Raw genomic sequence first — 243793 nt, forward strand, 5'->3', positions numbered from 1 at the left:
TAAAAAACTGCTATATATTAAGTCGATGCAATTTATTTTTATTTGCATTAAATAATCCAAACATTTCAAAATCTGTCTCAAGCACCAATTGCAAATCCTTGATTATTTAGCATTTTTTGTGTGTGAATATACTGATAATTTTTTTTAAAATTTCAAAACACCACAGCAAAATAAAAATTCTATATATTCTATAATTACTTATATAATAATGCTTCTTATTGAAATAAAGACAATTCGAATGACACACCTCATTGGTTTAATTACCGACTCTTTTATTGTATCAAATTACAGGCTCATTGAAATACACTATATACATCCCATTGTTTTATTTTAATCTTGAAATAGCTACTTCAATGTTTTATTTTTTTTATAAATTAAAAAAATAAACATGGTTCATTAAACTTGAGAATGTGTGAACTATCAACCCATGTAATTAATATCGTTAGATCAATAGCTTAAAACAAATATTTCTGTTGAGTTGTTTACTCACGCTGGTAATGCTGTTTTAGTTCTGCATACGCATCTAGAGTAAAGAATATTATTTTTTCATGCATAAAATGCTTTCTGTAATAAAATTATAAATTTAAGTAATACCAATGAAGATCGAGTTTTTATTTGTTTGACTTTATAGTCCTTGTTTCATTTTTATATTAAAAGTTTATCAAGAACAAACGGGAGTGGTCTTTTCGAAACTTACTTCCTAATTCTTTAATAAATTGTTTTTTTGTTTTTTTTACGCCATTGATGAATGACAGTTAAGAGAGAGTTCAATAGAATGTGATCTCTGGTGATTTTCTTCGACGAATAATTGTTGAACATGCAGTAAATGAACAAGTACTAGAAAACTAAATCTGTATTTTGTGTCTATTTTTTGATACTGAAATCAAAATTTGATACAGAATCACAAAATTGCATATTGACTTTCACATTTATAAATCATTACATTTTTCAGTTATCGTGTTTGGGAAAGAACAAACTGGCAGACGGTCAACCCCATGATTGATATGGCTCCAAATTTCCTATGTATCTACGTTTTAGATTTTAAATCTGTGTATCAGTTATATTCATCTGCGCCTTCTACATTTTGTATTTATTATGTTAATTTATATTCAGGCAGTCGGCAGACAGATTTTCTCAAAAAGGATTTCGTTGTGATAAAAAGAATCTACAAATTTGAAGTAAAAGCCATATGCTACATTTTAGTGACTAATTTAAAGCACTTCTGAGTTATTTTGCTCGCAAATATATAGAGATAATGCCAAAAAGGTTCTTTCGAACACAGGGAATTCCGAAATGAGGAATTCAGGAAACTCTTGAATTTATTTTTTTGAAGATTCTAATATTTTTCTGTACTCCGTATTCGAGAAAATAAAAAGAAGGTCAACCATTACTTAGGCCTGTATAACATATTCAATAATAAAAAATAAGCATGAAATTATTGACACCATAAAGAATAACCCCAAAATTCTAATTTTCGTTTACAAAAATTATTTATAAATGCCCAAAAAAGCAGACGTAATTACAGATATGAGAAATAACCTTTATCGATTGATTTATGAAGATGCAAATATTTTGAACAATCAAGTAATTCACAAAAACAAAATGAAAAGTAGAGAGTGGCAATTTGAAAACAAAAAAATACCATGAATTATTATGCAGACGATTTATGATATTTTCATGAAATAGCAAACAATATAAATCTAAAAACACATGGATACAATTTACTCGTGGAAGAATTGTGATTTATTAAAAAGATCTTTACAACAGGGATCTAATAATCTATATTTAATCTAATCATTACTAGATTATAGTGTTAAAAATCATAAAAACCCGGAACAGAATCTAAATATCATAATGCTGTAAATAAAAATTGTCATAAACAGATAGCCAAGATGTCAATGGATAATTAATTGCTTTTGATATAAAAAGTGCCGACAAACTCAAACACCAGACAGTGATCAGAGATTAAATAGTTTGCTTTGTATTCTAGTGAACCAGAAAGATACGTGTCATTGAATATTTTCAGAAGAAACAAAAGATACAAAAGGTGTTGTGAACTCGACTTCCTGACTAAATTGTAAATACACTGGTCATGAAAGAAAGTATCAGAAGTGTTTATCGTTACATCCATGGAGTCAATACATTTGGCATGAATCCGTAAGCGTAAGCGTTAAAGGTAACCGTAAAGGTAAGCGTTGCAGAAGAGATGGTTTAGGCAGGTTTAGTGTTGCATGTTGAACATACGTATGTGAGTTTATGACTTAGAAACAGATATTATGAGGACACAAATTTAAACAAATACACAAATGCCAAGATGTTAGATAGCTTTATTTATTTAATTCATGATGATATAGGAAGTGTTTCATCTTCACGGATGACCTATATTAAAGTATTCGTAAAACTTTTGTCCTTTACTAGGAACCTTTTTTTTTCCCCCCTAATTACAATTATTTTATATTTAGCTATACAGTTTTCAGGATCAGGAACCTTGAAAGAATGATTCATTTAATTCTAGATGAGCATTTTGTATGAATGATGTGGGTTTCTCAAACTAATAGGGTTAGATTCTTCTGCACTTAGTCAGAATTCGGCGTATGCAACGATCTCTAAAGTCGCCTACATACTCATCGAGTTTTAACTTCACAAAATATGTATCAACCTGCATGACAAAGAACAAAAATAGCTCCAGTTAGTAAAAAAGACCTTGTTGCATCAAATTTGTCAGTGACAGATCGAATTTGCCTAGGTCATCGTCAAAAGCATCAATAACCAAAACTATGAACTAATGAAAAATAAACCATAATTTACTCTAAAACTTCACACACACACACACACACAAAAAAAAAAAAAAAAAAAAAAAAAAAAAAAAAAAAAAACGACAGCTGAATTCTTACAAATATTTTACATCTCTCTATACTATATCTCTATATATACATTTCTATAAATTGGTATGCTTACTTTTAATACCTTGTATTTCCTGTATATTCCTATACATTAGTTATTTTTAATATTATATTTTTGTATAAATCTTCTTTTTTTATATTTATGCATTTATTTGCTAAAGCATGCTGCATTTTTTTCAAATTTTTATCGATTCTTAATTTATGAACTGCAGCATAGTTATCAATATCTTTCGAAAATCAAGGGACAGTATAATGAAAGAGACAGATTTTTTTCAACATAAATGTCTGTTACATTACTTATAAGAGTAAGTCTGATAGACTTACACTACAAAATACAAATGACAAATACAAAAGGTTAGGAATATCAGATTGAATAGAATTCTTTTTTCTAATTAAAAAGCTTATAGCTATGTTTCACTGCTAATGAAAAGATACATATTTTCTGAAACAACAGTTGTTTAAAAAAATATTAATTCCTGAAATTTCTTAATTATAAATATATTTATTTAAATTTTTATTATATTTTGCTTCTACAAGATATCTATTAAAATTTCAAAATTCAGCACTTATCTTTTCTTGTCTCCTACTGAATATATTTATAAAATAATTCCACTATTATTATTTTTCTTTTAGACAAAACACAATACAGAGGGAGCAAAAATCCCTTGAGAGAGCTGCAGAATTGAAACTTATTTGTAACGAAAATAATAAATTCATAGATGCTTTTGAAATTTCATTTTACTTTTGTATACAGCTTTGAAAGTATTATAGGGAATAAAGCTTTAATTAGACAAAATTTCACGCAGCTGTGCGATAAGGTATCAATTAATACTTTATTAATTTTAAATTCATTATTAAAAATTGTTTTAAAGTACATTTTGTTTGCTGCCGTAGAAAATTGAACAAATGCACAAACACTTATATTCAACAGACTACTTAAATAAAATTATTCATTCGGGAAAATTCTAACATTACATTTTTTTTCTGAAATATCTTTCGAAAATAACTGTATTTCAAGCAATAAGTTTCGAGCTTAGTCTTTATTGTATTACATCTTCCATGGGAATAGAATTCGTTTCAAACATTTATTTTGAAAGTTTAGAAGGTTCTGAATTGTAATTTGAATATTTCACACAAAACGGTATGTTTTTTTAAGAAATTAAGAAATTATGTATTTTAAAATTAAAAAAGACTGGGAAAAAACAACAGATTTTTCTCTATTGCGTTCATAAATTGCATATAAAGCAAAACATTCTGTCGTTTTTTTTTTTGTACTTTTTTGCAGAATTATGACTAAAGCAAAGTTGCATTTTTTATTAAAAAAATTGCATTTTTCACAATTTTTTTCATAAAAATGCATTGTTTTAATAAATGAAAAAGTTCTGTAGATGCATACAAATTTCAAGAGCTTTTTCACTTTCAAATATATGAAGTACAGAGAAAGTATTGTAGTCATCAAAAAATACTAACTCGAGAGTTTGACGAATTTCAATGTTTTTGACCTCTCTGAGTTCGAAAAACATATTTTTAGCAATATACGTGTCTGTCTGTCTGCGATAAAGATAACTCCAAAATGTTTTGAGCTATTCGCATGGAATTTGGTATACTAAATCTGTAGATCTCTTTCAAATTTTGAGCAAAACCTGTTTACAGAAAGTCTGTCTGTCCATCTGTTCGAATATAAGTCAACACGATAACTACGAAATGAAAAGAGTAGTTATATGTCTAAAATTCAGTACTCAGATTTAACATCCATATTGTTAAATCTGAGTTGACATCTGTGTGTTTATGCTTTCAAAGTACGTAAGCGTGGTAAATCAAAAACACAAATTTTAATTTTGATTTTATGATAATTGTAGTTCTATGTGTTTTCAATTGGTTATGAAGAGTGCGTCTAACACACAAATTCGATTTTCGGGTACTATTTACTATATGCCAAGGATTAAACACGAAAACGCTCACCAAGAATCACACGATAAATTCACTAAAAATTCTAAATTTAAACCAAAGTTTAATTTTTGTAACGATTGTATTCCAGTGCCATACAAGACGTTCTGTGTCGTAGCTAAGGTCCAAACTTTTTTTGTTTTGTGTGTGTGGGGGGGGGGGGAGATAACAAGAACGAGAATACGTGAGAATTTTTTTGGAGGATGGGGGTGGGGGTGAACACTTCCTCTGGTTTAGTTTTAGTTAATACTTGGAAAAATTTTTAGGTTAATGGATATTTTTTCAGTTTTTGACCATTTTTAAATAATATAGTGAAAGCGTTTGATATTCATTTACAGATATTTAGTACTTGTCACCTTAATGTTAAATAAATTTTACACGCATTTAAATCGTTCGGATTTTCCTCAAACTAAATTACTAATTATATAACCCTATTCTGAAGGTCTTTTGAAGTGATGAGATAATTTCCGCAAAAAAAGAATATTGCTAGAGCTATTTGCATTAAAAAGTTTCCGTTTTTATTTTTATATTTTAACGTATAAAATTAAGTTTCATTATCGTCAATAATCCGAAATTTCATATAAATATTTAGGAAAAGTTAAAAACTGAATTGATATGCCGTTCTTGTAAGGAAAAGCCATATATTGAATAAACGCTGTTATATTTCCTCGATGTGAATAGTGTTTTTGAATAGTATTATATAAATAGCGCTGTATAACGTTTTTCCCCCTTATACTTTAACAGAGATAGAGTTATATGTAAAGAGACCACACAGAGCTTAAACCTTTGAAACTCATGTAGATCGATAAAGTCATTTCATGTTACAGTTGGCGGAGTTATTCAGCATAAGTTCCATTAAAGTTATTTTCAGATTTTATAAACTTGTTTAAATTTAATTTAATATCTCGATTTCATTAATACACATATCTAAAGAATTTGCAAGTTCACAAACCTCGTAATTTTAATCATAGTCATATGAAGAGGGAAAAAACTCTTTTACCTTCTCCAAACTCACACTCAAGACAAGGATGTTCGGCCTTAGGAAACTTTATCATACATCTTGTACATATTAGGACGGGCATATCATTAAATGGGTTTTCAACTCTGTGACCTTCCGATCCCAATTTCTTGATTGCACCACGAGACCGCAATAGCACTAAATATTCAATTAAAAAACATGCATGGTATCAGTTTTCAGCTATGAATCTCATTAAAGAAAAAGTACATAATCAAGAATGTGGCGCTTTATTTGAGATTTCTAGCGTTGTAGTATAAGGATTTTTTTAATGAAAAAATACTTACCACGTTAAGCGCCTAACATAGAAGCGAAACCTTTCTGTTTAACCAACAGTCTTCGTTTCATCGATATATATATATATATATATATATATATATATATATATATATATATATATTGTTACGATATTTCCGGGTTCGTTTGGATAGTGGAAGTTATATGGTGCGGAGAACGCTCAATCAGCAGGCGGCAGTAGAAAAAAAAACAACGTCGTTTATTTACACGAAGACACACAAGACAGCACAAAGACGACAACTATATACAGAACAAAGAAGACAATTATCTTCAGCCACGAGACGTGCAAACCACAGCACACAACAAGACTCTATTGCAGACAGTAGCGCACAGCTTAGTTCAGCACTCACTTGACTCCGTCGCTGCTCTGTTAATCCCTGGAAGACCAGTTCTTCACCGTCGCTTCCGACTACTCAACCCTGGCAGCTGCGGCTGCCTCCTTTTATACGTCTCAGGCGGCGAGGCTAGAAGCCTCTCAACCAATCAGGAACGTTCGAGGCGTATCTCGGTTCCTACTGAACGGATCGGGAAAATTCTTGATGTTTCGGGTATAATCTATTTTGGCGCCAAAGCCGCCAAATTCGTCGCCAAGCTCGGGGACCTCCGACGCGACACCCGGACTCCGTCCAATACAGATGACTGTAAAACCATCTTTCTGATGATAGAACCAACTATGCTGGGAAGCAGAATTGCAGGTTTGTAACAATATATATATATATATATATATATATATATATATATATATATATATATATATATATATATATATATATATACATACATACAATCTACACTTTGTACTTTTGAATGAATTGTCTGTATTTTATGCCTATCAAAATGATATTTGAATGTTAATAAGTGGAATATCTTTGGGAAAGCAAGTAATATTTAAATACATTCTTTTGTGATTTTAATTTTATTATTAGAAGAATGTTTTTTTTAATTATGGTTTGCTAATCAATAGTGACTGAGGAGGTTTGAACAAAAAGTATATACTGTCGGTAACTAGTAACTGAAATGGACATTGATGAAAAGTATACTGTTAATCAGGTGATCCTAAAAGAAAATACAGTGTCAGGCGCAGGTGACATATGACTTGAATGAAAAGTAACCGTCAGTGATTGAAGACTAACGCTGTCCGAAAGGGAAAAACAATGTCAATCATTGATGACAGACATTGCGATTGGTATGCTAATCATTGGATAGATTTCTTATCCTTCATTCCAGTAAATGACAAATCTTTAATAAAATCGCAATGCGATTTTGCAGTCTATCAGTCTAATGTACATTCTACCAACTCGCTACTGAATGAAATAAAGCTCACTCCTGCATGAAGAAAATCAAATTTTAAGAAAAATATAATGCTATAAAAAGAAGTTGTTCTGATATTCCAGTACTAATCTTCAAAAGTGCATTCTGAATTATTGCCTGCGTTATAAAGTGGTGATTTTTCACAGTGGCGCTAGAAACTCTCGCCTTGTTCCTCGAGACTCTGGGGAACCTACAAAATGTATTCGGCATAGATCGCAATTTTAAACCGACGCCGAATTTGAGTCAATGTGCAGCAAAAACAGTCTCCAGACAATTATATGATTATGATATCATATTGTCAAATTTTGCCGCTGTTGTTTTATATCTTACCTATAGAAAAATATTTTCACATTTAGAAGAAAATCAAAGTTACACTCTGTACAAGTTAAAAACAAGTGTGTTTACAAGTTAAACACACTGTAGATAAATAAATATATGTCCATACTCACTGGAAATACTAATTTCATAATGCGTTTGTTTAAATTCATAATGTGTCATTGTTTTGTTACAATGGCACCTTATTCTGGTTTAGTGACTTTGGCTTTCCTACAAAATATATTTTTTGACTTAAAGCCGCGTGATTTTATTTGATTTATTACATGAAATATAATCATTCATTCTGTATACTTATAATATAAAATCAGGACGTATTTTTTGTATTACAGTTTTTCAAAACATATTTGTTGCAACGCACATTAAAGGTCTTAATACATTTTAATACATTAAATGAATATTCTTCCTTTATTTGTAAAGGATCCTTATTTAAAGACATGGCATAATATATCTGCATAATAAACTTGAATGTTTTAATTGTTTGATTCATTATACGTAATATTATCATTCATTCTGTATATTTGTATTATTAAATCTTGAAACACTTAAAGCTCCGTATATCAATTATAATGAACCGAAATTATGAGGTGCAAAGTTTCATCTTTGCAGCATTAAATTTCAGCAGCGCAATACTCATTATGTATACTCGGTTCCCTATAATTAGCCGGTCAGCCGGGCAGCATATGATTTGTGTATTATTTCCTGCTCTCAACATAATTGAAATATTTTACAAAGCTTTAGAAATTGTAAGGGTAGCTTCAGAATTTCTCTGCAATAACTATGCTACTTCAACCTTTGAAAATGTTTTATCCTCAAATCTTTTGAAATGGTGTATTATTATAGTAGCAGTGGGGCATGGAGAATTCATCTATATCATTAGCAGTTTTAGGGGTTTAAGTGCATATAATTGATGGTAGTTCATTATTCTATTTTGAATACCTCTGCTTCAAATTCGAACTTGTTTGAAAAGATTTTGACTAGAAGTATTTTAAAACACGCTTCTAAGAAGAAAGATTTATTTTGTTTATTCCGTAGATAACAAATCTTTTGCCGTGTTAATGGCATAATGTTTTAATAAATTATTTTAAGGCAAGCTGGCGGAAAGAATTATTATTTACTTGACTTTTAAAAGCTTTAAATGCGTATTATTCGTGAGTGTTTTCAATTTATAAAGCCATAACTAAATTTTTATTTTTCAAAATAACTAAAAATTTGTATGAAATTCTCCAGTTTTATTATAGTTTCTCATGAAATACTTGAGCGAATATAATTGAAATAATTCTTGAAGAGTTTACAAATTTATTATTATCTTACTGCATTAACGCAAAATTATCAACTATTTTCAAATGTAATGTTTATATGAGAGAGAGTGAGAGAGAGAGAGAGAGATTCACCACCGGCTTCTACCCATTAAGTCAAGGAAATAATCAAACTTTTATTATATGGATTCTCTGATCAAGGCTTGGTGAGAGCACTATGAAGCGTGTCGATTAGAGAGAGCAGGTAAGAGAGAACATGAGAAAATATTCTGAGCTTATATAGTGGTAGAAAAGAATTTGTCGATATAGCAATTCGATTCTGTGGGGCAAAATAATAATGATTATGGATAAAGAGAATCCCATTACAAGGAAACCAAACTTTCTATGTTACTATATTGTTACAAACCTGTAATTTGCTTCCGAGCATGAATAGTGTCATTGTAAGAAAGACCGTTGTACGATCTGTCCTGGTCATGTTGAGCGGGTGCCGCGTCAATGACCTCTGAGCTTGGCGACAACCGTGGCGAGAATTTGTCAGCTTGGTGATGAATTTGACGACTTTGGCGGCAAAATGAATCATACTGGAAAGTGCGAGAAGTTTCACGATCCATCCATTTGGAACCAAGATATACTCAGATACGCCCTGATTGGTCTGGAAGATTCTAGTCCCGCCTCCTGGAACTACAAGCACTCTGAAAAGACAAGCACTCTGAAGTTGCAGCGAAGTCGTCGTTGAGAGTGAAGAAGTCGGGTGTGTGAGAGTAGTCGGAGTCGCCGACAAGTAAGGAATTGAGATAATGAGACAGCAAGAAAACTGCTGAACTAGTGATTAAATGCTTTGCGTTATTATGATTGATTGACGGTGAAAATTTTGTAACAATATATTTACATCTAGAGTGTTAAACTACATATGATAAATGCTTATTTTTTAAGTACTCTACCAATGTGGGTGAGATTTTTGCTACAACTTTCTTTAGTTAATCTGTGACAATCGTATCTGAGATACTGTTAACAGGATATCAGCTCGTCTATAAAAACTTATCTTTTAGAGAAAAATAATTAATCAAGATACAATAAAGTGATCGTTAATTACTAATGAATTATCTAAGACAATTTATCACGCATTTTGATTTTCTTACGAAACAACTTTACTTAAAATGTTTCCCAATGATAGCATTTTTTAAATGTCAACTTTTTAAAAGATTATAATAGTTTTCTTCTGTTATTTTCTTTAATGATTGTCTACTCACGCGAAAATCTGGTATAACATTGTACATTGTGTATCAATGAAAACTTCAACTGCCCTTTTATGCAAAATTAAAGATAAAAAGACAAAATTAATAAAAATAAAAAGACTTTTATGCAAAATTAAAGATAAAAAGACAAAATTAAGACAAAGAATGGAAAGATAAAAAAAAAATGAATAATTCGAGAAAGTGTTCACTTAACTCATTCAAACAATTCTATGCATTGTAAATAAACGATTACAATGTACAAAATTCCTTTTTTAGGATTTTGATTTATTTCACAAATTATTCAATCTACTTTTTATTAAGACTGTATTTTTCTTTTTTTGATAAAATTTCCTAATTTGAAAATCGTGATTCAAATGTTAATTCCATTTCAATTACGATACACGCTCATGGGATAAGCCTTTTCTAACTTTAATATAGGGCTCTTTATTCTGCTGGCCGCGGTGGCCTAGTGGTAAGGTCTCGGCTTGTGAGCCGTAGGGTTTCAGGTTCGATACCCGATTCCACCGAAGACCCGTCGTATAAGGGGTAATGTTGCACGTTAAATCCGTTATGCCAAACGTCCTCCCGCTGGTGTGGAGAGGGGGGTGCCAGCTCAGGTGTCCTCCTCGTCATCTGACCGCGGTTCGAAGTTACGAGGTCCATCCCAAAACAGCCCTAGTGTTGCTTTACAACGGGACGCTAATATAACTAAACCAAAACCAAAATCCTTATTCTGCTTATTCTTTCGGGGAAGATTGAAAATAAATTAGAAACAATAAGATGGTTCGTTTTGGAATAAAAAGAGGAAGGACATAAAAGACATATAAATAATAACTTTTGACAATGCTTTCTTTCTTCGTTACGTTCACTTTTGATAAATTGAACAACGTGATTTCCTTCACGTTGTTGAAATTGGAGTGATCCCGCATTTTATGTAATAAAAAGCATTTATAAGAAACTGACTACATATTAAATATATTAAATATTTAACAAAAAAAAAAAAGAACGAACAAAGCAATTTATTCCAAAATTCAGGAAAAATTAGGGGCAGATTTCAACGCGGTGCAGACAGTTGAAATTCAGGACTGTTGCCTTTTAATTCACTATTTATAGTTATTTTAGACATCATATGCAATATACTTAGGCTATACCCAAAACCTAATGTCAATCTTTGAATTGATGGGTCAGGTTCATAAAGGTCGTGTCATCAAGAATTTGAACTCTAATTGACATTTTTGAAAATGTTCTTGAAGTTTTAAGCTGGACATTAACCAAAAACACACACACACACACACACACATATATATATACATCATATGAAACGATGTAATGACTTCGAAAAATTTATAAAAATTATTGAGATATTAGATTCTATGATAAATGCTTCCTTCTTATGCATACAGAGACACGACCGACGTATACCGTAGCATGAGGTAAAGAGACACGAGGTGAGAGACACGACCGTATCATGAGGTAAAAAGCTTCCCCAATAAGTTGCAGACAAAAATATGAAATGATAGCGATGAACAAAGTAATTGTGATATTCAATCACATAGATACTACGATGGTATCATCAACTTCCAGCCAAAGCCTCGGGAATAGTTAAATCCAATTCATTTATCATATGGAAAAAAGAAATATGAAATTAAGTTGCAGATGGGTATTCCATGAGATAATTATAAATTGATAGACGGATTTTTAAAGTCCTTTTTTTGCAATGATTTTATACTTTGTATTAAATGAAATTTTTATTTAATGTTCAATTCAGTATAAAAAATAATTTAATATAAATAAATTTGGTATTTTTTATGGATAAAGCATAGAAATAATGCATATACTTTTTAACAGTTTAAAAAAGTAAAATATAATGGGATAATGATAGTTAATTATCCAATAGTTAAGATACTATTTAAGTTTTAAGATAGTTAATTACTGTGCTAATAGTTAGTTACTATTATCACAGCTGAGTTTCTTAAAATTATTGTCCTTCTTTTGATACTTAACAAGAAGTGTTTTTAATGAGGTCTCTCTCTCTCTCTCTTTTTTTTTCTTGAACCACTGTCGTTTAAAGAACTGTCATCTTACTTTCATTACACCCGTCACGTTACTCTCTGAGCTTGCATGCCAACCCAATTTTCCGTTTGTGGGCCCATTTATGATAATAGATTTTTATGAACATACACGTTGGATTTCGCCTTTAGTTTCTTATATACGAAGAGAAAGCACTGTAATTATAAAAAAGAAAAAGAAAAGAAAGAAACGTGAGATTGGAACTGGAGATTTTGACAAACTTCTACATTTCAAACCTTCTGCCTGTGAAAACAATGAATCAAAAGTGCTTGGATCTAAATAGATGATATGAAATTTATATAAGAATTGTAGATTTTTATTAAATTTTGAACGCAATCCATTGAAAAGAATTCTATTGATCTGACTGTTCGATTACGAGTGAAATGATTTCTACAAATCACAAATAATTAGATAAATGAAATTTAGTTCATTTTTTTAGCATCTAAAATACAGATTCCTGCCAAATTCTGAATTAAATCATTTAAAAGGCTGAGTATCAATTTGTACTTTCAAATATTTGTTAACCTAATGACAGTATCTTGAGATTACAACTATAGTTCTATGCCCAATTTTTGTTTCAATCGAAATATCTGATTTTGGCATTTGTGTGTAGTGACCGCATGTAAGAGTTTAATTGTCAAAAATAAATCGCCGACGATCGTAGGATAAACTAAGTAAAAATGCTCGATTTACATGGAACATCTATATTTCATAATTATTGTTCACCAATGCCTTGCAGAATAATCGTGGGGCCTTAACCAAAGTTCATAATTTTATGCGAGCGTGGCAGTTAACACCTGTTTTTATATATGCGGGATCAATTTGTGAAGATCACTCTGCCTAGTTTAGTAATCGTAACAAGGAATTTTGAAACAACACGAGGTCTGATTTCTAATAGACCTCATAATTCTGAGCAGCATTCAGAGGGCGATTTGAAACCTGAGACTCTAGCTTCCATTTCCGACTTCCGATCCATTCTAATAGAATGATGCTTGACTATCGCCATCAGTAATTAAATGGAAACCTAATCATCCGATCACGTATGAATCAAATCTCAAAATTTTGCCTTTCGAACATCGAAGTTGAAACTCTACTGTGATGCCGCATTTCAAATTATTGTTGGTCTGAGTTTATATCCTGCTTTGTTGTATTAGAGTAGGATTTATACTGATACTTGATTGTACCTGATATAGCTGGACACTGATCTTTTTCACGGTCGTAAGTAATAAAATCTACCAACTAAATTTAAAAACCGCCATTCAATTCTATTTGCTCTTTACCTACAGCTCTAGTAGTTAATTTTCATTTTGTACTTTGATTGCTATTTTTTGCCAGCGTCCTGGCATAGGGGTAGCGCATCTTCCCCTTGATCTGGGCTTCCCGGGTTCGAATCCCGGTTCGGGCATGGTTGTTCTTCATTTGTGTTCTATCTGTGAGGTGTGTGAATGCGCCCCCCTGTAAAAAGGGGTTGTGCAAGCGAATGTGTGGGTGTCATCTTCATATGAGCTAGAAGTCAGACTTCTGCCCTCGGGTGCTCAGAGGTTTTTACTCTCAGAAGCTATTGCATCCCCTTTCCGTGGTAACGTGGACACGGCATCGTCATCATTGCTATTTTTTTAAAGTGCTGGTATAAAGTAATGATTTTTATAAAATTTAAAAGACCGAAAATAAGAATTAACTTTGCATTTGTTTTATTTCGTCACTGATTTATAATTATATTTTAAAATGTAAATATTTTCTCTTTTAAAAATATTTAAACATTATATTCTAAAAATTCTATTCATATTCAATGTTTAATTTTTTGCTTTTGTTCAATTTATCTCAATAAAAATAATTGTTGTTTGAATGACTTAATTGTTTGATATAAAAAAGAACACGAATTAAATGTATCTATTTTTTTATTTAAAAAATCTCATTAAATTCGTACATTTTATAAATATTACAAAAAGAATTGGAAAAGAATTAGATTAGAATTTATTCACTTATTTATAAGAATTAATAAATGTAGGCAGTTAAAAAAAAGTGGCGACGTGGCAGAACAGCGGATTAGGGTTGGATGACAATGAACTTGGTGCAACTTTAAATTTTCTTTGAAATATTGCATAAACATTTTTATTTACAAAACAGCCTTCTACAAGAAAAGGTAATTTTTTTAATGCTTTAAAACCTGCTAGTTACTTTATCAGTTTATATCAATTTTTCAAGCGAAAATCAGTAGAATTTGGAACGACTTATGAGTTAAAACACAGAAATTAAAATGAAATAATTGCATATTAACAAATAAATAATATTAATTTTAAAGATGAATATAATAATTAAAGCCATATCTACGAACATCTCTATAAATGTTGAAACACTTTTACTAATAATGCCGGTTTTATGTTCCTATTCAACAAGCATCGCGGACACAAACCTTGATGGCCCATTAGATGGTTATCGGATGCAAACCTCGTCTCTTTAATTGTGCTTATCGAAAAGAAGATAAATATAGTTACAGTATTGACTGAACTCGGATGTATCTTCTTTATAATGTTAAGAAGTACTGTTTTTCATTTAATGTCTTTTTTATCACCAATCTTTCCATACTAGCTTTGAAGTTTATTATGCAGATCCCATAATTAGTTTTAAAGTATTATTTCCTAAGACATTACATTTCTTAAAATCGTATTAAAACCATACGCATTCCTGTCGTTAGTTTTATATAATATGATTATTTATGATTTAGCAAAATTTAAATTCCGCTCTAAAATTCTCTGATGAATTGCTATTTCTAAATGTACGAATTCAAAGGGCGGACTGGAATCTTTCTACATTTTTAAAAAAATACCTGTAGGCGTAGAAATTGCAGATAATTTAAGGAATAAAAAGTGAGATATCACGGAATCAATTCTCTTGTAAGTTATTTCGTAAATGACTCTTTCCTCACAATTCGCCAGCAATTTTTCCACGCACCGTAGGGGGGCGTTGCAAGCATAACGAAAAAGGCGCCGACAGAGTACCCGAACCAAACGGCTTGCCCGTCGCGCTTGTCAGAACCGACAGCGAAGAGGCGCGCAAACAACCACTCTTCGAAAGCGGGAAAAGAAAACTAAACTCATCGGTTGCCCCAAACACTTTTCCACCTACGGTCGGCTGTTGACCTTCAAGAAACATAAAACAAAGAACTGCGCGCTCGCGAGTCACGTGATCGAAATCAAGTTCAGGGTTTCGGCTGCAGTTAGTTATTCATGGTCGGTTCGGAAGAAGAGCATCCACTTTCTACAAGGAAGGAAGTGGTGAAGTTCGCGAGCGAAAGTTAGGAGTTTTTTTCCCTCCTCACGTGTTTCAGTTAGGGAAGCGGCGGAGAAACAGTATTCCTGCCGCTGCTGTTTCCACCCCAATGCCGGCAACACACCTGCTTTCAATATATATTTACTTTATTTCTTGCTGAGTAGAATTTTAAATAAAATCGTCTGATCATAATAATTTTATGATGTATTACTATATAACGCAGATTGTTGTTGGCAACTGGCCGATGAACAGACGATAATAGTTTCCATTTAAAAGTAATTCTGTTTAATTTGAAACTTTTTAAATTTCATGTAAGAAAGTTTGCATTGAAGATATTTTTTTAAATAAACCTCGTACCAAGGAAGGATACAATTGGTTTTTGTATCAAAACTAAAAATGGTTTTTGAAGGATGAAAATGATTTATCCGAAATTCATTGTCAGGTATTCAACAAGCCGTATTTATCAGCTGTGTTATTGTGTATCTTCCTGATAAATTGGAAGATGTGTTTATATTAAAGCCAATCAATCAGCAAACAAGGACCTTTATTCATTTTATTTATTACATTGAAATAACTTTTAAACGATATATTCACCATGGTGTCTGATATTTTAACGAAAACTGTAAAATCATTTCAACTCGTATTTGTTCTCTACTTAAGTGGCGTAATTTGTTCATCTATGGCACAATCAGAAAGTCTAGGTAAGTCCTTATTTATTTTATTTTTTTTGCATATATGTACTTATTTATTCGTTTGCTTAATTTAAGAACAGTTTTGTGTTTTTAAGGAGAGAAAAAGGTATTCTTTCGAAGATTTGTTCGCATAGTAATTTCCTTTCAATTATAGTCCTGTTTAAACTGTAGACAAAACTGTTTGATCTTTTAATTGATGCAGCTCATCATGATGCCAAATTTTTAACTGTTCAAATCTGTTTTTCTTTTTAAATGTTGACAGTTTAAATGTTAAAACATGTTTTAAATGTTGTTTAAATGGATTGTTTGTAAAGAGTTAAATTGTGCTTGAAATGGCTAAATACAACCTTTGTTTCTTAAAAAAAAACATCGTCGCTCCAATGTTTTAAAAAGTATTTTTTAGCAGATAAAATGATGGTATTCCGTATAACTTTATTTTCCCTATTAACACACTTATTAATTAGCAATAATCCTACAAAAATATTTTTTTAAAAATGTGCATGTTGGATTAATTAATGTAATTATAAACTAAAAACTGCTTTGGTTTAATTGTTCGTTGAAGATATATTGTTAAACAGTGGAATAATAATGATAAAGCAAAAAAAAAATTCAGTTTATTTTTTCATCATTATTTTGTTTATTTTTTAATACAAAATTAATGATAAATCGATTGAATTTTCTGTTATATATATATATTATATAGAAATATATTTATCTATTACTATCTAGATCTATATTATAGATTTTGATTCATTGTCTCAGGCATATGTTTGGTTATTGATATCAAATTTAGCTTATGAACATTTTTGTGCTACTTTGTAAAGAAGAAAAGTACTAGACTCGTGGTATGTCATGCCATGTTTGGTGTTTTGTTCAAATTGCATAATTAATTTTTTAAATGACCACTAGCAATAGCCATGCTTTTCCAGTAGCATAAGCTAAACATAATTTTTGTGCCGTAAACGGATGATATCGGTTTCTTTGTGGTAACCTTATCGTATTAATGTGCGATTTTCTTTGAATATTTCTACAGTCGATTTTTTTTTTTTTTTTTTTTTTTTTTTTTTTATGTAGATGAAACTCATTTGGATGAAAAAATTACAGTAAAAATATACTATTTATTTTATTTGAGGTGCTTTTTAAAACCAAGTACTTGATAACTGATAATTAAAATGTGGTTAAACCATATAATTTATGTATTCATTACTAAAAAGTTTTTTTTTCTATTTTATTACACTTTTGGAATTGCAGAAATATTTTTTTGAATTTACATTCATATTGGCATATTGATTGCAGGTACTTCATTTATTCAATAATAAATAAGAAAAAATGTATAATAATAATTTCCAAACATTTTTATTCAAATTCTTTTTGAAATAAAATAAAATTTTTGTTTGAAATGTAACATAATTTGATCAAATTATTAGATTCTCTATTTATATTTTGTAATTGATATTGTAATTTTCTTTTCTAAGAAGAAGCTTAAAAATTTAGCGCTGCATATCGCAATTATTTTATCTAATTTAAAGCAATACCAATAATTTTTTTATATATTTTAATATGAAAGGTGCATCCAGAGATTCTTGAAAAATAAATTTGATATCGAATTTAGGTTAGACAATAAATAGCATTAATTTAATACTGCAATAGATACAGACGATTCTGTAAATTTATTTTCTGAAAGACTTCTTAATAATTTTACATTTTATTGATACTAAAAGCCTGAATGCAAAGTTTCAAGTTTGGGAAGAAGTATCCCATAGTTTATTACAATTCCAGCATAATATTATGTGTTTTATTTTCAAACCGGTATAATAGCTAATACTTAGTTCAAAATATTACTGATGTAAGAAATGATGTAATTGCATGAAAGAAAGGGTATGGTCACAAACAAAGTAACTATTTGACGACACTAAGCTAAAGTTCAGTCATTGATCATTTATCCTGGGTCTTTAATCATCAGTCAGCCGCAGGATATGTGACTCAATAATACCTTTCTCTAAAAGATTACCACAATGAGGTAATTTTTTCAACATAACAATCACTTCTAATTGCTTACTAATCCTTTCCTTTCGTAAAGATCTGTAATTCGACGAGTCATCGTTGAATCGATAACGAGATTCTCTCTCCAGCAATCGATTGCAAAGTGACTCGTTTGATTCCGATAATTAGCAGAGTTAGAGCTTACATCCATTTTGGATCTGTAAAGAAATAAAAAAGAAATTGCATCTTCACTATAAGAATGATTAATCGTCTCAAACGATTTGTTGATAGACTATTCAGTTTTCCAATGGTGCGGAAATGATTAAAAAGGTTTATGAATTGGGACATAGACCTTGCTGTTTATTTTTGAAGATCTATTGTTGTTTGTCTTTTCAATTTTTGTTTAGAATTCTGTTAAATTGCTAGTTTGAAAATGATTGCAAGTCAATTTTAAAATAAAATTTTAGGCGTAGTGGAATGAATGTCTACTAGTATTCTTTCAATGAATACACTAACTGGGTAAATTTTAATGGGCTTTGAAAGAGTCACAATTTCCTTTTTTGGTATCTGAATTTATTATTCTTAATAGACTTAATTTCTATTGAAAGAAATTTCAGCTTAAGATTATGGAAGCATTTTTGTTATTTTAGAGGTAAATAATTATATAAAATTGACTTAAGTTGCAAAAATAAGGATACTATTAAGTCTAAATTGATTTTGGAAATGTGAAGAATGTTCAGTTCTTGGAAACAATATTCAGATTCAAACTGGATTCGAAAAATTATTATATATTATTTTTGAAAGGATAAAAAGATTGGAATATAAATTCGCAGTACATCGAGGCATGAACAGTCGAGTAGTATTTTAATAACCATTTTTTTTTTCATTAAAACTAATGATTTTTTGCCATTATTTCATTTTATATGAAAATATGTCTGAACTAAACAATCATAAAGATGTTTAAACATGAATAATTAATTTCTCGTATCTTTCTTAAAATATCAGTACCCGTATTCGAAATGCTTTATAATCTACTAGTAAAGAATTCGAATCCTCCTCAATATGTGATTTTTTTAATCATACTGATTTATATTATAACTGGATTGTTTTTTGTTTTTTTTTTGATATCAGTGTCAAATATTTGATTCCATGAGCCCATATTCATGCCATCTTGAATAATTTCTACGTGGCCCGTTTCAAAAGTATAATAATTTAAGAGTACGATGAATTTACTTTACAAAAGATATAGCTGTACAAGCTAAACTTTTCTTATTTCGACAACAGAAGTCTTATTTCTTTCTTTTTCTAAAGGACAAAATTGCGAATGGCGCTTCTATGTTTAGTAGATTTAGGCATTTTGTGGCGATGCTCTAGTATGATACTGTCTTCATTTAACCAACTGGTTAATTTAGCTTTACGTTTCAGCATATTTTTGATTTAATGAACATGATAATGATTTTCTTAGATTGAAAGTTTAATTTTTTAATAACTCCGGGAAAATGTATACATATTTTTTTTTTATTTATATGTTTATCATGACTGAGAAATTGTGTGGCATACATATTTTCCAAAATTTTAATATTATTCTGATATTTTATCATTCATGGCATTTGTGTTTTTTAAAATTTATTTATAATTATTGGCAAATTGTGTGTTTACATTTTTTTTATTCAAGTTTTTACAGTCTTAGGCAGTTACCCAGTCAGCAATCTGACATTGTCTGCAATATTTCTCAACAAAAAAAAAAAAAAAAAAACTTGCTTTGAAATTTTTTTAAGAAATCAAAATAAAATCTGTTTCAACATATTAGAATTAAATTATTCTGAAATTTATAATATGAATAAACTCACTGGATATCGAGATTAAGATCTCTTGCATTATTGGTTTCCGAGATGCCATTTATTACCCTCTGAACCGTAGTGCTTGCGCTTAAAACGTGCATCGGATTGTCAGTTTTGAAACACATAAGCATGCTGTAAATTAATATAAAAATTACACTAATCCTTAAGCAGCTCAACTTTTCTATAAATTTTGAATAGAATCAATAGAATAGTATATTCCTAGAACAGAAGCTGTCAAATAAATAGATAGAAAAAAGCAAAACATTTAAAATGTAACTTTCGTCTCAAAATTTAATAGATACGAATTCTAGATATTTTAATCATTTATTGTAGTTTCTTCCTTTTTTTTGTATTCTACTTTTATTAAAATTTTATCCCCCCCCTAATATATTGGTGCTGTGTGACTCGCCTTTGATTCACATTGACTATGTTATTAGACAAACCCCTACTTTTCAAAAGTTAAGTCATCTAATTATAGATAAATGATCCGAATCATATGTGTACTATCATAGCGAAAATGTTAATTTTCAGATTCTCTCTAGAACTAGTTGTTTTATTGTTGTTTATTTATTATGATGAAAAAATTATTAAAAACAGATGATCATATAGGATCGATTTCATATCCAAAAGCTGTACAGCAACTATTTAAGAATGAAATTATCACTGATTTTGGTTTCATTAGAAGAATTCTGGATAATCCTTGTGTATAAATTTACAAAACAATTTTGTACCTTGCAGAAAAAATTTCGAAGCATTAAATTTCTATTCATTTTTTTTAATGTTTTTAAAATAGAATACATTGTTTGCTTTCTTCAACTTGTGTTTTATTATAAAAATTAATTGATTTATCTGATGAAACTAATTATCTTGATTATTTACAAAAATTAAATAATCAGGATAAACATTTCGTGTTGGGTTCAGAAATCAAAATCGTGGATCTCAAAAGTGATTCGAGTTCTCATTAAATATAATTTCAATTGCCATTTCTCTAATGCTTACTAATTTATTTATTTCTAAATATGCCTTTTGTCTAAAATAATTTATCTCGACTTTAGTCTAAAAATACTTTTTCTCTGTCATTTTTTCCCAATAATTTTTAATAATTCTTAAATAAACACCACTTGTAGTGTTTCAGGATCTATTCAGTGAAAATGAGTTCAGAGAATCTTTGAAGTAGATTTTTAGTAGTTAAGATGCACGAATAACAAAAGAAATAAAAATATTAAAACTTCTTTAACCCTTCTACTGCATTATGCTAGAATATCTTTGTTTGAATGTGGTTAAATAGATTCTAAATACGTTAGACAGATTCTAAATAATCAATCTAAAGTTTTCGAAAATTGTAAATTTTTTTTTAAAAGTTGCATTTTGAAATTTAGCGCAAAAATAAGTGACATTCTAAATGAATAGAAAGTCTACCAGTCGTCTAATAAATATTTAGACTGGAACTCAAACATTCTAAAAGAAGCTGCTAATCTAAAAAAAGGACAAAATCAAACAAACTGAAACATTTTCAATTTTTTGTATACTATGTATAGTATACTAACAGAAGGAATTGTACTCATCGAAAAATCCGAATTTGACGAATCTCCACGTTTCTGACATTCTTGAGTCTCAGAAATGCATTTTGGTAATTACATCTGTCTGTCTGTGAACACGATAAATCAACAAAGGCTTTCAACTCGACAGATGAAATTTAACATATGGACTTACAATCAATTATCTATCAAATTTCGAACGAAATCCATTCTTAGGAAATCTGCCTGTCCATCAGGCTGTTGGAATACAAGTATATTCAATAACTACAAAACTCAAAGAGTTATGTTGGTTAAATTTTGTATATAGATTTAGAATCTGAAATATAGATTTTTGTTATATTTTGTAAAAAAATAGGCCCACGGATTGACCATCTGTCTTTTTATACTTTTTTACATATTTAAATGCACAAGTAATGCATTCAATGACTTAAATAAATGAAATTTTTTTTATATAATTTTGTAACTACAACTCTTGTTTAGTGTTTAATTCAATCTCAATCGACCAAAAATAGGCTTAAAAATTCGTATTCTGTTTTCTGGTATTTGTGTGGTAAACATTAGATAGTGTTACTCCAGCAATAATCGCCAATGACCGTTATTTATAAGGTTTTTCATGACTATTGTTCGCCAGTGGCGTACGCTTCATACACAAGTACCGTTTTCTAACGGTACTTGGAAGAAAACGATATGAAGCATACCGTTTTTATATGTGGGATTTTGAAAATAAAAATTTTAAGCTATCGTGAAATCCACAGGCTTGCTCAAGAACCAAGGGCGGAACCAAAATGCGAAAGAAAGGTGATTACACCTTTACTAAAGATTATGCGAGAAAATTTCGGAAAGACCACTCCTGTTCGTCCCCCCCCCCGCCTCCAAAAATCAATTTCAGCTGTCGTTAAAATTTTTTAACTTCATTCTTTTTAGTTTAAATTAAAAATGTAATTGAAATTTTTATTTAAATATATTTTAAATTGAAAGTATATTTTACTCATAAAAGATATCCTTGAATTTTGTGATCAATATTTACTTGCAATTTATGCAAAAAATAAATGCAAAATTGAAAAATCACTTTATCTATTACTTAGTGTTATTGAACTGCTGTTATGCTAATATTAAAGGCCAACTATGTTAATTTTACGTATGAAAGAATCCATATTTAAACGGAAAGATAATGTATGAAAGTTAATTATATACGAAATGAATTTTTAAAAACATTTCCAAAACTGATAAATAATGAGTATTAGAGCTTGGTTTTTGATTATAAGTTTAATTTAAAAATTCATTTATTAAACATTTTAGACTACTACCCGCTAGATATTCTTGAATTAAAACCTGAAAATGTAAATATTATTTGCTTTTAAGTCAGTTAAAACATACATATTTATTTAGAATATACATAGGTAACATCGTTTTGTATTATTTGTATTTTTTTCCTTATTTATAAAAATGTCAGATCGAAGAAAATCGTTTTTTGAATGTTTGTGTTTTCTTAATGGAGCGGTATGTTATTTCCTAAATCAACTTCTCAAATGCAAAAAAAGTAGGTGTGGTTGATGCTAACATATAATATAAAGCTTTTACCAATACTTTGTTTATCTTATATTAGAATTACACTGATAATACAAAATAGCTTCCCAATTTGGGATTTCCAAGTTTTAGATGAAATATCTGTTACACTTCTGAATAATGACTAGTTACAATAAGACCCTTTATTCGGAAAAACATTTGTCTACAGCATGTTATTAATTAAGAAACGACAATACAAAACCTTATTATTTACTTAGAAAATTTGGCACAGAAATGATCTTCAGCAAATCTTGGGAGTTCTTTACAAAACAAAAGTACTCCAAAAGATTAGCCCCTGGACAAAAGTAGCAATCATTTCCATTTATTAGGCTCTTTGTCCTATATTTAAATACAAAGAAAATAAATAACAGGCCATTAATAAAAAGAAAACAAAAACCTAGGACAATTTCCCTACCCTAAGAATTTGGCAATGCTTCTTTTCAAAAATAATCGTTGAAATAATATAAATTCTACCGAACTGCATATTACTCTTACGTCAATTTCTGAACATTTTTTTTTTTTATCTTAATACTTTTTTTTTGTATTTTTAACTCTTTCACGAAAAGCATTTTTTTTTCTTTGGAAATAACGTTATGTATAGAAAAAGATAAAGGAAATGAAAAATGAGTTGAAAACAATTGATCCCATATCCTTAATCTTCAGCTCCTTCAAGATAAAAATATGACAAAAAGGTATTTTTAAAAAGAAGAAACGTACGAAATTATACGACCGTTCAGTTTTTGTAATGGATTTTAGATGGAATTGGATGGTTTAAAGTCAAATTCTTTAAAGAATGCCACTTAAACTGCTTTTTCTTTTGCCTTTTACTTCAAAATATTTTTTTTTCTATTTAAATTGGAATATATATTTATTTTCCTTCTGCGCAATTTCATTCGATCATTCGATATCTTCTTTGTAATTTATCGTATTATTTAAAATAATACGATAAAATAATACGATAATAAAATTTAGTAGGATTTCTATCCTTATTTTTGTGTTTTGATGTACGTGTTTCAATTTCACTTTTTTTTTTATAGATTACTCGAATCCGATGATTTGAAATTATATTTCCATATGTTTATTGAAAGCATTTTTTTTGTCTTTCTCAAAATAATTTTATATAAAAAAAGAATAGGTGCTGATAATCTCTCTTCAGTTTTAAAACATTCATTCATTTACAATAACTTCGTGTTTATTCATTTTTAATATTTTTTTTCTTGGAAAAAAAATGGATGACGATTAAACAGATCATTTTTGAAAACAAATTTTTAATGTTCTTAATATGAATTTTAATTAATAATATATTTTAAAACAAATTATTTAAAGAACTAATATCTAGTCAACTTTGACAAGTACAAAATCTTAAATATCTACTAAGCTTAAATAAATTAATATATCAGCTTAAATATCTAAAAGAATTTTGTGAAAAGAATAATTTATGTGAGACAAAACAAAACAAAAATAATAGTTAACCTAATTACCTAATTGTTCTTGCCCTTTTTGCTTCATCACGCATGTCGGTAATTAAATATTTTAATTAAAAATTATTCCAATTTTTCAGCTTTTGTTTTAAAAATAAAAGATTAATATTTATTTTAATTACGTTATTATTGACATGTCAGGAAAAAAAATCAACATTTGAAATGATTCGGAAATGCTTCTTAATTTTTATAAGAATTAAAGCAAGATTTTTTGACACTTTCTTTTGTTATTCGATGGTATACTTTTATTGATTAAAACATTTACGATTTTTTGAAAAAAAATTCTTGAAATAGTTATTCTGATTGAAAACTTTAATGACGGTATCAATCTACATATATGCTAAACATTTCTCTAAAATTTGTTTTTTTTTTCTATTAAATTTTTGTTTATTTTTGATAAAGACTTATCTCACGTTAGAATAGCGTTCCATTAACTATAAAACATCATACTTGTGATTTATCTATTCTAATAGAACTAATAAGAGGAACAATAGTCAAACCCTGTCGCTCTTTATACCAACGGAATTCATCTTTATAAATCTTAAGCTTTTTGAGATCTTAAACATCAATGTCTATTTTTCAAACTTATCATTAGCTTGCTTCAAGCGCTACGAGTTTTGTTACGGTTGAAAGGTCATTTCCTGCATAGCCTGTTAAAAAGTCGAAATATATTCCTCCTCTCCATAGTTCTGTGAGAAAATCGAGGATAGCAGAGTTCTTTCATTCATTTTAAATTCTTTAAGGATTAAAATCATTTCAGTATTATAGCCCAAGGCTTGGGTACCGAGTAACTAATTTTTAATCCTAAATACTTGATTAGTTGACTATTAGATATCTTAAAAATAATCATATTTCAATAAGTGTTTTGTGCTGATAAAAATTAAATATATATTTACAGTTTTACTGTATATTACCATTTTGGCCTTTAAATTTTATTTAAGAATCTTTATCAGCTATCGATCATTTATTATCATTATCTCGTAATTTTTCTTTACCCTCACGACTAAAAATTATATGTAATGTAATCATATGCTTTTTTTAGGAGAGTTAAAAAAATGTATGCAGAAAAATCAATGTTTTCTCCGTTTTAATTTGGACAATTAATACATTGATCGTAATAGAATTTTATATCAATTGGTTGAAAAATGGCTTGTGATTTTCAGGTTTATTCTGTGAGGACATGCAAATATGATTATTATTTTATTATTTTAGTTCATCTTGAACAAAGTTTACTGTCTTCTAGATGCGATATTATCAAACCCGCCAAAGTGCCAATGGAATCATTTTACTACAGTTGAACATACAAAAATAATACATCGAATAATATTATCATGAAAAATCGTAGCAATATGCAGAAGAGTCACTTCTGCCACTTAATAAAATGAAATAACACAAAAAGTGTTACCGACAGCGCTGAACTGATAGCACAGAGAGCAGCCAATTTTGACTGTCCCCTATGACCTCAACAAATGGTGACAATGAGTCGAGCTTACAGAGAAATGCTGATGTTTACAGACGCAACCTCTTTACATTTTCCAGGCCGTTACCCATAGCAAAAGACTTCAAAAATGTAAAGAGGTTGCGTCTGTAAACATCAGCATTTCTCTGTGAAGTTCAATCCATTGTCACCATTTGTTTTTATGTATTCTTATTTCCTTCATTTAATTATTACTTCGCCAAAATATTAAATATATACTTGCAGGATTTGACACCGATGTGATTCTGTGTGGAGATTCCTGGATGGTTTGTCCTTTCTTTCTTTCTTTTTTCCTCTTCTTTTCATTTCATCTTGTGCTCATCCAACTGGTTAAATAACAGTATTAAAGGCACCGAGGGCGCAGGATGAGGTTACGTTATGACCCCAATGACAATACTGAAATAATCTAAGGTCAGTCCTCAGTGACTCCCCACGGCAGCCAATGTATTAAAAATAAACTGAAGAAAAAACTGCATTCTGAAAAACTGTCAAAATAAATGAAAAAAGTAATTAAAAACATGGAATGAAAAATGAAAGATAGTGGTAATACAGTATAATATAATATAAAAGGAAAAGTAGTATAATGTAAGGAGAAGTTGAGACATAAAAGCGGTTTAAGGGTTGATGATTGATTGAAGGAAATGATTTTTAAAACTAATTACAAATTTTAAAAAAAAATTCTTTTAATCTCTATCTGTTTAAAATGCCCTTTCAAACCAAGGCCGAATCGTACATTTTTCTTTTTTCACTATTAATGTAATTAATGCGCTTTGTGCAACTACTAATTAATGCGAAAATAGATAATCGATGAAGTGAAAAAATTGATTAAAGCTTTGATAAAAATAAAAATTTGAAAAATGAAATACTATAGTAAACTTAACATAGAAGTGAACTTTCGAAGTGAATGGTTCTTACATCTGTTACTTTCTACTTTTATTATGAAATTTATCATAATATCGTCTTTATTCAGTTAGAAGATTCTGAAGTTGGCAGATTGGCGTGACTTTCTAAACGCATTAAAAATTGTTCACTTTTAATTTTTAACATTTTTTTCTACTGTATTATTTAATATTTTTTTATTGGTCACTTTTAATTAATTTGACTTGCTTCATATTTGTAAAAATGAAATTTTGAAATCATTTTTATTATCTACCTGTTATGCTAAAGGATAGAAATTTTATACATTTATATATTCTCGATGTTAATACTCTATTCCAATAGTTAGGTATTAGTTAATTATTAATTTAAATTGTTTTTGTCTGTAATGGTGGCTCCACCTGGTAGTGAGTTTGAAAAACAATATACCGATTAATTTTTTAAAAATCATTTTTCAGTTTAGTAGCTCAGTAAAATGTATTTTTAATACCTTTCTAATTTAAATTTATTACTTGAAAAATCACCTCTTCAATTGACTTTCTTTAAATAATCTGTAAAAGTATAATGAAATTTTATTATTGCTGCATAAAATGAATTTTTCATTTAAAACTGCAATAAATTACAAATCCTCTATTAAATTGCATTTAAAATTTCTTTTTACATACTTTCAGATGCCATTAGATGGTTTTCGATTGTAAGACACATTCATTATTTCGGGAATCTTCCTCATTTTTCTTTTCTTGTTAAATTTTCTAAATTTAATTTGACATTTAAATTAATGATTCAACTATATTTAAATAAAATACGATAAAATATTTTGTTTAAGTGCTAAACTTGCTTCGATATTAAATTTCTATTGCAACTCGTCACACTAAAATTATTTTCAGTAGTTTCTACGTAATATAATTTTCTCTGAAAACTATTTAAGGATATTTTAAGATTACGTGTTTTTGACAGACTGGTTCAAGAAGAAAAGTGAAAGTGTATACTTACCAATGATGCTTTGAAATTCAATATAAAACTTTTGTTGTCTTTCAAATAGAAATGTCATGCTATTTTTCTACATTAATCTATTAGGCAGAAATTTATCTTTGGAACGGAAAATGTGCGCTACTTTTAAAATGTATTTGCTGATAAACAATAACATAAACAAAGCCTTTACATATCTCCCTATTTATTCCAATTTCTGTCGAGCCATTATCTTGCTGTAAGTATTTTAACCTTAAAAATATTTCGGAATCCACTTCCTCAATTAGAAATTCTTTTCATCTTTTAAATCGAAAAATACAGCTTTTGTGTAAACAGAGCTGACAAGCGTAAAGTCGTTTTGCTGCCTGAAGACTCCATTTGCATACAAACCAGCTGTGTCTAGACGCAGCTTAAATTCTCGATTGCCGGGTTGAAAAATCTCGCATTCAGCTCAAAGATCCTGGAGTACTTTTTAACTGTCAAAAGAAGATTTAAGATCTTCTAGATAAGATATCCTTTTCTACTGTTAGGAACTGAAGAATAAGATTTGTTTTAATATTCCTAAGTAATGTGTATTTTGCTTACTGCTCTTGAGGAATTTAATTTAATTTAGCATAAATTTAACCAAGACTTTAAAAGAGGAATTGATATGGAAGAAATAGTTCTCTAACAATGTATAAATACTTTTAATGCTATTCAGCTGTGCACTTTCATGAAGCACAATTTTAAAAATTTGTTGTTTTTTAATACACCGTTAATTATTAATTCGTAATTGAGATACCGTTCATTATAAAGGTTTTTAAGACAGAATTGCAGGAAAATTAATCCGTAAATTTTCTAATCAGAATTCTTAGAATATAAGCCGTTTCTAATTTAAAAATTTTATAGCATTTAGCCATATTATCAATATCAACACGAATAATACTGCTCTAATTATTCGTGTTGATATTGATATTTATATGATTGATATCGTGATATTGATATTTATATGATTAATATCGTGATATTGATATTTATATGATTAATATCGTGATATTGATATTTATATGATTAATATCGTGATATTGATATTTACATGATTTGAATTGTATTTGACAAATAATATGTTAGGCGGAAGAAAATCTCGACCGAGTTCGCAGTTAGGCTACCCAGATCAAAGAGGTTGAAAATGTCAGGAGAAATAAAACTTTTATTTCTTCATAATTCCTTAATAATCGTAGCCCAAAAGATAAATAAGTCAAATTGAATGATCTTTTATATTGATACATCTTATTGCCTCATTTTGGAGATTTTCACTAGCTGTAATTAGGTGTATTATTGGAAACTGATTTTCAGCCATTCACTTTTACCCTACCATGTGACACATCGATGAAAAACTCTCCTTATTTACATTCTCAAACGCAGTTGAAGAGAAAAGAATGGGGGAGGGGGATGAAAATTTGTCTTATCTTCTTACCTACCTTTACCTTTCAACAAAAATCTTGATCATTATTTTAAATTCTGGAATGTTGATATTAAACCGACGATATTCATATATTTGTTACCTCTTTCTTCCTCGGATTTGTATTTTCTACCTTCTGTAAAGTATGGACATCAGTACTTGCAATTAACGATAAAAAATAGTGTACTGATCTAAAAAAACTTTAAATTTCTAAACAAGTATATATTTATTTGTTGTGTAAATAATTGAAGTGTAGTAAAACAGCAAATCTAAAAAAAAAAAAAAAATATCTCGCTTAAATCAAACAGTTAAATAGTTAATAATAAGATTTTTTGACACAATAAAAGTTTTAAAATAATTTAACACATTTTAATTCTACTCTTGATTAGTAAATTATTTAACATTTCTGTAATAAAAATATTTTTAGGATTTTTAAAATTTTCTAACAAGCAATAAATTGATGCTCAAATTTATAATTTTGTAGTATTTTCGATGAATCTACTAGTTTTAAAAGATTCATAAGGATAAAAAAAAGGAATGTATTGCTAACCGCTGTACCTGAGGCTTCGCTTATGTTTATCAATTTATCTAATTTTATATTTAATCACTTAAGAAGTTTTAAGAACCTCAACCGTAATTATTACTAATTTAAGGAGTTTGAACAAACTAAATTTTTATATCAAAATTGACGCAAATATATAAAGACTGCTTGGAGCTAATAACAAATACTGGACCTTTGAAGAAAAATTGAGTTTCTTAGTCCATACTGTTTCTTTGTTAAAGCATCATTTTTTTTTAAGATTAATAATGTCAAAGGTAGGGAAATTAAATGGAATTAATGATAGAAATTGCTCAAATTAATTTTTAAAAAATTCATTAATTATAATAGACTTAGACAAAATTGTATGATAATGAAATTGACGGTGATTAAATGTTAATTATTTAAATTTTAAGATGGTGTCAAAATAGTTTTTTTTTATTTGATAATATGTTCTGAAATTATGGAGAAGTGACACAAACTTTAAAAACCCATTTCGCCCCCTTTAGAAGGACATAGAAATTGTTTTTTAACAGCGCAGTTAATCCTTCTATGTGCTAAGAACGTGTGACAATTTTCATACAAGAGGTGTGCGTAAAGTTAAAATAAATATCAAAACAACGTTCAATTTTCTATATATTGATTTAAATACGTTGTGAACAAAAGGAATGTTACGAGCAATTACTCGGCCAATATATACAGGATAGCTATAAAATAACTTTCCATATTTAGAGTATCAGTTGCTGAAACTAATGAATGAAGTCAATGTTGTATGCAGCTCGGAAACATGGGAAAAGATATTGCAATAAAAAAAAGGGAAAAATAACCTAAATACTACTTTTTTATTGAAAACGTTTCACGTGATCCCAGGTTATCATAACGAAAAATTAACATTTGCTGCTAGTTTCATGCTGTATATCATGTATCTTTGTAAGTAAATTTTTTATTACTTGACTTAGAAAATATTGTACATGTATTTTTTACTAATATATATATATATATATATATATATATTACCACAAGTGAAATTTTACATAGTTTATTTTCTAGGTATCATTGGATTATTAACTTATTTTCGTTCTGAAAGCGCCGAATGTTCCCCTGTCGGTGACCTCTGTTAATAAATTCTTTTATGGAATTTATTTCTTCGTGCTTTTCCTACTCTGGTTTTATTCTGTCCACAAGTTTTAACTTTAGCTGCATTTAAATGGGGCGAGCAATTTTATGATAATTTGAGTATTATGAAATCTTAGTATTATTCGTCTATAAAATAATTTAGAGTAAATTGGAGCAAACTAAAGTCAAATCAAAAATACTTTTAATTTAATGAAACATGTAAACATTTAATAATCAATACAAACAGAAAGAAGAAAAAAATAATTAAAAAAAATTACTGAAATAATGAAAAAAGTCTTTATCATAATATAAATTTTCAATTTATTCCTAATTATTTTAATTCACATATGTATTTAATTCAAATGAAACATTTGAAAGACTCTTGAGAGAAAAACTTACTTACAAATTTAATGCCTTTCCTGAGTTTCTTCATTTATTTTCAAACAAGTCTCCATTCTCTTGAGGAATTTAAAATTCTATGAGCTTCAGTCTCACACTCTATCAAAAACTAAAAACTTCCCCCCATTTTTTTTTTTCTTCTCAGCTACCAAAATCCTTTACTTGATATCTCCTGCGTCTTCTTTATATCCAGGGGTTTAAAAAAAGGGCCGAAATGAGAATACCTGACAAGAATACTAGATTTCTACTCCTAGGTAATCAGAGCTGACAACCTTAAGACGAGGGGGGGGGGAGAAATCAAAGCTATCAAGTGGGACTTTTTCTTTTGCATCTCAATTCGTCTGGACAATAAAAGTAGAGGGACTGTTCCAAATTCTATTTAAGGCATTACGGAAACTGTTTATATTAGATTATTTGTAAATGAAAGGATTCAAATGTAGGGATCAGTTAAGGTACAAAATAATTACTTAATTGAGCTCATTTTAAATTAATTATGAAGTTTTGTTGAATATTTAACATTTTATTTTTATTGGCAATTCCAAATGCTGTGAAATAAGAACACTTTTCAAGAAAATACCCATACTAAAATGAAATATTTAAAGATAATGTAATTATTTTATTTTACTCATCCATAACTAAGACTTCGACGAACAAATCAAGGCAGAATTTAAAAAAAAAAAAAATTTAATATTTAAATGCATAGAATATTTAAATGACTAAAGTATAGTATATTTAAATAGAATATTTAAATGATTATAAATTAAAGTTTGAATGAGAGGTATAGTTGACATTTCAAAAATAGAAATGAGATATAATAGAAATTTCAAAAATAGAAATAAAATACAATTTCATTTTACTAGTAATTTAGTCAGCAAAAACTATGAAATATATTGAATGATTCGACATGGATTTAATTTTTTTTCATAATATTTTTCACCTCCATTTTTTTTACCAACTTTCCATTTCAAAGCATTTTTAAGGAAATGCATTTTAATAAGCAGTCGTTATTTTTTAATTATTACATTTTAGATTTTATATTTAATTACATTTTATATTGTTGTAAGCACATTTCTATGTCTTTCAGTCTAGATTTATTATAATGTAATTCAGATTTAATATGTGTTCTAACTTCAGAAATTTGAAACAAACTACTTTTATTTCTAATTCCATTGACTTGATTACATAAATCTAAAACATTTTATTGTAATAATTAGTTAAATTTTGCTGAACAGTTACCGATATACTTGCCTAATAGCTATTGTTATCTTCCAACTAGAGAATTTTTTAATCGCTAATTAGATGTAATATATGCAAAATGGATCATTTAATTTAATCACGGAGTGGATCGTTTTATTAATAATATGCAATGTTATAATAGCAAGAGGTAAAGACACTAACTTGTGGAAACCAGGATATGCATCTAGCGGGTTAACAAAAGCGTGAAACATGCAATATTTCGTGTGGCTTTTTGGCTTTAAATACTAATAAATTCGAAAATTTATTGATAATTTTTTTTATTCTGATACATTTCCTTTTTCGTAAATCAATAAAATAAAATTTTGAGTAATCAAGAAAGTGGTACTTTCTATCAAGTAAATTAACACAAAGTAAAAATAATTTATTAATAAGCACTGAATCTCTATAATCATAAAAGCGGTTTTATGAAACTTCTAAGTGGTATATAGTGGTATATATATGGTATATACATAATGTGTTATGTATATACCAATTCATGTGTATGTGAGCTACTTTTTTCGTTATCATCATAAAAGACAACTTAAACTTCTTTTGCATACTATATAAAAATTAAAACTCTAAAGTTCAAACCACTTTTACTTTAAAATGTGATGTTTTTTATACAGTAAGTACACCATTAAAAACAGCATTTTAAGATGTTGCTAATAAATTTAGTACAAAAAAAAATATTTACAAAAAGCAAATTATATACTGCTCGTTGTTATAATTGTTTCTTCACACACAGTGCTTATTTTCTACATCAAAAGAATTTTTATTCTTTTAAATCTTGCTTCATTTCTATTATTATTTAAAATATACTGAAGACAAAATAATATTTATTATGATAATATAATTTTTTTTGCGATTCGTCATGCTTATACTATAAATAGGGCATTCAATTCTTATTCATTTACGTTTCTTAAGATTTGTGCTTTTGTGCTTATTTTTGTGCGTCTAACTTCAAATAAAAGTTTATCTTTAATCAGTCTCAAGTTGCTTGGAAACCTTACTGCAGGCATCCCGTTGGAAAGTAATTGTACAGAACAAAGAATGAAGGCAATGCTGCAGGTCTAATGATCTTTTCTTCGGTGGGCTAAATGGCCGCAAAATCACTAGGGTATCCTCCCAAATTATTAGTCAAGTTAACAAAAGCGTATCCGCATTACCAAGAAAACCCCATTTACAAGGACAACCGTTAACCATAAGACACGCCTTCGAGATGCTGGTTCAGGGTTTTCTTCTGTCAAGCATATTCCATTGCTTTTTTCCTCTGTGATTAGAAATCCACTAAAAACGCTAATGCTACTGATTTTGAAAACATTAATGTCTTTTATTTCAGACATAACATGCTTTTCGGCCATAAAATGGACTGTTTGTAAAAAGAGTTGTCTTCATTGCCTCGAAATTAGAATGTGAACTTGGAATTGCGCGATATGTTTCTTTCTTTCTTTTGAAAATCTCGTAAACATACACGCCTCTTATAGATCCTAAACTAGCAATAATGATTATAATCACGATTGGCAGGCAGTTTTTTTCATGTGTGTGAAAAATGTTGGAATATTTCACAATTACTTTTCTGAATTAAGGTACAAGACCCCTCAAAGTGTCTCTGAGGCGGCTTACTTTCAGTCCTTGAACATAATGGATTATAAAACTTCCTTTTGAATAGGCAAAAAATATTAGAGAAAATAAAAAAAATGGTGAGAAATATTGAAATGCTGCTAAGCATTCGATAATCTGTGTAGGATTCCGATTTACTGCATGCAATCAAATTTTTCCTGAGCATAAGAGCATCACAAAACTTTGTACACATATTACTATTAATTTTTGTGTGTTTTCCATGTTTAAAATATTATTTAATCCCTTTACGGCAACACCAAACCATTTTGAGTTCAAAGAGAAATATAATAATCAACAGAAGCGGTCACTTGCATTTATATTGTATTTACATGCTTTTAAAGCGCCATCAGGCTCTGTGAATAACTATGAAATTGATCTGTGTGTGATGAGACTATACTATGACATTTAATCTTTTTAGAATCAAGATTATTTTTAGGGCTAATATTCTGCATAATTTTAAACAAAATATTTCTAAATTGTTTTTATCTGTATTCTCTTACTGTTTATCAGTAATTTGGGCCGGCGAGGATTAGAATACTGCCTTTATGCAAGTGTTAATTATTTTTGCCTAGATTTTAGCGACAGCCATTTCGGAAATAACAATCTGTCAAAGAATTGTTGTACATTCGAAATCATTGTCATTGCTAATATTTCCCGTTTTTTTTTTTTCCCTGCTCAAATTTGGAGGGAGGCAAAAAAAAAAGCTAGAACTTTAATATGATTATATTTGTGACACCAACGAAATTCTTGTCAAAGTAACTATTGACTTTCGATATCAATGTTAAATGTGAAATCGAAAATTTTTGAACGAACTACATCGTCGATAATAACTCATGAAGATTTCTCATGTATTTTTTCCATACTATTTTGTTATTCGAAGCATTTGGTGTTGTAATTAATTCTTTACACTCGGCAAGATAATTCAATGTACAATTATTCACTGAATACATGGATCGGTTTATTACACCAAAAAATAAATATAAGCAACTGTTTTAAACTGAGTTTCCCTGAAAAATGAATCTGCATCTTTTTAACATTCTGTAGGTATTTTTAACAAATAAAATTAAGGATAAATAAATAAAATGTCAAAATGATGCACGGTCTTAAATGGCGACTGAGAGAAGACGTTCGGGTGCAATGGGTTAAATGTCCTGTGAATCATCTCAGTTTTGCAAAACCGATCGCCATCTTAATTACCTCAAATCATAGATTTTATAAAATAGTTCATTATGATTATTTTGTTGAATGACTTATTTAAAGTTTGATAGATTCTTTCGGCACGACAATTCTGTAAAAAAATAATTGACAAAAAACTGACACTTGAAGAAATAATAATCATTAAAGCTTAGAGTAATAATGTTCAGTCATCGCAATTAAACAATACATATAATTATCTTGCATCGAATATTCATAACACATTTTTCTACATATTTATACTAAAGAGGTAATTTTTCTCCAGAATTTCTTAAGGTTGGAAAAAATATTTTCATCAGAACAGTGATTAAAGGAAAAATTACCTGGAATATCTGTACATTTTTAATGCCATTTAAACATAGGTTGAAAAAACATACACGACTTCTTTAAATAATGCGAAAGTCTTGATGAGATTATTTTTTATCCATTCCTAACAGAATTATCATTCATTCATTTCACTTAGCACAGTAAGAAAAAAAAAACTGTCCAAATTGAAGGAAATTAAATATTGCTAAATTGCTGCGATTTATGCAAGAGACTCGACTATTTTGTTTTGTTCGGGCCATTTCTTTTCCCCTTCCGAAAGATAATTAAGTCATTTGCCAGAAGGTGTGAGATGGGTAAACGACAAAGAGGGAAACTTTACACAGAGGGTGGAAAGATAACAGTAATGAGAGGTTCAAAACATGCCGCATCCTTTTTATTTTTATTCCGGTCTTTTCTGCTTTCCCAATCTGGAAAATGGAAGTTTAACTGTCGCCTAATTAGAAGCTGATAACGGAAGAGCAATTACTTTGTGTAAGTGAATTTGCCGTTTGGAAAAGAAACGCATTCGCTCTGTTTCGTTTTGTGAATTTAATGAAGTTTAGGCCGGTTTGAGGATAAATCTTGTTCTTAGCGTTATTTCCCCAACATACATGAAACCGCGCCGTTTGGAAAAGCTATTATACTTAAATGTGAGCTTATTTAATCAAATATTTTGAATGCTACCATCACCACTTTAAACTGGGAGAATTAAAAGTATTAAGCAAGTCGCTCCTTCACATGGAATTGAGTTATTTCTGTGGGAACGAAATGGGAAATATTTTAATTATGGCCCAAAAAGTTTAACCGTTTTCATTAGGATAGGAATTAAATCAACTGTTTATAGCTTTCCTTTGAGGTATTATACTGAAATTATTTTCCAGAAAAGGATTTCCTGTAACGGATATCTTGATTTGTAATTAGAACATTACATTGGGGACATGGATGCGTTAGATTATTTATCAGTTAAATGTTTGATGTTCTTTGAAGATGAGTAGGATTTTATTACATTTATCTGAAGTCTTAGTTACGGGTGAGTAAAATAAAATAATTACGTTCCTCTTTAAGTATTTCATTTCAGTATGGGTGTTTTCTTGAAAAGTTACCTTTTCCGCTTCAAATCTTCCAAAAGATTTCATTGGTGTTTAAGGAGTTCCTGAATGGAGTTTAACAATATAATTTAACCTTCTGTTATTTTAATTAAAAAATATTTTAACGTATATTCATCGTAAATATCTATCTCTGTAGGCATTTTTGAAGTAGCTTATGATCCAAAACTAATTATGAATATAATTTTATATTAAATTTCATTAATGAAAAAAATTTAATCAGTTACGACTGTTTTTCTGCACTAAAATAATTAAAATAAAAAGATAAATTACAATTAACGTGACATTAAAAAAAAGATTTAATGTATCATTTTAACTTGAGTTGAAAATTTTATTTTTTATAATTTGGTTTATCACTCCAATGTATTTCGTATTATCAGAGTTGATCGAATATCAACATGTTCTCTGCATGATTTACGACGATAATTCGAATAATCTGTCTAATTAGATGATCCCCCTTTTTTTTCTGAATCTTATTTCTTATATACAGAACAGAATTTGTTTAATTTAGTTATGTTAACATCCGCGTTTTAAAGCAACACAAGGGCTGCTTTGGACGAACTTAGTAATTTTGAACCGCAGTCAGATGACGAGGAAAAACCTGAGCTGAAACCCCACGCTACACCAGTAGGACTTTTGGCACTAGACTCGCTTTAACGTGCACTAGACCCGCTTACATGACAGTTCTTTGGTGGAATCGGATCTCAAACCTGAAACCCTCCGGTTCCGAAACCGAAACCTCGCCACCAAGCCACCGCGGCCCTCTGTAGAAAGAGGTAATCTAATTAGATTGGAAATGTGAATCACAAACGAATCGCCTGATGGCCAACATGTTAAAAAAATCTTTTTGCTAATTACAAATTTGATCTTACTCAGAATAGAAAATTTAACTTTTTTAAAAAATCAATCAGTTGTTAAGGCGTTAAGGTCATCCAATGAAATATATGAGAAATGAGAATTAATCAGTACAATGGTTTTTTTAAAGCCCATAACACTTTCAATTCAGGTTGAAATTAAAGCATTTTGATTGATGAAAGAAATTAAGAAGCGAAAGAAAGATTATTATTATATTATAATTAATTTTTTGCAACAAAAACCCATTGAAATGCTTAGATCTGTCATTACATTTTTATTATTTTTCAAAAAGTTATTATAAAACTCTCTTTCTACGCAAATATTTGAAATTCTTCTCCTTGTTACCTATGAATATAATGCAGTTTTGAAGAGGGAAAAAATCAGGTACATAAATCAAGTTACTTTCTCCAACAGCTATTTAAAAAAAAAAAAAACTAAATAATAATGTTTCCAATGTTTAAATCAATATTTCATATTTCATCCTAAAAAAAACATTTTAAAGTAAACATCTGGTTTTTGTGTACTTTTTCCCCTTCTGCGAAACATTTTATGGAAAATAAACAATGGGAAAGATGGCTGATTCGAACGACTTTTGGAAAGCAGAAAATATTTCACGCCTGCTTTCGGAAAAAATTGCACCCCAGTGACTTAAAGGAATAAAAGATTCCAAAAATAGGTGAAAGAACAAAATAAAACCCCAAGATTTTTACCTAACATCCAACTTTTTTTCTTTTCTCCACAATTCTTTTTTTTTTACTTCTTTTTTGTATTGTATTTTCTCTGCGACAAATTGCCCTAGCCTGCTGAAGATGAGACTCGAACGCTTTGCTGTTACTGATTTTTTTTCTTTTCATCCCGACATTTCAAAAGCTGTCCCTCCACACTTTCCAAAAGAATGTAAAATACAAAATAAAAAAAAAATACATTCCTCTCCTGAGTAGTGCGATTCGATGATGGTAAGAATTTGTAACAGGGACCTATCATTATGAGGCACACTTTTTCACAGCTGTCGCATTAAAAGAAATGGCACTTACTGACATATAGCACTTACACGTATTAACTTTTTCTTTTCCTTTCGAAGAAGTTTGATCGCAGACATTGGAGATTCAAGAAGTATCGGTTGACTATTTTTAAACAATTTTTGACTACTCGAAAAAACTTGACCCAGAATTGTGTAACTTTATAATTTAAAAAAAAATGGAGCATTCATTTTATTATTTATTTAAAGGAACTAGTACGTTCTGGACAATGAAAGTTATCTAAATTAAAGCTGTAAATAAAAAGATTTTTTTTACGAGTAAATATTAAATTTCATATGAAATTTTCTATCTACAGGGTGTTCCAAAAAAGTGGAATAAGCATTTATTTCCTTAACTGTTGCAATTTGGCATATACTTCCAATTTGCAAACACACACACAAAAAAAACTGTATACATTTACTAAATTGGAAATTGGACATATGTTACATATCATATGCATTGAAATTCAATGAAAATGTACGAAACTATCTCAGGTGTAAAGCACATACTATAAGATTTGATTTTAAATAACAAAATGTTATTCAAGTTAAATAGTTTAAAATTTCAATCTGGTGCATGGTAATGTAGCAAAAAGAGAAGAGGCTTGTTTTTATCATCTTGCTTTTATTTGCTCTTGTTTTGTATGTTTCATGTATCATCCATGTATCATATATCTTCCAGTTTGCAGTCATATGTTACTAACAAATTTATGTAGGTTGAGAAATATATGGTACTACCCAGGTAACACATCCTGATGCGCAGTATTATATTATATAATATTGCGAGTATTCTTAATATTATACAATTTTGTACAATATATATGTGCTAATAAGGTAGAAGATTAGTTTTATATGGTACTTTCTGCACAGCAGAGTATTCGATATGTTGCACCTTATCGGATAATGGTAATGGCATAAATTCCATGTTGGGGGACTAGTGAGTGAGATTCTTAATTCATCAGTCATACATGTATCCCTAAATATCTTATTAACTGTCTATCTACTATTTTCAACAATTCAGATCTGTTTCTATTAGGCAAATTAATACTTTCATCAATATCAAAATTTCCATGAAACACTTTGTGTAACTTTTAGGCCCATGAAATTTATTTAGTTTTAACTTAAGAAATTTACCAATTTTAAAAACTAAGTAGTGTTCAAATGTTTTGTCATGCTTAAAAATTTGAAATTACATGATTATTCCAAAAACTATCAGAGGCAAGGTTTTTAAATCAAAAAAGAAATAATCGTATTAATCATGTTCTTTGCCTGACGGTTAATGTGTGCACATTACTTGCTTATTGCGAATTGGATGAAACTCAGTGAAAGATAAATAATCCTTTCAACGATTACGTTGTTACTTATGGCACTTTACAAGTCCTCTGACAGATCTGTCAGTGATTTAAGCCGAGTGAGTCGAGTTTGTCAGTAGCGCCAACTAGGGCCAATATACGACTTAGCTACTTCATGCGTCACATTCGCTTGCACAATCGCTTTTTACAGGGGGACACATTCACACACCTCACAGATAGAACACAGAAGAAGAACAACCATGCCCGAACTGGGACTCGGACGCAGGACGCCCAGATCACGGGGAAGACGTGCTACCCCAATGCAAGGACGCCGGCTCAAAGATTATAAAATATTATAAATAAAAAGAACTATATATATATATATTTACGTAAATGAAAATTTATTTCAGATGTCGATTAAAATGTCATATATCAAAGTTTTTCTTAACCGTTTTGTCAGTTAAATTCATGATATAAAATGTGAATGTTTAATTATTCGCAAACAGTCTGAAGGTAGTTTTCCCAAAGAACATGAAATGAAAGAATTATAAAAATTAAAGCTGTGTTTCCTCCCATATTGTTAAAAATTATCATAAATAATCTAACATTTACTCAAAAAGATGGTGCATTTGTAACAGTTTATCATACGATTTATTCACCTAAAAAATACTAGTGATTACATTCTTGTCTATTTAATTACGACACAAAGAAGATCTCAACACACCTCAACTCATTACATTGAAAGTTCCCGGAAGTCGTTAAGAGTTCTACTGGGATTGATTTCTGCAGACCTTTTTGGAAAAGCTAATCCTGTGCATTGCACAAGAAGATAGACTAAAAGGTTTTCATGAAAAGCTACTCTGATTCAATGAAAAAGTATTTGAGAGTTTTCATCTGAGAGTAGATCAATCATGGTCCCTCCATCATTCTGTCTCTTCAAATCTACTGTAATCTCGTCCTTTTCTCGTCATCTTTCGCCTGCCCTTTTCTTTGCTGTTCGTAGAAATGCAGCATCGCGGTTCACAGAAATAATGTTACGAATGACCTTTTTCAGAAATAGTTACTTGAATAGTTTGGCTGTACACTTGTATCGGTTAGCTTGACACCAGTAAATACGAAACAATGTAATTCTGTTATTTATTCATTTTATTATTTCTATTCTTTTGTTAAATGCGGATATATTAATATTTGTGGGATTAATTATCGGTATTCAGAGAGTGTATTTTAATCGTGTTTCAATAGCTAATTCCAAAGTCTTTAAATTGAGCATTCCAATTAATAACATTCATTAAAATATTCTTGTCTCATTATCATTCTAAACAAAAATATTACATTTCTGAGATTAAAACTAACCGAGTTGAGAAAATTTGAATATTATTATTTAATCGTTTTTATATCATTTCAATAGCCACCTCAACACTGAGGAATATCAATACCAGTTGTTTCTTCGAAGCGGTCGATGAGAGTATTAAAATAAATAACAAAAAAAAATCGAAAAGTTTTTAGTTTGCCAGTTTTAGGCACACAAAAGTGAAACTTTTTTTTCTTAAAATGTTAATGTTTTAAGGATATTTTTACGAAATATGACTAAGACGCCAGAAGGACTGTATAAAAATATAGATTTCATAGCTTTTCACCAATAAATTCTCTGACTCATCCAAGCACAAAATTTTATTCTTTTCCTCATTTACAATATTTTTTCAACTGCTATATATATATATATATATATATATATATATATATATATATATATATATATAATGACTATTTCTACGAATTTTGATTTTTTAATTTCAGATTGGCCTAAGGTCGTAGTTTAGATAGAAACACTTTATACAGTACCTGCGTACAAATTAGTAAAAAATAAAAAAAATAAAACCTTTTATCCAATTGAAATTCTATCGAGTGATTAAAAAATATGTGGAACAATATTAACTTTTTAAAAAAAAGTTTTATAATTTTGCGTGTTTTATTCATATTTAACCTATAATTTATTTTACAAAAGAATGAATGCAAAAGTAAGACATGTAGAAATATAAATAAAAAAAAACGCTCACAAATCAAGTTAAATTAATCTAATTTCATGTTTTCTTATTTTTATATAAAATCTAGGCATCGTTGTTCAATATATATTTTTAGTTTGTATGGACAGAATTATCCTTTCAAAATATTAGAAAGTTTCCAAATAAATTCCGATTCCATTTTTAGTTTAACCCAGGCGTAAAAAGCCTTATTATTTTTCCTTAGCCTTATTATTAAAAGCTAATTATTTTTCCTCCAAATTTTAGTATATGTCTGTAAATCAAAATCCTTACCAATCTTCTTATTCAGTTTTAAAATTCAATATCCTTATCTCATGTTGGAATCTATTGATTCATGCTCCTGGCGTATTGAAAGCATACAGTTATTTATAAAATAGATGCATTTCCTTATATGAATTTGTTATTTTAAAATCACTGCATGCTTTTGAAATCATGGATAGAATTTTAAAATTTCATTCACGCTTGTCAGTTTTCAGGAATTTATCGATATTTATGGCATAGCCGAATCTATGAAAGTTTCAGTCAAGTCTGCGATAGCAATGTATAAGCTTTAATTTAGTGTACATATCAATACTTTGAAATTAATTCATCTTCCAATCCAATAGAATAGTAAATGATTTTTTAATCCGCAATTTAATATAGATAAAGTCAAATTATTCAGAAAATATTTCTAACCTGAGACTGATAAATAGTAAACCCATGCATTTGTACAAATACTTCATTTAAATTGCAGGGTAATTTTTTAAAGGGTTTGCAACAAAATGCTATTTCAATAAATGCTGTATTTGAAAATCTATGGATTAAAATTAAAGTGGAATTCATAGATTTTAAGAGAAGAAACAAAGCATCCTGAGATATGTTTATACTTATATAATTTAACTTAATATAACTGACTGCTACGCTTCATAGCCCTATATTTAGTTTATGGATCAGTTGTAGAAGTGTTTTTAATTATTCCAAAATGTATTTATATAAATAATAAATAAGAAATATAATTTCGTATATTATATTTTTTATTAGCTGAGGAAAATGATGTATTTTCCACTTCTCTTATAATCTGAGGTCGTGGGGATTCATCATACAGTGTAAATACCTTTGAATCAAATGACGCTCTATCACCAAGATGGAGTAAAAATTTTGAGGGGGAAAAAAAAGGCGAAGTGTCACATGTCCTGAACATCAAATTAAAAAAAAGCTTCGAAATTAGAATCTATTCTAAGGTATCGAAAATCTAAAGTATATCCAGGGTACTTTTAAAACAGGAGTTTCTTTTTAAAAATATGTCATAGCATAATTTATAGTTATGAAGAAGTAATTTATCTTATGACATTACGATCTCAACGAACTTCTTTTATAAGATTTTGTGTACAGAAATTATTAATCTAAAAATTCAAATCTCTACTTATCATTTAATTCGAACAATTCTTTTTTTTTACATGCATAATTTTAAAATAAATCTAAAATTCAGTGAACCTTAAATCGATAAAAATTCTTGTTATCGCATCTGGAAAAAAAATTTACTATGAAATATATATATATTTGAAAAATAACTTCCGTTAAATTTTCGGTCGAAATGCGAAGTCCAAAAAAGTAAATAAAAGGAATTTCGATGCATTTTAATATTTTTTTTCGCTGGGAGATAGTATATAAATAAAAATGAAAAGAGAAATAAAAAGATTCCATATCCGTTTGCTGCCCATCCATGCAAGCAGGAACTCGGAATTCTCTATGTAACAGAATTCTCTTAGGTGAGGTTTATCCAAATAGAATATTCTCTCGAGCTCTCGTGTAACCTGTTCTCCTATGAAAAGAAAATGACTAGGGACATACCCCCGAGTTGGCAAACACGATATTCAAAGCTTTATTTCAGAAACTGCTCTAGCATGTAGGAAATGTACAGCTTTGAATGAGAGCTGAAAACGTTGATGAAACTGTTTTTTACGTTTGAAAAATAAGAAATTACACATGAGAGCTTTTGTGATGAACATTTCCCTCGTCTTGTATGAGTTGAAATATTTTTTTTTCCATCAAAATATAGGAAGATCTGAAGTCTCAAAATCTGAAAAGTATTTAATTTATTAAAGTTCACGGTTGTGAGTTTTTAAATAAAATAGGAATAATATCGATAGCGTTAATACTTCACAGATTTTTATATATATTTTTTCTAATTGTAAAAATGCATCTGTATGTTAAAATTGAATTTAAATCTTAAAATTATTATTATTAATGAAAATTAAAGATGCTATTTTCAAAATAAAACGTTTCTCATTGATAAGAGATTCAGCAATAATGCAATAGTGTTAACCGCTTACAATTAGCAGTATTATTGATATTATTCACAACAATTGGTTACACATTCATTTTTAATAACTGAGTCTTCGAAACTTTGCTTTGTTTCCATTTATTTAGTCACCTTCTTTTTTACATTTAATTATACACTATGTTTATAAGAGCTGATGGCTCTTTAATGGATGATTTGTCAATTTCGACCACAGCATAACGATTTATCGGGAAGAAAGTAATTTGATGATAAAATTTATGATGACAAAAAATTATCTCTTGTGCCTTTTCTATAAAAATATTCAATATTTATTTAAAAATCTCAGAAATTTTATTTGCTTTCGCATCAAACGATCCACTTGATTTTATAATCGACTCCACTTGATCAAATAATCCACTACAGTATTCTCAGTGAACAAGAAAAATTCTTAAAGAAGTCTATGAACATATTGATGTAAATTATAAATATGCCACTCTTTTCAAAAGCTACAATAAAATACAGGGTGTCCTCTCTTATCGTGGACCAATAATTAATTTCTAAACCTAAAAAAAAAAGTTATGAAGTTAAAACAGTTTTCAAAAAGTTACGAAAATCGAACTTTTTATGCAATTTCCCATCCTATCAGTCATATTTAGTAAAATATTCTTGACACTGTAATATTTTTTTTAAAAAAAATCTGATCTACTGAGAATGAAAACTGATCGACTAATCAAAGAATGAAAAATCGCTATTTTTGATGAAATTTGTGCATAAAATCGGAACCTCGAGATGGCTTTTTTAAGGGATATTTTGCAAATTGATATTCTGCACCGTTTTATTATCAAATTGTTTCTTAAAATAAATATGCATGATTTTTCTATTTATGTTAAGCAGCTATAACTTGGTAAATTTTATTCTTCGATAATGGGACTTTTCTACTCACATATTTTAAAATATTGACAATGTTGTGCTAAATATGGCTGACAGAACCGAAGGGTGGGTATAAAAAAACAGGAATTAGTAACTTTTAATGTCTTAAGAACTAGTTACATTTATTGATTCAAACAACATAAAATATAAATGTTCTCGTCATTTAACGTATTTCTCTTAGGAATTAGCTATTGAACTACGATAAAAGTAGATACTAAAAAAAATAAAATGCGCATGATTAGGTTAATGAATTTTTCAAAAACTAATCTTATTTATTGGATCTTTAAAAATATCAGGAGACTTATAATGTGATTGAATATACTTTTTTGAAAATAGCACAACTCTTTTTGTATTTTAATTCGTTTTTTGCAACTGCTGTTAATTATGAAAATTTACGTAATCATGTGCATAATGCTAACGTGCTTAAGCAAATATTGTGTTTCATAGTATTGATGTTAATCTGAACAACTAATGCTCAGCATATTGACCTTCCTTCAAAAAAACCTAAGACAGTTCTTCCAAGATAACGGCGATCTGCTTTCGCAGTATAATTTCTTTATTCCCACTAAAATTCAGTTGATCCTCCTCTATGATTCACTGTTTTACCCTTCCATGACTGGTGGTAAAATCTCGGCTTCAGGGCCGGAGGGTTCAGGTTGGAGACCTAATTCCACCAAAGAACCGTCGTGTAAGCGGGTCTGATGCACTTTAAATCAATCGGGGTCAAATGCCCTATCGCTGGTGTGGTACTGAAGTTTGGAGGAGGGAGGGAATGCCAGCTGATGTTTCGCCCTCGGCATCTGGCCACTGTTCAAAATTACGAGGTCCATCCCAAAAATAGTCCTAGTGTTGCTGTAATATGGGACATTAATATAACTAAACTAAATCCTTCTCAAAGAAATTTAACTTGACATCAAATTCTTTGAATTCATTGTTCCTCGCGAAATACAGTCTGTTTTATACAGTTATATTGTGATGTATTATTATTGTAATGCTGTTCTTAATACGTATTTTTTTTTTATAAATCTTTCCAACTATACTCATTCAATTGACAGGGAATCGTAGTGATTCTGAGTTTGAATGTATGCTGTAATAAAAAGGATAGAAAATATGATCAGCTCCAAATAAAAATAACATATTTCTTCTTATATAAAAGTCTTCTACTTAAGAGTCTTTGTTCTACTTTTCGTGTTTCTGTGATTGAAATTGGATTCCGGCTTTCAATGATACAATTTTTTTTCCGTTTCTTATTTATGATGACATTTATATGAAGAAAAGCCAGTAATTAGTTTTTGCTGCTTTGATGTCATTAATGAAAAACAGTTTTTCACAATGAAATCCATCATTGGGCAGGTACCCCAATCGGATAATATTTCATAAAACCTCATACAGAGAAAAATATTTCAAACCCTCTCCTTTAGAAAAACGCTATGAAGCGCCCTTCAAATCCATCATGAAAAGAGTGCTTCATTCCCTATCTGGAATATCTTATCGCATCTTAAATTAACTCTGAGTTTCCAGAATGAAAATTCTCTCTAACTTTTTGTAAAAAAAATTTTTTTTCACCGTCTTCAGGATTTCTTCTCGTGTTTTCTTCAGCAAGTAAGTAATATATTCAGAATGGCTGGATAGCCTCGGAATGCGTGCAGCAGCATTAATACATCACCCTTCCTTTCCAAAAAGAGAAACCAAACAAATTTAAAAACACGATGAGAAAGTTTTAAGTCGCCTATCGCCTCTTCGAGAAGCCACAAAACTTGATAAATTTTGCCTCACATCGGCCTCTGCTATTTAGGGCTCCCAAATCGATTTTGTTTTCCTTTTTTTCACCCTCTTTTTCTCTCCGTTTTTCTTTTTCGCTCCCTTTCAAACCGCTAACTTTAAACAAGTCAAAGAACTTCCATTTCCTTTAGGACATTACATTCCTGATGGAAGTAGAAAGAGTCCCATTAATGAGTTAATGGCATACAAATTGAAATAAGTATGGCTTTTTGCCGTGGTTGTTTTGGAAGCACAAATATGTCGTCATAACTGGAAAAGGGTAAGAGCTTAAAGCTTTTCAGAGGACGAAGAAAAAAGCATCTCCTATCATTTCACCGCTTTTTGCTTTTTTTTATGTTTAAAATTGATTTTTTCCCCCAGAAGAATCTTTGAAATTATCGACTTGAAATGCAAAATAAATAAATAATAGTAATAAAAAAAAACTTTTTTTTCTTTTGTTTATGATTCGCGCAATAATCACTTAATAAGTATTTTTTAAGATAGCCATTATTTCCAGAAAATATATGAGCTCATAAAAAATATTATAGAAACCCTTATAAATAGTTTGCAAATATAAATTCAATTTATGATCATCATGTTTGAGCGTCAGAATTATGATCATAATGTATGATCAGCATGTTTTATTTTTATGATCATCATTAAATTATGAACATAATGTATGATCAGCATGTTTGATTTTTATGATTATCTTTTCCATATATTATCGCTTATCATTTCTTAATATAATTTTCACGTATTAAATTATCTAGAAAATATTCTGCTCTCATTTTTATATTAAGAAATAGATTTTTCTTCATGTATGAATATTAATAAAAAAAAAGACTTCTGAAATTGCTTTGGGTATTCACTTATCAAGTGTTTAAATATCAGAAACATAAACAAACATTTATCGACATGAAATATAACCGCCCCTCTATTTTTTGTTTATAAATCACGCAATAAATGCTTCATAAGTATTCTTTAAGACAGTCGTTATTTCCAGAAAATATAGCTTGGAGAAAAAATAGCTACCGGAAATAAACCTTCCTAAATAGCTTGCAAGTAAAAATTCAATTTATGATCGATCATCATTTTCTAATATATTTTTTACCTATTAAACTATCTAGAAAATATTCTGCTCATATTTTTATACTAAGAAATATTTTTTCTTTTTTTATGAATATTTAAATAAAAAAAGACTTTTGAAACTGCTTTGGGTATTCACTTATCAAATATTTAAATATTAAAAACATAAACATTTATCGATATGAAATACAAACAAAACCCTATTTTTTTGTTTATGAATCACGTAATAAATACTTAATAAGTATTTTTTTAAGACAGCCATTATTTCCACAAAGTATATAAGTTGATAAAAATATTTTAGAAATCTTTAAAAATAGCTTGCAAGTAAAATTCCAATTTATGTTTCTCACGTTTGAGCTTCTAGTAGATTTTTGTGTTTATCATTTCCATATATTATCGATCATCATTTTCTTATAAATTTTTCGCGACTATCTAGACCATCTAGAAAATATTATGTTCTCATTTTTATGCTAAGAAATAGATTTTTCTTTATGTGTGAATATTTGGAAAAAATCTGAAACTGCTTTGGGTATTCACTTATCAAATGTTTAAATGTTAAAATAAAACATCTTGTGATAAAATTTGGTCAAAGTTCTATCACAAGGGAAACGCCAAATACATATTTTTTATTTATATATTTGCATGTATATTATTGTTGCAATCATTTACCTTAATGTAAAACAATAGGAATAATCTTTTTATTGAAAACTTTTCTTTTAAACAGAGATTCTAACACCTGTGTACTATCATTTCCAATACAGTAATGACCAAAGCAGAAGCACTACTTTAGATTTTGTAACATGTAATACCTGAGGCGGATGCAATCTTTTTTTGGCTAAATAATGGTAAAACCAGTTATGCTATCATAAGCTCCTATTCAAACAGGTAAAACTTATCTGTAATAGATTTATGATTTCATATTCATTAAAAAATGTAACTGTTTTATCTTAATTGGAAATTTATGTGTAATTATGAGCCACTATGACGTAATTTCTCTTAACATGAAAAGCCTTTCCCTTTTGTGCACATTCTCAAGCACCCTGTATCTTTCACGAGAGCAGGAAACATATTATTATATTCAAAATACTCTAACATTTTTTAAATACTTTACAAATGTAAATAAAGACTGAAACTTCCAGCTGAATAAACAATAGGTTATGCTAGTCAGAACTAGTTTCATCCAGTTATATATTTTAACTTTTGAATATAAACATTAAAAAAATATTATTAAAAAAAAAGATTGACAAGGGATAGTGCTCTAGGAATTCATTTCGTATGGTAGTGCAGTCATTGAAGATGATTATGTTTAAATCTTTAAATGTCTCGATGATACAGTGAGACGCAAGTGGCCAGATTTTTGAAAAGCCCAATCATCGATGCTCTATTGCGATAATGCAGCAACTCATAGGTCCTTCCTGCTGTCGAATTACTTTTCAAAACTTCACAATCTGGTACTTGAATAACTAACTTATTATACTGCATTTAGTCCGTAAATGTTCTTCTGCTAAAGAATCTGTTTTAAGAGTTGAAGCGTCGAAGAGGCTGAAGTGTGTGGCAAGAGGCTTGCAATCCATATTTTCATCATTATATCAAAGATGACAAAAACACATTGTTGCATGGAGTAATTCCTTACGAATATAACACCATATGTACTGTAGGTCTCTGCTAATACTAATTACCCCATAGTAATAATAGGAATTTTTTGAATGCAGTAGTTACTACCGTAATTTGTCTTTAAAGGGACACCAATTTTAATCTGATAACCAACAAATATTGTTATGTGCTTTGCATTTAAGAATTCTGGGTCGTATTCAGGTTATGAAGAAATCTTTGGACATTTCAGCTACTCAAATCCAAGATAAATAAAATTCCCATGATTGATATGATTCACATTTGAATACATCCATAGAATGAGTTTACGTTTGATCAGAGCTTTAATAGAATCAATATGAGGCATTGACATCTCATTACAATTCTCGTTTCGGATCAATATCCTGAACTTCCTGCGTCATCGAATACATTTAGTCATTTTATCGCCATGTTCCACTTTTACATTCCCAAGTGTACCCGAAAACGTGAAGAGAAGCATACAATTAGCATTTCTGTCCCATCTACAGGCTCCAATATGGATATAATATGATACTAGGGCATGATACAATCCATTTTCGCGTTGATTCTATAAAATTAAGGATATAAAGTATTCATGATCAGTTGTCACATTTATCACTTATTCCAATGAAAAAGTTATATCTTCGTTATTGCTAGCTATTAGAACAGTTTTCAGACGCTACATAAATTGAAAACATAATTTAGACTAAAGAGGCTTTGCACATCATATATCTTATAGTACAGCTGTTTGAAGTACAATGCTATCTTAAAAAAATTTACAAAACTAAAACCTGAGATCTATAATCAATAGCATCGTTACAACGACACTAATTTGCCTCAAATATTAAAGAATTGATGTCAAGGTTATAAAGAAAACTTTCTTTCGTGCGGTTAAGATAAATTATGGATGGACTTTTCTTGAATAATTATAGCTAGTGTCAAACGAACATAGAAAAAAATAATTTGTTCTAACACTATTGTTTCGAAAGCTGCGATATTAAGTCGTTAATACAATCGCTGGTAAACTAAAGAGTGGGTTTAGTACATATGCCTAAATGTGTCTTGGAGGCACGCTACAAATAAGGCTTTTAATGAATTCTTTTGCAGGTTGACATGAAACGGATATGTGACAGGCTCTCAAGTGCAACGACTCGCGTTGACCTCGACCCCCGTTAACTGGGGAAAGTCGAGAACATAGCCCGCGGAGGGGTCGGTTGGCTATCCACGGGTCGAATTCCTCTATCGAACTTAGTATCTTCCTCATCAATCGTTTCCACTCGGATTAAATGTATTCCAAGAGACTTGTTTGACTGGGACTTGTGGTGTTTGTATACGACTCAGGGCGTTTAGCGGTAAACGGTCTGCACTATAATTAAGGGTATTATAGTGAAACGCGATCGCCTGCGTAATTTCGGATTCGGCTGGGAACACTGCGCTGAGAAATCAGACTGCCCAGTTGGAAAAGAATGGGGTGGGACACATAGCTGTACATGTAACTGATTTATCTTTCCGATTTTGAGTGACGTAACTGTTATGCATAACGTATTACGTTGGGCAGGATAAATATAACGATAAAGTAATTCGCTCGGGAGGACATAATGTAAACATAATTTTATCACGAGGCGAAGGTTTGTAGTTTTACATAACATATTTAGTTTCGCAACTGAGAAGACTAATCTTTAGGTAGGATAAATACAGTTACATATTGATATAACCAGCTGTATTTTATCATTTAGGGATGAGTAAAAAATGGGCTCTTACTATTCAGCTTTTAAATGTACTGTAATCTACTTGAAACTGAAATATTTATCTGATTTTTTTTTGATTTTTTTAAATTTGTTTATAAAAATGAATATTTGAAAGTTACTGAAAAAAGGTTGAAATAAGCATAGAAAAATTTAATATACAAGATAAATTCATTCGAAGAATGCGGACTTTTGACTTTTTTTAGGATTTTTGATAAAATTTCAGAAATCAAATAGTTAATTCAAATTCCTCCATTTAAAATAACCATATAAACCCTTATCTGTTAGATGGAAATCAATATTCAGCATTGCATTTGAAATAAGTACATTCAGTCTTTCCCTTTGATGTTTTTTTTACGCAAAACTAAATGTATCCTCAGGGTATTCCCTCAAAAGAGCGAAAAGGTTTATGAGAGAAGAAAATTTTCAAAGTACGGATCAATTTAAAATAATGAAAATAAAAACACGTAAAGAAAAAACTGAAAACGAAATGAAAATTATTCAAAAGCCATTTTCATTTCTTTATTTGAGAATCCAGTTGGTAGTAAAAACACCCGAAAACTAAAGCAAAAATAAAATACAATTGACATAAGCCGGCAAGAAGGGAAAGTGTTTCTAGCTGGGCAGAATTCGAGATATTTTAGTTGGGAGGAGAAATTTCAACTATTGTGTTAGCGAAAGCTTAAATAACAGGTGGTTAGTATTAGTATTTATCTCAAGCAGCAGCGCTATTTGTCTTTTGCTTTTTAAGAACAAATTGAAATATTTTTTTAAATTTTTTAAAATCTTATTATGAGAAAAAAATTGTAGTAAAAGAATTCAAGGGATATTGTTTTTGAAATTGGAAAAAAAAAGTGAGAATATTAATGTGTTTTAAAAAAGAAGATAAATAAAGGATAATCCTAAGAAAATTTTTTTTCTTTTTGCTTTTTCGGAATTTAGATATTCAGCATTTGATTTATAAATAACATTCTTAGATTTTTTTGCTTTTTGCGTTATTGTAACAGAATTGAAATTTATCGAATCGGTGAATATTATTATAACTAATCAGAAGTATTGACTGAATTATTTTCTTTTAAATTTAATAATGTTATTTATTCCGTTTATTAATTTATTTATATATTTACTGGGTGTACCCAAAAATGATTGATTAGTTTTGAGAAGTAATTAAAAAAAAGATAGAATGTGATAGAAATGTATTGTTTGCATTCTTTCGCTTTGACAACCCGAGGAATTTTATCTCATCAAACTGCAAATTCTGCTAATATTAACTAGATAACTGGCGCTGCAAGCAAATAAGCAATAAGTGTTGTTGAAACCTCATTTTCGCCTCAGACTGCGTCACGTTGTTGCTGCAAGTGTGGTTTGCATTGAAAACGTCGTTGTTTAATTTTACGCAATATTTTTTGCGGCATTTTCATAGAGGTTTTTTTATTTTTTCTAATTTACATGAACTACCTCTCGGTGGCAATATTTACTAAATTTTCAATTGAGTGGGAAAAAAATTCCCTAATTTCCCAACCATAAGGCGGCAAACAATACATTTCTATTGTATTCTATGTTTTTTTTAATTGTTTTCAAATTTCATCAGTAATTTTTGGGACATCCATTATATAGCACTGTTACGCGATCAAACAACTATATTTATTTTATTCTTGTTTGTTTCGACATGCAGAAAAATAATCAGATTTGAAATACAATATGCCGAATTTAAGCGTATCTAATTTTCTTTTATTTATGAATTCCTTATTGGAAGTGAATTGGGTCCAATTTCATACTTAACTGATAATATTTGATACAACTTGTTCCAATATTTGACAGAGCAATTAAAACTTGAGATGGAAAATAAATTACATATCCTAAAATTATTTTGAACAGGGGTCTTCTCCACTAAAATACCTGTTGTGATATTATTGGATTGAGATTACACATTGATTGGTCTTAAATAGATATGTGAATAGTTTTTAAGCAGCCAGTATAGACTATCCGATATATTTTAATTGAAAGTTTGTCTCGATTCATTGTTTCTGAAATATTTTGATTCAGTGAATAGTCCATTTTTGATATGGAGAAATCAAATTTTGGGCATTTCTTTTATTTTAAAGATGCTTGTTTTATCAGAGAAATTCAAAGTAATAAAAATCTGTTTTGATTTTAATCGTATCTTTCATTATGTAATTGCATATGGGGTAGTTTATTTGCAATTTCACTATCAATTTTAAATATGAATAATATTATAAAACACTGAAGTTGTTGTTACTCTAATTGTTGATTTAAATATATAAATATTTTAGTATACATAAATAAACTGTATCTATAGATTAGAAACCGGTCAATTTTTATGTAAAAAATAATTAATATTCCTGTAAGCAATGGGAGGTGCATATTTTACAAATGTAAAATATATATTCCCCATCACTTTAATTGTGAAGAAATGTTGCATTCAATTGTCATGATTGTTTATCCCCTTTTTTTTAGGTTATTTTCATAATCATATAAGCATGCAATTATTGCATATCTTTTATTATTTCAATAATAAAGGATTTGAAAAAAAATTACTTCTCATGTTTAAAAGAATACATATTGTAGTTTTCATGGAAACATGAAAATATTTTACATGGTTTGGGTACCATAAAACTGTTAACCAATTAAATGTTTTTGACGAGCATATTCGTCATGGGAAACACTATGACGAGTGTATTCTTCAGGAATTATAAGTAGTGACAATTTGCAGTTTGAATAACAATTTTAGTAAAAATTCAAACTTATTCGTAAATTTCAAGATGTTTAAAATATTTTGAGGCCAAGTTGAAATCAAAGAAACAAATAAAAAATTATTATGCGTTGTACCAGGCTTTGCTCGATACCATTCTGTAACAAATAATTGAAATAATAAATTAATTTTTTTGTTTCTTTTCATTCATACGCAAAAAAAAAATGTATGTTAGCTTAAGTAATTAAATAAATGGGATTATTAAAACAAAAAATAAGTCATTTCATTACAACGCAACTTCATATTATACATACTCTGTGCTTGAAGAGTATAGTTGTCATCCTTAGAATTTTGAGACTCAATTTAGATACATATTTTCCGAAGAGGTCGAAACAGTTCGCTAGTTAAGAACCAAATACTGTGATTACTAAATGCATCTCAAGACTAGTTTAACTTCATCTGGTATATATGCACATTTAGATTTTCTTTGAAAAAAATTATTCAAAGTGAAAAAATGAATTCCAAACTATTTGATAAAAATTCAGAAGAATAATTTCAATTATTACCGATATAAAATAATAGTAAAAAGGCTAAAATTATCCAGTCAAAAAAGTGCATGTTATTATTACAAAAGAATTTGTCCCTGGAAAGGTTAAACTTGTATGACATTCGAATTATTTGAAAAAGGAATGAACAGTATGAATGGGCCATTAGACCCCTGGGGAATTAGCCTTATGCACGTTACCAAGAGCAATTTATGGAAGTTTCGGCTCATTTCAATTGACCACAAGACGGTCGTCCTACGCCAAAGGGTATAAATCGTTGCTACCAGGTCAAATTCCAGTGTAACGGCTTCTTCAGTTCACTGGTTTCTTGCTGGAAGCCTTGATGCGAATCACGCGACAGAAAAAAAGTTTGTTTTCGTTCCATTCGAACAGTAAAACCCATTGGACTATGCTTGCTACGATGTAGCGATAAGTGAAAGGAAGCAGGAGGCGTGCGGGTAATGGATCGCTGATGATATCGAAAGCTGAGAGCGCACCGTGAAATTGGTATCAAAATGTTTCATAATTGTTAGTGTTTTGCCAGTAAAGCCCATATATTACTAGAGAAAACGCTAAAAGAAGAGAGTGATCTAAAGAAAATAAATAATATAATTGATTTTCTTACGGAAATGATTTGGCAAAAAGATGGCTTCAACCAATTGCCATTGCCTTATGGTCAGTTTTGATCAACCATGGCAAAAGAAAAGTTATGAAAAGTAATAAAAAAATGGCTATCTTAACAGTGAGTGTTTTATGATATACATATGATTTGCTTATGCACTGAACTGTAAAATATGAAAAAGAAATCTCATTTTTTTTCTTAATATTTTTCTAGACATAACAGCATTGAAACGTTTGAAGAGTTCATTGGACTTTTCATTTTTTTTATTAAACAAATTTTTTATCATTATTTGACGAAGAATAAACTTTCTTTTATAAACAAAAACATTAAACATTTTTTTAGAATAACAATTATTTAGCTTGCATAGTGAGCATGTTAAAAAAAATCACCTTGTATACTTAGTGCAAAAAAAAAAAAAAAAAAAGTCCCGACAGAGAGCAATTTTTATTTTTTCTATGGAACAGACAGTTTACTGACGGTGAATATAAGCATTCAACATATTTATTATTTCATTAAATTTTTCACATGCTTCACCATTTAATAATTTATCTGCTGTTTAGGGATTCTTGAATTCAATTCATATTATTTCAACTTAACTATTAAAAAAATTGTATTTTTCACAAACACGCTTTTCATTTTTTATTTTTTTATTTTCTGGATGATAAGATACATCTACCGCTTCACTGCGTTGAACTTAAAATTGTAGGAAAGTAATTGATATTTTCCATTATGATTATTATACTAAGTAAAACATATTGTGTCATTATAAACATTTCATTGCCTTAATTTTTATCTAAATAATTCATATAATTTTCAGACTTTTGCAATTACAATATTTGTTTTATCTTTTTTATTATTATTATCATTCATTCCAAATACATTATGACAAATAATTTTTCTCTTGCAACTGTGTTTTACCTGGAAATAATGTTAAAAAAAAAAGCTTTGTGCGGATCTCTAATGTTTAATACAGCACAGAAAATGCAAGAGTGAATACTAATGAATATCTTTGAAGTTTGTTTCATTTCCTTTTGTAGAAGACTTTTGAAATAATTGGGTAAAAGGGAATTGTAATAATAACTAGATAAATATAGTTATTGCAAAAAAATATAGTCGAAAACTTTGTTAATAACAATTTTGAAAAAAAAATTTAAAACACTTCATTATTAATTTTTTCCATACTAAATAATATGCTAAGTTAAAAACAATAATTTCTTTTGAGTTTGAAAATTTTTATCAATTTTATTTTTTAATTTAAATATTATAAACAACTGAATAGTGGTTAATAACCGTATCTGATATTAAATGAGATTTATTATCAAAACAAAATTCATGCTTATTTACGATAGTTTTATCCTACTTTTTTATTTTAAAAAAATTGTAATTATTTCTGTCTTTACCTTTCCAATCGATGCTGATACTCTTTTAGAAATTCGTTTTGGTGAGCTTAAGAGTGAATTACCATTCATCTAATTTTTATAGCCTTGAAAGCTTATTTGATAAAAACAAACATCCTACTGAAAAACTAAGTTATACTGCTCACGGTGTTGCCCGGCTCGTATTTAAATAAATATACGTTTCACAATAGAATCAAATAAAAAGGCCACAGGAAATAAAACTTTATGCATTGTTCTTTATCACATTGCAAAGTTAAATCTCTTAAATTGGTCAAGAAAATGCTTTGCATTTAAATATGCGCATCTGAGAACGGAAGGAAGTACTTAATATATTGTTCTTCTTCAGTAATTTTGACTCTTTAAAAATCATTATTTATAAAATAAATTTATAATGTAAAAATTGTTGCGATTGCATGAAATTCGTTGTAACAAAAAATTCAAAACATTCGATATTCATTACAACCATACTTGTTATTAATGTTATTTTCTTGCATTAATTTTACAAAATTACAAAAATAATAGTGAAAATGTATGGAATTTCATTTTACAGGAAGTAAATGACATAAAACGCAATTAAAATATTTCGAAATGACTTTTCAGACTATTTTTTACTATTTCCTATTAGACTAAAATACCGAAAAACATTTTTGTGAAACCTTCACAATATTTACTTGGCTCACAGAATATCAAAAATTATCGTACAGATATGTTACTATATCATATACTGATAGGGATTTTCCACATTGTTTTTTTTTACATTAAATTGATTTACGGTTTGATGATTGATTTAATTTTAGTTAAAGAAGTCATTTTGATTTCATTCACAAATAAGAATAGAAATTAAAAAAGAAATCCTTTTAATTTATACTTAATGCAATAGAAATTCTCAGAAGACGAGTAATCATTTAAGAAAAAGCAATAAATTCTATGAGTGATATGCTATTCTTAGTTTCTGCTTTAAAAATCCTTTTTTTATTTTAGAGCAACATTTTTACTTTAAATTCAGCTTAGATTTTTCAGAATGAGTATAAATAATAACTGACTTATAAAACGCGAGGAAAAATAAGGATGTGTCAAAAAATGTGAGATTTGAACAAAAAAATATCGGTAGTTTTTAAAATTCCTTGTTATTTGTAAATTTTTAAGTAAGTATCTTTGATAGATAAGGCTTTCTTAAACATAAATTTTATTCGCGCATTTCAGTATATATATGATAATTTTGCTATATATATTTGTGTGTCTTGAAGTATCTGTATTGAAATATCCAATTTCGATATATAAAGCTGCTAATATAGAATAATTTTATCGAATTTCAATATTTTTTAAATATTTAAAGAAAAATTTGACTTTTTTTTCTTAATTAGGAATGAATTCTCTTTTCATTATTTTCAGATTAAATTAAAATATTAAGTTCGAAACACCAAACACAAATTTAAAAATAAAGTCCCAAAATTGAATCTTTATCAAGCATCATTTAAGACCTCAATGAGATTTTGTTTTATTCAGTTCTATTTCTATTCAATGACAAGAAATAATTCTTAAAATGATTATTTAATGTACATGTAATTCATAAAACGATCTGGAAAATTCTCTAGGGGATTTCAAATATTTAATCAAATTTCAAGGCAATTAAAATGCTTTGCAACAAAACGAATAACATTAGCCACAAGTTCGTAGAAAGAATTTATTTGTCTTACGTACAGGAATTCGTTTTAGGGTTGATGAATATTAAAACGAATGTATTGGCAGTTAAATAAAGGCGAATTATTCATTTTTATATGCGAAAAATGTGCAAATAATTACATAAATAAATGGCAATTTATTTACACACCAATATAAGCAAAAATATGTCATAAAATATCTAAACGAAAATTTATTTCAAACGATTTTTAAATTGCTCTGATAACAGTGCCATAGTAACAACGAATAGTGTCCGGAATACAGAATTTATTATTGATTCTCCCTCCAAGCCAATCATTGATTCTTGGATTCGTGAATACAAATTAAACGATAAATAATAACAAACAAATATTTTCTTGTTTACTCTCCCATACATTGTCGGGAGGCTACAATCCCCCCCCCCGGCCTCTCATTGTCCATTCCATGTTTCAAATTAACAATTAGTTGCATTTAAAATATATTTTGTAATAACGTATTAGATGTCAGTGGCTGGCTAAGCATATTGTGTAAATAATTTTAATAATTATCATCGCGTAAAATGATTTCGCATGAATGAAATAATTGTTTATTTCATTCCTACATCATATTTTGCTTAAACTTTTTAAAATTATTTTTTAGTATTCATGCTCTATATTTCCATTAAATATTTTCCAGTTTCTTTGTTGTTGTTTTTTCCAAAGATGTGCTACTTTTTAGTATCTCTACGTCCAGTATTTCGTTTGAATATTTTGTTAATTATTTCTTCAGCAAACTTCTTTTTAGTTTCTACGGCTTTGTACTTCGTTTAAATGTTTAATGAATTATTTCTTCAGCAAATCACTTTCTGCTATCTACGTCCAGTATTTAGTTTGAATATTTTGTGAATTATTTTTTTTCAGCAAACTATATTTTACTATCTACGTCCAGTATTTCGTTTGAATATTTTGTAAATTATTTATTCTGTAAACTACTTTTTAGTATCTAAGTTTAAAATTTCGTCCGAATATTCTCTGATTTTTTTCAGTACACTACTTTTAAGAAATTGCATCCAATTCTTAAGACGGATTCCATAAAAATACCAAACTATTTTTTAATAAAAAGAACAGCTAATCTCAACAAACGACATTCTTAAGAATCGATCGTAAATCACTCTGGACAATCAAACGATAAGGCGATCATCAAAAAACAGCAAACGTTTTCCTAGCTGGGTGTTTTCCATGCTCAAGTTCTGACCTTCCACCTTTTACGAGGTCCCTTCTGCTGAAAGAACAGGTTTCACTTGAGGGGGAATTCGCGCGAAAGTTTAGGTTCAGTCAGTCATGGCAGGTCACGGTTATGATTTCTCGCTTTTTAGTTTCACCCAAGGGTATGTTATTTGCTCACATATTACGAAATAGAATTTTATGACTTAAAAGAGCACCGATAATAATCGGACTCATCGAACAGTGAAATCGCGTTGAGGAATTTTTGGCAGAATTGACATTTACTTTTCAAAATTGTTTCCCTTTTCTTGTCCTTATTTTGTGGAATTTATACTGTATTTTTTTTTATGTATTTCCAAATAAAACACATCACCATAATTCGCATGAAACGACGTGCAAAATGAACTTAGCATCAACGATTTAAATTAGTATTAATCAAATTTGTTTTAAAATAATTTAAAAAATACTATTAATATATAATTACATAACATTGAAAAAACAAGTCAGAATTTAAAATGAAACATTCAACATTAAGGAGAAAACAAGTTTGTCTTTATTGCATGAATGTTAATTATGCAATGCTTATTTTTTTTGTGTGTGAGTTTCAATTAAACTATCATTAATTGAATTAAGTAATTTAATATTTTTTCACGAGTGTATTCACAAAAATAAATAAATAAATTTGAAGTTTTCCACTGGAGTCCATTTCATCTTAAAAAGGAAGTGGAATCGCTTCTCAGATTCAAATTTTCGAATAACATATCAATGAGGTATTTTACTATTGTAACGAATGGATCAGAACTGAGATAGACGCTTTATAAATGATCTTCACAGTTTATATATTTGACTTTAGTTCCTCCCCCCTTCTCCTTACTGTTTCCATAAAATATCTTTAATAAAATCTTCAATTTCAGTAAATAAAATTTTAGAATTAATTTTACTTTCAAAGACACATTATTTATTTAGTATGTTAATGATTTGAAACATTTCAGGAAAAAAATAAACAAAAAAAAAAACGATTTATCATTTTTTAATTTGTTTTTCTTACTTAATAGAAAGTTTTCACGAGTTAATTAAACAAAAATTCTAATAATTGACTTGCATATCATATTCAAATTTTAAATTTATGCAAAAATAACTAAAAATATATTTTAAACAAAATCTGGAAATCCTATGAATGTTAAAAATTATTTTTATCACTTTTTTGTATTTTTAAGGCATTTACATTTCAAAGAAAATAATTGCATTTTCATATGGTTAAATTTTAATCCAATTAAAAATACAGTTATTAGAATAATTTTGAAAATTTACATTAATGGTTAGTTTACATAATTCACTAATTTAATGCAGGGTAATTTTTGTGCGTATTTCATATGATTTTCATGGTTTACTATTATCATAATACAAAACTCAATAACTTTTTTTTTATTTTCTTTTTAAAAAAAGCTTAGTAAATTTCTTTTTTTGTGTAAAGTAATATTACTCAGATTCATTTTTTTTGGTAAGATTTAATTTCATAATGAAAAAAAAATCTATGAAAATAGTTATTAGAAGCAACTTTGTATTATGCCGTAGCATCTTTTGCAACAGATATATCAATTTGAATAATTAAAAATAATTAAAATCAATACTGTAACAATATGTAATAAATTTCAATGCAATGTTTTTAAAATGAAATTTAATACCTGCCTTATTTAAAATACTAGAATTGGAAATACAACTTGTATTTCATATCTGATTCATTGTACAATAAAAAAGGTTTTTACATTACTTGTTGTTTAATAATACAACATTTTTTAACCCTTGTGTATATGAAAGACCTTATTAATTTTAACAAATGCCTAGGACATTTCAATTTATTATAAGCAATGATTTAATTCAGAATGTTTTATCATCAACAAACAATCAAATGTGATAATTTTGAAAAGCAATAATTATTTTTGTGCCTCCGTTTTCAATCAGTGCAAATAACATTTTCATGCATTAACTCCTTAGTATAATATTTTGTAAAATTTTTAATAGAGATTTTGATTTGAAACCGTTATAATATACGTTTAGTTCTAATTAAGCAGACAGAGCAAATATTGCTTTTTAAATATAAGTTTTGAAATCATTTATAATCTTTTTGTCTCATACACTTTTATTCCATTAACTTTAGAATTTCAGTTAATTGTGCTTAAAATTAATATTTTTATATAAAATTTTAATAAATACAAAAAATTGTGTATTGATTTTATAAACAGTGACGAGGCTGAAAGAAGTTTTACGAAAACATTTTGTAACGATTTTTTTTTTTTGAAACAAAAAGACAACGATTTAAATTAGTTTTCCTATAATCCACACTATTCCCTTTTGCTTTCTCTTTGGATATAGACATCAAATACTAATTTCACATGAATGGATTTTAACTTCTTACTTATTCGATTAAAAAATAACTTTTATTTTAAGAAAAGGGGGAATTAAAATCATATTAAAGCGTGCATAGATTTTTGATAATATGAAATTAAATAATTAGAATTATAATAGCACTGCATATAAAATAATGTTTTCATTTAGAAACTATTCGAATTCGGTAATAGTCTGTGTAAAATAACTATAAATAAAACATAATTTTCAGGTTTTCTTAAATAATTATTTACAATCAAAGTTTTTGTAATAATTTAGAGCCCCTTTTCTTTGACATTTCATGCATTTTATTTCAATCTTATATCAAGTGTTCAAAACACAATTAAAATGTTTTGCATTCAATACTTATTTCATACGAAAACAATTTTATATTTGCATGTAATATGTAGGTGCCTTTTGTATGCTTGTAAATTACTAATAATATACAAAGTATATAAAGGTTTTTTTCCCAGTTTTTTTTTTTTTTTTTTTTTTTTAGATTTACTATGTGTTTTTTTATCTGTTTACTATGCAAGCTATCAAAATATTTGAGAACGTAATAACAAAGGCTGCGGGCACCAATAACATCTTATTCGCTAAACTATGCAAAGAATTCTTTAGTGTGCGGGGGAAAAACGGGTATTTTTCAGTAAACTATGAATGAAACACGTCAAAAAGACAAACTACGTGAAATAAAAAGAAGTATACTAATTACATACACATGCCTATTACCCATTTAACTTCCAGATACTCTGTTCGAGAAAATTGGGCAAACAGTGTTAGTGATTATACTTCTGTCTCGACGAAAATAAATTACCTAATTTGTAACTGCAGACTCTGGCGCTCTAAATGAACGCTTTTTTTGCTGTTGTTATAATTTTTATCTCTCTCAGTTTTCGTTATTTTTCACTTGCTGTCACGCATTATGCATTTTCTGTTCCTTTTCTGCTAAACATTTTTTCCCCCTTCTGCTCTATTCGATCCTCGTGTGGTTTTGAATACAAATTTCTTGATGCCATGTCTTGAAGGTTTATTTATTTATAGTTTGCGTAATCTGACTTCTGAAATGCCTTACGCGTGTTTTGAATGGGAAATGGGGAAATTTTTTGCCATTACACTTCCTACTCTTGAAGGTCATAAAGTTAGTGGTCCCGCAAGGGCGTTCACATAGGGCTCGTAAACCATATTTCAGTGGTGTCACTAAAGCGAAATACGTGTTCAGTGCTCTTAATATAAACGTGTCAATCAAAATCTGTGAAAAAGAATATTTTTTTAAGAAATGAAAAAAATGTTTCATAACATTTTTATGTATATTAACAAATCATCTGCATAAAAAATAAGATTACTTTAATTTTTTTTATTCGGAAAATATTTTCGTAATAATTTCTATAAAAAAATTTAAATAAAATTTTTTTTTATAAAACGAAATTTTAAATATCATTGAACCAAAAATATCAATACAACAGAAGTGCAATTTACAGCCAGCCGGAGTGGCCCACTCCCACTTTCTCGCATACCCCTCCTATAAAATGTCTTATTTCTTTCTTCCCGCATGGACCTTGGATAAGACCGCGAATATCTTGCATAATATTGGTGAAAGATTGTAAGAAATATGATCTTTGGCTTGAATTTAGCATTTGTACTATATCTATTATGGGAATATGTATTTTGGGTGCCTTTTATTGGCGCTTGCAAATTTTCTAAACCAATTTATTGGCTCTAAATTTACCATTTATTTATTGGCGCTTTGCCAATTTATTGGCGCTAAATTTTCATCCGGAACTACATTTGTAGTCATAGGATAACATGTCGAATTTCGTTGATTTAAGCCTTTACGCTTCTGAAGTATTGTGCTTATATGCATACGAAAGTATAGGCGGACAAATGATCACCTCTTTGATGCATTTGCTTTAAAATTTTATAAGATTCCACATTTAGATGCAAAGTTTGTGTACCAAATTTTATATATCTAGCTCTTAATGGTTTATAATTATTGAGTTCATTTGTACTCATTTATCAAGACGGGCAGGTTTCATCTGAATAAATCTACTATTTTGGTCTAAGTTCATTACCAAATTTCGTCGGTGTAGCTTAGAACACTTTTGATTTATCATGTTCACATGCAGACTTTCTTAATGCCAAAAATGTGTTTATCGTAATCGGTGAGATCTAAAACGTGTTACATTCATTAAACTGAACTACGAGTTGTTTTGATGATTACAATACTTTCTTTATACTTCTGATACTTTCTTCTTAATACTTTCTGATCCAAGAAAGTATACAAACCCAACCGTACAAAAATAATTAAAGGCCAATTCAAAAGATACAAGTCGAACAATCAGGATTTTTTTCAGCGAAAAATTCCTAATTATTCGACTGATTAAATGTTTGTTATTGTTTGTAGTTTACAATCCCGAGATCACAGTGACCTTGTTGCTGAAGTTTGATTATGGTACGAAATAATCTCGAACTTCAGACTAGATTCCTTAGAAATGCGTCGTTGTAATGGCATTGCTCCTGTCGAATGTTTCGGGGGTCAATTGTCCCTCCCCCACCCAGCCGGATTGAAGACAGGAAAATCACACACATATCGTCATCACATCTGACTATGGTCTTACAATCACGATTACATTAAAAGGTCCGTCATAAAATGGTTCATCTGAACCTTCTAAATGGACATTAATTTAATTATACTAAGACACTATGCTAAGACAAATCAACGGTTGACAATGAATTCTCAATTTTTAATGATTTATCTTAGCTGTAATTTCACGTACGATGCTATAAAATTAATTTTAATTATTCATACTATAAAGCAATTGATTCACAACTATTTTCAAAGAGAATGCATGAACATCTAAGTGAAATCACTTTCTGTTTCAAAATCTTGAATTATTTTCCAGGCATTCTTGTGATATTAAATTAGCATTATCACGTGAGATCAAAATAATTTCTAATGTGATCAGTTTTCAGGTTTCTTCAAAGCATTTCTTTAGACTTGAGGTATACATCTGTGCTCTCTTTTTTTTATAAAAAATTTTTTTAATATCGACTTTAACGATTCAAAGATTTTATTGGATATATTTAAAAAAAATCTGAGAACTAAGACCGTCTAGCATTCTGCATGAAAATTGATATCAGATAAGCATGCAATGGAGTTCTAAATGTTTACCGATTATATAAATCTCACAAGAGTTTATTCACTTTCGATAGCCCCACCTAGTAAATAATTGTCCACACCCAGATTTTTCAAAAAAAATTAACTGTAATTATAAGATGACTGATTAGAGGTTCCATGCTACCTATCCTTTCTGTAACAGTAGAATTTTCCTGTTCTTGTTCATGCTTTTTGGCAATCTTCAAAGTTTTCCCTATGTACCCTTAGAAGGATTTTGATGGATTGATGCTTTCAAATAGTAAATTTACTAGCTAAATCAATTTCCAAGGGTATAAAAATATTTAACATTCTGTATATGTCTAAATTTTTAATTGTATATGAAATTGCAGGTATTTGGCGAAAAATGCGTTTAAATTTTCTTCTAGTTTTAATTTGTAAGAGATTTTTTTAGAATACCCCAAATCTAGATTTTTCTAAAATCGTATGAAAAACATGTCATTAGATGCTGATAAATGTCAAATTTTCTTTTGGGTATTTTTCTTTCATTTTATCTTTAAAATGAGTGGCTAAAGATAACTTTTTTCCTTCCCTATTATAAATTTTGTACACATTTCTCGAAATTTCTAATTTTTTTTTTTTTTTTTCCGAATTCGACATTTTGGAAGGGATTTTCATCGCTCTTGTATTTAATTATTTTCAGCATATATATTTACTTTTTTTAAACTCTACTCATATTGAATACTATTATCATTAAAGTGTTTTCTTTTGTTTTCAATGTTTTTTTTCTTTCTACTGTCGAACTCGCATATTTTTCTTTTCGATATAACTTGCAATATTTAATTCTCTCAATATGTTTTGCAACTTTCGGAATATAGCTTCAATCACTTTTATTCTTGTCAAAAAAAAATAGATTTTATCCCTATTTGCCATTTTATATTTAATTTACTTAAATATGTAAGCTGAAGTTTTAATATAGAATCGACTATTCGAGGTATTGCTCATTTTTCGTATGCTAAAGTAATTAATTTTAACAAATCATGAAACCAAGTCAATCAAAACTACAATACTCCAATCTATGAATTTTTTTAGATCGTATTAAAATGTGTTTAGTTTTAATTAATACCTTTAATTAACAGTTTTTTTCAACTTTATGAATATAAAGAATCCGTCTTCTATTTATTAACTTTTCGAAATAAAATATTTCACCATCCCTTTACAGGAAAATATTCGCGTTTCTTCCAGTTCTATAACAAAAAAAGTTTACGTTATTTAGCTGCACGGAAACTATTTATTTCATAATCTATTGCATATATATATATAATATAATAATATTTTAAAATCTAATTTAAACTTAATTAATTTCCTAATTTTTAGTTCAAATGAGCACATATTAACTTCATTGTAAAATATTATCTTATATTCCTGATCCCATTCCACCTTTTCAATTTAAACAATGCAACAGAAAGCTCTGTAAAAATACCTAAATCTGCATACGCTCCGAGTGAAGGGATAAAAATTGCTGACCTAAACATATTCTTTTAAAAGATCCCTATAATTTCCCTTACCTAAATTCGACACGTGTAGTTAATCCCTATCAAAATCTCACAGTTTATATTCACAGGAATAAAATTTTCAGTAGCTTTCCCTCATATTCGCTCTGTGTCATTTTGTGTTGATATGCTCATCACTTATGCTTGTACATAAATCATGCCTCCCTGGATGAAATAAAACGAAGTCAAAGTGCCTTTTCTGTCTTCGGCTGCGACTTTGCTTCAAAAATTATGATTATATATATATATTAGTATTGACAAATTCGATTATCTTTTTCAGTTCTGAAAAAAAAAATTGCTTAGTGCTTTTGAGATAATTTCCCTTGTGAATATTGTAGAAATAAGAAAAGGAAGTCTTTAAATTCTTTCTGCTACTTTTTAATGCCATCACCTTCTTTATAAGTACCATATGTTTGACGCATGCATGGTCAAACCTGCTTTGTGCGCCATTAAATCCAATAAACAAACCAACGAACCATCCTCTCCTTTTCTTTGAAGATGCTTTGTCTTAAAGTAACTCTGCTTCATTTCCCATCTGCTCTACTAATTGGCAATAAAAATGTTAATTGATTTTATGAATAAGAATTAATAAAATTTGTGAATCAATGATACTTTTTTAATTTAAAAAAATCTAATCGTTTGCTAACATTCCAGAGATTTTTACAATCGAAATATCACTCTCTTCTCAAGTACCACGCACCATTTTCCTTAAGGCCAGCTAAACCTTTTCTTCCACACGAGGACACAAATAGCGACCTCAAGAGATAGATTCATTAATTTATAGGCGGTCCACGAAACTAAGTTATGTGTTGGGATGGGTGGAGGTTTGCTAATTGGACTGAAACGACACGCTCTGTCAAGGTGGATCCTCCAAACGTCTTCTCAACCATTCACCCAGCACATAGGTTAAGCACCTTTACTTGCACTTTCTTTCGCCTGAATCGTACAAAGTTTTTTAGGCGGAAAGATCTGTGTTGACTTTGTGATCATTGTAACTAACGAAAGAGCGGCTTTGTTTTTGAATAAGGATTTCAGATTTATAAAAATGCATTGGCGGCGTCTTTTATTTGTTCTTCAGATTAGTTTTCTTCTAAAAGGTTATTGGAAGGAAATGCAATAAGTAGTTGCCTTATTTCAGAATTATTAAGATGCATTTATTCAAAAGTTATCTTCTCAAAAAAAATTCCAATAAATAAATATTCAAATTCCGAATATTCTTTTTTTTTTATCAGTATTTTAATTACGTGAAACAACAATTGGTGCTAGAGTTTATAGTATTCTACTATGACTTATATTTTATTTCTGATTAAAATTGCTTTTTAACAAAATATTATTTAAAGGCAATGCTTATAAACAATCATGGTTTCTAACCAATTTTTTTATTGATGAAGTAAAGCGTTTTAAAACAAATTCAATCAGTTAAGTTTAGTTTTATCGACAAATTGATATTGAAAAATCTGAAATTGGTTGAGACAGGACAGCGTAGGTCATTTATTTTGCCTGAAGTTTTCTATATTATTTTAACTAGCAGATTCATTTATAACATAATATATCAATTATGATCTGTGTTATCTTTGACATGTCGTTAGTTAAAACGGTTTTTCTCTTTTTAAAATGATAATAGGTCCAATTTTGCTGGTATGTGAACAATAGATAATTGTTCATAAAGATAAAGATAAATCTAATGATGATTGGTATTAGAATTTTCATTTTATGATAGCGGAATTTTTTCTCTTAATCTTAAAAGTTTATCTTTCAGAAGAAATTTGAAGAAAATTTGAATGAATGAAAATTATCGCTATTAAAAAATGAACAAATTAATGTTAGTAGTCAGTTATAGTAAATATTTTACAGTTTTTATTCATTACAGCATTTTTGTTTTTTATTAAATTCTTAGAAAGAATTTTACTTTGCTCGAATCGTTGGAAAGAGATTTTATTCCGAAGTATTTCTGATTTAAAAATAAAAGCCAATGTATGCAATCAAAATTGAAGTTGATTTATTTATCACTTATAAATTTTTGTTACAAATATTAAATGTTCAAGTTTTTTTTTATTTTCCTTCGCTGATACTTAATAAAATAAAATTGCATGGAAAATAAAGTTGTCGATGTTTGAATAGAAAAATATCTTATAAAATTGTGACAACAATAAAGCAGATCGTGAATTCTTTGAAAGATTTGGCATTGTGGGCACTCAATAGAAATTCAGAATTGTATATTGTTCAAAGCTACCGCATCTTCAACGACAACATTGCAATTGGATGCTACAGTGTATAAAATATCGCTTTTCGTCTTTCGATGTGTAATTTTTTTACGTGTAGTGGGAAAATTTTAGTTAAAAAAAACCCAAAGCACATGATATCATTTTATGTTTTCCTCTGCTTCAGTATTTTGTTGCTGCTGATTTATTTTATGTCTCTTTTTTTCGTTATTATTGTATTTATTTATTTTCACTGACCATTAAACTATGATTATGGAAAGTTATTAAATAAGGTAAAAAATAAAGACAAATATGAATTTTAAAATAATTTCAGGGATTATTGCATCCCTTCCGCCATAATGAAAAAAACCACCATCGTTTGTAACCATATGCAGGATTCAATGAATGTTATTATTTTTTTTAAGTAAATAATCTCCAATTCTATTAGAAACTTATAAATTTCTTACCTGTCTTGGGAATAATAAATTTCAGCGAGGAAAAATTAAACAAATATTATGGATGTAACTCCTTTCATTTATTTCCATATTGGTAAATAGTCAATCTAATTTGAGCTTTTGTATATTATATATTTGAAATAATTACGATTAAATCAACTTTGCCATTTTATTACCTGCAAGTTAATGATATAAATTCATTTTAATCCTGAATTAATGGTCAAAAATTTTCTCCTTTAAAACAACTAAATAAGATTACTGAATAATTTACCAACGGGAAAAAAATAGTAACATATTGAAATTCTTTCTTAGACTTTCAATTTTATGTATTCGAATTAATTACCATATAAGAATTCTCTACACAAATTTAACAAAAGAGAAATCAAATGTGGGGAAACGTTTGCATCTTCCGAAATGTTCTTTTTTGTAAAGCATTTCGAATGAATGCAAAACATCAGTTTCTTTCTAGAAATCACAATGTTTGTTGTATTGGAGGAAACATAAATTTTGTGTTTTCTCAAGCAATTAATTAACATAGCTTCGACTGCTTATCGCATAGTTTGGAAACAATTTTAACAATGCAAATCATACTTTTCGAAGCAATCTCCAACAATTCAAGTTTATAATTAACTAGGACTGATTTTGTGACATTAATTACTGCTGGAGCTAATGACGGTTTGTTCACCTGAGAGAGATAACATCAATTAATTTTTGCTTCTAATGAAGGAAAAATTATGCATGTCAAAAAGAATTTTCGGAACATTTATCATTTTGGTTTGCACGGCGAAGATTTGACATTTAGATAATCTGTGTAAAGAGAAAACGTCGTAAATTTCCTTTTTTTAATGCGCATAAAAAAGGTTTCTGGTGTAATTACGTATTCAAAAAACATTTTTATAAATTTAAATTTTTCCCCTGTCTATGATTTTTGATGGAAAGCGAGGACGAAAATTATTTTTCTGTTGAAAAAATCTGAAAAAAAATAATAAGATGCTCGATTTTATCTCTTAAGTATGATCAACATTGTTTTTTATTTTAAATACGTTTTAATATCTACAACGAAGTAAAATATTTAAAGTATTGTTAACATTTATCAAGAGTTTAGTTACTGTAATATTATTTCCTCCATCCAAGCAAACTAATGATCAAATATAAAGAATTATAGTTAATTTTTGAATTAGCATATTTAGGAGTAAAAATATTTCCTTATATTTTTGCTCATTTAATTATCTTTTAATTTTTTTTTCTCCATTCAAATTTCGTTGGATTTGTCATCTTATATCACATCTTGTTGTAAATTCTAATGCTATATGATATTATCGCTTTCTCATAGGAATATATCTTTATGAATTACGAAAGGTTTTGTTAAATATTTATAGTTGAAATCAATTTCAAGACAAAAGAAATTCAAATTCCTCATTTATTTCTCTTTCAAAGCATAAATTGAATTGGTAATCAAATGTCTTTTCAATAATATTGGTAACCAAATACTTTTCAATAATAATTGGTAATCAAAATACTTTTCAATAATAATTGGTAATCAAAATACTTTTCAATATTACTGGTAATCAAAATACTTTTCAAAAATACTGGTAATCAAAATACTTTTCATTAATAATTGTTATCAAAATACTTTTCATTAATAATGGTAATCAAAATACTTTTCAATATTAGTTAATAAAAAATGGTTTGCTTTTAAAAAGCTAATGTTTTTTTTCAGAAGTTTTACAAATATGATATTCTAATGCACATTTTCTAAAACATACGAGAAATATTTTTATTTGTCCATTTTAGATTTGAATGATACCAGAGAACTCTAGTGATAGTTTGTTTTGAAAACAGGTCATCCTATCTTCGACAGCAATTACCACCTAAAATTCACTCTGTTTCAACATGAATCTTGGAAACATTTATCAAATAACCTTTTTCCATTGTTAAACCGTTTTTCTTTTTACGATGTGGAAATTTAGAGAACAAAACGCCTATTTATACAATCTTCATCATTTCTCCAAAGGACCAAAATTATATTATTCGTATAATTTTAAGATATGAGGGGTGGGATATGAATAAACTAAGTTGTTTTTAACTTGAAAATAAAATTATTGACCGACTTCATGATTTTTGTGAACATAATTATCTTTTGCATCTCTACATTTCACACAGTTATCATAAAATATACAAATATCTATTTCTTATGGTTGTATTCAATTAAAATTCCAAAATTCATTCTAAATTCTTAAAATAATACGAGTGAAAAGCCATTATTAAATTTCAAAATTGGTTTTTATAAAGAATTTTTGAATTTATCAAATTTTGATGATAAATAAAATATGGATTTTGCGTCATTAAAACAAACCAAGCCAAACCGAAAATAAACATTTTATATTAAAAAAAAATGTATGAAGCATAGATATATTCCCCTCCGTTTCAGATATAAAGGGGGAAGTAATTCTTTCGCTGAACTCGTCACGCCTAGTGCGTTACAATATATTGTTAGTTACGGTATAGCAATGTGGTGCAACATCCTCTACCTTAGCAAATGTGCAAACAGGGGCAGTCTTTTCTTTTTTGTTTGTCAGTCTTGCACGCCTACGGTCGAAATAAAAAACTAAATAAATGGGCGAATTTGCTTTATTTCTAGTTTCTTATGGCAAAAGTGTTCAGAACAAAGCAATCCACTTCTTCACCTTCTTCCTGTGGTTATAAGGACTCAGCACTTTTTGGCCGTTATTTTCTAAAACGTTGTGTAATTTAAATGCGGTGAGAGATAATTTATAGTATCATCCTATAATTTAAAGTTGGACTACGCAAATGCTATCATATATTTTATTTTAGAATAAATTATAAATGTAGTTTTTTTGTGTTCGGTCTTTAAATTTAACCTAAATTAAATAAAACAAAAAAAAATTAATTTGTTCACTACAAATACAGTTTTCAAAATATTTTTAGACTGGATTCTTAATATTTATGATAACTGAAAATAGGAAAAAAAAAATTGGTAAAAAGAAGGTCAGGGATATTTGCAACTTTTCCTCTAATTTCTTCAATTTTTTAAAAATTGTTTATTTAAATATCTTTTAAAAAGGTTGTTTAAAAAAGTCGGTTATTAAAATCTTTTTATATTATTAAAATGATAAAATATTTACTTTCTGCTGTTTTAAAAATATTTTAATTCATCTGCAATTTTACATCATTCGATTACTTTTTACATGTTAAATAATTCTTGTTTCCTTTCATGTTGTTCTTGGTCAATCGAATACATTCAAGCATGTATCTTTTCTCTATTATTACTTGTTAATTAGAAAAAAGCCGATGTTTTTTTTTCCAACTACTTAATACTTAACACCGCATCACACTTCCGTTTCTAGAGCTCATGTGGCCCATTTCCCTACTACTAATAAAAAGTGGTCAAACGAAGAGAAGAAAATAAATGAATGCTATAAAACCATAGTAAAACTTTGCCCCACCGTACTAGATTCAATCCAATCTTAACCAAAATTGTATTTTAACGTTAAAAAGCTATTGGAATTATTAATTGAATTACCGTATTTGATGGACTATTTTCAAAGTAGTATTCACGTTTGGCGACGGTATCGGGTATTTTAATCTACCCAAATCCATATATCGATCGTCCTGAACCTAAATTATCAATCATAATGTAATTTATATAAAATCCATTAATTAGGCTCATTTTAAGCATTAATCAACTTTCAAACGGGTTGAAATTTTTTTTTAATGAAATATGCATTTGTCACGACACCCTGTGATAATTTATAACTGCATTTAATAAACCTATAACATGCATAGATTTTACTATATGGAATGCTGCAGAATAACTTCTGTGAAAAATTCTGAATTATTTTTAAAAATCTTTTAAAAGTTAGCTGGCCTCTATCAAATAAAGTTAAAGTCAGAACTAATCTTAAACGGCAATTCTTTGTATATATAAAAATTTATTTTGTGTGTTTCGGAAACGGCTCGGATCAAATTTTATATTTAGATAAGGTTTTACTATTTAAGTTTTATAGTGAGTGTGTTGCGATTCTCTACTGAACAGCCCGGTTTTTAAATACAATATTTTTAATCCGCACAAACACAGCTACACTACAAAATTTACAAAAAAAAAAAAAAAAAAAAAAGACAAGTAAGTTAAAGTAAACAGTATGGTGGAGGGATTCCACCGTTTCCAACCGAAAGCATTCGGTGTTAGCGCAAGGGTTGCGCATAGAAAAAAAACCCGACCTCAGGATGCAGGTCTCCCGTTCAACTGCTTGTCTGTAAACGGCACAAGGGGCTTCTGTAAAACGCCACGAGGGGCGCTGTCTGCTCAAGGGGGAAAAGAGGGGCTACATTTATTTATATAATCGCTTTCCTAAAAAAAAAAAGGTGATTTTACCTCCCCCCCATTTTTTCATAACAAACTATTATTAAAACATTTTTCTATCTGCTTGCTCTCATGCTGACAATGTCATATAGTGCCACCTCATAGATTTCTGTGGTACTTGCATTGTTCCATAGGATGATAACTTATTGGCACTTTAAAACTTTGCGAGATGGTGCTTGCTATATGAGATTATCCGAATACGAATACGGCCCACATCCAGCAGCAGCAACAACAACGTAATTATTGTGTTAACCAATTCGAATAACGTTAAACTAACTGCATTTATGATTTTTTTTTATTCAAATGATCAGTTTATAATAGGTAAGAGTGAAAAATATTCATATGTAATCAGCATGATATTCGTATCTAAATATTTTCTCTGAAAAAAACACCCCAACAAGTTTACAAAAATAAACCCTGCCTTGTAAAGTTTGGTTTTTCTGGTACTTTTTTTTTTAATGACGCTGCTCTTTGAAGCTTTAAATGAACCATATAATGCAAATGCTTGTACCTTTATAAGTTAATGAAATATCAATGCATAAAACACCGAATGCTTATTTCAAAAAATTGTACCTAAGCTGCTTAATTGCTTTGATCGTATACCAGCAGTTATTCTCATTGCGAACTGACACTTTATTGTCGGCCACCAAGGAAAAATATTTTAAGAGTACTTGAAAATTTTTATCACGTTTGTTAATTTACATTTGATGGTAGCTAGAGAAGGAAAATTAGTAGTTTCATTTTCGACTGAGAATAAAATACGCTAATACATAAAATTTATTTGTCAATTCGAAGACCGTCTTGAATTTTTGAGCAGCAAAAGTCGTTACATTTTCTCTTAATCGCTTTCCTTTAATTTTACAGCACGGCATCTCTTAGATTATTATCCAATAAGTAGTTTGTCCGATAACGAAAATAATTAGCAGACTTTCCATTTAGCTTCTTTTTCCAAAATATATCGGATTTTGATACCGTGATTTATTTTTGCAAAATTTCCCGTGTAATTCGAAACAGTAAATGTACACAAAATTAGATTAAAAAAAAGTACAAAATAAATGAAAGACATTACTGCTCTAATGAGCGGATGCTTTCGTAGTTTCCTTTGAAGGGAGTGACTTTCAAAGAATTCGAATGCGTTATACGGAGTTTTCAGCCCCACCTCCCTTTGACTTGAGAGGTTAAAAAAAAGCTCGCAAGAAAACTTAAACAAAATACACATTAATTCTCTACCTTTTGTTTAGAGCTCGAGAGCATCTGAGATTTTTAGAAGGTAAAGAACAAAATTTAATGAAAAGAGTAAAACGTTCGATTAATTAAAACATCCAAAGCTGTGCGGTGATTTCTTCGTTAATGATACCGTAAATCACGCTGGATAGCGGGATTTTTCTTCCGTGTCTCATTTAGGTATTTTTTTCGGCGGCCTTTGTGTTCAATGCAGCATTTCTTTTCCTTAAAACGTTAACGAGTGCAATAATTCATCTGCAATGGATATTTTAGTATCTGAACTTCGAAAAAATATTTTTTCTTTCCAGTATCGGTAATAGAGTTTTTCATATAAATGCTTCTGAAATGAAGAACATTACATAGAGTGTCCACTCTAATTCTGACCTAATATCTAATTTCTAAAGAAAAATAAGCTTATATTTCCAGTTTGAAAAAGGCTCTAAATAACGAGTGCAATAATTGATCTACAATGGAAATTTTGGTATCTGAACTTGGATAATATATTTTCTTTTTCCAATATTGGTAATAAATGTAGTTTTTCATATAAATGCTCCTGAATAAAGAAAATATCGTAGTATGTCCACTCTAATTGCGACATAATTTCTTATTTCTAAAAAGGAATAACCTATATTTCAGTTGGAGAAATGTTCTAAATAACGAAAAGAATTTTATTTTATATTATTCATGTAAACAAAAGTACTTAAGAAAAAAAAATGTATAAACTATAAAAGTATATAATTTTTTTAAGTCCCCCAATCTTATTAATCATTTTTGCAAAATATCTTTTGCGCTCATTTTAAACAGAAAAAAAAAGTTCATTCGTACATGACTAAAATTGATCGAATCATGCATCTAATTTTGATATTATAAATGATTTCAGAATATTTCATTGGAGATGTCTAGGATATTTAGTCAATAGATGCATAGAATTTCTTCGAAGTGGTCACTTTTTGTCCTAAAAAAGTGAAATTCAGTCTTCATTAAGTCAATTTTTGATCGTAGAAGAGGGAAATTCTTTTGGCTTAAAATTTAAAATATACCAAATGCACTTTATTAAATGTGAATAAAACAACAGGAAGTTAGAAAAGTGAATTAAATTTTCTCAATATTTTCTGCAGCACACTTATTGTCACTAATAATGCATTGTTACGAGCTAAAAAATTAGTTGTTAGCCCATAATCACTGTATGCATATATTTACTATATTTGAAATAAACTAAAGAAACTTTAAATTTTGGGCATAGAATGTTCATCAGGTTTAGTCAAAATATCATCTAGTTCGTCAGTTTAAGTCAAATGTCTATAATTTTTAGTATTCAGCTTTCAATCTATAGTTTTTTCGAGATTCATTACATTTACAAAGCAATATAAGATTTATTTATTGTAATAAAAGAAATTTTAAAGCAATATTTTCTGTGCTGATTACAATAATTTATAGTAAAAAATAATTTTCAAAATTCATCAAATATATTTAAAAAGTTCAATATTATAAAAATTCTGACTGTCTTTGAAATTTTAATATCTTTTCTTGTAAAACGGTATTTTATTTGGAGTTAAATGATTCAGTTATTACTTTTCAAATGCTGAGGAGTAAAATCTGTAAAAAAATTATTATTAGCGAATCAATGAAATTTTTTGGGCATCAATTTATTATATTAACCAAGGAACTTGAATCTAGTAAGAAAAAAATAAGGTTTCCTAAACCTTGCAATTTTAAAAGATGAACAAAAATTTATGCTCCATTTGGCTGTTTTTTCTGCTCTTGAAGACACAAATTCACACGATAAGCTTTCTATATTTCTGGGAATTGACAAGAAGCAGGAGGAAAAAACACTGTTTCGGAGGTTGATTTGATTTTAGTTATGCGCTGCGGATGCCAATGTGCCTGTAATCTTATTTTTCCTGCCACTCTGCCTTGCAAGAAACCATAGGTGGTTTTCTGGGTTGTATTTTATTTTTTTAGCTTTATGGAATCGGTTTTTTTCTCCCCTCTCTCTTCGTTTTTGTCTTTTCTTCTTTCGCTCTTTCTGCGTAGTATATTTTTCGTTACAACTATGCAACCAAAAGTCTGTACTACTGCGAATGGTTTTGGTTAAGGTTAAGAAATTGAAGCTTTATGGCGCCAGTCCCAGATGCTGCCATTATAACGGCCTGGTGAAAACAGCTTATTTGTTTCAGTATAATTGAATTTGCAAACCAAGAAATAATATTTAGGCGAATTATTTAATTGCCCAATAATATTCTATTATTTTTGTTATTTGAATTATTTTCCTTTAATATCGCTTATATTATAATAATTTGAATAGAAATATGCTGAATTTTTCCCCATCAATATACTGTATTTTCCCCAAACTGACACATTGATTGTGATAAAATTTAATGAGATATCAATATATATGATATACAAATGCATGCTATGCAAGGCATTTATTTTTAACCCTTGCTAGGCTGAGAAAATATTTTACTAACACAATTCCGTGAAACAAATTTGTTTAATTCTGTTTTTGTTTACTCACCCGCTTGCATATAATTTTGAATAATATGATTAAAAAAATTTAATGGCTTATATTTTTTTTAAAAACACGATTTATGGATCATAATGAAATATCTCAAATTATGTTTTTTTTTGTTTTTTTTTATTATTTTGATGTTTTGTACAGAAAAATCATATAGAGCCACTTGATGAGTGAATTTTGGGTTCTTAAAATTTTGACTCTGAAATTCATTTAAAACTGAGGCCCTGTTAGAGGCAAAATGTTCAATAAATATTTTTTTGTAATAAAAATGTCTAACTTACTTGGATAATCTATAAAATAGTCTGATGTAATTAAACCAATAAAAAAAATTAAACTGGATTCTTAACCCTAATAGGAATTATCTTAGTTTGATAATGATTTAGAAGTAGTTTGTCAACTCTTTTTACTTTTAAAAGTAATTTTATAGTAAATTCAATTAAAGTAAAAGATAACATGCGCACAAAAAAAAATGTATATAATAACATTGAACTTCCGCGTGTACAAATGCTCTTACTAAAACAGTAAACAGTTTTCTTGTAAAATACGCATAAATATAATTTGTAAAAAGTATTAAAATTAGAGAAATATTGTTCATAAATATTGATATTATGAGGAGTAATATATAATATTGTACCAATGAAAAGCTAATTTTTCTTCTTTTTACGTGAAGGTGGAAGGAAAATGGATTTTGAGCAATAATCCATTTTATAGATATAATACGTATATTTTAATATAATTTTAGAAACTTGGAAAATTTCGATTAATGTTTAATAAAGTTTGAAAAAAAAATCTTTTTGGAAAATTAGTACTTATTACACAAGAAGCAAATATATGCAAAACTTACCTACGATATAAGAAGTACTTTTTACACTTACAGGAAATAACAATTACGCAATAAGCACCTACTGAACAAGAGGTACAATTATTACTCCATAAGTATCTACTACACAAGAAGTAACTACTTAGGAGTAATAGAAGCCTTTTTTTATATGCTGATTGTACCCTTAAATTTCAAATGGCATCGCAAAAACGATATCAGCATATTTTTAGCTCAAAGCATGTGTAATTCAACTTTTTATTCAAACAATGTAGACAGAACTTTATTGAGATTACAGTTGCTAATTAAAATAACTGTATCGTGAATAGGGAATTTCAATCATATATATTTTCAATCTAAGTATCAGCTGTCACTGTAGCACCCCGTCGAGTGCTAAGGGTTTAAAATCAAATGAAATTTCAAAAAGGAATTGAATTTTAACAAAATTTTATTTACCAGTGTTTATTTTTATTTATGCTTGAAGAATGTTAAGCAGAATACTAATTAGCGTAATGATCCCTATCAGTTGGATTTTAGTTCAAAATATTTATCCGCAAAGAATTTGTGTTGGCCAACCTACAACATTGTTGATTCGATTCAAACAATTTATATATTCTGCATTGTTTTATTTTCAATTGTATTAATTCAAATTAGATTCAGATTAGCTCTCGGCATGTAAGAAAATACAAATGAAATTTAAGAAATATGCTGCTACCCGGATTTGGAAGTTCATTCGGAACTTCCAGAGAAATAAATCTCAAATCCTTCAACCGAGACAAACTGGAAAAAGAGCATCTATCTTTGTAGAAGCCTCGCAAAAAGACAAATTTCTCCTTACGGAATTCATTTAAACCCTTTTCTGCCTCTAGTTTATTTCCTTTTTTATATTTTCCTGCATATATTCTTTTCAGGATAACTGCAGAACGCGAAGTAGAGGAAAATAAATGTAGTTGCGTGTTCCAAACTTCTCTTGCTACGCAAAACAGAAGGATATGAAAAAAGAAAAGAACGTTAAAAGGACTGACATGTCGTGAAAAATTGTCTCTTCATATACCGGGTAGTCTTGTTGACGTTAAAGAGGTTCTTCACTTGTCATGCAAGACCGCTATTCCAGTCAATTGCTACGGATATTTGCTCGGTCATTAGACCCTACCCAACGATTTACCTGATTGTTTGTTTACCCGAATACTGACTTTGATTGATACGGATTTTATTTTTGAATGTGCTGATGATTAGTTTTCAGGAAAAGCATGTATTTTTATTTATTTTCTACCACTTTTACCTGTAGGATTCTTGATTTTGCTTTTCAGTTCACAGTCGTTACTAACCGTTAATTAAGGCCGGCAAAATTGTCAGTTCATCTATTTATTGTAGTATTAAGTATTTATTGTAGTATCTATTTATTGTAGTATTGGATATTCGAACATCTGTTTAAGGCAGGGTTTTCAAACATAAACTGTTGCAATAAGAGTTCATTGTTTGAATGTGTTAGACCGAAATCACCGTAGTTTCGATTTATATTCAAAAGCATAAAAATGAATATAAACATAAGGTAAAGTAAAATATAAATAAAAGTAAAAAATAAAATATGTGTAAATTATGACATATATTGAAATTTTCATGATAGTAATTTCAGTTGTAAGGATATAAAAAATAAATTAACAGTTTATAAATAAATAAATGTTTGGTATTATCAGAAACAGTTTTTAGATTAATGGGCATTTTCAATTAATAGCATAATTTATTGATTAGTTCTTCAGATTGAGATTTAAAGGAAAGTGCTATGAAAATCTATTTTTGAAAATGGAATAAATAATATAAAGTAGAAATAATCTGTTATTGAATCATGTTACCACAACGTTGATTTTCTTTGCTTTGAATTTATAATACTTCCTGTAGTGAACAACCAAACTCAACTAGAGTATTTTAATATTTCTTTGAAGATTTTGAAATATTTCAGCACATTTCTGTAGAATTAAGATTTTTTAAATATTTCATTAATGATTCTGATATTTATTTATAATGTATGATTTAATTAAATAATCAAAAACGCGTTCTTCGTTCTTGGTTTAGTAATTAAAGAATATTTATCCGTTCGTTTAGTTATGCAATATTGTAATATGATTAAGTAATAAAGTTGTCTATATAAATAATTTTAATTAGTAATTTACAAATATAGCTTAAGTCAAAAAATATTTAATGATATTTAAATTTACATATTCATTTTGTTGACAACCAAAATATAAAAAATTTCTTTTTAATTATATTTTGGAAAACTTATTTGTACACTAATAATTCCTTTCCACATTTCTCTGCTGAAGATATTCAGAAAAACTAAAATTTATTCATTTTCAAACATACTTTTTCAATGTTGTTTGCTCGCATAAATTATTTTTGTATTAAATGTATGTTTTAACAAAGAAATGACAAGCATATATCTTCTTTAAGTACGCTTTAATGAAAATCGCCCAATGTTAAGTAAAATAAAACTTTAATGAAAATCTTGCTTTTTATTTCTTCATATTTTTCTTACTCTACGCTTTCGAAAAACGATAAAAAAAAAGTACGACAGAAAAATTCATTTTATTCTCAGAATTCCATTTATTATTCCGTTATGAAATGAAATCTCTGGGAACCGAAAACACTTTTTGGGACAATGCAAATAAAAACATCCCTCCCCATATTTATTCTACTTTAAATTCAAAAAGAATGGTTTTTAAGAAAAAAACTAATTAAATTTTTGTTGCCTCTTCAAATTCTAGAATTTACCTTGAATTTTCCTTTGCATCATTTTTCATAGCATTTCAAATTGTTTTCCACTTTTTATCGTCCTTTAGGAAGAGAAAAGGCAATTTATAATATTTGCATTCGTGGCATTCTTTAACGTTTCATTCTTATTAGCATAACTCATTCCCTTTCTATGTTTTTTCCCTGCCCTCGAACGTTTTTTTGAGGTTCTAATACACAAATACAAATTAAAATTCAATCGCTATTCATAGCATAAAGAAATTTTCGACCATGCAACCATTTATTTATATGCACCTAAAACAGAAAACAAAATATGGAATGCTATGAATGAATGAATTTGAATGAGTCACATTTTTTCGTAAGGTAACAGTGCCTTCTTCCCCAACGAAAACATTTCCCCTCAATCAAGATTGCAACATACTGCTTGTTCAAGAACAAAGTAATATAAAGCGAACAATCTATTTCCCAGGTACGAAGAAAGCCCACATTCATCTTGTTGAATAACTTGAAGGGTTAGTTTAAAGATATAAAAGAAGGAAATAAAAAATAAAAAAAATCTCTATCATCACGAAAAAATATTTTAAAAAGGCTGTATTTTGAAAAGAACTTTTGTAATTTCCTATTTAGGTACGAAAAATAAAATTCATCAAAAGATAAGTAAAATGTTACTATAATTTATAGTTTTTATCTTTACTGCTTTTTCTTCAGGTTAGAGGAACAAGCCTTTGAGCATGAGGCTTCTTCCCGTATAGAAGTAGTTTCTTATTATATTTATCTCTCTTTTTCCATCAATTTATTTTGTTAAAGAATTGCTGCAATGGATTCTCGATAAAAACCATATTTTATACTATCACAACTTTAATTTTTGTTGTGAAAATATGTCTTATAAAAAGTGCATTTATCTCATAAGCTTTGGAGTTAGCTTTATTAGAATATTTTTCGACTAAAATAATGGGAAACGACTTTGGCGAGATCTTATACATTCTAATGCCTAGAATAACAAAAAAACCCCTCTTTTATGAAAACTATGTTTTACAAATCTTGTGTATATTTCAATCAAAATATACTTTGTTTTTAAAAATGTAGCATGTATGATTTTTAATTAATACAAGTAATACTTTTTCACAAATGTACTCATTTACAACATGAAGTGGTGACATTCAATAAAATATAAAAATTCTTGCGACACATTATTTTGTTTACTGCACAAAATAAAAAAAAAATCATACGTCGTCTTTCAGCTTAATTGAATCGACTATATTATTTTAACCAGCAATAAAAAAATCCGCAAGAATTCTTTAGATAGATTTGCCTCTATAAAATCAACAAGCCTTATCTTATTCTTCTGGATATATTCATATACTTATTATTCAAAAATCTCCGTAATTTGAGATTCTGAAAAAAAATAATCAATAGAATTCATTTATTAATAACGAAGAACCATTTTATTTTTAATTTAATTCTGTTTTAAAAAAATATTAAAATTTTTGTCTTTTATTTAAATAGGAATAATCGTAAAATATTGTTTGGAAAAACATGTTAATATTGCGTTAAAAATCTTTTGTCATTAAAGTCTACGTTTATTTTTCAATTGTAGAATAATAATAATCATAAAAGCTTTTTTTTAATATATAATATTTCAAATCAATTTTTTTAAATGTGTGGATTATGAAATTTTTCTTTTTTGAATATGCATATCATCAAAGATGAAAATAGGAGAGATTTACAATATAATACGTATAATTTTAAATTTTTTACATATGTTTTAGATACTTTATTATTGATTATTGTCTTATGTGTTTATGTGCTGTCTTATTGATAAAAGCTCCTTTCTACTGAACAGTCTTTTATTAATATATCTCTCATTTTATATAAAGATTGCTTTGAACATAAATCCTATAAGCAACACTTTTTATTACTTATGTGTATTTCCAAAAATGCAATCTAAAATAAAAAAAAGGGTTCACTTTTTTTAAAAATTTCTTGAATAAAATATGTCAATAAAACTTTGAAAGCGCAAATCTTAATTTGATTGAAAAGCAATGACGTAACTTTATATTATATAATAATTCTTGCATTTTTTTTCAAAAAAAGAAGAAAAATGTTTATGACATTCTGTTTTTCTGTATTTCTTAACACGTTTCATAAGAAGAAAAAAATACATGAAATCTGTAGTTCAAAGCAATATTTCTGCTTGAACAGTTTCAAGAAAAATATAAGTCACATCAGAACAAAATCTATTAGCCCTTAAATTCCTTGAATTTTCTTTCATTCTTTTAAAATCCCTCACTCTTGATAGTAGATGGGAATTCCCTTCCTTCTTTGGATGAACGGAAAAGTGCCGGGGGCTGAAATTTCCATCAGTCACGATCATTGAATGCTGCTACAAGAGGTACTTCCGAGTCCTTCGTTGAATCGGAAACGGAACGAGTCCATCCCCCGTTTTAATCTTCGGACAAGAATGGTAATCCTTCGTGTCGATCCATTTTCCACGCGACTATCGAGTCCTTGTGGCGAGATTAGATTCTTTTCCAGGCGGCTGGTGATGTGGACGTGCGTGACTTGCCAGCTGTTGGCCGCGCGACTTAGCGTATTGATTTCGCTTCGTTGAAGACAGGGATGGTAACGAAAGTAAATGGATCTGTGTGCAAATATATGTATTATGTATTTGATAGGAAATAGTGTATGTATTTTTGTATATGTGAAGAGATCAGTAAGTTTTCGATGTGATTAATCTAAAGAAAATTTTCAAAACTTTTAAATTTATTATTAAAATTTTTACTATATTTATTATTATTAAACTACCTCCCGGGAATCGATCTTATAAAAATTTACTGTTAGATAATAACATCTCGGCAAAAAAAAGAACCTAGGATATATATCGGGGGGAAAATAAGAAAACGGAAGTTAAAAATACAACATACTCCTGTACTGTCCTCACTGTCGAGCATCCGGTTCGCAGCTATCAGGCTTCCGTACTATCCGGCCTAGTTTTCTTTTATCGAAATTAAATGAGGCAGGCAAGACGGTGCTTTGGCAACATTGCCAAGACATTAAAAGCGAGCGTCCTCTACGATCCTCCTACGTGTCATGTGCAAAATACAAGTTACTGGAAAAAAGCAGCATTCTACTCGTTCTTCATTGTTTCGTCAGAGTGTAATGAACGAACTTTTTACAAAAAATAAAAATATATAAGTTTTGATTCCTATCTTAGGGTTATCTTTTCGTATCTATGTAATCATTTATCAATGGGAAATAATCAATAAATAATAAACAGTTTTCAGTCAATTTTCTTAAGAATTAGGCCTACGGTTTGCGTAAATGTTTTTTTTCTGTATGCTGCATTTAAATAAGGCATTACAGAATTTATGTTAAAATAAGAATAGTTTATATCCTTTAACTTACTTTTTCTCTAAAAAATTCTTGAAACGTGAAGTGCAATGTATATAAACTACCAGTGCAGAGCCTTCTATTCTAACTCGACACGTTACCGGCAACTGTTTCTATGATTCACCGACCCGCTTTCACATTCTACGTGGCTTGAGATAAATGGAGGGCTTGGTTCTCAATAAGAAATGAGAAAATGTATAATAACAGTGAATTTTGGTATAAAAACTTATGTCTTCTGGAATTGGTGGGCAAAAAAATCTGTACTTTGGCTGTACGGCATTTTTATTATCCGTACATTCCTTCTGCCACAGTAGGCCGGATACTCGGGAGTGTACTGTATATTGAAGAAGTTCACATTGAATATTTTAGTGGCTAATGAAGGTATTTAAAGTCATTCTTCGTCAGTGGTGTTATCATGGTTTCATTCCTGCAGAAACTTTATAATCTTCATTATCCGTGCTATTAGTCTTTTATTATTATTATTATTATTATTTTAAAAAAATATTTTGGCATCAGGTCATCAAGTTTTCTATGCTGGACCAAATGAAATGAAAGGTTTTTGTTGCAGGACAGATCGTAGAATACCGATCTGCCTCAGCGTTGTCTCCACGACGCGACGATCATGAGAACTTTGGCGGAACTAGCGAAGATCATATAAGATCCATACGATGTGATGAACTGATTGTTTTGAATTGAAAGAAGCTCTTTTAATATTAACAAAGATTACGAACTAAAAAACATAATCATGAATTGAAAGTTTTAACTTATTCTTCTTGCTTTAAATTTTATACTACCCTGCCATTTTTATAAAAATAAATGTTTGTTTAATCAGATTGCCATTACTGGATGGCAATATCTTGGCTTAGTGATCAGAAGATCATTTATTGGATATGAAGTTCCAACTAAGATCCTCTTTGTATATTTATAACCCTGATGCTCGTTAAATGTGACATCAAATGACTAATGACCTCATGTTAGTGTGAAGATTAGGATAATAAGATTTCAACACGCTTATCATTCTAGCGTTCTGACTAAGCTTCAAAATTATTTGGCGTGTCCCAAAACAAACCATATCAAATTTCATGCTACCATCAAAATCTAGCAAATCAAAACTTCTGCCTGATAGATGACTTAATGGTTATAATTAGATTATAAGAAACAAGTAAAAGGTATAAAAGAGCATTTTGGTTATTCTGTTTAAATTGTAATCTGAGCAATGATCGCACATATAATTATTTAAAAATTATTATTGTTGTTGAAAATTAATTTGCTGCATAGATATTATGTTAATAGCGTTAAAGGTAGATACTTATTTAAGTTACTAAATATTGAAGGGAAAATGATAACATATCTTCCCCAGTGATGACGTGATGCAATTTCAATTTATTTAATAAATTGCTTAAAAACCTTCTTTTTTACATGATGAATATCCAGTTTAATGCATTTAATCATATATTCGATTTAATGCATTCTGAAGGGTTTTAACTTAATTTAATTCTGCTTCCCAGAAATCTTATTTGTGATAAAATATTTCTATCGAATGCAATTTAATTTATCTTGAATGTATATATTTACTCTTATTATAAAATAAAATTCACCAGAATAAATGTAATACTATTTAAGAAACAAATACATGATTTTATTTATTTTATCAAGATTATTAGCACTATTTTTTTTTTTAATTTTTTTTTTTTTTTTGAATACACAACTTGAGACATTTTAAAAGTGATGGCATGGTTTTTTTTAGAGATTTGTATCATATTAAATTGAAAAAATTAACAATTTGAATAAAGCACATTATTTTAACTTAAAAATGAAGTTCATTTACATTAAAATTACAAAACATAAACTCGCAGAATTTTGAAATATGCTTCGTTTCAAACACTGGAGAATAAAGCATAAAAAGTGAGCAATTATTCCAAAATGATTTCATTTTATACTCGGAATTTTCTTTTTAATAAATATATTTTATTATCATTAGTCTGAAATTTTAATATAGTTTTCAGATAGTTTTCATCTATTTAAAAGACCATCATACATATTATTTATTATGTTCAAATGTTACAACCATAAGTTTATCAATAGAGATTCAAAACCGAATTTAGTTCATGATTTTTCTGAAATAACACGTTAAATTATCATTTTAAAACAAATAGATCTATATTTTATGTATTTCCTTTAATCTAAAATTAGGAGAAAATAAAATTTTAATCAATTATTTGAGCTATGAAGCGTATATTGGTATAATGATGCTGAATTCAACTGAAATTAATGTATATGTTTTATATCTTGATTGCTTTTATTTATCATAATCTTATGCATTTATTTGAATAAATGCTTTATTTATATTATTCTTCTACTTAGCATCAAGAAATAACAAAGATTTATATTATTATTAGAAATTGTTTAAACATATTTTTCCTTAAAGAACAATGCTTTTCATTGAAAGAAGATGAAAATCGATACTTCATCTTTTATTTAAGAAAAAAAATAATCGAAGTCTTTCATTACCTTCTCAACTAAATTGAATATAATGATTGAACCAGGTGGTTATTTTGTGAATAATGCACTTAAATAAAGCTTTCATCCCTAAAAAAGAGCTTTTTGAAGCTCTTTTGAATAAGGTTCTTCTTTGTTCCTCATCTGCCTCGAAGACAAGCTCCCACAAAGGCTATTGTTACTATTTCAGTTCCAGATGTGGCAACGGCTCGATTAGTTGATGAAGTAAATAATCTTTGTTTTCTGAATCGATTTGGCTTCACATGGAGTGTGTCCTTATTAAATAAGTAAATTATGATTTAACCGACGGTACTCCTTGGAATCCACTTCTTAACTCTTCTAAGAATGTAAACCAACTCAAGTTTTTTTTATTTTTTATTTTGCGATTCAGTTTTGATAAAGCATTCGGTTCCATTAACTGAATTAAAAGCAAAAGTTTGTTTTGTACGTGTATGCAAGTTGTTTTAATTCCAAATGTGGTTAATCAGATTTCTCTTTTATATTTTTCGAGTTAGTTAACACTCTTCAAACATCTCATTAAAATAATTCTCGGCGGATGTTTTTGTACGTTTAGCTAATTTTGATAAAAACTAAACGTAATGGGCAGTAATGTAGCAGTTTAACCTTGGAGTTATATACTTTAAACAAGTATATAACTGATATACTTGTTTTCAGTTATATACTTTGTATCAGTTATATACTTTTATAAGTATATAACTGATCAAAACAGTAGCCATCTTGCATGCAAATTTAAAGAATTGGCTTGTTAGAGACGATCTAAGTAAAATTGGTTTCACCATTGCAATGATGATCTTCGTTTGAATTTTTAACTTAATTATTCGTTTTTATTCTAATTCTTTAAGATCTCTTGATAAAAAAGATGCATTCATGACATGGCATTTTTATTGAAATTTGTATTCTCATACATACACAAAAAAAATGAATATTTTGAAATGAAATTTCATGAAATAAGCCTTAAGTAATTAATTTTTTTTCTTTACTATATATAAAGTATCTTTGATTCAAACTGTATTTGATATGTATTTTTTAATTCAATTCTTCCATTATGATCCACTTTATCGAGCTTATTTACCCAACTTAGAACTGATAAAACAAATTAAAAAAAAACATTTAATGGATCCGGAGTCAATGAACTTCGGGTTTAACGATTCGGAATGAATTCTTTGATTAATTACAAACTAATTTAAATGAAAAGTAATTTATTTTCTCTACTTAATACACAATGGAATTTGAAATATTTTGCATTTATATTATACGATGCGATTTTAAATATGAAAAACAGGCAAAATAAAACATCATAAGCTCCAATTTCAGATCCCACCCTTTTCTTCTTTATATTGAGACTTTATTGTAGCAATGTAAATTTCTCAAAATTGAGTGTGCTCTAAAATTCAGAAAGCTGTAGGTCAAAGCCCCGGGTGCGTGGAAATTACTTCCGTAAAAATTGAACGTTTCTAAAAGCAACGCGCTTTAAAGTTTTAGATTAGAAGATCTTTGCTTGACTAACCATGAAACAAATTTACTAGCCCCAAATGTAGTTTAAGACCTCGGGTACCTGACAATGAGAGATGGTCAGACTCGCGGCCACCCAGTTTCTCTTGTTCCAGTTTTCCATTAAAGGGATGTCAGCGGTGCTGGCAAGTGGAACCAAGAATAAAGATCCAATTTCACTTGAGAGAGTTTTTATCGCTCAAGACTATGCGCTCACTGGTAAATCTTTATCATCTGCATACAAATACGTTATTAACATATATTATAAAGGTTAGCGCATATATATAAAATAAAGAACTCTTTCCTTCAAATTTTTTAGCATTTTAAACATAGTTTATGTTCTGTGGATTTGAAATATAAAGATTTATTTCTGATTCCATTAAGATAATTATATTTATGTAAGATAAGCTGGTTTTCAAGTTCGAACAATTTTCAAGTTATAAAAAAAAGGAGTTTTCACATGAAATAGAAGGAACTATCAAAAATTCATGAATTATGGTTTTTCTACTTATAAATTCTTACACATTACATGAACAAAATAGTTGGTAGCATAGCATTTTTCGGCAATCAGATACTTTTTCTTTAATTATAAGTTATAAATTAATTTTACAGTTTTCATATTCGATTAATTTGAATTTCTTTAGAAGAATTTTGAAATATTTTTTAATGGTTATTGGCTCGCTGAATAAATAAAATGCTACGAATGCCTTCATAATACAAAATGGTATGTGTTTTAAATATTTTGTATTTAAAATAAACATTGCAATTTTAAATGTAATATCATATTTCAACTGTTTTTCGCATTAAAACACCAACTTCAGCTTCCACTTCTTTGCTCTTTTATTTTACAGTTTTCACATTCGATTAATTTGGATTTTTTTAGAAGAATTTTGATATATTTTTTAATGGTTACAGGCTCTCTGAATAAATAAAATGTTAAAAATGCCTTCATAATACACAATGGTATGTGTTTTAAATATTTTGTATTTATAACAAACATTGCAATTTTAAATGTAATATAATATTTTAACTGTTTTTCGCACTAAAACACTTCAGCTCTTTTAATTTACAATTTTTATTTTTGATTATTTTGAATTTCTTTAGAGGAATTTTCAATTTTTTTGGCTCTGTAAATATATAAAATGACAAAAATTTCAGCAGACATTTCTCTAAAATTCGTTAATATGAGAATTTTTGTTATAACAGAAACGTGTTTCATTTTATATTCAGATCTATAAATTTCCTATTTTCAGCTCTTCCTTATTGAAACAAAAAAAAGGAAATCTTTTACAGAAGTATGCTTTTGGAATATATTTCCTCTCAGAATACTATGTATTCTGAAATTTTTTGAAAACTACTTATACCTTTAAATAAAAATTCGTGAAATGAAAGCTTCTAAAACATTTTTAAATTATATTTTCGCTGAAGATGTTCCGAAATTCGCCTGCGATATCAATAATAAAAAGTATCGTATTTACGTTTTTGTTCTCTCGCACACTTTATTAATAATTGTTACTTTTAAATAGTCTAACTTTAAATTTTGATGATAAAAGTAATTTTAATTATGGTAGCAAATTTCGTATCAATTGAGTCAGAATTGATGTTTGTGTGCATTAAAAAAATTCAAATTTGATCTTAAGAAAAGTAATTAAAGATGAATTTAAATATAATGGTGATCAGTTTCTTGTGTATCTTTTATTTGGTCAGTTTAACATAGCATTTTTTAAAAATACCATGTTAAAACTGATCAAATGAGCAAATAATAACGCAGATTACTTAAACTACATTTTAAAATTTGAATTAATTCGCTCGTTTATCTTTTTCTGTACTTATATTTATAAAGTATGTAAATATAAATGAGCACAAAAAGTACCAAATGGACAAGCGATAACGCAGATTAGTTAAACTACATTTGCAAATTTGAATTAATCCACTCTTTACCTTTTTAAGGTACTTATATTTACAAAGTTTGCATTAGTAAAAGATAATGTTAAAAGCCATTCATCCTACATAATCACTGCAAATAATTAATAGGTTGTGAAAGAACAATTATTTAAAATCCTCAAACTGGCAACAATTTCCGGAGATATTCTATCACTCTTCTGAAACAACCTCTTATCTATTGGTATCTGAAACATTCTTATTATAAGTTAAAAGTATCCTTTTTTCGCTCCTTTAGTATCATACCCCTCCTTCTACAGACAAATCTTCACTTTTCAAAGATAAAAACCTTTCTCTCTCTACATTTCATTGCTTCTGACCATTTTTCATGCAATTTTTATGTCTGTGATTGATGGATCACATCGTGTGTTATGTTGTTCCGATTCCACCTGACCCCTGTAGCGTTAATGATCTCCAAAGAGTGAAAAATGAACATTGAGAGATTGATTATACCACCCAATGACAGAACTGCTCCCGTTTTGATGTTAATTCGCGAATGACGTGAACCTGGATACGAAGTTCAGAAAAGTGCCATTTTTCAAATACTTGAGCTTTGATGTTCAAGCCCTTCTTCTGTGACTAGGCGTGCCATTTTTAGTTTGGATTTGTTGAGATTGCAGGAAAGTTCTGTGACTGGACAATTTTTTTTTCTATCAGCCTGAAAGCCTCAGAGAATGCGAAGCATGTTAATTAATGTGAGAAAGGTGTATATAATCTTGAGAACAAAATGATGACTAGAAATAATAACATGATGATAGGAAAATCTATGTTACAATAGCTATTAATAATCGTTTAAATATTTTATTTTTTCGACATAAAATGAACTAGCTAAATCTGTATGTATAATATAATAAAACAAAATGAGCTTTAACAGATTTTTTAAAACTCGACGCATATTTTGTTTGTTTAGATATAATGATAATAAAGAATGACGTTAATATGTAATAATTGCTAGATTTTAAACATTTATAAAAGAGAAATTGTCGTTATTAATTATGGAAATGCGAACTTAAAAAGATATTAAAAACTGAACTAGAATTGGAAATATCTAGTGAATGTGAATTGAATTTGAAATGTGAATACTTAGCCAAATATTTTTTTCCGTCTTTTTTTATAAGATGAATAAAAATAGCTGATATACTTCCGTTCTGCATCATGATAAACAAGCACACGCAATCTTTCTTTTCCTAACATTTAAATTATTCCAATTCAATTAAAAATAAAAATTAAACCCTCCCATTTCAATTAAACTATTTTTAAAATTCATTTTTTGTTAAATAACATTTTTCTTTTAAAAACGAATCTCAATTTCAAATGTCTTTTTGCACTTTTATACAATTACATTTGATTTTTTTTTTTTTTTTTGTGATGTCCAACTTCTAAGTAAAAGTCCTGATATTCAATATATTTTCCATGGTGGTTAGATATTCTCAAGCTTGCCATACTTTTCTCACTTTCTGTTAATTCAAAAACGCTATAATGAATTAACAATGTTATTTTTAAGCCATCATTTCTGCTTAAACGGGCTTGCATTTCTGAATTGCAAGATTCCCTTCAGTAGCGCACAATAAACGTAGTGAAAATTATAATTCCCAATTCTTTGGAATATATGATGCATGTATAAAGAAATAAAAGAAATAGAAAATATTTTTAACTAAACTCAAACATTTTCTTGGTTATTTTTCGATCTTTTATCAATGACTTACTGACTCATCAAATTACTATGCGTTTCTATTTTGGATTCATCAAGGATTCGTCGCGCCTTTATTTATCATGCAAGATAAACTTTACAGCGAATCAAAAGCATTGTTACGTTAAGGTGGAGCGAAAGGGAAATTTTGAAAATTATATTCCAGTTCCAGTTATCGTCAATCGGATTAAATTCAAATATTGAATATATACCAATATGTCACTTGTAAATGTATATAGATGTTCATATTATTATATATATGCAGCTTCAAATAAAATTGGTTGGTTAATTCTTTGGGTTTTGCATTGAATCCTACTGCGCCAAATTTTAAATTAAAATATATAAAAACAGGCACAATTCAGATACTTAAGGAGATTATTAATTTATTGAATAAATACATACGTTTAAAAATCTAAGTTAGTATCAAAAGCATCTTTAGCAGTTTATATTTCCTTTTTTATTCTGTCAGTCAGAATTTAAGACCTTCTTACATTGTTATGGAGTGGAATGTAAATTTGAAGTCTGATGTATGTTCATGTGTCATTCAAATTTTTCAAATATTATTTACAAGCTAATATTTCACAACGCATATTCAAGCAATGGTGCAAGAATTACACGCGCCAAATTTAAAATTATAAAAACAGTCGTTCAGACAGTTAATTATTAATTGAATAAATGCAAATGTTTAAAGCACCTTAATTAGATTCAAGTCAAGGGCAAAAAGTGTTAGACAAACAGAATAATTTAAAAACAACGGGAAACAGCATTAAATATAAGAGAAATAAATTTTAAACGATAGTCACTGACGATTTATTGGTGGTGCTACTGGAATGGAGCCGTAAAATATGATCTCTCTTTTCCAGAAAGTTTCTCTTAGTTAAATCAGAAAAAGTTGTATGCTTTCATTAAATATATTAATGTGGAAGCTGCTGATTCAATTGTTCTCATATTCTCCACGACGTATGCGTCGCTGATTACGCCATGATAATCACATGATTGTTACGCGCCAAAATTAACAGATGAAAGTTTAACGGTGGGTAGGTAAGACGTGTGCCGCTGACATTCCTTTACCTTTTTATATGTTTTTTTATGTTAGTTAAGTAATGCTTTGTGCATATATTAACTTATATATCGTTTCTTAATAAATATATGTTAAGTATTAATACTGTCGTTGCCTTTCCCCACGTTATTTTGACCCTCCAAAATTAAAATCCTGCTTCTTTTATTAAAAAAAAAACTTATCTTTTACAAAATGTGGGATATTCTCTCAAATATTTAACCTAAATCTGGTTTACTTTCACTCATGAATTGCATAAAGTACTTTTCATCCTGTTTATGAGTATAAGCAGTATTCTATGTCACACACATATATATACCCAGTCTCACTTATATATTCTGAATCTGGGCATCCATCACTCAAATAAATAGTTTGTATCTCCTTTTTTAAAATCCACCAATTCTTTGTGGCTTCTATTTCTCAACGCCAGAGCGCCAGCCACAGTTTTCATTGGATATGCCTTTCCTCCGTTCAAGAAGGAGAGTTCCGGTTATCAATTATGTATGAGCAAAGTTGAATTGTTTTTTGCTACTTTCGCGAGACTTTTCATATGAAAATCCAAAGCCGGAGGTTCTGCATTTGCAAACCAAATTAATTCTATTTTGCTGCGACGGTCGATATATCGCTTCATCCTTCTTCTACAGCTTGACAAGGGTAGAATTTGTATACCTTCTTGATTAGACAGATTGGAATGACAAAATAAAAAAGTAGAAATTTTGATATTTTTAGTTATAGTATGTATGAATAGTTTCTTTAGAAAAATATTATCCACTAACTTGATAACACGAAAGCTTGTGACAAAGATCAATCCGAAAGAAATTATTAGAATATTAAATCGATTGTAGGTTTAAAGGGTTACTAAAATTCTTTTCAGAAAAATCTAAGATACAGGTTTGAAAAAATATGAAATTGATTTTAGCTCCATTTTATCTTCATTGAATATCACTTGAAATACTGATCTGATGCCACAAATATTTATCAAAAGATTTAGTATAAACGTAGGTTATGCATCTGTTTGCCTTCGTAGAGATCGATTTTAGTCCATTTTCCATTTCATAGTCAAATCGTCATAGAATATCACAAGGACTTTAGATAGTCACAAGATTTGGTATAATTGCGACATTTGTTTCCTCCCCAATAGAAGACGTCTTTAGTCCATATCTCATTGTGTAGTGGTACTTGGAAGAAATTTCATTCATCATTTAAATAGATAGAGAAATAACACTTCTACCTTGCCTTATCAACTCGAAATGGTGATTTACATATCTATTTAAAAATATTTTACATTAATAAACATCCAAATCTATGCCAATTCGTATAAAAATTTAACCAGTGCTTAGAAATAAATAATTAACACATCATAAAATAAATTTAAAAAATGAATGATTAAATCATTTATTAGCAACACGGAAATTTTTATTTTTAATAATTCATTAAGTTAAATATTTTAATTAATTATGTGTTTAGAAATATTATTTCAGTATTAAATATTTGTTATTATAAATACCAATACTTTTCAAAATATTCAACTTCTTTAACAACAAATTCAACTGTGAATTATTTCTTCCTTCTTTCATGTAATAAACCTCTACTTAGTATTTGCTTGTGAATTTCATCGTTGTAAGAAAATAAAGAGAAAAAATAAACTTTTTTTTCTCTTCAAGCATTTTTTCAAGAAATTCACAATCACAAGAAATTCATATTGTATTCGTATTAGGTTTTTATTGCTCTGATATAAGAAAATATTCAAATTCTTTAACAAGCGACTCAACTGTCTAATTCTTTCTCCATGTTTTTCATGTTGTATTCGCACTATGTTATTATTGCTGTGATATTACTGGAATTCTTCCAACGAGGATTTATACTTTTATGTATTTCATGTAATAAAAATCTTCTTAGTATTTGCTTGTGAATTACATAATGACGAGAAAGTAAAGAGAAAAGAAAATCAACTTTTTCCTTCAAACATCTTTTCAAAAAAAAGAAAAAAAAATCTCAACCAAAATAAATTTACAATGTCGAGCATCTAAGAGGTACAAAAGGAAAACTTCTTAAGAATTCTTTGATTAGAAGTTATTTTTTAAAATTTGTTAGAAGGTCAAACACAACCTCTTCCACTTTGTTGAGGAAATGCCTTTTTCAATGCCTTTCAAATGATGAAAATTTTAAAAAGCATTCAATTGTTATATAAACATTTCACACCTTCTTAACACGAATTTTAATATTTATAAACATTAAATGCCAATTGAACGCATATTAATCTTTCATTTATTTATCTACGTAAATATTCATATTTTTAATTCTCAAATTTTTAAAATTTTCCAAGCAAAGCGTAATTTTTTTTGTAGAAATTTCTTAAATATATCTTGAATCCAATCCTCTTAAATTTTTGATGAAATATATTTTAAGAAGATTAAACATTTAATTGTAAGTAAATATTTTATAATTATTTTTATAGCATTATTTAGGGAAGAAATTGTACTAATTATTATTAAAGAGGGAAAAAATAATGCATAAAGCAATTCATTTTGAAAAACTTTCCCTTTAATATAATTTCTAATGTTCTAAGCATTTTTTCCTAAATGTATTTTTATATTTTTAATTAGATTTTCTTGTAAGAAATTTTAACCTTTTTAATAAATTAAGCGTGTTGTAGTTTTAGTTACTCATATTTCTTAATCTTCGCATGTAGTTTAAGTCTTTATTATTAAGTTATTTTTCTTTCAATTATAATGAGCATCACATTTCATGACATTAGTTGAGGAAAAATATAATTTAATACTGTAATTTAATTAGATTTAATCTGTTTATTAATTTAAGTAGATTGAGTTTCATATGTTTTATTAATATATTTTTCTATTAATATTTTGAACTACATTTAAAAAAAAATGTTTATTAAATTATACTGTTGTTTATTTAAGTTAGTATAGTTAATACTTTACTTTTCAAACCGAATAATGGAAAGATGCTCACATTTTATTAAAGACATCAGCTTTTATTTGAAGAAGGGGAGTCTGACTGAAAAATGCGCGCATAATTCTTTAAAAACGGAATAAATAAGCTTGGTAACATCTAATGATCAGCTTAAAAGCTTTATATCAATTAACTGCTGCTATTTTTGCTGAATTTTTTTTACTTGATGTGTGTCGATACGCTAGAACCTTCATAATTCGAATAATGCACTGTGTCAGAGTTAACTGATCACCAGCGAATTCCATTTTCAAGTTCTATGAGTAAGTCATGGTTCATTCTAATGGGAATAATTTTATGTGTTTTTCCAACATTTTGTGATACCCTTTTTTGTATAACGAGCCTTCTCTAGAGCAATGCATAATTTAGAGATGGCATGCGGATGTGTGTCATAAAGCTAAAAAAAGAAGCTTTTACTACATTAAGTTAATGAGTTTAGTCCCAGGGAGTGAATTTTCCGAATAGCTAAAAGGCTATTTGTGAATTTCCATTCATGTTTTTAAATAATGTTCCTACACCATTTGCAGACAGGCAGTTTGTAGCCCTCACCATGTTGATAAGGTGAAATTTCCTTTTATGGTTTTTATCTTTCCTATAGATTGTTAAATGCGATAGGCTGTCATATTTTATAAAAGTTTGAAGTCAACCTTTTCTTCCTTAAAGCAATTTTTCATTTTAAATAATTGCGGAATTTTAAAAATCCAATTCACCTTGTTAAACTTGGAATTTTCTAAAATGAATTCATAAGTCCCGAATTACCTCAGGCGTTTTTTCAGAACTAATTTTCTAACTTATCAAATGTAATCTTTCTACTTTCGCGCCCGTTGTGCAATTTTATATTTGTATGAGTGTATTTGCATGGTCTTTTTTGATTGACAAATGTTATTGTGCCAATTGTACCAGTATTAGAATAATAAGATGGTCGAATTAGCAGATGGATTTAGTTTTTACTGCTTCATATTTCAAAAAATATGGCACGTGACATTTTTTTCTTTGATTGTTAGTACCTTTTGTTTTATTCACTTTTGCTTTAGACTGTTACAAATATATTTTGATTAAAATCACAAATTTCTTAAATATAAATGGCAGCAAAATATCAATAAAAATTATTGAATTCTTAATATTGAACATAGTGATTTGCTGTATTTTTATCATAGCCTCAATTTGTTTTAATTCGTATATTTCTCAAGTTTTTAATTTTCCTATCAAATGTGAAAGTCACTTATACAATAACGATTTTTTAAATTTAAAAATGGCGCATATCCTATACAAAATGTGTCTAGAAAATGTACGTTTGAGATGTAAAGTAAAATAAAATAAACTAACTATTTATAATTATCATCTTTAAAATTACAGTTAGATTTTTATTTGCTTTTATAAAGTAGTAATATTACCATTTTATGAAAATAAATTTTGCTTTTTTTTTATCTTTGATTAATTACTTTGTTTAAATGATTTTTTTTAAATTTTGATTTTAAACTGATGACAAAACAACTCGAAACAAACGAATATTCGATTGAAATTTGCTTTGTACTTATTAAATGCAACAGAAACATAAAATAAAACTCAGTAATTCATTCTAAATTTATTTTCAAAAAGAAGCACTAAAGCATTTCCCATTTTCTTATTCCATTGTTGTATAATGTTGTTTCTAACTATTAATTCAATGCAACAATGTGCAATCACCTCTGAAAGGGAAAAAAAAATATCAGTAACCAAGAATCAGGTCAAGTCAGAAGCTTGCATTCCTCATATTAGCAAACTTTTATTCACCACTTTGGACGTCAGTAACACCTGATCGAAAGAATAATGGTTTCAAGACCCACCCTGACCTAAGTGCAGCTAAAACTGTTATTTCAAGAATGCTCTTACCACCCATTTGCCTGTCGATAAGAACGGTTTATGAGAAGAACCATTTCGGCTCCTTTGTGGGCGGTCTTTTTGCTGCCATCAAAAATCATATCACAGTCGATTTATAGAGGATCGTATTTTTCTCTCATTCTTAATGAATAAATGCTCACCTGTGATACATCTCCCAAGAGATTTTATTTAAACACCAATACCTCCACAAAATTACATATTAGTCTTGGATTTATACACACCTGGCATAGAAAAGAAAAAGATAGATATTTGCGAAGATGGATTTTATATTTCAGATTTCTAACTATTTCATTCTTTTTATTGTGAGTATAATCTCTTGCTTCCGCAGTTCTGTTGTAATTGACACTTCGCACATCTGACTAATAGTTGTGATAAGGGAAGGAAAAAAATATCCTACACTTTTGAAAATTATATGCATTACCCTTTTTCCCTGCCTCATTATCCTTAAAAGAGATGAACTTGCATCGTCTTCTTACGGTGTGAAGATAAACCATAAGTATGGATATGGGTTCAGAAAATCATCATCATAACAATACCTCGTTTATGCGTCTTTTAAGTATAAAGGAACCAAGTGTTTGTTGATTTTTCAGGAAGGAAGCGACTTGAATATCAATGCTAAAGAAGATCGTCGGATGTCTTGGATAAATGTGATGAGGGATTACAAAGTATATTTAATGTGCTTCCGTTGTGCAGTATATAATCATGAATTATCATTTTCCTTTCAATTTTTTTTTATCATAAAGTTGTCATTTTTCTTCACTAACAAGATCATTCTTGCTTTTATGTAAATATATTTCTGAAAAAAAAATCATTTATTCTGCAAAACCATTTGATTGATTTTTTCGACTATAAAAATTTTGATCAAATGCTTATTTCTGTGCTTATTTCAATATCTGAATTTGAAATTATCTCTTAACAGTAAATAGTCTTGATAATAAAATTAATCTATAAATAGTATTGCATATATTTTGCATAATCGCTTCATTAAATTCATTGTTTTTCCTTATTTTGTCATCAAACGTTCAACTAATGCAGCATTCGTTAGAATTATTTAATGTTGAATAGCTTTGACTTTCTTCAAAAAAGACAAATAAGTAACTTTCTTACAGATTTATGATGTTGGGTCAGTTTCTTAAACCAAATTATAGGGATGTTTGTTTTGCCTTTAATTAATGGAGACGCGCTGTTTCTTTTTAGATATGCAAAAATATGAAGGAAAACTTATCATATTTTCTTATTTTAAAATACTTATATATTATTACATGAAGTGTCTTCCGATTTTTCTTGCTCATAATGCTTTCTGGTTTAAGCTTTTATTTATTTTCTTGACTTAAAAATGTAATATTCATTTAGTGGCTTACATTATAAAATTATAAAAGTATTAATATTTTATCAAATTGTGTACACATGCACATTAGTGTATATACATTACGTTGTATTTATTTGTCAAAATTCTTTCTCTCGCCATTTAAATTCGAAGATTTAAATATATATACTACTTTAATATCTGAATAGCTCGGGCTTTTTGATTTATTCATGCTTTTCCGGATCTAATAATTGTAACTTCATTGTTTAACATTCATCTACATATCACAAGAAAAATACAACTTCAAAAAAGAGCTGAATCATCTCTTTGTTTCAAAAAATCATGTTTTAATGTATAGAATGCTAAAACACTTTCCCATGCTCTTTTCTTTTTTTTTCTTTTACGACTGGGGCACTTCTTTTTGGTTATCGATCATATTTCTATGATACCTATTCAAAAATTTGGTTATTCATCCCTTATTTAGTTGCTAAGAAGGTCAAATAAAAAATATGATAAAACTGAAATTTTAAAATTCATTTACAACTATTATATTATCATGATGAAACCTCAGTTTGCCAACAAAAGCCAAAATTATGTACATAATGACGATTTTAAATTTTGTTTGATATTCTGATGATTTAATGAGAATTATAGAACTTTACGTTTGGATTAAAAATTCTGACTCAAAATTTAGACAAGTACTTTTTAATTCAAATAAATTTCTAAATTTTTTGCACTTTAAAATATTCATTGAAAAAAATTACGCTTAAATTTTTTAACTGCATATTTAAAACTTTTTAAATGTGTAAAGAAGCCGCGTTTAAAATAATCAAACTCAATAAATGTAGCATATTTCTAAAAAGTGCCGATATAGCAACCATTAGTATTTATTGGTAAATATTGGAGAACATTTTATAGAACGTATCAACCCCTTAGTGGTCCCTTTCTGCTTGAACAATAAATGGTCTGCTCGGAAAACACACATCTTTCATCTCTTTTGTAAACTTCCACTATGGCTCTAGCTAATGGTAGACATTTTCGAGGTTCCTTAAATCAACACGGGATGTAAGCTAGCTCATTTATTTGAACCTCCCGCGATAAAAATCCCTCAATATACTAAGTGATTGTGAAACGATATCTAAAATGACCGTTCATTTTTAAGAGTAGCTATTTCTTTAAACGAATGACTTCTGGAACTCTTTATCCTATCTTTTTTGCTTTTTCAGTTGTTTCTAAGCAAATAATTCTCTGTTCCGCTTAGAATCACATGTCAAGTGTAAAGGGAATCAATGTACTTTACTCAAAATGTTCCTTCCGATCCAGTATGTTAAAAACATCTCAAATAACTGCATTTCGTATTTTCATTCCATTTATTTCAACTTTTATTGTTTCTGAAATGTTTCACACTGAGTTTGATGTCATTGATATTAATAAAAGAACTGATACTTCCACCTTTTCATGACTATAACGCAGAATGTGATATTTTATTTCCTTTAAAATACCAAAACTTTGCCATTAAATTCAGATTATTTTAAAACATTTGTTTGCTACGAGAATATGGCTTGCAATATGAAAGAAGCTCGTTAACTTTTATTACATATTCACTCAAAATATTTCAAATAAAATGCTAAGAAAATTATTACATTAATCAAATTTTCGAAATGCTTTATGTTCTTTTTTTAAGTAAATATCAATTAGATTTTTAATTTAGTGATTAAACTGAATTAACTTTATAAACTACTTCCCTATATAAAATTAATATAAAAATTTTATGTAATCTATAATTATGAACTGCATTTAAAAATATATAAACTCATTTTAATTTTAAAAATAAAAAAAATGATTTTAAATTGTATAAAAATCGATTGAAAAAAATTCTTCTATGCATTTAAACATAAAATGTATTTTATTTCCTTTAAAACACCAAAACTTTGCCATCAGTTTCAAATTAAAGCATTTATTTGCGGTTAATGGTAGACATTTTCGGGGTCTCGTAGACATTAGTCTCGTTAACTTTTATTACATTTTCACTCAAAACATTTTAAATAAAATGCTAAGAAAACTATTGTACTACATTAACCAAATTTTCGAAAGTCATTATGCTTTTTTAATGCAAATATAAATTAGATTTTTAATTTATAAAATTAATTCAATTTAATCACTACACTACAGCTCGATCTTGGATTTTTTAAATAAGATCCGTTTTATAAAACTAATATTAAAATTTCATATAATCTAGAATTGCAAGTTACATTAAAAATTGTTCATTTTATTTTTTTTTAAATGTGTAAAAAATAATTGGAAAAAATTCGTTCATGCAATTAAACATAAAATTTTCCTTGTTATTAAATATTCAAATCATGTGAAAGAAGTTTGTCGCTAAATAATATTGATTCTTGAATTATTAATATTGTCTTGATGCTATTTATACTTAAGTGGCGAAATATTTTATTCATTATATAAGCAGTTCCCAATCGTGCAGGATTAATTTCGTTTCCAGAATTATTTTCTCTTCGGCTTTTTATGTGTAGGCAACTGTATGATGGAAAAGACATCCAAAATATAAGAATAAGAGACTAACACATTGTTCAACCATTTATTTCTTGGTGAACCAGTAAAACAAGTAAAATAACCTACCTCTAAAACTCGTATTCACCCATAACTAGATGGAAAAATGCTGCATTATTTTTTTCAAAATGTTGATGTTTTTTATCTGTGGGGGAGTCCATTTCCAGGGCCATTAGTTCTTAATAGTTCTTCAGAATATATAAATATCTAACCGCTGGGTACAATCTGCTTTTATAAACCACTCAAGAGAGCATTTTATTATATAAGAATAATATAAAGCTTTATTTGAAAAACCAATTTACGATTTTGTTTTTATACTGCACACGAATCGAATACTTCTATGAATTTAGAAGAAAAATGTTTATATTTAATGCATTCATCTTTTGTTAAAACCAAATGATCTGTTTAAATTCCGTATTAAGTAGAAATATCATTACTAAAAGTTTTTTTTTAAACATAAAAATATTTAGTTTAAACCATTCCTATTTTGTAATTCCATTTTTAAATACCATCGTATTTTAGTTTTATTCAACTCGATATTTGCGTTCTTTCATACGAATTTAAAATGGACAAACTAAATATATAATTTGTATTCACCCAATCCCAAAACTTTAATCGAAATTCTAAAAATCTCGTTACTTTCAAATTGTTTTTTGATTGCATATTTTTGCCTAGGAAAGAAAACATTCATCACTTTCATTTCACTTTTTCCAGCAAGTCTGCTCTTTCCGTGAATCTAGTACTCTCTAGATGCCTGATCTAACAAAGTAACATTTACTGCGCTTCTTCTTTTTGTGAAAAAATGTGTAAATAAAACCAAATGAAAGAAAGCAGGAATGAAAAGCAATCCAGTAGTTTTTTGCTCTTTTGGCTACTCAATAACATCCGCCCTAATGGTCGAGAAACAAAATTAAGGTTTGAGCCTCTGCGGACCCATAGTCACTGAAGGAAATGACATTCCCACTAGAGAAAAGCAGACGCCATGTCTAATGCGTGGGAACAGGGCTGTTAAAGGAAAGAAAAAAAAAAGCGAGAGGGGGAAAATGCGAGTGTGAAAGATTTGAAATTTCAGAAGAAAGCCAGAAAGATTTATGTTGGAGTAATTTATTAGAATTTAGTTCAAAAATTTTGTTAGAATCTCAAGATAATTTTTTTTTCTCCTGAGCGTGTAAATTTTTGGAATTATGTAACAACGTTTCTTCGTAGAATTAAAAAAATAAAAGCAGATTTATGGCATACGACGAATAAAAAACATAGGAAAACATATTTATATATTTTTAATCTGAAAAAATTTGCCTGTTTCCTATTCTAGTATTTCCTATTTGTCCTTTAAGGATACGATAAGAGAATCAAATATATATTTGATTCTCTTATCGTACATATATATGCTATGTATTATATTTATTAATCTATTAATAACGCCTGATTTTCTCTGACATGTTTCCTAAACAGTAGTGCTACTGTATTTCGATAACATAAAATTCATTTAATGCAATTAATTTTAGAAGCAGCATTTTTTCTAATTTAATAAATTTTCTGATGTTTCAATAATTTATGAACAAAGAATTCCTATAAATTGAAAGTAAAGCACTCGTATACTTTAGTATCAGTTATCATGATCTAGAACCTTTCCAACATAAAATTTTATTTTGCTAATATACAATGTATATAATTTCACTGTTATAACTTGTTTCTTCAAAACTAATGCAACATAGCGGAAATTCAATTTTTTAGATCTCTGTTTTTATATTATAAAACATCTACCAGTACATTAATAAATTGCATTAATTCTCTGAAGATTATAAAAAAATAATTTCCAGTCGAAATATATTACAAATATTTCAAATATAAATTATGCCGCATTATTTTTTAACATAAATTTTAATGAATGTGACAATGCATTTGAATTAGATGCCTTTCATTCAAACCGCTAGTGAATGAAACATCTAAATATATCGAGTGTTCTAAGCTATCTTTACGAATTCCGACTGTAATAAACTTTAATCGCAAATATTTTTCAGTTGTGATAAAACAACTCGTAAAGTTTTGCTTCCGCACTCATATCTGATAATATGTGTACTCCTAGTTGCACTGGCAATGACAAGTCAATATTCAATTTCTTTCTATTTCCATCTTTTCTATTTCAGTTTCTATCTATATAAATTTTCAATTTCTTCAGCAATTTTATTGCTACATTTTTAAATGTATTTAGCATGTGTTTCCTGAGGTCTGTAACCACTGATTCGTATACAAATTGGTTGCGTACAAATTCGTGTACAAATTGGTTGCGTACAAATTCGTGTACAATTGGTATCGGACTTTGTGCCTAAGAGCCAGGCTGTTTGTGACTACCTGTGGCGTGGAAATCAAATCTCCGTTATAAGGAAGACAACATTTTATAAGCTAACATGTTTCATGCTGTAAATTGTATATTTATGGTTTTGAAGTGTAAACTTGCAAAGATAAGTTATGGATACCCGATATATTAAGGAACACCATCCTTTGATTAAATCTTTTGCAGATACATAAAATATTTTATCCATTTAGTTTGAGGTAAAATTGTAATTCAATGCCTGGTTATACAACAACGATTTCTATTCATCCAGAATGAGATACGAGTGCAATTCAATACCTAGTTAGATGGTAGATACGAGAAATTTCAATTTGGTGAATGACCGTGGCATTCTCGACGTAAAGAATATTTATTCAAATAAACACTTAAAACTCATTACTCTTCTCCAGAAGGGTGAGAGTCGTGCTCAAAATGTGATTATTTTTGAGTACTTTTCCATATTCGAATCATTACCGATATCGATAAAAGATGGTACGCGCATCGATTGCTTTTCCCTATAATATCCCCCGGGCTTCTGCGAGATTTATGGATCTTCTCCATCTCTGCTGCCATAAAATTTATCCGGAGCTGTAAAACAACATTAAATATTCAAAACTTTTCCATTATTCCAAATTGCGCATGTATGTCAGTCATTTTTAGATACGCAAATGGACGAATCCCCCGGTGAGATGGGGTGGTCGGGTCTAAAGCGAAATCCATTTCATTCGCGTAGTATATTTCGTGTCGCAGTTAAAGTGTCTCGTGAGGATCAACCACTTTAATTGTCAATCAGTTTGAAACTTGCAAATTCAACGGCGACACTGAATTTGCAAGTTTACTCAAATACCATAGATAAGCGTAGAAATTTATTCATTCAAGGCTAGAATTTGACATCCATGGTGATTTATTTATGTATTCACAAGATAGTAATTATAGATAGCTGCAATTAAGACTGTGATATGTAACTATTGTTACTCTCTGGAAACGGATCCGTTTCTCACTATTAAATGATAAAAATATGATCGCGCGATATCACCCACGCTGTCGTTATTGAATCAAAGTATCCGATTATAAGTTGAAAAAGGAAATACGGCTTGGAAAAATAAAATAAAGTAATTGTTACACCTATCTAGCAATTTTGGAAGATTTTCTTAAAATTATATACTGCAAAGTTATGTTTTATTATCAGTTTCGCATCAATATACAAAATATAGAAAACAAAATAAAATTTAATAACTTTGGAATTTTTCAAGGGTTACTTAAAGGTTTTAATTTTTCAATAGTTCATACAGGTTGAAATTTTAAATGATACAAATAATATGTGCCATACAACATGATTTAAATATATCATGCACTTATTATAAGTATATAAATCTTTATGCATTTCATATTACTTTTTAAAAATAATACCTAGAAGAGATTTAATTTTCACGACTACTATAAAATATACCAATTTTATGTGATTCTATGAGAACATAGCTTTCAAGATCTCAGCAACGTTGTTCTTAATAAGCATTTTAATATCTGCTGTTTCAAAAAAAAAAAAATTAAAAAAAAAATTGGTCAATTGATTTAAAATGAAGATTGTCTAATATAATATGCATAGTTCATAAAACTATTTTAAATGTTGCCACTTTTGAAATTATTTTATAAACGCTGTTTTATTCTTATATTTTAAGACTGTAATTTCATTTGCTGATTATTCTTTAATGATTGAATTTTTTGTTTATGTGTTCTTAATCATCATCATTATATGCAATGTATTGCTCACTTAAAAAGTTTCATGTCAATGCTCTATTAGATAACCATGTAATAACCTATTAATTAACCATGTAAAAAGTCTAATAATTTCAAATAAAATGTTGGTATAAATTTCAAACTCGAATCTAAGACTTTTTCAAAAATTCATATTGCTAAATATTCAGTTCAAAGTCTGAAGTATATTTTCTTACTGAAACAATTCTATTCTGCTAAATACAAGATTTTTTTTATTTTATTAAGATAATCACATGTTAAAATTAGACAATTTTATTATTAAAACTTTTGAAGATTGTGTTCATAAACAAAAATTTTGATTAAAAAAAAAAGGGAAGGAAAGAATGCATTTTTGGTTTTCATTTTAAATATAAAGCTATTATAATTCCAAAAACTGAACCGGAAACTTTTTAATATGCAGAGAGAAAGAGCAGGAAATGCATTTTTATCGTTTTAGAAAACAACGCTACAATTATAACCCCAAACATTGAGCGACCAAATTTTTAAATCTTCATAACGAAATGGAAAAACATTCAAGGGGCAGGAAGCTTATATTTTTTTTATCATTTTTAAAAAACAAGGTTGCTTATTCCAAAAAAATTGAATCGGGAACTTTTTTAGCCTTCTATGAGAAAAGTGTCACCGAACACTTTTATGGATCGTTGTTGATCATTGTCAACAATAAAGTTGCTTGGATTTCCGAAAAAGTATCCTCCTGTTGCATTTCCGTTAAATAAACTTTCTTCTTGAGGAAAACCTACTTTAAAAGCACTCTCCTCGACGAAGTAAAAATAATGTAAAATCAATATTTACTTACTTGAAGAAAGTCTCTCAGTTTATTCACAATTTTCTATGAATATTTTATGTTGCAAAACTTTATATTCCGGATCAGAAAGCTTTCGCTATATTTTTGATTTGCTTTTTTAATGGATGGAGGGGAAAAAAACCTAAGTTTACTGGCGTGGAGTACACAACATAGGATAACAACAGAATGTAAGATTTAAGGTTGTAATCATGCTGGGAACTCTAAAATTTGTTTTCTTTGTCATCAGGAAATTTTGTTTCATTCATGTAAATAAATATCTAAAATATTTTTTATATTTTATATTTCAGAAAAAAAAAGGATTTTATCATTTTAATATTTTGTAGAAATTAAATGCATTTAAAAAATATAAGAAAGACTGAACTAAACTTACTTTACATAGCTTTATTTTCGCTTCAGAAAATTCATCTTTTTTGTTCTAAATGTATTGTAAGTCGTATTTTTTGTCGATAAACAAACTAAATTTAATGCATAATACATTTTTTCTACAATCAGTATTCAAAATTACTTTTGTTTTAAAAAATATTATAACGTTTTTGAAATAAATTTTCATAGAACGGAGAAAATTTTCAAAAATTCATTACCTTTAATACATATATATAAAATAATGTAAAACTCTTGTAGAAATATTCCATTCATTTACATTCAAGTTCTAATACAAGAATTCTTTAATTTTTATTAAAATCTTTCAATTGCAAAGACGTATTTCACTTTCACTTACATTTAGTACATATGATTATATTTATTCCCTATTTCCTCTATCACAAAATACCTATTTGGTTACAAATAGACTAAAAGCCAGTCCTCAATTAGATTTGCATATTCTAACTATGAATCATTAGTCTGAGAGTTTTCCTGTAGAGAAGTCTCCGCAAGAAAGATAAGCATTAACTGTCTACTTCGCGAACTTCTCTACCATATATATTGCAGAGGAATAATCATCATCTTATTTTCTGTTTTTGAAATAGAAAAAATTGGCCAAACCCTGAAACAGGTTTAATAAACTGACGAATGAATTATTTCATAATAGTATTCTCGGTAGAAGTTATGAATATATTATCTCTATATTTCAATTTTATTTTAATTATTTTTAGTTCTATTTAGGGGAGTATTATTTGTTTAACCTAAAGAAATATAACCGACAATGGTTCACGAAAGGGATAAATACTTTTGTATATTATCATGGTTATTATCAGAATTTTTGAGTTTCCTTTTGACAGTAAATTTACCAGGCGGGTTATTTTAACTGATTTTGAAATTTCACGAAAGAAATTAAGGAAATTATTTTTTATGCTACTTATACTGATTTTTATTCATCCAATGATTTATTAAACTTTGTCTTCTTCTCATTTTGAAGGTGTATATGGTATACTTACCTTCGCTGGTACGAGTCTATTTAACGCATTGTGAAATAACAATTAACTCAAAGAAGGTGTCTTTGTTTATGCGCTACGTATGTGTGTGTTGATGTTCCTGACGTAAAAAGTAGATAAGAACTGAAAGTCTATAAAGCATTTACATAATAATTATAATGTAATGTAATGTTAGATATTATACTTTATGTATATACACATCTATTAGTTTTAATTATATGGTTATGGGTATAATTAAACCATTTTTAAACAAAATGATGATTTTGTATTTGATTAAATAGACTCATATGGTAGAGGTATGCATATAAGAAATTTCAGTAAACACCGTTAATGTGATAATCTAATGATATTAATTTGTAAATCACTGGAATAGTTTTTAAAACCGCTTTAAATAACTGGAAATAGTTTCCAAAAATAAATACAAAATGCGACAGAGAAAGACTGATTTATTATTTAGTCTCCCAAAATGAGTAGAAAATGTAAAAGAACAGAAAATAAGTTATATTTTATATACAAAATATTACAATTTATTATAACAGTATAATCAATAGAAAGATTGGTGAAGAATAAATAGTATTTGCCGTGAAAAGTGTTTTACAAAATCTGCAGAAGTTCCATCATCATATAATCTGTATTTTGTGCTCAGATTAAACATATGCATCTATCAGAAATCCGTTCCTTCAAATAATTTATCCAAAGTATAAGTAAATAATTTTAGGGAATTGGGAAGTAGGATAAAAAAAGTAAGAAATCCTTGGAGACCTTTTCAGAATTTGATTTCTGAATATAAGTACATGTAATCCATTTGCATTTGGACATTCTGAGTTTTTTTAATACGTTAATGCAGACAAGAAACAAAATATGTAAATATTATAAAAAGTATGCTTTCGTTAAATATGTTGCCTTTATTATTTTAAACATAATATTTCAAATGTTTATTATTGCTATAATAAATGAGCTAGAGTGAATCATAAGTTTCACTCATAAATTTAAAATAAAGTTTTAGGCAGAATTGCTTAGAATCTAATTATTATTTTATTACTGTTTGATTAAAAACTTCATGTTCATGACATACTTTAATTTTCTTTCCAGCCTGCTCAATGGAGAAGCAGAGCTTCGAACTGGTCACGGGTTACGTCTTCACTGCCCCCGATGATACCCTAGAACTAGTCCCGGGCACCTTGCACCTCACCGAATGCCTCTCGTACTGCCGCCACAACACGTCCTGTCGAGCTGTCAATTTCGAGACTGGCCTCTGTGTTCTCTTCAGCTCCAGCGCTTCGGACAGGCCCGACGCACTCACCTCATCTGAATTCCCCGTCTTTACCATCTACGCCCAGAAGATATGTCTCAACGGTTAGTACCTTACATGTTCACAAACAGATCACACGATCATCTAATAATATTAGTTTAATTAATCATGTAATTAACATTGGTGCGGACCGTACACAATTTAATGGGTTATAAAAATAAGCACGCGATTAATTAACATAATATTTTTAGGTTAGTAATTTAACTGCGGAGTGCCTGAGGGAAAAATTGGTCATTAAAATAAAACCAAAAAAAAAAAGTAACTAGTTCTATTAATAGTTTCCATAATATGAACAGAAAGTCATACAGACGAATGAATGGATAATCATACTTAGTTTAAACGGTTTTCTAAAAGTTATTACTCATACACTTCTTTGGAGAATCAACCAAGCCAGAAGAAAACATGACAGACAAATCAAGTCTAAAATTTTATCATATTACAAGGCTAGAAGCTCTGAATTTTATAATATTACATTTATTTTTAAATTATAGAATATATTCGAAATTCTTTATTATATACTCGATATATTATTTCCTTTTAAACTGAATTGAAAAAATAAATGCTGTAGTATTTATATCATTTGTTCCTCAAAGAACTAAAAATGAATGATATAGCATCCGGGCTTGAAAATGTGTTAAAAGAAAATATTTCTATTGATAAAATTTAATTGAACCATTCACTCATGGCTCGAAACTTTGTTTTTCTAGACTCCTAAATTGCATGATAATTTATTGAAAATTTTAGTGCCATGTCATTTTAATTGTGGAATAATTGGTTAAAATCTTCTCTAATCTTGTTATAGTATTATTTGGGACGTTTTTTCCATTTTGACTGTAGTCACAGAATAAGGACGGCAAATCAGCAAATCAATTTAGAACCCTTTTCAAAATTATACTCCACATAATTAAATGAAATAATGGATATGCGTGCTTTATGTCCTGCATAAATTACATGTTTGTAATAAATTCACAATCCTCTGATCCCTAGGTCGAAATTCTGCTACATCTGTTTGTGTCCAGTCCAACGTGGTCTTGAACACAAACAAGCAGTTTTGTGCTTTAAAAATTTTTAATTTAATTGCCTTTAATCTACTCCGGATATTTTAGATATCATAACTAATCGGGAAACAATGGCGTATTTCCAACTAGATATCTGTCCGCGGTCGCTTCAGCTATAGGCCTCTGGGGAGACAGACCGATCAAATGGTGCCTATAGTCTCATTTCCAACAAAATAAATTTGTAAAAAAAAGTGCAAATTATATTAATCACAAAATAATACTGCATACTAAAATTTCTTCAACTATAACAAATTAGGTTTCTTTCTATTTCATTACATTCACTTAGTTATTAAATCATTTATAAGTACTGTAAGTCTATTTAAATAATATTATGCATAAACATGACGAGTCATAATGAATACATAAACAAAGAATATATAGGAATTTTTTGATAGAAATAAAAGTTTAAATTGAAAACACTTTGTAATGTGATATCAAATTGAATAATGATAAGAAAGTTTCGTACTATGTAACATTTGGAACCACAAAATGCCAAAATTAGCTACTAGTCAGAAATCACTTAGACTCTTGCTATTAAGTCTCGACAATATTTTAGATAGAGGATACAACATTAAGAAAACTATTACAACAGATGAATACAGCATAACACTTGAGATAACAAACATACTTTCAGTAACTGAAAAATAAAATTTGGTTGGAAACTAAAAATAATGCAGAATGGATTGATTGAAAACATTTTTAATTTGATGATTATTTCTTTTTGACAAATGATTTCATCAAAACTTCATCTCAGTAATTTGTAAAAATATTTGGAAAAAGTTAAAAGTTTGGTCATCTTTTATCCATTAGGATTAACAGAAGAAATTTGGGAAATAATATTTTCTGATTAACAAATATCCTCACGACTTAATTCCTTCCAATTGACTGCTCTTAATCCTCCTATCTCTTAATAATTAATCGTTTTTATTACATTAAAAATATTTCGATTTCTGAAATATTTTATCATTTCTGCTCTCAAAATAGAAAAAAACAGTGACTTATTTCGTTTGAAATTTATTATAAATACTTGATGAACGATTGCGAGTTTTCTCTTGAGATTTAGAAAAGACATTTTGGATCATAAATGAGGGAAAAAGAATTATTAGAATTCCTAATGTAATAAGAAAAAAAGATGAGTAATATAAAAATTAAATAACTTCTTCCCGTTTTCTTGTAATTGCTTTCTTATTTCGTCAGATTTTCAATACTTTTCTTCCATATAAATTCCTTCAGTGCAGATGTTTTTAATCTTGAATTTCATCAGTCGCTTCTTTCAAATGTCTAGTCATCTGAGCAGTTAATCAGTGAACATATTGATTGGGACCAGGCTATTTTGATTGGATTAAAGATACTTCTTTCTTGAGTCACGTCTTTTCTATTTTTATGATAAGAAGAAGGTCATATTTGATCCAATTTTTTGTCAGCAGATCAGTTAAAAATCTAAAATAATGAGAGAGATCCGTAAATTATCTTACTGACAAGTGGACTGTAAGCTCATTAAGTTAATGACAAGCAACCTGGGTATAATGAACGTAAAGCAGCTGATTTTTGAAATGGCTAATGATCGACAACCAAAAAAAATGCATTCATTAGTGAGTTAAAAATCTAGTGAAAACTGCATTCAAATGTATTTTTCATTTGCTGATATTTCTCTTGTTACTCAGTTTTGTACTTGTTTTTGCGAGGATCAGTGCGTCATGTTACACAAAATACATTTTAAATTTGTTCTTTAAATTTTATGGATAAGAGCATTACATTTCTCAAGATTTAACAAATAAGAATTATATGTTTATTTTTAACAGAAGGCAATTAATGATACATTTTTAGTAAAATTTATCAAAAAAATTAATAAAGCGTTTTTACTACTGATTACAGTAAAAAAAAAAAAAAAAAAAAAAAAGCTGTTTTTATAATTAAGAATTTTTGCTGCTCTTTTTTTGTCTAAAAAATTATCAATCTTTAATTTTTTATTGAAGTTTCTAATATATTTGCAGTTCGTTAAATGGTTTCCAATTTAAAAAAAAGTATTAAATAATTCCGAAAAATCATTTCGTATTGGAACAGTAAAATTTTTTGATATCGAATAAAAATTTTCGAAAATGCTGTCTAACTTATTAATCAATATTCCGAGCTTGATTCACGGTTATATAAAAAAAAAGCTTAAAAATGTTTGTAAAAGAATCTATTTCAAAAAGTAGGTGAAGCAATAAATCTTTCTTTCTCTTAATCTGTTGAGCTTTAAGTGTATCCGATAATGCTTCAATTTCGATAATGCAATTTCGATTTATAGTGGAATCCATAATATATCATATAATTTTAAAGAGTTGTTTGATATTTTTCCATTTTATTTATTAATTATGGCTTTATACCAAATTTGAAATTTTATCCTCGAATTAAGCGAGTATTTTTATATATAATTCTATATTGTTTAATTTAAAAAATCCAGTTAATACCCTGATCTGAATTGCATGATGAATATAACCAATTTTTTAAATATTGAAATCATTTTAAATTACTTATTACTTTTAGCAAAAATGTCTCTCAAATTAAGTGACAAAACTGGCTTAGAATCAACAAATTTTTAACAATCGGATTCTTAAAAGAAAATATATATATATATATATATATATATTCACCTGGTAATAATATGCACCTATCTATACAAGGAAAAAAAGTTTTTAGCCACGGTGGATATTTATTGACAGGTATTGCCATGAAAAACCAGAAATTTAATATGCAAATAGTAAAGAGCTTAAGAAACGATCGCCCGAGGAGTTCCCATTTCAATGGGATTCAGCTGAGGAGAAATATGAGATTATGTAAAGAAATAAAAAGGATTTACCCAACTTCTTTTTCTACATATAATCAGAAAGGAGGAAAAGAAAAAAATGAGATATATCATGCGCGTCTGTCATCATTAAAACTTCCTATATTAACTTAACTCGTCACAGTCAGTCCTGTCTACTTCGAGGGGCATATTGAAAATCCCTCTCTTCACAATAAAATTCGTTTTCATTCACCGAAAATCCAAAACATATTGGATATCAAATCTAATTTCCGGTCTCCTATTCCAGTTTGTTCCACAATGTTTGGTACCATCCCACGTGAAAGAAGATCGTTTTTAATATCCTCATTGACCGAGAAAAGGATTTTCTTCTAGAGCCAGAGGGAATGGCAAATTTAATAACGGTAACTTTGTCTTGGGTATTTTAATATCGTTATTCCACTATATCCCTCCCCCACTCTCCTTTGCCCTTCCAGGCATGCGCTGTGTTTGTCTTTTTTCCCCTTTTCTAAAAATGCACTTTCAGCGATTTTTTATGGTACTTGTGCTTTATCCTTCACCGCTTGAGGAGATATTCGTCACCAGGGAGCAGCCAGAGATGCGTTTTAATCAGCTTCGGAACGATTTTCCTGAGCAAGTGAAACGAGATCTTTTTTGATAGTGCGCTTTAATTAGGATTTAATTAGTTGCTGAGCAAGATATTTTTGTCTCTTCCTCGTTGATGAATAAATGCGTGCTTTATAATGAGAGAGTGGTTTGTATTCCCATCCTGCCAAGTTTAGTTTTGCAAACCAGGCAGGTTTGGCTTGGGGTTCATATTTTGGTTTTGAAAGGATTTTGTTTCGGTTGAAGTATGACAGGAAAATTTATTCTGGAAGGAAGTGGAAAGTGAGAATTTTTGTTGGTGTTTGATGGATATTAATGCCGAGTTGAAAGATTAAAAAAGTTATCTACACTTTATTGCGATGAAAAACAGATACGCATAATTACCTATATTAATGTTTAAGAAGATAATAAATAAGAATAATCATGATGTTGCAATAAATTATATTTTTGTATTAGCAGCTAATTTTAGAATGCGCTCAGTTTTTCATGTTATGTAAGATTATTTTATGAAAATAAATATAATAAATATTATATAAATTTTATTTTGTTTTTAAATGATTTTTTTTTCTTTTATGCTTTACGAATTTTGTTTTTCTTTTTTTATTCATCTTTACTTGAAAAGAAAATAGATAATTAAGTATAGGATTATCTTGTCAAAAACGAGAGAAATGCAGATAAATCATGAAAATAAAATGGTGACGAAATAAATGAACAATAAAAATGGTGAAACAATAAAAGAGGTGACAAAATGACCCTTTTTGTAAACCTAATGTTAAATAAAATCAGCTTTCATATATTTCATTCTGTTTCTAGTCATTTTCAAGGAACAACACCTATTCTTAATACGGATGAAAATAATGTAAAGCAAGGGAACATTTTCTATATCGTTCCTAGCTCTAAGCGTCTCCAGTAAACAAAAGCTGGTTTTCATTTCTTTAAAAAAATCCCGCGATTTATAAAACGGCTCTAAATATTCACTCTATAAAGTATAAGAGAGCGCCTTCCTTTTCTTCCACGGCAGAAAGTCTAAAGCAGGCATTTGAAATGCATTAGACTTGAATTTCGCTAAAATTTTTCATTTTATACTTGCAGTGAAAACTTATGCCTACGTTTGCATGCCCATCTTTTCTTTTGGTGCCTTAAATAAAAAGAATTCTATCGAATTGTTTGCCTTTAAAATCTGGGAAATGCTCTTCTTTTTAAGAACATAACGGGAATAATAGAGTTACCTTTCAAAATCCTATTTGAAAAACTGGATGATTTGTAAATGGAACTAAAAATGAAACTGTTAAGTGTTTTATAGCAAATCGTGAAATGAAGTATCAAAATATCCTTTTAGGCTTAATACGATGCAAATTTTTAAATATCGCCGTAGCTCAAATGTTTAATATCGTAATCGAAATACTGGATTACGAACCTCACTTATGATGGCGAAATGATATTTTTAATGATACTTTTTCGAATCTTCATGTAACCTTACTACTTTAGGCATAATGTTTAATATTAAAGTGATATTAGAAAATTTTTGTATTGCCAGAATTCGTTATTTATTTCATAGCAATGCAATTATTATATTTCTTTGATTAAGAAATAGCAAAGTTATTTGTTTCCCAGAATTAATTATATTCAATGAATTATTTTTCTCTCAAAATTGGCTTGCCAAAATTTAATTTGTCTTTCTAAATTAAATGCCATTTTCTTTCTAAATATATTTTTTCCTTCAAATATCGAAAGAATTTTTAAAAAAAGAAAAAAATATAAATGATTCCGAATCTAATACGTTTTTATTGAATAAATCTGCATTTAAATTTTTGTAAAGTTGAGAAATCTTAAGCAATATTAATATAATAAACTGGTAAAAAAATTCGATTTTTCCTATTTTCGAAAAATTACATAATTTTTATAGCAATAATGATATCATAAATTAGCAAAAAATTTATTTAAAATGTATTAGAAGTTTGAATTTTTTAAAAAAATAGTGGGAAAACATTGTTTCGTTAAGTTCATTCGATATCTTTATAGAAATATTAATATCCTAATTTGGCAAAAAAAATCAATTAAAATGTGTTAGAAGTTAAAATTCTTTAAATTATAGTGGAAAACATGATTTATAAACACCAATTTCTTATAAAAACGTCCAATGCTTGCACTTTGGACTTATCTGTATATTCCTTAAGCTGCATATTCACTTCTTATGTTCCTGAACGTAACATTTATTATCATCTATTTCAATCATAAGGACATGTTTCTTGAAGTGAATATATTTAACAACGTGTAAATGCGTAAAATAAATATGAATATGAAATTTAATTTTTCAAATATTTTTTATTCCATTAATTCTGTATTAATAGAAAAATATGCTATTATATATAATAAGTAAAATAATTGAATCATCCTTGTTTTTATCCATACCTGATTTTTAGTTCAAACATTTTCATATCGAAGAGATGCTCATAACAGTTAAAAAAATAGTCTATACTTTTTATACGAAGGAAGTAGAATTTTAATCAAATAAAAAAAACAAGTTTGATGTTTTAGAAAATCATCAAAAACTGAACATCTGCTGTCACTCCTGGCATGTGAGTAGCTGTCTTTTCAGTTTCCATTGTTTATTGAATAATTTCTTTCTCTTCATTTTAATTTTGGTGTCTAGTTTCGACCTGAGCTTTATTTTATTTTCATTCCTTTTTTTTAAAATTCTCTCTTATTTACTTCTGCTTCGCAGTATGTAAAGATGTCACATATGATTTTTTAAATAACTCAATGCTATTTCTGTGCTTGTGAGGAAATAAATATGACCTTTTGGACTGCAAATGAATTTATGAAAGTAAATTTAAAATAAATAACTTTTTTACCGATGTTTGTAATCAGACACAAGTGAAAAATTATTTGAGCTAAAAATGATCGATTACACTAAATGTATAAATCTTGATAATTTCAATATGAATATTATTACTTAGTATTATAAAGGATCTATTACTTATTCGTACAAAGATTAGATTTAGAGTAAAATATCCTTTTACATTGGATTAAAAGAAATGAAAGTTTCTTGCTCAAAATGGTTAATTGTTATATTTTCTGCTTTCAGTTAGAATGTTTTATATTAATTGAATGTATTAAAACTAAATTAAAATTAGAATATAATATCAACCCTATATGTATTTGTATTTTGTCATTTGTTTGTTTCTTTCAAATTGATTGCTTTGAAATTGTATTTTTTTTTCTTTTTTTTTTTAATGTTTAATGTAATGTTTTCTTTGATCCACTTATAATCTATACCAAATCGAAAGAGGCCACATGAGCTCTGGAAACGGAGGTGTGGTGTGGGTTTAAGTGTTAACCCTATACAATATCACTCCAAAATTATTATTTAATATTTAACAGTTAATCTTTTTTTTTATTTTTTTTTATTTTGATTAATTGAGAGGTCTAAATTGTCATACTCTACTTCTTCTCATAAACCACATGCTCATTGTTTCATTTTTTTCACAAAATATTGTTTCCCCCTTCTAATTAAAAAAGCTTTAATAGCATGAATAAACTTTTTTCAAAGTTTCTAATTCCTCTGCTTAGATAAATCATGTTACATTTGATTGCTACTACTTCCTCAAGGGTAGAAAGAATTCAATGAAATATTCCAAAAAATAAAAATATTCAAACGACTTTTTTTAAAATTAATATAAAGAAAAAATGTAAAAATAGCTTTTATTCAAATCCATTATAAATTTGGAAAAGGTTTTAAAGAATTTTTTTTCCAAACAAAAGAAAAATATCAGAGTTGTTGAAGCCAAATAATTTCACCCATTTCTTCCGAATTAATTCTTACACGAATCTCCGAAAGATTTCTTTTATCTTTCGCGAAATAATGAGAGTTCCATCTGCAATCTGAATGCCATAATGATTATTTCCTTCTCATAAAAGAAACGGAACGTGGACGCCGAAAGAAAGGGGAAAATAATAATATCATAAGAAAAAGGAGTGTTGGGAGAGCACCAAGAGAATTGGGAAAAAAATTCCTCCACCAAGGGAATCCCAAGAAACGGTCCTGAGAGAACAAAAGCTGTTTTTCATAGCCAAGGGGCTGAAATAAAATAGGAACGATAAAAAAAAAAGGAAGAAAAGGCATAAAGCAAGCGCTATAATCCATAGAGTAAAATCCACTGCAAAAATAATAGAACGTATTCTACTGCAATATATAGGATTTTTCATTTGCATTGTATTCTTAGAAAACAGGGAATATTAATTATTTAATTCCTTGTAATAGTAATCTAGAAAGCGAGTATTCATGGAATTTAATGCATACTTAAAACAATGTGCGTTAATTACTAATGACTATGCTCACAAAAAGATTAATAAGATGATATAAAAGTTAATTCACCAATAAAAAATAGTGTTTAATTGCTTTTATGTATATTTATGAACATTATGTTAAATGCTCCAATTTTCAGCATTTCAGAACATCATCCAATAAATACCAACAAAAACAAATTAATAAACATCGCATTAAAAAATGGGAATAAATCTATCTTCTGTTTAAATAAAGATGTTGTTTTTATAATTTTTTAACATTGTTTATAGACGGTAATGATCATACATAATATTAAAGAAATTCTGTAGTAGAAATTTAGTTTTAAAAATGTATAAATAGCTTTGTTTTGTTTTGCATTGTGAATCTTAATATTTTATTTATTTATTCACTAATTCCAAACATCTTTCTTATTAAAATAAGCGAGCATAAAAATGTACCGTTATTTTTCCAATCTATTATTATTTGGATAAAAAAAATACAGTAATTATTTTCTCTTTTATTGTTTCTTAATAAGGTCTTTGACAAATTAAAAAAAAAATTTAGAAAGAAAGAACAGCATAAAAATAACTCGAAATCGAAGGAATTGTTTGCTGACACGATTTAGAAAAACAATGCGAAATATGCGCTGAATTGAATAGTTATTTCATATGATACTTTTATATTTATAATTAATTTTATGTCTGACCTGCTTGGTAAAATTTGTAAATATTAGTAAAAAAGAAATAAAATAGTGTTGCTTTCTATGATTATTTGTCATATTATGTAGGTATATATTATTGTCTGTTAAATAATTACATTTTTAAAATTAAATGCCAAAAACAGTGAATTAGATTCTTATTTGTTCAAATAAAATACAATATACGTAATTTAATATATTGCTTTTTTTTGAAATTTTGAAATTATGTTTTTATTATAGATATTCAAATAATTTCATTGAATGTAGCAGTAAGGGTACCACCGTTTACACAAAAAGAATATGTGAATTTCTTTAATGCAAAGTTTATTTACATCGCAATGCGTATAATTCAGTAAAAATTCGTTGATATTCTTTTGGTCAAGTAAATAACTTTTAATTTCAACATGTGTGAAAATAAACAAGATATCTGATAGAGTTGACTTTACTTATTTGTTTCCGTTTCAATTTTACTATACTGCCCCAAATATATTCTTAATGTCATTAAAAAGTTTTAATTAAAAAATGTGAATTTCCTGTCATAACTTAACTAATCCTGATTTGTATTAAGACTCATTAAGTTGTAACAACATCATCTTTTTAGTTTTCATTTCATCGGAAAGAAGTTTCATACAAAATACAATCCATTTCGAAACCGAAATGTAGGTGTACGAATATCTATTTCGCTGCAAATCAAATACTTGCCTCTTATAAATTCTGTGAGGATACATAAAATTTAAAACACTTTTTTAAACATTTAAATCGCATTCAAATTATCCTTTCCAAATCATTTTTAAAAGATAAACAAAAGAATTTATTTTCTGAATCGTCGTTGAACTGAAATGGATGCGGCGGTCTGATTTGAAACTAAGCCTCCTTCATTAGAGGATTGCAATTTCGATGCCGCCATGTATGTGGGCCTAATATGTGTTAATCTTCCCATGGCTCACTTGTCCTTAAATTGTTGGAGTGTGGTTATTCAAAGGGTGCGATACAGAGCTCACATCTCATTTTGGTTCTCTATCATAGTTTAAAATTATTAAGATCGCCATAATATACAGTAATATAAATTTAAAAAGAACCATTTATCTTAGAAAAACCAATAAAGTTAAACTATATATAGTTATTCTTCTTGAAACATTTAAATTTTAGTACACTTTATTTATTTTCATGCATAATTTGAAATTATTTAAATCATGCATCTAGACGAGAGAAACTGCAAAATTTGGTACATTCAAAATATTTTTACAGTGAATACTCATTTTTTTTTTGTTATCAAAAAAAGAGGGAAAAACAAAATATATCATTTTCTTATCTGGCAGCGAATCAAATCTAATGTATATTTTATATTAATGTGTAATTATATTATTTGCAATCTAGTATACTACCCATATGATGCGACATGCATTATAAAAAAACGTTTTAAATGGGATTTTTTTCTTTTTTTCTGAAAATTTCAATTAATTTTTGGAAATAATTCAATAGTCAATTTTAATGTTTTTCCCCAATAATAATGTACTTTGGAGCATATTATTGTACAAAATTCATTTTTGAATCACTTTATAATTTAAAAATACTATTCTATGTACGAATTTCATTTTAATGCAAATTTTCATAATTATAATTCTGTCTTAAAAATATTTTTGTTTTAAAAATATTATTAAGTAAATTTTATAACAATGCTTATCATTGTTTCAGTTGCTGCAGATATACAAATGCGCATTTCTGGGGCATGCAATGAATTGTTTTTATGTTAATAATTTGCTATATTACCGAAGCTAAGTGATTAAAAATACATATTTTATAAAAGATTGGCGAATCAAGCCTAATATATTATCCTACTACGATATTTTAGATTAGAATTTCGAATTTGCTTTTATTTTTTCTTCTTATTTTTAGTCTTCTAACATCAAACAATTCTTTTCTTACTTTTTTAATGAAATATTTTTTTTCTTATTTAAGGCTGGAAAAGAATATTAGAATATACCGTCTATCAGGAAATTAATATTTCTGCTGCATTCCATATACTTTTTTTGAAATTTTCAATATTAAAAAACTTGCTTGTTCTATTTACCTTTAAATTTAAAGAACCAACATTTTGATCAAAATATTAAAAAAAAAATTAACGTTTTTCCATGTTGAAATGAATTAACTTTTCAAATTGTCCAGAACACATTTGTGGATTTCATCTCCCGAATAATTTTACAAGAGTAGAAAGTAATTTCGTGGAAGAAAAATGTCTGTTGCTTTCTTAGGCGAACGAATTATTTCTAATCTATTACTTTCGTTTCAAATACTAGCTTCTAAAATCCAACAAATCATGAGCCATTTTCCTTCTGAAAATATTTCTACTAAAATGTCTTCCGAAAAAAAGTATTCGCAATAAGAAAAATGTAATCATTCTTTGAAATGTTTCGACTCAAGCAGGTTGAGAGAAGTTGTGGAAACGAAACAAAATTTTTTTGACAGTGACATAGATTAATGGACTAAAAATGTACTCTTAAGAATATATATATATTTATGTCTTTTTTTTTCTGAAAACTGACTGCAAAACTGAAGCCAAGCATAACTATGAATTATTCAGAAAATGTGTTTAAGAGAAACGAGAGTCAGACACCTAAAATTGTTCCTATTAATTTTCGCTTAGGATACTTCTTTTAATGTCGAAGGTCTTACATCATATTAAAAATATACTGGAAAAACAGAATGAAACTTTGTATTTTTGGCTTATTATTTGTTTAGGTGAAATTTGTCATAATTATAAACAATAGCTACCATTGACGACCAGGTCATTCACCAGGAATGTCATCTATCTAGTTTGTCTAGTTAAAATCTTATTAAAAATTGAATGTGTCATCTTTAATATCTTATTCATAATGCTTATAATTTCCTCAAAAACGTATTTTTAAGTAATGAATTATAGCACCTATTAAAGCCGTAGTATTTTAATAGTATTACAATTATTCCATTCATTGCGCGTATACAATATCCTAGGGCAGTTAAATCCCATGACCTAATAGTATTATTAAAAAAATTAACGGTTCGGTTTATAAGTCATTGCAATATTGTCTGTAACTTCAATGTCTTACTCGTCATTAAACAGGAATTTTTTCCTTTTCTTTTTTTATGATGAAAGAAAATCACTTGATTAAATATTTGATGAAATAATGAAAACAATATGAATTTTATTGCCACAATAAAAATTGGAAATTCTGAAATACAATATCATTTAAAAATTACCAATATTTAGGAAAAAAAATTGCATAATAATTGAATTGAAATTATTGAAGGATAATAATTTTTTAAGATTTGGAAATGATCTTAAAATCAGTTTCGTGTAATTCGTCTTTCGTCCTTTTGTGTAATATTTAGGCTAGATGCTTTGCCCCTAAATTATATATAAACAGTGTGAAATATATCTAAAGCGAAAATTCCTTTTTTATTTATCTTACTTTATTAGATATTAACGTGAATCTTTCTTCTTTCGATTCCAACAATGGAAGAAAGTGATTAAATATTTAATGAATCATTGAAAACGGTAATAAACAATGTAATATATTTTTAGATAGAAGAGAAAAAAATATTTTTTACCGAAATTCAGCAAAGATGTACACGACCATTTAATTGGTATCATTAAAAGGGCAAATTTTGAAATTGTGTGAAATTTATTTTTGTGCAATAATATTTTTGGAAAGCACAAGGAAGCAGTGCATTAAAGCACCAAAATTTTGCTTGGTTTTTAATTAATTAAAATTATAATTAAATTTTTTTTAAGTTACTTCGAGATGCACATTCTCACCCTCCAAATTATATATGTGTCGAATTTTGCAGATCTGAGTCAAATGGTCGAAACTGTAAATAACAACAAAGACACACTTTTATCTTTATTAGTAGAGATAATATGCTTACTATGTTTAACAAAATAAATTTAAATTCTTTTATATATCATTTTAAGTGAAATTCAGAATACGACAAACATATTTAGTATTTTAAATAATAAGATAATTATATATGGTTTGATACTTTTGATAAATCCTGCAAAGATCTCGTATGTAGCTTTTAATTTTATGAGGTTCAATTTCTTTTTCTAACATTTACCTCAATTTTAGTTATTCAAACCTAATGTTATGCTATGTCTGTGATGCAAATTTTGGCAATTTACTTCACTAATCAAGTATAAATAGATTTCATATAAAAAAAACCCTAATCGATCTAATTAATACACTGAGGATTATTTCTTTTCATTAAATTTAATAATCTTCGTGAGCTTGTAATGTCTCTCTAATAACACTTTAAATTTACTAATTTCTTATATCTATTTTCAAACTGAATTCTGAATGTCAGAAATATAATATGAAATTAAGTGTGGAATAGATATTACGATTCATAAATAATAAATTCAACTTTTCAGTGCAATGATTTGTTGGGAAGAAAATAGACAATTAAATTAACTATTTAGAATCGCAATTTAAAAATTTAAAATTGATTATCAAGAAATCATTTACATTCATCTATCCGCAACTGTATTGTCTTCTTTTCTAAGCTTATTCCAATTCAAAATAATTCCTGACCATTGTTGAATCATTCATCTCTGCCTGCTATTTAACTTAATCATGTATTGAAGCTCATGATCCAAATTTAGTGGGTCAGTTAATCACTCTCTCAGCGAATGTTAAGTCTTCATCTTGACTTAACGCTCTATTAGACTGCACTGGCTTATTCCTTCCAAACTACCTGAAGTTCCAGAGAACTGCTTCATCCCTGTATTAACTAAACATCCTGGATAGATAGTTTGAATTTGCTTGTACCCTTATTCCATCAATGTCCTTATCCCGTTTTGAAATGATTAATGTTATTCAGGGGATAACGTTGAGCGGCGGATGTGATTACACCTTGCTCGGAATTGGGAGATGCGAATTCAGCTTTGAATATTCAGCAGTGTTAGTGTAGAATAAAGTTAAGTCATCCGAAATGAGAGAGTTGCATTTGATATATAAGGGCGTGGAATGGAAATCGCTGCACTTAATTTTGACAATTGGAATTTGTATTGTAAAACTTTGGAAACGAACCAATTCTGTTATATCAGCATATCTTTAAAATTGCCTTAAAATTATTGATATTATATTTAAAGTATGTAAAATGTAGTATTTCATATATATAATATATTTAATACATAATATAAGCTTGGATTGAACTATATAATAATTTATTATGCAATATTGAATCAAAATTATTGATAAATTTGTTCATCAGAATAATGTATGTACATCATCTACTATAAAGCAATATATTATTCCAGTTGTCATCAGCTCTTTTTCTCAATTATTACAAAGTATACAGTGATTGGGAAGATATAAGTAGATAGTACTTTCTTTCTCATGTAGCATATTTTTGCAGTAAAACCCACTTTTTAAATATAGAATTTAAGTTAAAAGTAAGTCGTAATGCTTTTAGACAGTCATCCTCCAACTATTGTCACACCCAAGGCAGTTTAATTGCAATTGTCAGTTCTGAAAACAGCTCTAATTATAAACTCGTATTTTATTTCGGTTTTCCTCCTACGAGAACTAAGAAAAAAAGTCATTGCAAAGAAAAATTACACTTTAAAATATGTATACCTGTATCCGCCATTAAAATTTGTTTTTTAAGTCGAAATTGTAGCATTTATTTCATTTGATTGAGGAAAAGTTTGAAGAAGATGCAATCAGCCATTGAAACTTAATTCTTCTCTTTTATGATTAAATTTTAGAAATAATTAATCATTCTTTTATCTAAAATAAAAGATGCTCATTTCCAAGCAAAATATATATTTGTGTACATAGATAAATTTTAAAGAAATAATCCTTATTGAAATTTAAAATGAAATTAGATACTATATACATGATTAATTAGAGTAATTCTCCGAGATATATAAATGATTTTGAAACATATTTATAAAATAAAAGTAAAATAAATGTATATGGAAAAAATATATCTGTGAATTGTTGCTGTTGATACATTTTTCAAAAATTATGTTAATAAGTCTCTTAATGGTAAACGTTTTGATGTTTGGTATTTTCAAAAGCATTAATTTTTCGTTGCTCAACTTTTGCATGGTATTTTAAATATTATGTACCTAAGTAAAATACATTACCAATCACATTACTTAAAAAAATAAAATCGTAAGTAGCTATCATTTCAATATTTCATCCTATTGGCGATACCCATATTGTAATGCAATTCTGGCCATTGTATTTGAATAAAGATCAATCTTCTACAGATATAATTCATCAAATCTAAATAAAGCAATGTTTACTTTTTCCTAAATTCACTAACAAGATATAAATTGTTCTGATTACCGACCTACTGCCCCCCCCAAATGAGTTATTAATTAAATAAAACTTAAATTCACTACTATCGAGTGACGCTAAGAATGCTTTTCTAATTAATAGCCCATGCCGAAGTCCCGGTTCTTTAATTAAATCGCTAATCAACTCCTGCCGATTATTTTAATTAAAGGCCAATTTTACTATCCATGGCAAACAACCGTTTTCAAAATGGCTACCGATTCACCCATAAAATTCCAAAGAGGAAAATAATCGCATTACTTTTCCCTTGCATAAAAGATGAATGTAATATCTTCTTGTTATCGAACAAGTGTGCGGAAGATGATAGAAAAAAAAAGTGGAGCAGATGGATTTGCAATTTAATTAAGAACACAGAGCCGCCATCGGATAAATTTGGGGTCTCTCTTTCTCTCTTTTTTTTCTTTCACTCTCTCCTTTACTGAAATTTCTTTTTCAGCCATTTCTAACAATATGAGCCATCTCAGTAATCGGTAGCTATTATAATTATGTTCAGTTCTCAGAAACGAAAAAAAGAATGGCGAGTTTTGGAGGTTTAGCGAAATATGATTACGTGTATTCACAGCTGTAGAAAGAAATCTTTTCTTCATTCATGTTCTGGCAGGAACGTCTCATTCAGATAATACATTGATGAGAAAAGGGGTCGAATAAGTAAAAAGGTTATTTCTACCTCATTAAGTTGAACTTTACCACCTGGGAGTGTATTATTTTGTTGTTTGAGGGGGGAGGGGAATTAATTAAATTGGGATTTGTCTGAAGCATTGTATCCTTACCCTTTTCTGAATTAGAAGGAATATGTAGTATTTTTGTTTAGTAATCGCTCTAATTGCTTTGCAATTAAGCTCTAACTTTTCTATTGAAAAAGAATGAATGATATTGTGGATAACATTCGTAATTTAGTGGTTAAAGGTATTTATTGTGAGTTAATGATTTAAAAAAAAGAATCGACAGCTAGAATTACAATTTTAATTTCTTTGAAACTGTAGTAATAACTTGGCAATAAATATTAGCTTAAGAAAATCGTAATTTAAAGGTCTTTCTAGCAAAAAGTTTGTTAGTATGTAGAAATAACATTATCTAATTGTAAAAGGAAATTTGTTTTCAAGGTGTTAAATTAAGTTTTATGTAAACGGATATATTTGCTTTGAATAAAAGAAATTTATTTATTTTGTCTAAGCAGATTAAAGGCGATATTTCTAATAGCAGTTGACGATGATCAGACAGTAATTATAAAGGATTTTGATATTATTCATAAAATATGTGTAAAATGACTTGCATATAAACATAGTATATTATGGATAATATATTTCTTTATATAATAAACAAAATCTATATTAGCAACTTGATATTTAATTCCTATTACCAATTATCATACTTTTCTACTTCACCAAATTTTAATTTAAAATGCTTTTCGCATCGATTCCAGAAAGTTTGTTTTTTGCACGTGCTACTAAAACAAACTTTTAATTTTTCTTTTATATGTAACTAGCTAATGAATGGATGAAATATGTGAAGTCTATCTACGAGAGGAACCTAATAAAGAAAATAAAAAAAGCATAAATAATATTTAAAAAAATACAAAATCAATTATTTGCAATAGAATAGTTTAATTTCGCAATTTCCCTAGAGTCTGATAATGATAGAGAAAAATATTAATTATTGCTGAGACGTTATACATTGCGACATGTACCGAGGAAAATATATCAATTTTCACTATCACAGATTAAAGATTCTAAGCACAATCGCCTTTACAATTAACTTAACAAGTTTCTAATATAACAAATAATTTTAATAATGATCCAGGTAATAATGATCTTATCAGATTTTAATAATGATCCAGGTAATAATGATCTTATCAGATTTTAATAATGATCTTATAATTAATCATTAATAAGAAATGTAAGACAATTATGGTTCACAAAACTTATTTGTGATTCTTGTAATTTAATTTTTCGTTTCCTTTTTTGTTATTTTTAAATGTTATTTCAAATATAATAATTTAGTGTTTTGTATTGAAATTAAAAACTGCCATTATATTGATGTTAGTCAGTTTTTAAATTCCTGTTACCGCAGGTAACCTGCCTAGAAGGAGCTTAAATCTAAATCAAAAAAGTTTTTTTAATAAAAGTTTTCATCTAAAATGAATTAAAATCAAACTTGAAGATTTAATTTAATACAATTAGTAACTGAAATGTTGTGTCGTTTCCAAATATATATTCTTTGAAATTGAATAGTAGTAGATATCTTACTGTACAATTCTGTAAAATGAATTCTTTGATAATGTCTGAGAGGATATGAAATGTTCCATTATAGGCAAAATTTTATAAAATGCATTCTTTGAAATTTCATAATGTCTGAGAGGATACGAAATGCTCCACTATAGGCAAAATTCTTTAAAATGCATTTTTTGAAATTTGATAATGTCTGAGAGGATACGAAATGTTCTACTACTGAAATTACCAGAAGTTTTTGCTCAAGAATAAAGTTTATTTTTTTAAAAAAAGTAATTTTTTTTCTTAGAAAATATTTAACTGACTATTGCGATACTTTATTGGAACAAGAGCAGCATACCAAAATACTTAGGTTTCTTTATCCTTTGGTAGCAAACCAGCATGACTGTTCGAACTAAGAAAACAAAAACAAAAAAGAATGTTATCATCAATATCATCTATATGACGATAAGAAGACCGAAAGAGACAGGTTAAGCCCACGAGCTATTCCTCTTAATACTTGCTGCTGCAAGTTTAAAATCTCTTCATATATTCCAGGCCATAGCCAGTCACTGACCCCAAATGCCGAAGACGAAAAAAGAAATAAAAAATGTCTTAACTTTCACCCCCATCTTTTGAAGGAGAAAAAAAATAAGATTTCGAAGCCCCTAGCAAAAGACTTCGACAAGTTCTGGTGAGCTCACCCTCTGATTGAAAGCAGCTTTCATTTCAAACGGCAGGCACTTAAATCCGCTTTTTCTTGTTTTAAGCCTGCTTTTAAAAGACCCGCCTCGAGGCTTTTCTTAGTGGAATTGCATAATATTGCTACCGTAATCTGCGTCCTTCTTATCATCTCCCGGAAGGGGAATCGGTTGCAATCCCGCCGCCTTCTTCATAAAAGCAGCAGCAGAAAACAATCTTGAGCTGCGATTGAAACTTAAGAGCTTTAATGGTGGGTGACGAGGAGTGACGATTGCGAACGGAAAAGGAAGGAGTCGCCCATCTTTATAAGTTATCATGAAGTGCATAAAAGGTTCGCGATGCAGTTAATCCCTTCTTAACCTCCGTGATAAATAGTGCACAAAACGAGAAACTACTTTCTTTTCCATGGACCTGAACTGAGCCCTTTGTATAGTGCTGAGCATCCTGGGTGAAACCGTTTCTGTGTCATTAATAAGTTAAAGTAGCTTCGCTTATTTAAATGAGGTCATTTGTGTAGGCATCTTGAGAATAAAAAGGGTAAACGTAGAGATTTGATTTATTCTGTTTACTTAATAAATCAAGCTTGGATTCCTTGGACAGTGGGTATTAAAATGAATGTTTTGTTTTCACTGGATTTTTGAATGATTCAGGAGATCCGATTAAATTTTTAGTACCTGGTATTAATTTCGAGTTATTCCATGCGGAAAAATTGAATAAAAGATTAATGTATTCTGGAGATATATAAAATGATGCGATCGATGTTACACCTTTTATAATTGCACTATTTTTAATTCTTATATAATAAAACATCTACTTAGAAACTTTTATCGGTTTACTTCGCTTTAAACCATTAAGTGTCTAATGTTGACTTTTAGCAACGTTCTCGATTTTGTTTTCTAAAATAATATGATAATTAATTCGAGGCTTTGATGCCTGTTTTTGTCATTAAGATACCTACTGAAATTGTTTCTAAATCAATTTACAATAATTTCATGACATTGGTGATGAAAAAAAGTAAATAGTGATATGTTTCTCTAATGACTGCATTTTGTTTGTATTATCAAGAATAAATTTTATTCTGCAATGTTGAATTGTTATTTGAAAATTTAACTTGTTTTTAAGTCTTTTTCTCCGTCTCTCTCTCCCTCCCTCTGTATATATGTATGTACATATATATAATAAAAATTCACATATACATATGGCAGTATATGGACAATTACGAATAATAGATTTCATTGTTGCAATGAAATTTAAAACCCCTTTTTATTTTTCCATCGGATATTTAATCTCTTGATTTTCTTCTGTGTTGAAAGCTAAATATAAAAGTATATATTTCCTATATGCGTAGTTTAATAAGAATCTGAAGTTACAGCATCTCGAAAGGCAACATGCACTAGAAGATAGAATACCCGAGCAGTTGCGTTGCGAATGACAGCATGACGACTTCATCAAAAAAGCTCATTTATACAATGAAAAGAGCAGGTGTAAGTTTATTGAAATAAAACGACTCGAATATTTTTCAAAAATTTGATGTTTTCAAATGTATCTCATTAAAAGAATCATTAATATCAAATTATATACATAACAGATTTAATTGAAATTAAATACAACACATATTTCAGACGAACCAGTTGATTGCCACACATATGCGATTAACTATAATGGCCTTCATTTCACCCCACAATTTGTTTTTCTTTGTGTTGCATATTATTCCAAAATTTTAAACTACATAGCTTTTAAATAGCGCTACATAGCTTATGCTTTTTAAATAGCGTGTAAGGAATGCGCTGAACTTGCAAATGAAATCTCCTTAATTCACATCCTAAAGACGACTACAGCGAGTTTTTTTTTTTTTTTCTTGATATTTCATGTTTTACTTAGGACTTCTAGAATATTAGTTACTCTTCTAGGACTACATTCTGAAATATTTCTTTTACTATTTAAAAAAGAAAAAAATTACATGACTACTGAATTGATATTATTCAAAGAATAATTTTTTAAATATTAACTCTTCATAAAAATCATTTTTGATTATTAATATTTTTGGAATTTATCGCTGAAAAATGTCGAAATCTTGCTTAATAAAAATTCTAATTAAAATATTTAAAAAAATCGCTCTGAAATGTCTATTTTTACCTTCTGAGATGTCTGTTTGGACAAATTTGATATATGTAAATCAAACGGTCTGTTATTTAAAGCGGTAAAACGTGCATACATATTCTCCTTTTTTATTAATAAAAATATAATTAGGTTCAATCTGGTTTAAGCTAATTTGTACTGAAAAAAAGCTCTACAACTTTTATTCTATTCTGTTTAATAATAATAATAAATAAATAAAAAACTAACTATGAAGTAATTGTTGCCATTTTTGGAAACCGAAAAAAAAAATAGATTTTATTATACAACGAATTAGTAACGCTTTCAGTAATCTTCCTACAATCTGATCATTTACTTTAATATGTTGACTGCCAACTACAAGATAGCATGTAATTTGCTGATCTTAGCCATATTAACTCGTAGAAACAATCCATTTCGTTTCTGCGCCCCAAGTCCTGCAATTTATCTTGGCTATTAACATGTTAAAATTTGTTTTCATTTGATAAATATTATTTTTTTGCCATGATAATGTTTCTATACAAGACTTCCACATTTTTTGTATTAACATACCAAAAATAACAAGTTCATATTATTGAAATAAAATCAAAGAATATCTTTAAAACAATTAACTCTAATTTCTAAACTTATCTCAAGACTACAAGTGTTATTTTTCCAATATAATTTTGATAGATGTAATAGGATGCTCAACAATTACATTTCTTTAATGATAAAAATATCTTCCTCATATATCTCTACCTTCTAAAAGAAATATAAAGGCATGCAATTGTGTAAATCTGCCTTTAATAATGTAATAATTGTTTTTCCATTCTTTTGGAAAAATCTATGAATTGAAGTATAAGAATATTTGTTCCTGTTATGTTTGTAATATAAACCACAGCTTCTACGCAGAATAATACGTTTTATCATAAGATTCTGCATATTTCTCGAGGCTATTTTCAGCGCCATCTTTTTATTTTTGTCTAACAGAAAATAATGCATTTGGGAATAGAAGTTTCATAGACTATAACGTGAAAGAAGAACAAAAACTATACAGAGGGATTATAGTTTATTATTATAACGAAGTCTGGTTGAAATTTACAATTTTCTGTCTAGTATTTTACATTTTACTGTTGATATAGCCTTAGGTTTATATAAATTATGAAATACACCGAATATAGTTAAAATTTCTTAAGTCCAATATAAACTCGTATGTCTCTGAAATTTAAAATTTCATTTTCAGTCTGAAAGTTATTTGTTTGCATGTTGAGAAAAATCTTAACTCACACTTTATATAGCTTGTTACTATAACGCATACTTTATAGTAGCAAGCTTAGTTCATACTTCTTCGAAAATTAAATTCTGATATGTAATGAAATATATGTAGCTAAATGAAAAATGTATTCTAAAGTTATATTAAATATTTTCATATGTAAGTTACTTTCCTGAACTTCAGTAATTAGGTATCATATGCCTTTAATATTATTAACTCATTTTAGATTAAAATATAGAAGTGTAAATAGTTTGTATATATTTGTTGTCCATCTATTTTTGAAACTTGTAAAAAGAAATTGTTGAAATATTATTATATATGAATATATCGTTCCATATCTAATTTCAAAATCCATTATCCAATTCAACAACACACCAGTTGTCAGATCAGTATAACAGTTTTCACACTAATATTCATTATCAGTAATTGCCAATACTTCATCATTTGGACGTATCGATTGATTGTGGAGCTTTCATTCAGTGTGATTTATCAGATGTAATGGTAACATTGTTAATAACAAAGGGAGTAGGAATCTGTTCTGGGAATGACATCCAGAAACAGCCCTTTGCCTCATCCATTCTTGTGTCACTTGCAGGTTTGAAGCCCAAAATTGCTGTCAGAACTCCATCAGCCGAGAAGCCGCGGCTGATTCTGACGCTGAAGGATTGTGGGCTACGATCAGCGTGGCCCACAAACACCCTGTTGCAAATTGATTTTAGCGTCAGAAGGAGTTTGCTTGACAGAATAATGAAACTGTACATACCGAAGAATGGTTGTTCATTGAAGACAAATATTTGAAAAGTGACAGATAAGATTTTATAAACAATGTAATCGTTATCACCGTTAACGTTTATTTTCTGAAATGTCATCAATGGGTAGTTAGGTGCCTTTTTTTTTAAAAAAAAATGTACACTGTTATTTGTGTTATAATTTTGATGTTTTTCAGTCAAATGGATATAGTTGATGTCCCAGAAAAAATATAATGGAATTTCTCTGTCTCAGACTTCCTAATTTTAAGAATTATTTTGATATATTTTCTGCTGTTATGAGATTTATTGTTTTATTTACATTATTTATCAGATTTATCAGAACATTATTTATTTGCATTATTTATCAGAACATTTATTTACATTATTTATCAGATTTATCAGAACATTTATTTACATTATTTATCAGATTTATCAGAACATTATTTATTTACATTATTTATCAGATTTATCAGAACATTTATTTACATTATTTATCAGATTTATCAGACCATTATTTATTTATTTATTTCTCAGATTTATTAGAACGTTATTTATTTACATTATTTATCAGAAATTATATGCTAAGAAAATCATTTCTGAATTGTTAGAATTATTAAAAGGTTTAACAATATTTTAAGATACTTTACATGGTGTTGAGCTAAAAAAATTTTTTTTGTATTTTAAAAACATTATATTTTTTTATTAAAAGAATAAAATTATCTTGCATAGAAAATCTGTAAGCAATTTAATTTTCAAAAGTTTTAAAGCAAATTCTTTGGTTTTCAACATGAAATAAAATTAAAAAATGTTTCAGATGCGATTAAGAAGCAACAATTTTATTTCGTAGAATTCAGCTTCTTTACCATCAGTAATTATTTTGTTGATGTAAGGAATCGAAATTCCAAATATTGCATTAAGAGTTCTTCTAATTTCTCTGAAAAGTAAGTATTGGCTACTTCCTAACATTGAGAGAAATATGTTTTCATTAAAAAACGTCATTAATATTTCCTTTTCTTGCTCAATTTTGAATATAAATTTGATAAGGATTTAAACCTTAAAGTTAAATTGAAACGAAAAATGTTTAAATTAAAGCAAAATTTATTTTGATGTTTTATTTTCTTTTGATGTTAAAATTACTTTTCATTCATGACATCTTATATATATATATATAGCTACTTTGGCTGAAAAACAATATTTAATTCTAGTTTTAATATCATTTTAACACTTGTACCAAAATTTAATTTGATTTTTTTTATGTGAAGAGATTTGATGAAATATCAGCAATTGCCTTAGTTTATTTGTCTACTTCTCAAGTTAAAATTAAATCCATAAAGCCTATTTCATCTGCATTAGTGAACTTCAAATTCATTTTAATGATTTTTTAAGGTTTGTAGCATCGAAAATAGCCAACTTAAATGGACGCTTAGATTTCAGTCTCGAGACTGATCGTACAAAAAAGGAAAAAGATTTGATTCTCAAAAGCCCAAAAGGGGAGGGAAGAAAAGGAGAAGGGAGAAGTTGATGCAATAAATTAAGCAAATTGAATTAACTATTGATAAAGAACAGGGCAAAATGGTATCTGGAGCTCATGCGTCAATAAATATTTCGGGAGATTTTACTTTAGTAACATTTTTTCTTTCTTTCTTGCTGAATGATCCATTTTCATATAATTCAAAAAGTGAAGGAAGATAATTACATTTTTTTCCCTTGAAGTTTGTTGCGTTAATATTTCTTCGTTTAGTTTATCAACTCTATTTTTGTTCAAATGTTACAATATTTCAAATTTCATTTTATTAACTAAAAATAATTTTTTTTTTCTTTTTCTTAATGCAATTATTTACATAAAATTGTTAAGAACCTGCCATTTTACAAACTGATAGGGAACTAAAACATTTTTTTTAATTAATAGATGCATTATAAATAACAGCGTGAATTTATAGAAATCAATGCGTATCTTTTGATCACGAACTGCTCAAATATTTATTCATATTAATATCAAAGTTAAAGTATTATCGCACGCAAGTTAGCAATTAAGAAATCAATAAAAACATTAATTTATTACCTACTAATTTGAAATTAAAATTGGTGGAAATATTTTTTTATTCAAAATATTTTCGCCGTGAAATATCTTTGAATTAATTTTTAAAGTATGATATTTTTAAAATAAATAGTTACTGAAAGTGATAATGTATGTAAAGCAGGGGTGAGTAGACTTTTCCAGGGTACGAGCCACTTCTAATTTTTTTAAGGTGTTGCGATCTTGTGGTCGTGGTGAGTTTAAAAAAAAGATCTGCAATATTTATTATAACTTAATAATAAATATGGAATATGTGCTTTGCTACATAACTATAAGCATAATAATAATAATAGCCACAAATATAATATCGTATGATGTATTTAATATCTAACAATTAAAAATGCATTAGAAAATAAATCCTTTTATTCTAAAGTTAGTTCTCGTAGTTATAGCTAATAGAAGACTTAGTCTGCTTACTGTCCTCCAATCTTGAATATCTCGGTATATAATTATTAACTGTTTATCTTGCACTGGATTCTAAATGGTCGTCTGTGATATGGAAAATAGTATGTTGTCTTAATTATATTCATATTTACACAGGTATTTAGAGCCAAAGAACGATGTTATATGATATGCAACTTTTTTCAAATTAGGAACTTTACTTCGTCCATTAGATTCGAAAAGTCATTCTTATGTTCTGAACTATGTGCTTTAAAATTGTGCCATTTTGAAAGAGAAAAACTTTGTTTTCTTCAAGAGATAAAAAGAATATATAATTTATATTTTCAGTTATTTCGTCCACATCAAAATTGCCAAATGTGTAACACATGAATTTAACTATTAATTCTAGCCTAATAAATTCTTAAAAACGTCCCTGAATTCGGAATGAAGTTCTATTATTTCATCTAATATTTCTGTTTGTTTAATGTTTATCAACCATTTTTAAACAACTCTTTAGAAATATTTTTGAAATTTTTGATCGGTGTTCCATAAATACGTTTCTTTTAGTATGCGCGTCTTTGGGCTTAGTAAAGGCAATTATCCTAAAATATGTTAGTGGTCCGTTGATAGATTGCGATCGATTTAATGCCCCCCCCCCTGATATAAAGTAATATTAACCTAATAATAACCATTGTATAAAATATTATAAGTATTCTAATTTTTTCAATAAAAAGGAATTATTTTTCATATTATCATCTGAAATATAATTGGATTCGTTCCCTATCATCTTGTTCAGAACTTCAATTTTTGCAAACTTAATTATTATTCTTTAAGAAGTTCATTGAAAATTCTATCAGAAAACCCTTTTAGTTGAAACTCGCTACATCACTTTCAAGACGAAAACTGCATACAAACAACACATTACGACAATATGAAGAGATTCGTCTTATAGTGCAATCACGTATCCAATCTTCTCAGCGTTATTCTACGACATGTTTCAGCAATCCCTATAGGAGCATACACAACCTCCCCTGAAATTTAAACCATTATAGTCCATTCGGGTCTTGTTGTGACGAGGTAAGCTTCGGTCCCTTGTGCAAAATCCTCGATTAGCCTCCTCTGAAGTTGAGCCCCGTGCTCATTAAATATGCAGAACGTAGCACCAGGACGCCCGTCATTAACTGTGAAATCATGCGTTCATCATTGTTGCAGGATGCCGGATAAATTGACGACTCAAATGTGATGGAACCTGTACTTGTTCGATAGGTGGCTGAAATCCGAACGTAACGTTGCCCTGGAGCGGGTTTGCAGCTCTAATTGGGATTGACCTCAGGCACGTGCACCGAACACGAAATGCGAACAGGTTGAAACATTCTAAGTGCTGTCTCGTGGCTTAAATATCCGTGCGCCCTTTGGTTTTTATTTTTATTAAACCTAGTTAATTTTTTATATCCAATTTGTTTTATTTCTTATTCTAAAAGAATATAATTTTACTACTACTAATAAATACGAACACTTGTTTTATTCTTGTAAATTCCGCTTTTATATAAAAGATCAAAATGATTTTTTAGGGGGGGTCAGTCACTTTTAATAACTTCTCTAATGTCCTTTCTAGAAGTATTTTTAATTATTAATTTTTATATAATTTGGCTATCAATGTGTTAGTTTGTTAATAATATATGAGCCGAATGCGACGAAATATTTCGTCATAATAGAAAGACAACTCTACTGCTCAAGTCCACTTTTTTCGTGATGGAAATTTTGAAAAATCATTTGCAGACTACATTGCATTTTATATCGTTTTGCCCATAAAAATCTAGTGTGATTATATGGAAACGCAATGAATTTGCACAATTTAATTTGAAATGCCACTGTAAACATATAATACACGCTGTCATTTGAATATTTTGCATTCTTTAAAAGCATAATTTGCATATTGTGTATTTTCAAAATATGACAATTATCATGAAGAACATATTTACGAAAAATAGTTCTGAAATGTACCGAAATACATGGATATGGATCGTAATTTCCATCTACTGACGCAAGACATGTCTTTCTATGGCATCAAAACAATTTGGATTAATTGAAAGATATTTTGTCGATTATATATCACCTAATTCTGCGAGAGCAAATGTAATCAGGAGGTTCAAATAGTATTATTTTATAAGTTTGAGGAAATAATCCTGACTCTGTTGCTCCATTGTCTTTGTGTATACTTCACTGTTTAATTATATCTTTGATATTTCTTGAAAAAAACTAGAATAATTAACTCACTGTAATTGGAAATATTGAAATTATACTTCATAAACTATTTTGTCAAAATAAATAATCATCAAATGAAAAGCAATTTCCCTTCATTACTTTAGGCGTAAATAATTTATCGCTGTGAGAAAATTCCCTATTTTGAAATGAGTTTAACAAAAGTTAATTTCTCGGTTAACAGGTTAATATTAATTAAAAGATCTTCGTTTATATTTGTAACTCCGCAGGTTAAGTGTTGATTTTGAAGATCGCAATCTCTTCCATTATTATATCATTTCGATTTTGATTTTGATTGCGATCATTTTACTATCATTACTTATCATTTTACTGTTAATGTTCTCTAAACAATGCTTTTTGAACATTACAGTTGCATAGTTTGAATATTTATTACAATATTACTCACATATTTCAATTCTGTTAAGCACCATCTGAAGCATTTAGTTTTCAAAATGATCATTTAATAAAATTAAAATATTTTTAGCTAAAAAAAATCATAACTTTCAAAGATTTATAATTTGTAAAAAAAAATACATTGCTATTATATCCTTGTTTTTTTTTAATTTGTCCTCTAAGATGTATAATGTATTCTACAAGAATTTTTTTTTATATATGTGAACATTATTCATTTATAAAATTGCGAAATTTACTTGTAATTTACCACAAAAATTAATAATACAATTCCAAACAACAAATGAAAACGTTGTAATTCTAAACTAGTTTTAATGGGAGCATTCTTTGAGCTTATTCTTTCTGGAATTTATTTATTTTAATCGACAGATAATTTGAAGTTTAACATTTCTTTACTACAAAATAAGTTAAGACTGTTTGTATAATTTAATCGACTGTTTTCTCTTTCTTGTGAAATTCTTTATTTTATCAGTCACTCCTACTTGTCTCAAGCGAGTGTCTCTCCACCCGTCAAACAACTCAAATATAAGGAATTTTTTTCTTTAAACGTCATGAAAAGTTTTTTTTTTTTTTGTCAGTTTTTGTATCCTTCAATACCGTGTTCGATGTTATCTTTAAAATTTATTTAATTTCATTTAGGAGATGTCAGTCTAAATATCGCTCATGTCTGCAGTTAGTTTTTCATGTATGTAAGGCAAACCTTTTTAGTAAAGAAGAAACTTCAAATATTATTTGAGACTACGTTGTCAAAGAAATGTTGAGTCTATTTAAAGCTCCCATCGATGTTTTATAAAATATTGCTTGTCGAATAACTATGCATCTTTCCCTGTGAAAATTTCTTTTTCCTTATTAAGCAAAAAATATTCTAATAATTGTAAAATATTTTATCATAATAACTTAGCTATTATGCCTATCACATTGTAAGTAGATTTGGAATGTGATTACAATACGAATAGTTCTGTAAGGTTATGAGATTTCTTCTCTGATTACATTTTCACTTAATAAATAAACAAAAACCATACTAAAAATAATTCTTTCTTTTAAAAAAAAACTTTAGAATTGAAATCTTATTCGGTGTAAAATGTAATATTCTTGCCTCTAATAATTTTTTTAATTAAAAAATATTTTTTCCTAATATGAGTTTAATCTACAAAGATCTTCTAAAATTAATAAATCTTGCACTGCACAAATTAAAATCTTTATGCGATATTCAAGATTTTTTAATACATTCTTGAATACCTACTCATATTTTGATATCAAAATGATTTCTATTTATCTGCATAAAATCAAAGAATTATCTGTAGAATAGGAAGAATGCCAACTAACTTCCTGATTTATTTTCGTCATCTAAGCACAAGCAACAAATACCCTTGACTATTGCAATTTAGTCATCGAAATCCTTCAAGGAAATTATCATTCAGTTGTCTTAATATTTTATATTATTTTGGTTTTTTATTATTAATATTTCTTCTCTGAAGGGCTTATGCCTTACATTTTTACTCCACCTCCTTTTATTGCTACATAACAGATTTTTCATTATACGAGTGAGATAAATAGATCTATATCTTTTAACTCTATTTTCTTAAATTATATTTATACATAAATAAACATATATTAGATAAAGAATCAAGCCATCAGATAAAATAATGTAGTTAAAAAAGATAATTACATATTTATAAACTGAACTAGGCTCGGAACAATAACCTTAATGAGAAAAACCACTGATATAGTATGTAAACAATCGAATTATTTGTTATCTACAGTGTTTTTGTAAATTTCGCAGCTCTTAAAAATGATTCTATGTCTCAAAACGCTCAGGTAAAAGCAATTTGCTGACATAAAGTACTCGCTTTTACTGTAAATCATGATCATTCAACTATTAAGCAAAAACCTTACCTCCATGGCTCCGTAACATCAAAGAAAAAGAAATGGAGGTAAAAGTGTTTTCATGTCAGTTTACATCATTTATTTAGAAAATAAACTGTTTGAAGAAATCCATTTGAGTAACCATCCGCATAAGCCTTTGCCTCCAGGAATCCCACGATCAGTTTGCTTCCAAGTTTAAGAATCCAGTTGGGGGGAAAGGATTCGTTCAGCGATTCTTTTTTTCTTTTTCCCTCAGCGCGGCACAGTCTTTGTGGAAACGATTCTCACATTTTGAGTCATCAGTCTTCGGTCTTCAACTGTCATATGCCGGAAGAGATATATGACCAATATTTGCCTCTGCGGATTTTAATCGATACGTCTATTGTGCAAGAGTTATGTGTCCCTGGGATGGGCAAGTTTTGCCCCAAGGCACAAGAACAGATCGGATTGAGGCAGCGAAAAATAAATATAGACTCAAACAAATCAAAAGAGGAAAATCAAGGAAGAGTTTTTTGCTGTCTGATGCATAATCATGTGCCAAGTTGGCTCATAAAGTATTCATGATTCATTGTCGCCGTTCTGAGTCCCAGAGTGCCTCATCTTGAATCATGTGGGAAAGCGCATACAGACTTGCGTTATATGATTTTGGTCGTTATACCAGCCTGAGCTTCGTACAATGTTATAAATTTTCAAAATTTATGCTTTATTTAAGTATTGAATGATTTTAAATTACTTTTTTCAATTTGTCTCTTTAAACTTTTATGTACAGTAAGTTATTTTCATTTTTATACACTATCATTGAACATGATTTGTTTCATGATTGAAAAAATAGAATCAAGTGTTAAATAGAATCTATTTAACACTTGCTTCTTAATGTGATGTCATTTTGAAATAATTCTGTATACCTGTCTATTCTTGACGGTAAGAAAATATTTTAATTGCATTCATTGTTTAGCTGTCAATTTATTATTAATTTAATTTCGATTATATGCCTAAAACCTGGAAGTGAATTAGAGTAAAATTTATTCCGGGATTCGTAATTATTCATAATACTACTAAATAATGAATTAAAGATAAAAAAAATATCGAAAATATTTATTCTTTTACTTTGAATACAAATATCTTTTTTGTTTTACTATGAAAAAGTTTTTTTTTTTAAATCTATTTTTATTAAATTTATTTGCATAAGAAACTCGCACTTTGTGTTTAAATAAAAACATAATCCAATATATTTTAATGTGTTTGCTTGCTTCGGTGATTTGAATAATCTACAACATATTAAAATAAATATGCATTATAGCACATTATTTAGATTGCAAATAATATCGTATAAATAATAATTGATAAATAAAGAAACGTGGGTCAAAAATGCTTTAAAAATCATTGGTAACTTTTTAGTTACTTAAAGATGTTTTCTATTTTGTTGATGTTTAATTTTTACATGGAATACATTTATATCTTGGAAGATATAAATAGAAAGAAACATTGGATAAATGCACATTAAAATAAAAAGAAAATCATTTTTTTTTTCATTTTTATATTTATTCCAACTTTAGAAAAAAAGGTTATTAATGTATGTGCATTAGTAGTAAAAATAATATATAACGATAATTTTTGATTTTCCTTAGTTATTTAAGAATTATTAATTTTTACTAGTTTAAGCAAATTGAGCAATTACCGATATTAGTAGTGAGCTAATGACTACATTGAAACTTTACAAATTTACATCATAATTACGTAAGTAATAATGATTTTTTGTACCCCTCTAGCTTTCATAAAAACTGATAAATCAAGTACAGTATCATTTTGTATAACGAGAATGTTATTGATAAACGAAGTATTTTCAAATTCTATGGGTTATAAAAGCAATTATTTATGATATAAAATCATTATAAAATATTCTGAGTATCGTGATTAAATTTATCTCTTCCATACGCTATTTCCGAAAAGAATTTTCTAGGTCTATGTCCGGAATAATTAGGAAATTGCAAATTATGTGCAGTCCGAAAAATTTGTTTTATTTTTAGTTATCTAATAGGAAACCTCTAATATCAAACAAGTGGTCTGGTGGTAAATTGTCTGTTGCTGTCAGGAAGTTATACGATTTCTGGTGGGGTTTTTTTTCTCCTCTTAGATGAAATTATCAGATTTTTATATAAAAACAATGTAAAAGAAAAAAAATCGTTTAAAATAATTAAATATAGCTCTTAGCTCTAGAACAGCTTTGTATATTCTTTAAGTGTGAGACATAATAATTCCAATAATAGTTTAAGACATTTTAAATTTTATTTTAACAGGAGACTCAGTTATTTCCTTTTCTTCAAATGTGCAGATGATATTGAATTTCGAATCCTTTAACCTGCTGACAGATGTTCCCCTCTTCAAGACATCTGAAATTCAATTGGAGAAAATTATTTAAAGGAAACGAATGAAAATATCAAAATTTGATTTTCAGTACTCCAGAGGATATTTTATTCACGAAATTGGAGCTGATCGAACCTTCATCTTAAGCTCTGGAGCTCTTATTAAGCTGATCTCGAGCCAAAATAGACGGTTGTTTTAAGCTTCTAATCCAGACACGTGGTTCCAGAGCAATAAAGCTCCACTTTCCGCTCTCAGCAGCAAGAAATCCGTTTTCTTCATAATAAATCGTTACTCTGACAAATTTAATGAAACTGCCTGACCAATCCCATCACAGGCAGACATACAGTTATCGGAGAAAGAATTCTCCTCTCGGGCAAATGAAATTTGAAGTAACGTTAGCAAGTCTTCGAAGAAAATCTAATCTGGGTCTTTCGATGATTCTGTCTCTAGACATCTAACTGGAAAGAGAAATATCCCAATTTAATTCATGTTAGGAATGAGATAGATTAGAGTATATCTATCTTGTTTCGCGCTCAGTCTCTTAACGGAAATTTATTTTCTACTTCTTCTGATCTTAAATTTTTATTAAATTAAATTCCTTTGAAGTTTATGTATTAGTTTCAAAGAAGTTTCTAGTTTATTAAAATTTAATAAGTGTTTGTAAGATATAATTTTTATTTATTTAAATAAAGCTATGATAAAAGATACATCTCATAGGATTTCATTTGCTTACAGGTTTTGAAAATTAAACCCCAATTAAATTCTATGCGCTTTAATTTGAAGTTTAAATGAGAAATAGACGAAACAATCTAGATCTAATTTCCTTCGTATTAGACTTCGTACTTAACGAGTATTTATTTTCATTTTCTGATCTTATTTTTTTTTATTGCTTTTAACTCATTTGACTTTATATTTTTTTCAAGTGTTTTAAATATTTTTTCAAATTTTTACAATTTAATGAATTTTTAAATTTCATTTTAATTGATGAAATTTTTATTTGATTGAACAGAAGTTCTAATGAAGTTTACTTCACATAGAATTTTGTCTTTCGACAAAATTTGATCGTGGTTCTCCATATACATGGAATTTTATTTTGTATAGAATTTTATCGTTTAAAAGAGATATAAAATTTAAGTTGTTTAGTAAAAATTTTTTATTGAAATATCTTCATTCTTCTAAAATAAACCAAAATATTTTTAAGTGCTGGAAAGTGTGAGTAGGTTGTTCCTTGGTTATTTTTTAATCTTTTATCTTAGAAATATTTCTAAAAACTGAGATTTCCATTATGTAAAATTTATCACGAAAACTTATCAAAAAAATATTAAAATTCTATATATATTCTATTCAATTAAATTTTAAAATTCTATTTTATAAATTACACTAAATGCGAAAAGAATTGTATTTTTTTGTAAAAAAAGTTACTTTAAAAAAATTCTTTATGATCTTTCATGAAAAACTTTCATAAAAATAACTTATTATATTTTAGCTATGATAAATTGAAAAGCACATACTTCACTTAGAGTTCATTTATTGTAATAATCATAGAAATAATAGATTTATAAATTTAAATGTTTATAAATATGTTTCTTTTTACTTTCTCTAAATAAATGACGCTATTCATTTATTTTCTGAAAATATTGCTATTTTTTTTAAAAACCAAGCATAATTATTATGAAAAATTTGCAAACAAATATCCCTTAATAGACTCTTAATATCTGTTTAAAAGTTAAAATCAGCTTAAAAAGAAAAAAAAATTATAACTGCTTCCTTTTTTTAAAGAAATTCAAAACATTTCATTACTTTATTTTTAGATATCAATCACATCTGAAAACCATTTTCAAAAATCTTGTTCTTCGTTATCATTATGCGTTTAGTTTTCCAAACTTGCATCACATTCTTTTTCTTTTGGCTGGTAATTTTTGTTTCGGAACGACGTTTGACGTCGAATCGTTTTTAATGAGCCTTTATGACAATATAGAAAATGTTCAAAGATTAAAAAGTTTCTGAGTTTCAACGACAAAACTGAGATGTTCTCCAATATCCAAAACGCCATCTGTCGGTTCATTCGTCGTTAGAAAACCTACTTTACATGAAATTGCAAATTGATGTCCCTACTGAGAGACTCATTATACAAATTTCTTCAGTTCCTTTTTCTTTTTGTCATAACGGTATAATGATCGTCAGGATCAGTAAGGTAGTAACATTTTTTCCTTTCTTCCTTTTTTTTTTTAATCCTTTCTTTGTTTTCAAAGTAGTACACAGACTGTCTTTGAGATGCAAAAAGTTGATTCTCTGGCGTCGTTTGCAGTTAATACCTTTTGGGTTTTTCCAAACACATTCCCTTTTGTTCTTGATATCTCCAAAGCTTTTAAGAGAAAAAAAAATTACTTTCTTTAGTTTCTGATAAATGCGTAAGTTAAAACAAAACATGCTGATCGTCCGGAATTTTTTAAATCTATGTTTCTTATTCACATTTTCCTTTTAAAGGTCGAGTTTTTAAAAGAAAAATCTTTTTATCCGAAATTTGTTGATCGGCTCCAGCTATTGCGATAAAATACGAATTGCAAACATTTGCCTCTTTTTCTATGGATATTTTTTTCTGTCCGCAAGATGTTTTGAAATTTCTATGCCTGTAATTTTGCTTTTAATTTTCCATTGAGGATTTTTTCCTCTCGTATACAAAATAGAAAAAGTATCGTCGATGGACCAAAATTTGAAGTTTTGATGAATCTCCGCAAGATGTTTTTTGTCCGCAAGATGTTTTGAAATTTCTATGCCTGTAATTTTGCTTTTAATTTTCCATTGAAGATTTTTTTCTCTCGTATACAAAATAGAAAAAGTATCGTCGATGGACCGAAATTTGAGATTTTGATGAATCTCCACACTTTAAACCTCCAGTCCGAAAATTCATTTTTTGTGTTATGATTGTTTGATAACTTAAAATGAACTTAACAACTTAAAAAAAATGACTTAAAAATGCTTTCAACTAAAAAAGAAATTTGATGTAAGTTCTCTACTCCAAATCTGTTGTTGTTTCTAATGGCACTTGTCATAGACAAGCCTACTTACTGACTTTAGAACGCAGTGATTTTAAGTCAAGGGTGCATCTCGTTTTTTCAGTAGTGCCATCTATGGCCAAGAGTTCGACTTAGCTACACACACGTCACAACTCTTTTTACGGGGCGGAGTTCATTAATGCATTTCATTCACTCAGTCACAGACCGTAATTTAGACCTGAATCAGAGAACGATCACTCCTGATACAGTACTCCCAGTAGTGGTATTACTCTCGACATGGAAGGCTTTGTAACCACGACAGATTTATACGTACGCCAGGCACCATACACACGAAGAATCTTCGGTCGGCGGAGTTCGAACTCGCAACTCAGGGACGCGAATCCAATGCCCTACCAACCACGCTGTCCCGACCCCCAAATGTATAGATTTCTAATAAATTTTGATCGAATTCCATCTAGAGAAATACAACTATCAGGCTGACCGAATATAATTAACACGATTAGTGCGAAACAAAAAGAATTAAATGGATAAAATTTGGTACACATATTTAATATATCAAGGAAATATATGTATCAAGTTTCAAATCAAAACCGACAAGGGATTGACCGTCTATCGGTCTCTACTTTCACAAGTGAGTTCCAAAACGCAGTGACTCAAATATAAAAAAATTCGTATGAGAGTTTGTGACTACAGTTACAGTTTTGTGTCAAATTATGTTGTAATGGTTTGAGGAAAAAGGTTCTGAAAATACATTTAATTTTCTGATATTTTTATCTGATACTAACCATAATAAAGTAATAAGTAATAACCATAAGTAATAAAGATGCACTCTAATTGACACTTGGACTAGTATTATTAGAAAATGTCATTAGTTAATAATATGCAAGAATATTTAGTAAGAGTAAACACGAAGTTTCGGGGCGACTACTCTTGCTGGTTTTCTGTTGTATTTTAGTAAGAAATACGAGCATATTTAGCACTAAAATCACCCAGCATTTTACCGATACATTGAAAATGTCACAGGAAAACGGTTATTTGCCCTCTCGCGGTAGCTTTACTGTAAGACTAACTAAAAATGCAGTCTCGTTTCTGTGCTTACGTTAAGAAATTTTCATCCTTCCGTGAAGATATTACATGAAAAGAAACAAATTATGGAATTTTGTTTTTTTAGTTCCTTTTATAATCCCGTTTTACAGTTTTTGACGTTTAATTTTCTATAAATGATTATAATTATTAGATTCTAATATTTTGTTATTTAAAAAAATGTATTTGAAATATGCACTGGAAAATTATTTGTAAAATATCCACAAATTTAACACTATTAAAAATTAAAGGATTTTTTTAAATTATTGTATAAAAAATGTAATATGTACTTTTGGATTTTTTTATTTACAGTACAGGGTAATTCAAAATGAATATAGCGATTACAAACGGCTATAACTATTTAATGAAAAAGAATTTATCGATAAGATAAATACATAATGTAAACGGAACTTCCGAATTTCCCATACCCAAAACATTTGAAGAACTCAAAGTACGCATTTGTAATGTGTTTGCGTCGGTGACTGCAGACATGCTTCAGAATATATGGCGTCAACTGGACTACCACCTAGATAATTGTCCGTGTGACCAAGGGAAGTCACATAGAACATCTATGACGTATGTATACAAAATTTTGAAGTTCTGTCTACATTATGTGTTAAACATTTTGATACATTCTCTTTTATTAAATAGTTATACCCGTTTGTAATCGCTATATTCATTTTGAATTACCCTGTATTAGCATAGGGTTTTTGAAAACTTATTTTTGATCTTTTGTTGAATTTGATCTATTATTCATGATTTTTATGATCTCACAGTACTTATACTTTTAAAATGTAATGTTCATAACAATGTAATTCTTTTAAACTAAAATTTTAATACATATAGACAACTTCCTCTCCTATTATATGGATTTTAGATAATATTTTTAGTATAATGGCAGAATCGAAATAATATCGCGGAATTTGATATACTTAAAATCTTGAATTATAATTACATTTTTTTAAATCGGAATTTCATTTTAAACAACATTATAGGCTATTCTGAGATAGATCCGATTACAATGAGATTAGCTGACATCTTATCTGGTGCCTTGTCTATCTTGACATAATACCAGATCTTGATAGACATAATGTGTTTTTAAAAACAGGAAGGTTTTAAACGTGGAGATTCATCAAAATATCGAGTTAGAATTTTAGACATTTACAATATTTTCTCATTACTTCATATAAGAAAATATTATTATCTTGGTACAATGCAATTCTTAGGAGAAAAAGTCTTCTGCATTAGGATTTGTGTGAAAAAAAACGACTCCTTCTTTAATAATGTATTTAATTATTACTCTGAAAAAAAGTACCTCAGAGCTTTGCCCCTGGCAAATTAAAAATATCAAAACACAAGAAAGGAAATGACCACTCCACCTCAGCTGCATCTCGTCGTTTTCTTTATGTGTCGTTTACCTGTCGCAAAACAGAAACAATAACAACGTACGTACCTCAATGAAATTCACCGTGACATTTTTTTCCCTCACTCTCTGTTTCGTCGCTTTGGATTGATTCACGCTTTGCAAGCATCAAGTGCCATTTGCATTACTTTCTATCATCTTTTCCTACCTTTTTTTTTTTTATTAGTTTTTGATATATTTTTTCCCATCCTACAGCAGGCGTCAAGATCAAGATAATTTAGCGGAAATTTACAAACACCAAAAGAAAATGGTTGCGTTAAGGTTGGTGGCTTATTGTCGCCATTCTTGGCGTCTTTCTTTGTCTGAATTGCTAATAGCACCGACTTAAGAGGGAAGAAAACTGTGAATGGAAATATTTCCTTTTTTTTAACGCGAAACATGTGAAAATAAAAAATAAAAAAATCACTGCAAATAGCTTTCATTAAGGTTTTTTTTTCCTCCTGAATTTTGATATCTTCTTTTTAAAATACAAAATGATATTCGAATTTTTTTTTCCCTTGAAGTAAATTGCAAAAGGTTGAAAAATTCTTACACATAAATCGCTTACCTTGATAAAGAAGAATATGTGTCTGTGTTAAGCAGATGCGAATTTTAAGTATTTCTTTCATGATTATTTCAAATATATTCGCCAAAGTAATCATTAAAGGATATTAATTTTTTTAATTAAAATGTTTTCAACAAATTTATTTTTAATTTATTAGCTGGAGAAAAGAGGATCATAGAATTTAATTGAAGAGTTATTCAAAAAATTAAATGTTCTTCGTCTTTTTTAAATGATAAATAATAAAGTTTCAAAATTAACATACGTAATCAAAACGAGTAGCTTATAATAAATAAACAATTGTTTCAAACTATTTTTTGTTAAAGTTAAAAAGAGCTAGACCTAGAAGAATACACCTAGCTCTTTTGTTTCAAAAGAGCTAAGTGTATAAATTTATTTGCAGTGTAATTTTTGATCAATAGTTTTAATATTTTATATTTAATACTATCAACAGATAAAATATGACTGCAATATTGAATACTTTTTGTAATATCTTGATATTTTAATAATTTATTAATAATTGATGATTTAATAATTACTTGATAATTTAATACTTTATTAATTCAGTGGTATTTTACCATTGAAACTGCGATTTTCATAACGTTTAGGTCAGAAAATATTTCTATTTATTTTGTGAGTTATAAAAATATAAACATATATAGAACGCTGTCGGTATTACTGTTCTGAAAGCAAAGCATGTTCTGTGTTTAAACTTTCAGTGTATGAATTTATCTGTTCAGAAAACTGTTCTGTAGGATTTATAAAAATAATAAACATAATCCTCTCAGAAATGAAACCTTAAGTAGCTATTCTAGCCAGTTATGTAATCTAATTAAATTCAATAGTTAAATGTTTCCTGATTTGGCACTTTAACATCTAAGTGCGCTTATTTAATTTATATTTCATTATGTACATTTATTTGGCCAGTTTTCATTATGTTTCATTTATATATAAAAAATAATTCAAATATTTGCTATAGCTCTTTATTTCTTTATTGCAATTGTTAAGTTCCCATTCTATTTTCATGAATCTAGGCTTTACCTCCTGTAATGATATTTAAAATTACTAAATCTCAATTAAATAAAAGGCTTTTCTAAAACAAATATATAGTCTAGGAGCACTCGTACTAAATAATTAAGGGTTCCAGTGGCCTCATGATAAAAATTTTGGATTCGGATTCTAGGACTCCGGTTCGAGACTAGATTAAAGAATCCGCGTGTAAGGGGCCTGGTGCACATTACATCCGTCGAGTCCAATTCTCCATGCTTTGGTATGGTGAAGAAATTTGGGAAGTGGAGTTACAGATCAGGTGTCGTTCTCTTCATCTGATCGCAACTGAAAATTATTTGTTCAAATTCATCCTGTCCAGAGATAGTTTGTGTGGCTTTTTAAAATTGAGATTTTAATATTACCAAATTTAACTAAGCTAAATCAAATGATTAAACATATAAAAATTTATGTTATTTCAATTGATGTTTTAAATTATTCATTCTTAAAATTCAACTAGGTACTAATTTCTATTGAGACAGTTCTAAACAGCTTCCGAAAGTTCTATTATTTGCAAATTTTAAAAATTCGAAATTATTTTTAAAAATTACTACTCACAAAGAAATTGTTTTAAAATTTAAATACAAGTTAGAGATTAATTTTGTATCGATTTATTCTTCTTTCAACTAGCATCTCAAATCGATTTTGAATCTACTTCATTTAAAGTCATTCCTTTAAAGCACTGCTTTGATTCAATAAATTTTTTAAACTTCCGAACTATATTTTAGGCTTGTTTGTTAGTTGAATTCAGTAAAGGAAAAACAATTTAATATTTTTCTTCCATTTTGTAACTTAATTGAATATTTATGCCTTAGAAACTAAATTAATTTAATCAATAAAAACTTAACGTTTATATAAATGTATTACAATTCAATCTGTTTAGTGATAACTCGGGCGTATGCGTTAATTCAAAATACAATAAGCCAATCATTTTTTAAAGTTTAAAACAAAATTAATTTATTTTTCCTTTGAAGCTGATAAACATTCAATAAAACAGTTTTCTATTAAAAAAAACTTTTTTATAATGTAAATAAGCACACAATAAAATAAAAAAAAACTCAAAATTGTTTATAGATGAACATTATTTGTTATCATTGAAAAATTTAAAAAAACAGCAACATAAATTTAATTTATTTCCAGCTCCAAAGTAAATACAAATTATATTTTGAAACAAAATCATATTTTTACGCATTAAAGTTTGAAAAATTTGCTTTATTAAATAAATTTTTGCTTTCGGTCAAATAGCACGGAAAGAAGAATATTTAATTTGAGAAAAAAAAATCATTCATTCTTTTTCTTGAAATTATTTTTTTCACAAATTAATTTGGTTTCAGTGAATTATGTACACAATTTTTTTGCTGAAAAATAATTCAATAAGCAATTCATGATAACCGAGCAGGAAAAACTTTTTGAAGATTTATGAAAAATTATGCTTTGTATTTTCTATATCCCGCAATATATTTAACAATAAAATTAACTGTTTGGAAATATCATAAAAATATTTCTCCTTTTTAATACAGATAAATAGATTTTCGAGAAATATATATATTTTTTGCTTATAATAAATTAAATAACATATTTCGCTTCCAAATATGTGCAAAAAAATTATTCTTAAACAATTCGGTTGAAAAGCATAAAGTCATAGTTTTAATTCTTTTTTATGGTATGGAGAATAATTGATTCTAACAATAAATAATTTCTAAATTATTATTTTTTAAGTTAAAAATATTTTTAAACATTTTGTAATATATTTTAAATGATGAAAGATGGCTTAACAATGTAAATTTACAAAATAACTTGCTTGGAGCTATTGTTACTATTGAAACAAATGGAACAAACACTGATTGTTAGTATTTTAAATTATAGGTTTTTTTAATTTTAAATTAGTTTTAAATTATTTTTTTAATTTATTAAAAATGAAGCAAAATATTGGTCTTTCCCTCTATAACTATCGAAAATATTGCAAAAATATTTTACATCGTTTCAAAAATTTTTTTAATTGTATTTTTAAAAATAACATTATATTTTGTAATAAATTGTATTTTGGCATTTTCTTTTAGTACATGTTTTGTTTAATTTTCAACAATTTATTCCATATTTGCTTTACAAACCGTTTTCGTTAATATTTTCCCTCAAATATTTAATAGTATGATTTTTTTCCGTTAATGGAAGGTAAGATAGAAGAATTCTGATTAATATCTGTACGATGCGCTTAAGGAATAAAAAACTGAATTTAAAGTAATTTCGAAAATTACAAGATTCATGAATCAGATAGTTGCATCTTTAATTACAATATGATGGCAGGAGGGGGGCGGGTGATTCACGTACAAAATAATGCGTAATATGCGTAAGATTATTAAAATAACACTGCTTTAGTTTGAAATTACGGCAGGCACTAAAGTATTTTTGGGTCGTTGGGGGGGGGGCGGAATCATGAACACCAAGCAATACATAACTGATTTAATTATAAGTAAACACGGCTAATATTATCGACAAATCAATTGGTCACCAAAAGTGGTTCAGAAATAATAAAAATCTTTTTTTTTGTTTAAATAGTATTTGAGTAACGATAGCTAAAAAATCCTCAGAAGGGTAAATTATAATACAGCTATTATTATCGACAAATCAACTGGTCGCAAATGTGGTTCAGAAATAATAAAAATCGATTTTTTTTTTGTTTAAATAGTATTTGAGTAACGATAGCTAGTAAATCATCCGAATGGCAAATTATAACACTGCTAATATTCTCGACAAATCAACTGGTCGCAAAAGTCGTTCAGAAATAATAAAAAATCGATTTTTTTTTCTTCTATTTACATATTATTTGAGTAACGATAGCTAACAAATCAAAAGAAGGGCAATAATAGCACAGCTAATATTATCGACAAATCAACTGGTCGCAAAAAGCGATTGGAAAATAATTTTTTTTGAAGAATCTTTTTTTTTTTTTTTTTTTTTTTTTGCATATTATTTGTGTAACGTTAACTAAGCAACATAATCACATTTCTTTCCAAACTTCAAACTTTTAAATGTCAGTTTAATGATTTAAAGAAAAACGGAATTGACAAATTTGGCATTTGTCCGTGCGATTACACCCTCACTAGACTTTCCACTCGCTGCTGATGGAACTTCGATAAATCAATGAGCTTTCCGAGCTGCGTCCATTCTTTTCATTACTGAGGCAAAATCTTTTCTCGCCCTCTATTTCCTGAACTTAAGGGCTCGGTGAAAGAGAGGAAAACCAAATCAAATGTTTTACTTTTCTTCCGCTGGGCCTTCTAAGAAGCAGACGTCCGTCAGATCTAACTTTTCTACAGCCTTTTCGACGGAAATGAGGTCCCCTTCTTATTCAAAAAAACTGCTTTCTTCAATACTTTTGTATTTTCTCCTCTTTTTGGTATCTTCCAGCAAAGAGGAAAAAAAAATCTATTTTTTTGAAGGCTAAAATCGGTTATAGTTCTCTCTTTCTGATAATGTCTGGTAAAAAAGGCAATCAATGGTTGCGTTTATCAAATAGATGTAGCAAAGATATTTTTTCGCCAATAAATCAGTTCTCGCGATTCTTACCAGGTTTTTGATTTCTACAATTTTGAACATCTTGCTAGACCATAAAAATTTACGATGAGCTCTGTAGGATACTCATATTAATCTTGATATAATCATTTTCTGTTCATATAAAAGAAAATTATAATTTTTGAGTTGAAACTGCTTAATTTAGAGTGCAAAATTGCTTTCAAGATGTTTGTCTTTATATTATAAATAATTTATGCAACGAACGTTTAACCCTCAGACTGCGTAATTTTTAAAAATCGCTGGTTAGATGCAGTGTTTGCAAATAAGTTCAAATATTTTTCAAACAAAATGAACTGATACTATATGTTACACGATAATAATATGATATAATAAAAATCTGTAATCTTAAAAATAAACACTCAAAACTGAGAAAAGCAAGGGATGCAAAAGAAAATGGACTGATTGCCAACCCGCGGAAATCGCGGGATAAGCAGCGGGGCCTAAGATCAGAAATAACCCGCTTTTCTTTCTCTCGTGCATCCTTGATTGCATAATTGAAAAACAGAAACAAAATTTATGTTAACTAAACTTATTAAGATTCAATGATGCAAAAATTCTCACTGAATCTTACTTAGTCGCATCACTTAAATGAAGTACTAACTTTGTACGTTAATAAATTATTACATATTATTTTATGTCAATCGCATACTATTTTAATTGCATCGTATTATTTAGTGGCAAAAAATAATCTCTAAATCTATGAGTCGCTACTCATTAATGAGTCGAAATGGGGATCTTTGATGTGTATATATCTTTCCAACCCTTACAAAAACGTGATGCAGATTTAAAATCTTAATTAAACCATGTGATTACAATATGACACAAAAATAACGCAATATACAAACAAGCGACACATTTCGAATGATAAGAAATGAAGAAACAAATCGAGTTCCTTTTCTCTATACAAATGGCATATATTAGTAACCGGCCTTTACCCAACATATAACTATGCCGCCACATTTTGCTCTACTCTGTGACTTCGCCTAACGTTACGTATTCATGCAGACATTATGCTTAAATTAATGGAATGAATTTTTCAAAAAATATCATGAATAAAATGTATTTAAATGAATTAACGAGGAAACGACCATTGCCGTATAATTTTATTTCCCCCTGCTTTCAAATTTTAAAAATGAAATCTTAGTACAAAATTTCAATTCCAACATTCCAGAATAAATAATTAAAAGATATTTATATTCCCAAAATAAAAGAAATTCATAATTAAAAATTTAATTTATTTTTCTGCTTAATAAATGTGATTTAAATTGAAATACTTTGAAATTTTTTTTTCATTATCATAGAAAAGTGCATTTTTAATTTGTACTTTAAAAACTCTTCTTTAACAGGGTAATAAAGAATAATGTTAAAAAAATTCACCATTATTCTTTACCATTTCTTGAGGGTTGAATATGCTTGAAAAAGATTCGAAGCAAATTTTGCTAATTATTTTAATATTTTCTTAATTAATGATATAAGTGACCCTCGAACACGAAGACCAACAAGAAGTATCGTATATCAATTATCCATCAAAATATGTTTACAAATAACCTTTTTTTCTTAGAAGTGCTTAGTAAAAGCAATAATATATGTTGAATTAATGGATATAAAGAGAAATTAAATGGGTATTTTTTTCAAAAACCAGAAAGTCATATTTTTTATTATTAAAATTTTTTTCTGATTCTTTTAATTAAAGGAAAGGAATGAACTACTGTATATTTTTTTATGTTAATCTATACCAACAACCTTTCAAAATACTGTTTAATCAAAGAAAGTAATCAACTTTTCAGGGTTTTTTTTAAGTTGCACATTTATATTTTTCTGCAGTCTGTTTTTTTATATATATTTTATTCTATCTTGTATTTTTTTAATTGCTCATTTCCCGGAATCTTTTCGTAGTTATGCTTGAATTACTTTTTCAGAATGAGTAAAAAAAAACTAGATTGTGCTGTGAAATTTTTCTATAATTTTATTATTGCTTTTTCTAATGACTACAAGGCATATATTAGCTAATTATAAAATTAATATAATTATTCCCTAGCCTATTTATTTTGTAACAAATATTTTATGGTAAATTAACTTTTCCCCCCAATTTATTATGAATCCAGTGAAAGAAGATTTTCATACCAAAATTCTATCATCTTCTTTCTTAAATATATTAACTAGTCAAATTAATTTTATTCAGCAAATATGTGTGTTTTTGATAATTGTGTTTTTGATTTCTACATCTTTATGATCAAATTTTAGTTTTTAATGTTTTAGATTTAAAACCTTTTCAAATTTTTTGCATTGAATAAACAGTACATTTCACCTTTCTTCATGCTTTGACATTTTTCAAAATAACTTTTGAATAAGGATGTTTGATCTCATTTCAAAGTGTTCCAAAGAATTTTCTTCCTCTTGAATTCTTGTAAGTCCTTCGTGATTTAATTTAAAAACAAAGTTTTTTTCCAGATGCCAAACTGGGAAATTTCTGTTCCATCTAATAATTTTAAGGCTAATAAATGTCATTTTTTGTTTGACATTGTTTTTCCTTTATTAACGGGAATGAAAAATTTTCTGGTAGTTGGATGAATACCATGTAAATATGCATTCTTAAATTTGCATCAGTTCCCCCCCCCGTCAATCCTTATTTATCTTTCTCAAATGTCATGTTTTTTGAGAAATTAGAAAAAATTCGACTTACTTCATCAAGTTATTTTTAAAAAGAAACTGATGTGCTCAGATAAAAGTTCTTATCATTTATTTTAGATAAATGAAAGATGAGGGCTTTGCAAAAATGATCTTTGATTTGTTTGTAATTACATGCCATGAATATTTTTTACATTGTAACATACATGTTACCTATGAGTATAAAGTGTATTACAACAAGGTCTTACACTTTCTAGAGTAAACTGTATCAGTGTGGGCAAATAAATAAATTATCGGAAGCAACAGAAATGACAATAATTGAATTTAATTTTAGAATTTCTGATTTCTATAAATGAAATTTTAAATTGTTTTTGAGATATCCATCAACCTCAACAATGCCGTATTTACATATAAGCTACACTAGGTAGAGTCAAGGCCCTAGTTTTTCAGGCCCAAAAATATTGTCCGAATGAATAAATGTCATATATATAAATGTACTATTTAAAGGGCAATTAAACAGCTTAGGATACTATCAAGTCTAAATTCGACACTGAGCCTTAAAACTTTTCAGAAAAGCGTAAGTTATATTGAATTATAACATTAATAATGGGAATATGCAATGAATGATATATAAAAAATTACGATGGATTTATGCTTTCTTGAGGCTTTGGTTTTATTTTCGAACAATAAAATTTAAAATAAAACAATATAATTCAAATCAATCATTTGAAATTTTTTTAGAAATATATTAATGCATTTGTAATATTAGAAAGAATATCACAAAATTGTGATATATAAAATATCTTAACTAAGGGATTTTTCTCAATAAATCGAAAGGTAATATAAAATAATTGGTAAGCTGTATTTACTTGGCGTTTTTTTTTAATTCAAGTTCTAAATATCACGAAATTCTCTTATTAATTTCCAGAAATTACGGGATTTTTGTGGATTTTTTTCTATTTTTGTTAGAAATATCCTGACTAAATTTAAATATTTCTTTTCTTCAAATTTCTGTATTTGAGCTATTTTATTCACTAATCATAATACGTTTTATACGAAATATCCTAGTTAGTCATTAATAAAGATTCATTTCGTTTGAGCTCTCTATCCCTCTATCTAAATCTTGACTAGAATATTACATTGCCATATTAAACTTCCAAGTACAATAACAAAAAGAGGGAAAACACTTCCTTGTGGAGTGCAACTCCTTGTAATCAAATAAATATTCCTGTTTCCGTGACACCACCCTAAGATATGAAGTTCTCAAAGCGGAGTTATTTGCGCTCCTAAATATTACTTGTCTATTGTTGTATCTTCATCTAGCAGAATGCCGAATGTATAGTGACAATGTAGCTTCCATATATGTCTTTGTCCCCAGAGGTCGTGGACAAGAAAAACAAAGCAGGATAATTTAACCGGAAAATATCTTGTCAGACATATTTATCCTCGGCCCGTTCCGATATAATGAAGGTAAACACTAGGAAAAGGGATCTTTATTGATCTGTTAACTCTCCCTCGCTTCGATTCTGTCTACTAGGGCAATCGTAAATGGAAAAGTTTGCTCTCTTAAACTCTTCCCGTCTTCGCTGATTCTTTTATTTAACTTAGGATTTTGAGTGTTGTTTTAGAACTTGCGTTTCGATAAACTGCTAAAACATCAATATGTATTCTCAAATTCCAAATGATGTTTAATCATTATTTAGAGTTTGATTTTCTTTTCTTGTAGCATTTAAGAATCAATTTAGTCAAATATCTCATTTAAAGTGACTACATTTTGATCGGAAGTAGCTAAATTTCTACAATTTGTAACAGGTTATATTTTAGGGTGACGATGGAAAAATTTAATAAAGTGGATTTAGACTCTCAATCTTTTAAAATCTTAATTAATGCCTCTGTGTTATTTTAACAGGTAAAATTCAACGTAAATTCAACAGGTTATTAAATTTTTGTTTCTGAATAATGTGTATAAATAAGGATATTTATGCGTTAAAAATGAAGCAATACTAAACTCTCAATAAATATAATATAAAGATTTAATCACTTCTCAAGTTCTAAATTTGTTTCTTGTGAACTAAGATATAACTAAATTCTTTGATGAAAGTTAAGAATGCTTAGTTTTGTAGTAATATTGTTCAATAAAATAGAAATAAAAATGGAGTTTATCGTAAAATATTCGTCCTTTTTACGATCAACTTCAGGATGAATCTAAAGTAATTACAAGTGTATAATCTAACATTTTCTAACATTCAAAGTTTTACAAATATTGTAGTGTATATGGCATTTGATTATTATCATATGTGCTGTAATAGTAAAAAAATTTTAATGACGAAAATTTTAAAAATAGTGCTAGTATATCTGAAGTTGACACTTTTGGCATTAAAAATACTCATAAAGTAATTAAATTTCGAAAATAGTAATCAATTTTCGTGGTCTTTTCTCTTAATGTACCGAGTTTTAGTACATTAAATAACACCCTAGTGGTGAAAATATTTTTCGTGGGAATTTTATTAGAGAAAAGAAGATTTATTAGTTCTATGTTATCCTGTTACCTAAACAACCCGAGTTAAATACAGTATAAATCACATGGAAATGAGTTAAAACAACCAACAATCGCCCATAAAGATCTGTGAAATAGCAGGGCATTTTATTTAACTTTTAACATATATTCTATGGCAGTTTATTTAACCTACTTTTAATATCAGAATAGATTATATGCCAACATGAGAAAAATATCAATTCTCCCATGAGCATGGGGTCCCTTTAATGCATTTTATTTTTACTAATAATAAAATTTGATCTCATGAAAAGGACCAGTGTGACCTAATAGTAAATTAATGGCTACTAAACAGTTGGGTTTCAAGTCCGAGTCCCAATTACATTAAAAATCTGTTGTAAGCATATATGTAGTGTATTTTAAATTTGTCGATGTATTTTAAATCAAACAGCCTCTTTTCTTAGTCTGCCGATACTGCTTCGTTCAGTTGTGGCAGGATGGTTAGCTATACTGAAAAAGCCCCTTTCCTTAGTCTAGTGAAAAAATTTGAGAGAAAAGATGAGAGTACAGTTGTTGGTTTTATCATGTGATCATTGTTCAAAAATGCTAGAATGAGTTCTTGTATTATTTCAAGAAACGGAACCCTAAAAATAACTAAACAACGCTAAATTTTATTCTGTACAACTTCCCATATCATTCATAAAAGATGATATAAAGTGACATGTATACAAACAAGATGGAAAGTATAACGACTGCTTGATAACAATTGCATTTTTATAATAAAACGGTACCTTCAACATCACCTCAATTTTTTTTTATCTCTTATTTTACAGAGCCTCCCTGCAACCGAGAATGGGCTTTCGAGAGTGTCTCAAACCATGAACTCTTGGAGCGTTCCCGAAAGAGTATCACAAATGTTTCCTCGAAAGAAATGTGCATGGGTCTCTGCCTGAAAGAGAAAGACTTTGAATGCAGGTCTGCCAACTACCACAACCAGAGACAGGAGTGCCAGCTGAGTGACGTAGACCGCCACTCCGTCCACTCCAGCAAATTCTACGTACCAGCAGAAGATGGTACCGTATACCTAGAGAACAACTGTGTTGATCGTAAGTTTATATGTGTGGCCTTTAAAATAATTATGCAAATTTATAAATTTTACTATATTTAGTATTATGACAAACGAATGTTAGCAGTTTTTACTGAATTTCATATATGGGACAACAATATGTGATTATTTAAGAACAATAAAAGCATGATTTTCATAAAACATCAGTTTTGAGGGATTGCTTTTTTTTCCTCTAAGATAAAATTTTAATTTAAATTCGACTTAAAAACAATAGAAAACGAAAAAATATTTAATACAAAAACATAAATTGTTATTTTTTCAGATTCTGAAACTTAAATGCAAAAAAAAAAAAAAAAAAAAGAATATTCATTAAATTCTCAGATTCGGAAAACATTTTTTTGCATAAAGAAAAAAAGGATTGAAGAAACTTTCTTTTTAAAAAAAATAATTGAAATAATTTATAAAAATTAATGAAGAGATTCATCTGCCTTAGTTGAAAAAAGCTTTATTAAAATTTTGTTTGCTTCTGAATTTCTCTTTGAACCCGTTCTAATTGTCAAGTGAAAACAATTGCGTTTTGTGATTTTCCTATACATTATCATTAATAACTTTTAATCAAATATTTTAATCACTCAACTAATGATTTTTTTTATTTATAAGGATATTTGAATTATGTATATTTTTCATAAATATGTATTTACTGCTGTTTTGTTGTTGTTACTTAATTCTAAAAAAAATGAATCTCTTTTCCAGCACCTGTTCGTCTTTGCGAATTTCGTAAAATTGGAGGCAAAATTCTAAAGACAGTAGATGCAGTTTTCCAAGATGTAAAAACCTTAGAAGGGTGTCGCAAAAAATGCCTCAGCGTCAACTACCGATGCCAGTCATTCGATATGGGCGATCCGACTAACAGCGTGTGCCGCCTGAGTCACCTAGCTAGTCCATCCTTGGCAAACATCGAGGACCCTTACTTAGAAATCCATGGCGCTTCAACATACGAAATATCTTCCTGCTATAATGGTAAAAGTTCTTCAAAATGTTACTTATAACAAAAAACTATGTCAGCTTATTTCGGATAAAATGCAATAAGACTTCAGATCCCTTATTATAAAAACAGATCCCAGATTTATTATAGAAACAAATACAATAGTTTTGTTCCTTCTGGTCATCTATAGATAGAAAGAAGAATTTTACCTGTAATAAATATATGAATTATTATTATTATAGTGCAATCATCGTATATCTTGTTTCTTGCAGTTTTATGTAATAAGGTAACATACACTATAATATTGTAAGTCTCCAGGGATTTACTATTAACTTACCCACCAGGTATGATATCATTAGCAATGCCGTGCAGTCTTCTAAACAATGTCAGCATATCGCTATTAAAAATATTGCAGTAGCGTTGCCATCACACAAATACATATAAATAATTTTAATAAATTGCTGATTTCAAAAGCTTAATGTTTGATTTGTCATTATTTATTCCTTCCTTTAAAAAATAGCTGAAATTAATTACGAGAATTTATAATGTGAAATAAGGCAATGACATAAAATTAAGAAAACCATTTAAATGAATGGCAGCGGATTAATATATTTGCTTACGAATAATTTGACAGTTTTATAATATGCTTTCATGTTGTAAAACTGAAATCATATTATAAAGTTGTCTTCTTAATTTAAGTTTATTAAACCGTTTTTAATTTCTTTTATTAATAAACTTACCTTTTTTTAATTAAATTTTTATTTCTGTTTCATTATTTCCTTAATTTAAGAGGCAGTAAATCAGAATGCGATTAAATTTATTAAATGCTAATGACACGAGGAAAATCATAACTAAAATGATGTAAAAACATAATTGATTTGAGAATCAAATTATGCATTTGCGTTGAGCTCTTTACAATAGAAAATTTCACAATTAATATAAAATATTAAAATATACAATTTTTTATTTATTTTTGGTGGTAATAAAAATATTTTCTGTAATAATTAATTACAAATATTCAAACGGTGGGAAAACTGTAGAGCTGTGAATGACGAAATAAAATACTGACTGAAAGCGATGCGAATAAAACATCTTTTATTTAAAGAAAATGTCTTTTTTGAGTGTCAGACATTTGATGTTTCCATTTTCTGTCGAAAGGTTAGATTACATCTCAAAGGTATCTCCTTTGTCGGCTTTGATAGAAACAAAAATATATACTATATCAGAAAATCTTTAACAATTTAAATTTCGATGCCAATATCTGTGCAATATTTTCCTTTTTCTTCTTTTAATGTATTTCAAAAAGAAAATGCGTCAGTTTTCAAAGGCACTAAATAAAACATTTTTTAATTATTCTCAATCTTTTCCACAAATTGTAAAATATTTCAGGTTGAATTTTTCTTAATGAAAGCATCATATTCAATTATTACTTTTTCATTAAATTCGACTTTAATATCTTTAAAATCAAATGCGTTTTAATGCAGTGTTTAGGAAGGATTGATTTAATAATTCTTAGTGAAATGTTTCAATCTATACGTTAAAATTGGTGATTGATTTTGTATTTTTTCTCCTACATTAACAAGAAAATATCTATTAGTCACGAAGATTTTATACTTGACGTTTTTATCAATAGATTGTCTTACATTTGTTTTTAGCTTTCACTTTTCAGTTAGAATATTTTTCGTTACCCATTTCTGCCAAAAAATTTCTTTTCGATTCAAAAAATTTGAGAAAAATGAAAATTTGATAAATACAAATAAATTTCATACTCGTAAGTCATATTCAGATCAATTATTTGACAAATAGAAGGGAATTTAGATAAGAATAATTGTTCAGAAAATTTAATAATTGTGCGTTAACCGCATGTCATAATTCAAGCTGCAATGATTTGTAAGCGATACCCCGACCTAACCAGAACCCATGCGGGAAACTTGATGGGGCCGAAGATGAGAAACACCAACGCATGTCATAAGCGAATTTTACACTTAATCATATCTCATTGGCGAACAAAGTCAGTTTGACACTGTTCATCTGAACTAAATGAATGTTCAAAATTACAATTACATCTTCGGCGAGTAATTGCTTGTTGCACTGAAAAAACATCTTTGGCGATTAATTGCTAGTATGCATTTCATACACAGAAACTGGAAATTTCAATGTAATCTTTTAAAAGAGGATAGTTTTACTCACAAATATTGAAGAATTTGGAGCAAAAAGGGATGATGAGGATTTTGGTTACTTGTTTATGTTTCCCCGTTTTCCAAAGTTCATGGAGCCTTAAATCAAACAAATATGCCATATTACCTTTACTAACAATATCAGAAAAGAATAAATGCAGTTTGTAAAAAAAGAGCTGAGTTGCACTACACATGCAAGCAATTCTCAGGAATTATTTTGAATAATTTTACTAGATATATTAATGTTTCACAAAATAATCAAATTTCATTGTTTTTACTATAGTAGTAAATGAACATAATAAATCTATTTTCATATTTGAAATTTATCTAAAAGTATTGAAATTAAAAATCCATAAAATACTTTAGAAATCGACTCAAAGTAAGAATTATAATGAAAATGATTTGCAAAATAAACTTTTATATTAATTTCATAAACATATGCATATCTGTCCTATTTTGAAATCCAATAAAGTTACCAATCTAACAATACTTTACCGTCTATATTTACTGTGGCGAACTTGAAATATGAGTAAACATTACATTTTGATTAAATATTTTCGGAGAAATTTAAATATTGTAGCGATAACATAAATATGATTTAACATAAAAATGAACCCTTTTGCATTTTAATATTACTTTCCATCTGTAGAATATTTATAATGTCAATATACATTTTTAAGTAGCAATAGAATCCAGTGTGATTCTTTAAAGCTGAAATAGATCCTGCATAAAACTAAAAAAAATATGCTTGGACAATATATTGTAGGGTAAATACAACATCCTGTAGTTCTAAATTATAATTGAATCTTGGTTATCAATTCAAGGAAAAAAAGGCTTAAAGAAATAATGGTCTTAACTAAATCGCTAACTCTAAAATTCGCGAGAGCAATTTTTGGAATGAAAGAAAGATCTAATATCTTCACAGAATAGAAATATAATTTTCTCGGGAGGATATCATATTCTCATCCTTTTTTAAAAACGTTATTGTTTCTGTAATCATTTTGGTTCTGTTTCAGTGACTATACAATGTCGTTCACGAGAGATGGTGGCCTTCGTAAAGACAACAAAAGTTTTCAATGGCAAAGTGTATGTTAAATCCAGGCCCAATTCTTGCGTCACAGATGTTATCAACAGCATGGAATTCGAGATTCGAATGGCTTACCATGATTTGAACTGCGATGTCAAGCAGGAAGTAAGATGGCTTTTTTTTCTTTTCCTTTTCATTTTGTTATTATTTGATCATGAGGTCGATTTGGTAGTATAACGGTTAGGATTTCCTTGTTTCTTGTAGTAATTTATTGTATTAGATAGATATTTTTTGAAAAAAGATGTTTCTCAATGACAGAACCATAATAAAACAAAGTGGTATTTTGTTATATCCAGCGTAAAAAACTTGGTATAAATATTAAAGAAGTTCATTCTAAGTGTGAAGAAATATTAAATGGTGTTTCGACCATAAATATCAAACATTGAAGCATGATAATGATTTGTTCAATTTTTTTTATTTTTTAAAATTTGCATTTAATATAAAACAGCGATAATATCTCATTTAGCATAGAATGTTGCACAATATTGTACGATATTAAACGTACAAACGTATTTTGTACGTGCAAAACTGAACAGTATGAATATTTTTTAAAATATTATAGAATTTTACGAATATTTTTTTAATTGTATAATATATGTGCACTACTGGGGAAGCACATAAAAAAAATGTATTTAATATTTCGTAAGACGAATGTACATATATCCAGTAACTTACAATAAAAAGTGTTTTAGTAAATATGACCTACAAATATTTTAAAGTTTATTATTTTTAAACAGTTTTTTGGAGAAAAAACGGATGTCATTTAAAAGATTTTTCGAATTTTAAAATGGTGTAAAAATAGATTTTGTACAATAATACACTTAGAAGATATCCATGAAATATGTTAAAATTTCGATTCTTTTTTTAAGTAAAATTAAAATTTTTAAATACTCTTTTTTTAATGAACATGTACTCTTAAAGAAATAACCAAAAGTCCAATGAGATAGGTTTCATTTCGATGGTCTGCCCGTATACTATTTTCAATGTTTTTTTTATCACAATTCATTGATAATTATGCTAGTATTTATCATGTTTCATAAGAGTTTTTTTTTCTTATAACATGTAGCATTAGTTTGTGTTTCGCCCTTTTTTGGAAATCTCCCTAATATTCCCTATTTTGAATAATGTTTAAGGCTTGTTGTAATTCGTAGTTTGTTTATGAATCAAATTTTGAGTATTTCATCAAATATTAGAACAAAGGAAAGTTTTTCTAGAAAAAAAAATTAAATAACTAAATACTTGAAAGAAGAATGTCTGAAAAGAAATCTTGTTCTTATTCGTAAACATTTGGCTGAAGGCTATTGGAATGCTTTTGAAATTTATTAAAAAAAACCTTTTCGATTTTTTTTTTCTTACCGGAAGTTTTAAGGCAAATAGAGGTTTTCTGAATCATGCGTTTAAACATTCTGATGCACTTCGTTTATTCTCCATGATAAATGACTCGTGAAATCAAGATGGATTGCATTTTTTATTCCTTTTTTTACTGGACAATTCAACAAAAGCCATATTTGGAAAGTTTCCTGAATGTCATCATGATGATTCTTGTACTACGCTTCAAATCATATTTTTAAATATTACTCATTCTCTAATAGTAGGGAGGAATATCTCTTCAATTTAGAATTACATTCATATAGAAGATTTATATTTTCATTTTATAAAACTTTATATATTATATAATGTAAGAATAAAAATCAGCTTATAAATTTAACACCATTGATAATTGAATTTAATATATATTTTTAGAGCTCCATGTAAGTAGTTTTAGAACGACATTCACAAACTTTCCGTTTTTGATGTTTTAATTTATGATTCAGCACTAAACAAATTGCAAAATTTTCTGTACTATGATAGTTAATAATATTAGGATCAAATCATGATGCCACAACTTCTTTGTAAATGAGCATGCTATTAGGCTGCGCTTTTAGACATTGCTACCAGCATCTAATCAAAGATGCTAAAATTAAATTAGCGCAATGTATTTTTGTAACACGTGAGAACAAATTGATCTCATTGGCTTCGTTGTTTTAAAAGTTCAGAACCAAATTTCATTTAATTGGGCTGGTTATTATAAGATTAAAGATATCTTCGGTGCATTTAAGTTAAAATATTCAGCATTAAATCTATTAACTATGATGAAAAAATATTAAATGACATTCAAATATATATACTGTTGTGATAAAGGAACAAACAAATTGTTGTCATAAAACAAATGGCATCAACTTGTTATTATTTCTTTTCTTTTAAAGTAATCTGCTTCAAAGGCGATGCACCTATGACACTAATCGTCTATTCATTAAAACATGGGGAAAAAATCTATTTTTAATGCTCTTGCAGAATTTGTTGAGAATGTTCTTTTACTATATCAATATACTCAAAATGTTGACCATCACGTAGTTGTTTCGCTATTTGAAAAGTCAACCATCTAACTCTCCGACCCGCCCGAAGGCACACGGATTTAAACCATAAAACTGAATGACCAGACCGCCGCAACAGCAACATTGGCGGGAACTGTGGTTGAGTCCTAAGGGCCGTCACCGGCCACGGTACAACCCTCCCCGAAGGAAGTACGTCCCGTCATCGATGGGAGGAGCCAGATTCCCCACCTATTAGTGTACCCTCCAAGGTGGCGAGATCCAACCACCATGCCGGAAGCATCTCATCCTCATTTCAAGGTGCCCACCCGGGGGGGGTTCGCTATTTAAAAAAAAAAAAAAAAGATTTTAAGTTTGAAAAATATGGAAAACTAAAATGAGAAGATTGATTGTTTTTTTTAAACACAAATTCGCAATTAATAATAACATTTTGAAAAGGCGAATTCTTGTAGTACAAATCCATGAGTTGTTCCGCCACAGAAAATATCAAAACAAACTTGTTTGTTGGTATCTCCAAATTTTGAACGATTATCACTAATCTGTGCTCTGATTAATATGTGGACGACTAGACGGAACTAATATATCCAGCATTCTATAAACCTTTTATACTATCTAAATGCTGCTTTTAATATCATCTCATTGTTTTTGATAAACAGCAAACTTTAAAGTATTTTACACCAATTGAGATATTTTTGGAGCCGTAATGGCGAAAGTAGATTTTAACTATATTTTTGCCCAGCTGTATTCACCATTTTGAAAAAAAAATCAACGAAGTTAAAATTCATATTTCATTAAAAAAAATATTTTTATCCAAACGATTATAGGGAATTAAATAATGAGTGTTTGCTAAGTATTTATTGATATTTTTTGCTGAACTATATTGGCCATTTTGAAAAATCAACTAAGTTAAAATTCTTATCCAATAAAAAACAATTTTTATCCAGACGATAATAGAAAATCAAATAATGAGTTTTTTCAAAATATTTATGTAAATCATAACAGTGTTCATGAAGGCAGACAAATTATTTCTAGTTTATGTTATATATGTATTTTTAATAAAGTATTCTCCACATTTTTTTTATCAGAACATAACATTATCATCATCAACAATAACAATATATATACAATATCAACTCTTAGAAATTCGCCTATTTTAAACGCATCAAATAAATTTAAAAAATGAACCTGATTTCACTAGTATATGATTTTTATTTCCTTTTTATATAAACTGTTGAAAAATTATTTACTTTTATATACATTCGAAATAATAGCAATTGAAAAACGTAATGTATTCATTACATTATACTAAACAACACATTGAGTCTTTTATCTTATTTTATTTTACATCACGTCTAAGCGATTTTAAAACGATTTCAATCACTTTATTTTCCATTATCGGGTTTATATATCAATCTCTATCTAATCCGATAGAAAATAAACGCTCAACCCCATAAAATCTTCTACGAAGTGTCCTTTAAAATATCTCCTCCTGACGCACTTTATTGCCAAAAATCCTTGAAAGGGCACTGATCCCTCCTCGCGATATCGTGACACAAGCATTTTTGTTAAAGCTCATCTCCTCGCTATAGTTGACATCGTGAAAAACATCCTACTTCTCTATTGAATTTCAATCACGAATCGCGGTATCTTGTATTTTCCCATCGAACATCTTTCGATAGTGTTCACCGCCTCTAATTGAATCTGGAAGAAAAAAGAAGCAATTTAAAGTGTTTGACTTTGTACAAAAAAAAAAAGGAATATTTTTTTTATACGCTGAAATATTATGTGTCACGACACAATAGAGAGCCCAACTTTAATTGTGATTTCAACATGACTTCGATACTCACGCCATGAGAAATGATATCGTCCATTTGATTGTGGATATTTCCAGATCATAATAGCTCCAAGGTTGAGTCATGGCTTAAGGGTTAAAAACCTGAGGTGACAGCAATTTTTATTTTGTTTCTAATCAAAACAATTAAACCAAAAATTTAGGTTCATTCATTACAAATAGCATGGTATTTACGAACTCTTGAAACTACTATATGTCCTTAAAGAGTTTTATTGAACTCTTTTGAGTATATTATTTAATTAAAGTAGGTGACTACGTTAAAAAATCGATTCATTGTGAAACTATGATTTTTTTATTTAATATTGTTAATCTTTGTACTGGTTTCTTTATAAAAACGTTAGAATTTTGTTTCCAAGTCTATTTTTTGATAAGTTGCACTGATTTTTATGTTTGCCTTTACATACGTTTTAATGCTTTTTACATCTTTTGATTCTTTTTTCTCAAATATATAATATGATAGTATTTTCTCTAAAAAAAGTGAGATTTTATTTTACTGTTTTACGTCGTAGGTAACTACGTTAAAATGTCGATTTTTTGAAAAATTATGATTTTTTTAAAACTTAATATTCTTAATCAGTTTGATCAGACTTTTTTTTTATAAAACCATTAAAATTTTATTTTTAAATGTGCTTTTTGAGTAGTTGCATTAATTTTATTTACATTTACATACGTTTTAATTCTATTTTACATCTTTTGATGCTATTTTCTAAAATTCTAATCGTTTATTGAATTTTCTTACGAACCAATTCATAAAATAAAATTTAATGCATAGTTTTTTGTTCTAACTTGGTATAATAATTTCTCCATATGTTCTTCAGTTCCTGAAGTAGAGAATAAGAAATCTATTCATTTAGAAATATTTTATGGTTGTTTTAGTGTTTCACAATATGAAAAATTAAAATTTCGTGCTATTGATCATTTGTACGCCAACATTTAAAGAATGGATAGAAATACAACTTATTTTTTAGTTTAGGAACTAGATCCAATTTTTCAGATAATTTAAGATTTATTAAGTAAATCGTTTGATAAACCTCTAAGCTAGAAGATTTTTTACGTTTCAACTTTCATATATCTTTAAATGGATCGTTTCCCGTTTCAGTCAAATATATCTTCGGAATTATGTTTTTGTATATACAATAGTTCAAAAGCACTTTCATTTAGATACATGAAATTTGATATATGGTTTTTATACCAATGTAGTAGATAGCTTTCTAATTTTCAGATAAATTCATTTGAACGAAGTCTGTCTGTCTGTCTGTCTGCCTGCTTTCCGAATTTAGTTAATACGATAACTACAAAATGAAAAGATATAAAAGAATAAAATTTTGTGCTCAGATTTAATATATAAAGTGTAAATACATATCAAATTTGAAACCAAATTCGTCGAGGTATCGTACTATGGGATATCGACCGTTTTCCAATCTCTACTTTTAAAATCATATAAACGCAATAAGTGAAAAACGCAATGACTTAAATATTTGAATTTTTTTGCATGTGATTTTGTGACTACAGTTGTACTTATGGGTCATGCTTCATTTTTATGATTGTATAATAGCCACATTCCAATGACTAATTGCCCCCAAAAATGATGCCAATAATCACGTGCTAATATATTGTTTTCTAGCTATTGTTCGCCAGTAGCATGCGAAAATTTCGAGGCGATTACTTTTGTCGGTTTTGTGTTCTGTATTGTTGTATTATTGAGAATAAGTTGTTGCAAATAATGTAAAGGCTCTTAAATAGTGCCATGCTATGGTCATGCAATTATGATATTTCTGGTTAGAGATTTGAATTTCTATTGAATACTGATCTGTATAATGTGTAATAATAATTCACTTGTGATCCAGCGGAATGATAAATGTGTCACAAAAAAGTTTTTAAATCAGATAAAGTTATGATAACCTTCATGGCTTCTTCATACCATGCTTCAACTTATGCACATTAATAACAATTTACTCTTTCGAATATTAAAATATGTAAATAAATACCTGCGGTATTTTTGAAATATTTTGGAAATAATTTAAAAATTATGAAAATTTAGAAAACAATTTTAGCACGTTTTATACTATAAAAAAAGATTTATTTCCTTGATACTTTTCTGGTTTATTTTCCCTCTTAATAGCCTTAAGATGCTTAACATGTTTTTTTCTTCTGAACTTTAGGGCAACAGTGAATTTTCTAATGATATTGTGATCCAGCACCACGACATGATTGTCACGAACCAGGATCTTGGAGTAACCGTGCACTGCCAGTATGATCTCTCCAATAAAAGTGTCGCTCACGGTGTTCGACTCGAGGTGGGCAAGTAAGTACCGATTTTTTTATCCGTTAAACCTCTCAGCGAAATCGAATTATCCAGCAATTTTTTTTGTTGGGTATTGATGCCTTTATTATAGACGTCAAAGAAATCAATTGAATGTTTCGCAAACTATAAAAATGTTCTGTTCAGGATGAAATTACAAAACAGATTGAATGAAATCACGAGATTCTTTCTGAATGCGTTTTGTGAATGAGATCCTTTTTTTTAAAGCTAAGAGACTGTGATTGACATGCCTTTGATTTTCTGTCCTTGTAACTAACAATTTTTTCCCCTTATAATTCTTAACTCTCATTTCTTGAAAGCTATCAATAGATTGTCGATATGTTAAACAAAACAATGAACAAATAACTATCGAAAATAACTATAACTACGAATCAAAGTTAAACAATTAAATTTGTTTAATTGATTAAACAAATTTAATTTATTAATTTTAGAACACTAATTATGAAATCTATGTATTCCATTTCTCTATATATATACATAAAGCTTCTAAAATCTTGAAACTTTAAGTTAACAATTAGTTTCGTTTTTTGTTCAATGTGTGACTGATATGTGTAAAAACTATTTTTTTAAGATAATATACATATATTTGCTATAAGTTTTTTTTAAAAAAATGGGTATCAAATGACATTGAATTTAAACAATACCGAGAAATGATTCATTTATAATTCAAATGCTTTAACATTCACAGTTGTTCATAGCTTGATTTATTTCCTTGGATCAAAATTATTACATGTTGAGCTTATTGTATATCTCCTCTAATTAATTCAGTTTATAATTTTTTAAAATTAAAAATCGATTTGATTTCATTATGTAGTATATAAGTAAATATATCTAAATGTACATCTAAATGTTGAAATAATGAGTTTGCTTTATATATGTAATTCACAGTTTATTTGAAGCTTAAGTTCCCTGAAGAAAATTATTTAAGCAACTTTTTGTTTTTCCTCACTGACCTTTACATCATTCTATCATTCTGAGTTCTTTTGGCGAGGGAATTGACTTGAAATAGGAAACTTTTATTTTTATGGCGTACTCAGCATCATCATCAATTTTTTTCGTTTGAATTATTCAAAGTGAATTTTAAAAATATTCAGTAATTGTTTGTAAGTTATGAAAAGTTTTTAATTTATGAAACTCGTTATATATATAGTCTATAATTTAAGATGCTTATTCAATGCCAAAACATTCGTCATTTTACTATTAAAGAAAAAAATATAATTAAAAATAATTTGCTTTATTAAATAAATATGAGTAAGAATTGCCCTTCCTCTCTAGACATACAAACACTGAATATTTTGAAATATATTAATCATGTACAAAAAGTATTTCAATTTTGAATTTTTGTTACCATAATTTTAGAATAGTTTAATCAAGTAGAATCATACAAAAAAAAAAAATAAAAATAAAGAGAATAAAAGTAAATATATATAAGAAAAAAATGCTGTGGGTAAAATAGTTTACTTTACGATTTTTAATTAGCAGTTACAACATAAAAATACATCATTTAATAACATTTAAAAATATATTTCAAATTAAATTAAATTTTTTTAATCATTTTAGAGTGCTGCGAACATTTGTATCTTCAATAAATTTGATTCTTGAATTTTAGTCTAATAAAATAAGGGACATTTTACTGATCATAGAATTGTGTAATTTGTATAGATTTGAAAAGTTTAAAGTGTATCCTTTAATAATGACTTTAACAGAAGATCATATGATAGAAAGATTGAAAATTTTCCATTTTTCTTGAAACATGTTTTTTCTTTTCTTCAAATTTTGGCTCGTATAGAGCGTATTCTATTCATTTCAATTTTATGAAATTTTGTATAAAATATTTACAAACATTGCCCATCTGTTAAACATATTTTTTTTCTGCGCAATAATATTAATCTCTATAAACTATTTATCCTACAAAATATCATATTTTATATTTTCAAGTTACATGATATTCATTTTTAAAATTTTTTTATTATTAATGTAACAAAATGAAAATAAATTTATTGTAACTATTAAATCTATGTTCATACATTAAATTGCTTTTGGAATAAATTTACTCAGAAATATTTTTTTTCTCAGCTTATCGATTTGTAATGAATTTGAACGCCATCACATCACAACGCGTATTTGATTTCCCATTTAAAAACAAATGTTTTTCTATTACTTTATAATTAAAATAATTCATTCGATCTAACTGTTCTAAATTATTTTTATCAGATATCAAATTTAATTTGGGAAAATCCCCTTTATTTACTGCTGAAATTTCGGCGTTTTTTTATTGTTGAGAACTGTTGTATAAAATATTTCTTGAAAATTTACTCATTTCACTTTTAAAATTTCAATATGCCTTAAAAATTATTAAAATTTGTAGCGCATGAACTGCATAAAATAATATTAATTTATATTTATTGGATTTTTTTATTCGTTTATGAATGAAATTTAATTGAATTATTGCATTTCTAAAGATATCGTAAAAGAAAAAAGATCTTCTACTGCCTAGTGAATTTTGAATTAGAATTTGTTTTGCTTCATATTTTATTTTTTAGCTAAAAAATTAAATTTATTCATTTTTTTTTAAATTTTTAGTTGTACTCTATTTATTATAAGAAAAAAAAATCCCCAGATTGAAAATAAAACCCAAAATAATCTAGAATAATGATATTTAAAATTATATATTTTAAATTTTCAGGTGCAGGAAAAGTTATTTTCAACATTCATTATTTCTATTGAGTAGATCAAATATATGCTGTACTAATCTGCTATACTATAACAATCTACTGTACGAAAACGTCATTTACCAGGGACAGTATGGGGCGAAATGTTTTTTTACTGACTGAAATATATATTGAGAAATTTCTGTTACTGAAAAATTCAACTAAGGCAAAAAAAAGAAAAAAAAAGAAAGGGGGAAAAAAAGAAAAAGAAGAAGAGTATGTTGATATTTTCAACAGAATGCAAATAAAACCCAAAATAATCTAGAACAATTATATTTAAGATCATGTTTTTAGATTTTTCAAGAACAAGAAATATCATTATCAACATTCATTATTTATATTGATATTTTATTACAATCTGCTACACAAAAACACCATTTATCGATAATTGTGTAGTCCTCCTCCCACCCCCCTCTCTCTCTCTCTCTCTCTCTCTCTCTTTTTTTTTTTTTTTTTTACCGACTGAAATATAAATTGAGGAATTTCTATTACTGAGAAATTCAGTGATGGGGAAAAAAAACTATAAACAATATGTAGTTATTCATCAAAATAAAAGTCAACGAAACTGTCTTCATTGTTAGACATCATATCATAAAATCCTTTGCAAAACATTTCTGACCGTTTATATCTCGCTTCACTCTGCTGACTACAGGAACTTCAGTTATTCTCTGCCACAGAGCTAAGCACACCTTCTTTTTGCCAATCTTCAATTTCTTTTACTGCAGTACCTTGATTATACGATGGAAGCGTCGATTTCGTTCCAGAACATTTACTTTTCTCCGCATTTTTAGGAGATACATTAGAGAAGAACAAAAACAGCAGAACATCACGGTGAATAAACAAAACCTGGGTGTGTGGCTCATACACCCACATCAAAACTGAAACCTTTCATCAGGAAGTAATTTGGCACCACTTTATCAACCAACGCACTCTGGAAGGTCATGCTTCATATTCTTAAGCTTTGAGTCAGATTTTATTCAAATAAAATTCATCCTGTCATGTATTAGTTTCTGAATTTTAATACTTCCTCGACAAACTCCCCCCCCCCTACAATCATTACTTTGATAGCTTGTCTAGAAAGACTGTTTTGCATGTCTGCATATGTAACTGTGACATTCGTTTTGCACTGTTCCCCGAAGCATGTTTTCCGCGTTCGAAAGTTCTTTGGAGCTCTCTGGAAGTTATTACAAAATATCTGCAGTTCATTTTTAAAATATTCAAAGATGTAGGAGTACACGAGATGGTAGAATATATTTTGAGCCTGCCGCCAGCGCTGGATCCTTACTCAGGTGAGATGAAGAAAAGCTTTATTTCCCAGAGGAAGCGCTTCATATGGATGTCTTGGAAAGAGATGATTGGAAAAGGGAAGAGTGTGATGTAATTGGCAACTTTTCGCTCGTCATGGGCAGGGAAATGAAAAGATTTTCCGAGAGCTGGTAAACTGAAAATTCTAATCGTGCCCGAGTTTCCATTTCAAAAGGAATGCTTCCTACATTGTCTAAGCACAGCGAATAGATTCTTTACAACTAATTGTTGAATTTTATTACTGCTGCCAGTCACAGCCAAATAAGAGTATTTCTGTAACGATTTTTAATATGAAATTTATAAGAATAGAAATGGAATTGATGTGTATCGTCATTCAATCTTTTATTTAAGTTATACATCATTAAGCTGTATTCAATAATATAATTCTCCAAATACGTAATATTCAAACTAAGCGCAGTACTAATTCAGATAATTATAAAATTTTTAATGAAAATGTCGCATTCTATGAATATTTTATAACTAGAACTTTCATCATAGTTTTAAAAAATTCTTATATGTTAAATGCAAATTTACTTTTAAATTTATCGTTCTCTAGCAATCGAAAGTTAAAATGGAGCATTTTTGTTCCGCCTTATAAATATAATTTACAAATATATAAATTAATAAACTATTTTTACATAAAACAAGTTTTGTTTTATTTGAATATTTGACAATTGGAACTTTCATTATAGTATTGAAAAATTCTTAAATGCTAAATTATTTTTAAAGTTCTCGCTTTTTAACAATCGAAAGTTAAAAATGGAGCATTTTTGTTTCTCCTTATAAGTATAACTTAAATATATATAAATTAATAGGTTATGTTTTTATATAAAACAAATTTCTTTTTATTTGAATATTCGACAATTAGAGCTTTCATTATAGTATTGAACAATTTTCAGATGTTAAATATTAATTTATTTTTAAATTTCTCACCTTTTAACAATCGAAAGTTAAAACGGAGCATTTTTGTTCCGACTTATAAATATAATTTACAAATATATAAATTAATAAACTATTTTTACAAAAATAAGTTTCGTTTCATTTGAATATTTGACAACTACAGCTTTCATTATAGTATTGAAAAATTCTTAGATGTTGAATGCTAATTTTTTTTTTTTAATTTCTCGTTTTCTAACAATCGAAAGTTAAAATGGAGTGTTTTTGTTCCGCCTTATAATTATAATTTACAAATATATAAATAAATAATCTATTTTTCAAAAAACAAGTTTCGTTTAAGAAAAATTTGTTTATCGTTCACAACATATTTTATTAATCTATAGTAGAAATTCATAAGTTTAATTTATATTTAAAAGTTATTACCAGCTGTGAAATGTATGGATATTTAAATCCTTTCTTTCTCTCCGATGTAAGAAAACTTAACAATTATTTAAAAACAATCTTTGTTTATTGATCATGCCCAGACATGAACAATATTAATAATTAAAAGATAAAACTTCCAAAGCAGAGCTATTTAATAGGAAACATAATTTAATAAAGACGGGATGAAGAAAACTTCTATCTTATAAAAGATATATTGTTCACGTGAGAATGAGATGCGAATGAAGTAATTATACAGTTTCTAGCTCTCAAGAGTCACTTATATAAATAAAGATACAGCTTAGCTTGTTTAGAAACGCAAAACATTCCATTTTCTTCCAAAAAAAACTGCTAGCACTTTTCTAAGCCAAAAGCTTCAACTGAATCTATTATGGCTCTGTTTTAAATTCATAAGTTCTTTATTCGTATTCTTTACGAGGCCATAAAGTAAAAAATTAAAAACAAAAGTCTGGAAATGGTCCAGATTTTTCCTTTGCTTATAAAATAGACAATGAAAGATGCGATCTAATTTAAATAACTGTCTCATTAGAATTCACTTGTGAGGAATTTGCATTTTGATTCTTGATAATTTTCATACAGCTCTATTTAAATTCCTATTTCATCTTCATAATCCTTTTCTTTTAATTTAAATGAATAGCATATTGTTTATTTTATCTTAATAAAGCAAAGATCTAAGAAGAAGCAACGTTTGTGTAATATAATACTATGTTATAATAGTTAATTTAATAGTACAAAGTTTGTGTATTAAAATTTCAATTCTAGGAGAACGGTTATTTATGTAGATCTTCCATGAAATCCTTAAGTGGTAAAGAATGATATTGTTTTAATTTTCTTTATCAAGAAATCTTGAATTAATATTATTCTCACTTGTTTAATCTTTTGGTCAGTGACTTCTTTGCATTACATGCATTTTATTTTGAAGGCATTTAAATTTCTTAAAAAAGTAAAGTCATTCCATTAAATCTTTTACAGCAAATCTGACGAGATTGTTTTAAATATAGAAAAGAATTGCATAGAACTACAGATAAGAATTGAATTGAATATTGATAAGGAAAAAAAAAAAAACATTTTAAATCTTTATATTCCAAGTGCCTTAAAACTCTTCTGAAATTTATTGTGATGTATGCAAAATAAATATTTTCTAAATTTTAGCTCTGCAGTGATAAAAAATCTTTCTCATTTAACTCTCAAATATTTTTTTTAAATTCCCAAAGGGTTTTTTTTATAAAGAAAGGAATGTGAGCAATTTAAGAAAGTAAATGAATGTTAATTTAAGAAAGTAAGGAGTTTCAGAAAGTGTGTGTAATTTAAGAAAATAAATGTGAGAAGAAATTAATTTTTTTAATTAAATTCCTCTAAAATAAGCCGAATGAAAACCTTATAGAAATCATAATGATACAATTTAAGAAAACTTTCTTGCTTAAATTAAAGCCTCATTTTGGAATATTAATTTAATAATTGTTATAATTATCAATGAAATAAATATACACTATTGCTGAATTTAAGAAAAAATTTTTATTTCCAGAGCAAAAATAAACTAACTTCATAGAATTTCTCCGTTTCTAACTCGTCATAAAATTTATATTCATTTCAGTAACTCAGGTCCATCAAGAGTAAGAGGATTCATCTTTTTAATATTAACCCTCATTACTCTCCACGTTTTCTGGCCGCTCTGCTAAAGACAGATAAGAGAATTAAGCCGCTTGGGTAAAATTACCCGTTATTCTCTTCATTATTGTGTAGATTTGTCTTTTACGTTGGAGAATAAAGTTTTATCAGAAGGATCTGGGCATTTTAATCTTTTCGGAACATGCTGCTATATAAAACTTTGAAAACGGCTATCATTTGCTCATTAAATTAATTTCACAATGAATACAAAACAAGGATTATAATTGTATTTGAATTATGAAATTGCTTTAAGAATTTCTGTTTGTTCTAACACTTTATTGTATGTAATTTCACTACTTGTTTATTAAGTTTCGTCATTGATTTTATACAAAATTTTGTTATTTATAATGAATTAATGAATAATTAATTTTTATTTTTCCTATATTGTATATTACGTGCACCTTTCCTCGTTTCTCTGAACAGTTTGCATCCTTTGAATGTCATAATATACACTGCATCCTCTGAGAATTTTTTTAAATTCCGGTTGTATATTTAAATGTGTGATTTAAATTTATAAAATCGTAAACTCTCGATTTATGAAAATTTATAAATTAAATTTACAATCTAAATAATAATAATATTTCAGTTCATAGTCAAACTTTTAATTTTCTAACATTTTCTTTTTAAATTTCAAGTCTAATTTTGTATTGTGCTCTGAAATGTTAGGCAATATGATTAGCATGATGAAATAAACATGAAACCAGGAACTCAATAGCAACTGCAATAATCATTTTTAAATGATAGTTCCTTTTTTTTTTTAAGTGATTTTTTTCTGAAGGTGTAGTTTGTCTTCCATGGATATTTTTTTACTCTTGAAAATATTTTGAAATATTATCTTCATCACATTTGGAAATGTGTCGTTGAATTCCGAAAAATGCAGAATATGCCTAAAAAGTTTTAAATGAAATTTAATAAAGAGATTATAGGAATAATTGTTTATTAGCATATTTATCTTCTGTCTACAAAAGAAATCTTCTTTTACTTGATTTTCTTGCTAATAGTTTAAATGAATAAACTTTAATAAAACATATAAATTAATCCTTTTATATATTTTATAAAAGATTAATCCAATTTTAAGTACCTAATAATTATTTAAAATACTTTGATTTATTAAAGATTTAAAATAGCTACAATGTCATGTTTGCGAAAGTAAAAATTTTTAAGCTGATTTTTTTCGTTTGGCGTTGCTTGTGTTTACCAATAACAAAGGGCGACCAGAAAAGCTTTTAGTGGTAGCTATAAAGAATGCACGTGTTATTATTATTATTTGCACAAATGAAACATTTATTTAGAGAAAAAAACATACATTATATATTTTAATATTACTTTATTGATATTTATATGTTGAATAGCATAAAATATTATTGTTTTTGTTATTTACATTTAATGGTTTAATTCTATTTTAGAAATTATACGAAGTTTAATTTTTTACGTTCTATTTAAATAAATGTACAAATTAATAAATAAAATGTGTCAAACTGTGATGCATCAATTTTCATTATTCTGATGTTAGACTCGTTTAATTCTCTCGAGTATTCACAGGCAATTGCTGAAAAATGTATAATTATTCAAATTCTTATATTTTTATATTACTTAGATAACTTCTATCATATCTCGTATTATATTTACTAAAATATTGATAGATTGTAGTGAATGAGTGTTCTACTATATTTTTTGGTATTTAGGAATCAAGCAGAAATGACTAGATATAAATCTATTTAAAAAGGAAAGAAACTGTCTCACTTAAATATTTGGTGCGAAACAAAACATTAAAAAGGAATTTAAAATTATAAATATTTTTTTTCACTTTCGTATTAAGCGGAATATCTGACTTATTGTTGAGGAAATGAAAAGGATTAATGCTATGCGATGGATGAAATGTTATATGTTCATCTTGGAAACTTTTTCATTACATTTATCTTCAGGGAACATTCGGCTAAAAGGCCTTAAAAGTCAGAAAAGTGACAGACACGAGGGAAGGTGTGTAAATAAAGAAACTGATGCAGATTATAATAACATATAAAGTATAGCACCAAATTTCAATTAATTAATCATAGTTTTGCATTCGCTTTATCCAAAGTATTTTGTATTAAGATATTGAATTAAGAATGAATTAGCGTTTTTCTGTCGTAAGTATTCCATTATTTTACTTAAAAGTGTTAACTTTTGAATGATATCCATGTTAGTAACGGTAATAATAAAATTTGATGCTTTCACATTTTATTTCACAACAAAAAAATCGTTGATGTATCTAGGTTAAAAACGGCGTGTAAAGCAAGCAATAAGATTCTTCCATTTATTAAACTAATAATTTTCTTTTCAGTTATAATGGCTGTTGATGAATTTATAGTTAGAGTAATACAAATTATAAATATCCTATTTATTATATTTCCTTTCCAAAATTTTAACTTTAGTCTTTTGTTTAAAAATGTATTTCCCTTTTGAACGATCTACTTTAAAATATCATATTGAAGTAACACGTTATAAAAATTACTTCCAAGAAAAAACAATAGAAATATCAGTAAAGTTAAGAATCGCCATTAAATTTATAATTATATAATTGTCATATATGCATGCCTTATTCTTAATCGTACATCTTGTTTCAGATGTCTGATTTTCTTCATCATCAGTTCAACTGCATATGTTATGGATGCGTTTTTGATTATACGCTTAAGCGAATCGCATAAATATATCATTAATGATCATTTACATGTTCCAACCTAACAAAAGATATTTACGGAAGCAAACATAACGATACATTGTATGTATTTCCGCTTTTAGAACAACTGGATTAAACGGTGTTAAGCAATAACTCATGAACTGAAACTTTTTTGTTTCCTATCAGAAACTGTTTTCTCATTGTTAAGCGCAATCTTTTTCTCCATTCATTTAACGCATTCCCGATAAATTGCTCAGAAAATCAACAATTTAAACTGTTATGTTATTAACAAGGAATCTTAATGTGTTGAATTCAATGCTATATGAACAATGGATTCAATCAGGCGAAGTCGTATTCATTCGGCAGATCAATTTTGTCCTCTGAAGTATTTTCAATCAAATTAATTGGATAATTTAAATAATCTGTAAGCATCTTACGTTATAGATATCAAAGTATAGGATATATATATATATATATATATATATATATATATATATATATATATATATATATATATATATATATATATATATATATATATATATATATATATAATATGTTATGGTCAGTATTTATTTAAGCGGAAATTCTTTTTTCATGACAAAATTCAATTATTTTTAACAAACTATATAATATATTCACATTATTATTATAATATTGCTTTCCACTTTTATAAACATTTTTTTCGTTGTAAAACTTTCAAAATAGTGCTGCATTCATTTCGTTTCCTGTCGTTTAATGATCTCTTACGCTTCAGAGATTGCTCGAACTCTTGTAATTTGCGTTATGACTGTTGCCATTTATAAAGGTAAAAGTATGAGTTTAAAATTTAATATGTCGAGCTTATGAATGAATCATTAATATTTTATTTATCATAAACATAATTGTTTTAAAAGAACACAGAAAATTCTATCAAAATAGAAGTATTTTACATGCATTTTAAAAAATCGTTTGACTTGAATTATGAATATTTTCATTTAAAATAAGTGCACGAAAATGAAATATATAACTAAATAAAGGAATTTTTATTTTTTTTCTTAAAATGCTTTGGTATAAATTCTATTACATTGATTGTTTATTACATAAAAGATTATTTATGTTGAATAAGGAAATAACTATTAGGTTATTTTGTGCCAGGATGTTGTATAAAACTTTTCATAAATGAAATGATTCAAATTGGTAATGATGCCAATACATTATTATTACTATTAACCCCTTACCTGCCGAGGATAACTTGTGAGATTCGGTACCCAGTGCCGCGTATGTGTGTGTGTGTGTGTATATATATATATATATATATATATATATATATATATATATATATATATAGAGAGAGAGAGAGAGAGAGAGAGACGTATATATACGCCCGCGGCAGGCAAGGGGTTAATATTCTTAATATTTCCTAGTACTAATAGTAAATTATTATTTCACAATATTTACTATTAGATGCTTGTACACTATGAAAATAGTTTTCTTATCAAATTAAGGCTTTTTTAATACACCTTTTTAAACCTGTGCCTGCAAAAAAATTCATTTTTTAAAAAGATTTTTAATATTTTAAATGGTATGAACACTTAACTTACTATTGACAGATTATCTATGACATCAAATGGACATATGATTATAAAAAAATACTGAAATATTTTGTACAGAAACATTAAAAGTTTGTCAGTAAAACTGATAAAATATATCAAAAGTAAAATAAGTAAAATTAATTAAAAATATATCGAAATAGTACTACTTAAAATTTTTAATAAAAGCACAGTGCTTATATTTTCCTGATTTAATGCATGCCTCTCTAATGCAAAAGATATTAATTAAGAACAAACCTATGTAACCATGAAGTATTTCTGTACGCAGCTAATATTTACCAGATATATAAAGAAAGATTGAGTGAAGTTTTATTTTAATGCGTTGATTTTACCTATCTTATCAAATGAATAGGTGGATTTTGCTGAGGGTTACTGAGAAAAAAGAATTTAAAAAGTTGCAAAAGTTTTTGAATATTTAAAAAATCCTATCTCAATGTCTTTGCTTTGGATTTCAAGGATTTCCTTTCTTATAAGAAAGTGATATGTCATGGAAATCTAAAAGTGAATGTTAAACTATAGGTTATTGTTATCAGCTTTCCTTTATAAAAATAGCCCGCAAACTAAGCAAATTCATTTAAAGCAATATTTCTTTCCATTTTCTGAAAAAAAATTAGTTTAAACCGATTTATTGAATGTAATTCATTTTGAGGATATATATAATATAATATAATTATCATTTCATTGTATAATTTGCAACCATTTTTAGAAAAATAATGTATAATTATTAGATTAGTAATGCATATAAAATACTAAAATTTGCATAACATTCAAATAAAGAACGATTATAATTTTTAACTCTTTGTGTTCCTCAAAAATAGCTTACAATTTGCATATAAATCTCATTAAAGAGATTGCATAACTTTCTAATCTTGACTAGCTACACATTAAATTTGATAAAGCATATTCATAACTTATGCTGAGCTGAATATAGTTTAATTAAATTCGTTTCTGGACACTATGAAATGCCGATAATTTAAGACAAAGATTATTATGCAATTTCGTGACTGTGACTTTTATTTCGAAATATTGTTAAAAATGAGATCAGCGACTTCTCCGAAATTACTTTAATAGAGGTTAAATGACATTTAATTGGTATAAGTTTTTGAATTGACGCCGTGAAGATTCCTGTTTACCAATGGAACATTTAATTCTCGATATTATTTTCTGCACCTGCAAATGTATATTTCTTTCATATCTTTTTTTTTGGAAGTTTGGGAGAAGTTTGGAATCTGCTCATGAGTTAGTCAATGGAATGTTGAAAATAAATAATACGTTTGCTATTATGGGTGCTTTTTTCAATTTATTTAAAATTATTAAATTCCTTGAGAAAATAATTCCAGCAAATTTGAAGCTAATCATTAACATAATAAATTAGTTAAAATAATGTTTCAATAACTAAAATAAATTTTGTAAAAACTTTCAAATTTTTACAATTTTTTTCAATTTATAATTAAATATAAAAATAAATGTTTATTGAATATTTTTATGAAAAAATATATATTGAAATTCATATTTTAATGACAAATAAAAGCAATTTAAAAGAATAGAAGCATAAATGAAAAAATAAGATTCTAAGTATCCCCGAAAGTATTATTAAAAAATTAATAGTTAGCTAATTTTCTTTTAAAAAAATCAGAAAATTAAGATTTTCCAGATTTTCTCTATCAGATTAAAATTTTTATATAAAAAAACATTGCATTTAATACGATAAATTCCTAAATATTAAATAAGAATATTAATGTATTTTAAATGTGAATAATGTAATAAAATGTAGTGAAAAATATTTTTCCATGTAAAATATCCTACTAACTCAAAATAATAAAACATATTCACAGTTTAATTATATACAGCCATTGATTTGTAAAAAATTATTTTAAATTTAAAAATAACAAAGGAGTATCTGAATAAGGATTTTTTTTTATGAATACATAAAAACCGCTCAATTTCTGGTCTTTTTTTAAAAGAACATTTAAGAGCAAAAAATTATTTCTCGTGTTTTCCATAAAAGTTAAGTATGCTAATTTTCAACTTAGGAAAATAATTCCTCTTAAAATTCCAATAAAGAAAGAACTTAACAACTTAATTTTTTTCCCTCGACTATTATCATTTGCTTGCTGTTCTGAAAGTTTGGCTTTTGAAAGGCTAATTACTGTATCATTATCCTCTTTTATATTTATTTTTTAGTTTTATCCGAACTTCTAAGTGTTTTTGCTCATTTTTAGTCTTTTATAATAATCGTTTAAACTTCGATGGTAGCTTTTTTTATTGCCTTAAAAGCCTTATAATTCGTGGTATTTTTTTGGTTAAATTCTTTTTATCAATTACTTGAGAAGTTTTCAAATCAGTCTTATTAAAATTCTGTTTTATAAAATTTCGGACATGAATACAAAATAGCAAACTTTCGGTATTTATATTTAAAGTGGAGTTGTGCGACTTTTTTTTCAAATTTATAATTCAATATTCATAACTAGAGTATGCATTTATTATCTTTATAAACTTTTAGTTTGAAAGTTCGCTGAATATACTATTTACTGAATTTTTTTATGCTTATTTTTTTTCTTTCGTAGAAGCTATATCTTATGTATTTATAATATAATCATTTATCAAAATCTGTCAAGCAGAGCAGGTATTGGGAAATGCACCCCACCATTATCGAATGTGTAAATTCTAACTTCCGTTTAGGCGCCAAGCAAGTCAGGCATTTGGTGACTACTTGGCTGATACACTAATTAACCCTCACATACGCAATATACATATATTACATTATTCAAATCCTGAAATAAATGTGGAATTTTAAAATCATACACTTAAAAAGAATCACACGCACACCCACCCACCACCCTTCCCCGTGATCTCGGCGTTCCGGGTTGGAGTCCTGGTTCGGGCATGGTTGTTCCTCCCCTATGTTCTATCTGTGAGGTGTGTGTAAGAGCCCTCCTGTAAAAATTGATTGTGCAAGCGAGTGTGTCTGTCATCTTCATATGAATTAGAAGTCAGACTTCTGCCCTCGGGTGCTCAGGGGTCCATACCCTCAGAAGTTACTGCATCCCCTTTTCGTTGCAACGCGGACATGACATCATCATCATCAACAAAAAAAATAATTCTTTGCATATTTTTCGATTGGTAGCATACGTTTATCTCTTAACGGTTCAGAACTTAGTAACTGGATCACAATTAGAATGGACAATCTGTAAACAGAATGCGTCTAGCCCCAATTTCTTTCTAAAAAGCAATGAAAATAATCGATGATGGGCTCCATCAATTATCATAAGGTCCTTATATTTTTTATTATATTTATAAGGTTCTAATATTTTTCTATATAATATTCATGGTGATATGAATTTCTCAGAAATTCAATTAACTATAAAATATTAAAGAAAAACGTTTTGAAATCTGTATTGTAATCAATTTATGATTTATTGATGTCGTAAAGTGGGCCACTTTTATTAAAATTTGGAATCCTCTGCGCATTTGCAAGAGCAATTCTTTTGATGTTTGAAATAATTTTTGGTTCTTTTTTGGAAATACAATCTTAATTTTAAAATTAAAAAAAAAAACATTTTTTTTATCCATTATTAAATTTTGTATATTTTATTAATTCATTTTCTATTTAGAAGAGAATTTTTCGTGTTTATCAGAATCATTATATTACATTTATTTATTACTTAGATAAATTATTTATAGATATTTTTTGTTGAATTTTAAAAAACTGACAGAAAGAATATTCAATCTCAAAGGAAGATAAATATAATCGCAAGAATCTGCCTGATTTTCTGCATATGCAAAAACTTTAAATTCGGTAAAAAAAATGCCATTTTGCATTTTAAAATTACAACCGACAGTCTTATTTCCTAATATTAAATAAAATTATGTTCCTTTATAGCTATTAAACTGAACCTTTTTGTAATCCTTTATGCTTCAAGTTGGAGAGCCCATTGCATAAGTTAAGAACAACGTCAAGCAATAATTCTTGTGTAATAATATAAATAACTGAAAAATTAATAACTTTCTGATTGTTTTCTAAAACGAAAAAAAAAAAGCCTTGTTGATCTTTCCATTCATTAACCACAAAAGCAATTACCCATTTTCCCACGCTAAAAATTTTCAAGTTTAGCCGATGTCTGACAAAATTAATTTGCATTCCTTTATTTAAGGTACCCTTTGCTTCTGACGCAGCGTGTAATTCCACTGCTCCCCTTTAAAAACGTCGAAATTCACGTCACATTAAACTTCGTTTAACATAAATAATTACTTGAACCTCACTTTAATTTAACAAAAGAACGAACTTCCTCAATCCCCATCCGTTCTGAAGAGACTAAAATATTCCACCCTCTTGCCATGTAATTAATGAGCTAGAATTTTGGCTTTTAGTGAAAAAAAAAATATTTCCTCTTTCTTTTCTTCCAAACTGAACTAGTAAAAGTAAAAAGATAAAAAAAAATGGTTCTTCCACAAAATGCTTCCTCTTTCTTCCAATTCTCAATATGGCGTCTTCGTGTCATTAATTAGTGAAATTTTTAGATTAAAGTGACGCTTCCGCCATGATAAACGACCCACTGCTGCCATCCCGCGTTAGAGAAATTAAAGAAGAAAAATGCGTCCAGAAAATCGTCTGCTCGCAAAAGAGTCTTTTCAATTAAAGTAATCGCTTTTTCGGATGGCATAATCATTCGTGTAGAAATTTTCTCGCGCCGTTTTATCAGTTTCGTTCCTTACCTTCAATGAAAGGTTGTTTACAGTCATGATTTAAGGGAAACTTCTTCCTTTGTTTGTACGAACAATGATGTCTTGGGAGTGATATCGATTCGGCAAGGCCTTTGTCCTTTCGGGACAAGTGATATCTTTATCAGGGAATAGTTGAAGGTTAGAAAGGTACTGGAATAGAAAATAGAAGTAAGTATACAAAGAATTATGTAATGACTATGGAAGAAGCAGTTGCTTCACCTATGTGCTAATCAGTCAGGGATTGTTATTACAATACTTTCTGCTCGTCTAGACAGACAGTAATTGGGTACAGGTTTGGCTAGAATAAAAATATAAAAAAAACAATTGAAATAATTAGAAACTATTAAAATGAATACTTTTAGTAATTTCTTCGTTATAGTAGAAATGGGCTAACAAGATTAAAGAGAACTGAAAAAAAAAGGAATACTTTTGATAAGCTCTGAAGCGTTAGAACACTACTTTTGGCGTCATGTGTAACAACCTCTGGCGGGAAAATGATGGTTCACTCATTAATATCTCCTTAAGATAATTGAATATCCAGATTTCGTTCTTGAAAAGTGATTTTATAACTAATGTTTTATGCATACTTAAATTTGTATTTCTTTAATTTCTTGTGTTATTTAGAAATTAGTTGTTGATATGGAGACAGAGAAAAAGTATTTAAACAAATCTTTCATCAAAATAATTGTGATTGAGAATGATGCGTCCAATTTTTGAAATATACCAACCTTTCATCCAAAGTTAATGTTAAAAATATTTGGATGTAAATTTAGTAATTTAGTTGATTAGAAACCAAATCTTTTGAATATTTTTGAAATAATGAATTATTTTAGACGAAAGCTGGTTTAAAAGATTAAACTGTTCTATAAACTTCTTAAGAATTTTATCGTGAAGTTAGTTATTAGGATGTCAAATCATTAGATGTAATCCTGGCATGTAAAACAATCTTCAATAATTGAAATTGCATATGCTAATTAATTGAATTCCAACTATAAGCTGTCAATAATGTCGTTCACAACGTATAAGAGAGGAAATAGAAAAAGAATTTAATTAAAACTAATAATATAGTGAAGGATTTCAAAAATATCTAAATAAGGATAAAGCTGATCATTCATTTTTATATTTAGAATTTACATCTAAAATGTTTATAACTTATATTCAGATGTTATTTAAATTTAATTTTTGCGAATTTAGAGCAAACCATTTAAAACATGAATCATAAAGCTATTTACTGCAGTTCTTTGACTCTGGTACATTTTAATATGGCACAAATTTCAAGCGCTTCTAAAAAGTAAGAAGTATTTTCAATTTCGGTGAAAGCTTGATTAATTATTACTTAGATATCTTATTCTTTGTCGATTAAAAAATGTTTCAAAAGATTTTCTATTTTTATAGTTCCTAGATACTGTTTCCATTTCAAAATGATCAAAAGTAGGGTCATTTTGATAATACAACAAATTCTGGATGTTTTAAATCATAGTAACGAGTTACAATTGCGTCCTTGCTTTCAAATCTCAAATAAACTTAAAAATTTGTCTATTTCATATTTTAAAAGTATTCTCTAAACTTTATATGTTTTATATATTTATGTCTTTATTTGTTTTATATGTTTGCATGTTGTTATTCCGCTGAGTTTTCTTTTTTTCTTCTTCTTCTTTCTGTTTTAATCCTGTGAATAAAAATGAATAGGCTGTTAATTTTCAATATTTCAGTATTCAGACGGAAGTTTATATATATATAATATTACAGAAAAGATTTCCGTAGTGCTAAATTTGATTTTTTTTTTTCTTTTTGCGACTGAACCAACAATTCTAAATAAAATTTATTTTCCCCTTCTTTGTTTTTAACATGTTTATTATTAATCATGAAAGAATAAGCAATTTCTGAATTTCATTAGAATATCCTTTACAGTCAACGCATCACTTTTTGAGTGTGTTCTTTTGATGAACTTTACACTAATTTAAAGAAATAGATAGATTTCTTATCATCCTTGCCTTATTATCTGTAAGCAATATTAATCCAGACAACAATATTTTAAATACATAAGTGGAATAAATATTAGATTTATGTCAGTTATGCAAGTTACCAAAATATCTCTTTTAAATTTCACTGAAAATCTGTTATACACTATAACCAGAAATTAAGTGTGTCGAATGAAATTGTGTTTGTATTATATTTAAGTTGAATCGTATTTAAAAAATTTCTTAACCTATTTAAATTCAAATAAATGTTTGTTAAAGAAATTACTTAATTAGTCAAGGCTGCATTGTTTATTTAAATATAATTGTAGTTTGCATTTTCCCACTGCACCGAACATTTCATATCATAATTTCACTGAATGTCTAAAAAAATGAAAAAAAAATCATATTTTCTCTTCTAATCAGCTAAAAAAACTTTATTTGAAATAAACTGGACAAAAATATGAAATATTTGGAAATTAAATTGCATAGCTTTATTTTCTTTTTTTCAAGTTCATATTTTCAAATGACAATTTATATATTCAGAAAATTAGAAAATGTTAAAATTTTCTGTTCTATTTTAAATGTTTATTACATAATTTATATTATGTAAAATAAATCAGGTGTTGTCATTAATAGTTTGTATTATAACAAAAATTTTAATCATTCTTATGATTGATTAATGTATTTGCTTTCAACAATGAATTATCATGAAAGAAGTAATTTTGGTCCGAATCAGTAGCACTGAATCAATGATAGAATAAAATTAATTTAACTGAAGTATTATTAATGCCGCATATTTAAATAATTTTTGTTTTCAAATTGAATTGAATTAAAAGAAACAAAATTTTGAAACGAAATATATTTGAAACGAAAAATATTTGATGCATAATTTTATGTTACTTTGTCTCGCACTTTTTCTTAGTTTCTAATATCTTCATAATGACAACTTAAATACTTGAAAGACAAACATTAACTTGGAAAAAAAGACTTCCTTTGACTTCATTTTGTTTTATTTTTATGATAACTATTTTAATCAGGAAACTTTGAATTTATTCATTTGGATTAATTCTTTTAATGAATCATTTCTCATTACAATATTGAAAAAAAACTCTGGGAGAATTAGACTCCATTCATAGAAAAATTCTTGCAAACGTTTGACATAAATATTAATGAAGAGTGAAGAAAAAAAAAAGAATTAACTTGACGGTTTCTTTTTTTAAGAACTCTGACATTTTTCTGAAGTATGTTTTTCGTTTAATTAACTGGATTAAATGACTGAAGCTGGGATTATGTAGATTAGACATAATTAACTGCTACTCAAGCGTTCCAATTCTTGAGTAGCCGTCTGCCATCTTACACTTGTGAAGTGAAGTGAATAATGAGATTCTTGGCTGCTATTTATTGTCTGGAGAGTTCAGTTTACTGTTTCTTTTGTTATAATCTGCGCATGAGTGGCAGCTTTTTAAGTGAATTGTTTGTAGACTGTCACATATTTTTACGTCTATACTACTAGCCTACTAATACACTGATTTAATTTTTTTATGTATTCTTTAACACCTTTGACTCATTTAGAAAGTTCATTGCAAGACCTGCTTTCGTCTTAATTATATTTTCTAATTTTCCTTGTCATATTTTAATTGAATCGAGAATTGTATTGTAGGAAAGAACTGTTTTCTGAAACAAGAAAATTCGCCGGTAAGATATTAATCTATCTAAATCCATCAAATATACCTTTATGTATTGAAAAACAGTCACAATTCTGAGTAGCTGGTATACTTCATTTGATTTCAGGAATTTAATGTGATGTTTTAATTATATATTGTATTTATTATTGGATTGTATTATTTTATCTTTAAGGTAATTCTTCCTTTAATTATGTTGTCACTTGTGAATACTTTAGTATATATATATATATATATATAATATTAACATCTTTTACTTATTATATCTGCATTTGAAATTATTTACATTCTATATAATACAATTCTTCATTACTTTTTATCTTCCTTAAATCGTATCGTATTGCAGAATTACCGAAGAACTTTATTAAAAGTGGTTACAAATGCAACATTTTTATAAAAATACTTATATTATTTCATGTAATTTCTCTGATCTCATCTTTTTTCCTTATTGAAAAAGTTATTTTTGATTTATTTAAAGTTATTTGGTGTCAGTTGATGCATTAAAATGAGTGTATATTCTGACCTATCTTTTCAAATGCGAAATAATTACATAGGGTTTTTTTTTCAATATAATAGTGTAACTCTTGCGTGTCATCTTATGATTGCACTTATTGCATAACACACGTAATTTGTACACAACTTACAGCATTGAAAGGAATTGGGGTATCTTGCACAGAAACTCTTAGATGGTAGGCGCATCACTTGAACAGTAAAATTATAAAATTATGCGGTAAAAATAAATGAAATATTATAAAACATCTTTCATATTTTAAAAAAAAATCTGAAATGGATTTTTTCTCTAGCTCCATTTGGCCTCAGGTCAATACAACTGTATCCAATCTTAATGGCCATTCTTGTAATATACAGGATTCTAATCTAACAAATGAAGTAAAACCAAATGTAATAATAATGTATCCAAACGTTACTGTTTCATTACAATTGTTAGGAACTAAGATATTTCGTTAAGTTTCTCAGCTTAACAATAAGATTAATCAGCTTAAGGTTACCAGATATATAAAAATTTTTACTAGACCAAACAAAAATATTCTAGAAAAAAAAACTATGTTTTTTATAGAGAAATGTTTATTTTCTTGCTTAAATATTTGAATTTAATAACTCAACAACTATAATAACAAAGGAATGAATTTTTTGAATCTGAAATATACGGAAGAAATTTCTCTTTGCTATCTGTATAGCAGCACAATTACACTTTAATTAAGTATATAATGATGGCTTTGCTATTTTTGTGCCACTCACTTTTTCAATTTATTCAACACTAAAATTTTTCAGTATAGAATATTTCACCACAGAAATGTTCATCATAAGATCATCAGAAATAATGTTTTTCATTATGCAAAGTGTTTCAAAACAATTGTACCGGTTACAAACGTCTATAGCATCTTTGCAACAAAAACTAATAAGAAAATATTTGAACACAATATAGAGGGAATCTAAAATTGTCATTTGCATACTTATGACTGCTCCATGTAACTTTTTTCGGTCATCAAAAGATCAATTTAATCTTAAATCATGCAAAGAGTAAAGGTTTCGCCGTCACTCCTATAACATTCATGTGATTGTCCATTTCTGTATCAAATAAAGAATTCTTTATACTTACCTTTAGCTCGTTTACTGGTTTTAATACCGGTATTAGAAATTTTAGAAAAAGGAAGAAAACACAGGTGTTCTTTGTTTTATTTGCCATTTTATTAGAGAGTGTAAACATCACAGAAAATAATTTGTAACCTATAAGTTATAACAGTATATAAAGAATCTCAAAAAAGTAAAGGAACATTTTATTTATTTAAATCACAAAAAAAGTGTAAATATCACTAATCAGTCTGTGGTACTATTACGAATCTTTAAAATGCGATCTTAAAAAACATAATGCATTGATTGTACTGTCATTAAGCCTGAAAAGTAATTTTGTGCAAAAATTATCAGCTGTTGAAAATGCTCTTTCGGCGTCTACGCTTGTTGGTGGAACGGTTAGCAATGCGCCATATACTTTTTCCAAGTACTTACCTGTAAATCCCTCATCTTCAAATAAATCGATTTATCGTCGGATGGTTTTGGATATAGTTGATTTCTGTATTGTATTTTGGTTCGTTGAAAGGTTTTTATTTTTCGCTAATAACTTTATTTATTGCTAACTTTATAAATTATAGGAAGCAATTCTTGATGGTCTCATATTTCATCCTCATTAGCAATATCTTCTTCAACAATTACATTGTCATTATCTTCATTATCATTATCACTCTCACTCTCTTCAAAGTTGGAATCCGAAGTTTCTATATCCACAGTATTTGGATTCTTCTGTTTTTTGTGTAATACATCTATTATTCCTAATTGAATCCCATGATCATAGCACGATTGCTGATTTGAACCAATCAGCTTTCCAACTTTTTTCGTAACTGTTGCTCCATCAGTCGCTATGGATACAATATCTTCTTTCAGGGATAATACGTGTTTCGCTAATTTAGGTTTAATCAATTATTTAAGCCATTAATTAGCTAATTAATTTCGCCTGTTTGGGAGACATGAAAACAAAGACGTATACTATTTTGCTATGTTGGCGATCCCTGAACATATCATGGAGACAATTTTAAAAATTTCTAGTAAATACCCAAAAAACGGTATTTAAACTTGTGAATACCGGTATTACAAAATTGTACAAATGGCTCAAAATACCGGTATTCGGTATTCCGGTATTGCAATCCCTAGTTGTAAACGAAAAAAGTGTGATAATTCTTTTTCCTACTTTGTAAAAAAATTTCTATGCTTCCTTTCAGTTTGTTCATTTCTTCACTGAGGAAAATTAGTAGACCTGTTCATAACTATATGAAGAATTTTTTTTTATATTTATCTTCAAATTTTTCGCTGATGTCAGCAAGGATTGTAGCTTATTTACCCATTTTACTACTACATGAAGAATTATCTTTGCTTCCAGCTCTTTTCACTGTTACCTCTAATGAGTGAGAAGTAATCCATTTCACTACTATGTGAATAATCCTCTATACTTAACTATTATTTGTTCGTTGTTTTATGTTAAAAAAGAGTGGTAATCCATTTCACTACTATGTAAATAATTCTTTATACTTACTTATTATTGGTTCGTTGTTTTATAATAAAAAAGAGTGGTAATCCATTTCACTAATGTGTGAAGAATTTTCCTCGCTTACCTTCAGCTCGTTAATAAACGAGCTACCCGTAATGATAGAAAAATAATCCATTTCACTACTATGTGGATAATGCTTTATACTCACCTATTATTCTTTCATTGTTTTATACTAAAAAAGAGTGGTAGTCCATTTCACTAATATGTGAAGAATTCTCTATGCTTATCTTTAATTCGTTCATTGCTACTCGCAAAGATAGAGAGGTAGTCATTCACTAATATGTGAAGAATTCTCTATGCTTATCTTTAATTCGTTCATTGCTACTCGCAAAGAAAGAGAGGTAGTCATTCACTAATATGTGAAGAATTCTCTATGCTTATCTTTAATTCGTTCATTGCTACTCGCAAAGAAAGAGAGGTAGTCATTCACTAATATGTGAAGAATTCTCTATGCTTATCTTTAATTCGTTCATTGCTACTCGCAAAGAAAGAGAGGTAGTCATTCACTAATATGTGAAGAATTCTCTATGTATACCTTCTGTTCGTTCATTGCTACTCACAAATAAGCATCCAGTCAGAGTATAAGACATATTCTAATGAAATGAAAACAGTGAATTTATTTTTTAAATAACCACTTGTGAACTATGCATGTGATTACTGAACGTGCAATAATGACTACAGGTCTTGTTTACAATGTGTGATATGAAATGCATTACCTAATGGCTATTGCTTGTGCAACCAAAGGAAGTCATATCGAGGAATTATTAAATATGCATACAAAATTTACATCTTCTATACTGTTTCCAAATTATTTCTTTCCGTCTTTGTTTGCGAAAAATTATTAATAATAGCCTGTTAAAAGTGACATGGGGAACTGTAGTCACTTTAATTGATACTATTATTTTAATGCCATTGAATAATATTCATTACTGTAATGAAAAGTACTGCAAATTTTTATTAGTGGCTTGTTGAAAGAATTCTTCTGCGGTCATTTTAAATTATCTATCTCCTTATCTTTTCATTTCTTTCTTATCCAGCAAAAGTAACATATAAAATCATGAACAAAGTCTAAAAAAAATACTTCCTAGTTTCCCATAAATATGTTGCATATTTTAAGAAATATAACTCAAAGGATTATCATTTTGAATATACTTTTCGAAGAAACTTCATCACAGGCTATTTAAAAACATTACAGTAGAATATGTATTCGCGACTAAAAGGAAGACAACGCACCTTATCTAAATTTCAAATACCAGTGTTTGAACATTCATCGTTTGTAGGTTAGTTTATTTATTCATTTATTCAGTTTCTGTTTATTTAGTTTGCGTTCATTCCATCCTGTTTCATTTTTTCAGAAAATCCCTAAATATAAAGCATAAGTTTCCCCGAAAAATCGATCATTTCAAATTCCTCAGCAACCCCTCCCTGACGAGTTACGTGTCTTTGTTAGATCTCCCTACAGTACCTCGGAAAATGGTATTGATTCTATTCTTGTTCCTGAAAGAAATAAATTAACCATATTCTTTTCGAACGACTGAATACGAAACGAAGTGATATCGATATTGATTGGATAATACAGAAAAGACAACTATATATTGTAGCTTAGTAACTTCTTTGAAATTCGAATACAGCGATGTAACTGTAATTTGAATACTTATCGAAATATATGCGGGATGTTTGAGAAATATGGTAATAATCAATGCGAAATAACAAACTAAATATGAAGGAAGGCATATGGATTCTTTAAACTCTCCAAAAATGTAAAAGTATCTATATTCTTGTTTTGATATACGAAATAAAGCTTTCAGACATGGCTTTGAAATGAAGTTTCTCATGAAAATTCAACTTCAAGCCTATTGTATACAATGTAAGTACTTTTAAAGGGCATCTTAAACATACTTCATAAGTCTTATTAGGTAACTTAAAGATGTTGTTCTTCATTTTTAATTTTTTTTTATTTCAATTGACTTTTGTGATATTAAAAAAGGAATTTTATAATCGAATTTTCACTCGTTTTTTATTATGCTAGAGTTCCTAGATCTTTCATAATCTTATGTTCTCGGTCATAATACTTCATTTTAGTATTTTCTAAACATAATTATGATTTAAACAACTAAACTAATTAAATATTTAAAAATGAAGAATGTCTTGTTACTTTATTAGTAAATTTGAGAATAACTGATTTTAAGATTCCATACTATTTATAATAATCGGTTAGTTTTAAAAAAAAGACGGAATGTAGAAAATAATTAAAATAAAAGAATTTGCCATTTTTATTCAAAAGCTTGAATAAAAGGAAAAAAAAAGTGAGAAGGAGATAATGAAGTGATCTTAAAATTTGCCATTGTTAAATGTATATGATTTTGTTTAATATTATTTAACATATGAAAATATATTGTTAAATAATTTACAGATAGCATTGTAGATCATCAAAGACTAATTGAGACCATTGCAAATAAGAATATTTTTTTATTCCTTTGTATTTATAACATTTTGATACAAAAAAAGATTATTTAATAAGAATATTTTTTTTATTCCTTTGTATTTATAACATTTTGATACAAAAAAGATTTAGAATATTGTTTAGTATTTACAAGAATCATCTTATAATTATTTTCAATAAAATATACCAGGAGAGATGTTTTTTTTTTTTTACTTATGATTATGAACTCTAGAATTTCAGTAACTAATATTCAAAACGATATTTAGTTAAAAGTATTTATTCAATATTTACTTTATTTTGAATTTCCTTAATTCAACATGTATACAAACCACATTCCCTTCAAATTAATGATACAAAAATAAACTGAAAGGAAGCAATCTAATCCATAAATAAAATATAAACAAGAAACATTAGCATTTTTTTACATTAAGAAACATGAAATTTGTCCGAATAAGTTTTTAATAAAAACAAATTCTTCTTTTGTATGTGTTTTTTAATTATTATTTTTTTTGTAGAATATACATAGAAAGAGAGGAAAAGAAATATGTACTTTTTTTTACTGTGTAAATAAATTGGTTGTAAATTATACAAAAGTGGACATTTAATGGATATAAATTTATTTTGAGACTCGTTATAAATATAATTTGAGATTTTAAAGTGATAATCTTTAAATTAAGCAAGTAATATATATATATATATATATATATATATATATATATATATATATATATATATATATATATATATATATACTATGTCTGCAATTGCTTAAGTTTTTAGATACAAAATATTAATGGGTCCTAATTGAAAATAGAACAGATGCTTATTCAAATAATAAGGAAAGTAGATTACTTATCTTCATATATTTCAACATCTTCGAAAATTTAATTTCATAAGCATAAAAAATCTAGAAGTCGTTTAAAATTCTCTTAATCATTTTATTTTCATGAATGTATTTTTATTTGTTATGAAATAAACTTTATAAAAATGACTAGAGGTGTTGATCAATTTGTTTTAGTTTATTTTATTTAAATACTGAACTGATTCTCATTTTTTTTTAATTTATCGAACAAACTTCTGTCATATTCTTATCTCCCCCTCTTCTAATTTTTTTTTCTTCTTATTTTTAACATTTTCAACAGTATTATTAAATTATTGATAAAGTTAGTGCTATTCTGAGATATAGCACCTCGCACTTATGTTTTTAGTAAAGTTATTTTTTATTGAACAAATAGTTATTATTCGATTTTGAAATATCTACCAGTTTTTCACCATAAAAGGTGGAAATGGTGAACAGTTGAAATATTACCCTTATATGCTACAATTATGAGCCAGAAAAGTCTTTGTCAAAACTTTTTAGAAGAATTAATCAATATTTGCTTCGTTTACAGACAAACTAGAAAAAGCTTCATATAATTGGATCACAAAATTACAATGGTTTCTTTTTAGTTCATGCTACCTTATTCTAAATTATATTAAATAACAGTATGACAAGATTTAAACTGACAGCTTTACATTCATATTGCCTATAAAAATCGCTATTTCATCATTAATAATGTACAACTCTCTAGAATAGATCTGCATACCTTTTCAATGAAGTAAACAGCTTTTTTTTTTGTAAACTTAAATAATGCAATTGAACGCTATAATAGCATAATGTAATTTTTTGTATTGTTATTTTCTATAATATATCTCTGGTATGATTCTGTCGTTGTATAACTCAAGGCAGATAATTCTCTAGATCTCTTGAATAAAAAAAATCAATTCCATTTTGAATGCTTTTTTTACAAGGTGAATCAAATTGCTGGCACAGATTTGTATTAAAATGATCGAAAAGTGACATGAAAATAACAAAATTATCCTTAATTAAATATTGGACTTCATAACAAAGAGTAAAATAATCATATTTCAAATAATCATTAATTTGTCAAGAAAAAAATTGGAAAACCAAATTATTAATTATTTATCGATGAGTCATTTTCAGAAAGAATCAATGTAATTAACGTTGAAGTTTCATCAATGTCTAGCTGACTTGGTATTAAAAAAAGTGTTTTCTTAAGGTAAAAGAATGTTCAGTGACTGTTACTTGGGAGTCATCTGGCAACCATCAGTGGACATATAATCAACAAAAAAATACCAAATGTCATTTTCTATTCAAGCGTCTGCATTCGCATGTAGCGATAAAAGAAAAGGGACTTCAAAGAAAACTTTGGCATAAAAAATTGCATTAACTACGCATGGTTGACCGCAATCTTTTGTCTGCAACAAAAGATCGAAACTGGGAGCAAAAAAAGTCTCTGAGGAAAGGATATATATAAAAGAGAAAAGGATATATAAAAGAAGAAAATCCTTTTTCCTATTACATTTCTCTCGTACCTTGTGCAATTACATCCATTACTGTGAAAGGACTACAGGCTAAACATTCGACCCACTGAGCTCGAAATGTATTGTAGAGAAGAAATTTTATTTTGCTCTCTGCTCTTATTTTTGTATCGGAAAGAATCCATTATTTTCTCACTTTTGACGTGATGGGTATAGTTATTTTCTCATTTGTCAGCTGCCAGCATATTTCAGCGTTAGTGTTTGCATAAAATAGTGTGATAAATGCTTCCACTTTGGACCACTTTGTTCTATAACTATTCAACATTGTTTAACTTTATTTAAGTGTTGTTGCACCTTGACAGAGAAACATCTGCACTAAAAGAATGCAGACATTTCTTCATAAAGCATCCATGAATTTTTTTATATGCATTTAGATTCGATATATTTCACTTTTTCATGAAAACTTGTGTACAGTTGTTGAAAAAAATTATTAATTTTATGGAATTGATGCATTTGTGTGTCATACTCCTGAGCGAAGAATACGACATTTAGTTTTTTTGGTTTTTCGAAAAAGTTTAATTGTATACTTAAAAACAAATGTTGAAGGAACACTAAAGTATTTTGGACAAGCATAAATAATTAAAATAAGCTAGAAAAGGGTATTCAAAAAGCAAACTGCCTTCCACTGACACTCCATTATTTTCTGTAATTTTTCTCATATAAACAGGACCGAAGAAAAAAAGTAAAGCATTCCAATCTAATGGCATTTTTCTAACGAGAGGAACTAACTCCTATACCATATTTATTGGGAAAATAATGCATCAGATTGAATTTGGTTAAGATATTTATTACATTAATTTATACTTTAAAAAATACAAGAAGGAAAGATAATAAAATTAGAATTTTGAACCCTGATCAATTGATATAGCAGCATTAATCTTTTACCCCACTCTCTCTCTCTCTCTCTCTCTCTCTCTGTCTGTCTGTGTGTTAAATCCCGGATGGGTCAAACGATCACTCACTGATATAATGTGAAGTTAGAGGCTGGAGGGGGAGGAAAATCCGATTTCGTTCTTCAAAATTCGGGACAAGTTTCAAATTTAAGTTCATGTGGTTTTTAAATGGAAAGTTATTTTAATTAAAATAAATTTCAGTTATATCTTTTTTTTTAAAAAAAAACTCGTATCGAAAATCTAGGACGCAGCTTGCAATTCATGGATGCTCTAAGAGGGAATTTTTCAAGAATTAATTTAGCATGCCCATAGAATAATGACATCCTTCAATAAAAGCGCGAAAATTATTTATGATTTATAAGAACTTTTGGGTGCTTTATAAATGCATATTTATCGTAACTATTACTCATACTTCAAATGTTTCATGCTCAAGCGTTAATGCTGTGCTATAATATTTTTTATATGAACTATGTTCTCGTTAATCAAAAATTACAATTATTTGTCTTGAATGTAATATTTATTTTAGAATATCCTAAACAACTTTTAATATAAAATAAGATAAATCATTACACACTAAGGAATTAGAAAATCATTGCTGGATGGACTTACTACAGTGTTGTTATTTCGTTACTTACTTACAGTGCTGTTAATTAGATCTCGCACTTAAAGGCAGTAATGGCTGATAATTGAACCTTGGCTACGGTGCTGGAGGATTACATCAAATAATCGCCAACTAAGTGAATTTGGCGCATTTTAAATTCGCTGTTGTTAGTGTGGTACCAAAGTTTGTAGTGTTGGAGCAGAGCCAAACTCGTCATATCACCATGTTCAAAATTGTGAAATCCATCCTAAAATAGATCTTGTTTTTTAATATTAAAAGGTAAAAATATCTAAATACAAACAAATTAAACTCCCTGAAATGTGAAACCTGAGTATTAATTCACTTTATAATTAAAGAAAACAGTTAATGTTGCATAATTCCCAATCAATCCACTGCGTTTTACTTCTATTTTAAATTACTATCGATGAAATAAAGATAAATTTCTTATTGAAATGTAAGCTTCCGAAAATTTTCTGCGTAATTAAAATAAATTATTCAAAGGCAAAACTATAGACAGTAAAAATTTGAAAGTCAGAAAAAAATATAGATTTCCTTAATTCTTTATAAACGATAAAGAGTCATCTTAAATTTTTCCTGCACTTAGCTATCAATTCTCTAGAGTTAGATTACGATGTCTGCCAAAAAGTAATATTTCTATGTTTTTTAATCAACACTGTCTGTAATTTAAAGTTTGCAATAAACGAACTGTCAGTTTTTTTTTTGTGTTGAAATCAACATTGCTAATGAATATGACCTCTGATGTCGATTAGAATGAAAGAAATTTTAAAATATGCCAAAATGCAAAATGATTTATTCATTGTTTTAAGAGAAATTTAGTTTTTATAAAAAAAGTCGACATAATACAGTTTTGTTTTAAAATAAAAAACATACATGTGTATTGTAAAGTTTAGAATAATTTCAGATGTAAGCTAGAAAATAAAATAACTGTGACAGGTACAAATGCTTTTCTTTTTCATTCTTTTTCATCTATAGCTAATTGTCTGTAACAAATACCATAATTGTTTATGAAATGAAATGTGCAAAGCACAATTTCTGACACCAGAACAATCGATTCATCTTGTAAAATATAGGATTCAAAGCGGGATTTGTGTAATTAAAGTAGAAATTTAATATTTATTTTTAACTGCGTTTAAATTTTGCCCAATTGGCAGATAAATAAGTAAATAAAATATTGTTTATATAAATATATAATTTCCAGCAAGATTAAAATTTTTGTCATAATCCCCTCATTGGTTAATTTTAACATCCTATCCACTATTGCCATTCCGGGCATTAGTAATATATAGAATCAGTCAGAAAATTTCTGGCATTTGCTTACTAAAAATATCTTTTCCCTTTTTGATTATGATGAATTTGAGATTATGATGAAACTACATCTTTTAATCCAAAATGGTTTCGAAGAAACATTTTTGAAATAATATCTGTCTATTATCGATAGAATGAGCAAAACGATATTTATGAGCAAACGATCGAGACAGAGGAATAAAATTTAGTATATGGCCTTTACATAAAATCAATAGACATCCGTTAAGAGCAAAATATATCAAAAGAAAGGTTGCGCATATTCCTGTAAGCAAGGAAGCTTGAAAATATAATAATAATATATATAGATGGTATTTAGCTTGTAAAGTTATCTCTAAAATTTTAGTTTTCTTAACAAATTTTGGATTAAACCATTTACTAGTTAATGGCAAATAGGTTTGCCTTTTCGTGTATATTTAAATACAATAAAACATAACAGCAAGCTAGATAGATAAATTTTAGTAATTTTTTTTTAATTCTTTGGTCTTAAGCTATAGATTTGTGTTTAGTTTTGGATCAATTTCGTTTTACAGAAAGCTGTCGGTCTGTTTATTTGCATATGTATTATATAATTTCAAAAGGACATAACTAACTAAATAAAATTCTTATATGACCTTCATTTCAAAATTACTGATTTCTGTTAAATTTGGAATGCATATTCGATCAGCGAGAAAAAGTTCATAATGCATACTCGATTCTTTGCACTTTATGATGGTGCTAAATACAAAATACGCTTTGTTTTGGAATGACATGAGAAAGTCGACAGGAAAACACTTCTCTTAAGTATATAATGGTTTATTGGACATTTTATTTCACAATTATGAATTATATTCACCCATTTTTACAAACAACAACAAAAAAATTCTTGACTTAAATTTATTAATATTGTCGCCTGTTCCACTCTAATTATGGTTCAGCATAAAAATTGGGCTTGTGTTATCTGTGTCTATAAACATATAGCTAAAAAAGTTTATTTAAATTTTTATACATTTCCTCGACTTAGTTTATCATTTTCGTAAAATTATATTCAAATTCTAATTTTTTGGAGAAAATTCTGTTTTCTGTGACTAAAATTGAACAAATTATTAAATTTTCAATTTCATTATTTTAAACCTATCAACTACCATCTATTTATTGGTTGATGAATCTTCCTCGAGGTGATTCTAAAGTATTCTAAAATAATCTAAAATGTGTTAATTCTAAACATTATAATTCTGTTAAGTTTGATCTTAGAAATGGAGAATTTTTTTATTTAACTTTTTAGTATATAAAAATTAATATATATGACCAATAAGATCGTAGAATTTATGAAAATTTATACTTCGAAATTCTTTCATAAAGGTTTTTATTGATTCAAACAACATAAAACATAGTTCTTGATATCTTTTAATGATTGTGTTCCTACTGGAAATATATGTCTATATCCGTCGACTTATAAAATAATTACTGCGCCTTGATTAGAGAAGACATCATTATAACTGCCACTCTATTACTTTTAACAAGCAACTATCTATGAATAATATAAAAGTATCACGAGCGTCTATCCGGATATTATGCAAAAGTATTTCCTCGTCAATTTCTAACAATGAATTAAAACAAGATTTTTATTTGAAAAATTCTGTACTAAAAGCATGCAAATCTTTGAAATCTGAGCCATTATATCCAATGGATGCTATTGATCAGAAGTATATAAAGCAGTACTGTCGAACTGCCTGCATTCAATTTTCTGCTGCTTTGTTTAAATTCCAAATCAATACCAGGTGTAGTTCCCCATTTTCATTATGTATGGATGGATGCAACCATTGGAAACTCTTCAATCTGTGTTAATTTCCCCGGGTGTTGCGAGTCTCCGATTTCCTTCATTAAATGAACGTCATCCTGTCTTTCCATCTCCCAAAAGGGAATTACAATTAGCCAATAAAATTCGCTTATGCAGTCTCGTGAGCGCCGTCGACCAATTAAATATCGCAGGCTTTGCTCCGAACTTTCCATAAATAAATTACCTCTTACTGATGTTTGCTTTTAAGTATCTCTGTCACAATCTTACTACTTGAGGGGATGCCTAACGTTATGGTAATTAAGATTTCTGAAACGAAAAGAAAAGTATTTTTACAGCTTTTATAAAAATTTCGCTGCATTTCTGTTCAACAAATACAGGTGTCATTATTTAAAGATTTAAGATTGCTGTAAGTGTTCGTAAAAGTTTCGCTTCAGGAGATTTTCTAATACGTAGTTTGAATTTGTTTCAAATTATAACATAGTATTCATAAGTGAATAGTTTAAAAATCTTAAAATTTTACTGTGCTGGAACATATCTTAAAATTAATTTCATGTTTATTAACCACTTAACTGTTTTGACCTCTTCGGAAAATGCGTATCTAAATTGTATTAAAAGAAATTAGCGATGACGAGTGTACTCGTCAACACAGAGTTTGTGTAGTATGAAATTATGTTGTAAAGGAATGATTTATATTTTTTATTTAAATAATCACATTTATTTATTTACTTAAACTAACATACATTTTTTGCATATGAATGAAAAGAAACAAAAAAAAATTAATTTCTTATTTTAATTTGCTGTTAGAGAATGGTATTCAGCAAAGCATGGTATAGCGCATAATAATCTTTTATTTGTTCCTTTGATTTCGATTTGGCCTCAAAATATTTTTAACATCTTGAAATTTACGAATATATTTGAGTTTTTACCAAAATTGTATTTCAAACTGCAAATTGTCACTACTTATTACTCCTGACGAATAAACTCTTTATAACGCAAAATTTTGTACTTTTTCCATGACGAGCATACTCGTCAAAAACAATTAACTGGCTAATAAACGATCGATTAGAGATTTTCAAAGAACAAATTGTTAGTTCATCAAATCAAATTATTTAAATAATTTGAATTATATTTATTATATATGGATTCTATTTAATTAAATAAGTAAATTTTTGAATTTACGAATCGGATTATATATATAGATGTACTGCATGTGTAATTTGTATAGATAAATACTGTACATAAGACTTTGGAATCGAAAATTGTTTTGTGAAATAAAGCCATACTTTTATAATTTGATAAAAAAAAAATTCTTTCTTTTCGCATTTCAACACATCATTAGACTAAAATATTGATCAATTTATAACCACTGAAGAAAAAATATAACTTCTGAAAGCAAAAAAAGAAAAAAAAAAAAACGTACTAATTATTCAAAATTATCCATATCCATGAAAGTTTTATTCGATAAGCAAAACCATTTATTTCCACATTTAGCTCACATGCATATAAACATTAAAATGCGACAGAAAATCAAAAAGACAGTTGAATGCACAGTTGCCTGAACACATTAATAAATTTGGGATAAATGTTAAGAGAAAAGTTTAAAAGCAGATTATTAATCATTTCTTTCTTAAACAACCGAGATATTTCAAAATAATCAAATAAAAGTAAAAATAGCAATTTGGTTGAATCTAATCGTTTGGAAGAATATAATCTTAGAAAAAAAATGTCACATACGATCCATTATATTTTTGTTAAACTAGCATAACAATCATATAAAAAAACATGAACGATTGATGAATCATTTTAAAACTAAAACAGGAAGAACAAATCTAAACAAAATTTTCAAGATATTTTAAATTCATTATTACTTATTGAGAGTAGTAGATTTGATGAAAGTCAATATTTGATTTCGTTTCATATTTTTGTTAGAAATATATTGCATTAGTTAAAAAAAATATTTATGAAAATTGTGAATACTAATAAAAGTTGTGATAAGCTATATTAAAAAAATTCATAAATCTAATCCATCATAGCAAAAGATTTTCAATAAATGAATTTACAATTTATTTCTTTTTTTAATAATTGAGATTATTTTTATTTAGCAAGAAGATAGATTGAAGTGTTCGGGAATGGATGCCAATGTAAGGCTTTAAAAGTTTTATGGCACTCGTTTATAAAAATTTTAAAAAAAATTGTAGATAAAATTTATGCTTGCCTTTTTAAATGCGTAAATTTAAAAAAATGCTGAATGCATAATCATAAACAACCATAAACAATCTCAACCGAGGAAAAAAGACATGGATTTAAACGAATATCAAGGCTTGTTAACAATATTTAAAAGATCATTTTTATTTTACAAAATGTATGTGTATATTAATTTTTTTTAAAAAAAGATTGATTTTTCAACAAATTTATTGGACAATGTGGGAAAAGCTTCAGTGATGAAAATCCATTTCATTCGTTATTTGATCTTGTAAATAAAGCTAAATTAAAAAGAATCCGTAATTGCTTTTGTGCGTTGTTTTGTTTCTCACAGTGCTCTGAAAGGTAACAAGTTAATGACCAGCTTACAAGGTATTAAGATCGATATCTCAAATGTGATAATGAAAATTCCTTGTTAATTAAACCTTGCTGTTGTAGTATAGGTCATTATAGATCTAAATAAGATTGCGCGAATGCATTAGGGAAAGATCTTGGATAATGAACTCAAGAATTAAAAAAAAGTAGCTGTTACTCGATCTTTCACTTTAGTAAAGCATTTCATTATTTAAATATATTTTCTTGGGTAAAATCTCGTTTATTTTCATGTTCCCCTTTCAATTGTTAGAAGGATCAAATAGTGAAATTCTGAGTTCTGTTGTATTAATTTCGATTTGGACGAAAAGCTTGAAATATTTTTTGCATAATTACAATATATCGACTTAAAGTGGATATGTTTCATTTGCATGGTTACTTTTTGTGTAAAAATGTAGAAAATGTGAGGCATTATAAACTATTGTGGATGTCGATTGAAGCGAGAAATTTTTGAAACCTAACATTCTTGTTTCGTTGTTTGTATTTTTATACTTATTATAATTCTGATATTATTTTAATTATATATAAATAAAATATATAATATTTAAATAAATAAATAAATTTCTTTAAATATTATTTATTTTTGATAGACTTAGTACTTAAAATAAGTGCATTATATGAATAGTACTAACAAATATAATTTCCTTGTATGCTGTACACTATGGTAGTAATCATTTCCGCCGGTAAATAATTTTACTTATCATATTTTCTTACTCTTTTTATTTATGCTTTGCACAGAAGCAAACATGTGCAACAAAAGGGTTTTTTTATTTATTAATTTTCTGAACTGTAATTGATTCTTTTATTCGAAAACGAAAATTATGCGTTATATTCAATTTCCAATATGATTATTTTCTTTATTATTTATTTATTAGCTATTTCAATAAACACTTGTTATGAATTTGCTGCTAATTTTGTTTTAAATATAAACGATAATTCTTTTTTAATGTTAATCCTAGTTTCGAAAAAAACATTAAGCCTAAATATGAATGTTAGCGTTTGTTTTTTTAATTTGCTACTTAAAAATTCTGATGACACTGGCACTTCTACTCGTAATAACCCCGCATTCACTCTAAAATACATCTGAAGATAGATAAAGATAGAAAGATTTTGGAATAAATTTTCATCGTTTTAAGAAATATATAAAGATATTAATTAAAAAAATTTTTAATAAAATATAGTAAGTTCAGACTATGAACATTCACTTAAACTAATAAATGCGTTGATATCATTTAATGCAACGCCATTTATTTAAATTTTATAGCAACATCATTTATTTCATTGGCGGAAAAATTCCGTTCACATTACTACGTTAAACAATTGTAAACTTACATAATAACTTTGCAATTGGTTTGATTTAGTTTAATACTTCTATTACTTCAAATATATTTTTCTAATGCAATAAATGTTTATTTAGATAATAGATTTCTACTTATAATTATTAAATTTCATTAATTTTTTTTCTGATTTTTTTATAGTGATGTACAGACTTATGGCACTCACTCTGTTAACGTTGGAGCACCAAATGTTACTATGAAGGTCACGGATCGTCAAGGTCGTGATCTGGTCACAGCCCAAGTTGGTGACCCACTGCTGCTGAAATTCGAAATCACGGACATCAACAGTAAGTGGTCTTAATTTAACGCTTTTATAACTGGAAAGCCTTTTTGTCTGCACGATAAAACTCGGGCACTGACACAGAGCTCAATCAACTCGTGTTATTTTCTTTCCATGAATTGTTAACACCTTGAATGTGTTGATTGTTGAATCGGATTTTTTGTGCTTTTGTTTTCTTTCTGGAAATTCATCTTTTGTTTGGCTGAAGCGCAATCTTTTCTTTCGTTGAAGTACAATCGTTTGTTTATTATGTTTTTATACTGCATCAGTCATTACTGTATGTGAAGTGCAATGCTCTAATATATTTTTTTCATTTATTATATGCTGATATTATTTATTTTTAACAGTTTTTTTATTTACCACTAACTGCTTTTGGCGATCAAATGGTTCGCTATGAATATTTGTTTGTATTTACTTACCTTGCATATAACTTAATGATCTAGATTATCTCTAGAAATTATTTTTAAAACATCAAATTATTAAAGATTTGAAAACCGATTGTTTTAATAATCTTGCACCTGTCCCTTCATTGTGTGTATGAGCCGTCCTATTAGAGACAAATCATATGTTATCATATTGCTGTTTAAAAAGTAATTTTCCATTTCATTAATCTTCTAATTTCTTCGATAATAACTTCTATTTCTTATTCTGTTGTAAATTATACAGATATTAAATAGAAACTCTTCGAACTTTTAAAACGGAAAAAAAAAGAATCTGATTTGACGAAACAACGGAAATGACTAGAATCTAGTACAAAAATGAAATCGCTTGTTGAGAATTATTTAAAAGGTGTTTTTAAAAATTGACAAAATTAAAGAAAAATTTGCATTGCAATTAAAATTTTCCCAAATTTTTAAACGTGTATTAAAAGTTTTTTTCCATCTATTGTTGAAAAGAAATCAAAATTCCTGTTTTTTTATTTGTTTGTTTTTAATACTGGTAATTTTGTCATAAGTTCCAACTTTCTTATTTTATTTCATCAATTATTTCGTAAAATCTGTGCTGGAAGATTATATATTATCTATTCTTTAATTTTCGCATTGCTTTGATTTGCATAACACTATTTGAATGTGCTCAATTACTACAATAATCATCTACCCATTTTACATGAGAACCATGGAAATAACCTCATTAAACAACATGCAGTTAGATATTAGATGACGTTGGCAATTATATTTGCATGCAAACAATTTGAACAATTTGGATTAGTTCTCAAAAGAAAGTTCATTCTGCAATAAGCAGTGCAGATATAAAGCTACTAAAATAATACATCATAATTTTCTATCGCGATTTGACTTGAAAATATTTTTAAAAGAAACAATGAATATAAAGTTATACACTGGTGATTGTTTTCGAAATTAATCAAAATAAATATTTCAGTTCGCGCAAAAATCGCAATAACTTCCAATAATATTATTGCAAAATAAATAAATAAATAAATAATTCCCCACTTCAAAATTTAAAAAAGATGTCTTTTTAATGATACTAATAATTGTACATTTTTTTCTGATTTTTTTGTGAATTTTTTAAACATAATTTTTGATTGATTTCCAAGAATGTATTACATTGTTGACCGTAAATTCAAATCAAATTGTTTTCATTTGTTCATGAAATATTTAACCTCACTCTTCTTCCATTGTTGCAATCTAAAGAAGAAGGTTCATATTTAATATCTGTGTAATTTTCAAGATAAAAAGAAATCGCAAAACTACGAAATTTAGGAGACAGATGAACAGCTTATTTGCTGCTTTAATAGCGCTAAGATGTCATGTAACTAGTCTCCATTAGAAAGATGCATGTACAATAAATAAAAATATATAAGATAATTAAAACAACATAGCTTTAATGTTTAACAGAACTGTATACATAAAATAATATATAAACGATTTATTATAATAACATCATTGGCGAGCCAGCTAGTCGTCAAGGACGACTAGTATTCTTCTTCTTCAAATAATCATACTTCTTCAAATAATCAGATATTCTTCTTCAAAATAATCATACTAAAAATAACAAACATTGTTAAATAACAATGAAACTCAACAAGTTCCTTTTCTATACACAAACTTAAGTAAGTTTCCAGGAATATAACTATATTTTTTTGATGGGGCTTACAAAAGAAATATATCTCAGTATTCTAGGAAAAACAAGTTTTTTTTTTTTTTTTTTTTTTTTTATGAAGTTGCTTTTTGTGCTCAACGGCGGTGATACTGGAGGAAAGAAAAAAGAAGAAAGAAATCCAAACAAAGATATCTTGACTTGTTAATCTCCAAGAAGAAAGACACTAAGAAGATTATCCCTTTGACGTTGCTGACGGGTGAAAAAGGAAGATTCTTTCTCGTAAACAGGACACATCTCAAAATAATCTTTTCCGTGGGGTTTTTGGCAAGAAGAGTTCTTTATTTCTTTAAGATTAAAATCCTTAAGAACAGAGAACATCGACAAAAAATAAAAGAAAATTATCAATAGAAAATATTAAATAATAAACTATCATTTTCATATAGTGAACTGTAAAAAGATTGTAATAATTTATTTACGACATAAGTGTTAATATATACTAAATTATTACTATACATTTCTAGAGATGGCAATGGGGAGGGAGCTGAAATATGTGGGTATAGTAACAGTGTGAGATTAGTTAACCCCTGCCGATGACGATACATGCCTCCTATAGCATTTTGGCAAGATGTGATGAGCGGGAATAGAACCTGGGACCTTATGATTCGCAGTCCAGTAACATGACCATGATACAAAAGCAATTGCTCGTGCTGCGTAGTTGTTAACTGCTAAAGGCTTATAAGCTTTCACCACAGCATGAATTGTACAATGATCGGGATTGGCCTTTAAATCTCTACCAAAATTCACGCAAGTTTTCTCGCATCCAGATCATTCTCTCTAACTCCATGTGCCTTTCGGTTGGGGTGGGAGTAGCTCTAGTTTAACATACGAAAATCTTTTTTGGAGTCCTTTTATAAATATAGAATTTAGAATTCAATATTTCATCTTAAAGTAATTTTGTATCTTTAAGTGTTCATATAACTGACCTTTGATATATTTATCGAAACACTAATTGTTCCGCAATATTATTACGCTATCTTCACATTCTTGCCATCGTTTATCATTCAAAATATCGAACAATGGTGTGTAGATATTATATAAGTAAATTTTATATAATTTATTTTATAATAGTTATAAATTTCAATTAATGGTTACTAATTGTCATATACTGCAAGTATAATTTTATATATTTTTCTTAATTTTATGTCAACTACATATTCTAAATATGACAACAAAGTAACGAAGGTACTTTAGTAATATCTACTATAATTAAAACATTATGTAACAAACTTAATTAAGTCAATCAATTTCTTTTAAAAAACCATATTTATTTCAAATAATATATTAAGTAATTAGCATTTAAATGGAGCCAAATATATTTTGGCACAATTTTAAGAGAAAAAAAACCACAAGTATAGTAATGAGAGTATTTCAGGGAACATTACAGTTATAAATAGCAATCCTTGAAAGAAAACACTTCTCTTATTGCCCGCATTCTTTTCGTTCGAAAAAAAAAACCCTGGAAATCTCTTACAGAGTCATCACATCATCCATGACTTCTCGACATCTGCTTTCAAGAAATAGCTTCCATTCCCTAAAGTATAAATCTGTTTGATGTCTGGAAAGTGGCTCGATATTCGATAACAGAAATAAAACTCTTCTGCCTGCTGCTTCAAACCTGTGACATCAATTCTTTGGAGCACGAAGAACAATGTAGTAGTAAGCGATGGTACAAATGGGACACTGAAAGAAAAAAAAAAAAAAAACAAGAAAAAGAAGAAGCCACCGACTAGCATTATGCATTGCTGGAGCTAACAGACGTTTGGTATGCCGTTTATATTTAAGAAAGAAAAAGAAGCAAAAGACGCTTTTTAAAGATTTCAACCCCTTAGAGAACATCTCAATGCGATTGTGGAGAAACGGAGAACCGATAAAGTCTGAGATTTATCGCCCGAATTGCTCCATAAAAACGCGGTTAGATGGCATTTCTTGTTATTGCCTACATCATTCCTATGATTCACGGATGCCCGCTCTTAAGAACTAAAAACGCGTAATAAAAATTCGGGGACACACACAACGACAACATTTGGAAAAGAAACTTTAAAATAAATTCAAAAGGTTTATGGTGAACGATAGGAGAGCACATTGCGTGTGACAGTTTTTAGCGCTAACTTAATTTTTTTCTTTATTTTTTTTCTCTATTTCGATGATATGGCATATATTTTTGCATATTCCGCATCGGGTTTCATATTTATGTTTATCAAAGTGGCTTCAAGCGAGAGGTAAAATGGCTTTTTGTTTTCCTTGTGATGGTGCATTTTAAAAATATGGTTGTGTGGGCCTATATATGTATAATATACTGGAGTAGAAACTATTCTATTTCCTGTTGTAATCTTTTGGTTACATTTTATCTAAAGAGAATCATTTTTGTAGAATATTTCGCTTTCAGTTACGAAAAATAAATTGTCCTTTTTGGTGAAAATTTCTGAATGGTGAATTCATAGATAAATGTTTCCGTAAGTGTATTTGAACAAACTTTTGCTAGCTTTTATTTGAAGTTACTTTTCGGTATAAGTTTTTGAAAATCTTAATATTTTGATATTCATAAGAGTATTTAGAGATCAGAATTATCTCTAATTAATATAAATATCTAATTCTCTAGTTCATTATATTTAATGAACAAACAATATATATATATATTTCTTAAATAATTTTAATTTCATCGATTTAACTTATCCAACTTTTTCTAAATTTTCTTCGCAATTTCTTTTAAATATGTACTTAAATATTAAAAAAAAATCTCAAATTATTTCAAGCTATCAGAAGTTTGATTATTTATTTAAGGGTGCTTGTAGAGAGGATTGAATTAAGTCGGCTTTCTTAGAAATAAATTAAAATCTTGTTTTTGGTTCTCCGCTTTTAAAGGAGAAATTAATTACCCTTAAATGAGGCTGAATACATGTGGTTCTGCTTGAAACTGTGCATTTCTTACATTTAACCATTTGAGGGTACTACATTAAATAAGCAGTCTGGAAGAATTCAATTTAAAAATTGACGTGGTAAAATATTGTTTCCTCTGTTATAGTATAATGAACATAGTTTATAAATAGTTGTTGTTGCACAGCTTAAAGGGTCCATAATCACAGTTCATAATTGGCCATCCGATTCAACTCAACTTAAAAAGAAAATAATGATGGCAAATATTTTTATTTAAAATGCTCGCATCATTTCACGTAATATAACAATTATGTTACACATCTTTACAGCAGCAAGTTCAGAAACAATTACTTGATGAATACACAGATCAATATTAGAGGAATGTACATTAAGAGTTGTGTTGTACACAAATTATGACCACAGTAAAAATTCATTGACGGGAGTTCATTTTCACACATTCAGAAACAACAATTATTTTTAAATTAGGTACTAAATTGCGGGAACCTAATTGGATGAACTAAAGAGCAATTTAACTAATCTTAAATACTTTTTGACAATGGATTGTAAAACGCTCCATGCTTTTGCGCATGCGTTAGGATGGGTTTAATTCGACAAAATAGGGGTGAGAGGAGAGATGAAAGGAGGAGATGTTTCTATTTAACAATGAAGACCCGAGGTTTTAAGAGACTTAAACATTACAGATAATTAGTAATACAGAAGTAAAAAAGTATTAATATACAGTAAAATATTTCAGAGCAATTTTTATTTAATGTAAAAGGCATAAACATTAAATTATGAAGAATAAATAAAAAATTTCTGTTCTTAAAATTTGGTAATTAATTTTTACAAAATAATAATGATCTCTTTTATATTAAAATGCTTCTTTTTTATATTCTATTTAATTTTTCGGCAATATTTTAATTCTCCATTTTCTACTTCTTGGTCACAATATTATGTAACATTTTCTTCGTACCACTCCTGAAAGCTTTTTTACCATTTGAACTAGCCATATAAATACGAAATTTTGAGTTAAAATAAAATGCGATCAGAAATAACACAACACTCACATATACGTGAAAAAAAAATTGAACTAAAAAGTATCTAATGGGGGAAATCCAAGGTCAAAAGGTGAATACTGGAAATGCGCTCATTGTTCTACGTCTCACCCCTTAATGAGATGGAATCGTCGAAATGTGGTCTTCGTAGAATCCGTTGATTATGTTATTTTAGAAGAACCTTGATAAATTAAAATTAAAAATTGCTTTTGACATTAAAAGTTATAAATACCTCTTTCCATAGACATAACACATGACTAATAATATACGCAGCACAATGGCAGCTTTTATTTCGCAGATTTAAATTTTTGAAGTTTTTCATACGTGTTAAGCTATTTCAAATCTTCTTATTCGCAGCCTCTATTTTCATCAATATCCAAACCTCGAATAAAATTGGTTCACTTTTTTGCTGGCTCAAGTATCAGAATATTAAAATCATTCATGTATCGAACAAAAAGGCTGAAAATAGTATCCAACTTTAAAACAGGATAAGTTATGGTTTTCGGAAATTCGTTTCTCTCTCCAATTCCGTTCTTTCTTACTTTTTTATATTTTTTTTAAAGAAAACTTTCTTTATCGAATAGGGTTTTTCTAGAAATATAGCCAAACATAATGGAGTTTAAGTCTGAAAAAGAAATGGTATTTCTGCCTCATTTCTGATTCTATTCTGTCGTGGTTTTATTTTGAGTGTAGCAAGCGTTACTACAGTCAAGAGATTATTTACAGAAGTCATCATCCGACGGCAAAGAGTCGGTTTATGTGGCTATCGAAACCAAAAAGCAATTTCTTTGTGCCAACCTAAGCTTCCATATAAATGACTTGGCTTATGTTATCGCCTTCTGTGAAACTTTTCCTTGTCTGCGTAGTTTTGTAATATGGTATTACATTCACGGGTAAAAATATTACAGGATGAAATTGAAATTTTGTCCAAAAAAGAGGCTAGTTTCATTTTTTTCTCTTGTTCCTATTTCAGAGTAAAAACACATTTTGTTTTTATATTGTTAGAGAAAATGTGTTATTTCTCTATGAAAAATTTTTGAACGCAATTCTGTTTCTATTTTTTTTTTCAAAGACGCAGAATTGCATTCATTTCTTTTCTTGATTATGATTTAAATCGCCATTTATTTTATGATTACTTCGCCTGTTGTAGTATTTCAAGTCGATTGCCTTTTACGCATGTGAAGCCTTCATGTTTCATTTCGCTGTTACTTTTATCTAATAAGATGATTTATCAAAGAATTATAGAAAATATTTAAATCAAGGTATCCGACTAGGTTGAAAACAGGAATTTGTTATGAAAATTCGCATCATATATATATATATATATATAATATTACAGTTTTAAAAAGTAGGTGTTTCCAGTGGTATTTTTATTTTTTCTCTATGTCATTTAGAAGACAAGTTATAGCAAACTAATGATATGTAAGTGATGCTTACTTATTACCATTTAAAAACTTCAAATGCATTTTCTGAAGAAATATTTTTTTTTTTTTCAAAATTCTACTTAACAAGTATTATTATATCTCAAAAAATAAACAATATATATTAATAAATATTGCAATTACTGCTGATTATATTATGCAGAATGTAATTAACAATGGATTTGATGTTGAATGTTCTAGAAGTGGATTTAAGATTTTTTAATATAAATATTATTGAAAAAAATTACAAAATTTCGTAGATGATTTCATATATTACACATAAACTGATTTTTTAAATATAATAATAGGTAATAATTAGTTACACTCTAAGATATGTTACACATGTGATGTTACAAAAAAAATTGGACATCTGTATCGATTTTTTCTCTAGAAAGTCCTAGTTTTTTGTAAATAAATGCTGACATTTAGATCAAAATATGCTTTTTCTTCAAAAGTTACATATATATTTATATAATTTCATTTTTATTCATCATCTTATCCTTATATAAATAAAAAAATATCAAATAAACTATATAATATTTGATTTTTTTAAAAGTCCCCTCCAAACCTAATCAGATACCTTAATTAAAAGTATGTTTATTTTATTTTCTAAAATAAATTAAGATTTAACTATTGTGAAAATCAATCTGTGTGATAATAATGAATTGGATCACATTTCTTATTGAAATGTATAAACTAATAAAATTAACTAATTTAACTGTTAGTCTAACAATTATTAGAGAGTAAAGGCGAATTCACTCTTTTAAAGTCGTATTCAGATTTTGCATCATAAATCAGGAATCTTCTGAATGATAGACCAATCAAAAAGTAATGACTTAAAGGAAATTACTTGTAAGATATTTTGGATTTTGAAATGCAACATTTTAATGATTAAACATCGTTGCTTAAATAAGACAGCAGTAAATGATAGAATTAATCTTGACCTGGAAAATTAAACTGATACTGGGATTCGAAGTTTGAAGATTCCACATTCCAAAGCCGATTAAATTGAATGTATGCTTTAAATTGTTTAGTTTAATTATGTCTCATTTTGAAGCTATATTAGTTATATTCTTGAGGGAATATGTACATTTTAGCCATGTATGGATGAGAAAGTTTTAGCCATGTATGAATGAGAAAGTTTTAGCCATATATGAATGAGAAAGTTTTAGCCATGTATGAATGAGAAAATTTTAACTATGTTTAAATGAGAACGTTTTAGCCATGTATGGATGAGAAAGTTTTAACTATGTTTAAATGAGAAAGTTTTAGCCATGTACGGATGAGAAAGTTTTAGCCATGTACGGATGAGAAAGTTTTAGCCATGTACGGATGAGAAAGTTTTAGCCATGTACGGATGAGAAAGTTTTAGCCATGTATGGATGAGAAAGTTTTAGCCATGTATGGATGAGAAAGTTTTAGCCATGTATGGATGAGAAAGTTTTAGCCATGTATGGATGAGAAAGTTTTAATCATGTATGTATGAGAAAGTTTTAACCATGTTTAAATGAGAAAGTTTTAGTCATGTTTAGATTAGAAAGTTTTAGCATGGTAAATCGTTTTGCTTTGGGACGCACCAATGTTGTAAACCTTAGTAAAATCAGATCCTTCGACAAAAATTTTGTTATTTTGCAGTTCGGTTCATCATAAATGTTAGTAGGAATTAAATTTATTGTAAAACAGCTGCAGTTAGGCATGGTAGAGTAGAGAGCTGAAAACTAATTGAAGTGAAAATGCAAACTGAAAGTTGCAACCTCTTGAAATGATCATGGCGCAAGTCATCTGTCAATACACTTCGTAAGAAAACTAATACTACTAATAATAAATTATCATTCAAATCAGTCTAATTCCTTCGGAGTTGAAAAGTTTTCCTCTGATCATGGAATGAAGATTAATAAAACAATAATACTTGTAGTGTAATACATTTAAGCGGTAAACGGATTTCATCTGGTAACACATTTTTAGAGACTTATAAATATTTAAACTAATTGGCAAAACCAATCAACGTGCTCTACCACAAATCCTATTTCATTTCACCTGAAAGCTAATCAATCATTCCTGAGTAAATCAGTCACTCTCCATTTTTAAAACATTCTCGCAAAACAAAACATTGTTCTGATTCACCAAAATCAATAACTGCGCCGATTTCACTAACATCATTTGCCAGTATGTTTCGTTATTTTGTAAGCGTAATTAACTGATCAGAATTCTCTATGGTTAATATGCAAATATATTATAAAATAATAAAGTGCGGCAATAAACTAACGTTACCTCTTTAGAAGATTCAGCAGCTAAAACGAATAGATACAGTGAAACCAACATTCACATGCAAATTCTGAAAAACACGAGATGAATACTGCAAGAAAAAAAATTAGTAATAGAATTTCGTCAATAAAGGTAAATTGGAAATGAAATGGTGTCGTGTGAAAGAAAGCGTGTCTTAATAATGAATCGTGAAAGATTTCATCAACATTTCGAGTGATAAAAAAGTGCTCATACATAAATAAATGGTATACAGTATAAAAGGCATAGAAAATAATCTTTTATTAATCAGCTTTAAGGTTCTCTGGCCCACAGTTTCAATGCACCAACCTTCCTTCTGTACTAGATATTGAGATGGCATGTTCTAGTAAGTTTTTACTGGGGGGGGGGATATCTGTCCATGCCGTGTAGAGTTTGACCATGAAATTTCGTTACATTTCATTCATTATTTGTTGCTTCAAATACCACCAAACAGGGAAAGTTAAATCCACTCTCTCTATGTATCAAATTTTACTAAAGGCCTGTTAGCAAGTAATATTAATCGCATTCTCAAAATATTTTACTAATGTTTCAATTCGATTTTTTTAGTCAGAAGTTTCCAGTTCAAAATACAGAGTGATTATAATTAAAGTACCACTTTCAAATGGTCATAAAAGAAAAACTACTAAACCAAATGTTATCGAACTTGGTAATAATTTAAAGGAGGTCATGGGAATTTCTTTTCCGCCAAAAAAAAAAGTTTAAAAACTCAACAACGGGGGTGGGGCTGGCGCTATATGTAATATTGTTAAGCAAAATAGGACATGAAAACATCGGTTTAAAAAGTGTTTAATCGTTTCTGAAACGTGTTACAAAGCAAGTTCAATGTGGCGTCCACCATTTTCTGAAAGCAAGTTAAATCGCATTGCTGCATTCTCAGTAGTGGAACTTAGAATGTCAGGAGGAATGTTAGACACATGTTGGTGTATCGCATTTTTCAGTTCCGCCAAATTGTTTAGATTATCGTCATAAATTTCCATTCCAAACGTCCCATTTCATTCATTACTTATTGCTTCAAATACCTCCAAACAGGGAAAGTTAGGTTCAGTCCACTTTCCCTATGTATCTTTTTTGTAAGAGATAAAATGCGTTTATTTAACAAAATATAGTATTATAATATAAACGTCTTACATTATCAAAAAACATACTAGAATTTGCAGCTCCATTATTTAATACGCGGAAAGATCAGCTCTTAAAAATGTGGAATAGGAAATATGAATGCAAATTAATTAAAGATTATTTTCTATGTCTTTCATACGGCATACCATTCGTTATTATATTCGTGTTCTAAATTGATTATCGTGAATAAATTATACTATTAATGTGGTGCTTTTGCACCTGGTCTCCGGTGATAGCGGGTTTATTATTACATTAATCCATATAAGAACATAAAGATAACTGATATATTTAAGCATGTCATAGCGATTTTTGTTTGTGCGTTTTTTAAATTAATTTCTATTTTGAGTTAATTGCAAATTTAGAACTCGAAAATTCTTATTCATTTCGCTATTTAGGCGTGTCATCAAAGTAATTCATGGAATTACCGAAAAACTGAATAAACTTTTCGTTCATTAAAATCTAAAGGTATTTGTCATTATATTAGTTTAGTTATATTAATGTTCTGCTTTCATGCAAGATGCGAGATTCGTCAAAAAATATTTCATCAAGTTGAAATATATATAGAACTTCATGCCGTCAGTTAAATACGCATCAGGCTCGCATATACTTTAAATATGAAGTGGAAACGGGTTTTGAACCTGAAATTCTCCGACCCTGAATTTCAGATCTATATCACCAGTTCATTGCAGAACTATCCAACTACTGGATTTTACCAGATAAACACGAGGCGCATTCTTCTCGATGCCGCTTTTGTGATTTTATTTTATTCATTTGAAATATAGAAAACTTGACTTTCAAAATAAGAATGGAAGTGAAAGACTGGATGGGAAATAAGGAAAATAAATATTTGGGATCGACAAAGTAAACAACAATGACACGAGTTGAATGTATCTTCAACATATCTTTTATTTTTTTAAACAACAAAAATATTGTCTTTAGTATTCAAAGTCTTGAATACGAATGTATGCATTTCGTTTACAATCCCCTGGGAATCCCTTTTCCTGAAAGACGAACCAATAATATATATTTCGCACTCTCGCAAATATTCTAGGCATAGCAACCGCCTCATTAGGTAACATTTCTTTCTTTTACCAAGAAAAATAAAATAGCTCGCCGAGAAATGTATGTATTTCTCATGAAAACCGCCAAATTGAATTGAAAGATTCGTAAATAAGAAGAATTCTGTGTGTGCTTTGTTTTTCCACATTTCCAAAAGAACGAATATTACTAGGTTAGTTTTTGTCTTTAGTTCTTGAAAATTCTATCAAGTATAAAAACGAAGAAAAAAAATGTGTTCTTTGTTGTTCTTTAAAGTTTATTGAATACCAAAAATTGTAATAATTTTAAATGAATGTTTGAGTCTTTGATATGAATTTCAAGAATTTTTTTGCTTAAGTATAGAAATAAGAAAGTAAACATCGTGCTTCTGTGTGTTTTGTTCAGCTTATTTTGAATCAAAAACTAAATTTATTAACATCCTAGCAGTGAGCTTTTGAAGGAACATTAATTTGAAATAATATTAAAAAAGGGAAACTTTTTATAGCACAAAATATATCAAATGCATTATATACTTTTGAAAATTTGCTGTTCACAGACGTTAAATTTAATTTAGTATAGGATTTTTTCTTAAATCATATACATATAGAGTGCTTTTGAGTTTAGGTTTTATAATTTTATCACAATTTATTTTTATATTAAGAGAAAACAAAAGCGATTTGATGATTCAATTATTCAAACAACAATTGGTTGAGTTTTCAATCCAACATTTAAACAAAAATAATTAAATCAGCCACTAAAGGGTATTAAAATAATTTTTGTTGTTTATTAATTAGACATATATTGTCATTAGAACACCTAGCTGATTCAAATTTTACTAAAGGCTTGTTGTTAGCAAGTAACATTGATGGTATTCTCAAAATTTTTTACTAATGTTTCAATTCGATTTTTTTAGTCAGAAGTTTCCAGTTCAAAATACAGAGTGGTTATAATTGAAGTTCCACTTTCAAATGGTCATAAAAGGAAGGCTACTGGACCAAATGTTATCAAACTTGGTAATAGTTTAAAGGAGACCATGGGAATTTCTTTTTTGCCAAAAATAAAGTTTAAAAACTCAACAACGTGAGGAAGGATATTGTTAAACAAAATAGGACATGGAAACATCGGTTTAAAAAGTGTTTAATCGTTTCTGAAACGTGTTACAAAGCACGTTCAATGTATCGTCCATCATTTTCTGAAAGCAAGTTAAATAGCATTGCTGCATTCTCAATAGTAGAACTTAGCAAGTCAGGAGGAATGTTAGACACATGTTGGTGCATAGACTTTTCAGTTCCACCTGATTGTTTAGATTATCACGATAAACAATGCTTTTGAGATAACACATACTGAACATGCTTTGTAACACGTTTCAGAAACGATTAAACGCATTTTAAACCGATGTTTTCATGTTCTAATTTGCTTAACAATGTTGCAGACTGCGCCATTTCATCCCTAGTGGTGAGTTTCAGAACTTTTCTTTTTGGCAGAAAAGAAATTCTTCTTTAAATTATATCAAATAACTATATACTCCCCATAATACCCTTAAACATATTACCAAGTTTGATAGCATTTGTTCCTGTAGTTTTCCTTTTATAACCACTTGAAAGTGGAACTTTAATTACAGCCACCCTGTAAAAATAATTAATAATAATAAATAAATAATAAAAATAGTTAACAAAAATAATCAATTATTGAAAATAAATAATGAACCCACCCTGTTTTTAAAAATAATTTAATTCTTTTGTTTTAAGAAATGGGCAGTTTTATTATTATAAGCAGTTTTATTATTATATATTTTTTTTTCAAAACTCTAAAACTCTTCATGATTTTTTTTTACAATAGCTCTGAATTTCGAGCTCAAACTAAAATGGTGAATGACTAAATGGTCAACAATCGCTGAGACTTCATCTGAAGCTTTATTCACTGGGAGAGGGCACTTCATTAACTCCTATGAAATAAGGATCACATTAAGTTGAGTGGTGATCGATTATTTACTCATACTATAATAAAGATTATATCTACTTATAATAAATATGAATGTATGTGTATAGGTGCTCTATAGGCCAGACCGTTTGACCTAGAGTTACTAAATTTGGTAAAATGTACTTTGGTAATGTGCACATCGAAGCTATTTTTTAAAATTTTAATTAGAAGTTTAATTTCTTAAAGAATATGCTAAAATTTGATGTGTTTTCGCACTAATTGCTGAAAATATTCTCGTAAAAAATTATTTTTACACATTTTTAAAGTCTAAAAAATTATCTTTCCAATAATGCCGCTTTTGTTGCTGTAAAATTATTTGATCTAGATTTCATTTTAAACATATTTTTAAGTATATTTCGCAATAAAATTTTCATTGTTATGACTGAAACCGAAATCATTTTTCATTGTTTCATCAAATATTTGATTGTGGGATTTTATTCCACTCTTGAAAGCTAAAGAAGGAATTTGTTTAATATCAATGTATCTTACAAGACAAATAAAAAGTGAATTTACAATACCGCTAAATTTAGTAGATAGATGAACCGAACATGTCATGAAACTGGTCTCCCTTAAAATAATTAATATACTCAATGAATAGAACATATGTAAGCCTATTAAAATAACACGGCATTAATGTCTGACAATTTGACGGTGCCATGAAGTTTCATCTTAACGATTTAACAGAAATTAAATATAATTAATATATCTGGCGAACCAGCTGGTCGTCAAAGGCCGCTATTATAAATAAATAAATTACTACGGATTTATTATCATATAGAATTTAAATTTTTAGTACGAGTATGATCTCGCGTAACCATTAACAAGGAAGGTATGTCTTAGGCAATTTGCAAATAGATTTTTTTAATTCTAATTTTCTCCGTAAATGACTAAATCAACCATGAACAGTTAGTAAAAAATAGTCTAGCTTGTGGCAGTTGCATTACTTTATCTTCTGTTTTGGATAATAGATGGCGATGCCTGATTAGGTACGCATCCCATAGTGCATTGCGATTGTAAATAATGAGGTGAGATGCTGTTTTGTTAAGGTGCGAGCGGGACTTTCTTGTCTTGTTTTTCGTGTCTGTGTTTGTTTGTTTTGTGTGAAATGTGATCATTAAAGAAATGTTCCTGAAAACATACGTCCTCTTGCTTCCATTACACGCATCATAATGATCTTCATTCCACCACCAGCTGAATAAATGAAAATTCTTTATCTGCTTTATCAACAGCAGATGAAACATGGTAATTATCTTCAATAAAATACATTATCACCATTTTTGCGAATATTATATCAATATCATAAACTATAATAATTTATGGAAGTTTGAATATCTTCATGTACCTTTATTGACAAATTTACTTTAGGATAGTTTTTTTAACCAATAACAATCGATAATTAGAGAAATAAATTTTTATTATTACTCAACATATTTATCGATAATCCAAGAATTGATAATATTTATCGATAATCCAAGAATTAATAGCAAAAAAAAAAAAAAAAAAAACGCCGCAGGGGAATGCGGTTATTTATGGGATGATCCTCAAATAGATGATCACTGCTCGGACTGGTGGCTGAAAAACGATAATAAAGAGTATTAATCCTCTATCAAGGTGAAGGATGTCTGTTAATCACTAAATTCTTTCTAATAACTTAAAGTGGTGAAGGTGCTGCAACTCATTGATAATTTTCCGTTTTTTACTATTGTAAATGCTAGCCGTCGTAGTACAAGTCACAAAACCTTTGTAAAAGGATGATTTCTAAAAGCGGAATACATCATTATAAAGTCAGACGACAAAGGAAGGGTTTCATTTTAAAAATTTAAATGATAAATGTTTATAAAAGAATTGTTCCAGTAATATTAATGATGTAAATATTTTTAAACTTACTGTAAATTTATTTTGTTAAAAGTATTTATCCTGTAACAACTATTTCTAATGTTAACAGTGCTATTCAAAATATGATATTTGACATCAACGATTATCAGTGTTGTTAAAAGAAACAGCAAATTAACCTGTTACACAGTTGATCTTAATTAATCCGCATATGTCTGATTAAAAAATTATTTAGAAAGAAACTTAGTTTTATTCAATAAATTATGTCACAATATTTTTAAAAATGTTTTAAGCACGGATTACGGTTAATAAACGATTTGTTGCAAACGAAATTTTATAATATTAAACAAGGTGAATAATTTTAAGAAATACGAAAAGGAATTTCCTCAAATTGCTTTTAAAAATTAATTTGTTACATAAATACAAAATTCCATTGTAAAAGGTTATAAAAATCAATTTGGAATACAAAAAAAAATATTCACTTAATAACAATAAAAAATATAAATGCATATTAATTACGAAATTATGTGTAAATCTTTGAAATAGTCATTATTTTATATTAAAACTTAATCCAACACCACATTTCACACATTTTGTTATGCATATTTCGCAATTCAGGAATTATTCATTCATCTTTTTTTTTTCTGATGTTAGGGACGTATGTCCTTCATATTTACTAATTGAGCAAATATTAGTTAATTGTTCTATTTTCTTCTTAACGGAACATATTTTTCAAAGCATTTTGTTAAAAAAATGAAGAGAAAAAGTACTGAACAGTGCTTATCTTACAATATATTAGATAAGCACAAACATAAACCGGTATGCCATAGCTCAAGTTTCTTTCTTGAAACAGAATGTTGAAGTGGTATTCCAATTCTCACCACAGTATCCCACAATATCCATTGTCAATTGCCCACAACATCCAATTTGGCAATCACTAGACACAGCATCTATGATCTTAAGTGTATCACCATCTCTAACTAGCGTTGCAAACACTAACACGTCATAATAATAATAATATTCTAGTGGGGTAAAATCGTGTGAAGAGTTTACCCCACTATTCTATGCTGTTTTCATCGTGATTTCGTCAACATTTTGATAACAATCGAATATAAAATCACTATTTCTGCATTAGTTACACTATCAAAACCAGTTGGTAATTTGGCACTAAGTGAACTTAAAAAAACGACTATTCTATTATAACAAATTTTGCTGTATTAAATTTATTTTTTTAACAGCAATTTTTTATAATCAAGGAAAAGCTTTGTGAACTGTATTTAATTCAATTTCTTTCATAACAATTTTTTGTATTCTGGGAACGATATTGTGATTATACTTTGCAATCAAATAGCTCAAAGCAATGATAAATATCGCGTAAAAATCCCCTGTTTTTCAAGTATCAATTTAGAATATAATATTTCAAGATAAAATACAATAATTTCAAGCATACAAACAAGAAAAAAAGATGTGCAATCGCAAGTGAAAAACATCAATTTAATTTTACTTTTCATTAGCATGTCGAATGTCTTTTGCATGTTACAAATTTATTTAATAACTTTTTTTAATATATGTCTTATCGGCAAAAATAAGCATTAATCAAGTTTCAATCGTATTTTAAAATATCAAAAAAGACAAAAATGGGTACATTGCTGAAAGGATATCACCAGCATTTAATCCATTATATCCATTTTTTTTCCTTCAGTGCGATGTTTCTTTTTTGATTTGGGTTCATAATTTCAATTTTAAAAATAATAAAAATAAATTAAAGATTTTTTTTTTTTCATTTCAAATAAATTGAGTAAATAGAATGTTCAGAAAATGAAAAAGTTTTTCGAGCGCTCTCATTCAAATAAACATAAATAAATAGCTTTAAAAATTTTTACAGTGTACAAAAGAGTATAAAAAATACAAAAGCATTTATTTAACATCTCGGATTTTTTTTTTATTTTGCTTTCACAAATATTTGAGAACAAAAAAATATCTCCTAATTGAGGCTTTGTTGTTTGTTGTTTTGCTTTTTTTTTATATGATTGATTAACTTTGCGAAAATATTTGCTTTTCTAAGAATGAAAGAATTTTCTTCTTAATGTTTCTCTTATAAATTACTACATTTCTTTTTTCTGTTGAAACAAGCTGGATTTCTTCATTCCTTTAGCATCAGATTTGGTCATTTGGGTCTTATATGACATTTTTATCCGATAGAGAGTTTATTTGTATTTTTTGTAATGGCTTTTTTTTATGTTAAATGCATCAAATAGTATTGGAAAAGTGGTTTAATTTGCATTGCTAATAAACTTAAGGAAGAAAAAACTAATGTTCTTACATAGTTTTTGCAAAAAAAGAAAGCAACAGGTTTAAAGGGGCAAAAACAAATTACCAGTAAAATGGTATAAATTGAATGCATATCATATATCATGTTTAGTTAAAAAAAAAATAATAATAATTAGAATCCATATAAAAAGTTGCATTCCTTTAAGGGTTTTTATTTGACTAAAAGCAGTAATTTTTGTTTCATTGAATGCATCAATGCATTTTGAACTTTTTTACCTTCTATTATACCCAGTATCAAAGATACTGCATTCAATCAAAAAATACAAGAGTTCTGTAAAAACCTTTTTTTTTTCAGAGTTATATGTTTCTATATGCGATAACTGAAATGCTGGATTCCATTAATTTGATGATTCAAACAGTATGAGAGGACAGGCTAAAATTCGATACAAGCTCGTTTGTCTAGTACTAATCTTTACATCAAAATAATGATTTTCTGTCAAATTCTGAACGAAATACATCTTCAACCAAACTTTTCTTGAAGGGATTTCAAAATATCCAATATTCATTTCCAAACTTTTAAATATTGCGACACAGTTCATCCTTAAAGTAATGGTTGTTTAAGACGAAAAGCTCATGTTTTTTCCAAAAGAGGTTTTTATGGTTCAAAAAGAGATTTTTTTAAAGATTATTAAATGCAACAAACATTTTACCGTTTACAATTTAATGCAAATGCAAATTGAATTGAAAGTTCATTAGGAAAAGGAGTTTTTGATATGACACAAATCGCTTGTTTGCATATTGCACTCGTTTCGTTGTTTGGCTGAATGAAGATTTTAAGTCCACGTCATCATTATTGTTGCTGTAAATTGTGAAAAGATATATAGATAATGTTTTTGAATTACCGCGTTCACATGCTATATAGAGATCAGTAAATAATCCTCTTTTTTTTGGCAGGTTTGTTCCAAAATTTAAATCTACTATTTTAATGATATATCTATGTTCCAAATGCTTTCCATATAGTTTAATGAGTTATCTTGTTCACATATATACAGACAAGCAAGCGTAATTATAAAAAAAAGTGTGTTTTTTTTTTCGCACTTGAATACTAGCGTAGACATTCGTCAAAATCTCATTTTTACCTTTTTTTACGGTTTTTTGTTTTTCTCTGCAAATTTCATACGAGAAAATAAAAATAATGAATCTATGATTTATTGAGCTCTAGACTTATAAATATTTACAAAGAATGAACCTGCGTATTATTCAGCATTAATCACTGATGAATATAGATCGCAGAAGTGCATTAATTAAAGTGTTCATTAATTAATACTATTTTTGAAACCCAATTGTTTACTCATTTCTTCCATTTTCATTTTTAATCACATAAACGTTAAGCATTTTTAAGTTATGTCATGAATATCTAACAGCATATACATCGCTTTTGTATCTTCTCGTTAAAGACTTTATTAAACATTAAACAATGTTATACTTAGAATTCAAGGGGGAAAAAAAAGATATTTTCCATACAATATTAATTCCAAAGATATTTTGACTTGACTTAAGTAAACGAGAATTTCTTCAGAATGAGATGAGTAAAGGGACCATATATTTATTAAATACGCACATTTTTATATACATAAAATAAAAAATAAAAAAACATGTTTATCTGTAAATTTAGATTAACACACACGCGATTATCATGAATTTAGAATTTGATTAATTTTAATAAATCACTGTTGCTATACACGTATGTACCAGATATGCTTTATCTTTGGGCTTTTATTTAGAGCATTAACTTATCACACTTATTTTTAGGACCAAAGACAGAATACCGGCAATTATTAAGAGGTGCAAAAGTTATTTAAATATTAATTTAATTCTAAATCAGCCAATATTTTGTGGGGTTTTTTTTATTGCTGAAAAATTATTTTACAAGATATATTTTAATAAAATGTTAAAATTGAAAATTTTATCTTTTTAATAATATCATATTCCTTTTTGTACGATATTTTCTTTAACCATTATCAATTCTTTTAAAATTTAACAAAAATGATTTTTTAAAAGCGATAAACAATAAGACATAAAATCTATTACTATTTTTTGAAAATTTTATTTCATATCTTTTGGAAAATTTTTTTTGGTTTAGAGCATTTATTTAAAGATGCCTCGAAAAAATAAAAGAAGAAAAGTTATATACTCTTAATTTTTAAATGATTAGAAATGATCAAGTGCAGTCAGTTAAATGACGTGGATAAAAGGATTGTGTGTATTATAATAATTTGTGCAAAATTAGTTTTTTAATTAAAAATAGTATACAGGAAGTATTTTAACTCAGAGCAACGGTAACTATATCAACTAGTGATTATTTAATATCCTTTTCAGTATCTAAATTGATCTTATGCCTATTGGGAATAAATCCTAAATAAAAACCCCAATTTATTTAAGGGCTCACAAAATTCCAAATCTGTCAAAAATAAAACTTAAATGTTTTTCATTCAGTCTTATTATCATCAGTATAATTACTCAGCTGCCCTGCAATTCCAATTATATATATATATATATATATATATATATATATATATATAATTGGAATTGCAGGGCAGCTGAGTAATTATATATATATATATATATATATCATAACATTTTAGTAGCTTCTGACATGATGCGAATGTGTAACATGAGATTATTATATACATTACGTAAATATTTGTTTTTATTTTAAACATATAAACATCATTCAGGTGTTCGATAACATGTGATTACGCTCTTAAAAATTGCTTGAGGTATGTTACTTTCTGCACCGATTCTTGGAAGAGCTGTTTTCCCTGCAATTGACGTCAGATGTACGAGATTTTTATTCATGAGTCAGTCAGCGCCCATCCTTGATGTGGGTAGGGTCAGTACTTCTTCTTGTGTACAACCGACCACCCTGCCACCATAGAACAAAGCAGTATCGACAGGATTTGTTGTAGCCGACTGAGGGTAGAGTCAGTAGTGGATTTCCGATTAGGCAACAGCCTACGGCCTCTTTGCTGCTGAGAAAAGGACGCAGATAGCTCGGTTAAAAAAAATATTAACTTAGTTGTCAAATAAATTTGTATAAAATATCCAAATCTTATTAGTTTAAAAAGCATATACAGTACTAGTACTTTGCTAAATGTGGAATAATATGGAATTCAAAACTAAATAAAGTTCTGAATTCCATATTTATTACATTACGATAGATAGGTTATTTTAGTACCCATAAACATTGAACATCTGGATTAAATAATATTGAATAAATAAATAATAAATAAACATAAGCACTTTTAAAAAGTTCTTTAGACAAAATAAATAAACTATAAAAAATAATAAAAGTGATTAATTAAGTTTAGAACGTATAGAAATGGGAAATCAATTCGTTTAAAAACAGGGATCTCATAATGTGCACTACCTAAGGTCACAAAATGCCCAAATCTGCCTCTGGATCAGTGAATCTTAAACAAAGGTCTGTACCACATCAGAAGTAAGGAGAAAGCAATAATACATAAAACATCCTGAGGTGCTTAACTTACTATGCTTATTAACTATTGGTTTATAAATTTTCTAATATGCAATGAAAATAACTAAATAAAGCCCTGAATGCATTTGGAATCACGAACTCTAAAAGAATAGCTCTCCCACGCATTTTTATTATAATTTTATTATAATGAATTATTTTAAAAATTCATTTACATAGAAATTAATAATTATTAGAAATATTAAATTAATTTAAAAAGCCTTATATTCTTACGAATTATTATTATGGATCAATCTCTTTTAACCGAATATATATATATATATATATATAATGTGTGTGTGTGTGTATTGAAGTTTAGAAATGACAGCTTTAAGAACATGGAAGCTAAAAGGACGACTAGAAATGGTTTAGATTTTTTTATTTTGAGAGAAAGGAAATAAATTCTGGTTATTATGAAGAAATGAATGATTGGGATAATGATATAGTCTGCGATTAAATGAAATAATTGCAAAAAAACCCGTTTTTTCCTGGTTTATGCTAAATAGACGAAACAGTGTTTGATATGTTTTAAATAAATCTATGCAATGTGTAGAAATAGATTTATTTTTTTATTTTTCTATATTTAGAATTTTTGAATTTTGTTTATTGAATGATGTCTACAACATTACTTCCAATATATTGTTTCAATTTCATTTAGTTATAATTTTTAAATAATAGATTGTATGTGCAAATTCTATGATGTATTTTCCTGAAAAATTATATCTTCATTTGTATAATTATTATAGCGAATGCTAACTTTTTTAGAGTATAAAATTTTAGTACTAACATACTTATATTTTATTTTTAAAATTATATATCTTGACTATTTTATTGTAAATGTGTAAGTTACTAAAGATATTTCTATTTCTTTCCAGGTCCCTACGATATTTTTGTCCGAGAACTTGTTGCAATGGATGGCATAGATAACAGTGAAATTTTACTCATCGATGCTCTCGGGTAAGAAGAGAAAAAATAAAATAGTTTAAAATTTAAATAAAACATAAAATCAGCAGTGAACGATATTTTATTCGATCAAGAATTCTGTCCATTTAAAGTTTGGTTATTTCCCTTTATGATTGCTTTTAAATTGAATTTCTCTGTATTTGAGTTTGTGCTGCCATCTAGTATTTTACTGTCAAAATATTGCAGTTGTGCTGCCATCTGTCGCATAAAATTCGAACTTATTGAAAAGAAATTGTATTATTAATAAAACATAACTTCTGTATTTTAATCTAATTTCATTCAGTTAAAATAAAAAATATATTAAGTGGTGATTTTATGATAAACTTCTTTTTTTTTTACTTTGAATGAACAATAAAGTGCAACACCTTATTTAAATTTGATATTGACGTAGTAATGAAATTTAGTAAAATGCAAAAGCTAAAATTCGGCTAAAAAAAGATAAGGAAAAGCAAAATTAAACGAAAAAAAAAACCATAATTCCCCCTTCAGATTACATAATTAAACTTACAAATAAATATATATGTTTTGTGTAATAAAAATATCTTAGAAAGGTTCTCTAATAATAATTTTTCATTGATTTTCGTTTTTCAATTTCAAATTTTAATTTTATTTGAAAAACATTTTGAAATTCTATAAAATATAGTTGAAATAATTGAATTTTAACTAACACTTTTGAATGAAATATAAATGAAATAAAATTGCATATTCTATTAAAAATATACAGTATTTTAATTTACTAAATTGATAATAAATTATGAAAATAATAAGTTAATAAGAGGCGTTATTTTAGAGAGACAGTTTATTATAACAGATTATTTATAAATTAACTAACCTACACTTTAATTTAAAAACTTCTTTTCTCTAGCTGTCCAACTGACACTCTCATCATGGGAGCACTTTCAAAGGCCCGAACAGAAACAAAAGTTCTTCAGGCAACTTTCGATGCTTTCAAATTTCCTACATCTGAAATAGTACAGTTTAAAGCACTAGTCACACCTTGCTTGCCATCCTGTGAGCCAGTAAGTGAAATTAATTTTATTGATCTCTTTTTTTTTTAAATCTAAATCGACTTAATATATACTGGACACATTATGGTGCTTGAGATTTAGTATTTCTAATCTTTAGGAAAATCTTTATTATTTGTCTAGAAAAAAAAATTCACTCGAAAACCTTATTTATTTAGATTTTTATTTCTACTTAATCTTAGAATTGCTGTCTCCTTCGATACAAAAAACGTCTAAAAACGCCTATTTAAACAAAATATGGGGATCGTCCTCATATCTATGCAAAATTTCCAACCTTTTTCATTAAGTACAAATGACTAGCTATCGTTATTTGTTCGTTTTCTTCCACAGTTTCTTTCCATGAAGAGATTGTGATTCGACTAAGAGCTCAATCCATTTCTTGGTAGAAATCCGAAATATTGAATTAAACGATTTCCCATTGGTTGTTACAGAAGTTTGTAGGAGGAGGAGAAGATTCAAGTGTCCTCTTCATCAGTTGACCTGAAAAGATCACCCTAGAATATCCCTTTTATGTCTTCAAAAAGGAATTTAAATATAACTAAAATAACATGATACAAATACTTTTAAAAGCCATCAATTAAGACATCTTCTATTTATGCTTCTTGTGAATGCGAGCTAGTATTTGCTGTTTTGAAGGGCGTAAGGAATCCTCGTTTAAAGAGTGGGGCTCAGGCGTTTCAGTATTCTGAAGTCGAAGGAGTTCCAAGCCTTTAGCAATAAAGGGGTTAAACACATTGTTATGGTTACAAAATAACAACAAAAAAATATTCAGTGAATGTTATCAATGGTAATTAAACTGAATTTAGCATTCAAAACAGAAAAAGAATTATATTTATTTCCTTTCTTTAATTTATGTTCCTCCAAAAATCCATAATTACATTTTAAAAATAATTGATTATGTTTTCATTTTGCTAAATAGCTTTGTCTTAAGAACTTATGAGTGCAGAGATGCAACTTGTTTTAATTTTTACATATTGTTATTGCTTTAACGAAACATATAAACATTGCCTAAAAGAGTTTATTGATTGTCTGTTGTATTAATAATTTTATATATTTTGGATGACATTACTAAAATATTTACAGATGAGAATTATTAAAATTATTCCAATTTGATTGATTACGACCTCATAAAATTAGTAAAGCAACTTTTTATCTGGATGAGTGTGACTCTAGTCATTGAATAAAGTTTTTAATTTCCTGTTCAGGTAGCTTAAAACAAATTAAAAACAAGAGCAATGCTGGAAAATATTCAAATCATTCGCCAGATAGCAGCCAAATAAGTAGAAAAAAATACTTATTTAAAAAAAATAATAATAATTTTGTTAAAGAAATCAAAAGCAATAACTTTGAAAATGGAACTAGTTTGTAATATGTGTATCGGTAATACTTATATTAAACCGCAAATAATACTATTAACTCGTTTTAGAATGCTAGGGAAAAAAATTAATCATTATGGAAAAACACCAAATAGCCAATGATTCCTTGTTTAATCTAAAATCTCATTTTTCAAATTTCGAAAAAAATAAAATAAAAATAAAGCAAAATTAATGAACAAGTACAATACAAGACAGAAAAAAATTAAGATAAAAATTTAATTAGAAACGGTTATACTTATAATATACTTACAGGCTTTTTGTTATTTAGGCATTAAAAATAAGATCCATACTTTTACTTTTGGGAAGGGAAGTTTTACATATTGAACTTTCTATCACCTCAGTCTTTTTATAACAAAGAAAATATCAAAAAGTCAACAATAATAAAATACTTAATAAAATACTAACTAAATAAACAATGTTTTTGCAACTAGAAATTTGTTTTGTTCATAGCAATAACTACAAACTAAAGTGTTAACCTTGCAATAAATAACTTTTGTCATTGTTTAAGTATCAGTATCATAACACACAAAATATACGAAAGCAAAAACTCATTAAAGTGATTCGCTGCATATTATGTTGGGAAGCTTTCTCCAATATTAGAAAATTACATTCCAGAAGAAAATTTTGAAGGATATTTCTGATGCAATTTCAAAGGACATAACATTTGAAATTGGTTTTGAGAAATGGAAAGTATTTTGAATTAAGATTGGAAAGTAGTTTTAATTAAAACAACTCTTTGGAGCTTCAGATATTACCTTTTGTTAATTTTTCATTTCATGTTTACATCGTCAAATATAAACCAATGCTTATACGAATCTTATGATGAACTCAATGTATGTCTGCACTAATGATACATTTACAATTGCTTATCGATTTTTAACATCAGAAGTTTTCTAATAAAATAATTTCTAGTCGATTTAATAAATTCGCTTTCGTCCTTTCATTTATACTGCTTCCAACTACAACTATTTCAAAGATAGTGTATATCATAAGCTGGATTTTACTCTGCTTTATAAAAACTCGTTTATAATTAGGAAATTTCAAGTTTGGGAGAAATATTTAAGCAGTACATCATGTTAAATTTACCAGTTGGTTTTGTTTCAACATCATCATTGACAATGAATAATAATCTAGTTTTCAATAATGTTTATAGAAATTTGCATTTAAAATATGCTTTGATAAGTAAGATGTTACGAGTTTATGCAAAGTGATAAATATTTACTGAATTCGATGCAGGCAATGAACAATTTTTAAAAAACATTAAGGGATGCAAAAAGTATTTATTCACTTAAAATATTCCATAATCTTCTTATACTTCTATTTAAATAAACATCTCAAATATATTTTAAGTGATTTATTATATTTGTACTTCTTTATATCAATATAAATGTTGCAAATTAAAATGTAAATTAAATAAAAAATTAATAAATAATAATTAATAAAGAAATTTATAAATAGTATTAAAATATTTATGAAGAATGCTTAAGAAATAATTCAAACTTTTTGTTACTCCTTCAGATAATTTTCATCTAGAAATGTTAACTCGTTTTTTTTTAAAGTAGTGAGAATTTAATGTGTGCAACCGACATACTTTAAAAGAAAATTATTAATTAAATGTTTCTATTTTTGCAGAAAGTGGAAATAAAAATTTAACCTTGTATTCACAAATTTTCATAAAAACTTGATGTTTAGTCTAAAATAGTAATTACAAAAATAAATGTGATACATTTTTTTCTTAGATTTATATCGTTTTATATTTAACGATTGTTTCATATAGAAGAATAAATGTATCTTATGGCTAACAAAGTCAATATAATATGAAAAAATGGTAATATTAATAAAGGTAAATGTATTAATGACTTTTTTATTTCAATTTTTTTTATATTAGATATTTCTTAATGAAGAATCTAATCATTGACTTTTGTCGTTTTCACTGGCTTTTTTTAGAGTTTCAGAAATGTTTTTAATGTGAATAAAAAAAATGTGTAAGTTAAATATATAAAAAAATGTTTTATTGTCGCTTATTTATGTATAAAAATAACACGGATTCTTTTAAAGAATTTTCAAACATAAATTATAATTTATACTTAATGAAATTAAAACTACATTAATATACTATTAAAACTACTTTATATATGATGAAATTACTACAACTAATTTATGTAATTGTAGATATTTTTATCATATTTATTCAATTATCATTATATTTTATATTATTTATTCAATTATATTTATAAATTATGTTTATTCAATTTATTATATTTTTCTTATTTATATACATTTAATTTATTTAATTATATTTATTCATTTATAATAAAATTATACTCATAAACAACATTTTATATTCAGCAAAATTCTATTTTGGAATTCAAAAAACACTTACTTTAGTATATTTGACAGTTTTTGATGCAAAAAGTGACGGAATTTAACGCCTTTCCTCCAAAAAAAAAATGCAAATGTGGTGCTTTGGAACGGTTGCCAAAAAGCTATTCTGCAGCATGAATAAAGAATGCCTGTTTATGCTGCGAGAAAGCTAAAGTTTCTTCTAAAAGCCTGTCAAGCTCTTTACATATAAAAAATGCAAAGGATAACAAATGGGCTTCAAATGATGGCAGAATGTTGAATAACAAAGTTGATTCGTTGGATGAATTATATATGAAAAGTTTAAAAAAATTAAGAAACAAAAATATATAAAATAAAAACGATTTTATTATATTAATTCAAAAAACTACTTTAAATAAACAAATTTTTAATGTACTCTATTCTAATAGCAATCTCATTTTAATATGTTTGCTACTTCAAAACAAACCGAATTATTCACTGTATTTTGTGAGACTCGTCTGTTGAGACGATTTTCCAGTCTCATAAATTTGAATAGTCGTATACATTAGAAAAGGGGATGCTGATGCTCGTGGTGTTTATCGGATGGGATGGTGGCAAATATATTAATTATGTTATCTCGTTGCCATCTGAAACGGATGGCCCATTAAATTAAGAAGCTTAATAAATCATACCCGCTTACATTTCTTAATCGAATTATGGGAAAGTGATACTATTCATGGTTGGACCATGATGAATGTTATATTAAGATTAATATGCTAACGTATAAAATGAAACTTTGTTTCAATATATAACGGGATATTTTTAATGAATTAACTGAAATAATTAATAACTCGTCATACTGAAAGCTATTTCGTCTGGATTATTCTGCATAGCTGATAAAGATTCGATAATCCCGAGCTATTTGATAATCAATAATCAGGACGACTTTTCAAAGCTTTAATTTAGTTTAGTTATATTAACGTACCGTTTTTTAAAGCAACACAAGGGTTATTTTGCGACGGACCTCATAATTTTGGACCGTGGTCAGATGACGAGGACGTCAACTGAGCTGGCACTCCCTTTCCAAACGTCCACAAAACATCAGCGGTACACGTTTGGCCCCGACGGATTTGACGTGCACCAGACCCGTTTATACGGCGGTTCTTCAACGGAATCGGGTCTCGAACCTGAAACCCTACAGTTTCGAAGCCGAGACCTTACTACCAGACCACCGTGGCCCTGATTTTTCGAAGCATCCGTCTAAACAGAGCGGAAACTTCAAAAGTTCCCATTGTGTCAAAAGCAATGTTTTTCAATAATACAACGCACTTATTATTGCAACAAAATGAAGGCAGCATATTAAAGGCCTCGACTTTGGTGTTTTCCAAGTTCAAACCTTGATTCCACCAAAGGAATGCAAGCGAAATAAGCGGGATTGGTACATGTTAAATCCCCAAGAATTAAATGCACTCCTGCTAATAAAACAGAAGACATTTAGCCCCAATGACACATTTAATCGGAAAAGAGGTGCTGGTTCTGATGCCTTCCTCATCATCTCAGCATTGCTCAACATTACTAGATTCGTACCAAAATTACCCTTGTATTTGCAACAAAAGCAAATGATAATTTAACTGAACTATTATAGTACAATTGGATTATTTCGAAATACAGACATAATAAGGCGGCACGCACCTCACTTTTAATAAAAACATCAAATCATAAACTTTATAAAGGTAAACTTAAAAAACATAAACATTAAATATAAAGATGAGGGTTTTTTTCTCCCCCCCCACCCCTATTTTTTGTACAATTTCATCAAAAAGTTACAAATCTTATTATATAGCTCATAAAAGTTACCAATTCATTTGCTATTTAATAATGAAAAACAGTTATGCGATTACAAGATACTGAGTATTTTAAAAACCCATTTTTTATGTTTCACTTCACATTTGCTTCCACAACAAAATATGCTAGAATGGTAAATACAAATTCGTAAACTAATAATTTCTTATACAAGGTAAATTTTGATATAGGTTGTTTTTAATGTACGAAATATCTTATTTACTATTTATATGTAGACACTACATACATGTATGCAGTTATTTGTATTTTATATAGCTGATATTTATATCTAAACACATATGTACTGCTGTTTGTGAAGCATTAGTTCGGACAGCATATATCATCCTACTAATACTAAATGCCCAACTACATTTTTACAATAGATTCACTACATTGTATTGCATTCAAAACAGTGAACAACACTACGGAGATATTGTGAAATATCTAGAGCTAATAATATAGAGAGCTACGGGCCAGAGAGATATAATAATATAGAGAGCTACGGGCCATTCCCATGGCCCGTGCGCGCCTTGAGTCCGCACATTTTGCCCTCTTTGCCCGCATTGGTGGTGTTCCGGGGCTTTTTTACATCTGCTTATTTCACCGAAAGTTTGCGGGTAGCTCCTGACAGACGTCCAGAGGCATCAGTGGTCCTACAATAGGTCAGATGACAAATGTATGTCCTTATCCATACAAGCAACGGGCCATGGAAGGGTGGCTTAAGGCAGATATCTCGACTAATAAGCAAATGATATTGATTGAAAGACGTTTCTGCGTAAGAAATATACAGAAACTTCTGCATTACATATTATTCTATGCAGCAAAAAACAAAATAACATAATATCTATATACTAAACTTGTATTTCTTTTTAGGCCGACTGCAGCGTACGATCTTTCGATGGTGTCAGCCAACGTCTGACGTCCTTCGGTAAAAAAAGACGGAAACGTTCCTCAGTCGAAGAAGATGAACTGGTCGTCGTGCAAACCATCCACATTACAGATAAGTTCGGATTCGACAGAGAGAGTCGCCGAATGGACAACTACTTGGACGAACACGATAAATTCTCCAGAGGTAATAATTTAAAACATAACGTCAACTTCGTGATGAAACTAAAGCAATTTTATTTTTTATTAGAACTTATTGTGCAAATTACTTGACTGTTTGTTCCAAATATAATGCATTGACCATATTACAATGGACTCCAGGCTTACAACGGACACTCTGTTGTGGTAGAAAAACATTTGGAAAAATAAAAAAAAACCCGGAAATCCTGCAAATACTCGTTTAATATTCACTGATAATATAATAAATTATAATGTATGAGAAATATGTATAATACATGTTTTTATATATTTATTAATCTATAATTTACTTATAAATAATGTTTTACAGATAAAGCTTCGCCACTGATCATAATCTAACGAATACTCTGTGTCGTTCAATCCACTTATCTAATTATTCATCCCTATAAACAAATTTTGAACTCTTCTTATTTTCATTTAAATTTCATTTCAATCCACCATTTTCAGAAAAAAAGGATGGAAATTTACATTTCTCAGTAGCAGACAAGTATTTCCTTGTTTCAAGTTCATAAAAACAATATAGTTTAATCGGGTTCTTATTTAACCCTTTTACCACCGTGTTTCGTAATTTCATTCCATTTCCACTAAATTGGATAGCGTACTGTTTTTTAATTACAGATTAATTTTTTTTCATGACCCCATTTGCGCTTTTTGTGACTAGTGCTAAGAATCTGTAATTTTGTTTCCCATTATGTGACTAGTGTTAAGAATATGTAATGCTGCACCCCATCCATGCTGCTATAAGTTCCATCGTTGGAAAACCCGTTTTACGATCATCTCTTTAGAATGCTGATCGGATGCCGCATCAGTGACAACCGAGCTTAGCGACAAACTTGGAGACGAATCTATTGATAAAGTGGATAATGAATTTTCAGAAATTTTGACGATAGGTCCAACAGGAGACGTGTTATGCTTGATTTTTCGAGAACCTTCTCTGCCCTGCTCCAGAAACTATAAAAGACCGTCTGCCTAGCTGAAGTCAGTCGTATTGTTGTACAATTAGTCAGCGACAATTAATTGGATCAGTCCAGCACATTTTGCCATAATGAATTGAGAATTGGTACCATCCGCAACGTTTTGAAAATAAGTATTGAAGCAGCATCGAATCACGTGTTTAGAAGCGAGTCGGCTCAGTATTTCGGTACAGCGAAAGCAAGAAGACAGTGGAGAAAGCAGACGTTTGGAGAGATCTTAGTGAATAGCTACGTAGATTATCTTTTCCTGCTGAGTTCCGTCTAGTCGCTTTGTGTGCATTTGTGGCTATTTACTACCGATTACCACTTGTGGGCTGTTTGTTGTAAGTGTTGCTTTGTATAACTTGTGTACGTCTCGGCTGTGTTTTGTCGATTGTACTCGTGTTGCCATGCTAATAAACGCCATTTTTTTGTTGTTGAGGCCTGTTACTACACCATACACCCATTGCAAGTGAACCCGTCTTAGAGTTTTAACGCAGTAATTTATTCTTAACATTTGGTGTCAGAAATAAGGTTTTAGCTGAATTTCCGTAACATTAGTTAAAATTTTGATGCTTTAAAGCTCATAGTTTCTTCTCATTATTCGGACAAAACTTTCTCTTATCCGGACAAAACTTTCTCTTTCTCATCTGTTTCGTTTCTTCGAGTGCGAAAAACTATTCACATCAAATAACAATGTTGAACAATACGAATGACGAAGTGAAAATAGGAAGGAGAGGAAAATTCGCAGTTTGTGCGAATAGGAGAATATACTTACATTTTATTTTTAAAACTCGCACCGAACGAATCGATTGAAAGACGAGTATGATGCCAAGCATAAGCTTTTGGAGAATTCTTACAACTATTCCACTTCATAGGAGCAGTAATTGAAATAAAAGGTCATCTATTTGATTCATGCCATTGGATAGAAACGACAGTAACAACAGCAAAATTAAACTTTTTGGCACTTATATGAGAATAGCACAGTTTTTAAGTTGGATTTAATCGAACACAGACGGTGTGAGAACTATGGCCATACAACTTCGTTCGCCTCTAAAATTATCTATCTTTACATATATTTCAACAACTTTCCATTATATTATATTTAAATAAATTAAACAAAAAAAATATTGCCTTATTGTGCTAGTATAATTGTATATTTTTGTATTTATTGTACTAGAATTATTGCATATCGCAATATTGTGCCAGAATATTGTGTAGATATTTTTATATAAAAACATATTTTATATAAATTCCAATAATTAATAGGCAGTAATTCATCAAAAATATTCTCTTAACCCTTATGTATGGAAGAAAAATAATTATTAAAGTTTTTATGAAGCATTATGAATCACAAAAATATTTATATATTCATGATTCCCCCAGTTAATCCCTGATATTGCACATATTATACAATACTAAGCGATATTATCTATCATTTATTATTTAACAACATTATAAAATAGTGCAAATATTTTTTAATGTTATAAAATATTATACAATATGATACATGCTACTAGGCCATTTTGCAATTAGATAAAGATTTTTCAGATTTTTTTTTCAGAAATTTCAAATTTGTCATTAAATTAAGCGAATAAGTTGCTTAGGATTTAGGCAATGAAACAATATATAATAATTGAAATTCTGACTAATTCATTTTTCATTTTCAGATGAAACTGTTTCTTCCAACCCTACCTGCTTGAATATGGCTGGATTGGTCATTTCATGCTCGTTGTTCCTGGTCGCCCAGTTGGTGGTCCTCCTAGCCTGGGCTTTCGTCTGGCATCGAAGGATGAAAGGCAAACCAACCATCAGGAAAGAAACTAGTCGGAGCATTGATATGATATACAATAACAGAAGTAAGATAAATGACTCTAAATCACTGTTTATAAATCGGCTTACTTACTTACTTTTTTTTGTGTGTGTTTGCCTCTGCTAAAATCACAGTTTGCCTACTCTAAATCACAGTTTATAAATCGGCTTAGTTATTTACTAACATATATTTTTTTGTATTTGCTTACACAAAATGGCTAATTAGATTAAACACTTTTTTGTCTAATTTAATTAATTTGAATTTCATAACCATTCCAATTTAGCTAATGTAAAATAGAACAATCTCGATATAGAATTACATCAAATTCATCAATCAAGAAATAAAAAATGGATTAATATCCTACTGCTTTCATTTACAACGCTGAAAATTTGCTAGAAATATTTTACACAAAAATTTAGTAATACTGGAATTTTTTCCCTTAATTGTTAAACTAATGAATTAATTTCTTAATTTTACTATTATATGAAAACGATAACGTTTATTAAAATCATGAGTAAAATGATTGATAAAAAAATGCCTTGAATGCATAAAAAAAAATTAAAACTTAAAGTGATGTTTTAAATTCACCTTAATATATTTCTTCTGTAGAACTAATTGTGTTTTTGAATCATATTGAATAGGTTTATTATCTAAAAGTATCTGCTCTGCAATATCAGAAGAAACACATAGGTATCTATTACCATATTGATGAACGATTGAATCAACATCAAATCTATTCAACTGCATTCAATTGCAAACCTGTATGAATTTACAAACAGTAGCGGATTTTGTTTTTACAAATGAAAATTATCCACATCTATGTTCATTAACTATTACAGCTATTTCTATTAAATGCAACTTTTTTCATATTATCACTTACTAACTCAAAATGTGTGTTGTATTACTTCCAAAATATACATATAACATATTTACGTTTGAACAATCCAGTATCTTCCATCTACCTTTAACAAAAATCGTGTTTTTCTCATTAGTTAGAACCTGATGCAAAAAAAAAAAAAAAAAAAAAAAAAAAATTCAAATCTGCAGGCAGGGCCAGAGAGGCAGTGCAAATATTAGGGCCACTTTTTCATTCCAATCTTTCAAAGATAAATACTTTTATATCAGTCGCTTTAAATAACAAATTTTGACAAACCAATAAAACAAAAAGATTTAATGCAGATTACTTTTTAAAACATTGGTTGTAATCCATTGCACATAAAATATGCACAACTGCATATTTTATGTGCAAATTTTAAAATATTTTAAAACAAAGTATTAAAAAAAGGACACATCTTTATTAATATTTCTCTAATTAATATTTAATAAAATATCTAAAATTTTTGTTTAAAATTATAAACAATCATATTTTCTTAGAATCATAAAATAACATACTATTAAATTTGTAAGTAATGACTGATTAGGAATGTTAAAGAATAAAATGTTATTAAGCAGAATTGGAATGTTCCAAAATTAATTTGAACAATACTAGATTTTAATTTGAACGAGTTCGGTTTCATCGTCTTGATTATTAAATGAAATCATAAAATAACTTTCAAAATACCGCAAACAAATCTCGAGAGCACTTATACATTTGTTGTCAATCGAAGTTCAGTGGAATGAGTTTTAACCAAAAAAAAGTAGACAGAATTTCACAGAATTTGTTACGTAAATCTGAATAAACTCATTGATACATAAAGGAAGAGCACATTGCTCGAATTGAAGTAGTAAACTTGATGTACTCTTTCACATGGAAAGACATTTGGTTTTGATGTAGTTTTTGTTGGATGTTCTATCTGCTGAGAGACTTCGATACTATTCATAAATTTGGCACCAATAAATTTTTTTTTCCAAGTTTCAGTACAGCAGCGCATCAGTTTTATGCAAAATTTATTCCAAACTGTTATTTACCAATATCCAATGTGTGTGTGTGTGTGTCAAAAAAAAAAAAAAAAAAAAAGCTTAAGGGCATTGCTAATCACCAATGAAGACTGCTAAGTTCGCACATTAAAATTCTACACAAAAAAGTTCGATTTCTAGTTTAGATAAATCATATACATTTATTTAGAAAATGGAAGTTGTTGTTAAATTTATGAATTCAAATTATAACAAATTAAATCATATAATAATGTTCTGCTAATAGAAAATAAATTATAAAAATGAAACATTTTATCACAATATTAACTATTCTTAAAATTGTGGCAAGCAGAGATGAAAAAAAATGAATAGCTTTTTAAATAAACTATATGTTCAAATCTCTTCAACATTAGATAAAATAAAGTGTTTTAGATAATAATTTTTGTAATTGTAATAATTTTTTTGGAATTTTGTATATGTTTATTTTTATTCCTATTTAACTTGATGATTCAATTTTTATACGTGATAGTTTTGAAACCTAGATGATAAACTCCATCTCTTTACAGAATTGTATTTCATTAAATTCTTTCTTGCTAATTAATAATTACAAAATATTATTCATTTATAATCCCTTCTTTGATTTTCAGGAGACAGTGCAGCAAGTAATTCTTATGGAATTGACAATCCTTACAGATCAGATATTGCTCCATACGATACAATTTACAACACAGCACCACAACCTCAGAGTTTACAAAGGCGGTATTGAAACACATTTGTACAGGTTAGTAGCGTTCATTCTTCTATAAAAACATTGTTAATAACTTTTATAAATAATGGGAGCCATGTAATTACTGTATGGTGTAATAAAGTTGATTCATGCTTTAAGAAAAGAGGAGAAATGAAAATTCATAATTGACCATTGAATTAAAAGAAATATTTTATCAAAAAATGATTTTAATGAATTGAATGGATATATAATAAGTTTATATTTGTAACAATTTTAGAACTCCATGAGTGACATTTTTTTATACTAGTACAAATCAACAAAATATTAATCCTGATTTTTTTTTTATTGACATTTTTATATAAGAAAAACTTTATTTGCTAAGTGAACCTTGTAAGATGAAATTTTGAGCTGCTTCAAATTATCAATAAATCTTGCAAATTGAAAATGAATTTGGATAATGAATTTATAGATAGAAGTTGTCTTTTAAAGTTTCTTAGAACTTTTCTTAATGTTTAAGAGTTGGAAACTTTTATATTGTACCTACACAAATAAAAACAAATCACAAAATTTGCACTGCCAAATATTTAATCCATTATCATTAATATTATATTTATCAAAAATCAAAAGGCACTTATCTTTATGATTACTTAATAGATTTACAAAATCAGACCAGATAAAAAAATGGCTGGTCAGATAAAAAAAAAATTCTATAAAATGGTTTTAAGCATTTTTTTTTTAATTTGATGACTTGGCATTAAATTGTAAGGGTGAAGGGGCATGAACCATTTTTCCATCAACATTGTCCAAAATTTTCTTAGTATTTTCTGCTGGTTTGAGAGAAGTATGTTTTGCCAAGAAAGATAAAGAAAAACATACAATATGCATAGAACGAGTGAAAAATAATCAAATTATGCATATAATTATTTCCTAATTTAAAAATGTATACTCCTGTAAAATGGTGCTAATTGGATTATTGCATTTCAACAAGAAACATTAATATTGTTAAATTACATAAACATACCACTTTGAAACTAAAAGAGATATTTTAGAAAAAACTTTCTAATATTTAATCGTTTAACTTGAAGATCGTCTGAGTTGTTAAGCGGAAGGCGGAGTTATCGAAAAAAAAAAAATGTTTTTAGAATGATTGGAGGATGAGTTTAGCTCTCGAGGATATCACATGTTCTTACTGAAATGCGCCACTATGTTCTTAGATAAATGCAAACATTATGGAACATAATTCAGGGTATATAGTTTCATCACATAATTTAACTTGCCAGTAAATTTGCTCATTAGGGTGAAAAGTAATCTATTTAATATTAATTCATATAATGCAAATTTCTCTGACTTCATTATATTTTCACCCATAATGCATTTCTAGATCATTTCCTTAGTTTATAGAGCTAATAAATCGTTCATATATAACAGTATACTAACTACAGCATCATGTTCAAACCAAAACTCATGTTTCTTTATTAAAATTATTAATCCACCAATCAATGACTTTAGAAGTACAAGAAAGTTATTAACTATTTTATATATTATACCATTGCTGTGGAAAATAATAACTTATTATAATTCAAAAATGCTACTTCATCATTATATGTATTTTTAATATGTGTCATTATATTTCCAGTTCCTCGCCACCAACTTGAAATCCATGTAAACATTCAAGAAAGATAGTGACTCTAGTGTAACTCGTGTATAAAGACTCATCACAAAACTGGTTTTTGGAATTGCTGCGGATGCACTACAATTCATGCGGATGAGGGCATTTGCATCTGGAAGCATCTTAATTTATTTGAACTGGGGACTTGAAATTATCTTTAGGCAGAGCCCAAAGAGAGTTTTATTTAAAAATGGCTGCTGTTCCAGAAGGAGCCAACTCCCTATTATCCATGTTGCCAACTGCTGTCCTCTATTTTATTATGTAATGTTTTTAAGGTTCTTTTAGTGGAAAAATATCCCTTTATGTTTGTTGATCTTTCATTATTTATGTTCATCTTAAAATGTCATTTTTTTTTACTATGCCTGTTGAATTTTTCATTGTGACTTGATATATTTATTACAACACTTAATACTGTCGATTGACACATTTTTAGCTATCGTCTTACAGTCATTTATTTATTTTTGCATTAATATACATATACATATTCACTTCGAGATTAAATCTGTTACCGCAGCTCTTAGCATTTTAAAATCTTGATTCATTAATTTGATATGATTTAGAAGTAAATTATTATAATCAAAAGTTTTGGCAACAAAATCAAATGTAATAAAAATGTCATTTTTTTATTTAATAAGAAGTTATCAACATTTCTTGCACATATATTTAATTTGTAGAAGCCAATAATTAATCTGTATTGTAAAAATTAGTAAAAAACCGAAAATATAAGAGATGCACATCTCTTAAAATAACAAAAATACTTAATTTTTTCAAAGACTGAACCGTAGTGACTATTTCTTACATTTGATTTCTGTTTCAAATTATTATTTAAAAGTTAAAAACTAATTATAACTTCT

The 243793-nt window shown here is 28.1% G+C and overlaps 1 protein-coding gene across 1 annotated transcript; it reads left to right on the plus strand.

The window, feature by feature from the left end:
• Nucleotides 1–15397: 15397 nt before the first annotated feature.
• On the plus strand, nucleotides 15398–243300 carry LOC129981211 (uncharacterized). Its single transcript, XM_056091956.1, has 13 exons — nucleotides 15398–16341; nucleotides 109341–109604; nucleotides 158364–158636; nucleotides 159350–159616; nucleotides 162775–162950; nucleotides 169232–169374; nucleotides 205626–205771; nucleotides 228188–228269; nucleotides 229141–229294; nucleotides 235714–235912; nucleotides 238547–238735; nucleotides 241191–241324; nucleotides 242907–243300. Exons 1-12 carry the CDS (start codon nucleotides 16236–16238, stop codon nucleotides 241307–241309), a joined length of 2118 nt encoding a protein of 705 aa, XP_055947931.1. The 5' UTR covers nucleotides 15398–16235; the 3' UTR covers nucleotides 241310–241324; nucleotides 242907–243300.
• The last annotated feature ends 493 nt before the right edge of the window (nucleotides 243301–243793 follow it).

This window comes from Argiope bruennichi, chromosome 1 (assembly GCF_947563725.1).
Source record: "Argiope bruennichi chromosome 1, qqArgBrue1.1, whole genome shotgun sequence".
NCBI classification, from domain to species: domain Eukaryota; kingdom Metazoa; phylum Arthropoda; class Arachnida; order Araneae; family Araneidae; genus Argiope; species Argiope bruennichi.

What these genes read in the sequence shown, in the direction of transcription:
- LOC129981211 (XM_056091956.1), top strand. Translation starts at nt 16,236, where the DNA reads ATGGTGTCTGATATTTTAACGAAAACTGTAAAATCATTTCAACTCGTA. An exon ending in GGCACAATCAGAAAGTCTAG is followed by an intron (nt 16,342 to 109,340) that starts GTAAGTCCTTAT and finishes TTTTCTTTCCAG; the next exon opens with CCTGCTCAATGGAGAAGCAG. An exon ending in ACACGATAAATTCTCCAGAG is followed by an intron (nt 235,913 to 238,546) that starts GTAATAATTTAA and finishes TTTCATTTTCAG; the next exon opens with ATGAAACTGTTTCTTCCAAC.